We start from the raw sequence: 243,793 nt of genomic DNA on the forward strand, positions 1-243,793 counted from the left end.
GCTCTGCATTTCAGGCTCAGTTCAGATCTTAGAGAATTTGGTAGAACATGTTTTATTGCCTCATGAATGGCTGCAAACCAGCTCTTCTGGTTCCCTTGTGGAGTAGAGTTAATGCATGATGGGGAGCAACTGGGAAGTGATGCATGCACTGCACTCTGTACTTGTGTCTTTATACATATTGTTTCCTGCTTTGCTCATTTTTCTTGGTGTAAACCAAGAAATAGTTCTGTGGGAAGCTGCATCTCTCTTCTCAGTGCTGAGAGACATAAAAGAATTGAACAAGGATGGTATCTCAGCTCCTAATGCAATTACTTTTTGGAAAGAAGTGGCTAGAGTACAAGCCAGTTACAGCAGGAAATGTGTTTGTACTAAAGAGGTCCTTGACCCTTGACAAAGACTGCTAGAAATGATGACAGTGGAAATGGTACAGATATCATCCAATGATGATGATACACAAGCTTTATCACAGTACAGAGAAACAGAACAAGAGAGAAACAGCATTTTATATGTGTTGGAATGGGTGTATTTCTGAAGAGAAATGAGGGAGAGTATATCACTAAGAAGACACATGAAGATGGACAAAACCAGGATGTAATAGCCCAGTGGTTTATTCCTCAAATAACTGTATATTCTCAGCTACTAGTCTATGAACTATATTCCTGTGATGTTTACCTTACATAGGGTTAATACTTGTATGGAACTTTTAATGATGCAGACAACAGAAGAAAGGAAAGACCTGAGTGTGCTACAGGATAAAAGGTGAACGAAGATGCTTGGATAATACAAATCATCATAGATCTATGGAAGGTGCCAAAAAGCTGATTTAAGCTAGCTGAGGATGGAGCCTTTATGTCTGAAGTCATCAATGGATCAAGTTTCAATGCTCAGCCATGCCATGTCTGCACCAGGGAAAAGTGTCCTCTTAAAGAAATAGTAGAAGACTGGGACAATTGCAAAGACATTGCAACCTTGTAGGTATTCATGAAACTTACTATGAAATGCATCCTATTTAACTAACAATGTTGAAACTGGAACGTCAGCCTGTATCACAGCAGATTTCCCCTCTCCCTACAACCCCATATCTTGATCAAAACTCATTTTGACTTCTCAAACTGCTGAAATGTAAGGGGGAAAAAACAAAATAAAAAGTACCTCTGATGACACAAAGTAGCAGAAAATTGAACAGTAGCTCGTGTTCCTGTACTACACTAGCTTCTTTCTCTCTTTTTTCCCCTTTTATGTTTTCTTCTTTTAAATTAAAAAATCTTCCTTAACCCAAAGCAAACATTTAGAGACTGCATTTTGGAACAATTTATCTCTGGGAAACTTTAATATTGCATAGTACGTAACTGTGCATGGTGCACGACTGTTTGTGTGAACTTATTAATACCAGATCTCAACACTTCCTACAATGAGTACTTCCAATGACAAGCAGCTCCATATATTCAGCCTTCATCGGGCTGGTGTCTCGGTCCAGAGAGGTTAAGAGACACAGTTCTTTTGAATATTCCTGTGTTATGAAATTAGAGGCACAAATGAGGCCAAAATATCAACAGCGAGGCTATTTATTAACAGAATAAAGTGGATGGATCAGAAGGAGAGAGAGAGAGAAAGAAAATAGGGAGAGAGAAGAGGAAAGGAAATATATTACCACACCCCCCACCCTCCAAGACAGTTTGAGTCTGTGGAGGAAAGGTGCTGCAGCTTTGGATGTAGAGGAGATGTTGGGTCTGTAGAGGAAGGGTGCTGTAGCTTTGCCTATAGAAGAGATGATGTCCTCTGAGCAGCCTCTTCAGCTCTGTGAGTTGCAGCAGGCAGAACTTCAGACACGGAGAGAGGGTTCCTCTTGGGCTGCTTCTTCCAGGCTCCATGGCGATGTCTCTGTCATTTTTCTCTCCTGGTATTCTCTCCATTTTTCTTCAGAGCATCATTGTCCAGGTCTTTTCCTTCTCCCGTGTTTTGCCTTCTCCTGAGCCAGTAGTTACTCAGGTCTTCTTATACAGTTTTTTCAGTCCTTAAGTATGTGTTCAAGTGTTGTCCCCCAGGAAATTGTCCTTAGGTAAGTGTCCAGGTATTGTTCCCCAGGAAATCTTCCTGTGTATTCCTTTGTGTTTGGACAGGGGTCTGGAAGAAGTGGGGGGCCCTCCACCTCCTCCTTCTCCATTTACCTGCCCCCACACCTAATACACATCAGGGGCCAGGTGGTGAATCCATTGTCTCACCATCCTCCCTTTCCGGGGTACCTGATGGGTGGAGATGATCTTGTCTTATGAATATTCCCAAAGGTATTGATAACAGTGGCCTTGGTCCATTGCTGTCAGGCCAGCTGTGGTCCAGTGAGCAATCTTTATCCTTGCACTTTCCCGAAAGTCGTTCCAGTGGCTCTGCCCAATACACACCAGCTATTGCCTGGGCAAGCAGCAAAAGCGATTTTTATCTTTGTTGAGTCACATCAGGAGAGATAAGATTTTTAGTCTCTCACAGCTGGTCATAACTCAGCACTCCCCAGGTGCAAATCAGACAATGCTTTGCCCATCAGAGAGGTTAGGAACTGTCCTGGATGGTGGTCTTTGCTAGGGCTATCAGAATCTCTGTGAAGTTTCTCAATGTCTTTGTTTCTTACTCCTTTTAGCATAATACAGCTGCTGACACTTGCTAGCAATGTGTATCTCTGAACATATGCAAAATCAAGCTACATTTTCTTACATCAGAAGGTGTAGATCTAATTCATTAAGGAAGGTTGTTTTCTTATACATTAAACCATATAAAATAGTCCCCTGAAATACATCAAGCTCTATATGTAAACTCTGGAGAATTTGTTCTCCCTTCTCCACTGGAGGCTTTCTTGCATCTTTTTGGGTTTTTTGTATGATAGTTGGCAACATTATTTTAATTTACAGCCTGAATACATCCTGCAGTTGATCTTCATTCCTCTTCCAGCACCTATACATTCTCCCCTCCCCTGACATTTACTATCCAATCAATCGACAGCAATCGGATTCCCTCTCTGCTTTCATTTGGCAAGGCTGAGCAAATCTCATTTGCCCTTTTCACGTCTTCACCCTGATGGCAGCTTAGAATCATTGTGTGCACCACAATATTTCCCCTCCTTAACTGCAAGCAAGTAAAGAGCTCTTATCTCAACATAGATGGTTTTATTAATTCTTAAGAATGAGTTTCACCTCATGTACCTTGGTCTAAAGTGCACCTTGACAGATTCCTCAAATTTGCCAACTCCTTTCCAGCCATGAAGCAGGTAACTCCTCACCCCATGTAACTCTTCCTGCACAACCAAGAGCTATGCTTTAGCTGGCTGCTCCCTCTTCCTGAGTGGTCGTGAGCTTGTCTTTTAGTGTGACTTGGATGACAGGATGCCATTCAGCCTCTGTGATAGCACAGCTGAGGAAGAAACTTATTTCTGCACCCTGCCTGCATGAAAAGCCTTGTAGATCAGTTGAGTTGTTGGAATGCTGAAGGTGAGCACCTGAACACCAGGCAAACCACTATGTCTAGTGAGATGCTAGGAGATTGGGAAAGGTGCTCGTATCTTCTTAAGAACTTACTTTGAATCTGCTTCTAGATAAAGCACCAAAGGCTTTGTAACTTCCATTAGTTCAGCACACACAGACATTGCTCCTCTGAGCTTCTAAGAAAAGAGTAGCATCACTTCATCTGGTTAATCAAAGACCAAGAAAACACAATCTACTACATTAATTTTCTCCTGAGAATCACTTCTTGTCTCAAATAAACTTAACAATTAATTTTGTTTAATCTCTCTCTGACAAACACAGGTTTGCCTTTTATCCCATTTTCTATTTATCTTCAGATATTATTTTTTTTCCTTCTAATTGACTCTAAGAAATCACACTGCATTAAGCTTCAGCTAATTGTTCTGTGGTTTTTTAGATCCCTTTCTTTTCAACTTGCTAGGTGTGGCTATGTTCTGAATGTAGCACCTGTCTGGTTTACAGACAGACCATTTTCAGGTCTTTGAAATCTGTCCATCTCTCATCTCTAACCATTAAAGCAATTCCATAGTTTACACACTTCTACTCTTCTGCAATTGCAGAAGTGTATTTGTAGTCTTGTTTTCATTTATCCTGTCATGCAACTTAAGTGGAAAATAGTCATAATCAGTTGCTCTAAAGCCATCTTTGATGACAAGCTCCTCTCTAATCACCAATTTCTTAACACCAGATCTAAATACAGAATACAGAATAAACCAGGTCAGAAAAGACCTTTGAGATCATCCAGTCCAATCTATCACCCAATACCATCTAATCAACTAAACCATGGCACCAAGGGCCTCATCTAGTCTCTTGATCCATCAGTTCCCATTTCCCAGGGAATGACTTCCATATGCAATCAGTGTTTTGTTTTGCTAGTATGTTTAACTTAATGCAGTATGTACAGCCCTTGGTACATGTGTGATGTCCTTTCAGGAAAAAAACAGAATACAGAATGCAGAATTAACCAGGTTGGAAAAGGCCTTCAAGATCATCAAGTCCAACCTATCACCCAACACCATCTAATCAGCTAAACCATGGCACTAAGTGTTTCATCCAGTATCTTTTTAAATACCTCCAGTGATGGTGACTCCACCACTTCCCTGGGCAACCCATTCCAATGGCAAATCTCACATTCCTGCAAGGAATTTCTTCCTAACATCCAGCCTAAACTGCAAAATTGTTTTAGAATCATAGAATTGCTGCAATTGGAGGAGACCTCAAGGATCATCCAGTTCCAATGCCCCTGCCATAGGCAAGGACACCTCACACTAGATCAGGCTGCCCAGAGCCACATTCAGCATGGACTTAAAAACTCCCTGGGATGAGGCTTCAAACACCTCCCTGGGCAACCTATTCCAGTGTCTCATGGTGAAGAATTTTTTCCTAACATCCAATTTGAATTTACCCATTTCTATTTTTTTTTCCATTCCCCACCTGACACCCTAAAAGTCCCTCACCTGCCCCATTTTCCCCTTTTTTCCCTTCAAAACCCAGAGCACCTGGGCTCTGTTGGAGTCTCCTCCCACCCCAGCTGTGGCCACTTTGGCCCTCCCCACCCACTCCCCTTTTTAATCGCCGCCAGGAAAGGCAGCAGCCCTAAGCTGAGCCCTTCTGGGCTGGAGGATCCTCCTCTCATTGCCGGTGAGTGCCCACGGTGCACACTGGGTGATGGTGGTGGTGACAACAAAGGCCGGGGGGCCTGGTGGCCCCCCGGTTGTTAGGAACATGATTCATAACTACTCCAATATCCTCCACGGGTGCTGTCTGGGCCTCCTTACTGGGGCTGAGCTCCTCTGTGTGGTATCTTGGCTGGTGAGGGTCTTGCCCCTGGCTCTGAGACAGGTGCAAAAATGGTGGTGGTGGAGGAACAGGAGCTGTTTAGGCAGTGTGGAGGATAGCATCAAGGGAGTAGGAGATGATTTGTGAAAATGAAGGTGGGGCTAAATGGAGCAGGGGCTGCTTTGGGAAGATGAAGGGGAGTGGTAGTGGGAGAACAGGAGTTTCTTGGGGAAGATGAATGGGGTTTAAACTAGATGACCCTTAGAGGCCACCTCCAGTTCTGGTGATTCCTGGGTTCTGTGACTCTATGATCTAATTCCAACCCCCTTGCTATGGGCAGGGACACCTTCCAGCAGACCAAGTTAGTGTCTTTAAGGGCTTTTTTTTTTGTTTTACTGTACATAGAAATCAAAACATAATATGGTAGCTATGATGAACTAATGGGTTTTGGATTTGAAGCAAGATTATTTTGAGAACAAGGTCTTCTGTATATTGACATAAACAAAATGATTACATGAAATTCAAGAGTGAATAAAGATTATTAGCCTAAGAACCATTTAAAGTCACGCCAAATTTGTGGAAAGGATTTGGCTATTTCAATGCTATTGCTCAGCAAAAGTTGGTCTTTGTCTGAAGTGTAGGTAGTGGAAACATTGAAGTAAATTCATAACTCAAAGTGACTCCACCACCTTCCTAAGCAGTCCATTTCAAGGCTTCCAGCTCCTCATTTGTTACTCATACTGTGCTCATTAGTGTACATGCACTTCAGCTGGGCTGCTGGTTTCACCCCTGACTCTTGCTTACCACCCTCAGACTGTCTTGGGGAACTGGTTTCAACCCTTTCCCCTTCTACATCTAGTTTAAAGCCCTGCTAGCTCCCTTCCTAAAACCCTTTCCTTCTGTGGGATAGGCTGTTATCATGTGCTAGGATCTTTCTCCCTCTCTGGGATAGATGTACTCCATCTGTTGCTAGTGGACATGGTGCCATAGAAAGTTCCCCAAGATCAAAAACATTTATCTTGAAAACTGCACAGTGGCACAGCTTGCAAGCTGCTGTGACATTCAAGAGAGATGAAACAGTTAGCTGCTGCTGATCAGACAAGCACATAAGCCTGACTTTGAAAAGGTTCTTCTGTGCTACTATATTTATTTTGTTTGAGCCACGGAAAAATGCATTCTTGTCAAAATGTTTCTTTAACAGGCTTTGCTTGCCATTCTTCTTGTGGGCTGGAAACTCAAACACAAGCCTAATGCACACTTCAGCCTAATCAATAATGTTTATTCTTTGAGTGTAAGTCTAATTTCACCTTCTGGCTTATTCCTCAGTGTCCTGGTGCATAGCTGGAATGAAATAAAATGAAATGATGCTAATAACTTCACAATCAGTTAATGTAAACACTTTCAATTCTTTGCTTAGGAAAAGATGAGAACTTTCAGGTTAAGTGTCTAGGAATAGATGGTACCCAAAGCACTATGGGATCAAAATGCATGAATGTAAATCAGGTGAGTTTTACTGTTATGACTGTAGGCGAAGCCTGAACTATTAAGAAGGGTCACTTATCTTGGGGAGATTGAGCATACTATATGTGCAGAAATGCCTAAATACGCCATATCTGCCTGCCCTTGCCATACAATTACTGATCTTCATCCTCATTTTATGTGCTTATGCTCTCTGTTCTGCAGTAGATGATCAATGGCCAATGAATGTTCCTACATGAACCTAATCTCCTGTGTCCTGACAGAGGTACTATGGTTCTATCTATTTTAATATCCTCACATTGTTTGATTTTTATTTACTGTTTATTATTCCTCTTAGACTTTATACTGTCCTTATAGCAAAAAACTGCATTTCTCTAATACTACAAAAGCAAAGAAGTATTTCATAGCTTGGATTAATATTTTTTTATGTGAGTTTTGCTGAGCTCCAGACTTGCTGAGTACTTATGCAAATTGAGCTTTTGGTGGTTTTATGCACTGTAATACTGAGAGGCTTTTCTTACTTTCTCAGGTATTTATTGAAAGCACATTGTGCTATATCACAACCTTCACCCACAGCTGATGTTCCCCTAGATAGCACTAATGAGTCCTAGAAGGTAAATAAATGTCTCTGTGTAACAGTTTGGCCTCAAAATCCAGCTCTGATGTCAAAGCTATCTCAGATATAGTCCTACATCTAACTGCTGAGAAGCAGATGCTGAGAGCAATAGCCATATGTCATCAGCACTGAGGTCCTGCAGCTCCTTGTTTGAACTCCAAGCGCAAATAGGGAGGGATGCTTGATGCTCTTTTGTTTCTTTTCTTATTGCTTTAACATACTGCAATGCCAGCATCTGATTCTGTCAAGTATGGAGGCTGGGGATCTGATCTAAAGGCCTGTTTCAAACCTCTGAGCTCTTACCAGTTGCCTTTAGTAGTTGGATCAGGGGAGACTATCACAGTTCTGTGACATCTGTCAGAAGTGCGGTGTTTGGGGGGGGAACAACAAACAAACAAACAAAAAAACCAAACACACGAAGACCACCAAATCTGAATAGATAAAATGGTATCAGTTATAGCAGAGTCAGTTGCCACCAGACAGCATTATAAAGCTTGTTCTCTCTGTGTATAACCCACTACTGTAGCAAGTTAAGTAAAATAAGGGTAATCTCTTATAAATTCCAATACAGAGTATCTTTCATCTCTTCAGTGGACTTAAGATACATTTAGATGACTTGTCTCTAACCAGTACTAATAAACAAATTGTGTATAGTCTCTTTGTTGGCATTGTTCTTAATTTCTCATTTGTAAAGTTTCATTGGAAGTACTTAATCTTTCACAGCTAGTCATGCCAATCAATAGGTGTGCCTCTATAATACACAGTAAGTACAAATGACTTGCTAAACAGTAAATTTACCAGTAAATTATTTTGCCTTGGAAATGGATCCTCCTGGACTGGGGACATAGTTGCCAGTTGCCACTCAAGCTGCACCAGGTGAGGTTTAGGCTGGATGTTAGGAAGTAGCTCTTCAGAGTCATTTCCCATTGGAATGGGCTGCCCAGGGAGGTGGTAGAGTCACTATCACTGGAGGTGTTCAAGAGACTGGATGGGGCACTTGGTGCCATGGTTTAGTTGATGAGGTGGTGATGGGTTGGACTTGATGATCACAAAGGTCTTTTCCAACCGGGTTAATCTGAGCTGTGACTTATGTTAATTGAGACAGCAATGCTTTGGCCTCTGTGAAGAACAGCCCTCTTTGACAGAACAAGTGGGGGGAGCTGGGAATAGGACATTAGCTAGTCACACTACTGGATCCTCTCCTCATTGCTCTCACTGAGAGCATTGTGCAGCAGTACCTCTCAGCACATCTTGAGGAGCAAGCCAACCATTTCTGAATGACAATTTATCTACGCAGGCAAGGAGAAATAGCTTCCTGGCAACTGTGTATACACCAAATGCTGATTTTTCTATTTCTTCCTCCTCTTGGCCTAGACACAATGGGAATTGGCTTGTTTGAAAGATGATGGATTACCTACTGAAGGGAGAGCAAATGAGGGGAGAACAAATACAAGCCTGAATCTGCACAGTCTCAGTGCAGCGCCTAACCTTGTGTCTTGCTGAAATACTTGAAATTGGTTTTGCACCCAAAGTGCTTTCAAAATAATCAAACTTACGTTTTTCAGTGAAAATCTGGAGTAACTATAAAATAAAAATTAAAAAATAAGCAACCAAGGAAAACAAAAGTGTGAAAAATAAATCAATAAGGTTGAGCCCAACTGAAACCTGATCTGAGCACCTGCATAGCGGATGCCTCCTCCCTTTGCTATTGCAAAGGACAAGAAATGAAATGTGTGAAAGGTGAATCATCAGTTATTTACCAGCAATTAGCACTATATACAAAAACTGCCAAGAGTGACTAAGCTGGCATACCTAGCACTACATTGTTCAGGAAGTTAACAAGAGGTTGGAGGAAAAAAAAAGACTCCACCCAACCTTCAAAAAAAGAGCCAAAATCCAACATGATGTATCACTGTCTCTCTCCTACTCCAATGCCACCTGAATCCAGCCCCGTTGCAGCCTTACGGCAAATCACAGCTCCTCTGTCTTTATCTTGGGCTGAGGCTTTTTCAAATGGGAAAGCCCCAGTTCTGCCTGTCTGGTTTACCAGGGTAGAAGGAAAAGCAGTCAAATGGCGTCATTTCTCCTCTCTTCTGATTAGTGCTGGTGATAAGGATTTCCTTGTTATGGCATGCAGACTCCAGCACAACACTGTGTCAATGCATAGGAAGGCTCAAATCTGAGTCTCAAATAAAACAGGATTTTTGTTCCAGCACAGCATGTTTGTAAAATATCTACTGAGAAGACAAAAAAACCCAAACAAACAAAAAAACCCCCAACCCCCCCCCCTTGCTCTGCATGACCTGTAAAGCATATGTTAAAAATTCTGCATCACAGACCAGCTTTAAATTATTAATTTTTAATTCCATGAGCCTTGAAGGGCCTTTAAACACTAACTACAAGAAACAATCCTACCACTGAGGGAACAGCCATAAAATAAAATACTGGCTACTTGAAAATACAGAGAAAAATGCTTTATTTAGATGCAGTTTCTGAATTTTAAAATGTGAATAAAGGGCTGGATCCCCACTTGGTGAAAGCTGATACAGCTCCTTTGATGTCTGCATAGCTATTCCCCGTCAGCCCTGGTCCAGAGTTTAGAACAGATACCGCTTCCCTACATAAGAAGACAAGCAAGATTTGCATGGTTACTTCAAAATATTTCATATTCACTGAGCTGTTGAGGAAATGCTGTCGGTGAAACAACTCCTGGATTCTTTCCCAAAAACATCTAAATGACACTTGCTTGGGATATGCTACAGCATAAAGGGGAAAGGATACGAGCCTCCAGGTTGGATCCTGTTGTAATTACCATGGCATTATTAGAGAGTACCTGCTACCTACATGCTTATTGGGGTGCATTGGTGGAGTAGAGAGCATTCCAAGGAGTTAATTAAGTGTAATACTGATATAATAAAGAGAAATAGTCTACGTTCTTGCTGTTTGAGGAGGATTTGGTCTTGTTCTTGGCTCAGCCAGGCGCCTGAGGAACTTTGTGCTCTGCACTCCTCCATGCTCTAACCATACTCCCATGTCATGATTCCTCAAGGCCCCCCCCTGGGCAAGTACCCTCCTGTTCTGCCTTACTTTAGAGAAAGGAGTTTTTCTGACCAAAACTAGACACTACAGAACTTGCTTACATATCTTCTCCCTGCAGCCTGTAACCAAAGCTGGTGTAGCTGGAACAGGGTCCACCATATCATAGAAGCATAGAATTGTTTCAGCTAGAAAAGACCTCTAAGGTCATCATAGATATCATCTAAGATATTCTACCCTTTGTGTACTCCAGAGTACTTTCATCAGTCATAGAACGGTTTGGATTGGAAGAGACTTTAAAGGTCTCACGTGTAATTCAAACTGCCCTGCCGCAGATGGGGCATCTCCCACTATACTAGGTTGCTCAAAGCCAAATCTAATCTGGTCTTGAATGCTTCCTGGGAGGGGGAATCCACAACTTCTCTGTGCAACCTGCTCCAGTTTCATCTTAACTATCATTAATTAGGACATGGTTCAACTGCAGGGTGTGTTCCTTGATATAATCTCTAAATGCAGTAGTAGTAGGTGAGAAATCATCAGTTTTCCTAGAATCATTCTTTTTCTCTATTAAAATCATGGACAGATCTGGGTCGTCTTTTCCTAAGCATACTTGCTTTCATAGGGTATTCCTCAGTGGCCTCATCACTCTCTCTCTCCCTCCATCACCTCAAAAATGTTTGGAGGCAATCTCCATACTTGATGCCCAGTCAGCTGGTGAGCTGATTTTTTTTCATAAACAGACCTACCTACCTACAATCATTGGGAAGGAAATGGAGCAGCAGATTCAACTAACTTGCCTGAAGGTATAAGAGTATCAAGTCAAGAGGGTTGCAGAAACTGTCACAGGTGATCAAATTGGAGCTCCTCAAGAGCCCCATCCCACGTCTGGCAAGCAGCTCCCAGGAAAAAGAAGTGAAGAGCTTTTATAATACACTATTTGCCCCCCCTTTATGATTTCTTAGGTTGATACATTCCTTGCAAAATATGACTTTTTTTTCTTTTTTTACCCTCATTACTTTAGGAAAATCCCTTCCAAGCACTGTGTATGAAGGGTATAAAACTACATTGCTCTGCAGTATCCAGGGACAGGATTTAGTGAGAGGGTGAATCCCTTGAAGGGTTTGTGTGGGCTTATGCTCCCAGCAGAAAGCTCAGCCTGTCACAGGTACTTACACCCGAATGCAAATATCTTCACCGCACGGCATACGATGTGACACCGGTCTGAATTCACACTTTTACTAATATAACTCTATGGAAACCAGCTCAGTGATGATTGATGACTTACAGCTCCTACATAGCACATTGCAGTTTCCAGTGGAAGTATGAAGAGCTGGATGTAATAAACCAACAACGTGGGCAGTTTCTGTAAGTAGATTAATAACCTGTAAACTCATCTGCTTCACAAAGGGAGTTATGCACCAGCTGGCCAGTGTTAAGAAACGTGTTTTCCAGAGCTCAGGAATACACTCTCCACTCTGATCTGTGCTGGAGCTTTCCACTGTGCGGGTCTGTGGGGAGGGGTCTGTAGAGAAGACCACAGAGATAATTTGCTTTTTGAGAGATGCTACAACTGTCCCACTTCTCTGGAGTCTTTACACACTGACACTCAAAAAGCCGGCATGATGTTGTGAAAGAGTTTTAACAGACGCTCCACCAGCTGAATGAATCTGTGGGTGATGCTTTAATGCTACTGGGTGCTTTTTATTTGTACAGTATTTTATGGTCATAGTAAACGTGTATGATGTTGGACTGAAAGAAGCTATGTGCTATATTATTATTAATGGTGCAAATTATGTTTTCTCCTCTGAGAAGCGTGGAATTCCTTTCCACATTCCCTGACGCGTTCACCTATGGGATACACAACGCTCAGTCTGATACAGGAGGTCACCGCGGCAGCTGGGATTTCACCTCGAATGCTCAGGGGAGAGTTCTACTTGGTGGCTGTAACACTCCACTCGCCCCTCTCCCCCGCTGACAGCTGCAGCCCTCCACCGCGGGTGCGCAACTCTCCCACGCCGCGTGGTGGGCGGGTGGGGGCCGCCCTGGAACCGCCCTGCAACCGCCCTGCCCGGATCCGAGGAGGGGCCGCGGGGCCCCCGGCGCCGTCCACGTGGCTGGGGGCGCGCTATATGAGCAGGCAGGAAGCGCCGCCGGGGAGGGAAGGGGAGGGACGGGGTGCCGGGAGAGGCTCCGCGGGCAGCGCAGGCAGACAGCGAGGAAGCGCAGCAACAAGCAGCGATCGCCCGCTCTTCTCTGGCCATGGGGCTTGGCGGCCCGCCGGTACCCCACGCCCCGCCGTGAGTACCGCGGGACACCCCCTTCCAGCTCCTGCCGCCCTCCTTCTTCGTCTTCCTCTTCCCCGTTTACCTGCAAATCCTCCCGCTTGCTCCTGCTGCGAAAGGCGCGGCGGGAGTCTCCCCCTTCCTTCCAGCTCCTCATTCGGCTGTCAATTTTTTGTTTGTTGTTGTTTTGGCTTTGTTTTGTTTTGTTTAAAATATTACTATTATTGTATTTGTTATTATTTATGAGCAAGGGGTAGCCCGGCAGCATCCTCCAGCGGGTGCCCGGCACTCCGGAGCAGGGAGGCTTCGCTGCATCAACCGGGATTTCCCTGGCGGATGGGGGCAGAGGGGGAGGCTGCGCGCACCGAGGTGGGCTCACCTTGGGGCTATGCCCTCATACAGCATTGCGCTCTGGCTTTGGGGTCCGGTAGCAGGAGCCACCCCCAGCAGATCCGCTCCGTGGCATCCCCTGGTCCACGAGGGACCGCTGCTGCCCTGTGCCCCGCGCGGCTGGCGCTGGCGGGGGTGGTGCAGCGTCATGGACCAGCCTGGCTGGGTCCTGCACCCTGGGTTTTTTTTAATTGTATTTGTGGTTGGTTTGTTTTTCCGCTTGAGTAGACTGTGCGGTAATAGAGGAAACCCAGTGTAAGTCCGTTAGAGGGGGAAAAAAAATCCAGACTAGTTATTTTGGGTACCTGCTTGCACACCTCTGCTGAATTAATTTCAGTATAAATAACTAATCTTGGAGGTCAGCAATTTGGCTGTTACGCGTGGCTTTGTTACACGTGATGTGTTTGTCTTTATAGCAAACATACATCCCAGGTCCTTAAGGTGATTGCTTTTAATCTTGGCATAAATGAAAGCAAACGTGTAAGAAATGCCTTTGATGTGAATGTACTTGTTTGAGGCACACAAGATTTTTCAACTCTTTATAGAGGTTGAGCGTGTATGTATCCAATACACTGAAATAAGTCATGGTATATATAATTGTAACTCTGAATTATATATTTGCCTGCTGGGCACACATGCTAAAGGAAAAACCTCCCTAATTACGAATCTTTCAGAGAGATTGGAAGGGTTACAAAGCCCTTGTAATCTTTTGGGTCAATTTTCATAAGCTCTAAAAGCTCTCTTTGAAAAGGAAATTAAATTTCAGTGTGGAAAAGAGACAGGAAATTCAAGGATATAAAAAAGAAAGTCCCTGTTCTACTTTGATCCTGTCCTCAGGAGTTCACTTATGTTGGTGCTCTTCAGTGACAGATGTTAAAATGAGGAGTCACCTTTAGCCGGAGTCTTCCTGCGTTTTGGGAGTTGAGAAGATGCTCAATTAGCAGCACATGCCTACTGTGTGTTACTTACATGGCTTTAGCTGGAGGGGTGGCTTTGTGTGAAGCACCTCTTTGACTTGCTACATCCGTAGTGTCCCATGCCACCCACACCAGCCGCTGCCTTCTGCAGCCGGTATGTTCACTTCTCCACAGTTTTTACAGCTTGATCGAAAGCCAGGCATGCTCGACCGAGCTGCTCTCACGTTCAAAAGTTGTGCTTGGCCCCAGGCCCTCTTTCCTGCTTTTGTCCGTGGCACAGTGGTTATCTGCAGGGCACGGCTATGCTTGTGGTCCTTCCTAGGCTCATCTGGAAAGTTGATGGTTTTTTAATCTGTACAAGCACATGTTCAGGCAGTGGCTGGAGGTGGAGGAGGGAATGGTTGGATGTAAATAAAAAAAAGATGGATTCCTTTATTAAAGGCACTTGTTTTCTTGATTATCCTGGAAACACAAAACCTCAGCGTAGGTCTATGGTGAACTTGGTTCTCTGTTCCTCTGCCAATTTCTCACTTCATTGACTCTGTTTTGGTGCTGCTGTAGATCAACATTTCAGCAGCAGCAGGTTTAAATCCTGTGCCTCAACAAAGTCCCAGTCTGCGTCCCTGCCAAACGGGCTTTATAGCTACCACTAAAGTTTAAAAGTCCACTTCTGTCTGACATACATTTATTTTACTTTTCTGGTAATGGCATTTAAGAGCATAGCTACTCAAAAAGCAGAAGAGAAGAATGCAACTCCTTCTTTTTTTGTCTCTCTCTCTTGGTGTACAGTCTTATTGTGCGGTGGAAACAGTGAGTGGCCCTGTTTGTGTGAATTTTTCACATGTCCCAGGCAGGAAAGAATTTGCAGCCTCGTTTACAGTTTTTCTTCCAAACTCGACAGTAATAATGATGATGGCATCTAATGTTTAAAAATAAACATTTTATATAAGACTCTGTGTCTTCTTACCAACTTGCTCTTTTGTTTATGCAAAACTGAGAGTAATTAGAGGGGAAATGAGGGTCTTGCACATAGCAGTTCCGTCTTCTAGGTTATTGTAGCATCTTTTATGCGAAGTGCATTGCAAATACTGCAGTTGAATGATAGCAGTAATATGTTTTTTATTAGGAGCTTCTTTTAGATGGAATTTCAAAAACATGGTGAAGCAGAAATGTGCTTCTAAAAAGCAAAGGAATAAGAGCAAATCCAGCTCCACAGCATATTTCAAGTGCCGTTAATCCCACCACTTGGTGGAGCTTTTCATGGCACTGGCTGAGGGAGCTCTGAGTAAGGATGCCTTTTTTTTTTCATCTTGTTTCAACACTGTCAGCCACTACTTGTAGTGGAGTTTCTTACCTTTTTTCTTTCGCATACCACACTTACTTAATTTTCTCTATTTTCTGTACTTTATAGAAGTCAGCATAGGACTATCAGTGTCTCATCTGAAACAGCCCTCCTCTGTAGGTAGATGTATCAGTGAAGTAGAAGATAAATTTCTTCCTTCCTGTACTCATCTTTCCCTTGCAGCACACATTTATTATTTTTTTTTTCCCGAAGGCAATACAATGCTGCCGTAGAACATGACTGTAATCTGGGTATTCAGAAGCTATTTGTTTTCCCTTAGGAGCACTTCCTGAGTGAAAGAATTTTTTATAATAGCCAGCCCCTTTGCCAGGGTACTCTGAGGCCTTTCAGTGCAAGCCTGGTTAGTTTTGTACTAATAGTTTTGATATAAATATTGCTATAAAGTGTTTGCTAAACAGCCTGTGTTCAATCAAGCTTGCAAGGAGAAGCAGACACTTGATCTGAGGCTATTGATACTCAATGGAATTTATGGTCATGTTTTAACATATAAGGCAAAGTGCCCCTCTCCAAGTTAACAGTTCTGCCTATTTGCATCAAAATCTGTCTGTCCTGTGCATGTTATGCCTAATAACTGGTAAATGAAAATTGGAATAAGTGAGAGATATGCAAGTTAAAAATAACTTTAGGATTATCTGTCAGCTCGCACCTTAGAGCAGAATTACAACAGTGAGAAGCTTCTTTGTCCCATACAGGTGTCTGCTGAGCACTATGACTAATGCAAGAGACAAACTTGCAGACAAATTGCTATTATAAATGTGTATTGCTCTTACTGCTGTAGTGACAGTGCCAGTGGCAACAGATTAACAGAAGCTTCAGCTAGCCTAGGAAGGGAGTAGCTCCTGTCTGGCTCTTGAGCCCTGACAGGCATGGTATGCCTGGTCTCACTAGTGTGATGGATAAATGCCTTTGCAGCCCATCCAGGGCAGGTCTGCATCCCTCTCTGGGCTAGTATGATGTTAGAAGATTGGTTCGACTCATTGCCCATTAGGTACCTGTTTTGTATCCCTCAAGTGCCTACAGGGAGCTGTGAATCATGTACTTCAGGGATCTTTGCCTGTTATGCATAGTGGTATTTAAACTGCCCTGACCAATATGTCCTGGCCTTCTGGAGCTGGTCCAGAAAAATGTGAGAGTTTGGCTCCTTGTGTCATACTGGAAACACTGGGTGGGTGGTTTTGTCTAAGGTATCTTCAGTGGCATCTGAAACCTGTTTGGCAACAGAATTGACCTTGTTGACCCTGTCAAAACTGCTTTCTGGGCACTAACTTTTAAGTAGATAACATTATCGATGTACGTTGCCTTTACTTAAGAGGCAAGCTTTTTAGAGAGGAGTTGTCTCCTATGTCATGTGACTCCCCTCGTTCTGATAGGGGCTTTGGGCCATGGTGGCACTCATTAACAGAAGCTACAGAGGAACTGTCATCACCCTTCTAGTCACCTTTTTTTCCCCAGTCTTGCTCCATCCTTCTCTCACTGGTGTCCCATCCTCTGTTTTTTAAGTAGCAGACTGGAGTTCCTTTGTGGAAAATGCCCAGTAAGGCTTTGAAAAGCTCCTGTAAGCTGGGGCTGCACAGCACCTGCAGCTGCAAAATAGCTGTGGAGTGTGAAAGATGGGGGGGGCATGTGTAAAATGGTTGTATCCTGTATCTGGTGGCAAACATTTGAGGTTGCCCTTCTAAGGGCATCTGTCTCAATAAAGCCTTTGTTTTTTCTAGTAGCTTTTCCATTTCTTTGGGAATCCATTCTCCCAGCAGTCTTTTGATGCATGCTCAGCCTTCTGTAGCTTTCTGCCCCAAAGAGTTCGAGTGAAGGAGTGAGTGACTGTTGTCACAGATTCCGAGCATGATAATCCCCACCTTTCTGGTGCTGGCCTGGTAGTGACCATAGGTACTCTGGATAGCCTTAAAGCTTCTTCAACATGGATCAGTCCTTATCCATCCCTTTGGAGTATCATTCTGCAGAGCAAAAGCTGTCACAATGAAGATGAGGTATTAAATTAGATGCAATTTTAAAATGTCTCTGGACTAGATAGTTGCTACTGACATTTCCCAGGATTGGTGGATTTTATTTTATTTTATATTTTTTTTAGCTGTGGTACACCAACACAAAATAAAGATTGTTCATTTTAAAGGACACTACATTATTTCTGGAGGCTGGATCTTCAATCAGTGACTTAATCTTACTTATCTGAAATGCTGTGTGTGCTGACACATCACAGTGCTGTACCAGCTCGACAAAGAAATCTAATTCTATCAAAACTGCCAGCTCAGTTAATATGACCCTGCCAGGGAAGCATAAGGCGTCACCTCCATTTTTTTTTAGGTAGGAATCAGGTTCCTTATCTCCAGCTCATATTCAGTAGACACTACTTGTGGCCAGATTTGAATATATTTATTTTTAAGGTACCTGCTTACATCCTGGATGCAAACCCAAAGATCAAATTAGAAGATGACATCTGAATATTTGGGTTGAAACATACCAGTTTGAGTCCTCTAAACAACCAGACAGAGATTAGTCTTGGAGCAAAGACCTGTGTTACTTCACCAGTGACAGACGCTCTCTGTTAAACCCTCTCCCTTCTCGAAGTGGAAGAGAAGGGGAATAAGGGGGAGAGAGAGACTTACAGATTGGAAAAGAAAACTAAAAGAGCTTTAATGAAAATAGTAAAGTGAAATGTGTAGAAAATCAATATTGAATCCAACTCCCCTGATGGCAGTTATGTCACTATCACCACTGATGCTATGAGTGGCCATGTGGAAGTCCCAGACTGTATTCAGTAGCAGATGTAATCCAGATTCAGCAGCTGGATTCTGGAACTGGATTCAAGAACGCATGGATCAGGATTGAAGGCAGAATGGACAGAATCCTGCTTGAACACTTGTTGTTAAAGAAGAAAGCTTGACCCTTGTGATCCCTCAGCTTAATATTGAGTGTGACATGTATAGAATTGAATCCCTTGTTATCACTTTAGGGTCACTTGTCCTGTCCACTCCTCCCCACAGATGCAATGTTTTACTTTCTTCACCCCCAATGTAGTCATGATTTGAGAGTGACCTTGATCCGCATACCAATTCTTGGTGCTAACTGTAAACTTGGAGTGTTATCACTACTGGAAGCAAACACTGTCTGCAAAAAGCTGCTGTTAAGTGCAGAAAGTGCAGTTACTTAGAAGAAATTTAGATGAAAATTAAAATCACCAAGCAGATTTAGTTCTTTCCTAAATCAAAGCAGGAGACTGGGACTTCTACAAATTCATGTCAAGAATATGGTATAGGGCTACCTGCAACATGAAATGCAGCTGATTTTACAGTATTTGCTTTCTTTATGACATCTTAAAGTGCATCCATTGATGGCAGGGTGTGTTAAGAGCATCCATGCCTATATCTTGTATCCCTTTAGTCTGGGGTGTGGTGATGACTTTTATGTGATCTGCACTTGGACAGGTGTATAGACTGTAGCCTGCATTCTTGCAAGGCTTTCACTTCTAATATAATTAATGGATCTGATGTTTTCTCTTACTAGAACTCTGTTTAAATCAGCTTGTGCAGATGATCTGAGTCAGATATTTTAGTGACAAGACTGAGGAATCTACTGGTTTATATTGAATTAAAGCAAATCTTAAAAATTGGTCAAGGTCATTATGGTTTTGATCAAGTGAAGCATTCATAGAATCACAGAATGGTTTGGGTAGGAAAGGACCTTACCTAGTTCCATCCACCTTGCCATTGGCAGGGTGCCTTTCACTAGACCAGGTTGCTCAAAACCCCATCCAGCCTGAGCTTATACAGGGATGGTGCACCAAACACCTTTCTGGGCAACCTGTTCCAGTGGTTCACCATCCTCACAGTGAAGAATTTCTTCCTTGTGTCTAATTTAATTATACTGACTGTGTCACACAGCTTATTGTTTTCAGCAAACTTGTTGAGGGTGCACTCAATTCCATTGTCCATGTTACGCACAAAGATGTTCAACAATGTTGGTTGATCTTGCTTTTTGGTTCACTGAATTTTAATTTTAGGCCCACTTCAAACTCTCATATAGTCAAAATTACTCATTTTGAAAGAGTCAAGGAGAAAGTTTGCCTTCAGAAATATCAAAATGATTCCTCTGAATTTGATGTGGCCTTCATCAAGAGAGTTTGCTAGCCGACGGCAATACTGATATCATACCTGAATTTGGGGTTTGGGTTCTTGTCTGAAACTATTTTTATATTGAAGTTATTATTTGTGAATAGGTTCACCCAGATTTCTCTGCAGGGGCAATTCTGTGCATTTCAAATAAAAGATCTGTTCTGCTTCTCACTCTTAATGCATATTAGAAGGATTAGAAATATTCTTTCTACATCTCTTCTCGTTCCCTCTCCCCTATCATATGCTTTGCCCCTCCAGATAAAATTTCCTTATTTTGGGAATTGATGACTCTGTGATCAGTTTTGTGGTTTCACTCAGTGTCTTCCAAACAGACCTGTTGCTCTTCCCAAGCAGTGTGCTTAATTTTGGCCTTAAAATACTTTCAGAAAAGTGAAAAAGAACTTTTTCTTGCCCTATATCCTGTTCACAAAAGTTCAGCTTCAAACTTGAGATATTAATGCTGAGCACTACCTAAATATCTCTAGGTGGTCAAGCACTAGCGCTGATGGAAACACAAAATGGGTATATATAAAGCTCACAGACAGGCCGTGGAGGCACATACAGTTTGGCACATATGGTTTGGCAGCTGAGAATGCCAATACCTTTGCAGAGAAGTTGTATGTTATGAAGAAGTTACTGCTTATGTGTTGGAGATTATGCTGTAATGGCAACACAGAACTGCAAGGAAAAATGTCATTAGCCTTTCTGAAAGATTAGTAGTTAGACTCTTGCAAAAACTTTTCTTGCTTAGGAAGGCAATATTCAAATGTAAATAGGCTCTTATAAAATATCATGGAAATCAAAGTTGTCTTCTGTGGTGCTAAGAAGAGAACAGTTTGGAAGGGTAGTGTGGCAATGCTTTATACATTTTGCAAAAGAGGTTCCTTTCTTTTGGGCTTCCAGAAGTGCCAATGTTGTGGCTTACCTATGTAGCTGGGGACTCTAATGGGCTCACAGGGAGTGGTTGGGCAAAGGAAGTTGCTGTGGGACCAGAGAATAAGGCTTTTCTTAAAGTTCTCACCTTCAGGTGAAAAACTTGCCTCCACTGACATTATTTTGATGGTTGCAATATGGGTATGAGATGACTATGGAAACATAAAGTGTATGCAAGATACTGAACTTCAGAGCTTCAGGGAGAGTTTCCCTACTTTCCTCTCCGTTTCCATCAGTAGACACTGAAATGTTCTTCAGTTCTGGTACTGTTCTGTGTTTTGGTGCTCCTCTTCTGCCTGTGTTCCTCCTCTCCTGTTTCTACAACTGCTCCTTGTTAGAGGAGAGCAGATTATTCTCGCAGCTCCCACCGCTCCTTTTCCTCTTCCGTGCTTTGTCCTCTGCATACCAAGGTCAGAGGAAACCAAGATGTAGGGGGAGCCAGGGACACTTAAACTTTATCTCTAAGGACTAGTGCATGATGGTAAGAGGACAACTCTTCTGGCTGAGACCCTGGAGTCAGCTTTCAGAGCTGAGCCCTGTCCCATCCCAGGTCTCTGCTCTAGTATTGCTTGCTGTAAATGGCAGCATTTTGTTTTCCTGGAGGTTGAGTTCAGCCTTTAAAATGCATGGGGACTTGAGTAAAGATAGAAGTGTTGCTCTTTTGACCAGCATCTTGATTTTGAATTGGGAAAAGTAAAAGGAAATTTTCAACCATTTGGACAGAAGAGTTTTAGAGGTGGGGCAGTGTCTTTACTCATTCACTGTCTGACACTCCATTGAGTAGCACAGAGATGTGCAAAGCACTGCCTGTGCAACAAAAATCACCTGTGTTTCTGCTTTGTCACCTGTGAGGAGGTTATCAACGTAGTGCGGCAGAGATTGCGCACTTTGGTGCATTTTCCACCTGATTGTTGGTGTGCTGCTTTACCTCACCTGGGTCCTAAGGCCTTGCAGAGGGACATGAGGTATCACTGACTTAGGGTGGCTGCCACAGCAGATTTTCTGTGAATGTTGCAAAAACACACAAAAATGGATAAGCAAAATGAAAACCTGCTTCAGATGCGAAATGACAGAGTGAAAGCCTGTGTTGTGGTAGCAGGATGTGTGAAATATCAGCAGCTACTTGACTCTGTGATAATACTGCAGGGATGATGGAGCCTGTCTGTCCTGCCATCTCAGATGGCCACTTTATTAGCTTGCTAGGGCAGCAAGATGTATGCATGCATAGTCTGGGAGACAACCCAGTAAAGCAAATGCATTGAAAAACAGGCTGACTACAGACAAACTTTGCCCCAGGCTATCAAATTAGATTTGATAGGACTTGCTTAACCATATACTAGCTGTGTACAATATTCAGGTGCTTTTTGGCCCTTTTGAGAAACTGCAAGGGTTTCATTCACCTGTAGGATCTGTACACTGCAAAACGTTTGAGGACACTGGAGAACTGTGATGCATATTCCAGAGTGAGGAAAAATTGAGTGATTTAGGTCTCCTACAAGTGGGACTTTCAGTCAAGTTACAGCAAATGAATGTGATATCAATTGAAACACTTCTGTTTTTTAAATAGTCCTTTAAAATATGGAAGTTTTCAGAAAAATATAAAATTGACAAATATTTATGTAGATCCTCCAAGTGTTGCTGTGAGTTGATACAATGCTCCCAATTCTGGCAGTTAAATTACACCAACATGAGCTGGAAACAAAATGCCCAGTTAAGAGACTGATTCGTGCCCCACCGTGGCTTCCTCAAAGGGCCTCTGCTGGGTGAAGTGGTCAATGCTTCAGGCAGAAATCAGCCTGGAGCAGCTACTGGTTGTGAGGCCAAAGAGCAAAGCAGGAGGAGATGGATGCTGGCTGTTGAAAATATACACGGTGATACAGTAACTGCAGAGGTGGCTGAAACATCTAATGAAACCAAGGATTTTAGAATAAGTTGCTTCTCTGCAACAGTCCTGGCAACAGTGAATTGAGTGTAAATATTGGCAGAGAATGTTATATGTAATTGTGATTCATTCTGGGATAGCTTGTTTGTAGGTTTTGTTTCTTTTTCTGGAGGGGAAAAACTGGAGGCTTGGATGGAAACTAGGTGATACTTTAGAATTGCCATCCCATCTCGTTTGGAGGGGGATTTCCCTTTTCACAGAGACCAGGAGAACAGGCTGCTCATGCATTCCTCTGCTACCATCTGACCCACTGCTGCTGTATGAGAGGGACTCATTTGTTGGGCTTTGTTTCTGCTGGCTTAAAAGGAGGACACACACTTTTCCTTTGCCTGTAAAAGCTCTGGGTAAAGAATGCTATATAAAGTTAAGATTTTCCCAGTTTAAACCAGAAGTGCTCAGTGTGGTCACTGCCTCTATTGTTTCCTAGAGAAGAGCTTCCGCCATCACATTTCACATAGTAACCCCTTGTCCCTGTGGCTTAAAATGCCCAAGGCCTCTCTGTGGGGACTGTCATCACACTAATTGACAAACAATCCTAAGAAGTTTACCTCATTTAAAATTGCTATTTTGGAAAAAGCATAGTTGTCCTGGGGGAACAAGCTTGCCCAAGATATTGGATGCTAGTGGGGCACAAAACAATGCTAAGATCCTCTTCAGATGAGCTGTCAGGGACTCTCACATCCAACTTTGCTTCTGTGTGTCTGTGAATTCTTAAAGAAGCTTTGCTCAGAATGTCATTTCCCTGATTTCTTCCACACTCAAACTGAGAGGTTCTTCTCTGTATTTCACGAAAAAGCTCCAGCACAACTTCATTTTGGAAAACGACATTTTATCAAGGTATAGTTCTCCCTTGAGGTTGTTCTCAGAGCCACTAACCACACTTCTGGCATGTGTCTGAATTTGGAAAATTGTATGAGTCTGCTTGCTGTATGCTAGGAAAAATTTTACGCCCTTAACTGTCTTGCTTGGAAATTTACTGACTGTGATGCGCGGCCGCAGCAGCTTGTGGTGTGTTCCCTCAGCAAGGAGCTTCTCATGGAAGAAACTGGAAGCGGGACAAGACACCCTGAGGCAACCTGCAGTGCCTTCTATGGGACTTTCAAGCTTACTTGGCAGAGGTGCACACAGTGAAGGTGGTATTACCAGAGTGGTCTGTAACCCTTCCCATTCTGGTGAGAAAGCAGTTGGCTTTGCAAGACAGCTCTTTTGCAGGGTGAAATTTGGTGCTTTTGAAACTGGTCCTGCCTGCTCCTGTGTTGTTGGCATCCTCCTCACTTTTGTGAAATGTGGCATTGTGCCATCTGTGCCTGAGGGTCAAGTTGTGGTTAAAACCAGGTGAGACTTACTTGTTTTGAAAAGCATCTCCTTCACAGTCCCTTACCTCTACAGAGGGAACAGTTTGGTATCTGTCAAAGCCTGAATGCCTTTGTTGCCTTTGTATCTCATCAGGTTTCATTTGACAAGTGTAGCTCTTAGAGATGGAAGTTCTCGTCTTAGGGCACTGACACTTTTCTGAATATTAAAAACCCTCTTGCTTTTATAGCTGTTTGAATCAGTGTTTCAGATTTCTCCTTCCAGCTGCCATTCTGAGCTGGTTGCCACTCCTGAGCAGGTATGTGGCATCATTGCTGGCACCAACAGTATTGAACTTCTAAGGAAATTAAGGTGTTTCTGCATCTTGACCAAGAGCTGTGTTTTGTCTTTAATCCTCTCTTGCATCAGTAACAAATGCTGTATGACAGTTTTACCTTTCTCCAAGAGAGAACAGGGTCGTGCACAGTGACCTTGAGTATAGACTTGTCATAACTAATGAGCTCATTAGGGCTTGATCTGCTCATTACCTGCAGACTATTGGAGGCAGGACCAAACTATCTCATGGAGACAAAGTGGGTAGTGTGCTTTCCTTTGCATCGGCACGGGGATGTTGCTCATTTGAATCGATTGCTGAGGCTGTCATCTGCTTAATGAGACTTAGAAAGCTTGTGACTTCTTATAATCTTTAAAACACATGGCACTTGTATGAACTGGCTTGTTGATGGTGGTTTCCTTACCCAAAGCCAATGGGACTCTTCAGTCTGTATATCAGAGTACTTAGAGCCTTTGGTCTTCAGTATCCAAGACCCCAGTTGAAGGTAAATAAAATATTTCTTACAAGGTTGCCTTCTCCTTCCCAAAGGAAATTCCTCTGTAAGTATGACAGCTACGGTCCACTTACAGCTCCTACTGAATTTCAACTTGCTCTCCAAAGTTGTTGGGACATGAGATTCCTGGAAGATATTTTTCTTCATCAAAGGTCACAGGGTAAGGAATCCTCTTCAACAGTACAAAAGGTGCAAAACAAAGGAATGTAGCATCTAGAATTAAAGATATCCTTCAGTTTATTTGTTGGCTATTTTGGAAGGCATGAACAATGTAAGCATCATGGCAGAGAGACTAAACCAGTCCCCATCAAATGAGAACAGTATTTATGCAGGCACATACTACTCTTCTCAGAAAGTCACTTTATAGTTCTCCATCACTTGTGAGAGTTGTATCATGACCTAAATAGGATGGAGGCTTACATCTTAGCCCTTTCCACTAGAATTCTCTAACTGCACACTCAGACTGCTGTATTAGCAGGGATGTACCTGTGAGCACGCTGAATGGCAAAATCAAATCCTCTTGGTAGACATGCACACTTTCATTGAGGTGGTGACTGGTGTTTGATCTTAGGTAAAAATAAGCAAGGTACTACTTATTGGCATGTTTACTTTTTTATTGCCTTACCTTTCAAAGGTTATGGTGTCAGGGGAAGGACACAAGTGACTTTCAGATGACATTGCATTCATTTGTAACGATGCTTGAATTGCTGTTGATTCCTAAGGATGTCACATGCATCTGTCAAAAGCTCTGCTTATGTTTTCCTTTGATATATATACCAGAATCAGAGACAGAAGCTGTAAATCAAAGTAATTGTGTTGGTTTCTTGTAAAAGATGGTTACTGTAGTTCATTTTATGGTTCAGGGGTCAGGAGGGATCTTTAAACACAATGTTGCTCAGCCTGTGTAATTTGAAGGGGTTGTTGGCTTTTTTTTTTTTCTTTTTTTCTTTAACTGTAAGTCTTATTTTATAACTTTGTAGGCAAAAGTATTTTGCAGTGACAGATGTCTTCAGCTGCGTGTTAGCAGCCTTCCTTTGCTCCACAGCTCCGAGTGCTTTAGACAGAATGAGAGAGGGACATGCTGAAGGAGAATTGCTTTGTACTTAGCAGAATTAGAATAAGCCCAGCAAGCACATGGTTTGTGCTTAATTCCAAGAGCCTGAATCTGATCTCTCTTCTACTAATCTCTAAAGGGATTATTCCTGATTTACACCATGCTGAATGAAATCTGAATCTGGCCCTGAAAGCCTGTTCATACTTCAGGCGTCTCTAGGCAGCTGACCTGCAAATACAAAAAGAATGTAGCATCCTGCAGGTTAGTTGTTTAAATTGGTCAAGCTAAGTGGACTATAGCTTGTTTAGCAGAGGTTATTTTAAAATAAGGACTCTATCCATAGAGCTGCATTGCAGGAACTCAGGCTAGAATCCCATTTACCTCTACTGGACTAATAAGCCAGAGTAATTGGAGGACCCTCTTTGATACAATACACTGCTCTTTATTTGCATGGTACCTTTCATCTGAGGATATTGAATAACTAATTCATTGCAGTCCTGGAAGTCGTTCAGCCAGACAAGTCTCTTTAATGATCTGCAATGACTCCAGTTGCTAGCTAGTACCTTCTGTCTTTGGTCATGAGTGGCACCTGTAAGAAAAAGTCTGCAACCTAGAATGGGGCGAAGCACTGGAGTTTCTGGAATAAATGCTATGACATAGTTCTCTGGTGTGAGGAAAATGGATTTTTATTTGCATAAGTTCATTTAGTGTGCAATGAAGTACCAAAGGCAAACAGCAGTTTTGAATGGGGAAGCACAGGTTACCTTTAGATTGTCGTGGCTAACTCCTTTACAGACCCAAACTGATATACTTTTTTGTTTTTATTTGGCTAGCCTTAAAAATGGGCATGTATACAGTGTTTCTGTCATACTTGTCTGTATCCTGATGAAAGTGAGATACACCTTTTTGTAGGGTTGCTTTAAAGAAAAGTAGCATATTGGACGCCTGTGCATGTTCTCAAAGGAACAGGTCACATTTGTCATTGCTGCAAAGCAGAATGTATTGTGGTGACACACTTGCACAGTGTTTGAACTACTTAAATGCAGCTTTATAATATTGGAGAGTGAGATGAGTGGCCTCATGCGGTGGCCTGCCTTGAAAATTTTATTCTTGACTTCTTTTGTCAGCTTTCATTTCCCAATAACTGTTGTTATCTCCTGAGTATTGAGATGTTTCAAGCTTTGAACTACAGTAGTGCTACATAGCAATCAGGGTTGTTAATATTTATAAACACTAAAAGCATGGGGGACATGAGTGACTGACTCAAATGTCTTAATTACTGCCTTTGGGAAGAGATGGTAAATGGCTGTCTCAGCAGACTAGCAGGGTGTACACACAGAGGGAAATGACAAGGCGCATAGAAGGTTGCTTAGATGACAGCAGAAGGTCCTATGTTTATAGACTGTAGGATACCTATAGCCCAAAAGTCACACAGTGTAGTGAATTCTGGGACACTTGTCAAAAAGGTGCAGTCCAGGAAGATTTTGCTCACACTGGTTCAGTTATCCCATACAAACATCTGCTCCTGCTGTAGAGCTGAGCTACCTTTTCCTGTCTGAAAGTGTGGCAATGATGTTAAATACACTGAAGGAAATTTGACATGCACAGTTGTTTGACTGGAGAATACCCTTTTAGTTTCTTTACAGCGAGTGAGGAAGTCTGCTACTTCACCAAAGGCATAATTTAGTTTTATTGCTGGTTGCTCCAAGTTGTTAGCCATGACTAATGTAAGCTTTGTCTGTCTATCAGCAGAAACTGGAGGAGCTAATGACTGTATTCCTGGAGAAGAGACTTCATTGATACAAGCTGAAATAGCTGGTGAGCGATGCTCTGAGCAGTTTGCATTAAGTATAAAAATCCCAGTTGGCTTTGTGTCTATCGTTTCTGTAAGGAGCCCAGAAAACCATATAGCAAGATTTCCTCAAAAAGTAATCATTATTTTCTCAGGCCCACTCTTCTCTACTCACCTGATAGAAACCAGAATGTAAGGGAATGTGTGATTTAGTGAGGGAATCACACCTCCTGGGTAACCCTGTGCCACGAAAAGCTCTCCCCTCCTGTGTCCTCTCCCCTGCAGCAATGTGTGCATCAACCTGTGTCTGCTTTGTTGGAAAGGAGCAGTGCTGGAGCTTCTTTTGGAGCTTTTGCCATTTGAATGAATCTAATTGCTCTAAAAATTCTCTCCATCTGTATCTCCACTGTAGAGTAAGAGAGTTTTTCTCCTTACTTTGCTCTGCTCTGAGCTGGCCCCACTAAGGCCACTGCCACAGCAGATGCAGAGGTGGAGAATCTTCCAAATATACCACATGCCAAATATAAACTGTACTGCCTTACTGAACTGGTTAATGTTGTTTAGATGACATTTCTGTAATGTAGGAAAAGCTGCATGTTATTGGCCAAGCACTCCATAATTTTCTGTTTTTTCTAAAATGGATGCCAGCACTTGGAAATATTGAGTAATTTTTAATTGAAGGGATGTGATCAGTAGGTGATTAGTTTATGAAGTGCCTTGGATGTGTGCTGTGTTGCAGAGACAAGCCATCTGGAGTGAGCCTGTGGTTTAGCTTCTGTAATGAGCACCCATGGACTGCAATGCCAGAATCACCAGCTTTGTATTGATGAAGATCTTGAGTAATTCAATTCATTTTCACAGATCTAAAGGAACTAAATTGGGAGCATAATTTGGCCCGAAGTTTTGGTTCAAAACTCTTAATTATTAAGCCAGAATCATTGATGCATTTTCCAGGATCTTAACTATAACCAGGTACTGCAAATCAGACTGTGCAGTTCTTTTCTGTCTGCAGCTTTTACCAAATTCACTCTTGCCAGGTTTTCACCCCATTTTGCCTGGATGAGCAGTGTGGCTCCCTTAGGTGTTTCTTGTGTTTGCTGCTCCTCTAATCTGCAAGCATAGTTCTGTGCCTCTGATCTTCAGGGTAGGCAGGCAGGGTAGAAGAATCATAGAATGGTTTGGGTTGGAAGGGACCTTGGGACCTTCACAGGTCATCTAGTCCAAACCCTGTGCAGTGAGCAGGCTCATCTTCATGTTGCTCAGAGCCCCATTCAGCCTGATCCTGAATGTTTCCAGGGATGGGTTGTCTACCATCTCTCTTGGCAACCTGTGGCAGTAGTACTGTCTCACTGGTGAGAGTTACTGGGCAGAAGAGTCCTGTCATAAGCCTATCTTGGTTGCAAAGCCTGTAGCTTGCAATGCTGCAGGATGCCTGGGTGGTACCATTACTGGGCACCTAAAGCACAGTGCCTGTGTTGCCAGTCTGGTATCTGCTGGAATTAATTAATCTAAAATGAAGATTGATTTGTGACATCACACCAAAATTAATCCTTCCTCTTTCCTAAATCATCACTACCCATTTTTTTTTTGCTGAAGTCTGATCAGTCATGGTGATGTACAGTGTTAAAGCTCAAATCCAAACTGCTGTCTTGTGTCCCATGCATCAAGAGGTGTAGGAAGGAGTGAGGGTGACTGGAGGAAATGACTGGAAGTAACTGAAAGAAAAAAAGCCCTGAGAATGCTTTGATCTGAAGCTGAATATCCCTGCTGTGTACTTTCAGGAGAGGGGCACAGTTAGCATGTAAGTGGGTGTCTGCTATTTGATGTGCTGAGAACAAGGTGTCAGAGCCTTTAGCTTCTCATCTGACTTTCTTATCTTGCATTTTCCCTCTTAGTTTTCCCTTGTGTTTAAGAATCTTTTTTTTTTTCACCCTCTTGTTCTGGGAAACATTCCATGCAAAGCCAAATTTCCTGCAACTTAAGCAAGCTGTTTGTAACACAGAAGCAAAGAGGTGCAGGAGCTATGGTTTTGCATAAAAATGCATAACTTTTTTTTTAATCCTCCCCAAAGTTAAGTGAGCAATACTTTAATGAAGCATTTCATGGAGGGAGGGGGGAAAAAAAGGCAGCTGCTATGTGCTGTAGATTGTTCTCAGATCCCTAAAGGAAAGATTATTTTCAGATTAAATCCCTTACTGTTTCCTGTGTCATTGCAAAGCAAATAATAAGCAGGACAAAAAGCTCTGGTCTTCCCTGGTTTGGATTACCAGCCCCTCTCAGAACATCAAGCATCCAAGCCAGCACTTTTCCATGGTAAAAGATGACTAAATTTCATAGCAGATTTTCCTCCAGTTTAATGCTGCTAATGACTGTGAACAAGAATGAAAATGTAAGAAGAAGTTTTAAAATTTCAATTTCAGTATTTGAACTTAAACTGATGCTTGCCTTCCCAAAAAGAATTTAAGATTGTCAATTTTCCTGGGTTTTATTGTGATTTCCCTAAAGCCATGCAATCCATGACAGACCCGGGAGTAACTCAGGTTCTTGCTGTAAGCACAGAAGAGTGACATGCTCTGAACACTGGCACATGATGAACAAGCTAGAGGGCTCTCACTCAGCAAGAGGTGACTCACTCAGGTAATTCCTTTTTTAAACAGCAGAACTGGATTCATGCTTCAAGCAGCTTCAGATAGCCAAAGGAATAAACTTCAGACTAATACCTTATGGTTTGTGTCATTACTTCCTTTTTCCCCTGTAGTGACTGTGTCAGTAGATAACATTGGGAAGGGGACCTCTACCATATGTGGGCATGATAAAAACTATCAAGGTCTATCTTGTAAGGTCTCAAACTACCACAGGAAAAGTAGGAGCACCTCTCTTGCCTTCTAATGTGTACAGGAAAGAAAAACAGTTATCTAAATAGAGCATTTGGACAAGCTGAGCATGAATTTTCTCCACACAAGTACCTCTTGGAACAAGGGAGAAGACGTATTTTTACACATATATATACAGACACACACACAACTATCAATCAACCCATGCTTGATCAAGGATAAACACTTCTGACTGTTATGTATGAAATGTCTAGAATGTATCTGTGCTATTCTGCTGATACAAGCCTGAAACACTGGCCTCCCAGCTGCACATTCCAAAAACATCTGTTTAACACTTGGCCCCTCTACGTGTGGTGCTGCTATGGCCACTGCTTTCAGAAGATGGATTTCAGTTTGTAACTACTCTTCAGTTGTGGGCTGAGTACTGGTGACCTACAGTTTCAGGGAAACAAGATAATACTTTATCTTTGCTCTGACAGAAGTCCGTGATACAATCTCCAATTCCAGCCTTTGAAATGGTCCTCTGCTCATTTTTAGAGTGAGCAAAAGGGGATAGACTTGACTTTGGATAGGACACTGGACTCAAGACTGGGTTTCATTTAATGTCTGCTATAGAAGAGCTGGGAACTCCAGTTTAGCGTGGTTTTGCCAGCTATAGACTGTAGCTGTTACTTTGCACCTCTTCCAGAGCTTGCCTGATTTTAATATTTCTTTTCTATCCCCTTTTAAAATGTGCTATCACAATAAAAACCTTGGGAACAGATCTGGGTGAGTCTGCAAAGGGTACTGAAGTATTGATATCCATAGGCATCTACCATTTGGAAAGCTGAAATGAAGATGGCTTGTTCCATGGGGAAGTCACAGATGCCCAAACTTTAAGGTCATGGAGACAAATGGGGAGCCTTTGATTTTGCAGTATAAAGTGACTCTGGTATTGTAAAAATACACTATGGTCTGCCTTTTTCCCCCCCTGTCTTTATGGGTTCTTCTTATCCCATGTTGTGCAAGTATGACTGAGGAGCAGTTAAAATATATCAGAGTAATATCCCTAGAGACTCCACTGTTTGGATGGGTAGAGGAAAATTTGATGCTTACTTCATCCTAAATATACCTATTTATAAAAGTGTGCTTCTGTTTGCTGGACAGGTGGTTTATGATACCTGATGCTTCAATATATCAGCTATTTAACTGAAGCTTAGGTTAGGTTTTGGTTTTGAAAGCTACAGCCTTGTAACCCTTAATGTACTAGTTGAGAATAATGAGTGTGGATCATTTATTGGAAGTGTTCATGGCCAGGTTGGATGGGGCTTTGAGCAGCCTGATCCAGGGGAAGGTGTCCCTGCCCATGGCAGGAGGATTTCAACTGGATGATCTTTAAGGTCCCTTCCAACCCAAACCACTCCATGATTCTATGATTAATTGCTCTTGATCACCATTCTTGCAAATGACAGCATGTGGTTGGCAGTGTGCTAAGAGCAGGTGTCCCTCATTAGGTGGCCCTGCTTGGGCCAAGAGGTGGACAATCCTTGGAGAGGGTGAAAGCAAAGGTGAAGTCCAGCCACAACAACCCTTGAGCAGTGAAGGAGATATAGGAATGAATCAGTCCAAGTGCACAGTAGTGCCCCATGAGATCATAGTTTGGATGGTTGACAGGCCCAAAGTAACTGCAAAGGTGTCAACTTTTCAAGCAGAAAAACCTTGGTGGGTGGAGGAATTGCTGCTTCCCTGGAGACCCTGTAAGCTTACATGCCATATGGATTTAAATTACTCTGGTACCTTCTCAGATGTTATTCTCATACTTCACATGCAGTGATTGAGGGTGGAGGAAGCTGCTACCACAAGACTAATCTTTTCTTCTCTGGCATGATAAAATCTAGACCAGTGTTTTCACCCTCCTCTTGGTCACAGCACTGAGAAGAGGGGTGGAATTGTGGCAGTAGTACCCATGCTAGGGAATGTAGTTTTGTTTTGCAGGACTTCCTGATTGTTCCATTTTGCTCCTAGACATGTTTTTTTTTTTTCTTAATTTCTGTGACTTTTCAGGTGAGGAAGCACTGAGAGTGTTGTCCTGGGTGTCCTGGGCTGGCAGTGAGGACAAAAAGTGGCAAAGGAAAGCCATTGAATAGAGTCAGAGCTCAGAGAAGCCAAGTAAAACAAGCAGCTAGGAAAAAAGCCTGGCTTCAGGGACTCATTTCCTTAGGAAGTACAGTAGAGAGTGAAAACATGTGGGGTGACTAAGATATAAAGGAAATCCCTGCTCATACTTGGCACAAGCCCTGCCTTTTGGCAGTAGGGGTAGGGCTTGATTTCCATGTATCTCTCCTGGTCTCACATGAGTGGCTTTCATGGACAGGACTCTTATTCCATCTGCCCCCTTTCAGTGCCAGTCGCAGACAAAGCTCTTGGCAGAATCCATATTGGGAATAATACGTCGCTGCTACCCCATAATATAACAATAGCCTTGCAGAGAGGAGCATGTTCTCTGCCGTAACCACGGGAAGTGGAGCTGCTTCTTATTTTAAGAATAATCTGGTTTCTTTTAGTTGGGGGAAAACTGCTTGCCTTCTGAAATGAAAGAGAGCACAAATGACAGGGAAGCAGCTCCTGTGCTGGGAATTTGCTTAGAGTGCAGGAGATTGGTGTGGGGCTCATCTGACTGAGTGCGGGCATCTGCAGTGCATGCACTGCTGTCAGAGCAGGTTAGCTCTCCTCCTTTTGTAAGGCCCAAAGAGAAATAGGTACTTTAGCATGTGATTCATCTCATTTTAAAGGAAAAAAAAAAAAGCTGTGGAGGTGGGACTTGATCCCTGTTAACAGTTAAAGCTTTGATGACTTGCTAGTGCATTGAGGTAACCTTAGATCAGATGGGTCCTGCCTCAGGATGGCCATGAGTGAGCTCTCATTAACCTCTTTGCAAGGGATGCAAATGCCAGAGGGTAGGGGCTGGGACATCTAAACTGAGGGAGCTAATACTGGATTTGTGGTTTTCTTCTTCTGTGGAAAATTGAAGACCTAAGGTTGTGTCTGTCAGGTAAGCTGATGGGAGGTTTTCAGAGCCTAATCACAGAATTGTCTGCACCTTACTGAAAGATTGAGAGCTCCGTCTGTTTGCTTCTTTATATCACTAAAAAAATAGGACATTTTAGTGTTATCTATTGAAAGGACACATAGGTGTTGTGCCTTGTAGATGAGTGTGAAAGACGTGGAGAAACATCTTTATAGTCCAGAATAAACAGGATCTTGTTCTTTCTGTAAGAAGGAAAAAAACCAAACTAATGAACCGTTTGGTTCAGACCTGTCCCTAGACCCCAGGAGCCAAGCTCTTTTTTGAAAAAGCTTACTGTATATAAACAAAGAATCAAAACCCAAATAATCCATCACCCTGATGTGTGGTTTAGCTGAAAATGAGCCCAGCTGGTGTCTTCCCCCCGTGTATACTCCCAGTCCCTCTTACAGGTGAGACAAAGGCCATCAGTGAGTGAAACCTTTTGCAAAATGTTTGTTTTCCACACGAGAAAACAACATCCTCAGGTATTTAATATTTATCCTTGTCCCCTGATTGAAAGGATGCTGTCAGCCCTCTGCCACAGGGCAAACGTTCACACGTTATTTCCTGAAATGAAAGAACAGAAACATTGAAGTTCCAGCGAAGCGTTGCTGCTTTGTCAAAGTCTGGTTGACCCTGAAACTTGCCATTGTGCTACAGTTTTGAGTAAGCCAGGAAAGAGGGTTTCTGGTATGCCAGATACTGTATCTCATGTTTTGGGCTGCATTGCTGTGTCTAGAAGATTGAGGAGGAGATGGCTTTTCCTGTCTTAAAGAGCCATTCACAGCTTCCTGGTGATCTTCTGAAACACCAGTTGCCGGTGAGAAACCTGGGGATGGAGTTTCTCCTGCAGAAATATCTGATGAGTTGTAATTTCTGTGGTGATTTCTCTTTGTACACACTGTTCAGATGCTCCTGTCTGATGTTTTGTAGCAGAGGATTCACAAGCTCTCTTTTTCAGCTGGATAACTCTGCTGTGTATGCAAGTCAACACTGATATTCTAACACTTGAATCTGATAGCCCATTGCTCTTACGCATGTTCGCTGTCATTGCAAAAAAGTGCTTTTGTTGGCTTTTCTTAGGAAGGGATGAGGGGATGCAGAAGTGAAGTTTCTTTAGCAGAGAAATATCCTTTCTGTTCACTGATAATAACTAAATGTGTGAAAGAACAAAGCTAAAAATACTGGTTGTTTTTTAGGGAAGTAAAGGGACCACTGCCTTGAAATTGCAGCCGTAGAATGTGGAAACATGATTCTTGTTCAGAAGATTTTGGATTGTAATTCTGCATCACACCTCTGCTGTTCTGTCTCCATGTGCTAATATTTTGAGTATTTGTGACTAGCTGGACAGCTGTAGCTTTAGATATAACATGCTCAAAACTCTCCTGAGACACTGAAATACTTGAATGCAAATAAAGGTGTTGCTAAAGAGCACATGATTTAGCTGGCAAGTCTGACCACAGAAAGCCCAAGTAGATAGTGATTAGTCACTATTTACTGAATTATCTCCTTAAATATCCAAAATTATGTAAAAACAACAAGCTAATCGTGTTGTGGGCAATTCTTCTGAGGTCTAAAATGACAGTGACAAATGATCCTGAAATTTTCAAACTACAAATGCTTCCAGAAAAAAAAATGGACCTCTTCTTTATGCCATTTTAGCAGGCTGGATTTTTGTTTGGTTGGTTTTGTTTTAATTTTGGTAGCTTTTAAATATAAAGCTGTATTTCATTTTCCTGGGTATACTGCTTGACAGTGATACTTTCCTGACTTTCAAGGTTTGCAAGGTTTGTACTGAGCCATTCATGAATATCTGGTTTCACAGAGTCTCCCAAATTTTCCACCTGTGTGCGGCATTGCGCTGGAATGGGTCTCCAGTATTCTAGCTGCTGCTATTCTTCAGTTCCAGACCCTAAGGAGTGGCAATTTCCCAGCACAGAGCACTTGCCCTGTAGTTCAGTTTTTTCATTGTCATATTCCAGTTTATTTTTTTAACCTTTTTGTCCCCTCTGACCAGCTGCTGCTGACCATGCTGAACCTGTGTCCTGACATGTGTCTTATGCTACCTGAAACTTTATGCACAGGAAGCATCTGGCTGTTCTGTTGTTTGGGGCATTCTTTCAGCAGACTATCTCTGTTTCATTCTGCTTTGTTTTGGCACAAAGCCCTGAAAAAGTCACTTGACGAACCCAAGATCTGCAAATCCAGATCGCCCATCTCTTGCCCCTCATGAGAAGCAAGTAATTCCTGCTGTGCCCACCTGCTCAAACTGGCTGTCTTGGGGACACGGGCATTAGTCAGTTGGTTTTTATTTTCCCTGCCCTCATTCCTTTAACATTCATATCCCCTAGAAGAGGACCTGCAAGTTGCTAGTAGATGATGAATTAAAATATGCACAACCTCAGGAAGTGACATTAGAGATGGGGATGAAATTCTTGAAACAACAGGGTGAGGTGGGGGAGTAGTTTTCTCCCTAGGCTCTGCGTTTGCAGACTTTCCATTGAGAGAAAAGGCAAGTTAGCATTGGTTTTGCAGATGTAAGAGAAAACAAGTGTCTGTGGCTTCCTTCTGATTTTACAGTGGCTTTTGTTGTGGTGGTGGTGTGTTTTTTTTCTTCTCTATTTGGCATGACTGCTCTGCACCGGCTTGGCAGGTACTCAGCTCTGTGCACTTTCTTTAGTTGTCAACAACATAGCCAGCCAGAGGAGAACAGTTTGAAGTTCTATAGTACAAACAGTTCTGTGCCATGAGTTGATTCTGGTGCAGCAAGAAGTGTCTGGAACCCCTGGTATCCCCACATCTCTAGTGAAGTACGTCCCTAATGTGATCCTTTCAAAAAAATCATGCCTTCAGTTGAGCAATAGTACCTTTTTCCAGGCTAAAACATAAATCTACTCATTTCCAGGCAAACGGGTTTCATTTTGGCATTAGAGCTGCAGGTTTTAGTCTTGTGGATTATTGCTGTGTTGATGAGATTAATAATGTTGTCATGGTTATTGTAATGGTGTTACACCAAAACACCTCCTTTGCAGACTAAGCAGAAATATGGGAATCTCTCCCTTCATGTTTTAAGTTGTTGTTTAGCTTTTCTATCACAGGAGAAGCTTTGAGGTGCAGTTCCCAGTGCTGAGACCAGAAGGTCAGTTCAAAGAATTTATAACTTTATGATTTCTGAGGCCCGACTAAAGGGTATTTAGTGGTTGAGGTTGCTGACATGCACCAAACCTCTCAGAGTATATCTGCAAGGAACAAAAAAGCCTGAGAGCTGTGCCTATTTATTACTGTGTACACTCATGCGTTATAAAGCTTAATGTTTGCTTGAAGCCTGGGTGATAGGGACTCCATTTATGCCGTGTTTGACTCTTAATCATTATGATAATTTATTGTACATCATCTCTAAAGGGTAGATTAAGTCCAAGCATGACAAAACCTCCCGTTGGGTTGCTGCTGAGACCTGGCCAATAAAACCAGCACTGGGATTATTGTCATATTTTTTCAAAGCAAAGTTCTTATTTATCCATTACCTAAGCATGCAATTACTTAAAGACATTATTTTTCTGCTCAATGATGAAATAAGCTTTGAAGTCGTATCAGTGAGATCACCCAGATACCTGCAGATGAGGTCTCTGAGCTCAATAGCAGTTTGCTAATTGCTACTGATGCAGTGCCCTGTGAGCAGCAGTCATTAGCAAGACGCTGTTTGGCTGCTGGCAGTTTCCAGCCTGGATGCAGAGCACGCTGGTGGCTCTGCTGTTCTCAGCATCACGGAAATTCTGAAGTGATAACCCTGCTGTCAGCATGGGTGAGCATGAGCAGACATCCTGAAAGAGGCAGGCAGGGCTGTTCAAGTTACAGTGCAGTCTTTTTGAACTGCAAGAGTTTATTTTCCCGTTCAGGGCCCCTGGGTTTGACTTACAAAACAAGAACTATATTCTGAGCTTTTTGTTCAAGCAGGAAATAAGCTTGCTTTTTCCTGCTGAAGCCCTACTAGTGCTGCAAGGTGTACAAGTAAACAGATTCTGTCTCACACTTTAAACTTGACTTTTTGCATTTGCCAGACAGGGTCCCTTGGGCATCCCTGTGCTCCCCATACAGGTTCTGTCTGCACAGGGAGGATCCCGCTGTGGTAGCACAAGCTGCTGGGTGCAGATCCGCTCCTCATGTGTGGCTGCTTTTGCTGCCTACAACTGTTTCAGCTCACTTTGTGTGAGGTGTCTCTCTTCCAAGTGAGTAAACCACAGATGTGACTTCCCACATGATTACCAATTTTTATGGAAAGCTTATGGCTCCCTACGAGGTGTCCTCCTCCACTCCCACTATGCTGCTGCTTTTCTGAAAGCGAATTAAATAGATCTATTCCTATCTGACTGAAGCCATTGAGTTACTTAAACAGATTGACCTGACTTAGGCTTATCAATTTCTTTAATGAGGTATCCTCTGCAACTTCTGCTTGGCTTTTTGCCATCCTTCTCATTTAAAAAGTTACTTTTGGAATCTCTTTGTTCAAGGTGTAGTCATTGCCAGCTGGTTGGCTGGGTATATACCTGACCCTTATCCCCTAATAATGCTTAAATTTTCATTTTAAAAATCTAGTAATGACACTAGACAATTGTCTTGCTTATAAATGTATGATTTGGAGAGTATTTTAACTCTACTCCATGAGCAGTGTGGAGAGGGTGCTTCTTACCTTTGGCTTCATGGAAATAATGCTTTGGAGGAGATGCCATTTCTTGCAGCCTGGATGAGATGCCGTCTCAAAACTACCTTTTCAAATGGCAACAGTGATAGCTTCCACTCAGGCTGGAGGATAAACACCTCCCACTGCTACTTCTTTAAGAGTAAAACCTTCAGGAACAAATGGAGCGTGTCTGTGAAGGGCTTATCCAAAGTAGGAAAAAAATCATTATCAATGCAAAAAGAAAGTGGTGTGTTTCTCTGGGAGGAGTATGTGCCAAAAATGGCTGAATTAATCTCTCCATCTTTCTTGATGCTGATGGCCATTCCTCTAAAGCTAGTGAATCAGCTAATGTTAGAGTGTTGGTTTTGGCTTTTTTACTTCATCCCCTAAGTATCATTTATATATCATACATCGGTACCTGCCAGATCTTCCACAGGACACGTGTGTAGGGAGTCATGCCTTTTAGAAGGCCTTATTCAAGATAAGCTACAAAGAGGTTACCTTTCTTGAGGTCTAGATCCTTTACCTTGAGCCTTTACCCAAAAATACTTCCCAAGCTCTTTTCTACATTAAAACAAAACAAAACAGCAAGCATTACTGGCTCTCTTCTTTTGGGGTACAGAATATTAATCCTTCAGGTGAGACCCTGAGCAGGGCACTGAGTGGTGGGAAGGGAGGATGTTCCCAATTCTCTTCAACAAAACTGCTGCTTGTGACTGACTTTTGTGCAAAACCCTGTCTTGTCCACATGCTGAGCACAACACATACAATTTGGAGGCCGCAAGGAAGAATGGGCAGAAGAATGTCTGATTTTTGGGTGCCTGTTATACATAGCTATGAGATAGATGGCAAATACTCCTGCCAAGATGCAGTGTGCAGGAACATGACCCCACCTACCTCTGGGAACATTATCATTAGTGCTACTACTATTTTTTTTTTCTTTAAGATAAAGTCGCTGCAGAGTTTAGGTGCCAGTGTGGGAAGAGAGCTGCTAAGCAGAAGGGGTTAGATATGCAAGCTTGTCCTCAGGCATCCTTTTTAGTCTCTTGTTGTCTTGCTGACCCTTTCCTGGAGCAGAGTCTGTCAGAGCTGACCAGGTTTAGTAGGGATGGGTTCCACCCTCATCTTCACCTTGTTCCTTGGGGGCAAGTTCACAATTCCAGTGAAGTGTCAGTTTGCTCTTTAATGCTGGTAGAAATGAAACCAATTTAATATAAAGTCATTTCAGAAGAAAAGCTTTCTGCTCTGGCAAATAAGCCACCTCTGCTTCTGCCCCTTCTGCTTCAGACACCCAGCCTAGGCACTGGCAGTATTTTTCATTTCAAATGCACAGTTAGTGCAGGCAGGGAAACACAAGATAAATCTTGCATAATAGATACCTTCTATATAGAGACACATCTTATTCCCAGACAGAGAGTGGAGGAGGAGGTGTGTGGCTCTCAGCCCAGGGAATGGAGCAGGATGCAGGGAAGAGGAAGCATTCCCAGGGCACTAGGGAGGACACTGCAGTACAGAAACTAGCAGCATGCTCCAGCCTCCTGGCTGCAGAGCAGAGATTGTTCATGTGTGTCACAATATATATTACTGACTGCTATTGGATTTTTATAAACCTGATTCAGCAGAGCATTTGCATCTGCCTTATTTAAGTGAGTGGGGAACCCACTTTATCTTTATAAAGTTAGATGTGTGCTTAAGTGACTTGCTGAGCTGGGATTAATTTAGAGAAAATAAATAGCTACTTCCTTGGCTTGGGTAGCAAGCAGTCTGGGACTAGCATTTGCAGCCTGATTAGATTTAGGATGTTTCAGTTCTGAGTACCTAAGCTGAGACACCTCAGCACGCTAGTTTATTGAAAAACACAAGGACCTGTGAGAAAAGCAGAGCCTTACATACATTGAACCACATTCAGCAGCCCAAACACTAGTTTTCAGAGTGTGCAGCCCAAAGAGTTGGATAATGAATGTAAAGCTGTCCGGAGGGCCATGTATATTGGATTTACAGACAGTATTATTGAGTTGTGGTCAAACTGACCACACATAGACCAGTTCTGTCTCAAATAATAGGGTAGCAGTCTTCGTGTGAGCCAAAAGAGTTTGAAGAAGGTGCTGCTTGTGTCCCTGTGTGTGCCCGCTGGGCCTGACCCTGCATTCCTGTGCTGGGCTGAGAAATTGCCCATTAAAATCAAAAGATATTTTTGAGTGAATAAGGAGTTGAAACTGTATTGCTGCTTCCATTCATTTCTCTTTTATCAGTACACCACTTATTTTTGCACAGTGCAATATTTTATTAAAGGCACATTTGTAGCTAATAACATTTATGAAGAGGCAGCTTTGACTGAAACTGTGTCTGAATGTCACTTAAATAATGAATGGGAATGCCATATATTCATTAAAATTTGAACAATGATAACTGTATGTCTGTTAGAGCCCCCTTTTTGATAGATATGGCCAGCAGCCATTAAAATACAGTGGGAATTCTTGTTTGCAGGCTTACGATGGCTGATAATAAAACTGGTTTAGTTTTTGCAGCCTAAGACACTGAATTTACAAAAGGGATTCATTGCAGCCAACAGTGACTCTGAAGATTGAAATGTCATCATTCAGCTCTACGTTTTTTCCTTTTTTAAAGTCTCTTATGTGTAAAGAAAAGATTTCTCTTCCTCTGTGGAGTTGATTTTCTGCTGCCCTCTATGAGAATCTACTCGTCTTTCGAATTTAAAATATTAGCCAGTGTCTTCAGATGGTGTAAACTGGGCCCAGCACCACAGTGGGAGAGGTAGAGTCTCAGTGGAATGCAGGTGTGCACCTTTCTTCGTTTCTTCTGCCCCTCTTAATTTCACAGCAAACCATGCGTAGAGAGAAGAAAGGACAGTATGTAGGTAACATTGGGATTTGGTTTCAAATGACTTGGCACCTGATTTCCAACAACTGTCACTAACCTGATCTGTAATACAAACAAAGCAGTCCAACAGATCTTTGAAACATGTCCAGCCTTGCCTTGAGGACAAGGCAGTGTTCAGCGCCTTGTCACAGACATTTTCTGCACAGACACAGCGTATACTTATTTATTTTTTACTCTCTGTTTACTTGTGACCCACTCAACCTACAACAGAACACCAGTTTAAGGGCAGAAAAATCTGCTTTTCATCCTCTTTTTAACCCATAGATTTGGTAGAATTTACAAATGAACATGACCTACTGGGTTGTGTAGTCCATTTTCTACATCCCTCCACTCTTTCTCCCAAGCCTTTGTGTTTCTGGACTTTTTAGTGTTCACAGATATATTGCCACTGTTTCTGCAGCTCTGTGATGTGTGGATGTCACTTAGCTCTAGCAAGAAGACTCATGTGGTACTTTGAAGTTGGAAGGAAATAGGGAAAAATCCTCTTAATAGTATTTATTTGAGAAACTGCTTAGCTTGCAGTAAATATGAGTAAATATTAACTACAGGGTCTTCTAGCTCTTTGCTTAGACCTACAAAGCTGACCCAACAGAGGCAGTGTGCAGTACAGTGGCTAGGATGACTGACAGATTTATATTCTTCATTTTGACCTTGAAAGAATCTCTTAATAGAGCTTTTCCTTTTCAGTCTCGTCTGTTCTGCAGTGCAAGGTTTATCTGAGCAAAAAGTGCTTACCAAGCATCAACACAGCACCTACTGTGCCAGGCCCCTGAGTTTTATCTCTCAAGCCTGGTCAGATGAAAAATATCAGGTTGGTCTTCTGAAGAAACAGATCTTTGAAAGAATCTTGTAGAGTTGGTTTCTCAACTGGCACAAAGCACTGGATCTCTTCTTAAGGATTTGGCAAGTTGTCTGAGTTTAGCTTTTCTTCCTTCATCAAGGATATAGTCTGTTGAATTTACTGATTTTTTTCCCCTCATTCCTGTGTTCAGTTCCGATCTGGCAGCAGCAGTTGGAAGGCTCACATCCTTATGCATTACACAGGATGAAGTGCCTAATTATTATCTTGATTAAATTTTGTGATTAAGTGGTCCGTAATTGTCTGTAGGCTCAGATTTTCCAAGATATTACTCAGAGCTGTGTTGACTGATCATCTGGTCAGGGCTGAGGTGGCACTGCATTGATTAAATTTTACTTTGAGGGGAAATGGCACACATCTCTGCATGCACTTAAACTCTCTGGGATTCTGTTTCATTTCACTGAGCAATATGTGGAAGTCTATCAAGTGCAAGGCTGGATAGATAATAAATGTCAAGAAAGTACCTACAGAGGCATGTAGGTGTATAATATATTAATGCCTTCTTGTTTAACTTCAGAAGACAGAAAAATACCAGATTGCTGATAAATTTCCAAAGTATGTACAAAACCCAGAGAGAATAAATATATGATAGCATCACAAATTCCCCTTGATAACTAAAGCTATGGCATTTTTAAATCTAGTGAAGAAGCAATCCTAGGGATAATTAAATTGAAATCTCTTGTCTTTCCCTGACATCTTAGAATAAACCATCCAGGCATTTTAAATTTTACCTCTTTAATATGCTGTGGCATATTGATAGTTAATAATAACAATAATACTGGTAAAACCTCACTGTATTCCCTTTAACACAGAAAGGGCAGTCTGTTAGTCAAACGTTGTTTTTCAAGCTTGACACAACTTGGACTTAAAGCCTTGACTATCACCCAGCAATAAGAGTGTGGAGATAAAATCCACTTGGGTAAAAAAAAATCCAGAGCAATACAGCTTGACAGATTCATTCCTAAAGGGCAGCAGTCTTGGATCCAATAGTCTCTCTCATTTTGAATAATTGCTGTGCAACACAGAATCAAACATTTATTGCTGAGTACAGGCACATTCACTCTCCCCAGTGACCCTCTATAAGCAAATGTGCAATACGCTTTTATTACTAGGAATGCTTTTCACACAAACTGTTTGCTTTACAGAATTAAATAAACCTGGGCAAAGGACAGTCAATACTATTGTTTTGCCTCCTTGCATTTAAATGTTGTCTCCTAGACAGTTCAATAGCAAGCCAGAAGAGAGAAGAGTTCTCTCTAAATGATTCATGAAGGGAATTTCACCTTTGAGGAAAGAATCAGCAGAGCACCAAAATCAAGGCATTACTTCTCTGTAGGCAAAACATTCAGACTATTGCCTTGATCTGAGCAGAGCAGTTGATGGCTAGTGGGAATTAGGTTGACTGGAGAAATCTTAGCCAAAAAAAAAATTGTTTCCAAACTGGAACAGCTGAGCAGTGTCAAACCTTTGATTTTGCTGCCAATGTAGCATTTGAAGAGTGGAACCGTATTTGTAGATGTAGCTGAACGAGCTTCTGAGAGACTTTTGAACCCATGCCTTGAATTATGAGCTAGAGACGTTTTTCAACATGCAGGAAAAGGGCATCTTGGAGCAGCACTCGCCTGGGGAGTGGCCATGACCTGTATTGCCTTTGGGTCAGAGCCTTGTTGATGAGACCAGTATTTCTTTAGTGAAATTAAAAATAAAGGCATCTGTTGCCTGACTTGTCATGATGACAGCACACTGCACTGTTGTGGAGGGACATTAGGAGCCACTTAAATTGCCAACTAGTGCCTTATTTGTGGTGCTAATGTATTCCTGAAGTGTTGACTCTCCCTTGCTAGGACAAAACTAGACTTAAGCAGAGTCAGAAAGGTTAATGTGTTTGGTCTTTTTCTTTCTATCAGCTTTATAATCACAAGAGGGTTAAGGCATCCCAAGGCACAGAGCAGGGGTTTTGTTGTCTTCTTAAAAACTTGAACTCCACTCAGAATAGAGATCCAGCAAAACACCCTAAACTCTAAAATCTTGCAATTGTTTGTATTCAGATACATGCAGATGTTCTCCCCTGCAACACTATGCTTTGTACAATGAGTAAGGTTAAGTCAAAGGGAAGCACTACAAAATATGTATTGGATGTGATTGATAGCACTGCATGGAAGCAAGAATAAATTCTGAAATGCTGATTTATCACTCCAAGACCAGCAATTGGGCTTTTTATGAGACTTGAACTAAGGAATATAAACAGTGGATGACAGCAACAGTGGGACTGGCTATTCAGACTACACCACCAGTCTATCCAGTTATTGAGAGGCAGCACACAACAGCAGAGAGAAGTCATCAAAATGTTGCAGGAATTCCTCAGCTGTTGCAGGGCTGTTGGTGGTACAGAAGCAAGACATCCTGGTGCCCAAGCATGGTGTTTTAGGGAGTTCATCGGCGGCATGGTCCAGCTTCAAGCCTCCAGCTCCAGTGAGCAGAAATGACATGGGGAGCAGTATGATAAACATCATGGACCATTCTGAGAGTCTTGTTTGGGGTTTGGAGCAATAGCGCTTGTCCTGAGCAAAGACAGGAGGGAGGACATGTCATTGCAGCACTCTGAATGTATGATCTGGTAGATGAGTCCTCTGTACCAAAATTTCCTTTGTAATCATTTGTGACATCAATAAACTGCAATTGTCGTACAGCCAAGTGAAATGTAAGCTGCAACAAAGCTGGTCAAGTGGACTGTAGTAAAGGGGCTATTGAATCAAGGGTACGTTCTCTTTCAAAAAGTTGTGTAACTGGTGAGCCAGACTTCAGAGATGACATTTTTGGTAAGTGAGTTTGACCTGAAGAAATTCTCTGGTTCGTTGAAAAGCTCCAGCCTCTTGCCAACTCAGTGTTGTGCTGTTGGGACAGGTATAAAGGACCACTTTCCAAAAATAAGCAGATATTATGCAATAAGCTTAGTTATGTTAATAACTAAAAGATGAATGTGCTATTTATTATCTGCTTTCAAATCCAGTCATACTAATGATTACTGACTTCATTTTTTCCCCACTTATAAAGGGAAATTCACGTGGAAGGGCACAACTCAGTGCTCAGTATTCTACTTTTGATTCTACATTGCAGTTTTGTAATTGGTGAAAGATCCTGGCACATTGCTGAAAGCTTTTCTGTTGTACTTTGGAGCAGGTCTGACAAGCAACTTTAGGAGTCCTTCATAGGACCCTTGCTCTAGTTAGAGTTAAGATCATTGTTGCAGGACTTGCTTCTGGAGTTCTCATTGAAGTAAATGGAGGAGACCTTGATAGAAAGTACCTGGCCCCATTCTGTTACTCTGGGTATTTGTTATTTGGTTTGGTTTGTTTGATTGATTGTTTGTTTTGTCCTGATTCTGTTGTAAACAGGAGCAGATTTAAAATTCATTCTGAATTTTGCAAAAAAGGGACTTTGGAATAAAGGGCTGGTGGAAATGATTTTGAAGACTCATCTGGCTTTATGTGAACTTGAAGGAGGAAAATTATTCTTGACAAGTCCAGCATTGAAAAAAGATCCCTGTTGTCTGCTAATGCATCCTTCCCCTTCATTCTGAGTTATTCATACCGCCTCTCCTTAGGTACTTAGTGTCTGAATTGGGAACCCAGTGAAAGACAAGGTGAAGGTCCCCACACTGCCAAGGGAGGGAGCAAGCCAGCCCCTTCACCATGGTCCTCAGGAGAGAAATTTGACTTTGAAATTACAAGTGTGAGTTGAAAGTGAGACTGAGGTGTGTGTTCCAGCACTGGGCTGGAGCCGCAAGTCCTGGCTGTCATCCCAGCTTTTTGTGAGAAGTGACCCAAGAGGTTATCCACTCCATTCATCTGCTCCAAAATCCCTAAATGACTTCCGTTACCCTCTGCAGGAGCACCACTATCTGTGTAAGGAACCTGTGGGCAATATCACTTTAAGCACCAGATTCATGTCTCTGTAGCCTCAATGACCTAAAAGGTGTTGTGCAAATGTGAGTAGATACATGTGGCTTCTCTGCCCCAGTGAAAGTCACTATGTGAAATTTTGGCTCACATGCCTGTGTGTCTAGAAAACAACTCAATAAAAACCTTGAGTTGGTAGTGTGTACCATAGCACACTCAGAAATATTTTGGAGTAGGGTGGTTGACAATAGCACAGTGTTGCCTAAATGCTGGTGCTGTGGAAACTGGCTGCTGCTGCTGGGACCCCGTGGCTTCTTTGCAGGCATCGCTGTGGGTAGCTGAACCACAGCCAGTGAACCAGCTGGTATCGCTCGCTTTGCCTGCAGTTTACTTTATCCCATAAAGTGTTGTGAATGCTTTTTCCCCCTCCCTCTCTCTCTCCTTGCTTTTTAACAGATGGTATTGAAGGATTGTTACCTTTTCCCTCCACACCTCCCAGTCTTTTTTAGACTCTCCCTGCCTCTCATTTCACAGATGATGCCCCTGACAGCTGACCACTGACTTCTGTGCCAGGAAGCATTTTTCCTGTCCAGAAACTGATCTGTTACAAAGGTGCCTAATAACCCCCTCCTCCTGCCACAGGCACAAAGCCTTCACACCACCCCAAGTGACTGCTCCATCCTCTGCCAGAGGCTTCAGGGATGGGGCACATGAGTCTGGGAGCAGAAATCCCTGTCTCCCCGCTCAGCTGCTGTGATGCTGCCTTTGCCAAGCAGCATGGCGCTCTGGACTGACGGACCAAAGGCAAAGCCAGCTGAAGCAGGGTTGTGTTGTCCTCTTCGGAGCCCAGCTGCTCTCACCTGGCGTCTTACATCTAATCACATTGACAGGAGCTATTGTTTATTTTCCTCCCTTCTTGTCTTTCTTGTTTTATGGTAAATTAGAGCAGGCAGGCAAGCCATCCATCAGCCTGTAAATGCTGTGGAGCATTTTGGCTTTGTGCTAAATAATTGTGCATTTTATTGCTATTTACACGTTAATTTTCTTAGGCAATAAAATGCAAACTGCAGTCCCTAATACTTCTTATAGTTTGTGTCTGTATTATGGCAGCCACGTAGGTTTCAGCAGCAGCACACAGCCTGCTGCTGTAAATTCACTCTATTGTAGTAGGTCCAATATTTATTTGTAAATAATGTCAGGGACTTTACACAGCAATGCCAATTTCTGATTTATTTATTTTTGGAGAAAAAGAAATGTTTAGGGTTTTATTATTATTATTAATGTCTTAGTAACACAAAGTTGCAGTGGTTAATCTTTTCCAGAGTAGTGGAGATAAAGGCTGTTAAAAACTTGCTTGGTGGTAAAGTTAGAAAAAGCAGCATGTCATCTCTTAACTCTAGGGGTTGTATAGGTGAAGATTCTCATACATGGGACAGTAACTCAAATCAGCTGCTCTGTTGGTGTCAGAAAGGCAGGTGGGGATGGCAAACCTCTGCAGAAGGAGCTGTTGTAGACACTGCAAAATGAGCAGTGGAAATGACAGGGCTTAATGTCCCAGGGAAGCTGGGGACAGAGCTTGACAAAGGCTCTCCAGTGGATCCTCAAACGACTATCATTAATGATGGAGGAGTAACTGCTGTGACTGCAGGTTGTGCACTGCTGGCAGCACTGATGGGATGCGGCACTCCCTGTATGATGAACGTAAATGAAACTCAGCTTGAGTCATCACAAACACATGCACAGGGATGTGAGTTGGACCGAAGACACCTTAAAATAGAGTTTTATACTTTGAATCCTCTATTACCTTCTTGGTGTTAAGATAGCTAGCCATGCATTTGCAACTAAATTGCCCTTATCAGTAGCCGATGAATGGCTTATGCTTCTTTTTCAGTCCAACTGTGGCATATTATGCCAGAAAATTTGCAGAGGGATGCATCAGACTTGGCAAAGAATGATGGGAACAGCAGCCAACTCCATCTTAAACTAGTTTTTACCCCTGCCAGGGACAGCTGCCTAACAAGTGCTCAGAGGACCCAGGCTGAAACACAGCCCTGAAAAAGCTGCAGGTCAGAGGTGTAAAGGGAGCTGCACAGGGCAAAGTAAAACTGCTGCTGCTGCTCCAGCTTCCCATTCCTAATGATTTACCTTTGAAATGCTGAGCAGCACTGGGATAAGGGAAGGAGCAGAGTCAGCAGTGGAGTCAGGAGCTGGGGTTGGATGTTGCATTTCTACCCTTGAGCTCTGTAAGGGTGAGAATAAAATAGATGCCTGCAGACTCGCTCACCCCTTCCCCATCTGTGAAGCAGAGGTGGCAGCAGCATGCCCTGTGCATGGTGATATTTTGGAGTGATCATGGAGAAAAAGGCTTGTGGTGAAGAGTTGTCATGGGGGTTGAATAAGTGACTTGTGTGCTACCCCCTCCTCCAAGGGTTTTGCCCCAGGCCATTCCTTCCATAGCAAACCAGCCTTAGTGCATCAGAAATGAAAACAGAGATAAATCTTGGTGACTGAATAATTTAAAAGGTCTTTTTCAACCAAAATAATTCTAGGATTCCATATGTCCTTTTTTTTTTTTTTTTTGGACACCTTTCCAATGTGTTCTGAAACTAGTAGCAAAGCCCTGTGTCAGTTAGGGTGTGTGTGATATCTGTGTACGAGTGTGGGAAGAGATGCTGTCAGACCAAAGCTGGATTTTGCTAAAAACAAGGGTAAATTGAAGAGTGCTCAGTGTGAGGAAGAGCAGTCCTGAAAGATTCTGCTCTGACTGCTTGGGGGGTGTTGAGTAGCTAAAATTATGGAAGCCAGTCAGGGGTGGATGATCAGTATCTCTGGAAATTCAGCTTCCAAACAGTTCAAGTAGAGTACCCCAAATGAAATCAGTGAGTGTTTTGGCTGCTGCTGCCTGGATTTTGTCACTTCAAATCTGGCCTTGATTGGGATTTTTAAATTATTTTTTTTTTTGTCAAAGGCTATTAGAGTTTGGGGTTTCCCCTTGCTCATCAGGAAGGAGGTCTACTTTCATTTCTTATTTAGCATGGTGTTTCTACAGTCATTTAATGTCAAAGATGTCTGGCCAAGTTGAAGTAATATACACCACTTACATCAAGCCAACGGCCTTACACATCAGAGTTGGGAGAACATGTACGTGCCCTGTGCTCTCACGCAACTGTATTGTCTGTGCTTGGAGCAGGTATCACCCACAGGAACCAGATCTGTGTGCCGAGGAACGTTGCTGATGGACATCTGGGCAGCAAAAGGACTTTATTCCTCCCAGTAGTACTGGATAGGGTGGCAAAAACCTCTTCATTCCCTCTCTCTGTTCTGATGATGCTGTGGAGTCCGGTCACTAAATGTGCAGCTTGCCTCCATGGTTTTTGTAAAGCCATTTTCAAAAGCAAATTCTGGTTTTGTCCTGCATGAAAATCATGTTTCACCCCACGGATACTTTGCAGCCACAGCCCTGCTTTGCAAAGGATGAGTTGGGAGGGGGCACGGGTAAAAACCTAGGACCTCTGTACAAGGGGTAACAGTTTTAAACTAAAAGAGGGTAGACTTAGACTAGATACAAAGAAGAAATTTTTTATGACACTGGTGAAACACTGTCAGAGGCAGCACAGAGAGGTGATAGATGTCCGATCCCTGGAAACGTTCAAGGTCATATTGGACAGGGCTTTGAGCAGCCTGATCTAGTTGAAGATGTGCCTGCTCATGGTAGCCGGGGTTGGAGGAAGAGAGAAGCCTCACTGTAGAAGAGGCTTCTTACCATGGTAGGAGGTTGATTTATTTTGGACAACCAGAAATTTGGACAGTGTTTAGATCCTTAAGTGCCCTCACCCTCCTTTGCACACAGTGGTGTGACCCATATAAGAGTTAATTCCAGTTGTAAGCCCTGTCAGCTGGGCAGTAAACCTGCTCCTAGACCCTCCCACCTAATCCAGGCAAATCCTCTTTCCTTATACCTTTTCTTCTTTTTTCCACTACCTTGGAGTAAAAAGGTGAGGATGAAGAAAAGCTATAGAAGCACAGTTTAACCATTTTGGTATGTGCATTAGAGTCTCACCAGGCACAGCTTCCACTGTCCTTGTGGGCTGTGTGCTTATTGTTGTGTGCAGTCTGCTCAGCCTCCCCACTTGGCTACCTGGTCCTGCAGCATCAGGATTCTTTCCTGTTGTTCCCAGCGTAGTGTCGTGTTCTGTAAGTAAGGGATGGGATCACATGCTGAAGCTGTTGTCACGACCCTGGTCAGCAGGGGTTGGGGGTGGTGGGGGGGTGTCGGGCTAAGGTTCAAATCATTCCCTTGGAGTAAATAAAGGTGAAACGATGCCAAACGGCTGATGAACTGGGTTTATTAGATTGGACTGGAGCAGAAGGAAAAGGAAAGCAGTGGGAAAAATATATGTCAAAGAGAAGGGATGTCAGTATTTCCCTGGCTTGGGATTGTGGAATTGCCCTAGGAGCAGTTCCAAGTTTCTTGGCGGCAGGCGCACACAGCGAGAGGAGCAGCGGCGGGGGAGCGGCACCGTGCCACCTGGTCTTCTCCAGGCTGCAGGCAGCGCCAAGCAGGGCTGTGCCATGTGGCTTTTCTCCGGGACACAGACAGTGGTGGGAACAGAGCGGCATGGGGCCAGGCGGAGCGGCTTGCTCCGGTCCCTGCTCTCTCGCTCTTCCCTGGCAGCCTCCTCTGTCCCTTCGCCCCCAACATGGGAGGCGCGGGGGAGGGCAGCGCCCCCGGAGCCGTGCAGAGTGCCATGTGCACACCCGCCCTTCAGTGGCGCTGTTTGAGACAACTGGAACGCTCGTGGACACACAGCTGGTTCCAAGGATGCCTGTACCTGAAAGCAAGGGGACATTCTTCCAGCAATTGTTTTAGTTTGGAGAAATGGAGGCTGAGGGGAGACCTCGCCTCTCTCTGCAGCTACCTGACAGGAGATTGTAGTGAGGTGGAGGGCAGTTGCTTCTCCCAATTAATAAATGATAGGATAGGAGGAAACAGCCTAAAGTTGCACCAGGGGAGGTTTAAATAGGATATTAGGAAAAAGTTTTTCACTGGAAGGGTTGTCAAATACTGGAACAGCTGCTCAGGGAAGTGGTTGAGTCGCCGTCCCTGGAGGTATTTGAAAGGCACATAGATGTGCTGAGGGACATGGTGTAGTGGTAGACTCAGCCCTGTTAGGTTTACAGTTGGACTCTATGATCTTGAAAGGTCATTTGCAACCTAAATGGTTCTATGATTCTTGCTCCTCTCTGCATTGTTGTGCAGGGCAGGGTGCAGCTTCAGCAGGAGGTGGGTGTTCACAGACACTACAGAATGATGCTCTGAGGTGTTCCAGGGCTGAATGGTTTACTAAATAGTATTTCATATAAAAGCTAGACTGATACAGTTTCTTTCTTTAAGACTATTAAGTCAAATACAAGTTTGGGGAAGGGCTTTTTTTGCTATTGTCTGAAGCAAGGATGGCCTTGTACTGATAAAAAATTCTTTTGAGACAGAGGAGAATTTTCTCTACGGACTGTTTTCAAAAGGGGTTAGACAAACTTCTGTCAGAGGAGTTATGTGTAACTAGTTGGTGCCACCTTCACACAGGAGGAAACCTCTTGGCACCTCACCCAGGCGAGTCTCCTGTGAGTCTTACGAACCAATGTCCAGAACTAAAGCCAATCCATCTCAGTCCTGGGTGTCAGCCAGGAGCCACATCTAGCAGAGTGGCTGCAAAGGGTAAGCAGCCCCCTCCTCACCTGCCTCTCTGGCTGATACGTCCATGAACAGAAATGTCTGCGTATATTTGTAAAACTTGGACAAGATAATTTTGCCTCTGTGTGCCATGTGCTGTCACTGAGCCCTGTCACTATCTGTCTCCCACACTTTCCTCACTCTTTCTCATACAAATTAGCAATGCCCCAAGTCTACCATGCATGTAAATCAGAGCAGGGTCAATGAAATTCAGAAGTAAGAAATACAGAAGGTTGTAAAATGAGAATGATTTCCCTCAGTTGCAGTTTTGGAAATGTCTGTGCAGTAACCGTACTGGTCACTGAAAACCTCATCTTTTAGACAAACATCTAGAACCTACCTCTCCATCTGTTGTGGCGAAGGACACTCTGGAATCCAGTATATTTTGCTAAAGATGGGAACACCCCAGCAACAACTACCACATCCTGGATTAACACCTTATAGCCGAGTGTGACATCTCTTCTGTGACTGGGGTTCTTGTCTCCTTTTAGAGCAACTTAAAAACAACTACGCCCTACGGCTGATGCTATGTCTTCTCCATAAGAAGTTCTCCTCTGGGAATGTTTAGGCTCTTTGTCATGACTTTCCTTTGGATGCAGTCAGTATTTTTCAGCATTTGCCTCTTTTTCTTTTTTTTTGTTTTTTTTTAGCAAGAGAAGCATATTAAAAGAGATTGAACACTTAATCTTACCCTGTTTAAAACCAATCCAGGCAGAACAGTGTATTTTCAAGTTTCTTGGTGTACAGTTCCCAGCAAATCCTTGAGAGGTTTTAATTAAAGGTGAGATGACTTCTTTTTCCTTTGCTTAATAAAGGCAAAATACAAACAAAATCCCACAGCTCCCACTTGCTAAGCAAACTTTTGGACATAAATTGATTCATTTAAAAGCAAGCTCAAAGCCCCAGGACTCCACTGCCTGTGGTCATTGAAGACTGTTAGCTTTTAACACTGTGCCCATTAAAACTTGCTGGGAGCTTTATTGCTAGAGGAAGCAGTTTCATAAGCCCCATTTTAAAAGTTACTATGCAGCTTCTCATGAAAGTTAGAACAGGATCCCACGTTCATTGCAATAGTAATACGTACAAAAGCTTGCAACAGAAAGAAAAGGCTGCGCTGGACCACTGAAAATGGAGGTATCTTTTAGATGTGGAAGGGATAAAGTGGAAAAGATGCCATAGTTTTGTGCATGTCTGAATACTGGAGAAACACAGACAATTATCAGCATCCATGTTATGCAATATTAGCATTTTTCATGCACTTCAGGATGCCCAGTTGAGTGGCTGTATGTGCAGCTCTCTGATGCATGCAAATCCATTCCACATGCAGCTCTTGACATATTTTCATATTCAGGACTAGAGGAAGCTTTTTCTGTGCCACTCTGATGTGTGCTAATCTTTGTTTCTATTTTGCCACAGAGACAAAATTTCTTCTTTGCTTAGATCTTGTGGTTGTCCTGCATCCAAAGTACCACATAGTAGATAGAAAAGCTTCCACCAATGGAACTCTGAGGGGTCATATACATGCTATCTGATCCAGACAGCTACATTCATCTATCAGATATTAGAGACAACTTATGATCTGGTAGTCTGAATCATTAGTTTCTTTCTTGACAGTCAACACTGTTGTAGATGTAGGGCTAAAGCTGGAATGCACAGAGGTTGAATTATTCTTAGGCTGGGTGAAAGAGCAGAGTGCATTTGGATCCAAATAGTTCAAGTACTTCTATTAGAGACATAAAAAATGATCAATCAAGTAAAGTAGCTGCCTAATGGCTTTGTAATTATGGCTTGTAACACAGTATATTAATTATCAAAGGTGTAACATATCTGTAATATAGTTGTAATGGATTATTTTTTGACTCCTTGTAAACTTACTGTGGCTACTGTGTGCACACTAAATGAAAACTTTCTGAAGTGTGTGTGCTAGAAGGAAAACTTAAGTATTATTTTGTACTTGCCATAGCTTGCACTGACTACCAGGTTCACACTATTCCAAAATGCTAGAATACCTCTGAATTTAATTGTGGACAGTTTGACACCTTCATAGCACAAGAAAGACTAAGCATAAATCCCAGGTTAGTGAAGGAGAAAATCCCCATGGTGTAATTAAACCTTCTCCAGAGTGAATTCAGCCTGTCTGAATAAATGTTTAATGTGGAGTTGTATCAGTTGGTGTCATCGATTGTAGGAGAAATGCTCTAGGTTTAACAAGGAGCCCATCAGTATTAATACCAGTTAACAACCTCACAGTGCCAACAACTGCTTGGTGTTGCTTCAGGGCAGGAATCCCAGCAAGGAGTCGGATGTGCTCACATGGGCAAGGAAGCATTTCCTAGATTTTAGGGGTTATTGACAATGCCATCAATAGTATCATTATCATCTAATGTTCCTCTTCCTTTGTAATTATAATGCCATGAGTGTCCCTGTGGTGTGTTAATCATTCTTAATCCCAGAAATCAGAGTTCTTGGAAGTCTGTTCCACAGTTGTATTTGTAGTCACTTATATTTCCCTACAGTTTTAACCAGGAAATAGATTGGTGATTATTTTTGAGCTGGTTTCTCAGGGACAGTCTAGCAAAACACCTACTGTCAATGTGATCAAGTTCCACCTTTAGTTTAGAGTGTCCCATAATCTGAAATAATCCTATATCCCTGCTTGTAATCCTATAAAACTGAAACTAATGCATTTACAGGAATTTGCGTCTGTAATACTTGCCTCTGTTTCTACTGCTGCTGTTGTCATTGTTAATTTGTCTTTTTGTATTTGGATTACCTGAAAATCTCTGAAATTCTCCTGGGAGTCATTAAGAGTAGAATCATTAAGGTTGGAAAAGACCTCTAAAATCCAAACCATCAAGCCAGCACCACCATGCCCACTAAACCAAGTCCCTATAACTATAAAAAGTCACATATAGTCAGACCCCAATATGAAGAAGCCGCCCAAGAATAAGGAGATTTTTTTTTCCACACTTCTCCTAGCAGAAATGTAAGTATCTACAGAAGGATGACTTTTTCACAAAGATAAAAAAAAAGAAAGCAAGCCATAAAAATAAACTGTACTTGAAAAACTCCTTGCCAGCTTCAGCTCTAAGGTTGTCCTATCACGAACCATTAAAAAAACTATGCAAGGTGCAAACACACAGAGGTATCCTGGAAATTCCTTTGATAGCTCTTTTTTCCCAACCAAAGGGCAGCAGAGTTTTGATCCTGGCCTGCAAACCACCTAATGGCAGGAGAAGGATGTGAAAGTACAAGGGAATTCTGTCCACTATAGACTCTCTGCCATGACAGGTGGTTAATAGGAATCAAACCACAAGTTTGATGTGTCCCATTGTCTCCATGTATGTTTTTAAAGAAGTTCCTGAAGTAGAATCATTCATAGAGGTAAAGTGAAAGAATTCTAGTGAGTGAGTGATTTTTAGTTTAGGGTTTTCGTTGTAGGGTTATTGTTTTCTTCGGCCCAGCTTTGGGCTCTTGGCATGACAGCTTACATAAAGACAGACAAAAAGTTCCATCCCAACTCATCAAAAGGTATTGGCCCATTACATAAAAGCTCTCACAGTTCAGCAGGTTATACCTATGTGTCTGTCCAGCGTTGTAAACTACAGAATGGGGAAGGAAAAGAATATTCTTTTTAAGAACTTGTAGCCATCCACTTGCACATTAAACCACCAGTGTGTCTGTGGGGACAGGGATTTGGAATAGATGAAAGAAAATGAAGTACCACTAGAGAAGCAAAGTGCCTTTTCTTGATTAATAGACTGTGTGCAAAGAGGTAGGGCTCCTCCAAAATCACTTGCAGGTATGGCAACTCCCAGCGCCTAAGGGTATGAGCAAGCTCATGACCTTTCCTGAGCCAAAGCCTCCAGGCCTTTTCTCAGGCATCATGAAGGAATTTTCATTTCCAGACCACTATGCAACATGCCTGGTAAAGTCTGCCAGACCTGTTTGCACATAGGAAGGGAGATCTCCTATCTGCCTGGCCAGCCCAAGCCTGCCAGCAAACTTGCTCACTTATAAGACACAAGTAGGTAACAATTTTTTTCAGATCACTGGCACCTAAAATGCCATGCAGTTACGCTCCATAAACCACCTCCAGTTTTTCTTCTATTCGCTGTGATAGATGAAACACTGTCAAAGAGCTGGCTCCAAATTCAAGAGGCATGGAGCTGCCTTCAAATTTGTCTAAAGCTTCTTTTTCTCATGGCTTAAGTGTTCCTGAATGGCTTTGTTTTCTAGGCAGTTGTTGCCTGGTGTTTTTATTCTAGACAGTTGCTTGAGGAGAACATTTTAATAAATCCAAGAGCAATATGCCAACCAGCTTGAGTGACTTCAGTGCTGTGACCCAATTTTGACAGTGGCAGTCAAACAGATTTATGACTTGCAGCACAGTAAAGGTTGGGTCAGAAAAGCTGCAGATCATTTTCTTCATGAATAAATGGCAGGTTAGAATTTGGGATGGTTTTCTATGATTGTGGTCACATGGAAAAACAGCACCCATGTCATCCCTGCAAGGATGTAACAGTAGTCAGGAGCCACTTAGCGCTGTGAAACCAAATGCAGTCTGATTTCAATTAAGTTATGCACAGAAAGGTAAATGTCATGTGGTTCTTTTCCAAAATTGCATCCTGCAGTGGGTTTTGGTGTTTGAGAAGCACAGGGCTCACACATACCTGCCAGTGCTGTGTGGCCAGTGGCACGTGGGAAATCACACCATGAACAGGTTGAAGTTGCAGAAGCTATGCTGGGACACAGGCTTTAACCCATCCCCACCTCGTGTCTTTAGCCCTTCCCTTCAATGTTTGGGAACACTCATCTCCTGGAGTTAGAAAAGATAGGTCAGAGGTCTTGCATGGCCTCCCAGCATTGGCTGGTTAAAGGAGATTCATGTTTCTGCCCTGTGTTTAACTCTCATGGGCTGCCAGGCTGCCTTTTCATTGCACAATCTATCTCACATAACGAAGGCGTCATGCTCAGAGGTCTCTGGCAAGGTGTCAGACCAATGAAGTGTTTATTTTCAAATGTCAGCCAGCTTTGGGCAGTGGGAGGCAGCCAGCGATGAGCCAGGGCAGGGCAGACAAGCCTGTGGTTTGGAGTGAAACAGTCCCCTCTGTTGCTCCTTTCCAGGCATAAGCACAGACCTAGGGTGGAAATTTATGTGTATTTTTCCAGTGACTTTTTGCTGCCCCAGGATAACGTCTTCTAAGACTGCTCTGGGCCTTTGTGAGTGCGGTAAGGCAAGATTGAACCTTCCATCCTCTCCCAGGCCAGGGCTTCAAGACCTAGAGTTACTCAAGTCATTACTCATGAGGAATGTGGATGGGAGGAAGGTCCCAAAACAGCTGAAAAGATGCTTGAGGAAATACTGTTTGTTTTGAGAAAAGGCTTTAGAACAACGTGGCTTAGCTGGAGCACTAAGTCATCATTGAAGGTTTTGCTGTGTGGTGCTCCGAACTGTGCTTCTGAAAATTGGTACCTGCAGTTCTGCCACTGAGACCTCTCTAGCGCAGCACAGTCTCTTGAAGTCAAATTGCAGCAGATCTTTACTCCTTGAAGCTGTAAAATACTCTGGGTTGTAGAAGGGTTGTGTGATGGCCACCACCAGTCATGAGAAAGCTGCAAAGCATCTCATTGTTCTTCCCCAGCTTCCATCGAGGCGGGTGGGTATGTGGGGTTTGAGTCTAAAGAACTTTGGGACCTTTGATAGTGAATGGAAAGCTGGAAATATCTCTTTATAGGGATGCTGTACCCTGTTGCCTTTGTGCTCTTCTGCCCAACATGCTGTGTCTGGAATGTGCTGGCAACTTCAAACTAGAGAACTGTGTTTCACACAGAGGTTTTAATGTGAATTAAGGACAAGAAGGCAATAGATGTGTCCTGAACCATCAACACAAGCTGACAAAGATCTCCTCAAAATGGTACTAAGTACCTCTTTGCCACCCATATAGGCATCAAAAGGGGGTAAAACTCTGCTGTAGTATAGTGGCACATTTACAGCTTGGGGGGTGAGAAATTCAGTGATGTTTTTCTCAATATTTTTTCATTATTATTTTCTACATGCATCTTTAGAAATAAAAAATCAAGAAATTCAGCATTCTGTTAATATTGTGTGGCTGACCATGCAGACCTCATTCACTCACCTGGGTGAGCCCCAGGCCTGTGGCTGAGGCTGCCCTGGACCAGCCCTGGGAGGGACCCAGACAGTGCCCCTTCTGAGTCCTTACATCAAGTTTCCACCTGCCTGTGTGCCCCTGTGCTCCTTTGGGCTGCTACAGATAGGTGTTTGATGGGCTCATGGCTCCTGGGATGGGTCTAGGGGCAGCTGGGGCAGGGTATTATTTGGACTCTCCCTCCTGCTGTTGTCTCTGAGTGCTCCTTTGAGGGTGTGTAGATGAGATATGATCACATAACCTAGCTATGCAGTTACTTTGCATTTTTAGGTGGATTTGCCAAAAAATACTTCCTGAAGGTGTTAAGAAATCCTTTATGTTAGTCCTTCTTTGTTAATTGCCAAATTGGCAAGGGACCAGGGACATTCTTCAGACTGAGTTTACAATACAAAATAAAAGAAAAAGATCTACTCTGGGGAAAAAAAAAAAAGGAAAGGAGGAAAAGAAAAGCTCTTTCTGTTCCTTCTTTCTAAAATGCAAAAAGACAATGAAGACAAACAATCACAATGGATTAGTCCTGGTATATTTTGTAAAATGTAGACAAAAGATTTAGCTCTCTAATCCTCCTTTATGGCCATTTAGTCACACTGGACCCACTCCTACAATCAAGACTGGAGGCTGGAGGAATCTGTCCTTTCTTCTGAACCTGTCTCTCTCTGCTCTTTCCTAGGACACAGCATTTCATATTTTCCATGCACTGTATATCAATGGACAGTGGCAGCATAAATAAGTAATCCTGGGGTGTACACGGGTGTCTTACATGGGACAAGGGTATAGGTAGGAAGGAGGATGAGGTGGGAGAGTAGCAGAAGAAATCCAGATCACAAATAGGACCTTAAGCACCCAATCACTTAAGGTAGCTTAACCTGCTGCTTGCATGAGCTAAGCTGGGATAGCTGCCCACAGGCACAGCCGCAGCAGGCTGTAGTTTAAATCTGTTTAACTCTCAGGGGGCTGTAGCTGGGCATGTAATTTAAATCTCTGTACCTGAAGTCCTGTTCCGAGTCTGAGGCCAAAATAGCCTGTTCACAGATGTACTAATACCAAGGTCACACCATGGTATGTAGATAAGAACTGTAGCTGGTAATGGCTTAAATTAACTATCACAAATAGTATCAAGAGGTAAAACATTCCCAACAGCTGGGGTTGGCAGCCCTGCGTGTTTTCTCACACCAACCACTTCCCGGCACCTTGGCAAATCCTATGGAAACCCATTTGTAAAGATACGAATATATGTGAGCAGAGGGAGACATAGGGATAGTTTGAGTTGTGGTGCAGGGTGCTGGGAAGGCTGAAAGTACTGATCCCTGGGTTGAATCTCATGTGCATTTTAGAAACAGATAAAAGTGGTCCCAGTCCAAGTCACAGTGAACTCGATGAAAACATTTTCCATTCATTTCACTTCTCCTTTCCCTCAGGCCCTAAATCACATTTATAGTCCCCAGAGCCTTTCTCTGAGGTTATATATATATATATTTCTTTTATTCCACATCCCCTCCACCCCCCATCATGAACATTCATAGGAAACTAACTGCCAGTAACAGGCTTTAAAATAGAGTATCCGGTGTTTATTTCCACCCTGGAAAAGGGCCTTAGGAGTTCTGGTTTCTCACTTTCCTATCATGTGCTATAAAAGATGAGATGATTAGGACTTTGGAAACACTGTAGTACACTGCATAAACACTGCTTTGGGGAGGGTTTATTTCAAATTCTAAATATAAGTTTAACCTTAGCTCAGTTACAATAAATAAATAAATAAATCTGGTGAAATGGGTGTTTGTATTGGAGGCCAGAACTGTTTCTTTTATGAACAATACTCCATTTTATAGGCTTTTCCAAGAAAGACTGAATAATCTCCTTCCCTCCTCCACTTAAAAAAAAGAATAGAGGAGCAGGAGGTGTGTTTGCAAATACTGCATTGCCCCAGTATTAACAGCAGTCGAGATTCAACCCACCAGCACCACAACTCTTAAATTATCCGATCCATAAATGGAGAATCAATCTGCTTCTGGGATTTGGCATATTTGGAGGGCTTTGGGGCTGTGTTTTTGCTTATGCTAACAACTACACCCACACTATTAAAGCTCTGATGTGTTTGGGGCTGCTCTCTGGCACAGGCCAGCTGTCCTGAATGGGTGCTGTGCCTGGGGCTGTGCTCTTGAGCTCCTTTTCTAACTCTCCAAGGCACAGCCGGCAGCATCCCCTCTAACCATTTCGACTGCATTTCTCACATTGTACCCGGGAATAGTTTGGAAGATTTCTGATTGGTCCAAAAACTTCCCTCTAAAAAGTTAAGAGTGTGCACAGTATTGTACCCTAGTGCTGTTTGATTTACCGCTGTAGCAAGCCCCATCAGCTGGGATTAATAAAGCCTTTTGTTACTCAGCCTGACCCACTTGTCAGCCCTTGAGCTCCTGTAAATGCATTTGTAGGGGACAGACTTAAAATAAATCTTGAGGCGTTTGGCAAACAGCAGCTAATTGAAGGGCACAGGCTACACATCACGTGCTGCAGATGAGAAAGCTGAAGCAGAGCAAATGCTTAAGACCAGGGTCTGAGGCTCCTGCCTTCAAATTTGGCTTTAGACAGCTTGAGAAATATTTACATACCACCTCTTAAAACCAAGCCTGTGCCGTCTCCAAAACACCATGTCAAACCCCTTTGAAAAGGACTTTGGCCTCACAGGTCTCCAGGAGAAAAGCCAACAGCCAAATGGGGGTACTGTACCTAAAACTGTGGTCATCAGATGCACTTCTCTCATGTCAGGATTTGAGTGATGAAATGAGAGGGATCCTTTGTTGGTGTGGCGCACAGAATAGATTTAAAATAATGGTTTATTTCAACAGAAACAGTTTCAGTTTTGCTCTTACTTGGCCCAAAGCGTGCAGCTGTGCACTGAATGAGACTTCTCCTGCTGAGCTTTCACTTGTTCATAAATTTGCACACATTCTGACACAGTTGCTTCTCTAGTTTTGTTTTCTGTTTTCTTTTTCTTTTTTTTTTAATTAAAAAAAACAACCACCAAACACCCAACTTGTTAACAAAAGAGTGTTATTTAAGCAATGGCACTTTGGGGACTTTTTGCAAGCATCCAAGGTTTTAAAAGCACAACGTGTTTTTCCTCCTACAAAACAATCACATAGTGGGAGAAAGGGATCTTTTTTTTTTTTTTGGCTTTTAAAAACTTGGCTCAGATCACTGCTGCCAGGCAGGGAACACCAGGAGGGGACTGGAGAGGAGCTCCAGGTCCATCTGTATCTCCTGACTCACTGAGGTAAAGCGGCTCTCTGCCTTTTTACCTGACTTGGGGGTCTCATGGGAACTCTGAGAGCCCAGGCTGCCCTCACCTAGCCTTCCTTTGCAGGAAAAATAGCAATAATCCACGCAAAACAAAAGCCATTTATTCTTGTATTTCCCCTCTCTGTCCCAGGATGTATGAGCTGTTCTTGCTTGGCTTTCTCTGAATCACGAGTCCAGCCCTGATCCTTAAGAAGCTAAGTCATTTGTGGGGAGGAAGAGAAAGGAAACGATTCCTCTTCCTCCCTGTCCTACTCCTCCCTTCTTTGCCGAGTGCTTTTTGTTCAGCTGCTTTGAGTTATGAATACTTTGCTGTGTATCTTGTGGCTATCAAGGGCAGCCTAAGGGAAGGAGGTGAGTCATTGCATTCAAATGGCTACAGACTACAATTCAAATAAGGCCAGAGCACCGCGGCTCGTTCAGTACAGAGGGACTCAATGTCCATCCACAGGTCGATGCTCTGCCCTTTCAGAAATTTCACCCTGAAACTTCTCAGCATGCAGACAGCGCAGCAGAAATTGCAGCTGGTGGTGCTGAGTTGAGAGCTCTGAGCCGATGAGAGGTTTTGGGATGGGCAGAGAAAAGCAGAGAAATTAGGTTGAGAGGAATGCAAAGAAACTTTTCTGACAGTAATTTTTCCTTCTTTTTGTGTGTCTGTGTCTCCAGGCTGCAAACTGTTCGTCATGGCTTAAATGGACATCAAAGCACATCTCTCTGCTGGACTGTACATCCCCAGATGATCTGATCCCTCATGGACTAACTTCCAAGAAAAAAAACCCAACAACACACCCTCTTCTTTCTGCAGTTTGTTTGCTTTAATTTATGGCTTGCTCCCACAGAGAAAACCTAAATTTTTATGCTGATATTGGTCCCCTCTAAATATTCTGGTACATGGAAGGACAAGGGGCCATCTTCGTTGAACTCTCATTGGAAGAGGTTAGCAGCAGGTCACGGAGAGGTGGAAGAGATTTGGAAACACTGAGGAGGTGAAAGAAATACCCAGCTTTGCCTTTTTTAAGCCCATTTTTGGGAAACAAGGTTTCTCCCCTTATGGATGGAGGTCATGCAAATGGTATGTTCAGCCTAAGCTCAAGGTGGTAACTGCTGGTTGCCTGCAACACCCTTTCCTTTTTGCCTTACATTGGACCCTACGTTGTACTTGGTCAGCAGCGACAGTAGAGCCCGAGCAGGAAAGATGGTTGTGGTAAGGAGGAGGAACGTGAAAGTATTCACCTTTGCCTTTTTGCTCATCACAGTAACATCTTTTCTACTGAACTACACACACCAGGTGACCACATCCACCTGGGATCTGAGAAATTTCATCGGGCAGTTAACAGAGCAAGTCCAAAAACTCTTGAAGTACCCCCGAAGACCGTGCAGCTGTCACACGTGCATTTCTGAGTTGGGACATTCCCTCTGGTTTGATCAGAGGTTTAATTCAACTATGCAACCTTTCTTGACCTCACAAAATGCCTTCATCCCAGAAGACAGCTACAGGTGGTGGCTGGTAAGTGAGAGGTGTGGATACAGCCTGTTATTTGCATGACAGTTGTGGTGTCTGGCATTGGACAATGCTGAGCAGATAGTGAGAGATGAGTTTCTCCAAAAGCATTTGCTGTCTCAGCTGGCAAGATGGGCAGAGATGGATGAAAGCTGATGTTCTTGACGGTGCTTAGCTTGCAGGTGCTCAGAGCACACACTTACTTGCTCCAAGCTAGAAAAGACGCATGCAGAGTTAGGCAGGGAATCCAGAATTTGCAAATGTCAGTATTGCTTTTTCCTTCCCTCTCTTTTAAAGACTAGACTCAGTAAGCTGGGTTGTTTCACTTGAGATGGTAAAAAGGGCTTTTGCTGTTCATCGAAGTAGCAAAGCAAACTTGTTGTGAAGTGTGTAATTCCACAGAGGCTCTTCCTACTCTAAGACATGTAAATAATTAGAAGATTTAAATGGAAAATAATGAACTCCATGTGTATGAGAACAGTCTCCATTGTGGCCAGTGATGTAAAACAGGTCTGTAAAGTGAGCAAGTGTCCATGGGTCACTGGGAAGGAGTGGCCCCTGTCTATCCTTGAGCAGGGTTGTCCATCAAGCTCGATCCAAGCATTATGAAAGCTAGTGGATGCCTTGTTAAGAAAGCCAAGAATGGAAGAAGGTATATCCTAACATTTTGCCTGATGAAAGCCTCTTTTATGTCCTTCTGAAATAAGACATTGATTAAATTAATCACTCATATCCTGCACTGGTGAGCTCCTAAAGCACAGGTTCTGGTTGTGGCAACCCCAGCTTCAGTTTCATTATGACTTGCTGTCCCCTTCTTCAGGAAACACATTTTCTGTGTGCCTTTCTTTGAACACACAACAGCCTGCAACTTGGTGTTTTGTGGCAAGCACAGCCCTTGATTCTAAATTTGGGGCTTTCAGCCCTTCCCTGGTGCCCTGGGCAGGCCCTTCCAGCAGACACCCACTTTCAGAGTGGGAGCATTTAGGTTTTGGAGAATGCTGTCAGGGGCTAGGGGAATGAATTACCTAAATTATCACTTCTCACTCTGCTGTGTTGCATTTGCTGCTGAAAAAGAGATGCCACTGAAACTCACTGTTTCATAAACAATATCCTCATTTTATGATGAAATCCTCCTTTTGCTACATCTCTCATATTCCATGTGTTGCAGCCTTTCACTTGTTCATTGGCCATGAAACATATTTCCATTGCATGTGTCTGTTTTTGCATCCCTCAGATGCTTTTCCTCCTAGTCTCCAAATTTCCTATCTGCTTTGCTGCAGCCATGAGAAGGGAAAATGGTAAACTTAGGTCTAGGGTGGTCAACATAAGTGTTGGTGATGGTTGTGAAGTGGTCCCTGATTGCCTTTGAGCAGAGAAACCTGGAGCACTCAGCATCTCAAAAGGGTGGCAAGGGGAGCACTGCACCTGACAGTGCTCCTGCATCCCCCAGGCTGAGGAAGAGTCCTGTGAGACATGGCTGGGTGGGCAGAAGGTGTCTGTTGAGGAGGGGCTCTGCCTCCAAAGGTGTGCACCTTGCCCCCAGGCAGAGCCAGTCTATATTCTGCACTACTGTACATACTTGTACAGAAACTGAAGAACTAAAAAATAGCTCACTTTGGTCAACCTGAAACAGATATTTTTATTTTTTTTGCAGGGAGAGGATTGTTTCTTTTTCATCTAAATTAAAAACTTCAGGACAGCTATAGTCTTCTTTTTCTCCCCCCATCCCCGCCCATCCCAAATAAAATCTGTCCAGTAATTCTCAGGGCTGTCTAACCTTATTTTTAGTGTTTCCATTCTTTGTTGGTTTTTTTTTTTTTTATATAATTCAGGTCAAGTTCAAAGGGAATACACCACTTCAGAACACAGAATCAAAGCTGTTTTTTCTTAGATGGTAAAAATAAATCTAAGATTCATCTACTTTTTTCCATCGTACTTTTTTATCAGCCAGAAATTATCTTCAGCTAGAAGGTGTGAGGTACTTTGGTGTCCTAAAACTGCATTGTGTGCTGGAAATCAGTTGCTTACTGAAAATATGTGGTAGATAGAGAAGGTGTCCTGACTCCTCTGATGTGTCCTCAGCTCCTCGTTGCAGCCTGTTTTCTATATATGTATTGCTTTGAGGAAGCCTTGAGACAGTCAGTGGCATTTCTACAGTAAGTAATTCCCAGGTGCATCCTGACTCTGCTTCCTCTTCACTGCTTGTTTTTAGACTTGTCATCAAAGTGATTCTGAGATTTCAGCCAGTCTTAAAGAAAACATTGCTCATGGCCATTCTTTACTCTTGCTTTGCGACTCAATAATTTGTGACATTTTACTCCATTTGTACTTAAAAGATGAGATGTGAGGAGACCTAAGATTGCTTAAACTTTGTTTCAGGGGAGAAATGACTGCATTTGCTCTCATCAGCTGTCTTCAGACAGTATGGTGGTTTTGTTATGCTGCAACTGAGACCAGGGTGACTGCACTGAAGCTATTTATTATAAGACTCTGACTTTGCCATCACGGGGAGACCCATGTGATGTGCTTGGACTAAACAAAGCAGAGCCCATGCCAGAGAGCTGTCTGTGTGTCTACCAGGCTCAGACTGACATCCCTTAACCTATTAACCCTCTCGCTTTATTTGTGAATAAGGATTATTGATCCAAATAGTCCTGTAGCATTAGCATGCCTCCTCTTCTAGGAGAATGAGGACTGGTTTCAGAGCCTAATGACCCATATTTGAGAAGAAGTGGCATTTGGGGACAGAGAATGAGGTGGTTTAACTTGCTTACATCTCTTCACTTGGCTACCAGGATGCTTCATGTTGTGTTTGGAAAATGTATGGTTTAAGCTTTACCAGCTTGGTAGGATGTGGCCTTTTAGAAGGAAGTACTCCTGGCTGCTGTGAATGAAACTGCATTGTCTGTACTGGACTTGGCGGTATGACCTGCGTGGGTGGGAGGGAGCAGGGAAAAGAAGGTCAGTGCCACTGCCCCTCCCTGCAGCAGCTCATCATGCTTCATGGGACAGTACGGCTTCTGGAGAAGACACCTGAGAATGTACTTGCCTGTTTCTGTGTTCATGAAAACAGGGGGATCTTGTCAGGGCTGTTACTTGCTTTCCATGTCCTTCCTTCCTTCCATCCTTCTTTCCTTCCTTCGTTCTTTCTTCCTTCCTTCTGTCTGTTGGCACCTTACGTAAGGTGATGCATTCCTTTCTGTTTATATTTTCTTTCCCATCTCCCTAAACTGGTTCATCTGCAAGTTTTTCATTTTTCTTACATGACACAAATGCTGTGGACATTTCCACTACATTTTATAACCTGTATATAAGGAAACAGGGCAAGAATTGTCTGCTGTAACACAGCACAGCATTTATTTATGGTTTTCTCAGTTTATTCTCAGGTTTTCTTGGCATTGTTTTTGGTGGTCAGAAAGCATTAAAAATATGTGATCAGAACCTGCTGTTCTAAATCCAAAATAACCCCATTGAGACTGATGGATTAAAGCTGTGATAAGCAAAATCAGGCTTAGAGTTCCCTGGCAATCTTATCTGTAGCACTTTGTTCATAAACTACCATGCCATAACAATTTTTATCTTGAGTCTTATGATATTTGAGGGTTTTGCTTTCTTCTTTTTGGAAGGATGATCAGGTCTTGGGACCACATGATAGCATATCTAAAAGAAAATGTTAGCTTTTAGTCATTATGTTTGTAGGAAAAAATGTAATATCCGGCTTCAAGATTTGCTAACCAGATGGCAAACAAAAGGGCATCCCCAACACATGTGCTGGGGAAGTCATGGAAGCTGCACTTGTTTTTAAGAAAGCAGCAGAGCTACTTGGCACCTGAGTCATGTGTTCTGAATGCTCTGTAGGAAATTTGTCCAAACACTTTGATCACCAAAAGTCGTCTTTAAAAGTGGCATGCTGTCTGTGAGTCTTTGAAAGCAATCCAAAGAGCTCAGCATGTTAAAGCATGAGAGCTAACAGCTGCAGAAGGTGGTACTAAATCCAGTCTTGGGCCCAAGTTTTAACCCCAGTGCCTGCTATATGGCCGGTCCTACCTGGTATTGTGCTGTTTGGGTGCAAGTATGACATTTAAACCAGTCTTATACATACTGGGAGAACCTGACTCTGGGCTACCTCTTACCCCCACTAGCAACCTCCATGTATGTCCATCTGGACTGCAACTCCAGGGTGTTCTATCATGACAAATGAATCTGAAGAGAGTCCAAGCTCATGGGTCCCTCTCAGCACAGCAATGTGCTCTGCTGAGCTGCAGCCAGAAATGAGGGTGCACAAAGTTGGCAGAGGCAGGGTCTTTGTTCCTTAGAGTAGTGTGGAGACGACTTGTACCAGCCATGGAAGTCAGAAATCATACAATTTATCATAAGGATATTATTGTGTGTTATTTACATAATATATGCACATTACATTCATATTTGAGAAGGCATGTTTTTGACAGACACAAATCATTAAACAAAGCCTGAACACTTGAAAGCTCCTGTATTTTTCCCTTTAATCTTTTTGATGCATAGTAATTGCAGGACATTAAACATAACAATATTAATGCTGTATTTCCCAGACCAAGGAGGCATTTTTAAAATTGATAGTTTCCTTTTAACCTCTCCTCCATCCTGCAAAATGGAGATTACCTGGATTTGCCCCACCAGGCTGTTGCTAGGATTAATCTTTGTACCATGTCTTATAGCTGGGAAGCACTGCTTGAGTATTAATGCCTCCAAACTACAGCAGTGAGGCAATTAGTAGATGTGCAAGAAGGATTTTCATGGGGCTGTAGTCCCTGTTTATCATTTAAAAACTGTTTTAAAAAGTAGAAAAGAGAAACAACTCAGTATTGCTCCACCAACTTCCTGTGTGTTTGCAGGGCTGCCCCAGTAGTGCTGCCTGTGGTCAGACCCACCTTGCCTTGCTATACCTTGCCTGCCCAGCATGAGGGTTGTGCCTCAATCCATCCTCCATCTGCATATACACCAATGACTGCAGGTTAAACAGAATATATTCTAATAACCTGCTAAAAAGTTACCATGAAGGAGTATTTAATAGACTGCCAAACTTGTTGATGCAAGCACCAGGAGATCTTCCTTTTGTTTCTCTCCTGACTATAGCTGAGTCCTTACCACTCTGAAATAGTAGCTCTGAGTGGCCTTGACGCAGTTCACACCCTCTCTTTGCATCCCCTTAGCTGAGTTTTGGGTATTGCTTCTTGGCAAACCCTGGCAATGTGGTGGTAGTGGAGAGCCCAGGGAAGCCTGATGAGTTTATAAAAGCAGCAAAGTCCTTTAATGGAGATGTGCATACAGTGATGAGAGAAGGAGGAAAAAGCTCTTCCTTGGAAAGCCATTCATGAATAAAGCAAGCAGTGCATGAACTTTGAGGGTTCTTTTTTCTTTGTTGGGTTTTTTGGTTGTTTGCTTGTTTGGTTTATTTTGTGGGGTTTGGGTTTTGGTTTTGTTTGTTCTTTTGTGGGGGGATTGGATGTTGTTTGTTTTGTTTTGTGTCTTCATTTGAAGGAGTGAAGAAAACACACCATACCGGATTGGAAAGAATAGAAGTTTAAATGGAAATACTATTCATAACTACATACAACACTACAAAAACATATAAAATACACAAATCTATAGTTCACCTCAGCTATAGTTCTCCAAAAACCTCCTTATGCCAAAGCTTTCCACAAACCTTCCTCCAAACCAGGTCAAAACCCCCAGGCCTCCAATGCCCCTCTTTCCCCACATGCCATGCCTCTCTGTCCTGCCCTCCTCCCCCTACCAAATCTGAGCAATGCAGCTAAAATTTAGCTTGCCAGCTCCAGGCTCCACTCCCCCACATAGAAAAGATAAGGGAGGTCACTGGAAGGGAGAGAGTGAGGAAGAAGAAGGGAGTTGGACAGCTTGTGCTGTTCCCTTGCAAAGGAGAGATGCAGGCGTTCTGGGAATGGAACAACATAATTTCCTGTGTCCACCCCCTGGGCTGGACTGTTCAGCTTCTTGTACCCTCTGGTACTCTGGCAGAATCATCTCTACGGTTAGGACATAGCCCTCAACCTATAACATTCTGGTGGGTTGTTTGGTTTGGGTTTGGGTTTGTTTTTTTCTTTTTCCTTTTTGAAATAAGAAGATACAAAACCAGCTAGTAAATTTCTGTATGTGAAGCAGGAAGTTTCTAAGGCTGGGAGGACAGGGTAGTTTGTCTTCTCTGTGAAGATGATTAGGAAACTTCTCAGTCTGGACTCTCAGTTACATTTTTTTTTAAGAACCTAAGGTGAAGAATTGACTCAAGTGCCAAACATATTTTATGGAGGGGAGCTGGAGTGTGAAGTTATCTAGTGATATTTCATATGTGGACACAAGGTGAGTTAAGATGATTTTTTGGACTTGGGCACAAGGTTAAATTGCGTGATAAGACATGGCTGTTCTTGCATAGACTTCTGAGAAAAGCAGCCACATCACTCAGGACACAGGGGTCAGGTTTTTCACCCTGTGCTTTTGCTGATTCGTGTGAAAGAATGTAAATGGGACACGGCAAAAAAAACCCAAACAACACAAAACCAACAAAAAAAACCCAAAAGACAAATTTGGTGTGGAAAAGTCAACTGTAACTGGCTTGTAAATGTAATGCTGGAAAAATGGTCTTTAAGAAGTCAAGTAAATATTGTGCAAGAAGGAACTCTCTGTACATTAAGTCTGGACTTGTAAAAATTGTATCTGCCTTGGAGTTAACTAGATTCATTGTCTGCTCTGTTTTCTGAAATGTCAAAGACTGGCCAGTGCTGATTGAAGATTAGGACTGAAAAGGGTAGTCCAATCAGATAATCACTGAGGAAATTAAAACAGATCACTTTTAATGAGTTAAGAACGGATGTCTTATTGTATGGATGTTCAGCACACAGTGCAGTAAGGTCATCATCCTATTTGAGGTCATCGAGGGAGTCTCTAACATAAGCGATTCTCTGCTGTGGAAGTTATGTACAACCAAGGGATCGCAGGACGATGGTGTTCTGCTTTCAGGCTGGTGCTGACACCCACATTTTAACATGGTTGCAATACAATTATTCAGGACCAACAGCAGGTAAAATAAAGAAAAAGCAGATCCCTTTCTGTGTAAATGCTAGTGCCTGTCCATGATATTTCATACCATTGTAATGCATCAAATGGAAGTCAGTACCCTGTGTCCTTTCCTTTCCTCATGCAGCCTAGGACACGATTTGCCTTCTGGGCTGCATGTGTCCACTGCCACAGAATAATAGCATTCTGGCTGAAAAGAAAATTTAAATTAAAAAAGGGGGTTCAGGTACTTAGAATTTTCTGCAAATTACTTTCCTCATCTGAATTTTCTCAAGCAAAAATCAGTTCAAGGTTTTGGTGGATTTTTTTTTCCTCCATAACTATGGTTTGATGATTTTCCTTTTCATTTCTTAAGGACAGTTAAAAGTCATTCAGTTTTACGGAGAGAGTATACATGGGTGTATGCTTATAGGTGTTCAGATAACTCAAAAGAAGTTCCTTTTTTGAGAAAAAAAATGTTTCATTTTCTCTACATTATATACCTGACACTACGCTTTAACACATCTATGAAGTCTTCATTTACTCTGACAGCTGCAGGCTTTCTCACACTGTTTTTCATATATTCAGAGTAAAACCATCCTAGATTGGAAGAGCAACAAAGTTGGTGAGGGATTTGGAACATAAGCCCTACGAGGAGAGGCTGAGGGAGCTGGGGTTGCTTAGCCTGGAGAAGAGGAGACTCAGGGGTGACCTTATTACTCTCTACAACTACCTGAAGGGAGGTTGTAGACAGACGGATGTTGGTCTCTTCTCCCAGGCAGCCAGTACCAGAACAAGAGGACACAGTCTCAGGCTGCACCAGGGGAGGTTCAGGCTGGATGTTAGGAAAAAGTTCTATACAGAAAGAGTGATTGCACATTGGAATGGGCTGCCTGGGGAGGTGGTGGAGTCGCCATCACTGGAGGTTTTCAGGAGAAGACTTGATGGGGTGCTTGGTGCCGTGGGTTAGTTGTTTGGGTGGTGTTGGATTGGTTGATGGGTTGGACGCGATGATCTTGAAGGTCTCTTCCAACCTGGTTTATTCTATGTATTCTATGTATTCATAAAGAATGCACAAGTGTTTAGATATGTGAACATGTGTTTGTAGTATCACACACAAATTTAAAAGAAGTTGACTTATTTTACTTAAGTGATTGAGCTCTCCACCAAGTAGTGACATACATAGTGATAATAAGTGTGCTTGACTAGGCATCCTAATTACCTTGCATCCTAATCACCTTGTGCGGTCCACATGAGTATATAGACTAGCAAGGATTAGCAGAAAGATTAAGTCTATCTATGCAACATTACTTGTCTTCTTTGTTTGAAGTTCTTGGCCCCAATGTCTTGTAGCTTTGAATTCCACAGACCTGTTGTTCAGTGCAAATAAGATTGCTTCATGCAATTCTGCAAAGAGACAGCATGTAATTTAAACAAAAATCACAATGATATGTCTGTGTTTGTGTGTGAGAGAGAGAGATAGCAGAACAAACTACCAGTTCCTGGTGCAGTCAAGGGAAACACATCCAAACCTAAAGCCAAATCACTGCAGGCCAGGCTATTGCTAGGAGCTGTGGGAAAAGGTGTTTTCCCTCTCTCTCCTCCTGCCCCTTCTTGCCCTGAGCTGGCAGAGCAAGTACAGAGCCTCTTGGCAGATTTTGTGTTAGGAGCTGTTCTCCCTTTGTGAGCGAGCAGCACCATGAGGGTGGACAATTCTGTTTGTGAATCTGCCAGCACTCCCAACTGTTTTAGTTGCCCTAGAAAACAGAGCCCCAGGAAGGGAGTGTCTGATCATCACCTGCCTGTACCTTCCCAGTCCAGGAATTGTTTCCACCATGCACCACAGAGCTGCTACAAAAGAGTTCCCCTCCATAGCAACAGTCACAGTGACCAAGGTCTGGGTGGTTTTTCTCGTCCTGGAAATTTGTTTAGATGATTTTACATCCAGAGTGACCCTCAGAGCTAGCTCTGCTGTCGTTTCCTACTGCACCAGCCACTGATTCCTCCATAATACAGAAGAGCAGCAGTAAGATGAGTGGCATATGCCCAAATTTGTGGAAGGGGTGTTAGCCACTTCTGTGATCCACTAGGTTCCCTGAGACTACCCTGTCCTTTCTAGGAGGATTAAAACAGCCTTATACATATCCTAACAGAAGATATCTGGCCCGAGGTGGAATTAGGCTTAGAGACTCCAGAGCATTTATTGTGCCTTAGGGAGAACACATGATCTGTTCCACCATGGCTAGACAGAGACTGAGGAGATGTGGGAATCTGAGGATAAGGAGGGTAAAAGGGGAACCAAGTTTTAAAAAGTTAACAGGAAGGGATTTTTCACTTTCTTTTTTTTTTTATTTCTGTTTCCAACCCAAAGCCTTGTAACACATACTGCTGGAGATGGAAGAGTGACCTTTGCAAAGACATTTGGGGCTGTGTCTTGCTCACAGGAGAGCTAGCTTTATTGGTAACCTGGAGTGAATTTTCTCCCCACCAGAAACTGCAAGGAGAGAAAACTCCGAAGAACATTAATGCTACTCTCAAGGAATTGTTTGGGATTATTCCTGGGGATGGAGATCCACTGCAGGAGAGAGGCACTTACACATGCAGAAGATGTGCTGTCGTGGGCAACTCGGGGAACCTTCGGCAGTCTCAGTATGGCAGAGATATTGACTCCCATGACTTTGTGCTCAGGTGAGTAAGCACCATCTCAGATCCAGATGTCTCTGTCGTTTAACAACAAAGATTCAGTGGTATTTTGGAGGACAAATGAGCAAGCTAAAACGTACAAGCTATCTAGTGAAATCTTAGACATACATCAAATTGAATAAGTTCCAGGGGTGTAAATTATGTGGGGGGATATGACCTCACATTTTAGCTTGCAACAAAAACATGAATAGGTGGTGATACTGTAGCTTGTTCTGCACTATCATAATTTCTTTGTTAAAAAATATAACTAAAAAACTCTGCAGTTTTGAGCAAAAGTTATTTCTGCAGCTAGTACTCAAAAGTGATCTTTTGTGCACTTAATTTACTGTATCTGATTTGACTTTCTTGCACTGGTTCGTTCTTAAGCAATGGTGGAGTGAGAAAGCCAAAGTCACTATGCAATGGACAGGAGACAACTGGTTGGCTGCAGCAACTTTGTAAAGGGTTGCACCACCTCTTCCTTTCAAGGCAGTGAAGGTTGGCTATTTTGTCCCTCTGAAACGCAAGCAGGAACTAGGTAAGCAGAGCTAATCAGTCAGGGGGCAGCCAAGATATCTGGGCTAAGTTTGTCTCCAATGCTTTGTCCAGCTTTCACACCGCAGCTGCCAGCACAATTTGGGGAGCAATGAAGGGCATGCCAGAGGGCTTGGAAGGGAGGGATTGCTATTGCTATTGCTATTGAAAGGAGCACATGTGGGATTATAGACTTAGAAATAACATAACTTTCAGTAAGAAGCTGTGCACTGAAGTCAAGAGTGAATCATCAGAAGATAAACAGTATTTGAACTGTTAAGACACCTTAAGCCACTTGGCTTCAAATGTGACTTGGACACACTAGAGTCTTCAGATGTCCTGTAAATGTTCATGATAAATCATTTCAGGAGTTGCTTCCTTCAGTTGTGTGCCTTGCCCTCTGTCAAAAGTACCTTCCCAAAGGCAGGGGCAGCCAATCTAATCTTCAGATCCACAAAGGGATATGAAGAGCCCTCTACATCAGTCCTGCAGCTTGCAAATGTGAGGCAGCTGAGGTGTATTTATGCTTAACACCACAGCCCTTGCTATGGAGACAGCTCCATTCCTGCATAGATTTTCTTATCTCGCCTGGCCTGTATTTCCTGATTCGTACAAAAAACCCCAAAACAAAACAAAATAAAGGCTTGGCTAGGCTTAAAAGCTATTTTTTGGAGTGGTAACTGAAGAGCAATGCGCTCAGATGTACGTTTCTGCTCTGAGGCCTTGCCCTTCCCACAGTCATGGACCCCTGGCAAGTCAGAAACATGCACATGCTCTGGCAGTAGATAAGCACAGGGAAGAGCCAAGCAGTCTGAAAGTCACAGAATCATGGAATTCCTTCTAAACACCATGTTCCAGCCCAATTTATTTGTTTAATTACCTAATTTCATGACAAAAGGAAATTCCTGCTCAGTCCTTCCAGCTGGGACTAGGTATGTACATTGTTTTCTGCTGTTACCCAGGCAGTTCCACCATGGATAGTGGGGAAAGCAAGGTAACTAAGGTGTAACCCTTGATTTTGTCCTGACTGAGAGAAAACCTTGCATTTTTTTACCTTAGACTGCCTTATCTCAAGATAAGGCACAGTAAGTTTCGTGCTTTACTAGTATTTTGACACTGTATGATGTGGGTCCCTGGCAGGGAAGAGACTAACTCATTTACAAGTTCACACAGGTTGACAGGCTGTTCTACCTATGCTAAGAACTCCCTCTGAGGGAGTTAGAAGGTACTTAACTAATTCACTTGGGGGTGCATTTCAAAAACACAGCCTGGCATAGTCTTGAAAGACAAATTTTGCCTTCCCCGTTATCAGTGAGCAGAGCAGCATATTGTCTGGCTATGTACAATGCTCCTCATCACTTTGTCAGCTACATCCTTCCTTGTCCTCCCTACACTTCTGACAGGAGCTGAGCCAATGTGTTTGCAGAAGACTCTGCTGGGTTGTAGAGAAACCCCATTATGCTCAGAACCAGCTTGAGGCTTTCTCCATGGTGTTGTACAGCACCATGGATTCATGCAAGGTCAGTCAGAGCTACTTTGGGAATCTCTAATCTGCATTATGCTTCACAACAGAAATATGCAAAACTCTACCAGTGGGGAGCTAATGCCTCAGGGAAAGAATTGCTCATGTGTCCCTTAATTTGCCTTTGGAAATGAATGTAAGTGTAGAGGCATTTCTGCAGTCCTGACTTCTGAAACTCTCGCTCTATTGTCTGATACACCCAACATAAGATAGCCTTGTTTGGCCAGCATGTTTTGACTGGGCCCTGGAGGGCCCTGGGGAGATCTTCTGCACCAATCCAGGGTTAACTAAAGCACACCATGTGCATGCAGAGTGACTGTAAAGAAATGTACTGGTACTGGAGAACATACTAGAAAGTAAGGTTTGAGGAAGTGAAGTGTCAGCAGCAGATCCTGAATTTGTCATTGTAACGTTGGAGTCTTTCTATGGGAGATCCATATGAAATACTCATGTCTTCTCATCTCACTTAACATGGTTTGTTACCTTGACCCTAGACATAGAAATACACCTGTACAGATGGAGAGGAATGAAACTGCAAGAAGTCAAACTTGAGCACCTACAGGATAATGTTTCTCTCACTAACTGTAGGCTGTAGCTTTAAGATGAAGCTTCACATGGACTCACAGCCCCCCACTGACCGTAGAGGGAACACAGAGATGTACTCAGAGATACACCTGCTTGATTGATACTCCTATTCAGTCCAAAGAGTCCTGAGCTTTCATGTACTGTTAATTTATCCATGTGAGCTATGGTCTTTTCAGCCTGCTTGAGGACCCTGTCAAAGCTGCCTGAAGAGTCTACATACAGCACTCTCCTTAGCCATAGGAGGATTTTCCTACCACCTCATGCAGAGGATCTGGGGAAGATTCACGTGTGTTTGTACCTGTCTAATTCCTCTCTTGCACATTCATTCTTTCACTTCTTACTTTTGGACTGCAGGATGAACCGTGCCCCCACTGCTGGCTACGAATCAGATGTTGGGAGCAAGACCACTCACCACTTTGTTTACCCTGAGAGCTATAAAGAGCTGGCAGAAAATGTGAGCATGATCCTGATCCCCTTCAAAACCCTGGACCTGCGCTGGGTTGTCACTGCCCTCACCACAGGCACCATCAACTTGTGAGTAAGGGCAGGCCAAAAGGGTGGGAGCTTTTGCACTTTATGTTGCTGTAGGAGATAAAAGCCTGGGCAAATTCCTGCTGTTGATAAATCTTAGAGGGGTTTTACAGACCCTTTCAGGTCAGAGTTCAGTCCTGAGCACTTGCTTCCTAGTAAAAGCTTAAGCTGCTGTTTATGCTGCTGTTTAGTCTTTGAGGCAAAGATCCAGACCCAGCTCTTCACAGCCCCACACAGTGGTCTTAGAGAAACAAAAAGGGGAATTTTTGCTGCTGGAGATGGCCAGTTTGAGCAGCAGGGTTTCAGTACCTTATTTTGTGCTTCTGCATGTCCTTCCTCCTCTCTGGTCCTCTGGGAATAGAATTAGTACAGCCAGCATAACTGTAACTGGACATACCTACCAGAAAGCCATTCACAGAATCAGGTGTTTGGTGGGGTATTCATTTAGTGGTGGTCCTTGACAATATGAATATCCCACCTGTGACACTTGGGTGGCCAAGTGGTCTTCAAACATATGATCCCACTTTCAGAAGGGGATAAGGAGGCAGAGAGAGACATGTGCAAGTTGCTCATGCAAGCCAACGAAAGCAGAGTTAGGCAGCAGCACTCAAGTCTCCCATCTACAGCATCCTTCCTGAACATGTTGGTCAGGAGTTCAGTCTGTCTTTCCTGGTGGAACATGATAGAAAGCCATGAAGAGGAGTCGCTGTCTTTTTGTGTGTCTCCTGTGTGCATTAACCTTAAATTCACACGTTTTACCTGGCAATAATGCACTACACTGATATTTATTCTCCAGTTCTACTCTGTGAGTGCTTTCAGAAGTGGATGTTGTCCTGCTTAATACATTTATGGCAGCACTGGAATTAGAAATGTGAGAAAAATACTTTTCTGCTGGATGCTTGCTAGCAGATTCTCTCCATTCCTGTAAGATGGCTTTTCCTAATCCAGAGAATGAAAATACATGACATTTGTCCTGTGTGTGAGGTTATCTGCTGGATGTAAACCCACAGCCTTGTGGGATTGCTCTTGGCACCTTGCTACAGACAGCAAGAGCAGATCAGATTACTTTATTCCAGAGAGCAGTATTTCAAGACATTTCAACTTTTTCCCCAGTTTCAGAGTCTCAGAAGATTAAAAATTTGGAAATGACCCCATTGACTGAGCCTAAGACACTTCACATTTTTTAGCAAAGCTTTTTGATGGGACAACAAATGGGAATTTATTTCTTCTTTTTCTTTCCTCTCTTTGCAAATGCATTTTAGATTTTTTTTCTTTTAACTTCATACTAGTATTCTCTTAAACTGTAATAAATGTGGCTCAATTTCTTTCTCCCTTTTTGTCACCAGCACTTAGTACATACGGCCACAACTTCTCTTGAAAAAATCCATCTTCAGGACACATTCCTAACTTGGAAAAATCAGCCCACTTAGAGCACTGGCAAAAAATATCACCTTTTTTTTTTTTTTTTTTTTTTTTTTGCAAGGCTTACTGTGGCAGGGTTTGGTTTTGTTTTGTTGGTTTTTTTTGTTTTTTATTTGAAAAGCTGTATCGATAAAAAAAATTGAGAACATTAAGCATGTTCTCAAATCCTATCAGAGGCAATGGAAAACTCCCAGCTGCCTTTGGTGGCCTTTGAACTAAGCCCCTTGCTGAATCTTTGTCACATCCATGCCCATGATAGTAAGAGGAATCCACAGAGGGCCAGTTGCTGCCACCATGACCCATACACATTTCCATCACTGTCACTGCTCTGTGCCCAGACTGCAAAGCTGTTAACTATTTTTTGTGGAACAAGTGGCAGCAAGAGGATTGCAGTGTTAAAGCTCAGTGAGCCCCCAGCCTATCAGGAAGATCTAACTGGTTGACTACAAGTCAGTCACAGCACATGAAAGGAGAAACATCTTTGCTTAACAGATTACAGGATATATTACATATTTATTAAGTTGTATACATGGGCTTGGTAAGCATCTGGTATAAATAGGTATGGGAGTATTTAACAGCATGGAATAAATACCAGCATTTTAAGATTTTTGCCATACTCAGAACAGGGAAATTGCATAGTTACTACGCTGGTATATGCTGAACTAATAAAACCAGAAAATCACAAGCACACAGATCACTATGGTGTATGTCACATAATTATAGGGCAGCAGAGTAAAGCAACAAGCACACATTGAACACACAATGTCAGATACAATGTATAAGGACATTGTTGATTGTACATTTGTAAAGGGGAGAAGGCATGAAATAAAAATAAAATCCATTTGGTGTTCTAGAAGAGAAGAAATATTCACCTCCTTACCCCGACCTGTGTGCTCATCATTCCTTGTGCACAAGCTGCCTCGTGTCAGCTGAGGTTAACAAGAAGCTAAGTGCACTCACAGTTAAAAACATAAGCATGCAGTATTGGTTAGACTTTTACACAATGTTTAATTTTCTGTATCCCATTCATATGGAATAATAGTTTTCTAAGACTCAGAACCTGTGAATTAATCATATTCTCCTCCCAAGCAATTTTTACAAACGCCAAACTGCAGATGGCCTTAATATTAGATTGAATTGATAGCTGAATGAGTCTCTCAGCCATGTCTTGTTTGACTGATGGGTCTCTTGTTTCAAAGTGGCTCTCTAAGACTCAGTACTACCCCAGACAAGACCAAGAAAACCCTTCTGGGACAGAAAACATTCAGGTCATCATCAGTTACATATTTAGCCTAGTTATTTTGGCTTGCCTTCTCAAGTCTTCTAGGAATCTTCACAGTGGAAAAAGTTCCAGGTATCTCCACTTGGTTTGGCAAGGAACAATTTTTGTATTCCATAAAATGTTTCACACCTTTTGCTTGGGTCAAGTGCACAGTAAATGTTCTGTACTACATGGCCAGTAAATGATGACAGATCTCAGTAGAGCCCTACAAAGTGGCTTATACACTACCCCTAGCCACCTTCATCACAGGCTTCATTCTTTGCCCTGCTCCTTTGTAGTATTTACTGGGTCACTAACTCCCTGGCTTCTATGTGTCCAAGGTTTTATGTGATCATAAAGGCACTGGTCTCCATTTGGTCTTAATCAGCACAACAATACTTTCCATGCAGTTGTATGAAATTCAGTACACAAGCAACAGCAGGACTTGGATATTTCTTCAGAAATAAATGGTTAAATGTTAGCCATGATTGAAATGGCTAACACATTATCTGACAAGAGCTACATGCTTGGATCAGAGCTGTCTGCAAATACTGTCTTGAACATTGCATGCTGTTATCTTTTGTCTTCTACTATACCTACCTAGCTAGATGTCCATGAAATATACCCCCCTTGTTTTCTCCACATCACTTACTCAGAAAAGATTGGCCCTCACTGCTACTGACCTTGCTAATCAAGGCAGGAGTGGGAAGCAGATGCAAGTGCAGATTTGCTGAGAGTAGATTGAGGCATGCACGAGTGTCCCTTTCACCATTAATATATCACATCTTGGGAAGTCTGGAACCCACCCATCACCTTTCCTACTGCGTACAGCCCAGAGCAGGAGATTGGAGGTCAAAGATGCTTAGAAATACCTAAGGAGATGAGGACATTGCCAGCTAACCACTGGTTTAAGAAGACTTAGAGTGGTTTGAGATGACTTAGACTAATGTTTCAAAATGCTGATGAGCCATGGTTCAAAGGGAAATAAAACCTTGACGACAGAAACCTTGCTGTTACCAAAAGTTAAATTAAAGCATTTATACTGAACTAATGGAAGACTTTGATTCACTGCAACCCATCTAGAAAGTATGCAGGGTGTATTTTGGGATATATTTCTATTACAAGGGCAGTTCACCAGAACTTTTTCACTTGAAACAAACTCAGAGGGGTGTTTTGGGGTGTTTTTGGTTTGGTTTGTGTTTTGTTGTTTTGGTTTTTTTAATAGCACTCCTGATGAGCTGTGCAATGCCATCATGAACTGTGCATGAAATAGGGGGAAGAAAAAATTTTTTTGTTTTCAAGACATAACTCGTGATTTTGATCCAGTCATGCGGTATGACTTGGAAGTTTCATGCTGGAAACCTTCATCATCCCCCTGGGGAAGAGGGGAATAGCTTGCTGGTGAAGGGCTGTGTACTGGGAATGCTGGAGTTGCCTGTAACCACAGAAATTATGAACTCTACTACCACCTACTCTGAAAATCGAGCAGTAGCTACAAGTATTAGAGGGGAAAAGTCTCCCCCTGCTGGAAATAGTTTTTTCTGCCATGGAATTAAATGGAAATCCCTTCCCATCAGCAAAGTGCAGAGACCACAACAGTCATGATCCAAGAATTAAAAGTCATGGGCTCCATGTAATATTGACTCTACAGTATGTTGTCAACTGCATCTTTGATGTCCTACTGTTAATAATTCCCTTGAACATTTTAAAATGTGATGGCTTCCTATAAACTTCTGTCAGAGCTCAGTTCTCTTCATCCTGTATTACTTAATTACAGCTTCATTTTACAACTTCTTGAATTTGTTACTTTCAAATAATTTTAATTTATTACTGTGCATAAAGAACATTCTTGCTTACTTGCTTTGTAAATACATGAAAATATGAATATGTTGGGATTTTATTAATCTTGGTGTTTGGGGTTTGGTTTGGTTGTTTGAGTTGGATGTTTTGTTTTGTTGGTTTGGGTTTTGTGGGGATTTTTTATTATTTTTTTTACTTTTTCTTTTAACAGCACATATGTTCCAGTTCCACGCAAAATCAAAGTCAAAAAAGAGAAGGTGAGTTTGTGCATTTGTTGTAGCCATGTGAGGGCTGGTCTCTTCTCCTGGGCGGCCAGCACCAGAACAAGAGGACACAGTCTCAAGCTGCACCAGAGGAGGTTTAGGCTGGATGTTAGGAAGAAGTTCTTCATAGAAAGCATCATTGGCCATTGGAATAGGCTGCCCAGGATGGTGGTGGATTCACCATCACTGGAAGTGTTTAGGAAGAGACTGGATGGTGCCATGGTTTAGTTGATTAGATAGTGTTGGATGATAGGTTGGACTTGATGATCTCAAAGGTATTTTCCAACCTGGTTAATTCTATTCTATTCTATTCTATTCTATTCTAATCCTCTTGTAGGTCTTTTTCCTCTTTGGGAGATGGCAAGAATCCAAGGAACCCCTTTATATTCATAAAACTGCAACCAAAATACATGTACCACAAGGCTCAGCTAAGATAAAGGTTTAGCTCCTGTGTGCCGTTCTGGTCATAGATTAACCACTAAATAATTAAGTCTGGAAAGAAACTGATCTTGTGACTATGCCATTGCATCACCACTCTTCTGAAGGTTGCATTGCTTCCTCTGGTACTGCTCAGGGAGGTGTGAGATGCACTGTCGACTAATGGAGCTTAATGCCCACAGGAGTTGCTTTGCTGCTGAAAGCAGGATTTCCCATGGGCCATGATGGTCATTCCTGTGTTGAACCTTAAGGCCACCATGCAAAGACTTCTGTTGTTGTAGCTGCATGGTTTCAGAACATAACCAAGGCAGACAATGTAGGGAGAAGGAAAATATGTCCTCTTCCAGCTCCCAGCATCTGAGGAGCTGGTAAAGTATGACATTAGCTCCAGATTAAAGCATTCAGGAGGCCAGGTTTTATTAAAGGCTTCAGATGAGACCTTTAACCAGTATCGGTTTATATCCATGGACCTTTAGGCTATATTAAATGATCACTTAGCTCATCCCTACCTGTTGTGAGGAAGAGAATAACTTCTGCAAACCCCTTGTGAGATGCGGTATGGCAGGCTGTTAAACTCACGTCACAGCTGAGTAGGAGCAGCCCAGGATACAGCTGGTGATACACAGCAGCTTCCTGAGGAGCAGGGAGATGAGAAGCTTGCATTCCTTCCCACACCATGCAAGGCAAAGTACCTTGTGAGAAGTGATTACACCCAGCTACAGTATCAGCAATTAACCTCTGACTTTCTTTAAAAGGAAAGGCCCTGCAGCTAACCAGATAGCACTGAAATGCTGTCACTCTAATTACAAATGCGGCATGGAGGAATAAACCTCTCTTTGCTTGATTCAGTGAAGAAGTTGAAACTAGGGGTTTATTGTGCACTCAGGTCTGATCCTGGGTGCTCTGTCTCTATTAGATGGACTCATATTTTCCCCAGGAGATAAACAAGAGCAAGTTATATCTTAGAAAGGAAAAACTGCATGCTTGAAAGATGCGAGACATGCAGCTAATGCAACCTGATAGGCTTCCTGATAGTTCATACCTGACCCCTGCCTTCCTTAGATCTGCACCTAGAGAGATACCAAGATAGGGCTGGAATATTGTGCAGAAGATGCAGTTGCTTCTACATTCCCACCCAAATTACAGTTGGACTCAATGTTCATAAGGGTCTCTTCCAACCTAAAAGATTCTTTGATCCTGTGAAATCTGTCAGGGCATCTTATGCTTGCAGCCTTGCTCAGGCCTTCACTCCCCAGAGCTCACCTACATTATGATGAGATGCTGCAGGGAGAGGTGGATGCCCAATTCTCTTCTCACCTGTGCCATTTCATACCCATTGATTTGAGTAGGAATCACCAAAAATTTACATTAGTGTAAGGAGGTGGGGTATCAACACCAAGGAAGCAATATCCATGTGTAATTGCACATGAAAAACATTCCTGAATGCCCTTAACTATGGGATTTTATTTTTCTCTATCAACTGCCCCCAAGGAAAAACTATTACTGCTTCCTCCCCTACCCCAGTTGGGTAGGGTTGACATGCTACCATTGGTTTTTTTCCAATAATGTTTTACTAATGAATCTTCCTCTCCCATCTTTCCTAGATACTGGTTTATAATCCAGCTTTTATGAAATATGTCTATGAAAACTGGCTCCAGAATCATGGGAGATATCCCTCCACAGGCCTTCTGTCTCTGATGTTTGCACTCCACGTATGTGATGAGGTAAAACCTAGCTGTGTTTGGATATATGGATAAAACATTAGGATGTTTCACACTGAAATGCCAGGAGCATGCCCTGGCCATTCACTCATCCTTTATTTCCCCCTCACCATCTTCTCTGCTCCTAGGTGACGGGAGACTTAGCTAGTTAGTGTAAGGCCAGGTCAGGTCAGCTCTACAAAATTCTGAAAGCATGGGATTGTTGGCATGGGGGAGAAATCTCACTATGGCTTGGACACAGATCTTCTATACCTTAGTTAAGGCATATAGGGTGGGTGGCTTGGTGAAGTCTGTTTTTGGGTAAGCAGGCAACAATCAAAGCTATGACATTACCAAAACCAACTTAAAACCAGCTCATATCTGAGTGGATCCAGGTGTGGGTGGGTTAGGGCACTTTTTTTTTTGTGGCCTATGACCCATTCAAGCCAGCCATATTAAATAAACTGATATTTGGATTTTAATTACTGGAGGAGACAGACATAGCCATCTTAATGAGCCCTGGGTAGAGGAAAGGTTGTAGGCATACATGCCCACAAGGACCATAACGTTCACCTGCCTCTGGAGCAGCTACAAATGTCTCATAATCAATCGTATAAGTAGGAGTTGACATCAGCCATCATTTGAAAGGCTAGGAGCAAACCCAAAATGTTTCTACCCTTTATGGTTTTAATCACCTGAAGAGGAGATGTCCCACTCCAAGCCACTGACCTCCTGAGGTCAAAGGTTCATGCTTAGGAAACAGGAATCTGTTTTTCATATTGCTAAACAGAATTCCTGGGTAAAATTTGCCTTTTCTGTCCTAGAAAAGTGGTCTCAGAGGTGGTTTCAGCATGTGTTAGAATGTAATGTCTCCTGAGGAAGCCTTGGGTTTCTATGGTTGCATCAACTCGTGCAGCAGAATAGCTTCTCATACCATTGAGGTCCTCGGGCTGCCTGTAGGAAAACTGAGAATCAAGAATGTTTCTTCAACGTTTCAGATGAAGGCAAATTGCTTTCCAGGCCATAACATGAGTTCTCTGTTGCTTCTTAGGTCAACGTGTATGGTTTTGGAGCAGACAGCAAAGGACACTGGCATCATTATTGGGAAAACAATGCTTCAGCTGGAGCTTTCCGTAAGACAGGTGTCCATGATGGGGACTTTGAGTTCAATATAACTTTGACTCTTGCCTCCATTGAAAAAATAAATTTTTTCAAGGGCAGATGACCCTGGCCACGGGCAGAAATGGGGGCTGCAGTTTCCATCACGCAGTGGAACAAAGCTCAGCGAAGAGGATTTGGGCACCAGCCAGGTTTCAGTGCATTAATCTGTGGTGGAATCGGAGTGTCTCACTGCTGCAATGCCCACCACAGAGAGCTCAGCCAAGGACCGGCTTCCACGCTGCACCTGATTTCCTGTCTATAGATAGCTGGGAACTACCAATCAGTTGTTGGAATAAATGAATCTCTGCTTAGGCTCTACAGCTTGATTCTTGAATTACTCATGAAAAATCTGCCTGTTGCAAGTAGGGGAAAACTGGGCACAGGAACTGCTGTTTGTGTGTCCGTTCTTTCCTTGAGAAGGGCAAGAGATCACTGAAGAAGAGCAAAAAATCACTTCTGGCACGTGAGACCCACTAGGGCAGCTGTGAACATCATAGTAAGGATTACCTCAAAGAAATGAATTCAGTTCTGCTGTTGATCTTCTTTTTGAACTCTCTTCTGTTTCCTCTATTACTTCTGGTTTCATGCTGTATTAAGGAAAAACTTGACGAAGTTGCCTGGAGTAGTAAATATTTCATCCATTGCCTCATCCTACATTGATACTGCTTAGAAAACATGGATCAAATCATCTCTGGTCATACATTATTTAATATTGCTTCCTATACAGCCATAATGAGAGAGAAAACAATACCGAAAACTCCAGAAAGAAAAAGCAAAAGCCTTTTCAGCCACTTCATTGTTTGTCTTATTTGGTTATATGTAATTATTATTATTTTTTTAATGGAAAGTACTCTGGAATGCTGATTTTTATTTAATCAGTTTAAGATTGGAAAGTGGACTTTTTTTCTTTCAGTCACTTATATGTGCCTTTTATAATTGTTCAACAGAGGTGATTTTTTTTAAGATGACAGATACTAAATTAAACTTTTTTATAAAAGGGGGGAAAATTAACCAAAGTTTAGCTTCTATATGGTATACTTTTGTAGTCAAAACCAATAATAGCAGTTCCTATATTGTATTTGAGCAAAGAAGATTAATTTTTAAGGTGGAGTCTACCTTTTTTTTTTTTTTAATGGGAAAATATCCAGAAGTTCCAAGGAAACTTTTTTTCTTATTTTTTTTACAAATTTAGAAAGTGGTATCTCTTTGCAAGGTTTCTATTTGAAATAGAAGAAGTATCATGGGTTGGGATATCAGCTAGTAATAAATCACTAATCTTTTGCCCTGTATCAGCACCTACAAGGATACAGCCCACGCAAGCTGTTCTTACACTGTAAGCCAGACTTCAAAATTATGTTCCTCTCTGGAGGAATGAGTGTACCAATGTCAGTACTGATAGGCAGTGAGAGGAGAGAAGTAGCAGTGGAGATTGTATATATCCAGAAGTCTTTGTTGGAATCAACACATTTCATCCTCAAGGACAAGATAAAGTACAAATCCAATGAAAAAATCAGGCAGTGAAAAATGGAGAACAGTGACTTTTTTTTCCCTTCTTAATATCATGAAAACAGGATTCATGGATAATTGACCCATTTTCAGCTCTTGTGAAGCCAATGGAGTGCCTGTCTCAGACTTCAAGGTACTTTAGATCAGGCTTGGGAGATATGGCATATTTTATTTTTAATGTACTACAGTGGTTGAGGTTTGTGGCATTTTAGAAATCATCATCTAGATTGGCTTTTCATACAGCAGTTACGACAGCACGTCCAAGAGGATGAGCATGTGAACTCAGTGGAAGCCTAGCCCTTTGATCAGTGATGTGCTTCACTCCCAGATTAATCCCCTTGCCTTTCTGAGCCGTTTGTTAACAGTGAGCTCCCCTCCAAGGCAGCAATCCACATCACAGGGACATGGTCGCCTGAAAGACCCCTGGTTTGGGCCACAGCACCACTTGCCAACGTGAACTGCTTTACCCATGTGCACTATTATTGGAGTCAGAGCGTACAAGGAGACAAGGATGCCAAATGTCTGAGTGGGGAATTGATTTCCCTTCACTGCACACACCTGACCCTTCAGGTTAGCAACACGAAAAGGGCAGAATTTTCAAAACCTCATGTCTTACGAGACCTGTTTATGATCCTCATGTCAAGAAGCCCTTTCCCATCATGATGGCCAGAACTACACACCTGTATGTCACAGGCACAGCAGATTCAATGGGCTCACTGTCTTCTACATGCCCTTTGTAAAAGAATGAAACATTTCTACCTGAACTGTGTTTATTTGTTTGTTTGAAGCATTCCCACTGTTTAAATCATTAATCAATATGCTTCTGTTGAGGTATCACTGTAATACAAGCAAGCAACTTTAAGAGGAAAAAGACAGGGTATCATCACTCTGTGGCTGGATTTTAGAGATACTTTTTTCATCATGAGCTTCAAATACTTTTTTCCCCCTCATGGACAGTTGGCAGTAGTTCAGAAACATTTTGTTGCTGTTTTGGTCTTTTTTAGAAAGACTTGGAAGAAAACTCCTGGTGTTTCAGTATCCAAATCCCCAGATCAGCTATCTTCTAGCCTGTGTTGTTCTAAAAGTTTCCTTATGCTGTGCAGATTACATTTCCAATTTTCCCCTCAATATTCTGCCTCTGACAGCACATGTGAAACATTGTGGCTCATACTATTGTGGATAGATTTAGTGTCTTCATCACAGAACAGGCTGCAAATCCCATTCAATTTTCTTGCCGACAGCAAGCAGTAACTGTTTACCACTGATGTCCATTTTTCAGAGCACGAGGAGAGAAGAGAGCAGACCTTTCTAGCTGCAGAATGAGATACAGTGTGTGCCATCACATTTCTGCGCAAGAAGAGCTTTATTTCTAGAGTCCTTTAGGCAGCTGTTTTGCTAGATCTTTTAGCTCAGTTTCTCCACAATCTTGCTGCTATTTCAAATGCCTTCAGAACAAAGAGATATCAACAGATGATGCTGATGGAAAAACTAATTCCCCTTGCCAATATTGAAGATTGTATTCCTGCTGGTAACATTCTAGGCTTATTTTGCTTAAAGAGCAACAAAGAAAAATATTTAGCAACATGTCAAGGCTTCAAACTCTTGAACTGTATTTGCCACCACTGCAAAGTCTCTGAAACACTCCTTGAATGTGTGTTGTTTCTTTTACCAAAGCCAAATCTCTTGAGCACTTTCTCCCATGACCAGATTTAATTCCTCTATTTTCTTTCACTATTGATTTGACAATTGATTATGATGATAATTTTTTTGTTCTCTGATGGTGGGGTCTCGATCAGTCTTTGTCATTATATTTATTTAATTTTTCATTATGATATGAATCAAAATAAATTTTTTATTGTAATCAATTCAAAGGCATTTCTCTCTGTGCACACTTCTTCTCACAGTATTTCCATTAGCTCGTAGAATGTCCTCTGCCACATAATAGTTTAATGAAGCTTTATTCCACTTCCCTCCTATGCATCCCTCAGGTGACATCAGCAGAGAAACACATACTTCAGATTGCTCGAAAGCTTGTGGCAGCTTTAGGCTTCCCTGGAGAGAAAAAAAACCCAACAAAACACACAACTTCATATGCCTCTGGTATCTTGCTAAATCTATACTGAATTTAGGTGATATATAAAGGAAATTAAGTCATACTCCAAAGTCAGTGACTTGAAAAGAGATACAACTCACCAGTTCACAAGACATACGTCCTTTCACAGGAGAGATGCTGAGGACCCACCCTAGGTCCCTTTTAAAGGGCCTAATTTAGCTGTTAGGATCACATAAGCAGTTTGGTCATGAGTGGCCTAGTCTGTCCATTAGAACCCAGTCTGGGAGACTGACATCTTCGGTGTTACAAACCCAGTCCGCAATGGGTGCTGGTGTTAGCAGGTGTCACTTCAGCATGCCACACTGCCTGATCTGTGTGACCATAGCTTTCCATGAGCAGACTCGGCTATTTCTTGTGGACCTCATAAACTGCTCAGGTTTCTTGAGTGTCATCTCCAATCATTTAAGGGAGTGAGTGGGGTATGCAGACTAGCAATGTTGCCAGATGCCCCTTGAAATACGACCAACCTGGTTGCTTAGTGGTAGGAGTGTAAGAAGGCATCACAGGAAGCTTCCCTTCAAGCCATGGTCTGATAGTCACAAGAACTGTGCTCTGGTAGGATTTTAGTGAGCCAATCTCAGGAGTTGCTTCTTACTATCCTTTTCAATCCAGGCTCTAAAGAAGCTGCATCAGTGAGATACTAACTACTACTAATGGATATAGCCCAGTTGTCATCATGCATGTTGAAAATGAGCAGGAAGTGGCGAGAGGTCTGAGGAGCCACCCCAGTCACTTCAGGTCTCAAGTCCTGGTGTCTGCCCAGAACTTCTGTAACCAGGCTAGTCACAGACTGTTCCAAATGCAGAAAGTAGGAGTGCTAACCTGGGATGGCTGTGGAACATGACTATGCTTCACAGTAGCTCTGTACCTTCCTATTTGCCACTGTGCAGAGGAGATGCAAAGCATTTGGCTCCTCTGTCATCCTCAGCAAAGTAAAATAGCACTGAGAAACAGCTTGCTCTTGAAAATCATTTTTTATTTTGCTTCATGTCCACTTGCAAGAAGAGCAGCTTCCAGGTCTGAAATTATTTTGTCAGGAAATTAATTTGCATAAACCCACAATCTAAAGACACCCTGGGACCTGTAAGACATGCAGCAGTGACAACAGCAATATCCAGACAGATGGACCAACTATAGGAATTGGACAAAGCACTTTGCTTATAATATAAAATAAAGAAAGAAGGTGCCCATGGGGGAGCAATATGGCTTCTGTTCATGGCATAGGTTCCTTGGATGGCTTGCATTCAGGATAGCAATTAAACCAAACAAATCAAAAGGCAAGGAAGTCCTTTGCCACCTTTAAAATATCTGTTTTCACTTGTTATTTTCCTACAGACTTTCAGGGAGCAGATCCCATTACATTTTATTATCTTCAGGCAATGTGAAATAAAATGTGCTTCACACAGTGAGAAGTTCTCCAAGGTTAGCTACTTCTATGCAAAGGTAAATCTCTATTTTCTCCTATAGGAAATGTGGCCTGTTGCTTTGCTCCTTAGTTTCAAAGTAAATCTTTGACTAGTAGAATACATATATAGCCATGTAAGAATATGTCAGTGTCTGTGACATTAACAGTAAGTCAGGGTATTTCCCACAATTGTTACTGCTTCCACATGATCAGAGACTCCAGAGTCACACAACTAACACCTGCCTCCCTGTCCACCCAGACACTAAATCCATAAGAAAAGTATCCTAGCCTATGCCACCAATGCATCATCATGATGTTCCTCCAAGGAGCTCCCAACCAAGCCTCCTGATCAACTGTTACACCAAGAAGTCCCTTAAAACTGTTTCTTCCTGTGTGAATTTTTGTGCTGTTCTTGGTTTTCTCTGGCTGGCCCCAAAGAGCTTTTGCCATCCAGGGGAAATGCACATTGCTCTCCCAGCTTCAACCCAAACCCACTGTCTATAGAGTTGTGTGTTTGAATCACCTACCCATCCTTTAAACTGCTTTGAACAGTGTCCAGTTTGCAGTCACATTGTGTTTGGCACATGCATAAGTGGGTTTCATACGGTGGAAAATTATGGAAAATGTGACTTCCTTCCCTGTTTCTCCTTTTGAGTATTGGACTATTTTGTATAATACATCCTCGTGTTCGGATATCATGGAATGTGTATATGTGAAGAAATCCCCCAAATGCTGATGAAGCATCAAGCTTCAGCTTGCAGTGGTGGGGTCACAGGCAGAGTCATGGGTGCAGCTGATGACCAGTGGTTCATCAATGGGGATGTCAGAGTTGGCTGTGGAGAGAAATTCTGAAAGATGACAGGCTCTGCCATTTGAGGGTTTGATTTGAATAGGTAGATAAGGGAACAGAAATAAAGTCAATAATGCTCCTAGAAAACTTTTGGAAAGAAAGTGTTATGAACAAAGGAGTGAATTAGTGAGTCTTTTGGGTAAACCAAATAGCACCTGACATAAATCCTTATGTCAAATTTACACCAAACTACCTCAGGTATTAGTTGTTCTCCACTACTCACTGATCCTACAGATAATCTGCTGGAATCAGGTGCAGTTACTACTTGCCACTAGCAGGAATGACAAGATCCAAACTGAAAACCTAGCAGCTGCTTCAGGAGGAATGCAGACAGGGGCACTGGTGGAATTTCAGTTCTCATTACTAGAGCAGCTGGAACAATAATTTAAAACCACCAGGCACAGGCAATGAGAAATCAGTATGTGCTGTTGTTACTTCCCTCCCTGGGCAGGCATGGAACTTCATTCCCTGAAGGTGTGTGCCATTCCACTGGCAACAGTCCTCTCTGGTGTTTTTTCTGGGGGTCAGGGGAACTTTGCTGCTTGTCAACCAATTGCAAGTCTGGCCCACAACTGCATGACTTTATAGCGTAAGAGAGAGACAGAGCAGATGCAAGTAAATGAACCTGGAACAATGTTTTTATTTCGTGTGATAAACGGAGGAATGGGAAACATCATCATGCTTGCAGATTAATGGGTCTCTGAGTAGTGAGATGTGATTAACTCATTTGAGTCAGTGCTGGGGATCTCAGCACCTCATTAGCTTTTTCATTAATGGGTACAACTAATATCTGATTAGTGCCTGTTTCACTAGTAATGAGTTCTCATTCTTAATGGAGACAGAGCTTTCCACTGGGTGATGGTGAAAGGGAAAGGGAAGGAACCCTCTAATTAGTGTGCTAATGGGGCACCTCATCGCCATCATCACCAACCCAACTGTCCTCTCCGCACCCTTGTAATTGGCCCTGCCACACTGGCACGGGCAAACATGCAATATGCCAAGCCCACTCAACAAGCCTGAGGAAGAGGGCTCAGTTCTCGTTCCTGAGAAAGGAAACAGCCCAGGCTGCACAGTAGGTGGAACAGCCTTGGAGGTACTGATCCGGCTTTCTGAGCTAATGAGTATGAGGTAACGAGTGGAGATGTACGGCGAAGGGAGAAGGAACATTGGACATAGATGTGAAGCAACAGCTTCTTTCACGTGGAGCCCTCAGCGCAGTGTTTTCTAACAGACTGTAAAGATTTCCCCACGAGAGGGTGCTGGGTTTCTGTCCCCGCTGGCTCTGGCGCACGCAGCTCCCTCCTAGCCGTGTGGTCACATCACAGGCTCGCAGCTTGTTCCCTCCTGACACGACTGTCTTCACAGCTGTAACGTCAGGGATTTATCTGCTAAATCTCCTTCTTTGGGCCTCTGAATGAGAACTAAATGCAGGAGCCTACTGCCTATAAAAAGGATGGGAAGCATGAGATAGGAGAAGCCCTGCAAGGCAGTGCTGTTATTCATGCAGTTTTCCTTTCTGCTTTGAGATAGGATGACACTCCCAACTACCTGAGTGTCATCTTTTGTACTGACCTTTTAGAAATGGCTGTAATAATGAATAAATAAATAAATAAATATACTTTCTTTGAAACTTAGTTCTGTGACCAGGGATAAATATTCAGGACCCCTGGCTGTGTGATAATACTCAGATATTTTTCGTTGGAGATGTAAAAGGCTTTAGTTGTAGCAGATCAAAATGTCCTTTGTGGACCATAAAGGCAAGTCAGTTGTTTCTAACAGCACTTGCATATTATGCTTCCAATGTAATCAAATCAATTTCTGTAGTTTTGGATTTATTTGTTCTCAGCCATAGTACTCAGATTTTAAATGAGAGGCAGATGTATTGTAAAAAGCAATCAATGCTGCAAATTAATTAACTGGGTTCAATGGAAGTAAAACTCCCATATGGCTGCTGACTGCCAGAAATGCCTATGCTCGTGCCTCAGCTATGCCCCAGAGCATAGTCAGAGTGGAATACCCCATGAGGAGCAGTGGGGACCACGTGGCAGAGTGCTGGACAGGGATTCTGGGGTCCTGGCTCCTCTCTTGGTCCTCAAGAATGGTTCTGGTGGGTGACCACTCCAAGACCCATTGCCTCTCCCCTGAAGGGGAAAGTTCACACACCTCAGGCACTCCTGGAAATGGCTCTGACTGGGGCACACTGGCATCACCCATCATCACCCTACATAGACACAGACCTGCCTCCCACCCACTTGGTGGGAGAAGATGCATATGACAGGACCAAGAGACCAAAAAAGAAGACCTGCACACTCAGCCCACATGATGAAGGTGGGCCCTTTCCAGGGTGTGTGGCAGCACACCACCCAGTTTAAAATTGTGCTCTTTGAACAGCTATTGCCTTTTAATTTCCTGTCTGAATACCTCATTTGGCCCCTGGGTTTTCAATATTGTGATATCAGTGCAATATTGTGATACCAGTGCAGTGAACAATTGTCTTATTTCATCTCTTCTGATGAGTACTTTCCATAGTCCACTCATCACTTTGAGCTGAAGAGTTCTTCTTTGTTACTCTCACTCTTTAACCATCTCTGAGACCTGCTTGAGGCCCTCCATCAAGCTCAGTATCTCCAATCTCATTGGCCAGATCCTCACAACTGACCATGGGCAATGCAGGATTGAAGCCCAGGACAAAACTGGCCAGCCCAGCTTGCACATGCTCTGGCCACTATTGCTTTTACTCAGCTTTCAGGTATCTTCAGCAGCATGGCAGCTTGTCCTCACTCATAGCTCATCAATAGCAAAATCCCAGAGTAGGTAAGGAAGAGCTGAACTGAGGTTTGTAATGGGACTTATCCCTTCTGTGTATGTTTCTTTTTGAGAATAATCCTGCCCTGGGTCACCTGCATTTAGGAGCAGCTAGGGTGCATTCTAGTGACCATGCTGACCTGTGTTTGCAGCAGTAATTCTGAGCTGTTTGCTCAATGCTTCCTTCATAATAATGGAAAGCACAGTAGGGTTCAACTCCCCAGTTCTAGACATCTGTTCATGAATAAACTATTCATTCCTCTGGCTGGATGCATTATCAGTGCTGATACTTCATCTCCTGGAGGTGGCCTCACCCACAGCGCTGAGCACGAGTTCTCCAGCTGACTGACCATATCTATGCCGCTCAGCACTTAACCCTGCACCTTCTATTGGCCCCTTTAGTTCTGTCCCTGTGACCTATAGGAGAACTATCACTGCAGATATATACATATTTTAAGTAAAAATATGTAAAATAATGTGAGAGCAGCAGCATCAAAGTGAAATTCCTATGACACAAAGATGAATGTTTCTGTTGTGTTCCCAGAGACAGCATGAAGGGAGAGCTAGAGAGTACAAAAGGGTGAGCTAGCAGCTAGTAGTTAAGAGTCGACACATTTTGGGAGATGCTTATCTGTGTAAACATATAAAAATAAGATATGATAAAACAGGTCAAGTCCCATTCTTGTGTCTGAGGGCACAGATGTTCCATGGAACATGCCTGTACAGATTAACCTCCATGTCTTAAAAATATTAGGTGTCTATACTGCCTTTTGGGAACAGTGCTTGGCTTATGCTGGGCCCCAGGCTGAGCCTGGACATTCTCTGGGAAAGAGATTGAGAAGCCATGAGCCAAAATGGTGTCAGGGAACAGCTGACAGACTAAACAGTACAGATGATCTCAGAAGACAGATTGATCCTAGTCATGTATACCCTGTGCCTTCTTTCCTACAATAAGAGTGAGCAATGTAAAAAGATGCTGAGTAGCACTGCCTGGTTTTGATATCCTTGCCCTTGTGTTAAAGAGAGTTGAAGATGACTAAGACAAGCTCATTCCATCAGTATCAGATGGCAGTAGAAACAACATTGGACACATACTGCAGCTTGGGAGATTCAGACTGGACATTAGGAAAGATATCTCTCTCACTAGGAGGGTGAGAAGGTAACAAATCAGCCAGGAGACACGAAGACTTAGCTAGACAAAGCCATGACTGTTCTGATCACTGGCTTCCCACTTGGATTAGAGACCTTCAGAGAGTCCTTTCAGCAAAAGCTTCTAGGAATCCCTGGTAAACTGCAAATCTGCAGCATTTTTTCTGTTGATTTGCAAGGCTGGGGTTTTGTTTGGGCAGCATATCTCTCTGGGAGTGGAATAGGAGTGGAATAGGTCTACAGAACCAGCTGAAACTGCAGAGTTTGGAAAAGAAGACAGAAAGATTTCTTTAAACCCATCAGAAAGACATCCTGGTATCCAGCTGTTTTGGGAGAGGCTGTGCTTTGCAGGAAGGACAGAAATGTTTCTGTGCTTGTAACAGTGAGAGTTTGCCTGGCACAGAGCAGCTTCAGCTCTTTGTGTTTCAGGCATTTGCTTCCTTTGGTAATGCTGCCCTTCAGACCCTCCTCCTCTAAGCAAACACACAGCACACCTACATCAACCCCCTAAACAAACCAAATTCATCAGCTCTGCAAACCTGCTTAGTGCAGAGCTCAAGGCAGCAAGTTACTACTTGGCCATGTAGATCAGCTCCACTTCCCAGATGTCACAGCTACATCAGTTTATACTATTCAGGAGGATTCTCCATTACATCCTGGAGGGAAAAAAAACCAAACACCAACCAAACAAGCAAACAAAAAACCACCCTTCTTGGCCACCTGGGCACACTGCAGGCTCATGTTCAGCCTACCATCGGCCAGTACCCCCGGGTCCCTTTCTACCTGGCCACTCTCCAGCCACTCTGACCCCAGCCTGTAGCTCTGCATGGGGTTGTTGTGGCCAATGTGTAGAACCCGGCACTTAGATGTGTTAAATCTTATGACCTTGGACTCTGCCCATCTGTCTATCCTGTCCTGGTCCCTCTTCAGAGCTCTCCTACCCTCTAACAGATCAACACCTGCCACCAGCTTGGTGTCATCTGCAAACTTGCTGATGATGGACACAATACCTCATCCAGATCATCAATAAAGATATTAAAGAGCACGATAAAGATATTAAAGAGCAAGAAATGACATTTAACAACATAATTTTCAGAATTATCTTCCACCTAATGCATATGTAAATGTATAGAGAACCACACAGACTCAAACTTGTATCTACATGTCAAATGTCCATCTTTGGGCTTCAATTTTTAAAACTTTTTTCTTTTACATGTTATTCCAACCTTTTTTATCCCCCTTCCAATTTCCCCCTTTCCAATTGTTTTGGAATTGTGGAAGAATTTTGGAAGTCAGAGAAAAAAAATAGAAAGCATCTGCTTTTACAACATACCCAAAACCACTGGAGCAAAGTCAACATTTTGCTTAGAAAAAAAATGAATTATTTCTGAAATCCAGGCAAAGCTGCTTTAAGCATAGAGTTAACAGATTTAATGCTGCAATAATTTATTCTTGCTCTGTAGGTCAATCATTAACCTTTTTTTTAGGTCAGATTTCTAAAACTTACCTTGACTGGACTCTTCCATGCTTGCAGTCATAAACTCATAGAGCTGACGTAAGATGTGCAGCCTTGGCTTGTGGGAAGCCCTCCTCCTGCAAAGCCAACCTCACTATTGAAAACACAAACCAGCAGCTCCACTGACATCACTGTAAAGCCGCTTATGTGAGGTTGGTCTGATCCCATGTTGGCCTGAATTCAATTAAGGACATGAAAGAGAAACTGCTGAAGCCACTGGGAGATCTTTCGGTTTCCTTCAGTGGGTTTGGATTAGCACTGCAGGGGAAGTCCATTCCAGTGAATAGGAGTCACAGACCTTTCCCTGGTTTTGGTGTTGAGTCAGCACAGTTCACATCCACCCAGCTGGCTGTGTTTAGACCCGTGTCCTAGGTGTTACCTTAGAGGATGGCCCCCAAGAAACAACAGAGCAGACAGGACAAGGTGTCGTTCTGTGCTTTGTTTTACATATCAGTACAAGCCCAGCCTGAGGCAACTCAAATCCAAACCCCACCAATACACTAAGCAGTGGGATAAGCCACTGTGCCAGGGGCATGTAGAGCCTTCCTCATGTTCTTTGCTATCACAACCACCACTCTTCCCCGCTGCAGTGCAGGCGTTGGCCACCTACTATCAGCTTTGGCTCAGAGACCAGGTTTTGCATTTTTCCTTTACCAGTTAGAGATGAAAATCAAAGCCCATGCATGTTTGCTTTTCCACTGGGTGGTTGGACTGCAACAATGGAAAACAATTTATGCTGAAAAATAGTTGTAGATAGAAAAAGATACCATGAATGCAGCCCCTACCAAAATGGGAATGGTTAAGGGAAGGGAGTTCACAGTACAGAGATTAGTGAAGTAGTTTGTCCAGATTTAAAGATTAGTTGAGGTGTGGGAAGAGAGTGGTCAAGCCCTCCATCTTACCCATGCCCCTGTCTGCTGGTATCAGCCTGACATCATGAGATGACAGATCCACCATCCCATCTCCATCATCTCCAGTGTGGTCAGCTCAGCCTGGTAGAGGTGCATTCTGCTAGGCAAGGAGGCAGCAACCCCAGCCAGAGGTCCCTACTGAGTCAGGCTTTCACTCCACATGATTTTGGGTCTTCCCTGAACTTGGCTAGATAGGAGGTAGTGAACTGCAAGCTGGAATGCCCCCTATTCCACTCCTCATACCCTGCTCTATGTAGTAGCCTCAGGAAAGACTCTTGCTCATCAGTTTGTTATTGATCCACATAACTTACAGCAGTTGCAATTGCAGAGATGAGAACTGAAATTAGAGCAGTGGGAAGAGTGTAACCTTTGGCAGTTACCAGAAGAGGCATATCTGCCATGCAACAGTGGGCAGATGTGGTCCAGTGATCACATAGTAAGATGTATACTTGGCCCCTGATTTACACTTTGCAAAGCGTCCTGAAGAGATCACCCCATTTTCCTCACCCTACATCTTGTCACATGTGTGTCCTGCCTTATTTCTCCTGCCCTGCACAGTATAGAGAGACCCCCTGAACTCATGAGGACTAACTCAAAGCCTGCAAGGCAGAACTGAGCACTTCTGACAGACAAATAGCATTTGAACAAGAAGATAATGCTAACACAACCACATTATTTGACACAAGTGGAAACAGCAGCAGACTCTGCTTAGGAGGAGCCCAAATCTATTTCTTTTCCCCTGGTAAATCCAAGCCAGTGCTAGTGCTGCTCTGGAGTGGCCATCACGTGCAGCTATAGGGGCCAGCAATACCTAAACTGGAGTATGGTCACAAACATAATTAATGGATTACATTGTCCCACTTCTGGCACAGAAACCTCTCTAGCTTTTTTATGGTCTTCTCCCAGAAGGGTAAACAAGGACACATAACATATGTACAGCTCCATTTATCCTGTCCCTGACCTGCATTTTGGTCCTAATTTTAGTCTCTTCTCTGCTAACAGCTAATGAAATCCCAATGTATGCTTGTTCTGATTTTTCTGCCCCACACCCCCATATACCCCACTCTTGCTCCCATTTCTGATTCCTGAAATGTCCTGAAAACAATTCTGTTAGCAGGAAAATAAACAGGACATAGCTCTTGATGGCTTTCAATTGTATTTTTTCTTTCCCTGATGTCAGGCCCTGGCAGAGGGGGATAAAGAGGAACTCAGGGCCATCAGAGAAGCTTTTCTGGCACAGATGAAAAACCTGCATGCTGCCAAACTCTTCACTATTGTTCAGCGTGCACCCTGCTGTTTGTTTGGGACCTGGAAAATAGAGTCTTACTGTGAAATTGTTAAAGAAAAAAAATATAGTTGAGCATAGCAAATGCAGATCAAGCATCAGAACAAGCTGGTCCCAACAAATGGGCATGTTTGCCTTCTGTGACAGCTGATGGCGATGAACAAGAGTTGGTATTTTTTTAATGGCATTGTTGGTTTTGGCTTAGTCATGAAGGGTATTATTGGAGATTGAGCAGAAGTAAGAGAGAGCCCAAAACAGGCTTGCATCCTTTCAGGCTCCATTCACAGGACAGCCATTATTCCCAGAGACATAGCTAGGCCCTCCTTGGCTCCTAATATACTGGGTGCCTGGCTACCACCAGCACTGGACATCACACTCATCTAGTGAGTCTGTGCCCATTTGTACCAATGGTATCGAGTGCTTCTGCTGAGTTCTTCTATTTTACCTCCTCTGAGTGAAGCAAAGATTGGGATGTCACAAGATCAGTTTCTTTCCAAAGCAATTTGCTAAGCACAAGCTGTATTAGTTAAAAACACAGCCACTAAAATTTGGAAGGACTTAATCTGCACCATAGGACGAAGATTTCATTTTTCAGGGACACACATCATCAGGAGTTTCCTTACATCTCTGCAAGAGCTCAGTGTTCTTGGCCGTTGTAAAGAGAGCACCAGTTGGCAAGGAGGTTCAGTGGAATCCCTAACTGCAGTGATCATTGTCACCTTACTTCTCAGACTTTCCTGCAGATGGCAACCAGCACGCTCTCAGTTAAACCAAATGACAGGCTGCATTATCAAGTGACAACATCAAGAATGACAACGAGGGAGGAATATTGCTTGAGGCAAAACTCAGATTGGATGCAGCTGGTTGGGTACAGGAGGGCAAGAAAGTCATTCCAGATGGAGGAAGTTGAAAAAGATATCTGAAAGCACTGGTTTTATACTCACAGATGAGCATCAGCCTATTTTGCATCCTCCCAAGTATGCTGCATTCCTTCCTCTAAATGTAATTGCTCCTGAAACGTCCAAGTCTCCCCTTTTCCTTCCAGCCCAGATTTTACCCTGAGGCCGATAGCTTGGTCACAGTGTCAAACCAAAGGCTCAGCTTCCCCCGTATCCCATCTCTAACGCATGTCCAGGACTGGATGCTTGAGGATGGGCATACAGGGCAAGGCAATTATTCCTTCTTTCTCTTCTCTTCTCTTCTCTTCTCTTCTCTTCTCTTCTCTTCTCTTCTCTTCTCTTCTCTTCTCTTCTCTTCTCTTCTCTTCTCTTCTCTTCTCTTCTCTTCTCTTCTCTTCTCTTCTCTTCTCTTCTCTTCTCTTCTCTTCTCTTCTCTTCTCTTCTCTTCTCTTCTCTTCTCTTCTCTTCTCGCTCAACCTCTGGCAGTTAACACACCAAGGTTATATCTTAAGCCATCCTGTTCTACACATATTTCTGCAGCTTTTTTGGACTGGACTCCAACGTTGCAGGCATTGAACCAGCTCTGATGACACCCAGCAATAGAGGGCAGTGCTGTCCTCACGGTCAAGCCCAGGGACACGTGTTGCAAGGAGAGATAAAGTGTAATGTTTGTCATTTAAAGGTTGAGGGGATTTTGGCACGGTTCAGTGTTTTGGTCTCCTAGTAAACGAACTTAAGAACTGCTGGGGTTATAAAAGCCAGGAGTTAAACAGTAACTCAGATGTTTATCACCTGCATGTTTAACTATTTAGTTCCCTCTTGCAATAGCTGCTTTTTTATTATTAAAAACAAAAATAAATCAACCAACCTTTATTTAAGGAGCAACTACTGGGAAGGGGATTAAATACACCTGTTCTCTCAACATATTGGGACATTTTGGTGGTGGGTATTTTGACTGTAAGCAGTTTATCCCACATGCACTGAGACTTAGAAAGGAAAATTAAAGTGTTTCTGGGGGCAGGGGGTGGGGGTGGGAGGGAAATCAGCCTGTTCAGTACAGACCAACTCTCCCCACTGCCTAGTCTGGCATGTTCCCAATTTCAGTGCTGTTCTGCAGGTGTGTACCTCCATGTACACTTTGGTAAGACTTTACTCCTCGTACGGTCTTTCCACATCTCCTGTTCTTTCCTTTCCACCTGCTCACATATAACCACAGAAAAATTTGAAGCAGAGGGATCTCTGGGCTCTACCTAGTCCATGCATCTTCTCTCTGCTCTGTGCCAGTGTTTCCATTTAGTGGGAGAGGAGCACAGAGGTGAATAAATCTTGTAGAGTGAATTTCAGCTGAAATACATTCATTCAGGGAGGACTCAAGACTGTTGGTCCCGGTTGTGTAATTGCTACTGGTGTGAATGTGTGCTAGTCAAAAACTCAGCCTGTTCACATGTAACCTGAAACAAAGTAATCTCTGAGCACTGTGTGGTAAATCAACTGAGTATGATGTTTTGGGATATCTACAAAATGGTGTTATTAAGGTAGTATGAAATGCAATTATTCCTGTACAAGGGATGTGCTAATCTTTTAATTTCCTTTCCCCCTTTGTTGCTCTGATTCCTTCTTGTGTTTCCTCTGTCCTCCGGGTCTCACTGCTTGGTTGCTCTTCTCTGAGAGTTCAAAATGAAGCTCTTAAAGCAACTGTTAAAATAGTTCATGGTGTCAAAACTCTGCACATTCATAATCCACTCTTTTTTGCTGATAATGACATGTTTTACCAGGTTCAAGTTGTTGGGGTTTTTTTGTTTGTTTGTTTGCTTGGGTTTTGTTTTGGTTTGGTTCATTTGTTTTTTTCTTCCCATCAGAAGTGCTACATCTGCTCTCTTTAAGCTAATTTCCATCTTCCAGGTTAGAGCTGTCTTTGCTCCAAAGCCTCTAAACATCCACATCATCTCCACCAGAGAAGTAAGCCATGAAAATCGACCTGAGCACACTCAAAATAAAAGCCAGGGGCATAAAAATAAATGAGGGCAGAAATGCTTCTGCAGTCTTAACTCCTGGTGATGTTGGCTGAGCCTAAAAGCACACAGCTGGATGCCAACAGCCCAGGCAGAGTTTAAAGGAGTGGTACTGGGGAAGAAAAGTTGAATTGACAGACATACTCTTCCTCTAAACTGAAAAAGTCTGACCACAGACAGCCAGAAATAACAAATCTGGAAATCCACAGGGCAAACTTCATAGTTGCTTTTGAGAGGAGAAATTCTCTTGACCTGGTAATGATGTTATTAGCTTCCTAGCATTGATTCTGAAATTCCCCTCTCTCTTCCCACCCTAAATTGAACACTCAAATAATTAACTCTGTCAGTTTTATGTAGAGAGGCAAAGAAGGCAAAAGAAAAGAGCAACCAAAAAAAGAGGGTCAGTAATATTCCTTTTGTCATTTGCTGGAGGTAGAGTAGTAAATTGGTCACAGAGAACAGAATAATGAAGAGTAAGCAAAGCTCCATGGTCTGCAGCATGAATACAATTCTTGTCTCAACAGAACATGCCAAGAAAAACTGTTACCACAATGAGAAGCTAATGGTGTTACATGGATTGGTCTTCCTTAGTATGTCTCCTGTTGAGCACCCATACAAAGCCATTGGACAAGCTGAAGAGCTTCAGTCTTAGGAAAAACAAGCTTCAGTTAAAAGACAAAGTCATCCATGGATGCGAAGTTTTCTTCAGCATTTTCCATAAGCCTTCAGGCAATAAAGGGAACCAGACTTCTGCAGGTGCAAAGTGTTCAACTATAAAATACTGGCTTCTCTGCCGAGGCATTGCACAGGTGTAAAACTGCATGGGCTTTTCAAAGTGTTTAAAAATGTTACTCTATCAACACAGATTTATCAGTAGGTTTGAATTTATTGTGTTAAGAGCCAACAGTGAGTATTTTGTGTGCCATTGACAGCACCACAAAGCTTCTTATATAGCTCAACTGTGTTTTCTAATTATATACTCAGGTGGCATCTCACTAAACTGAGGATCCAAGCTTGAGTCAGCAGTTACCTTATTGTTTGCATGTGCCCAAAGCCAGGCTGAAAGGCAGATCTCTTGCCTCACCATGGTAATGCAAACAACTGCCACTTTGGGCTGGCATCCAGAAAATGAGGCACAGTGAATGCAGGACAGAACCAAAAGCCAACAGGCACTCCTGTGAGTAGGCTGGGAGGTAGCACACTGACATGTTTGAGTCTGTCACCTCACTCCTGTGACAACAGAAGTAGTTTGGCTGCAGAATCTGAGGACCTTGGGATGTCACTGGTGCCAAACTTCACGCCAACACAGACTGCTTGCCAAGCAGCTGCTGGTGGTGGTATGTTTACTGTAGAGTCTCCCAGGTATGTCCAACCTAGTGATGAAAATCTACAGAGCATGTGAAAAGATGGTGATGGTGCACAAGCCACCCTCACAACACGGGAGCTTGCTTGCTCTCTGGGAACTTGGATGGAGAAAGGGAGACTGCTCTTTGGTGCAGCAAAGGTGAAGAACTGACTACTCATTGGCTTTTCCCATAGTCAAACCTGCTGGACGAAATGAGAGGGGATCAGTGAGGGGAGAACCTTGTCTAAGGGCACAAAGAAATACCAGGCTGTAACTGTGGAGACCCTCTATGTGTCAAGACCCCAAGCAGGTAGCATCAGCCTTCCTGATGGCTGGGAAAGGCCAGTGGTTAAATTACCAACATGTTACCCTGTTCAAGTAATTGTTAAGCCAGACATTACTTTGTACATTTTGAGCTACATTCGGCTAGCACTTGTGGAACAAATTTGTTTTTCCTGCTCAATTACTGGTATGTCATTATTTCTGGTGGGTACATTCAGTTAAGTGATTGCAGGTGAAATAAGCACATAAAGGCTGTATGCTGTCAGTGGAGGCAAGAGAATGGCTGGATGGGTCAAGGGTTAAGACCATAAATCCCCTGTCTTAATTTCCCACTAATTTCCCAGTCAGTTTTTCCAAATAGATGTACTTACACTGTAATCTGTTCTGATAAATAGTGCTCATGGCAGAACCAAGTCTTGTGGGCACATATTACCTGCAAATCAGGAAAGTTATTTTGCTGTGTTTGGGAAGTTCTTCATAGCTTGCCTCACCTGAAGACTAGCACTCTTTTAACCTGTATTTCAAGATAAGGCATTCTCTTCCAATAACTTATCAATATGTTCACATGGAAACAAATCACACCCAGACCTGTAGAATAGAATAGAATAGAATAGAATAGAATAGAATAGAATAGAATAGAATAGAATAGAATAGAATAGAATAGAATTTCCCAGGTTGGAAAAGGCCTTTGAGATCATTGAGTCCAACCTATAATCCAACACTATCTAAATCAACTAAACCATGTGCCCCATTCAGTCTCTTCCTAAACACCTCAACTGATGGTGACTCCATCACCTCCCTGGGCAGCCCATTCCAATGGCCAATCACTCTTTCTATGACGAACTTCTTCCTAATAACCAGCCTAAACCTCCCCTGGTGCAGCTTAAGACAGTGTCCTCTTGTTCTGGTTCTGGTTGCCTGGGAGAAAAGACCAGGCCCCACCTGGCTACAACCTCCCTTCAGGTAGCTGTAGAGAGCAATAAGGTCTCCTCTGAGCCTCCTCTTCTCCAGGCTAAGTAATCCCAGCTCGCTCAATGGATATGAGCAAAAGCATCCTCTATGGCCACTTAATTCTCAGAAACAGTCTGGGAGGGAAGAGGCAGGATATAGCAGAACAGTTCATCGGAGGCAATGACATGCTCCAAGCTCACACAGGTCACAACATGCCAGGCAGCATTGCTCTTCTTTTAGCACAGTACTCAGAAACATCACATGAAAGGTGTGTGTCCCAAGAAAGGTACCACCCACTCGACTGAGCCGTGATAGACGTGCTCGCAGGGATGTTTTAGATGGACGTGCTTGCAGGGACTTGATTTTAGAGACTTGGTTGCTGATTCATCACTGAGATTTTTGTCTGGGTTAAAATTTTGCTTCAGTTTCCTAACATGACACAGTCCAGCCACCAAACTTGAGCAGGGTTTATAATCTGTTAACTTTCAACTTTACCTGCACTCTTCTCCTTGCCTCTGCTACTAATTATTGCTGTATTTCTGGAAAGCTGAAACTGAATGTGGGGGAACCTGATCAGTCAAGGAACAAGTTTCCACTTCCTGTCAATACCAGACAGAACTTCCCAACTGCGTATTTACACCAACAAGGAGTTTGAGAGCAAAAGTCTAGAGATGACTGCTCCTAATAACCACCTGAAGGGAATTTCTAGGTCCAGTTTTCATCCTCTTCCCCAGATCAGACATTGACCAAACCCAAGGCATGCCCAAACCTCAGTTTGTTTTATGCCAAAGTGGAATCTCAGCACAAACTTGTCATTGACCCTACCTTGGACTCCAGGCACACCTGCAAAGGCCCAAGACATCCTTAGTATTTGTACAAACCCCACCTCCTGTGCCTAGTGAGGAGTTCTCACATTGTCCTGTATATTCAGTGCAGCTTTTACCACCATTGTCATCCTTGGAGGTGTACAAGGAAATATACAACACGCACTCATGCACACACACCAAAACACAGGACTTTAACTCTAAGTTTATGAATTCATTGTTTCTCCTCATGCATCCGCATGATGAAAATCATAAAACCAGGACTCACAGGAAATATAAAATTGGAGGCTTCAGGTCATGTCCTCCATGACAGTTCTCTGAATTCCCACTCACCTTTAGCCATCTCTAATATTAGTTCTTTGTCTTGACAAAAAAAAAAAAATCCATCTCTTCTCCCTTCTCTTCCTAAGTGGTTCCTATGAATATTTGTATCACAGAATCACCAAGGCTGGAAGAAACCTCAAAGATCATCAAGTCCAACCTGTCACCACAGACCTCAAGACTAAACCATGGCACCAAGTGTCACTTTCAATCCCCTCTTGAACACCTCCAGGGACAGTGACTCCACCACCTCCCTGGGCAGCACATTCCAATGGCTAACAACTCTCTCTGGGAAGAACTTTCTCCTCACCTCGAGCCTAAACTTCCCCTGGTGCAGCTTGAGACTGTGTCCTCTAGGACGCAGGAACCTCTGTAGGTTCCTTTCATTTTAAAAATTCCCTGTACTCCCTTTAACTCAGGTGGGAGATCTTTCACCCTCCAAACTGCCTTACAGTGGATGAGGAAACGACATGTGATCACTTCACGCTGCCTCATGTGTGGGTAGAATGAAGTCATAACAGCTGATGACTCACTTTGCTCCTGTAGCCAGAGTGAGAGAGTCTTTTGTCATCAAGGGTGACTACAGAGAAAAAAAATTGATTTACACATCAGCTTCCTCATACCAGAAACATGTGCATAATCTACGTGGTGCACATGTACTGATACTCAAAAGTGCACAGCACACTGCTGTGACTCACATCCAAGAGATTAAAAGAGTTAGGATTATTCAAGATGTAAAATGTTTTGAGTCACTTCTGAAAATCCTTTCCTTAAAGTCTGAAGGCCTAGGGTCAGGAAAGGAAAAAAAAAATCTCTCTGAGCAATTCACAAAGGAGAACAGAGGAAAGAATCTTCTTAAGGAAGTGAGTATGGACCAGGATATAGAGCTCTTAGTCACACAGGGACTGTGCAGGTGCAAGCAGCAGAGTATCGCCCTTCACGCACACACATAGCAGTACCTTCTCTTTTGTTGCTATTTATAATACATTATTAAAAACCAACAACCAACCAACAACAAAACCAAGCAAAGAGAAGCTTGTCTATAATGGTCTGAACAGTTTTCCTATGAGAAGCTAAGCTTGGACCTGCCCCGGATTTGAATGGGAAATCCCTGGTTTGGGTTCACAAGAAAGAATTACAAGAATCACTTGGTAGTAAAACAACTGGGAAAAACTGAATAAGCTGAAATGTTCTGTTTGACACTGTCTTCACAGAACAGCAAAGAGATCATGATGAGGGAAGGCATGAACCCCCACCCAGACAGTGCTTCCAGATGAGTCATAACTAGGAGGGCCCAGAGATTGAGTATGGCATAGAAGTAAAGGAATTCTGAAGAACCAGAGGAATTAGTAGCATATTGTAGAAGTGATTTTAGAATCAATGAGCTCCCTGGATTTGGGGTGGAATAGCTGTGTTTCTCTGTACAGAGAAAAATATGTTCTTCACTTCTCCAAGTCTTAAACATTCTCTTTCCCCAAAGACACTCTGGACATGGAGCAAGAGGATGTGTCTGTTCTCACATCTCCAGCTCTACTTCTTTGCATGCTGAAAGAAAAACAAATGTTCTCCAGATGAAATTCATGATACTACCGGTCTGGGTGCTGACCTGAAGTAAGAATCCCTACTGAACAGCAAAGATCTTGTGGGATTTGGAATGGGAAGCCTTGGCCTTGTGACCAGACTAGCTGAGTAACTGGATGTTATTGTGTTTCAGAAATCACATTATAAAACTGAATAGCAATCAGTGGGAGCCCAGTTTTCCCCTTCGCTATACAAGTACCCAAGCACATGACCAGAGCACTAACACTGCTGAGGAACAGCTAAACTCAGTAACACCCAGGACAACAAACTTTATTAATTCAGCTATTGGCATAAAACATTTAACAATTGACAAATGAGGAGCTTATCAATTGTTAAATGTTTCCTTTTGTTTCTTCACTAAAGAAGTTCAGGGCCCAGCTCAGATCTGCTCCTGGATCAGACAAACCTTACCAAAGGCAGCAAATCAGCAGTTGCACTGGAAGCCAATGGCAGAGGTACTGTTACACAGCAGTCTGATTTCTTTGAAATATGCAATTAATTTCAGTCTCACTTAAGCCTGAAGAAGGTTTGTTGAGAAGGAAAAGTACTTAAACAGGTTTTGGAGAGCATCACTTTGTGTCAGCATTGCCAAACCTGCTGCTGGATGCCAGATTTTCTCAAGACAGCTGCAGATTTAATAATACCTAGCTCCTCCAAAGCACTTTACATAGTCCTCTACCCTGTTCTCCAAAAGATCCCTTCATGAGGACAGTTAAGGTTTTTCAGAGGGTGTCTAGCTGAGGTGTCTTTATTATATTCCATATTTCACTGACATGAATATAAGAAATATAGCCTTAATTTATGGAAGAATTCAGGAAATATTAGGATACAAAGATCTGTACATGTAGACTAGGATCCTTTAAAGGACCTATGAATATGGAGGAACAGATGCTTTAGGGAATTACCATATGAATCCGTGGCATGCACAATGCTATACAGAGAAAAAAAAAAAAGCTATTTATGATGATTATGTAATTTTTGTGGAAACAAAACCTGCAGCAAGAATAGCACTATTCAAATCCTTCAGAAATGCAAAGCTTCTCCACTGTTAGTTGTTAGAAACCTGAACTTTTTACAGAGCAAATACTTTCTGGGAGCATAAAATATGAAACATGGCCCCAGGTCTCTCAGTTTGCACTGAGAGTCCCAACTAGGATTAATTAGCATTCTTATAAATTTAATTTCAGTAACAGACAGATAGATTATTAACCTTCAGTGTAAAGAAGGCTGCAGGCTACCTGCTAGATGTTATCTCTCAAATAAATCTAGCCTACAGCAGGCTTTCTCACAAGTTTTCATGTTGTTATTCCCTCCTAAGAGCTCCACCCAAATAAACCAAAAAGCTGTGTCAGGAGAAGAAATCCTTCCTTCCCCAACCTCACCTGCAGCTTTTCCTTCTGTCCAGGCTCTTGGCAATCTCACACATCTTGCCTACTCAGTGCAAGGCTGATAGGTCCTACCAGCCCTTCCAGCATGGACCACCCTACCAAGCCCAGCAGTGACAGAACAAGTCACTTCTGTGGATGCTGGGTAGCGCACTAAGATGACACTGTAATACAAAATCCTGGCTTTTTGCCTTCCCTGACAAAACTCCAAGAGACTTCAAGAGCAATTGATTCTCTGCAGTGAGGCAAGAATGCAAGACTTTATCCACTTTTCTGTGACATGTATAACAAGAAGGCAAACTCCTAGAAGTCACTTCAAAACCTCCTTTCAGGTGTATAATTTTCCACCAGCCCTTACAGGATTTATTTGCTGAAAGCAATCCTTTGCAATTCAGCATAATGTTTTCTTCAGCTTCAGAGCCTTGGCCTCAGCCTCCCACACAGGGATTTTGTCTCAGATGTTTTCCCATTAAAAGCAGGTTGGGCCTCACCTGGGTTATTCCCTGCGGGATCTCAAGTGCATTCCTGAAATACTTGCTAGGTGGATCAAACTTATCCTGGAGTCCATCCTACTTGAATATGAAAAGGATTCCAGGGTTATCTGGTATGGTATCTGTAGGGTACTGGCCTACACTCTCCTCCCATGCCTTATCTGTGATTCTCTACTCTTTGCGAGCAGCCAAGAAGGTGTTGTTAGTGCCATATGACCAAGAGTAATGCTTCCTTCCAGTGACTGCTCCCTATGAATCCAGTCAGGGTGGGATGTGTTCACTAGCACAGGCTCCTAATCCAGCCAACCATAAGCCATCTAACATGGATATGACATTAAATATTAATTGTTGCTATTAATAAAATAATAATAATACTCTTTCTTCAAAGTCTGTCGGAGAAATATTCGGGAGCAGGAGGCACATGGTGGTGGAGAGGAGAGTTTGTGTGTCTGTGTCTGTACACAAGCAGTGGGATACTCTGCACCTGCAACTGACCCCTGGTACTGTGCAGTTGTAATTACAGTCACTGGTAATCTTCTGAGACCTCTTTATCTTCCTTGGGAAAATGCAGATGCAAATAGATTCAAAACATGTCCTAGGCAAGGATGATGAAAGAATTTGTCATTTCAGCCAGAAGTGCCAAGAAAAACCTTCTTAAACCTTATCTCAAATAAAAAGTTTTGTTTACATTTCCAATGAAAAAATCAGGATTCTCCATTCCAAATGGCCTTCATAATTCAGAGTGGTTTGGTGTGCAGCACCTGGGCAGGAAGCAGCCCTGAATGAACAAGACTTGGGTCTCCAGAGATTCAGGAGCCTTTCCCCCTGCTGAATTTTGGTTGGTGTCTCATCAGTGAGACTTGTATGGGAGATATGCCACTCTGGGGCACCCCTGGGTAGAAAATCTGTCAGAAGGTAGAGTACAAGAAGCATTTTGCACCATATCAGTGTCAAACAGGCATGTGTGAACTCGCAGTTGGTGTGGAGCCATAGAAGGAACAGAGACAGGTCTGGCACTGGTGTCAGGGCTGTGTCATCTCTCAGCCCACTCTGTCTTGTGGAGCCAGCATCTCTGGGCAGCAGCATGAAGATGTGGTAAGGTGAGGAATGGTGAGAAAAGGCAGTGATCATTAAACAGAGATCAGCCTTGCAGCTGTTCTTAAAAGATGCCGGAGCAGCAAAGCTAGACTTTGAGACAAGGAGTGTAAGGGGAGGTGGCCTTTATCAGGTTCATTGATACAGCAGGAAAAGACAGTAGTGCTTCTGGACTGCCAACATTTCTGTAGCTTGGTATGATTTATTCAACTGCATCAGGTAGAAATATGACCACTTCATACAGACTTTGCCTAATTCATTTGCAAAGACCTTCATGGATATCACGTCACTTCTGAAATGGCACTCTCAAATTTGTAGCCACAGAAACTCCTATGAACATTTTTCCCTTGCTAGCAATGAATGCTCCAACATGGCCACATGTAAAGTCTTTAGCTGGGTTGCTTTCCATGTTCTGCTTGTTTGTTCTATCTATCTATCTATCTATCTATCTATCTATCTATCTATCTATCTATCTATCTATCTATCTGTCTGTCTGTCTGTCTGTCTCACCTTTTTTAAAATCTTTTGGTCTGTCTAAAGTACACCTGAAAAATGGAGTGATAGAGAGGCACACTTTAATACATGAAGCATCCTCCTGGTCCTGTGCCAGGAAACAAGGGAAAAGGGGTAATCCTCTGGGACTAAGTTGTGATCTGTCTATATACCACCAGTTATAATTCCTCTTCAGGAGGAAGGCAAAACCTGAAAGATATCTATGGCTGCAGCTTTGCTGTCCCAGCTTTAAGAGGCAATCAAACAATTTGCCCAGTAAGTAAAACTTTTGACTTGCTTTCTCCCACTCATGTTTACCAGAGCCAGCACAGGGTACAATAATGTTCATTGTTTTGGTTAAAAATAGCATGGGGGAAGTAATGCTTCCTCTCAACTAAGGCAGCCTGAGACAGCTTTTTTAAAGAATGACAAACAGTATTACAGGACATTTCAGCTTCTGAGAAATGTAGTGCAAGGTCTCAATAAATGTGTGTCCACTTCCAACAGGCCTCTCAGCAAAGGTCAGTGGACAGACTTAGCAGCTGTCCAAGGTTTCAAAATACTAGTGTCCTTCAGGAAATATTATCTTTGTTCATGTTCTGACAGCTTGGACATGATGGCAGAGGCCCTGGAGGCAGTGCTGTCCCAGTAAATGGTGCAGTTGATCAGTTTGGTTGAGTAGGTGGTGCAAGCTTTCAACTACAGGCTGGTGTTGTTTTCTCTCTTGTCTCTTCTCAGCTTGGGTCCTGGAGTGACAGGTCCCAACTGCAGGACCAGCAGCTGAGTTGTGGCATCTTAATTCCATCCTGGAGTTTTGTTTTTCTGCTATCTCATTCATCCCTCTCAGTGCTGCTGTGCACAGCCATGTGTGTTTCAGCTTTGAACAATGTGCTCCCTGCACACCACCCTGTGCAGCAAGCAGGGTGGTTACTATTATGGCCACTATTAAAACATAACAGAGAGGTAATGACACAAGTTTCAAAGTTAAAAAGGAACAGTGTGGCAGATGCACGCAAATGGTGAGTAGTTACCACATATTTCTGGACAGATCTTCTTATCTGAAGCCAAATTTCATGTTTGCATTTTGAACTCTCACAAATGAGCAGAAAGCAAAGTACAATGAAACCATACTTTAGAATGATGCTGACTAGGCTTTGCCATATCCCCAGTCTAAGCACATCAAGTGGACCAACAGTTCCCTTAACACAGCAACCTACTACAAACAATGATGAGAATTTAATCAATAACTGATTTTCAGGGTTTTTCCAGCAGATCAGCACTGATCTTTGCTCAAGCATGTGACTGCACTGAATAAACACATGCTAGAAAGTGAGTTCAAGTGTGCTAGTAAGGACAGTAGTTTACCTACTGGTTGGTATTAAGATGGCAGCTGAAATTTTGTAGATGTGCAAGATGAAATCAGCAGACATTGATCCCAAAAGGAGGAAATTCAAGTCTATTGTTACCATTGTGACACAGGTTACAATACCTATGTTGAATGAACCTTCATGGGTTCATTCATGATGTCAGTCAACCCCTATTCCTTTTTCACAAGTCTTTTGACATACAGCTACAAACCAGCGTTGTGAGAAAGAGAAGCTTTCCTCCCTTAGGTACGCATAGGGTATATTTGGCTCCATCATTTCTGGTTTTCTTCATCAGTGTAGGCTTGGTTGTTTTTCTCCCTTGTGTAGTGTTTTGTTTTTTTAAGACCTAGCACTCTCCCCATGGTGCTATTCCAAGCTGCAGACACCATAAACAGGTAATGTTCATCCTTGTCTCCATTTTCATCATGATGCAATAGAAGGAGCACCCAGCTGGGGTCAAGGAGGTACAAGGAGCTGCTGGAAGCAGTGTGGAGCTGTAACCACATGTGAAAGCCCCAGTGGCTGCAGCTGCTTGTGAAGATGATTTGCAGTGGTGAGGGAAGCAATCAGAAAAGAGTGTAGAGATAACAGAGTCCTCCTGGCAGTCTGCATTCTGGAGCCCTCATCACTCTGGGAGTCTCTAGGAGTTTCTGCCAGTACAATGATAACCAACACCAAGTAATAAAGTGTTTAGTCTTACAACTGTTCAAAATAAAAGGACTTCAGATATTAGAGACTTTTTCTTCTCAAAAGAAAAATTTTGCTTCCCTAATGCTGAAATGATTTATTTATTTCTTCACCTTGCATGGAAAAACAACAACAACAAAAAACCAAAACAAACCCAAAAAACAAACCACAAAAAACCAGGCAAGGTGTTATGTAAAGGACTTGTTGCATAAACTCTGGTGACTCACCATGTTGGTGATCATCACAATCCCAAATATAAGACTCCAATACCAGGAGGCCTGCGAGGCTGAAAAAGATAATTTGCAGCAGTGTCTTGCTACTCTATTTAAAATATCTCTTGCATAACTGGAATCTTTACTTTGGAAAACCAAGCAGATGTGTATATGCATGTATGTATGTATGTATGTATGTGTGTGGAGATATATAGATATATACACACACACACACACATATATATTCTGTTGAGAGGTGGTATCATGTTCCTGTTGGCTTTACCTGGAAGGTCTGACCAAATGGGTGATGTGTTCCATCACACACAAGGTATTCCTCAGAGCTGATTCTATATATCAAAGTAAGAATCAGAAAACCAAGGGTGCAGACCTGTGTTTGCATTTCCAGACCAGCACTCTCCCTAAAAGCATCTGCCACAAAATCAGAATGGCTTGGAAGAGACCTTAAAGATCACCTATTTTCAACCCCTCTGCCATGGTCAGGGAAACCTTTCACTAAACCAGGCTGCTCAAAGCCCCATCCAGTCTGGCCTAGGACACTTCTCTAGGCTACCTGTTCTAGGGCCTCATAGTGAAGAATTTCTTCCTTATCTCTAATCTAAATCTACCCTTTTTTAGTTTAAAACTCATCCTATCACTACACTCCTTGATAAATAGTCATTCCCCATTTTTCCTGCATGCCCACTTTAAGTACTGGAAAGTTGCTGTAAGGTATCCCTGGAGCTTTCTCTTCTCTAGGCTGAACAACATAATTTCTCTCAGCCTGTCCTCATAGGGGAGGTGCTCCAGCTGTCTCCTGTGTTTTCTTTAAGTCATTGCATTTGAAGATTTTTTTTCCAGACCTTTCTTTTCCTTTATTATGTCAGAGACAGGAGAACCCATAAGCATCTTTGCCTTGTGCTGCATACATGCCAGCCCTGCAGACAGTGGTCCCTGTTTCAGTTATCTAAGGCCATGGTCCTCATGGTACTGTCCTATCCTCATTTGCAAACCCATATGGAAGGTCTGCTCTCAGGTTGCTGGGAGAAAATCTGGATGTATGAGCAAGGCTAATTGCTGTTTTCAAACCTTTACATTTTAGCTAATAATTTTGGCCATGGAAAGTCACTGGGAGTGGACTGATAAGGTCTCAAGGAAGGGAAAAGTGAAGCCCCCCCCCGTAGGACTGCATCTGCTTCTTATCTCTGTCATGAATGAGCACTGCCCAGACAATTGCACTGCAAATTGTCTGGCATGTAGGGTGAGATCTTGCTCAATTGAAACACTCAATATACCTCCTCACGTGAGTGGGAGTCCCACATAAGGACTGAGGTCACTACTGAAGCTATTCAAACACTTTCCACTCCTTCCTCTCCTCCTCCTCCTCCTGCTCACCTCTTCCCTCTCCAAAACAAATATATGTTTTCCTTCCCATGCTATATTAAGATCATATGCAGAAAATCCCATACATTATCCTCAGGATTAAGTAGCATTAGCAAAGCGAATTAACAGGTTGCTGCTGTGTTTGCGTTAGGGACACGTTTCTCCTCCACAGGCACTAAATGTTCTTGGTAATTCCCTGTGCAGGGAAGGTGGGCAGCATACCAAAGACATGCATTTAGAGTCTGTGGAAAAGTTTAGCTACATATATATTAAGGAATTTGCCTGAGGAATGTAAACAGATCGAGAAGGTTTTGTGAGCCAAGGCAATTAATTTTAATAGAGTTCTCTTGCGTGCACACACATGCGTACGCACACATACCTGCTCACACCCTTCTGCTTGCTCCCCTGTGGAAACACACAACAAAAGCAATATTTCTAAAGGACTAATAATAGCAAATGCTCTTGCCACAGAAATGAAAACTTCATATTTATTTGGGGTGGAGTGGAAGGTCATTTACTGGTCAAAAGAGGAAATATCCATTCATGATGCATGTTAAAGGATGACCTCGGTTTGGCTGCAGTGCATGGAAAATGTACATAAAATATATCTCTGAGGAGGTTAATATGGTTAAATAAATTTGTCACAATAAAGAACAACTTGACCTCAGGAAAGAAAAATCAAATCTAATCTTGTCAAGCATTTATTGGAGCCTTGGGTCATCTTAATCTTACAGTGCAAATTGTTTACTGCCTGTATTTTTGTGCAGCCCTCAGAAACCCAAATGGAATGGTTTTGCGTGTCCTGCTTAGCCAATTCTAGCATAAATCTCTGCCATATTCTCCTTTTGATATTTGACTAAAACTGCATCTATTTTTTTTTTTTTTTCACAACTCTTTGGCAGAAAAGGAGCTAGCCACATAAGCCTTGAGCACCAGCTGGATAAATAGCTACCGATCAGCTTCTGCACAAGCACTCAGCTGCCCTGCCCAAGGAATCAGGTACCAGTTCCTCCATGTTCACTTGCAGGCTTGAAATTATAATGGGCATCAGTTCAGTCTCCTGAGAGTCCTGCTCCATTTTGTGTGCCAGGCAACACCTTGATCATCCTGGAAAAATCAATCCCATGCCAAAATCAAAGTATGGCCACTCCTTTTAAAATGTGAATACAGATGCTCTTGGCGGCCACCTTTTACATAACAAGCAGTGATCAAAGCATTTCCCCAGGAAATAGGGGCTCATAAGTCTCAAGTGAGATTTGACCTTAATGGTTCAAACCAGCAAATGCCAGGACAGCATAGGCTATTACAGCATGACAGACCCACAGTGTCAAAGGACATAGTACCAGGACTGTATCTAACTCCACTGTGTTCATGGCATTCCAACAGAAGTGATTATCCAGTGTTGTGATCAAAATGTAGAGACCTCTCCCACCAAGAAGTGTATTCACAAGTTGTATTTTGTGAAAGACTTGCTGCATCATGTGTGCTCTGAGTGTGCCTACCCATCTGCATCTTGCAGGCAAAGCTCTGCTGAGCTCCTGATTGCTGATGGCTTTAGGAAGGACATAAACAGCCTGGACACCGCTTGCTAGGCACTTTAGTCACAAGAGAAGATTGAAGAGTACATGTATCCAGAAGGTGAAGACTGAGGGATATGGCCTCAGCCATAAGAAAAAGCTGATGTGCCAACCTAGCTGGTGCTTTCTGAGGTGCTTTCAGTCATCAGAAATCATGCCTGAAAAGTCTAATAAATTTAAGTACCCCAAAACTAGAAAGTATTTTTGGCTGCTTTTAAAGACTCATCTATTTCTAGCCCATAGATTTATTGAATAGGGTGGGATAGAATAGATAGGATTGGATAGAATCGACAACAAATTCTCAATTCATTTTTATCTAAACTGGATCTACATCTAAGCAACAACTGCAGGGAGGGATGGAAGTAATTTATGAAGTTCTGTTCTGGGAATGGACTTTCCAGCATAAAAGTCTAGCTTAAATCCAAATTTTGTTCAGTCTGAGTGGAGTATAAGGGGGGGCTGCAACTCCAGCACCACCTCAACAACTAGATGGAGACTTTTATCCCATGGTCAATATGCAGAAGCTCACCTACTTTTTCCTACATGGTGGGCAGTAATGCACTTGGAAGATCAGTTGAAATAGGCTGGGGGGTTTTGAGGATAAAGTTACATTTCCATGCAGAGACACTAAATCCCCATACGCCTTCATGCTGCACAAAGACAAAACAGTCCAACTGCTGGCAGCTTTGTTCAGGCAGATTCTGTTTTTTCTTGGCAGTAGAAATACAAGCATAAACAAGTGTTAGCATAATTACTGGGACTTTGTTTTTCAATTTTTACAAAAGAGATGCTTGGTTGCTTTACAAGATATTTGGAGCCTATGGTTAATTGGATTCTGATTTTTTAATTTGTACTGAGGTCATGTCTCACAGTCCCAGCCACAGCCCAGAATTTGACTCTCCCTGTTGTGACAAAAATGCTGAAGGATGTCACCTTTTGATTGGCATCATGTGGTTCTTCACCATGGACATGAAAGCAGAACTTGGTGAGCTCCATTCTTTTCTCAGTGTGTGAGATGCTCAGCATTAAGTGAAAACAGACAATGGTTTTCCTCACATGTCCCATAAGCTAGCTGCTAGATCTAACTATAATATCTGATCTCATAGAACGAGTTCAGGTTATCTCTCCTTGTTGTTCATAGAAGGACTTTCAAGGATGGGATTACCTAATATTGCCTACCTAAACATGTGATACCTAATGCAAACTAATCTTGTACTATCCCTTTGTAATCTGTGGAGAAAATAAACACATGGGTGAACAATTCAAGTGATCTCAGGCACTCCTTTAAAGATGGGATGGATTATCTGGCATAGGTGTTTCTGTAGTGCCTGCAAAGAACAGATGAGCCTCTTGGAAGACATGAATTCTGCTTTTAAATCACATAGGGTGAGGTCCAGAAGAGAGAAACTGCCCAGCTACTCTCACTTCTCTCAACTGTGAACTGCAACTCAGCTGTGTCAGCAGTATACGGGAAAAACATCTGACCCTGTGTCAGTTGTCAACACTGTAACTCCCCCACTGCCTCTGCCCTGGGAAGGGCTAAGCCCTTTTCCCTCACATGAAATTTTGTTGAATGCATGCATATTTATAGCTATTATTCATGAAACAGTTTCACCTGACCAAGGGGCTGCACAAACAGTTTGGTCTTGGTGCTGTTTTGTAAAGGGAGAGTTTAGAGTTAGCAAAGCTGTTTGTTTATCTACAGTGAAAGTTTGCCTTCAGGATTGTGCAACTTGTCTTTTTTAAAGCTTAGATGTCCTTTCAATTTATTGATCACAAACACAAGGGGAAAACACAGTCCAAGTGGCACGAGATACTCAAAATAATTTTCTGTGTCTGAAGATACCTTGAACTTTTGGCACTTCATGCAACTCTCTGCTTTTCTCAGCAAGACAATGCAGGAGGCAGCCATGCATCAGCAAGCTGCATTGTGACTTGCCTGACAGACTGATCCTGCTAGATTACCCTGTGACATTTTTGGAACGTTAGAACCTCCTAGGGTTTGACACTGCCCCCTTCCTGATGTCCATTCCACTTCTTGCTACTCTGTGTTGTACTTCTATCCTCATCATTTATTCGTTCTGTTTGCTTTTCTTAAACAAACAAACAAACACAAAGGAACCCAACACCAAACCAACATAAACTGTTGCTTTAAAGTGCCTCTCTTCTTTGGCTTGCTTAGTCTCAATGCCAGTCTATAAAGCTAGTCAAACATTGATGAAATTCATCACATCTAAACTGCCATTGCTCTTTAATTAGAAGCCCACTGTTTAATGTAATTTAGTTTCATGTCTGGGTTCTCTTCAGAGAAGTTCACCCCCCACAGAGACTATTTTGATTAGTGTTCTACAGTATATTCCCTTGTACAACTGCACTAATTATATTTAAGCAGTAGCATGTACATGCAATAATTAATTAACATTAAACCAGAGAAAGTTTGACACTGATTCATTGGTCTGGTGGGTTCTGGTCTGCTATTTGGCCACTTTATTTTCTATAGTCTATGAAGCAAATCCTTTTTGGGAAGCTGGTTCGGTGTGTCAAGACTCTTAGGTGCTGTTCCAGTGCTACCCATATTTAGTTTAACACCCAAGATCTCCATTTAAGGGCACCCCAGTTTTGTTGTGAAGGTCTTCAGTAGCTGCTGAAAACAAATGAGCTCATCTAGGGTAGAAGGTGACATTGTGCAATGTAGTTAAGCTGCTGAACAGCTGGAGACACGAGGTCTGCCAGAGTGGCATAGTCACCAGCTCAACAAGTAGAAAATCAGGGACATCATAGGCTAGGTAAGAACCCATCCTCTACAAGAAGCAATGTTTTGCCTGGCCAGTGCACATCAAATGACAGCAAGTGCAATCATCACCACATCTCAGCTCAGATAACAGGCATTTCTCTGCTGCTCCTGTCCCCCAAGTGAACCTGTCTCTTGCAAGGAGGCAAAGCAATGAAACTTGATTTTTTTCACACCTATTCAAGAAATTGTTTGGAGCCTGTAGTTCCCTGGGTCTTCCTTTTTCTGGGGTTATGTTTTGCCTTCACTAGTCTCTGAGAACTTCAGTAGATGTGTGCATCAGAGAACAGTTTTGTACTTTGAAAGAAAAGAAATTTTCCAAGGCACCTGTAGTTCCCTTTCTCTCTGAAATCAGCTGCAACCCTTCCTCACCACAAACACTCAGCATGTGGCAGGGAGGTAGAACAGAATAATGGTCTTTTGACACTTTGCAAGGATAAATACAAAGTGCAGTGGGCTTTTTCCTTCTTTCATTAGCAACAAAATTTAAGTCCAGTTTTGGCATCAGAAATAATTGCAAGCCTGTAGGGAGGACTATGACGAAAATAAGCATCTCAGATTCTTTCTTTGCTAGAATAATTCTTTTCTTATTCTTCATCATGAACAGTATGAGGAGCAAATTCTCAAAGAAACAGGATTACATACTGATGCTGCATGTAACAGATTTGAGCAACAGCTTCCGAGTCAGAGGCTGCTGAGCAAGAGCTGATGGTGAATGCTGGCCATTGTCTATCCTGCTGCAATCCATATCCTAGCTATGTTCTGATGACTGAGATAAGTTCAAACATTTAGAACTTTGAAAAATATAAAAGCAAAGAGCTTCTAATGCTTCATGTCCTATTGCACACATCATTTAGCAAATATTATTGATTTGTTTGTACTCCTCTAGTACAGTGATTGAAAAGATATTGATCAGACACTACATATCCCACTGACTCTAGTCTGAAATCTGAAATCAACATTTGTATTCTTTGCATTTTTGGTATTATTGTTATTAGTTCTGCATAGACATTGTAATTTTTACCCATTTATGCCTCCCTTTTGACACTTTGAAAATTGTCAGAAGCTGGGTAATTGTCCAAGGACTGCACAGATCCAACCTGCAAGCAGCAGCCAGCTCCCTCCACACAGAGTGGGGATATCCACCATCTTCATTGCATCCACCAGGTATATCCAACCCTTTGGAATGACTAGCCTGAAGAGTACTGGCTTTTTATACTTTCGTTTGCTCAGATGAGTTTTGTTAGCTTAGACCTTGCTGTTGTGCTTCCAGCAGCAATGGTTTTATGGAACTTTTTCAGTGGAAAAAATGCAATTAGCTTTACTAATAATAACTCCATAAACATGTGATTCCTTTTCAGGAAGCAACACTGGGAAAAGAATGTAATAAGAGACCAAGAGCACAACCAGACTTCACCTTCCTCATCTGACAGCAGGTTTGCAATGTCCTGACACATCTTGCCATCACTCAGAGCACTGGCTGCCTTCTCCTAGCACATGGTTGGCTAAAGCACTGCCACTCAATGGCAATTTGTTAAGAGGAGGTTGGTAGAGAGTTAGAGAGGGTGAACTGTCCCTTTTACTTACTCCCTGTTCAATAGTTTCCTGCCAGCCCTGCATGAGATGTGCATCCATGACATCAGATAGGGAACTATGTTTGCAGTGACCACAGGTCTGCTTCCACTTATCATTGAGCAGAGAATATTCAAACACATTCCAGCACCTCTGGAAGTTGTCTGGGGTGATCTGCTTGGTGGCACCTTTCTGGTGCCTTCTCCATCTTTCTTCCAAATCATCAGTCTTCACACCTTTCCCTTTTTTTCAGTGGTTGTCCCCTTTAATGAATTTTTCTCAGCTTTGGTTATCATGTGGAAGAGCTTATTGTAAGATACCAAAGGAATCCCTGCAGCATATGTGACACAGGGTCATGTGCCAAAGCACACGTGTAAAGTCTCTACAGTGGGCTCAGTTGGAAGGGGTAGGTCTCCCCTTCAATACATTGCCCTGGTCTCCCCTCCATCTAGAAGAAATGACATCCTGCCTGTGACTGTCTACCTGATTAGTCAGGTATGACTCCCTAGGGTAGTTGATGGCCTCATTACAAAATCCATTAGCTTGGTACATGGGATAAAAGAATAGGAATAGGATACAGTGCAGCAATGCATGGTGGGGCATGGGAGATTGTAGGAGAGAAGCCCATGATATTGGCCCAGAATGTGAGATTTGTTCATTTTGAGGGAGGATGCAAAAGATCCAAGGACCACTAACATGCGAGCACTTCTAGGGTATAGAACATCTGCTGACAAAGCTCCATGTCCACAATGCAGTTTTTACAATGTGCATTTTGCATGGACACAGGTATTTACTACCAAACCACAGATGCCTTTCAGACTGACAGTTATGGGTCTGTGGCTCTCCAGGAGTCTTTGAAAGTGTTTGTGCATTTAAAAATGAAGCAGCCTCAGATCTTTCCCTCCTTTTCTGGAGAAATTGTGGTGAAAATTAATAGTGAGGCCTGCAGGCATGTTGCCTGTAAATGGAAGTATTTTTTTCACAGTTAACAGGATCTGCTTTTCTGCTATGCCTGTGCATTTGTATATGCATATGAAATGTGATCACAACATATCTTCAAGATAAGAAAGCAAGCCACTGATGTCCAAATGACTAGCTTTGACTGGTTAATAAGTACCTACAGGACAAACAGCACAGTCTGATGGAAAGGACTGTTATATGTGGAAAAAAAAAATCAAAGCACATGGTAAGTACAGGATGGGAATGATAAGGTGATGAAATGAACTGTCACGCTTTCTGCTTCAGCTTCCCAAGTAAAATTAGTCAGCTCATGTGCTGGATGATCAGACCCAGGAGAGCAGGCATTTCCATCAAACCCTATGGAAACAGTCAAGCTGGGACCACTTCTAATATTTCACACTAACTTGGCATTTTGTCTCTAAACCCTTCTTTCGATTTACTGAGAATGCTGCTAAAGTTCAGGGCATTGGGCTGCAATTTCCCATGTGGTTTCCATGCCTTATATGAGTCTGAAGTTTGAGGTAAGAATCTTAAGACTTATTGATTGTTTTTCTTGTGATTTTAGTTTCATTTTGAGTTTGTTGTTGAAGTATTCCACCAAAATTGTTCTCAAAAGCCTCAAAATGGGAAAGTAGAAAAGGAGATCAAAGAGAATGGGGAGGGATAGGCCTGCAGTACACAGAAAGGGAAAGACAAACAAAAACACAAATAAGAAACTTGACCAAAGTGGAGTGAAGGACTTGCAAGAGGAGGTTAAGAAAAAACATGGAATGTGTTGAGACAGAGAAAGAGGGAATCCTCCATCCTCCAGCTCTTCCAGAGCAACAGGGAAGATAAGGTTCATAAAGAATAGAAATGACCTATCCTGTTTCTTTTAAACAAATCAATATTCAGTTGCAACATTCCCTTACAGCAAAGATTGCGTTAACATTAGGAAATAAAACTAACCTACTTAAATTGGGAGGCAAAAAAAAAATCTGTGTCCAAGGCCTACAGCAAAAGGGAGCATGTGGGAATAATAAAAATTTTGCTGTTTGCTCCAGCACGGATGTGTAAGATGATCTTGAGAAAGCCATCTGGGAAAACAAACAAACAAAACAACCCAACCCCCAAAAAACCCCAGAACCAAAAAATGTCAATATCTCACAAGAGGTCTGAGAGGCTTTACAGTTGCCAGTTTTCAGTTACCAACACATTATACTCTTAAGATAGCTTAAACAATCTTTTTTTGCAGATTTGTTCTATACATAACTTTTGCCAAGCATGTTCAAAGGCTGCCTGACCCTATGGACCTCACACCACAGCAGCTGCATGATACTGATTTATATCAGAGGATTGCTTTTGTAAGGGCTCTATTTTCCTTGTGTCTTTGGAGAAGATCTAAAAAGCTGCGATGGACTCACTGAAACCCTCACGTAGTACATGTGGCCAGCAGGAGCAGGGAAGTCATTGTGCCCCTGTACTGAGCACTGGTTAGGCCAAACCTTGAGTACCGTGTCCAGTTCTGGGCCCCTCAGTTTAAGAAGGACATTGAGATGCCTGAATGTGTCCAGAGAAGGGCAACAAGGCTGGTGAGAGGCCTCGAGCACAGCCCTGTGAGGAGAGGCTGAGTGAGCTGGGATTGCTTAGCCTGGAGAAGAGGCTTAGGGGAGACCTTATTGTTGTCTACAACTACCTGAAGAGTGGTTGTAGCCAGGAAGGGGTTGGTCTCTTCTCTCAAGCAACCAGCACCAGAACAAGAGGACACAGTCTCAAGCTGCACCAGGGGAAGTTTAGGCTGGAGGTGAGGAGAAAGTTCTTCACTGAGAGAGTCATTCGTTATTGGAATGTGCTGCCCAGGGAGGTGGTGGAGTCACCATCACTGGAGGTGTTCAAGAGGGGATTGGACGTGGCACTTGGTGCCATGGTTTAGTCATGAGGTCTGTGGTGACAGGTTGGACTTGATGATCTTTGAGGTCTCTTCCAACCTTGGTGATTCTGTGATTCAGTGATTCAATGATGTATTACAGAGCACCAAATCCTGACCCAGAAAACCTTGCCAGCATGTGCAAACCTCTGCTTACTCTGCAGGAATGGAACCTGTTGCAACACAGAGGTCTTCAACAATGCTGGAGCCTCCTTTGTTGGATCTGTGTGGCTTCTGACAGTGACCCACAGGCCAGAGGCATTTAAGAAGGCCTTTTCTCCATGGCTATAAAGGGATCTAGAAAACAGCCCTTCTCACAAGTCACAACTGATAGGACAAGAAGAAATGGCATCAAGTTATGCTAAAGGAGATTTAGGTTAGATATTAGGAAAAAAAAATCTATACTGAAAAGGTTATCAAGGACTGAAACAGGCAGCACAGGAAAGTTGATGAATCACCATCCAGGGATGTATTTAAAAGCCATCTAAATATGGTACTCAAAGATATGGTGTGGCAGTGGCCCTGACAGAGTTAGGTAATGGTTGGACTTGATGATCTTGAAGGTCTTTTCCAATCATTGTGATTCTGTGATTCTGTGCTTCCTGTTGGAACAGGGAAAAGATTTCATCTTGGCTCATGCTAGACTGCATGTAGGGACACCCTGGGACAGCCTCAGGATTACACCTATACCCACACACGGTGTTAAGACACCAGTGGTGTAAAGAAACTCCTCAGGTGCACTCTACATGGAAGTTTGCCTCTCCTCCCTCTGAAGACTGCTTTAGTTAAGGTTTTTCTGGGATGGCTGCCTATCCTTTCCTTACTCTGTTAGCGTAGCGCCCAGCCCTTCCTTTGTAAGGCATCTCTGGTGATGAGATCTCCAGCTGAAAGTGGGATTCAGTCCCTTTGTTTTGGAACAGAAATGAAACATGCTTCATTGCACTTCACAAATTCCTCCAACATAAGCATTTTCACTTACATGTTTCTGTAGCTGGGCATCTGCTCCTGTCGCCACAATAAAGAAGAAAAGAATTTCCACAATATGAAAGTGTGATGTTCTCTTTTATCCGGATATCATTGTTAAACAAATAATCTGCCTTTAAAAGTACTTCAGCATTTATTTGTGCCTCCAAAAGGGGCTATTTTCACTCCTGTCTCAGTTTACCCTTTTATGTAGTAACCTTCTTTTAAAGGCTGTTAATTAAGGGGAATAATCTTAATTTCAGTTAGTAAAATTGCTTTGTGTATATGTGGGTGTGTGAAAATAATATAGTATCTTATTTCAAACCTCATGGGGTTACAGCAATTATGCCTTTAACAGAAAATCTTAGACGTCAATAGCCTTATAATATCTAACTCCTGGGAACCAGACCAAGGGGAAATTAAGCATCCATCTTTGAATTTAACGGTGTAAAAGTATGTGTGGAGATAAATGCCATTGCATGCAGAATTCTCTGCTGTTGAAATACAGATCCCAAAAGGCTCACATTGCCCAGACAAGGTAAAGCCAGATCCCACAACCCCTGCGTGCTTGTATCAACCTGCATGGGAATATTGGCAAGTGAAGAGGAGAGAGGGCTGTGCCTGGGCTGTGCCCGGGGCAGACATTTACAGGTGCTAAGAAGCACGTCTCAGGTGAGGAAAACCTCACCCACTTCTGAATATGCCTTTCCTCTTCTTGGCTGTTCCTTAATCATCCCGCCCTCCTTCAACTCCTAGTCCCTTTTTGACTTTTCCTTGATGAGGGATATGCTCTGAGTCACGCCTGCTACAATCAGAGTTTCACGCCTTCAACAGCAGCCGTGCTGTGAGCGTGCATTTCTGCTTTACGTGATTGTCTGCACGTCCCTTGGCAGGCAGCAAGTATGTCTCCCAAACCACGGCTCACATGTCTAATCACTTCCACTCCAAACTCTTGAGACTGAGTTAGGGACAATATAATAACCAGTTTCTTGTAGGCAATTGGGCAACAGTCCAACTAAAAAAGCTCAGTGAATCTCCTGGCTGACATCTAAGTCATCTGAAGTTCAGGACCACAAATAATCTTCCACAGTCTCTTAGTATAGGCAAGACTTAGAGAGACTCAATATTCTCAGGCTTTCCCTAATTTAGCTTTGCAGGAGATCCTGCCCCAAAATTCGAAGTGGGTAGTAGTACTGGCAGCATTGGTTAGGTAGTAGGAAAGGAGATCTGCCCACCTTTGGAGACAGCGGGCTTCCACTTTCAAACCAGATCACCATCATTTGAAATTCACAGTTTATTGGCAGTAGATTTTTGCATTCATGTTGTCAGAGATTTCAAATTCTTCTGTTCCTGAACTGTTGTTTGTAGATGTTCACACATAGCCCAATATAATGGAACCTCTTCCCACTTAAGGCCAGATGTAATGCAAATGTAAAAGAGAATGGGCAAATGGTAGCAATCAGACCTTTTCAGGAGAGCTGCTGCATGTAAACAAGGACACTGAAACAAAGACTGGTCCCGTAGTCATGTCCTTACCCAGTCTGAGGATCACCAAATAGACAGGGAAGAGGATGAACTGAAAGATAATCTTCTCTTCCATGTCCATTTCCCATTTCCTGGTTTCAGATGTTTTCAGGTCCAGCAGAAGGCATAAGTGGACATCCACCTCAATATAAGGACAAACTTCCTTACTGTGAAGGTGACTGAGGACTGAAACAGGCTGTCCAGAAAAGTTGTGTAGTCTCCTTGTGTAGAGACTTTCAAAGCCCACCTGGATGCATTCCTGTGTGGCCTGCCCTTAGTGATCCTGCTCTGGCAGTGGAATTCAACTCCATCTCTAAAGATGCCTTCCAACCCCTGCCAATCCACGATATGTCAAAACTTGGCACAGTGCCTTCAGAGAGCATTTATCTGAGCAAGCAGTGCAAGGGTGAGCCAGTTTCACATTTCAGATTTCTCCAGTATTCCAAATTTCCCATTCACTGCCAGGCAACAGTACACTTAAAGCAGGGTGGGTGGGTTGGGTATGATGCAGTGTGTGCCATGACATGATTTATCACTTTTAAAGTCACACATTGCTGAATGCTTCTAAGGAGACTGTATGGAGCAGGACAGACTCTTGAGGCAGTTCAGCAATTTTTACTTATATGATGAAGCTTTCTCATGACATCTACATTGCCAAAAATTACTCTGTTACACATTGCAGTGCACCCTAGACTCTCAACTAGCCTTGAAAAAGAAACTCATCAATCCTTAACCAATGACTTTTTTATTAATGACAACTTTGGCCATTTTATGATCTTTCTATTCATAAGTGGCTTAGTATTAAAAGTGTTTGTCTTAATTTTTCTTCTTGCTTATAAAATTATTTTATTTCACTTGAAAATGTTTGCTTGCTTAGAAGCAGATCTTGTGACCTTTGCCTGAATAAGGAGTCATGCTGTAGTTTGGCTCTGTTGGTAGTGAGAGGATGGAGGAGGAATGGTTGGGAGAAGAGAATATTTTTCGTTTTACTTAAGTCACATACTAAAATGGTTTGCAGTACCCATTTACAGGAAGAATTGTCCAGTTTGCTGGCACAAATGAGTCACTAGATGCAGACTCCATTCACAACTGTTAACCAGTACTTTACCCTGAGAGAGAAAAGAAGTGATGGAAATTGGGAAGTCCTGTTGGGATAAGTCTGTCAAACAAGCAAAAGTGTGATAAACTTCAGTAAGAATTGTCTATAATTCACCATGTGGCCCAATATACAACAGAAAGGCTTGGTCTGGGGCAATAGTAGATTGGACTTCTTTTATATGGAAGCAAGCAGATCAATGCATAACTAGTGAGCTTGCTGTTGATACTCAGACAGGGACACCTTTGGGAGGCCTTATGGCTCTCTACAACTACTTGAAAGGTCCACAGCAGACCATACAGATGTGAGTCCGTGCCTGCATCTCACTTGAGCACCCTGCCTCAGGCAGTTCTGGTTTGCTGTGCTGGCACAGATGTCTGTTGTTGAACAGATGTCAACTTGTAAGCTCCCCTAAGCAGCTCCATTTTCCAATCAGAATTGTAACTGGAATTATGTATAGAAGATAATTGCAGCATTTATAAAAGGGGAGTCTAAAAAACTGGCCGTGCAGCTCAGCGAATTGAGGTCACTGAACAAGCTGCTGCCCTCCCCTCCTGCTTTTTTCCCAAAAAAAGCCAGATGATTTTATTAGAGCCAGCCGCTGAATAGATACCGCTGGCATTACAAGCCAAGCAAGACAGCTTCGATACTCTTTTCACTAACTTACTTTTTGGCCAGAGAACAAACCAATGCTTGCTGTATCATCAAACAGGTAACGGTCTCTTGTGCAATTATAGCAAATTATTATAATAGTTATTGTAATAATTTCTGGATATTTGTCCCTTAAGCCCGCTCCCTCATCAGGGTTTTCACTGTCTGCTCCGTGACTGTCTTGTTGAGATCATGAGCATTTGAGCAGGGACCGTCTGTGTCATGCACAGCACCGGTCACCTATGTCATGCCTAAGGGTTCTGCTTTTGGTAGTTATACTGTGTCACTGAAATAAACTGTTAGTAATAGAGGGGGGGGAAAAAAAGTATCATTTGGATGGGTAATGTCAGGAATCATAATATTATTTTACTCGTAAGGAATCCTGATATCATTTTTCCTGGCTTTGCTTTCAAGACTTGTGCAAATGTAAATTCATCAGGACTGGACTGTCTATGCAATTGTCTAGTAAGACACTGGCAATCAGCTGAGGCCCTAGAATGCTAGATGTGATGACCATGCTACCCAGCAGGTGTAAAGCAATGTAAAGTAGCTGTTGAAATGTGACACATAGGTTAAAGAGAACTATAATCTTAAGCCAAGAAATAAAACTTGGATATAACACTACCCGAATAAAAAAACATGTGGCTTGGATTAAATACTCAGACTGCAATACTCATACAATGATAACTTCAGGAAAAGAAAGCATCAGCCTTCTTAAATAAACATCTCTGTGACAGGGAGAACAGAACTTTTAAACAAAACAAAATAAAGCTGTGAGCTAAACAATAATCTCTTAAAAGGCAATCCAGACCACTTTTCTTCAAACAACTTTAAAGGTTTCTCCATATCTCCCATTTTCTTCTATGTTCTAATCTCAGTAGGGAGATGATTATCTAATATCAATAACAGAGCATGGCAGATAGATGAGATACTACACTGTAGACATGCTTGTGGTTTGGCTCTGGTCCACTGTGTTTATAAGAGCTTCCGCTCTCTGACTTTTGGTGTATAGACTTGATCGCAAATTTTCTGTAGGTGTAAAACTGTGTACCTAAAATTCAGTGTTAAGATCTGAATGGAGCAGCTCAGACCCTTGGATAACGGGCCAGGAAATAAAAAACATACAAGCAGAGACTTTGCTTCAGTCTCAGCCATTCAAAGACACTGCAGTGTCAGAAATTATGTCCACCCAGGGATCACTGTGATAATCGGATCTGTGCCAAGGCAGAATGACAGCAATGCTCCATGTGCAAGAAATAGATCTTGTGGTTGCACTCCATATAGCAAAGAAGAGACATGGGTATATTTGCCTGTATTTGTGTAGATATGTATCTAACACACACACATGCATGTATAGAACAGATATATAGTTGTAAGGATCAAATGTGTATACTTTGAAAAATGATGTCTTCATCACCTTGGTAAGTTTTCAATTTCTCTTAACTAGAATTTCAATGTAAAAAAAAAAAAAAAAAAAAAAAAAAGAAAGAAATACATTTTTGACCTCATAAGCAGTCAGACCAATGAGGTTAAGACTTCATTTTTATTCCCCACTTCACACAAAGGGGTAAAAAGCTATGCTGGAAAAAGGGTAAGTGGTATTCCAAAATACTCTAAAGTCAGTGGGATGGCAGATGACTTCTAAAAGCCCAACACTCCTAGCAGAAGCAAGTGAGCTGGCAGGTGAGTGGGAGTCTGTTGAGATGGGTCTCTCAAGGTTTTTGTGTATCTGTGGAACATTTCAGTTGATGCTATAAAGCTCTGCGTATCCCACTGTGTGGGGGGTGTAAGGGATAAACATCCCTAAACTACTTGTGAAATCCTTTAAGATCTGGAGGTGACCTGAGGAATGTTTTTCTCCAAAGGTCAGAGTGAGCTGGGGCTGTTGCTGTTGCTACGGGCAACATGCAGTTAAAGCAGTTGGAGTCAAAAACATGAAGTAAGAGAAATCACAAAAGCTGGTGATAAAAGAAGGCCATGTTTGTGATGTACAGTAACTTTGGAAGCACTGAATATTTCAGTTTTATGGTAATCCAAACCAGCAAGGTTTCCCCTTGGTCAACATAGTGGCTGTGTCCTAGTTCAACAGAGCCAAAGCAAGAACCAGACCTCCTGTGATGCTGCCCCAGAGCTGGCACTGGGACAGGCTGGCTGCCCTTCACAGGGCTGGTTTCCTTTCCCTGCAACATCCTCTAGAAGGAATACAGTTAATTTGATTGATTGAACCAGAGATACAAAATAAGCATAGGCTGTGTTGTCTACTATTTGCAATTCTTACAGCTCCCATGGCCACAGCAGGAATTGCCCTTCAGTTTGACTAACACTACAAAATGCAAACACAGAAATAGCCAGAAAAGACAGAATTTGCATTATTTTTTCTTCCCTCCTCAGTGTGGTGGAAATGGGAAACTGCCTGTGAGATGTACCACAGCAATTCTGCTTCAGCGCAGGGCTAGGAGCTTGACCTCTCCAGGTCATAGTATACAAAGTGTCTCTATGTTCTCTTTAATTGATACTCTATTTACCATTTTGTTAAATACCAGCTCTGGAAAGCCTCCAGATGGTGTGGATGAAGGAATGGTGTCTATTTGTCCCTATTCTTCCTTCACTGCTGTGAAAAAGAAGATGGAATTTGGTTTCCCTTTGGGATTGTAATCATTACTTTTCCAAATGAGTTTAGAGCATTCATGATTTTCTTTCTGCCTTACATGTTAAGTGACATTAGAATTGAACTGTGGATGGAGTGAGGTAGTGGTACACTGCTTGCAGCTCTGGAGCCAGAAACTAACTTGCTTCTCATTCAGCAAAGCTAAGCCATTGCAAACATGCTGCTGGCCAATCTTTAAATATGTCAATGAAATTATTTGGTTTATTCCACATTAAGCACATCCTACTTTTCAATTATAAATGTCTGCTTCTTTTTTCCTTTCTTTCCCCCCCCACCCCTCACAGCATGCCAAGAGAGATTAGCTTTATATTCTTTAACTCCAGAAAGAATTGAACTAGTGAGCCATGATGGTTCTGGTTATCTGTGCTTTGGTTTTAGGTAACAAATAACTGTGCTTGCAACCAGCACGTGTAAAGAAATGTATTGGCCAGTGGTGATTCACATGCAGAATCAGGCTGCTCACGGAGAGCTTGTGAATGGAAGGGAATGCCAAATTTGTTTAATGCATTATCATGCAGATATTATGTCCGTTAACATGGAGACAAGATGAAACTGATAAAGGCTGAATTGCTTGCCAAAAAAAGATAGAAAAAGGTAATGGCATGTCTGAGGAATGACTCTGGATCTGCTGCTTCCAAATAATTGGCTCTACCAAACAACAGTGCCTCCCTTTAATTAATAATTCATTGTTAAGAGTTTGGAAACAGCTGAGCAACAAGCACATTACACTAAAAGGTGTCTCACTGGCATCTTTGTTGCCATGAAGGATGTGACAGTATTCCTCCGTTCTGGCACTGAGAGAGCCTATATATGGTAAAAAGCAGCTCTGCCTGCTCTTTATGAGTGATTAAAGGTGAACAATTGATTTATGATTTTTGTTACAGATCTTGCTGGCAACCATACAAGATGTGGACTGCCTGGTTGTTTTTCTCTCAGTAAATGTAGTGTTTTCAGCATGATAAATATTTTTATTCACATACTTAGCTTTCTGAAGACCTCTTCTTCTGCCTTAGTTCTGTTTTGCTAACCCATCACCTCTCTTTTCAGCCATGTCTTCACAGGATAAAGTTTCAGACTAATTTTTCATTCATAAAAATATAAACAAAACTAAAACCAAACCAACAAACAAAAAGACAGGGGGAAAAAAAGGTTTTGAATGCTTTCAGTCTATACAGATCAGCACATCACTGGAAAAAAACCTCACTGGAGTATGTCAATAAGCATTTAATTTCTGCTGGTAAAGGCTCTGCCTCCTGCCCCTTGATATTTGACTTTCACATTGAATGAAACAAGCCAACTCCTATGAATTTTGGTGTAAGCTGTATGTGTCTATCTGAGTCTGGCTCTTTCTCTGGGTATGCCAAGTATCCTCAATAGGGATGTTCTGCAGCAATCAAGTGTATAAATGCAGAAACACTTCCCCAGCAGGAGTCAGAGACCATCTTCATTACTATCTTTAAACTCATTCAGACAAGGAGATGAATGCTTAAGTTGGCTTTAGAGACTTTGCTGAAGCAGAGGCTCTAACAGTGCTGTGGACAATGTGATGACCAGATGCTTATGAGGCCTCCATGTGGACTGAGACGCATTGTGCTCGCAGTCACATGTGAAGCGGATCTTTAAGAAGGGTACAAATAGTCACCGTCTTAAAAGTTGTTGCCTTCATGCCCATCCAAACACTGAATAAACTGCATCTGCCCACAAGACATTACTTGACCTTTTGCTTACACAGTAGCCTTGCTGCTTTGGTAAGGGTAAATATTTTGAGCATTTATTTTGTTTAAGTATTATTTGTCTGCCACATCTCCATCTATTCTGAAATCTCTGTTCATAAATCCACTTCCTCTCAGCCTTTCCAAAGCCCAAATATCAAACCTCTCTGTGCCAGCACAGAAAATATGTCCTTGTGTTGCCCAGTTGTGTCAGCTGCCTGGTTCCTGTGTGTGAAGTATCCCTACCAGTACACTGCCAGGTACACAAAAAAATAGTACTCATCCTCAAGTAATGCCAGTTGACAATGACCAGTTTTCCAAATGTTCACCATCTTCCTGTCCCTGTTCTCAAAGCTCTTGCTTATGCTCCAGTTAGTTTCACTGTCCTTGCCAAAGCTCAGCTCACACCTGCCTTCTTCTCCTCCCTGTCCCATTCTTTGCCTTCCAGTGTCAGAGTCCCACTCTTATAAGGCTCTTCAGGGAAGCTCCATATTGCAAGATACTGACCAGTATTGTGTCATGTCAGCATTGTTTTCAGGTTATCACTAAACCTGTATTCCTTTTTTACCTGGGCTTCTTCACCTGACTGAACTTTTTCATCTAAGTTTCATCCTTGGCAACTACAGATAATATTTCATGCTGTAAAACAGCTGGTGGTGAAGGGGGTAAAAGTACCCTTGCTGAAGTAAATCAGGAGTAACTAAATCTGGTATGTTGCTGTCCAAATGGAAAAAACCCCAGGACTGTGCACAAAATACTGCAGAGCATGGAAGTTTAGTGTTCTATGCCACTTTGAAAACCATGACCTTGCACCTCATGTGACAGTATTGCTAAATGAGCTTTGAAAAGAGAACATTTTTCTAGTGGACTCTTTAAAAATGTGGCTGGCAAAATAGCAACAGTAATCACCAACGTTAATTGCAGTCACACGTCAGGTTTCACTGAGTTTATCAACTTCCCATATAAAAGACATTGTTACATTTGAAAGCTGAGGTCAAGCTAGCTAATCATTCATAGCTTGTTTACTTTCTCCCAGGATTGTCTAACAGGAATTGTACCTTGTGTTTTAAAGCTATTTCAAACAAAGAGCCTGGAATGAAATTGTTTGATCAATTTAAAGATCTTTAGAGCTGACCTGCCAATCAAAGTGATTCAGATAGCTGGTGTGCTGACTGGTGAATTAGACTCAACTCTGCATTACACTGATTGATGTGTGGAATGTCTCTGAGGAACTGATCTGCTTTTTTTTCCCAAAATGCTGATTCCAGTGAGATGGTGTTACTACATGTTTGAAACCATCTACTACATCTGTTGCTAAAAATCATGGGACTGTGAGTCAGTCATCTTGGATGACTATGGGTCTGCCACTGAGTCACCAAAAATGAATGTTTATACTGCACCCAGAATGAACAGAATGAAAGCTCAGACGTAAAAAGCAGTCTAACCAAAAGGTTGAAGGACTGATCACTTGCTAATCAGGGCAAATGATAAGGCTATAGTTTTATAAGGTTATTTTATAAGACTACAGTGTTCCCACTTACCATGAGTTCAGGATGGAGTAGTGCCTTTATAATGCTGTGCCCAAGGTTATCTAACTGTGCAATGGGTGAAGGCACAGGTGTGGCAAAGTGTTTTGAAAGGAGTATTTTAGTCATTGTGTTAGAGTGAGGGTTTTTTTCCTTCAAGTTACAGGATATGACTTCAGCACAGACATAGGGAAAAGTAGGTTTGTAGTCACAATATGTGTGTTCATAGGACAAATACAGCATAGATAAAACCCCAAACAAATAAATATATTTCTATTTGACCTGTTACAAAACTCTGTAGTAAAGACAACTGGTGATTCAGCTTTGTCAGTGAAAGTCAGCCTTATAAACAACCCAAACTAGCTAAGACCCCCTTGTGCAGATAAAGGCTTTTGCAGATAAAGGCAGCCTTGTCCTAGATTTATCAGCTAGTCATTAACAGTCATTGAAGGCTGGAGAACTCTTGCCCCTGGGACACTTCCAGGAGCTGGCTGCTATCCCTGTGGAGGGGGAAGCTTTATCTCAGACCATCACTGCAGCCTTCAGAGTCTGCTCTGGCTTCTGCCTGCCACTCATCTGCCAAATCATAGGACAGAATCATTGAATAGTTTGGATTGGAAGGGACATTTAAAAGTTCTAGTTCAACCTCCTTGCAGTGATCAGAGACATCTTTAATTAGATCAGGTCATTCAAAGCTCTACCCAACCTGACCTTGAATGTTTCTAGGGATGGAGCATCCATGACCTCTCTGAGCAACCTGTTCTAGTGTTCAACATCTTAACTGTAAAAAATGTGTTCTGTATTGCTCTTCTAGTTTGAATCTACCCTTAAACCATTACCATTACCCTTTGTCCTTTTGCAACAGGCTTTGCTAAAATACTGTCCTCATCTTTCTTACAGGCCCACTTTAAGTACTGAAAAGCCACAATAAAGTCTCTCTGGAGTCTTCATCTCTTCAGGCTGAAGTACACCAGTTCTGTTAGCCTTTCCTTATAGAAGAGGTATTCCAGCACAAGCACAATGCCTGGTGCTGCCTCCCAGCACACCACAGTCCAGTGCAAGAAGGGCTCTGCCTTGTGGTCCCTCTCCTTGAATCATTTTCTCCACAAGGATACAAAAGGCTTTGTTTTGATCAAAAGAGAAGAGGGAAAACTGAAAAAGGCAAGTTAAAGTCAGCCGTGTGAGTTTTAGCACTTGGTGTAGTGCACAATGCAGAGCATTGTGCAGACTCCAAGGAGAAGGACATACGTGCTTATTTAAATGGGAAATCAAAAGAAATGCTCTGTAAGCCATCCAGGAGTTGAGACATTTAGGGATCAGTTTCCTAAGCGAGTGTATGGCATGACAGCAGCTAAGAGATGATTAGGACCAACATACAGAGCAAAGCTCTCTGAAAGAGATGCTTGTCCCGAACTTACGATCTGCAGAGTAGATCTCTAATGAAACTGATCTCTTTGCAAAGCACATTTGAACAAGAAAGACATAGGCAGGAAAAGTCTTTTAGGTCTTGGTTCTCCTGAAAACACTCCCTTGCTGACAGGGACAAAACCAAAGATGTCCACCTAGTTAGACATTCTTCTGGGATGTGCTTTTAGTTACCTCTTCCAGCTGCTTGGCACTCCCAATCTACTGGATGAGCCACTCGTGGGATTGTTATTTTCCTCATGGGTAATGAGCAGGATTACTTTCATTGTTCATCTTGTTGGTCATAGCTGATGTTCAGCAGCAGCCGTCTGAAGAGTGTTCCCACAAATTGCCCTGCCTGTAGTGTGGCTGGCAATCACTGAAAGCCTGGATAGAAAGGGAAAGAAGGGAGGCCGAGTCTGGCAAGAAGATCTCAGAAAGATGTAAAACCACTAGCCAAAGCCTAGAAACTCTGTATTACCTCATTTCACTCAACCACTGTAGCTTCCTAGAATCTGGTACTCTGAGCCATGAACCATGAGCCTTGATAATTTCCATAATGAATAGAGAGGGACTCCAGGGATCTAGATATCTAGGTAAGTCCAGGGAAACTCCAATTTCAGCCTGGGACAAAGTAGAAAGAAAGATGCGACATGCAGGCTGACACTATCTTCTACAGTTCCTCAACTCTTCTATACAACTCTAGTTTGCATCACCAGCATTGATATATCATGAATAATGGCAGGCATATCTTATACGAAAACACCTTTTGTATAGCACACCCTATGTCTGTCTGGAAAGTATGAATGGGCCACTCCTTTGGTACTCCTCTTGAAGCTGGGTCATGGTACCAAGAACAGAAGATGCCTGAGTCCAGAAGGGCAGCCCATACAAAGCAATCATCTGACTCAGGAGAAGGCTCTTCAGCAGATAGTGATAACTCCATTACTCTTCTGCTTCAGGCATATAAATCCAGGGTATGTAGAGCAATAGACCCATGCATCTGATGTTTCCTGTTGGTAAGACATGTTCAGATCATGTGTATGCACTGCTCAGGAAATCTTATCTCTGCATCTCATTGTGAGGACTGTGTATGTAAAACCTAGGGCTTGGCATTCTTGATGTCTGGCCAATGTCTGGCCACAGGTCCTCTGAGAGTGGTTTGTTTCTTTGCGTGGCCACCTCTCACTGCATGATGAAATGTGCTTTTACTGCCTTGTGTTCAACCCTGGAATTGAACACAGAACTCCACCATGGAGCATCATGGTTTTGATGGGAAAAACACTGGGATTCAACCAAAAGTAGAGCATATCTCAGTGGGTGATTGCAGTTACTTTCCACAATATTTCTGCTGTGCATAAAGTAGTCATAGTCCTTATGCAGCTGAAACATTGAACAGGCTAATGAGCCTTTCCTGTTTTTTTCTTACACTTCTCTCAGCAGTTAAGCATTGTCTGGGAGGACTACTTCCAGATAGCCCAGCAGAAACCAGAAGGGAGGTCAACCTTTTACCAGTGTGGCTGAATAAAGGAACTTGTTCCTTACCCACTTTGTAACAGCAGGATGTGTGTATATCACAAAGAGACAAATTAATCTGGCAGAAACCGTCTTTCAGAATTTCCTAACTCTCCCAAGCAATTCTGCTGGCTTTCAACCATCACCACCAATCACTCATGCTGCTAGATTCTGCAGACGCTGAATGAAAGCCTTGTCACCTTCCATTTGCTGCGCACCTTCAGAATGGGCTTGGCTCCCATGTGCTGCATGGAGCAGTGACAGTCCTGGCAGAAGGAAAGCACTGAGGCCACCAATCTACCTGATTGTCAGTGGTGTCTCCCGGCTTGTCTTTACACCAGCAAATACTAAGTCCTCCAGGCCACAGTGCCATTGCACTACTTACCTACTCAGTGGCTACACCACCAGCTGCTGTATCCACAGGAAAGGGGATTTTAAACCCTTCTGTCAGCTTTTTGTTCCCAGGCTAACCAGTTAAACTGTTTTGAAGAAGTGTTGAGAAAAACATATGTTATACATATATATCTAGCAAATAAGCAAAGCCCAATAAATCTAGTCTGTTCCATCTTCTCCCCTGTGCCTTTGGAAATCTGATCCTGAAAGCCATTAACATTTTTACAAACAATTAAAATCAGAAGGTCAGTCCTTTAAGGTTTTGTGGTCTCCTGGTTTGAGTAACCTGAGAAGCTAACTCCAGATCTGTAGGCCTTTATGAGGTTAACTCCCAAATTTGTGCTTAGATGCTTTTCATAATTTTGATTTTAAGTTTGGATGGAAGCTTTAGGTTGTTCTTTCAGGGTGGTGGCCCTCAAAGGTTTGTGCACACAAAGCCCATACTACATGCCTTTCCTTGCTCAACTTTTAGACAACCTTCCTTTCATCCCTTTGTGGCAAGCTTCTGTGGCTGACAGCAGATAGACACACTGGTTGAGAGAATTTGTCTTCCTGCCCTTAAAATGCTATGTTTCATTGAGAAGGAGCCCAGACTTCAGATAACCAGCTGTGTCACCCCATGGGTGTATACTTCTGCTATAAAACAATTACCCACCTTAGGAAGTGATCCTTGGCTCCTATCACAAAGTCTTTCAGGGTGGTGATTTTATAACATGAAGCTGAGGGGACATGCCCTGGGGAAAGACCAAGAGTTTGGGTGTTCAAAGACAGCAGGGATGATGATAAAGGTAATACAAGGCATCTTGTTCGGTCTCATTCTCACTGTCAGTGCAGAAGGCTGCCTTGGGGAGGTGTCACCCACGCTATACTGGGGGTTTGCCTTAAGCAGAGCTGGTTGGATTCATCCATAACAGATCTGGGAGGGAAAAAACAAAACAGTTTTTCAGTTATGGACAGTCAGAAGTTCATTGCCTCAGTTTCTTCCCTAAATGTTTTTTATTTCACAGGGCAGACATAACCACAGAGCACAGATGGGAGCCTGTTTTACAGTTCTCTGTGGCAGAGAACACATCCCTGGTTTTTGAAAGATGTTCTACTGCTTAAAGTAATCATTCCTCATAGTTTTTAGATGCAACAATCAAGCACCAAGTATGGGGTTTAAGCTACAAAAACCTCACCCTGCATATTGAAGATGCTCCTCACCAAAAGCTTTTCCTTTCCTCCCTCTTCTGCAGCTGCCTGACAGAAGGCCTTAGAGATTAGCTGCGTTCCTGTGAGCTATTTATACTAACATATTTTGTGTTGAAAGATGTAAGCCCTTTGTTTGCTCTGTATGTACACAGTGATCCCTGAGGGCACGCAAATCCTGCTTTGTTTTGGATCAGATGCACTGTGAATTACTTTTGTAAAATGTTCCTGAGTGCACTTTCATGAGTCAGTCTCACCTATATGCTTCCACATGTCACCAGGCACCTTCAAATGTGTGTGCAGCTTTCCAATTCCAGATTACACTCATTAAAACAAGTCTAATTCCCACTTGGGATGACACCTTCAAAACATTTTCTCATAACCAATGCTTCTTGGTATTTTTTCCTGACACAGAAAGAAAGTTTAGCTCCTTGGTTGAGCAAAGAAAGAAAACCATCCAGTAAGACAGCTGTCCATTTTGGCTGGTGTTGTGTTAGACTAGGCAGCCTACACATATAATGTAGCCCTAACATTCTTGGGGCTATATGGCATTCTCTGTTCCTGTGAATGGAAAAGGATTGTGCTTCCACACATTCTAGGTAAGAGGATCTGAAAAGGAAGCACAGAGATGAGAATGGTACAAAAATGTGGGTAGGCATATGGATAGATTTCACCTTAGACATCCTTTGCTTTCCTCCCTTCTCACAGCAGAAGAGCTTGTCTGCTGGAATATACAGTCAGGTTTGCTTTGAAAGAGCAGGCTCAGAAATGCAAATTCAAAGAGGTACAGGTGCCCAAGTGGGAATTGTTCTGTATGTCTCTGCACTGTGGAGAGCACCTGCAAAAAAGGGGATCTAAACAACCATCGGGCTCCACACCAAACCAGCTTGATGGGACTGGAGACTCTCTTATTAAGACTTTTAATGACTCTCCACCCTTGTAAGCAAGGATTCTGCCACAGGAAAAAAATATGTAAGTACAAAGCCTGAATAGTGTGGTTGAATGAGAATACAACATGGCCTTCCTTGTCTCTAAGGCACTGCACTTCTCATCCTCCCTTCAGTTCTGTGGTGAATCTGACAGGATATGAGGCAGTGGACACAAACTGAAAGACAGGAGAATGCGCCTGAACATCAGGAAACACATTTTTACTGTGAGGGTGACTGAGCACTGGCACAGGTTGCCCAGGGGGTTGTAGAGTCTTCCTCTTTAGAGATATCAAAAAAGTACCCAAACATGGTCTTGGGAATTTGGCTCTGGGTGTCCCTGCTTAAGCAGGGAATTTGGACCAGATGACCTCCAGAAGTCCCTTCACCATGATATGTGATTCTGTGAATCCTCTGGGAGTGTCCCTTTCCCCGAAGCCTCCCACATGCTGTGTGGTAGCCGGGCAGCAGCCCTCTGTTGCAGTCTCTAGCAGGGACACAGTGTATGTGATCCAGTGTGAGTCACTGAAGCTGCAGGTCACCAGCCAAATTCCTCTTTTTGTTACACCCATTTAGTCCCGTAGGCTTCAGTGAGTGGGAGGCTAATGGCGCCAGTCCAGATACAGTGTATTAAGCAAAAATGTATTTGGGTCCAAGCGGTTTCAAAAGTGCTCAATACACAAAGCACACTTTAATAAGATGCTCTGAAAAGGTCACCCAGCTCTCATCCCTTTGGGAAAAGAATTAATTTAAACAAGACTTGATTAAGGAATAACACCATCACAAAGGATATTTTGCTTTTTCTTGGACAGTATAAGTGGCCATCAATTGCTGAATCGTCCCTCGGTTGCTCAATTTAGTGATACAAACACAAAATGCTGTTATGTGCTGGGCACTATTTACAGTGCTAATTACCCTGAAATGAGGCTTTATGGTAAATGCTCCCACACTTCACTGGCACTCTGTCTTTTAGTTTTGTTATGGAGATCTTTCTCTTGGCCTTAGCATTCATTCAAGGATTTTACTTTCTGTTACTTGCAAGTTATCAGTACCACATTTATTAGTCATGTTGCAACTTTAAAAAGCTTCAGATCAACTCAGTATCACAGTACATTAGTTGTTGGAAGGCACCTCAACAGATCTTCAAGTCCAACCCCCTGCCAAAGCAGGATCACTTAGGGTAGTCTGCACAGAAATGCATCCAAGTGGGTTTTGAAAGCCCCCAGAGAAGGAGACTCCACAGTCTGTCTGGGTAGCCTGTTCCCATGCTCTATCACCTTCACTGTAAAGAAGTTTCTCCTCATGTTGAGGTGAAATCTTCTGTGTTCAAGCTTGAACCTGTTGTTTCTTGACTGTAGCGTGCACCACCAAAAAGAGATTGGCCCCCTCCACTTGACACCTACCCCTCAGATATTTATATACATATGGAGGCTAAAGGCCCAGCAAAGCTGCTACATAGCTGTGATGCATTACAGGCTCTGCTGGGCTGGAGGCAAGGAGGAACAGGGAATACATCTTGCAAATCCCATAGGGCACTAGACAAGCATCAACATACTGCAGTGTCACTGCAGTGCTAAAGGATGCCACTTCCAGCATTTTGCCTCAGAGCATACAATAGTTCAGGCTGATGGGCACACACTTTTCAAACACCTCTGACATAACTTATGCAATGTCTAAACAACTGCAATGCACAGTAGAGACCTCCTTGTCCTGGCCAGGGGGTGGCAGGAGGGACATGACATCCAAAAGAACCTGAAAACCAAATGGGACCATACTCAAAGCATCCTGAATGTTTTCCCATTTTTGTATTATGTCATTTGGAGAACAAATGATGATTTTTTTTTTCCAGATTGAGAGAGCAATATGTATCAAATATCCTCCCAAACAAAAATCCCAACTAACTAAAAGACATGTCTAGAAATGAAATTTAATTATATGGTCTTCTATTCTATTCTATTCCCTTGTGCTGCATGAGGTAGAGGATTCAGGAGTGAAGTTGAGCCTCAGAAGAAGAAAGGAGAATGGGAAGATGGTGTTTTTAGTTTTGCTTTTATTTCTCACTGCCCTACTCTGTCACTAATTGATAATAAACTAATCTTCCCCAAGCTGAGTCTGTTTTGCACTTGACAGTACTTGGCAAGTGATCTCTCTGTTCTTGTCTCAGCCCCAAAATTTTTTTATCTCATTTTTCTCCCCCTGTCCTAAGGGGAAGTGAAACATCAGCTTGATGGGCACCTGGTAGCCAGGCGAGGTCATTCCACCACACTCACCCAGCTGATGTCAGGGAAGCAGCTGACGTAATTTATTGCATTTGCAACAAAACTTTGCATAAGACTCCACTGTAACATTCTTATAAGGAAAGAAGAGATATATGGTCTACACAAAACTGCTATAAAGTAACCACAAGATTCAGGGGTATGACTCAAAGTAGGATGTAAATAATTGCTACTCAGAAGGGACAGCACATCTAAAGCCCTTTTCAGATTCCAATTTCATAAGCAACTGACACCAACCGATGCAGGTAAGTTCAACACAAAATGATCTCACTAAACAAATGCCACAAATTAATGAATTTATTAAATCACAGAAATTAGAAATCATAGCAAAAGAAGAGAAGCTTTCAAGGCAGCAATAGCATAGAAAGGGAAAATGAAAAAGCATGATGCTTGGGTAACAAAGCAAATGCCACCTTGAGACATATTAGCAGGACTACTGTTAAGTCAAATACAGGAGGTAATCCCTGCCATTCATTTAGCCTCCTTTACATAACAAATCTATAGAGAGTCCCTGAATTCCAGATCTCAGTGCCAGCTTTGGATACTGCACGTTAAAAAATGTGTAAAGAAAACAGAGACACTTGGTGTGAAGAACTATGAACGGGTCAAGCAGTTTAAGAAAGAAGATTTATAGGGAAATGTTTTAAAAATAAAGTTTGGTTTGCTTTTGAAAATACTAAAAGGGCATGACCAACAGTAGAAATGCCACAGCATCACACAGAGAAGGAAAGCCCCAGAATTTCCAGCCTTCCTGGGCAGGAAACTATTAACAAAAGTGTTACATATTAGAAGAAAAATTTGTTCTCCAAGTGCCCTCAGTATATGATAAGACAGGACTAACAGGATAAAAAAAAACAACACCAGAAAATAATTTCTTAAAGTAATGTATCTCAGAAGTCATTGCCTAGAGAACTCTCAAACTCTATTGGTTTAAACATCTGGAGAAAGGATGGCTACATTTACTTGATCTCTTTCCAAAGAGGCAGGCAGATTCCCATTTTGTCTTTTCTTCAACACTAGTTTTCTATAATTTGACACAAAAATACAAGTTCTGTTCTTTCCATCAGAAGCTTCTTGGCAGCCTTCTCACTGTAAGTGGGGGGGGGGGATGGGGGAGGGAAGTAACATTTGGAAAATGCTGTGAATTTCTTTCCAGCTCTGGTTTCCTGTCAATAAACCTTGATACTTACTCAAAACCTTAAGGCTAGTAGCCTGTTTTTTCAAATGTATACAGTAAGTCAGTACTTTCAGTCATGTTTTCATCTAGTTTGGGGCTTGATTTTTTGACTCCTTTTTATGCATTAGTGCAATGTTCCATGTACTTTTTGATATTCTTTAAAGTTTTGTGCTTTTTAAGTGATGACAAATACAACAAACTTCTCTACTCCTCTTTCTATAGGAAGCTGGCCCAAAACTTCTTCTAATCTCTTGGAGGGTCACATCTCATGTTTTCCAAGATGCCAATGCCTCCAGTGTTTATGCCCTTTTTCTTCTACAAATACTTACATCATCAGTAGATTGAGTGCAAAGCAATGAACAGAAAAGAGATATGTTCAGCTTCCAGTGTTACTCAGTTTGTGTCTACATTATACAGTGATATTAAGCCTATCTTGATCTTGTCATCTGGGCTACCAGCTTCCTCAGCAGAGTTTCCTAGACTTAAAACCATCTATAATGCAGCTAAACTTTCTCAAAGCCAGAAGCTATCCCTTGCGTTTATCCTTGAAGTGAGAGACAGTCTGAAGAACACAAAGTTGACTTTTATATCAGCTACCAAATCCTCTCCTCACCCTTTAAAAGGATTGAACAAAGTACCTGATAAAATGTTCACATTTTCCTTCTAACTGTAAGCATCTCACATCTTTGGTCAATAATTCAGGAGAGGATAGATAAGTCATTCCATCTCCACTTTTCTAAACAAACATCCTATATTAAGGAACTGATTTAAGTATTTAAAGAGAAACACATATCAATGACAACAACGAATCATTATTGTTATTCAGAGGTGGGAAGGACTTTGGCTGTCAGAGCATGAGTGAATGTTTATCAAAAAGAGATGTTTTAAAATATTTGCTAATCCTAACCTTAAATATTTACCAGATCTGCAGAGGCAGTATCACAACCCCATGCCCTGGCTCAGTGTTTCTCCTGTACCAGGGAACATACTTACTGAGGCCCCTTAAGATTACTTCAGGGAGGTTTGATACTTTGCCAGGAAAACTCTTGAGTACATAGCTGCTGGATGTTGGCAGTGGGCATGCAGATGATGTGGCTCTAAAAGTGTCTACTTCAGTACACTGTAGCAGCTGGAAAAAAGAACACTTCCCCTTTTGGTGAAGAAAGTTCTGTTTAGATGAACATCAAAGAGGCACTGGCAGTTGCTGGACCCAGGACACTTTTGGTACCAGCAGTTATCATGAGCCATGCTGTTTGGGTTTTCCTCCCTTGGACTTTAAGTGTGATGCTGGCTCTCTGTGATCATCCAGGTAGGGAGTACAAGTTACCCTGCAACACTGACAGCAGCTGATCCCCAACAGTCAGACACTCCTTTGAAGCGACTTGGATGTAGGTGAGGATCCATTTTACCCAGCACATGTCCTAGACAAACAATTCTGCTATGTTGCTCCTGCAAATTTGCACGAAGAAGAGTTCAAGACTGGGCTGTGGATTGTCTCATCCAGAATAAGCTCTGAAGGATTTAACTTCACCCTTAGACTGCCTACCTGACTTTTGCAGGTAGAATCCACCAGATTTCTCCAACACCTGAGTGGTTAGCACACAAGCTGCTCATTACACAAGCTCTTGCCCAAGCTTATGACGAGGTGGTAGAACAGAACTGCGTTGGCCTTTTGCAGGTAGCCCAGGAGTCCTTAGGACCCTTCCTGGAAAATCACCCCATCCACACATGGAGGAGCTGAGGTCTGGCTTTCATGTTTGCATCTGGAGCATTCACCTTACCAAGACTGGAATTAAACTGAAAAGACTGACTTGATGAAAGATCAATAGATAATGGGTCTCAGGCAGCTCAAGCTTATTGTCTGTCTTTTTCTTCCTAACAGTGGCACACAAAAAGGACCTAGAAAGATTCCCTTCATCACTGAAAATAAACTGCTGTAAAGTAGCTCCACAGCTACCCAGAGGGGCAAGATATTTCCCTTCTTCCAGCCTGCACCTAATGTCACAGATAGGACATAAAATTGAATTTGGCTCCTGTGGGCTTTTGTGTCTTGGAACTAATGACAGTGATAACCTGGTAGGAAGAATCAGATGTCCCAATGGTTCTGTAGACAAAGAATCCAGTTAGAGGGTTTTGATTTTGTCCACGTGACATAATAATGTTCTTTAAGGCATGTTCCTCAATTTACTATAAATCAGTTTCAAATACTACTGCAGACAGTTTTATGCTTTTCACAGCATAGCTATGATCAAGGCTTCGATTCTGACTTAGGGATTATTCTCAGGACTTATGTAAGTTTCTAACAAGAGGGCTCTGAAGCTCTGTTCAAATGTGGCTTGAGATACCATGTTTGAAAATTTACCATATAAACTGCAACAGATCTTTTTTGTCTTTTAAATTTTAATAATTGTAAAAAAATCTGCTTCTGAAATGAAAATAAGATATGATGTATGGGACAAACAACACAATAAATGCATTCCATCAGGGAAAACATGCTAAACAGGAAACCTTACATTCAGTAACAAAGCTCCTTCAAGTCATCCCTTATCAGCTTGCTCAGGGTCTTTCAGAGCTGAAGGGACACGAAGTGTTGCACAGTCTTCTCAGATACAAGACCTGAAAGCTCAAAATGTTTTGTTTCAGCATGTGCATACTGTTCTCCCAGGGTGAAGCTGATATTAATCATTCTTCTCAAATCTCTGGTCTGATAGCTCAGATGTACCCATAACCAAAGATGAGCAGCTGCATGTGTGCACATGTATTTCACTGCAAACTCTGGGAGCTCATGCCTACAGAGCTGTGATCACTGACGTTCACCACCAGCCATGTAGAATGCTATGGTGTAAAGACAAATTATATGTCTGACTAATATGTTTTCTATCAAGCCTGTCTTAGGATAGAAACTAGAAGGACTTTTGCATCCTTGCTAATAAACACAAGTAGGCATTGAAGATGCATTTTTTCCCAGCTACTCATAACAGTGTTTTGGTTCTTCCTTCTTACTCTGCTTAACCTCTACTTTTGGCAAAAGCATCAAGCCTTAGGAATTTTTGCTGTGTCTGTTCACTGGATGCCTCCCAGGACAGCTCAAGACAGTCTTCAATGGTTGTGATGTCCTTGTCTTCAGCATATTCACCTGAATTCCTTCCTGCTCCAACTTGTGCTCTCCATTCTGAGCTATTTCCTTTCCCATGGTGACTGTATCTGGAAATGAGCTGTGCAGCTAGCCCCTACCAACAACCTTAATGTTTTCTGATCTAAAGCCCACCCTTAGCTGTAACTCTTCCAGTGCTGATCAAATATTTGTTCAAAACAAAATGTGGTGTTTAGAGGTTTTAAGTGAGGTTAACTTGCTCACAGTAAACCTCAGATGTTTGCTCTATTAGATACTTGTACTGAACATTAAGATGTGACTTGGCAACAATCACAGTTCTTCCAAAATTGCCTGAAAATCATTCTCTAGATATTTTCGGTAGAGGCTAGTTTTGTTCAGTCTAGCAGTGACATTAAATGTTGTATGTACTGGTCTTCTGTAGGAAAAAAATCCTGACATTTTCCACAGATATGTCTAAACCTAGATAATTCCTCTCTCTTAGTACTCTGGTTGATCTTGCAAGATACACATTTGATTCTCTTTTAGAAAAAGCACCATCTACCCTTTGAGCACGAGGTAACTCCATTCACTGCTAATTCAAAACATTATAGTAACTAAGACCTTATGCCTCTTTAACCTCCTTGGGAAGTTAAAACTCAAAGCCTCCTTCTCCAGGGGACATGCTGCACTGTAGCATTTCAGACAAGAACATTTCATTGTTCACTGTTTTACCGTGGCAATCACAATGTTGCTGTGATCTAGCCTTTCCCTTCTTATATTAGCTTTCCTGTGGACCTGTGACTTTCACTGAGCAGAGCTGATTTTTGTTTTCTTAGTTTTATATTAGTGTCTTAAACTTCCATCTAATCTCACTCCCATCGAGATACAACTTGTAGCTGTTGCCCCATTATATTCTCTTTCACTACTGAAAAGGATTTGGCCTCATTGTACATCCAGTTTTCTTTCAGATAGGTGTAGGCTGCTATTAGACTACCCCTGAGCCTCCTCTGACCAAGACTAAACAAGCCCAAATTCTTTACCTTCTCCTTCAAGGCACTCTATGCCCCTTAACTATCTTTACAGCTCTTTCCTGAGCTTTTTAAGATTCTTGACATCCTGGTAGGTGTAAAGCCATTTTCATCAGGGATGAGTAAAGGAGGCAATAATTTCCCTGGATTTGTTGGACATACTTCTCCTCATGTAACTTGATGTAAAATTTGTAGCTCTTGTAATGGGAGCTGACTATTGCATCTTACTCATTCTGGCATCAACCACAAGCCCCAGATTCCCTTTCCTCCTCTCAGTTCCCAGTCTGTACTGATGCATGGGTTTATTCTAGTTATTGGCACAGTTCGCACACTTCCCACAGTCCTACTGGAACAAATTTTTGCACATTAATCACTTTTCTTCAATGAGTATCATCTTGAATTTGCTGCAGGATGCACACCCCTGGTCTCATCACCCAAATCATTGATAAAAACATTGAACAATACCAGAGCACTGTCACATTCCACTGGTTACTGGCCTTCAGCTGGATGTTAAGCCATTGACTATTACACACTTTAACTCTAGCAGTGCAGCCTTTTAACAAGCCACACTCTTACCACACTTTTCTGTGAGCAATGGTGTCAAAAATGTTATTTGAGACAACATATATCATATTCACCACACTCTCTTCATTTACATAGCCAGTCTTTGCATCAGCAGCCCTTCTCCAACTGTCAGGAACAGCCACTAATTGACATGCAATTTTGGAGATGACAGATATCCACCTAACAATCACTCATCTCTGCTGGTTTCACTAGCTGGAGGTTTCCTGCAGTAAAGTTCCTCTTTATTTTTGCTAGAAAAAGCTTTCTGTGAGGTATGATTTGGACTGCAGCTGCTCTCCATTTTGTGGTACTTTGAGAATTTAATTTTCCTTTCATGTTTTCTTTCTGATAGCAATACAATAGCTTTCTTTATAGAGTATTTGTGTATTTCTTATAAAAATCTTCCAGAGTTGCTCTTGAGTTAGCTGAAAGCTGATCAACACATCAAAACTTCCAGCTCCTGTGAGAAATAAAGCTACTATCTTCTTTTTGTCACTGAATTTCAGGCAGATAGAAGCTGAAATGCTGCTGTTTTTTCCAGTGTTTTCCATCTACCCAGAGGCTGCTGGCAGAGGTGGTGCTTCACCTGCTACAATTCTTCATTAGTGAGAAGTTTCTGAGGAGCACTCAGGGCTTGAGATGTTTCAGAGACTATCCTCTGTTCAGTGTCCAGCTCTAGCTGGATGCATATGATGACAAAATCTACAGAGGAGCCTGCTCAGTTCCTCTAGGTAAGTGCAGGCTAAAACAGAACATGGAGTAAGCTCAACACCCAGCCCCTTGACTGCACACACACACAATTACTATTTTGCTTCCTGGCTCTGCTCTGGCCTCTTCCCAGGTGCTGTCACTAGGCAGCATGGACAAGACCACACAACACACTACACAGTCCCCCAAGGCTGTGTCATCAGGCTCTGAATACTCCTGCATGCTCATATGGCTCCAGGCATACCCTGGGGCATGCAATGCATCCCTTTAGATTTGTGTCATAAAAACATCACTCTTGCTGGTTGCAACACCACCCAAAGATTATTTCAGAGCCTTTGAATGCAAATACACATAAAAACTCTTAATGATCTTGTCTAAGGACCACAGGGACATTGCTTGTAACACAGAGCCAGGGCCAAGTGCCATACAATGTGTGTGGGGTCAGACGGCTGCAGAGCACTGGTCCTAAGACATGAAGCCTGAGCCAGGCCACACCACTTAGTGTCAGGGCCAGGGACTGGGCTTTGGCCCTTCACATATTTAGCAGTATGGACACAGCATCTGTTTGAGATGCAGCTTGTACAAACCAACAAAGTAGGATTTTTTTTTTTTATGACTCATTTGATTTACTAATCTGAAACAGATTTGCCGTGTCTTGTTTAATAGGGAACAGCTTTTAAAGCTATTAAATGAATGAATTGCTGATTTAGAGCTGGCAGTTTGATTCTGAGCAACTGTTTTGAAATGGCTGGCAAAAAGAGCATGTCCAGTTTTGCTGCAAGAGATTACCTATTGCTCTCATCCTGTCATTATTCCCTTTATTACTTTGTCTTAAGGCTACACACCCAGTCATTGTCAAATGATGCCTAAAGTGGCTTCTTAACCAGACAACAATTAAAAACTGCTGGCCAGCTTTTATCTCCTCTGTGGCATGCTCTTTAAAATCTGCATGAAGTGAGCCAACTTCCCTCCTGTCTGCCTGAAGACAAGACAGGGGAGAAACATGTGATATTTGTTTCATAGGTGTTTGTATTTAATGCCCAGGAGCCCAAGACCATGAACATGGTTTCAGGTAGTCCTAGATCTGTTGGTGTGTTCAGCTCTTAGTACATAGTGCCAACCAACAAAATCACTTTGTGATTCTTTGACTGTGGTTCTAAGCTGCAAGAGCAGCATTTATAACAAACAAACAAAAAACCTTTAGAAAATGGCTGTAGCCTTCTAACTGTTCACAAGTGATACACATCATTTAAGGTCCTGCAGAACCAGACTTTCTTTTCTTTAATAGCTTGGCTGTGTTAACTGCTATGTAAATGTGTGCTCAGGGCAAAAGGATATATACTTTAAAGTGCATTTTCAAACAGAGGGCACATGACATTACTATGTTAGGAAGATTAGACAACAATCAGGTCTTTTACCAGTGCTTCCTTATCAGACATAAGTGAGGACAGAGTTCTAACTTGTACTTGCATAGCTGCTCCTCAAACCTAAAGGCACTCACCAGCCTGTTTTGCTTGAATTCAACCTATCTCAGCCTTGGTGGGTTCAAAAGTTCACCTCAGATATGAGTTGGTGTTCCTTCAGAGAGGCTCTGAAAAATGGAATGGGAAGGATTCTGGTTCACACACCTGTACTTGTGCCTTGTATGTATAAGAGCATCTCAGAGTGAGTGGGAGAAATAGATGACAGGGGTGAAGTACTTTCCAGATTTCTAGCTAGTCAAGGGACTTCTTTAAGAATATAACTAGAAATGGAGACTGAAGAGAAAGAGTGGAGCATTTGTACTTCAGTTTTGTTGCAATTTTATTCAGCCAAATAATGACCATAGAGATTCAAAGACATCAAACTGCACTTTGCGCCTTCTGCCCTGGTCAGTGCAGGAGTTGCAGGCATATTGCCTGTTGTGACTCGCACCAAATCAGGAGATGTCATGGTGTCTTCCAAGTCCTGTGATCACACTATGTGGGAAAAGGGACTCACCACTTGGGGGCAACACAGGAACCTTGCCAGAGTATGTAGGGATGCTACAAAGAAATATAAGGCACTGGACATTGTCTAACTTGACTTCACAAGGCTTTCTACACCATCTCCCACAGCATCCTCACAGACAAGCTTAGAAAGTGTGAGTTCGATGAATTGACAGTGGGGCAGATTGAAAACTGGCTGAAAGATAGAGTTCAGAGGGTTATCATCCGTAGCACAGTCTAGTTGGAGGTCTGTAACGAGTGGTGTTCACCAGGGGTCAGTACTGGCTTCAGTCCTGTTCAATATATTCATCAATAACCTGGATGAAGGGATAGAGTGTTCCCCCAGCAAGTCTGCTGCTGATACAAAGCTGGGAGGAGTGGCTGACACACCGGAAGGCTGTGCTGTCATCCAGCAAGACCTGGATAGGCTGGAGAGTTAGGCAGAGAATAACTATAAAATTCAACATGGGTAGCTCCCCAGTGAGTTGTGTATGAACATCCCTAATGCTCTGCCTCCAGGGTGGATGTGAGCAGCGTTATCTTTGTGATGCTTGAGTACACAGAATCCCCATTTCCTAGTATGTGAAAGCAGCTTATATGAAAAGACACAATTTAAAAGTAATTCTTTAAACCTAGCATTGCACTGGGAACAGAGGAGAGCTATTGCAATTGATGGCCAGATTCTCCCCACTATCTGAGTGGGCATGGAGAGTCCTGGCACCCCAAGGTATTAGCTAGGCAGAATGAGGGAGGACTACAGATGCCAGAAACTGTAAACGACCATCTGTAACCATCATTTGGGCTCTGTTAAACTCAGAATGCTTCAGAAATTGAATTAGTGACCTGTGTATCTTGTCTTCTTGCAAGTCATTTTCAAAAAGAAAGAAAAAGTTCAAGAAGGCAGTGCTTCCTAACTAGCTGCAAGAGCAAACCCTTTCTGATAACTGCAATTTCTTGTTGGAAATGGAATGGAGAAGGCTATCTACGTCTGTGAAAGCTGAGGAAAATCTCCCCTCATTTCCAATTTTTTACAGCTTTTCATTTCTCCTGCCTCTGACTGATACGTAAGTTTATGACATTGCTTTTAGTCCACAGTTAAAACAGGTCTCTCTACTTCCTTGGCTGCTTCTAGCTGACCATGAAAAGAATCAATATGAATTAAAAAAAATAAAAAAATTAAAAAAATCCCACTCCATCTCAGTAAAGCTACATCTGTATAGGGAACTTACAGGGTTTATCTGTGCTTAGTGCAGATCCCTAAAGAAACAATGTCTATATGACTGCACATACAGGTGTGTACATGTGTGTTTGCAGATGGACAGGCTAGAAGAGTATAATATTCCCCCAGCAGAACTAAATAAACTCATGCAGAAGGCTATCAGGTACCCATAAAATCAATTTTGTGATCTCCCAGCAGCCACAAATAGCTTTCTGTTTAGAACGCTGGGCAAACACGAGGGTCGGCGAGAGTCTGGTTACTGTGCACGTCCTGCTGGGGCCATCAGAAAGTTCAGGGATCTTCACAGACCATAGTGCACAGTGCTGTAATGCTGCTTCTGCCCAGTGACAAGAAGTTAACAAAGAGGCACAACACAGAAAAATAATCTGAGTTGGACTCTATGATCTTAAAAGTCTTTTCCAACCTCAATGTTTGTATGATTCTATGAAATTGAGGTTTCATCAGGACAGATAATTAGCAGCAGTGCATTACACTTTGAGTGTGGTGAATGTTCAAGTTGAATTCACCTGAATCTCTTTATTCAAAAATGCAGGTTCACTGAGACCTTTAAAACTCCTGTTACACTGCAATCAAATCAGGAAGCACTTTTCTTTATCACTCTGTGTGTGTGAAACCACTGCCACCCTGAGAGAAGGACTTTCTCTAGATCCTAGCTGAAACTGCAGCTAGGATTTCATCCATTGTGTTTCAGAGACTCCTTGATGGCTTCATCTTTGCACAAAAGCCAGCTTTTAAAGTGGAAACTCTTCCTGTGAACTTTTGGTGTGAGAGACAGGTTTTAATCTAGGTATCACAACTTGAGCTTTTTCTGTTTGGAGGAGGGATGGAAGTGTGCAGCAAGTCCCAATTTGCCTTTTGACTGTAGCTGGGATATGAAACTATCTCCCTGGCTTTGCAATGTCATCTGTGAGCTGCAGAGCCAAATTCTTACTTCTTGTATGGCTTGGTGAATTTTTGCTATTTTCACAAAACATTCCAATAGGAGAAACTGCAAGCAAAATATTGTGCAATGGGTATACCACCCAGCAGATTGTGGGTAAGGCTCTTTCCTGGTAAGCAGAATAGCTGTGCTCAAATGCAGCTGAAAAAGTAAGGTATCCGAAAACAAGTCCCTCAGATGCCTGAACTATGTGTGGATCATGAACTGTAAGGTGCTGCTAGAGAACGCACTCAATGACCATTGGTATTCGTCTCTTGGAGAGAACTCACAGTTGAAAACCTTATGTGGAAATAAACATAAAACCTATTTTAGACCTTGTCTCTCTTAGCTTTTTCTCTTGGCCAGCTTTAATATTTACCACTCATCATGTTGACTTGTCAGAAACCCACTTCTTAGGCACTTAGTTGTCCACAGCCTGAGTGGCAAATGTGGGTCAGGCAGCCCTGTCACTTGTAGATGGAGTCCTGATGTGAATTTAGCTCATAGAGTCCACTCCAATTAGCAGAACTTCCTGAAAAACTGTTCCCTTTGGTAACACACAACAGCAAAAAAACTTCTGATGGGACATACATGTTCAAAGCAACCCCTCCCCCCCAAAAAACCCCACACCAAAACCCCCAACCAACCAAATAAGCCAAACAAAATACACCAAACAAACAAAAAATCAAACCACCCTCTCCATTCATCAAACGAACTTAGGGATAAACCCTGATCTTCTCAGATACATTTGAAAAGTCCACTTCCTTTGCAAATGGCAGGAAGCTCATATTGCAAGACTAACTAAATGACTCACCCTATATCTGTGCTTTTACTGAACCAGCTAAACCTGCCAAAAACATTTTCCAAACTGGAAGTAAGTACTTAATGTGGGGATATGAATAATATTAGGGAAATCTCTGACAAGGCCATGTGAATCTGCAATCTCTGGTGATATTTATTTATATTTTTAACTGAGGTCAGGACCCTTGGTTCAAATGTGCATCGGATAATTTTTGGAAGGACCGATCCGTATGGCTAAATGTCAGCATCATCAAGGGGTCCAAAGGCAACAACAAAAGGCTGTAGTAGAATAAAATTCCCAGTGGATGGGGTGTGATGCTTAATAGGTCACACAGGGAATTCTTTTGACATGAACCAGCAAACATCAAGTATATTTTTCATAAAACATGTAGCCTAATCCAAAATTATCCCTGCTGTATTGTTAGTGAGAACAAGGGAACGCCCAGTTACTTTTACAGTGACTAATAATATTACCACTGCTTAAATGTAAACAGTGTGCAAGGACCTTTATAAAGAAATGCACAAGGTTTTATTTTTCAAAAAAATAATGCTGTGCTTTTACTTTATTCAACTCTTTTTCCTTCTCTGCTGCTGCAGCACAACCACTGAAATTTCCTGGGTTAATGCTGTCATGGCAAGATACATTATGTCAAAGGAAAGAAGAATTAAATCTCATAATTAAAATCTGTTTCCATAGCATCAAAATAGATAGAATTGCTACCCTTCAGTGGACTTTGGTTGAGATCCCTAATCTGGTGGTTCTTAATTTGCACCACCTCTTTCCCCTGGAGCTTTGCAAGTATTGATTAGTTAATGGCTTTAAAGTGCTATTTAAATGCTGAAATACTGTTACTGCCAGGTATTGGAACACATAGGCAGGTTTCTGCTCAACATACATGATTTCCAGCATGGAAACATGCCATTTCCCTCCTTTGTGCAAATGTGTTTTTGTGTGCATGTAAACCTACAATAATCCATTTTAGTAAAAAAAAACCACCAAAAACCAGCAAATCAAGCACTTGTTTACTTTACTCTTAAAAATCTTGGAGACCTATGCTGTGTTCTCAAGTGAAAGCCACAGACAGCACTGGAGAGAGGTTGTGCTTTCAGGTTAATTTGAACAGCCCATTCACTAGTACAGGAATGGACACCTATGGCTCGGCTGACACCCCTTACAGAGATGCTCTTCTGAAAAGAACAAGTGCATGCCAGCTGCACAAGACTGGTTTATTAAGTGAAATAATATTTACAGTAGAAGTACTCGTCAGGTTTTCAGTGGGCCCGTGTGGGTGGCAGCTTGTCTCCCTAGCATAGCAGTTCCTAAAGTACACACGTCTCTGCACGTACAAATACTGGTACATGAGCCACTCAGCTGCTATGGGAATGTGGTGTGAGCAGTTGTGCAGCCCAGCACAGATTGAAAACTCACTGAGGCAGTGGCTGTTGCATTGTCAGCAGTGCCACCTTGAAATTCCTGTTTTCCCTACCTTTTTTTCTGAGACTTTTTCAAGCAGAGGGAAATGATTTTTCCCAAGCTTTAAGCTGTGATCCTTTCTGGCACACGGCAGGATTTGGCTCTCTGAGTACAAGCTTCAGAAATTACATCTTCACATAGTGAAAATACTTCCTAACTTGGATTTTTTTGAATGACTTCACTCTCTTTTGCAATCCACCAGCCACCCTGAAAAGGACTCTGTAAATCACCATGTTATTCTCTGTCATAACTAGCAAAACAGCTGGGTAGAGTGCTAGAGCTAGTGGAGGCTCATTTTGGAAGCCCACATTTCCAGGTTCTCCTGCTCACATGGGCTAGCAGCTGCTGACTCTTGGGGGCTTCTGCCTGATGTCTCCAACATTTCTGAATCCAACACTACATGTGATTTAAATAACAAATAAACTGAAAGGCCGAAGCAAAAGAAAGCACTTCTTTCCAGTTCTGGAGAACTGGAGTTTGTTCCAAACTCAGTACTTGTTTTAACTGCAAAAAGTCTGCATTTAGTGCAAAGGGAACAGTTCATTCCACTTGAATCTCTGGAGCTTTAGGCCCCTTCCCCAAGAAGCAGCCAAGTACAGCAGACTGAAAAACTGCTTGAGGATAGGCCAAACCACACAGCTCAGACACTGACCCAGACTTGTTTTCTGAAGGACTGAATGTTTCTGAGCTAGGATTTTGTTTCATGATCAAATGAAGAAATGCTTCATCCCTTGGAAAATTAGTCAAGCCCATCTTTTTGTTCTAGCATTTGCACTTGTTCCATAACTTTAGGAGCCACTGAGCGAGACAGATCTTCCATAACAAACAGAGCAAGCCAATGATTTGATGAGGTAAATTTGAATGTTACTTCACAACAGGCTCAGTTACAAATTAAATTATTTATGATAGTTTAATTGGTTTCCTGGCCTAACAGTTAAAAATAAGTAGGAAAAAGATTAGACCATTTATGATGAAAATACCTCCCTCGGTCCCTCTCCCCACCCCTCCCCTCCACCCCCCCAAAAAACACACAGAGAGCTGCACTGCGTCTTAAAATAACAAGTACTTCTCTTTGTTGTTTTAGAAATACTTTTCATTCTTGCAGACATTAAATAATCAAAGGTAAGAAAATATGATAAGAAATTTCCTTTATTCTACACTTAGAAATCTTTCAGAGATATTGCTGCACAATATGGTCTCTGGACATTTTGTGATGAAAAAGGCACCAATCTTCCAGGGTTCTTTCTCTGAAAGCAGCACTTTCTGACTCAGGTGCAGAAGCTGGGTTAGGAGGACAGAAGCTAATAGGCATTTGAACAGCAGCAAGCTTTTATTGACTAGACTTGATAAGCTTATTATATAGCCAAGAAAACAGAGGCAGAGAGTTTAAGAGTGTTTCAAAGGTTTAGGAATTCCTCATTTCCTCTTCAGGCCTCTGCATGAGGGAGAATGATAATATGCTGTGGATTTCATCAGTTTGGGTCACAATAACCTGCCATAAAAATGAGGTTGTTAAGTGAAATCATACACACAGGGTTAAGTGTGTTTTACAGAGAAGGCACGGAAGAAGTAGCTGAGGTTGTCACAGCTTAACCCTCCCCTTAGCGGGTGGCTGCACACAGAGCTGTGTATATAGAGACGTTCTTTACTCAGCAGGCTAGGGCCTCATTTTGGAATAAACGATTAGCTGCGCTTCTTGCCAAAGAGCTACTCGCTGGGAAACTCACACAGCACTTGCAGCACCCACTGCACCTTCTGAACTTGATCAGAAATCTGTGGAGGCATTGTTTGCTTTCTACTGCAATTACACCTTCTCCCTAGTGCTTATGTTAATGTATGAGCACATGATTTTGTACTTCACTGTCTGGTAAAGAGACTTATATTTACGCTGTAGTGTATATGCCTGCATGATTTTGGTGACCTATGCCAGGACTCAACCGTCACCTTCCTGTGACCAGACCTTACTACGACTTCTACTCTTTCAGTCCTTGGACAAATCCCTTGCACACAACTTGCCTCTCGTCACCAAACTGTGTGAAACCTCTTCCCGGAATGGTAAAGTTTCGGGAAGCAGGGCGGCAGGTCTCAGCCGTTCCCTATTCCCAAAGTTTGTCTGGGAACGGGATCTCAGCTCTGTGAGCCTCTCTCCGGCTGGGCTGCGCGACCTGGAGGAAGGGAGGACCGGGGCTCGAGGGCGTTCGCCGGGCTTCCGCGTTTACATTTAGGAACCCTGGGCAGATCGGGCATCCAGGCTGTAGCCGCCGCGAATGACTGCGGACTACGGGGGGAACCGTGGGACCCGGGCTGATACAGACGGAGCTCCTGAACGGGCGGCGGCCCGCCCCGTCCTCCCATCGGGGAGGCGGTGGCGGAGGCAGCGGGCAGCGCCGCCCGGCGGGCGGGGCGCGGACTATAAATCCACCCCTCAGCGGCGGGCGGGCGGCGGTTGGAGCGCGGCGGTGGAGCCGGGAGAGGGGTACCGCAGCAGGTAAGGGAGGGTCCCTCTGCCCACCTACCCTCTCACCGATCTACACGCGTCCATCTATCTGTCCAACTCCCCAACCATCCACCTCCCTATTCCTCTATCTTTCCATCCATGCACCCACCCATCCATCAACCCCCGTGGGCCTCGCAGGCTCTTCGAGGGCGCATCCTTGCATCACCCCGTTCCTATCTTTTTCATATCCATAAGTCTAATTCCCCTCCTTCTGAGCAGGGCGCTGCCGGCGGCGGAGTGAGTGGTTTTTAGCGGGATGGTGGCTGTGCGCTGGTGGGAGGGAGCAGCGGACGGGGTGCCCTGAGCTGTTCCCCCAGCCCCTTCTTAATGGTATGGGCAGCTGCTGGGTGCTGCTGCCATGATCCAGGCTCCCTGGCAGCAGCAGACTGAGATGGGCTGCAAAACAGCTGTGAAACGAAGGCACATACTTTTCCTATGGAAAATGACTTCCGACGCGTATTGCCTGTGTGTCTCAGCTCTGTGTCGGTTTTGGAGCAGAGCACAGGCTTGACTGGTGTCCAGACTTTGCAAGTCAGTTTCAGTCTTTGCAAGTCAGTTTCAGTGAGCTCGTCTGCACAGAGGCACAGTTGCTGTCCGTGCTTCCAGGCGCTGCTGAGGTTCAGACAACTTCACAGTGGCATTTGTAGTGGAGGTACAGTCACGTACTGGGTCTGATGAAACAAGTGATTTCACTTACACTAGGGAGGATGGCTTGGTTAACTTCCCATTGTGTATTGTTTTTCCTATTAAACACTTGCAAACTGCCATTGCTTAGTCTTTTACCCACCGTTTAGAATTCTAAAGACCTGATTTTGTACCCCATAGCCAAAATAGGACTCCCAGTAGACTACAAATAGGAGTATTTACAAACTACGTTGTTTGGACATTTTTCTCCTCAGTTTTCTGTTTAAACAGGAACTGCATTTTGAACCTAGAAAATGCAGTTGCAGCATTATGGAAGAGGTCAAAGACAACCTGAAGCTTTCTGTCTAGATTCTCTGCAAGGTGTTGCACTGTTTTGGCTTCCTCTGGCTTTTTGTCAACTTTGTGTGTGTGTGTGTGAATGGGAATGTCCTGTAACCGGGAGCTAACCAAAATGCTTCAGTTAATAATGCAAGAAGCCTGCCTTGTTTTCAGTCTTGGCTGTTACAGCCATAACTTGATCAAAACTTCAGCCAGTGGCATTAAGCTGGTGAACTTTTAACTTGTTGCTGGGAACGTGTTTTTTAAAATTTTATGCTCTTTTAACCAGAGTCTAACATATTTTGGCATAGGATGGCTGTGGTTTTTGTCACGAGTGCTTGAGTAAACAGCAGGCAGCTAATGCTGTATGATGCCCTGTGCACAGCAAGAATTTAATGACTGTGTATGAAATGGTAAAACCCAGGAGCAGGTGCAGCAAAGCAAAAATATTCCTTAAGAATTTATACAGTTCCCAGAGAACTACTAAGCTCTGCTTCCTTGAAGAACAATAATGCATGAATACAATCAGGAGCAACTGGTGTGTTTTGACATGGTAAATACAGATGCAGTGAAAACAGGTTTCAGTGTAGTAATGAAAGACTCCTTAGGGTGTGTATGGCTTCTGTACCTAATATTTTTCAGTTTAAACTGAACAGATGCCATGACACATCAATTTTGGGAACTGGAAACCACAGTTTCTGAATTTGAGTTCCTTGTACTGTAGTTCAGCACAAACCTGAATGGGCTGGATTTGAACTTCAAAAACTTTGAACCAAAATTTCTCCAAAGAGTAAACTGAGAGATGATCTCATCCCCTTGAGAACGGGCACTCTATAAAGTGACTGACCTTGAACCAGGCTGGGAGCAAAGGGTTTAGATAGTTTTGACAAGCCAGAGTTCTCCTTTGTTTACATTAAGAAGGGTTTGTGTACTGAGTCCCTACATTCATCATGCATGTTAACCCCAGATAACGGCAGGATAGAGATGTCAAATTGTCAGATGTCCACAGAATTTGGCAGTAGTCAAAGAAGTGTCACCCACTGCAGGGGTGGGGGGCTACCACATATGCCTGCCTGTGTTTGGGAACCAGCATCTGCACCACCAAAACTCAGACTAAGTTTTTCTGTTCCTGCCCTGCACAATGGTTGTTTTGTTCTTACCAAAAAATGAAAAAGAATGCTAAAAATGTGACAGTAAAACCAGCAGGATTCTCCAATTTGCTTTATTTCAGTGAGCAATACTCTGCTCTCTGAATATTCCGTTTTGCACTGCCACAGCTACATGGGGTGACTACAGTGCATTGTGGGAGATGGTTTGTCACAGGAGTTTGGTCCTTAAAAGGCAGTTGAGTTATGAGGCAGTTGAGTAATTTGTTCTTTCAGTTCAGGTGGGAACTATTGTGAGAAAAAAATCTTTGATTCAGATTTTTAAACCTAACTAATTAATTCGTCTGAAGTGCAGCAGACATCTCATGATCAGCTGAAGAGATTTTGGCAAACTTCTATATTCCCATTGAAAAATACTGGGTTTTTTCATTTAATATTATTAGAGCCTGAGAATCTGTTGCACAAAACATGGAGCATGCATGTAACGAGATATTTCCTGCTTTTATTGTCTCAAAATAGAGAGTGAAAGAAAAGATACAGAAGGTGTGAAACTCGCTTGAAGCTCTTCAGAATGAAGCCAACTAGGAACTGTGAAACTATTTTAAAAAACCCCAAATTCTAATTGTGGTGGATCAGCAATGTTTACATCATGTGTTCATCTGGCAGCAAAAGCTTGTTTGCTGTCAGGGAAAGTACAGCCTGGGAAACCAATGGCCTAAATCATCTCAGTCCCAGCAGTGTGCAGCAAGAGTGACTTTCTCTAGTTGCTCTGGTTTGACTGCTTTGAAGAAAAACCTACCAGAAATCAGGAGATCAGAGTATCACAGTATGGTGGGGGTTGGAAGCGACCTCTGGAGATCAAGTCCAACCTCCCTGCCACGGCAGGTACATCTAAAGAGGTGCAACTGCTTGGTATTAATAGAGATGAAGTGCTGGTTCTTGAGACAAAGTATGACTTCCAGATGACAGCTTGTTTACATCTAACTTCTACCTTGTGTCACATCACCTAGAAATCTCAGACAGAAGTACAGGAGAGCCCACTTTGTCACAGAATCATGGAAGTGATAGCTTGGAAAAGAACCTCTAACATCATCAGATACAATCATTAACACAACACTGCCAAGTCCGCCGCAGAACCATGTCCCTAGACTCCACATCTACAAAATCTTTAAATACTTTCAGGGATGGTGACTCAACCACATCCCTGGGCAACCTGTTTCAATGCTTGACAACCCTTCCAGGGAAGGTATTTTTCATGCCAGTGTTTTGCTAAATAAATGGTATTGTATGTAGACTGCCCTTTAGCTTCTAGGTGTAAATTTGTACATTTACCTAATGTGTGATGCTGCTGCCCCTTGAGCCTTCTCCTTGTGTAACTTTCTTGGACTGTTGTATGAGGAGTGGATCAAGGTCAAGGAAGCAGTAGTTATCCCTCTGCCATCTGTCAAAAGCTCTCTCACAAAAGTTGCAAGTTATTACTTATTCACAAGAATAAGTTATTATTATTCACAAGAAATATTCTGGAGCTGTTTAAAAGGATGAAAGTAAGGCAATCCCATTTTCAGGTTTCATGGTGTATGTTGCTGCAGATTACTAAAATCTGGGTTAGGCCACTTGGAAATCAATGACTATGAATATAATGGCTATTGAACATGGTGTTTCTCTCAAATGGTGGTGGTGTGGGGTTTTTTTCTTTGTGTCACTTCCAGAGCCCTGGGTGGCTTCGGTGGGGCCAGTCAGCAGGAGGTAACCCCTCTTGTTAATTCCCTGTGGTTGTGATGTTAGAGTAGCAGTAAGGAACATTCAGTTCTTCAGCTGAATATCTGATAATGTATCATTAAAGTGTTAATATCACATAATTAAACTTGCTACTGAGCATCTATTAGAGTCAGTACCATTATTCACCATTTAATCCAGCACAGCAAGTGCGGAGTAGAGAAAAAAGTAAAGCCTGCAATTATCCAAGTTTCAGACTGGAATGTGCAAGCTACTAAGTTGGACAATGAGGAAAATGTTTTACTTTTAGCTAAGGGCTACTGCAGGATTCCGTCTGTTTTGTTTCCCAGCTGGCATGAGAGTGTTGTCTTTGGATAACACCCAGAGGTTTGTTGTCGAATGGGGCGTTCTTCATGAAGAGGTGCTCAGCAATGTGCTTGCTGATGCACAGCTGGACTGCCCATGCTGATGAAATTTTCCACAGCTGTATCTATTTGTACAAAGCAGGATGTATGTCAATTTTGCTGCTCTTATTTTGTGTGGCTGATCACACTTCCTATGTTTCTTTTGGATTTTGCACTACTTCCTTTCAGTTAATTGTCACAATTTTAATGTATCTTTTTCATCAAGTCAAGTTTTTTCTCTTGGTAGCTGGAAGTTGGTCAATGCAGATCTTCCTTTTCAAGCTCTGTTTTTAAAACTGTATATTCACTACTTTTCCAAGCCTTTAACTGGCTACTTCCTGACTGAACTAAGTATAGCTTCAAAAGTATAGCTCTTTTAGCTTATATTCTACCCTGTTAGTATTGGATGGATGATGTGAAAATTAGTGGAAAGAACAAATGATGACATACTGGATGACATACTGCACATAAAAACCTAACTGATTGTAAACCAAATCTTTCCATGTACTTCCAGCCATCTCTGTTTGTGTATATTTTTTTTTCTTGTCTCTGACCTTCCTTTTTCCTTTGAGCACTCCTACAGCTTTACTTCTTTAAGAACAGGAAGCAAAAACTAAATTATAAGGATCTTAATGTGCACTGCTTCTGATGAAGACTGGTGTTCAAAGCAAAAGAGTGAAGATATGTTTTATGTATATATATGTGTGTTTGTAGGCATAAGATGTAGTGAAAAATTAATCAGCAAGGTAGAATGCAACTTTTCAAGGAACCTTAATTTGTGAACACAGTAATCAGACCACCAGATAGGAAATGTTCTCTTAGAGGAAGGAAGGGTTACATTTGCTGTGGGGATTTTGGTTTGCTTCCTTTAGGAAGCTCATGTGCACCTTGTCAGATTAATGATGCCATTTTTGTGCTGCTGAGTACTCTAAAGATATTTTGTATGTAAAGTATACATTTGTATCTTTGGATGAAGTTGCAACACACTGGATTAGGTGTCTACTCTATGAAGTGTATGCACTGCAGAGTTTTATGATGACTCTTTATCATAGAACAAATTCAAAATACTCTTCTTTTTCCTAGATAATCCAATTTAAGAATATCACATATTTTTTTCTCACATGAAATATACTAAATTATATGAAGCTGCACATAAAATCTTAATTTTCTATAAATACAATGAATTATTCCAATGAATTATTCCAGTCCTTCTTGTAAACAATGTAAGTTCTCTTCCTGATGTAATAGACAATAACCTAGAGCATGGATAAGGAAGGTTTTGAAAAGGTGTGCTGAGGATGAAGAATTTCTTTTTGCCTGCTTTGATGGATTTTGAAAGGTCTTATTTTGAGAAGCAAGGTGTGTTCTGGCACTGGGTGGTGCTGATTTAGAGACTTCCTCACTAGTCCCATCTGTTGTGCTACAGGCAAGCGTGTGCTTGGCCCTTGGGACGGTCATGTTATATCTGAGTGCTGAGACTTGCAGGCAATGGAAGATTGTTAGCCAAAACTAGTCTCAAGTAGTTCAGCATGTGCAAATGCTTAAATTTGGGTAATTTTGTAATGGGACTTTCTTGGGAAGAATGAAAGATACATTCTTAACACAGTAGCCATTTGTGCAAAGTCTGAGTCAGATTGAGGTCTAGAGTTCTAAAATTCATCCTAGAACAGGGGACTGGGAATCCACAGGAACAGGGTAATATTCATAATCTATACTTTCCTGCTCAAAAGCAAACAACTCTCAGACACTTACCATGGAAAACATCAGCCCAGACATTTTTGCTCTGCGTTGTAAAGCAAGTCATGTATGTGTTCAGAATCTGTAACCCACATGGCATGAGCTGGTGGATAAAAGTAAATTAAAACACATCATCAACTTCAGCTGTGATGGTTTGTAATTTCAGTATGCATCTTTGCAACATCAACATGAAAATGCAAAACTTACGAAATTAAATTACTATTTACTTGCAAGGGTGCAACTTAGAGAGACAGATAGCTTTCCTTATCTCTGAGTATGCTATGATGAGCTTGTCCCTTCTGGAATAATGTCAGCGTATTTTTGCCTCTAACTTGCACAGAACCACCCACTTTTGGAAGCAGTTGCAGCTGGGCAGAAGCTATGAACTGTTAAAACATGGCAGCTTGAGAGTAGGAGGTGGAGGGAGGGGAGCATGGCCTGACACTGGTGAGCTGCAGGAACAATAGCTTGTTTCTTGTCTGTTTAGACTGCAATCTTTGTGGCAGAAGCTGTCTCATCCTTGTTCTGAAATGCCTAATGCATGTTTGCAGTGTTTGCTTTTTAATCTGCCCCCAAAGCCTAGCCTAGTGCGCAGGTGTAAGGCAGGGGTCAAGTTCTATACTAATTGCATTGCCTTTAATGTTTGCTTATGACATTTTGTTGTCAGTCAGTTGGAGGAGGAGTGGGACAGATGCAGAGAAGGATGTTGGGAAGTTACTAGGAGGGTGCTGGAGCAGTGGAAGCAGACAGGCTGGCTTGATGGAGAAGGAAAAGGAAGTCTGGGAAAGCAAATGATTGCTCTTCTTTCTTTCCACCCTGCAGTGCTGCTACCCACAACCTGGAGTAAATGAAAGCTAAAGGATAATATTGGCATCAGTACAAATGGTCATGTGTTTTCAAATAAGCTTAGACTGACACTGAGATGCAGGATTTCTTATGAAAGCCCTGGGGTTTCCTACCTGCACCCTTCACCATCATGCTCTGCAAGGACTGTTTGCAGCCCCATGAGCAGTGAGCGGCTTGAGGAGCAAGGTAGCAGTGACCACACTTTTGAGAGCCAGGGAATTCTGTCTCTCACTAGTATTTTTGATCTCTGTAAAGAAATTTCACATTGTTGGAGTTAAACACTTTTCACAAAGGTATTACCAGAAGCAGTTTCAGGTGCAAGATGCTATAGAAATCTGAATTTCTGAGAATTTCATTAGGGCTTATAATCTGTCCTTCCCTAAATTATAATATTGTAGTGTAGATAGTATTAGAGATTGCTACAACAGGAGCAAAGCCTTAACACATTGCAAGCTCTCAGTTTTCCCAGCTAGTAGTAGAATAGCTGCTCATTTTGTTGGGGGGTAGGGAGGCAACAGGGATATCTAGCATAGGAGAAATGCAGAGAGCAGTCCTGTACTATGGCTGTCACACTAACCCTTCCCACAGCAAGTTTCTACTCCTGTGAAGCTTGGGAGGACCCCAGGCTTTCCAAGCAACATTCCTCATTGCATCCAGCACCAGAGAAGATTGTGCAAACTGCATTGCAATAGTTTTCTTGCTCAACATCTGTGAAGTAGACAGAAGGGTTGCTTCCAGTTCACTCTGTTTTGATGCTGCTATCAATGTGCAGCTGCCAGTGTGTATCATGCATATGAAGAGCAATCAGTCCCTGGTCTGAGGAACTGGCACTCTAAAGGCTGTGACCGATCCCAAAGTGATTGCACCTGAAAAGCTCCGTGCCTGTACAGGCACCAGCACCAGTTGCACAAGTGCAAAACAGCCAGAACAGGATTGGAAGTGAGCCTGGAGATCTTTTCTTCATGACTGCATGGGCATGCTGAAGTTGCAGGCAAGCAGAGCTGTGGGAGATGCTGCAAATCTGCACATGGGCACTTTTTGTGGGAGCCTGGTGGAATCAGCGGCTGGCTCTGCCCTTACAGTCAGCTCCATGTGGCTTCACCCAGCTGTTACTTGCCCCAGGGCTCAAGTTCTCACCTAAAACATTTCAGTTTCCTGATCAGAGTAATCAGACCATAGCATAAGTCTAAAATAAAAAATGGCTAAAACTTTAAGCCCTTCTTGGGTTTTTGGATTTGAAAAAATACAGTTATGCTCCTAAAAATCCACTGTGGTTTTTTTGGTACTGTGCAGGAAAAGGGCTGGGTGATGGACATCTGTGAACTGCAGGCCACCATTGTTGTTTCAGTTCCCTGATATTATTAAATTTAATGCTTCTGTTCCTGACCTTTTCTGATTTGAAACTTTAGATTATTTAAGGGTTAGGCTTCAAAGCTTCCTTTGTGCAAAGTTATTAATGTCTAGCTGCAAATTGAGATACTCACATGTAACCAGAGGCTAAAGAAACCCAGAGAAACCCAGGTAGTTGTGTATCTTTAACTTTTTGGTGCTTCCTGCTTGAACTGTTTGGGCGGATGCTACTTAACTGTCAAAAGTCATCTGCTTCTTTTGAAAGGGGAGAACTGCTATAAATCTTCTGTTGTGAATCATTGTATGGAACTGTGTCAGGGAAAATCAGTAACTCGGTACACAAAGGACCTCGTGACACCAGGGCCTGTAACAAAGAGTAGTTTAAACAGGGCATAGTGTGGGCAGATGCTTATGTATGAACTGTTTTGGATGCTTGCAAGACACAAGTTTCAAATGAGTTGCCAAGAGGAACATTAGGTTTGTCAAGTTTGTTATAAAATATCCGGAATGTAGACTGCTTAATGAGAGCATGCACTCTGTACCATAGCTGTACCTGGGTGCTGTTAACTGATGTCTGCTAGTCTCTGTTTAGTGGAGACAAGTTTGTTTTTTTCAGGCTGCTTTCAGGTTTACAGTAACTGTTTCTTATTTTAGGGCCACTGAGACTAGTTTACAGTATTTACTGTTAATGGCTCAAAGAGTTCTAACTGACCATATGTAAGGCTCAAATGCTGTTTGGGCATCATGGTAACTTTGCTTCACTGTCAGAGCTGTTTGGTTATTTTTCTGACCCCGAACTGATGGGGATCTTTGCTAATAACCTGCAGAGCTCTAGAGACATCTTAGATAGGTCCATCCCTGCCTCATCCTGTTGCAGATGCACAAATTGCCACCCCTGTCCTTGCTTGATACCTGAGCTCTGAAGACCCTTGCAGCTTTCAAGGGATAAAGTACACAGTGATGTGGCTAGTTTGGAAACATCCTATGTGTGATCCTAGAAGCCAAGTCTCACAAGGTGTTTCTCCAAAGAGAACACCAGTGCTTGGGAGCTGCAGCCCTCAGTATTCATGACATTCTCCCTCTTTGCTGTTAGACACCCCACATGTAAAGTGATTGCTGTCCCTTCTACTTGCTCACCCTGCAGACATGGAAATGCCATCAGGCTGCTGTGGTGAGGCTGGCCTTTTGTCTATCTGTACTCTAGAGTAGTCTATGGTGTCAGTGGTTAAACAAGCTGTTTTGAGGGAATTCCCTTCTTTATGAAATGCCCAGACAGGAGGCTTTTCCTGTTCTTTGTTTTCCTTAATAGCATTTAAATAAAAAATTGTTGAGTTTGAAGGAAGAGGTAAATCCTGTAGTGCTGGTAGCAGTTTCTCCAGCCCTGCATGAACGTGAGACCATCAAGCTTGATGATGCACCTCATTGCACAAACTTGGACAACCGTGTATGTGTTTTCTGAAGGATAAAATTTGAAACAAGGGATCTTTGAACTTGTCTTGCTTCTGTGCTTGGAATGAATTTGGTCACATACATTAGGATTACCTAATGTTTGGTACTTAGGATTGCAACATTGGTGGTGTCTGGGAATGGATGGCCTAATGTGTGTCTTCCTAATTCCCTAGTTGGGATCTCTGTTGTGCAAAACCAGACTGCACATCCATCAAGTCTCCAATAATGACTGTCCCTCCAGCCATGATGCCGAGAGACAGGGGGTGTATTCTGAACCTTTAAAAGCAAAATAATCAGGTTCAGTTAAGATTCCTTAACTGAAGAACTGAACTGAAGAACTACTAGACTTGATTATGACACTTGATCTGGTGGTTTTGGAGCAGTGACTTTGGACTGGAATGAGTACAGAAAAGTGTTTTTGAAATTAACAAATACAGTATTGCACAGATGACTTCACCCTTCCCCACGCCCTCCTTGCTTCCTACAGGCTGGCTTGATGCCTTTCCAGCTACTTGGCAAAGGTAGATATGTGAGCAATTTTAAAGCACTTTTCTAGCTGCAAAGGTACCTTAAACCTTTAGTTTTTTCTTAATTAGAAGTATGATTGTTTTAAAAGTTAATCCTCTGAACATCAATTGTATCTGATACCTGAGTGTGAGGTGGTGGGTATCCCCTTGGGTGAAAGTGGCTTGTCCTAGAGAGGAGAACTTGGGACCTCTGCTATGGCTGAATTGACCAATTGGAGTGAAATTGGAGTATTTTTCCAAGTTGGCAGCTTTACACTACTGCTTGCAGATATAAATGAACTTTGTCTTTTGAAGACTTCTGTGAGGCAAGTGCTTTGAAATGTGTATAAAGGAATGTTTGTGTGGTTATCTATTTAGGAGAGTTATGCAGTTGCATTAGCTTTGAGCTACCCTGTCACATAATGGGGGGGAGCACAAAGCACCTATTTAGAGATAATAAAATTTGTGCTGAACATGGGATGGTACAAAATCACTTCCCCAACATCTTTCTCTTTGGAAAATAGAATGTTTTTTACAGTTCTGTCAGATAGTGGGGCTTTGTTTTCCAGCTCTCATGAACAAATAGCACGTTGTTGTGCTGCCTTATCATAAGGTTGTTTCTTGGTAGAAACATTCCAGGTATTCCTGGTGCAGAGAAAGAAAAGCCAGAGCTTGGAAGTGCCTGATCTGAAAACATTACAAGGCTCAAACATCTGGTATCTTTCCAGAAGTGAGAACCTGGTACACGATGGGCTTTTGTTCAGCAGACTTTATGGCGGTCGTGCAATCTGCTGGTCAGCACTTCCTAGTGCTGGTTCTTTCGGAAACATAGAGCAACGACTTTGAACTATTATGAAAACAGGATTGTTTTTTAAGGCTATAAAAGGCATCCCTCTTGTTCTTTTTGATGCAGTTGTTTTGATCATTTGTAGTCAATGCTGCGAGTCCCTGAAAATCTGAAACCATCCCATGTAAACAACTTTCTTGCACAAACACTAGCTGTGGCTTTGTTCCCTGAGCCACTTCTTACTGGAAAATTGCAGGAGACATACCTTCTTACTGGAAAAATCTCTTCTCATTCTGGTTTCTTGCAGAATTAGGTGCAACATTAAGGTGCTATTTCTGTAAAAAAAATAAATAAAAATAGGCATTTGAGTTAGGTGCAATTGCATGTAAATATTTTCAACTCCAAGTATTGCAACAACATTGATTTCCCTCTCTGCCATGCACAGCTGCTCACTGTGTGGAATGACACATTGCACAGATGCCTGTAATTATGAAAATATGTAACTAAAATGTCACTTACAGTTGCTTGAATTTTTGGCAAATTTGGATTTTTTTTTTTCTTGTTCTTTATGGATTAAAATCTGTAACAGGCAAAATTTGCTGGAAAACCTGGAGAAGAAGGGTAAATCACAGTCACTGCCAGGGAGATAAATCTGTCTTGACTTTTGACTGTTTAAGTATCTCTGATGCACTTTTGTAAATTTGCATTACAAATTACTGGCAATGGGGTCAGTTTTGTTCCTGTCCCCACGCCTCAAGTGGTGGGGTTAAATACTGATAAAACATTTCTCTAAGCTTAAAATCCCCAGTCTAATTTCTCAGGAGAATGAAAACATGCCACTCTTCTTTTTAACTGCCAGCTTGGACTGATACAGTCACTGAACTGAGACACTCATTGGTGACACACCGCACCTGCAGCACAACCTGCTGCTCTGTCTGCCTCAGCAGTCACATCTTTCTGAGGTTTGGTTATATCCGTGTTCCCATTTAAGCTTCCCACAGACAAGAACTGGGTGTTGCAATGATGGACCTTTTCTAGGACACAACAATCCTGTTCCTTACATTGACAGTTTTGAAAACAGCATTATTTCCTGCACTTTGTTGGTACCCATGTAAAGGAATATCTGTTTACTTGGTACTGTGTGTTTGTCCAGATGAAGGAAGGTATTTCTGTCCTGAAGAACAGAGCACATCTTTCTGGGAGTAAAATGATGCTAAAGAGTGTCCTGCTCAGTTTTCTTAAGTAAAGATCTGAGGGATGGAGAAGAAGCCTTCATAAAAACAAATAACACCCCCCAAAGCAAAACAAACAAACATAACCCCAAACTAACAAACCCAAACAAATAAAAAACCACCAACCAACCACCCCCCCCCCCCCCAAAAAAAAAAAAGTTGTCATAGATATGTATTCAAGCTAATTTCAGAAGGTGTTTTGTGTAGATTTGTCTGTGCCTCCTGTCACCTGTGAAGTGCCAGTTTCCATGACTCTACACTGGTCCCTTCCCTGCTTCCTTCAGCATTCCATGTTTGGAAGCTTCCAAACTTTTGTTTAATCTTGGAGCTATAATCTTTCTTTAGTCTCTTGTTGTGCAGGAATGTGTGTATAAATCAACCAGGGAAGCATTTTACAAGAGATCCATTATCTTGCAAAGGTCTTTTAAACTATAACCTGAGACAGTGGGTCATTGATAGGGGGATTGGGTAGAGCTGAACCTTTGTTCCTATATTTAATCTTTGATGAAAGATGAGAACAAAACTTCTTTTTTTTTTCATCTTTGCAGATATCAGCTACTGACCATGTCAACAGAGTTCCAGGATGCTCACCTTGCAGAGGTGAAACCTCTGGTAGAGAAGGAAGAGGTAACCATTTTAAAACTTTTTAGAGTTTATGTGTTTTATCTCAGGATTGCTACTGGAACTGCACATGCATCCTTCGATTAGTTCTAACATACCATGTGGAAGAACATGTAAGAGAAACTGCAGATGGAATGCATGGCTTGGGTTTTTTTTAAATAGTGCAAACCTGAACCTTAATTATTTGCTGGGTTTTGGTCTTTGTTTTTTCTCTTCTCTAGTGATAATCTGGTGTTGACATATTTTCTTTTCTGGATATTGACAGCTCTGGCTATCTTCAGCTATTTTGAATGATACCAATTGGTCAGTCTCCAGTACATACATCTATACCTATAGACTTCTTAATGTAAAGATACAAACTTTGTCAGCTACCTTTCAAGGTGGCACAGAGAGAGCATTTACTTCTCCTCTGGGCAATTATGTGTCCAGAGGTATAACTGTGCCCCATCTAATCTTCTCTGGCTGCACTGAGCTGAGTTACATCCAAACTATGACCAGCTCTGCAGGCGACTGGCTATGCACAAGCCACAACCTTTCCTCTGGGGCTACAGTGTAGAAACATCCTACCCTCTTCTTTTGTTTAACCTTCTGGTACTTCTTTCCACTTGTGTTTTTACCATTTTCTTCCAAAACCTACTCACAGCACCTGAGTTCAGTGGCTGCCTGACTCTTAAGTAGTAGCAATACTCTGTGCTTCAGTATGGTCATGGCAAATAATCGTGTAACATGTGAAAGAACCTCTCAGCTTTTTTCTTGAATCAAAATGAATTTTATTCTTTTGCTTCCAGTGATGGTAATTCTTGACAATGATGTATGTAAATATCTTGGGTGTTTTTCTAGTTTTCTGCCCTGTAACTGCTCTGGCTCTTACTTTCTTTTTCATTCTCTACCTCTTCTGTGTAAATACTTCACCAAATCATTTCCACTTGTGACCGCAGTGAAATAGCTGGAGAGACTTTTTAAACACAGCTCCCTTGCCAAGGACACTGCTTGAAAGCAGGGCTTACTTGGATACCAGCACTTAAACAGATACCAGCACTCAAACACTTCAGTAACTAATACCCATTTTTAATGCCAATAATATTCAGTAGTAGTAAAACAAAGGAGATACTAAACACAAGTCATGTGGTTACTGAAATGCCTTTACTTCAAAAATCAGAAATACCTTAAAACACTGATTAACATCCTGGGTTTCTCTGGCATGTAGATCAAAAGTTGGAATATTGACGATGAAGGCTATATGCTTTTATTCAGGATGTTCCCTTAAGGTTTGTCTACATGGGGAAACTAGCACACAGTTTGATTTCCTCTGTGCCCATTCTTAACACAGGTGAAGGAAGTTACTTAACATACTTTGAGAAAGTGGAAAAGATTGCCCTGAGGATATTAAGGGATACTAAAGACACTGACAGTGGAGCTGGTGTTGAGTGATGCACTCTGAAGTCACATCCTGGCTTGTTGTGCTTAGGCTTCTTATAGAGCTGTAGTCTTTGTTCCTGAACAGTAATGAGCCTTATTTCATGTGCTTAGTTATACGGATGCCACATATATTTGTTTTTTCAGCTCTAGGCCACACTTGAACAACAACGTATGAAACTAGCTATATTTAAAAGATCATGAGACTTATATATGTGTGTATATATATGTATATATTATATATACATTATATATACACACATATATATACTATATATGTATATATTATGTATAGTAAGATTAAATCACAGCATATGGTCTAAAGCTAAGGGTGTGTAAAATGACTCCCACAAGCTCAGTCGGCTGTTTAAAGATCACAGCTCTAGAGTCTTGTCATAATTATGAGCTGGACTGCAGTTCTTTGAGGTCCACCATCTGAGATGATCTTGCCCAAGATAACAGCTGTATTGTTTCTGACATCTCCCATCCTTAATTTGCCTGGGCTTCTGGAGCTGGGTGACCTCCTTGCCCATATTCTAAGCTTTCCATTTTATCTCAATACTTTTCTCAAGCTTTGGCTTCCTGCCCTACTCTGCAATATAAAAAGTGCTGGCTTGATTGGAATTCACTCTTGTTCTCAGTCCTCCAATGGAAATATGAGTTTGACTCCTTCCTTCTTCCTTGTCTTTTAATAAAAGGAGACAACTGAAAGGCATTTCTTCTTTTGAAGTTATAATCTTTTTATTGTATTGGAGGTGGGGAGGATATCCCCTAACTCCTTTTCTGGTGTAGGTCCTTGACAGGTGTAGGAGATTATCAATAACAGGAATGGCTGGTCACAGGCTGGAATGGACCTCTGTGTCCACCCAGCCTGCCAAACATAACAAGACCTAGGTAAAAACCTTTCTCATCTTCCATATCATGTAACCAATCCCAGTAATGACTGCTTAGCTGAGTTGCAAGTGCTCAGTGCGTGCTTGAACAACAGCTTACCATCCCAGATGAGACTGAGGTGGGTTGTTGAGTGTCCCATGGCTACAATGAGCAAAGGAGGGAAGTTTAGTGTTTTATTGCTCCAATTTGTCTGGTGATTTCACAATAACTGTAGATGTACCAGCTTTTGTGGTTGATTTTGCTGGTCTATAATCTACTCTTTTACTGCTTTCATTTTCTCTGTGAAGATTAGTAGGGAAAATCGCCTGAGTGAATTCCATTGTTTAACAAGAGAGCTTTCATTGAACGAAGGGATGGAACATAGCTCTTAGCTGCAGACCCCGAGGGGTTAGGGCACACCTTTCTCAGCGCAGGTTGCTGTAGCTGCAAAAGTTACCTGCATTAATGCTTTCAAATCTCTTCACAGGCTATTACTCGCCTCCTTCCAGACTTCGATGTTCAGGTAAGTAAAGCTATTATCTTTTTTAATTTTCTAATTTTTTTTTTTTATAAAAGGGAAAAATGAATTGAGATTTGAGAAAACATCAAAATGTGATCAGAAATGCCAGAAATAGTTACTGTGGGAAAGGGGTCTGAATGGGGCTCTGATCTAAAGGGGACTGCAGGAGGTCTTTTCAGAGTGAAGCTGAGAAAGTTTCATCCAAACGGGGTGGCTGGGTTACAAACAGTTCTATTCTTGCTAAGAGAATGAGATACTTCAGCAGTGGTAGTGAGCGCAAAATATTCCCCTCCCACGTGGACACATGCTTTCTCTGATTAATTTGCTTTCTTTAGCTATGTGCATGAATTTCCTCAGAGGAAATGTCCCTCTTGATGTAACACAGTTATGCCATTGAAAGTCTCCAAAACATTCCTGACGCCTGTGGAGCAGTGGAAGGCACTAAGCAATCAGTTTTGCCCATAAGAAGAGTGACGAGAGTTTCCATGGGTTTGTGTACAGCCAAACATAATTCACACCACTAGGTCAGATGGTGGCTTTCCACTTTTCCCCTATTAGACATTTGAGAGGTAACTTTATAACTCTCTTAGTATTATTTATTCACCATTTGGACTTCTGACTGAGGAGTTTGTCATTACTGCTTCTTCAGCTGAGACTAAGGAGATACATGGCTGTTGGTGTCGGGGTGGGTTGAACTGGAAGGAATACTGGGGAGCTTGTACGTACCTCAACAAAGAATGAACAGTGAATTCCCATCTCTGAGTATAAGGAGGCTTGTTGGGTGTTTTTTTTTGCCAAGGGGTGTAGGAAGGGAAAGGGGTGTAGTTGTGGGAAGTTAATTTATTCTAGCCTTTTCAATGTTCAGGTGGAGCTCCATGTAGAAAATAACTCTCCTGTACTTTGTGGCATGTCACACTTATTTACACTACTCTATATTTTTATTCAGTGTTGTGCAAATTTGTTAAAAATCCAGCACAAACTCATCAGTCTTTTCCCTGGAAACTAAGAGAGACAGTTACCTCAAACACCTTTACCATCTTTCAGTGGCTTTTACTTCTATAGCAAAACTGTAGTTTACAGTAATCCTGCATTCTCCCCTTCATCCTTTCTAATGATAAAATCCACTGCCTGAAGTCTTAATAAATGTAAGTTTGAGGTTGTCACCATGTGATTTCCTTCAGGGCTGTGCACAGCATGGGAGAAGCTTTCTGTTTGTGTCCAGATTGATCACTTGGTCTAAATAAATCTGAATCCCAGATTAAGTCTGCTAACAGGAATACTGCAGTATTTTGATTAAGAATCCAGAAGTGACCCATATTTCATTTCTATTCTTGGAATAAATTTGCTTGGTTTGTAAACCATGTATATATATAGATTCTAGCTTGCAAGATCAAATTCTCTAAGCCTTTTTTGTGTGTGGTTTTTTTTTTTATTATTTATTATTGTTGTTGTTCTTGTTTAGGTTTGGTTCCCCCCTCCCCATGTTTTGGATTAACTGTCACTAATCCAGAGCAATGGTTCTTGTCATTTAGCCCTGTTCTGCCAGCTCTTGCTTTTTTAATGATCTTTCTTTGTCAGAGTTTAATCTTTGGTTGTTCTAGTTCAGGAAGGAAAAACATGAAAGAACATTCTCAATCTATTAAGAGCTGTTACTGCAAAGATGGCTTAGATTTGGTTCTTAAAATGACAACTAACCTATCTATGTGTCTTTAAGTTTTTCTGTGGTTGATTTATGAAAGAGGTGATTTAAAGGTGTTAGGAGAAACTCTAGTACTTAGTTCATGTGTGGCCCTAGAGGATGCAGGTCACTCAGGACTGACAGCAAAGCTCACGTGCTCTTAATGAGCTACCTGTCCCATGGGCCACACTTAGGAGGAGAATGGACCTGGCCAGGGAAGGAAATGTGCAGCAGCTGACAAGATAAAGCTTTGTATTTCGTGCCTGCATGACCTGATGTGAGCATCCACCACAGCCCCTTGCAACTTTGTCCTTTTGAGAACAAGTTACAGTGTTCGGTTAATAACTCTTTCTACCACTAGTGAATAGTGGTGTCTGCCTGTGAGGTGTTTTGATTCCAGTATTACATTTTTAGCTAGTTATTCAGATTTGGAAAGAAATGGACTTTTATTTCACATGCTGTTTTAGACTGACTTGAGTTAAATGTACTTTTCCATTTTTGAAGTAAGTCTCTGTATAATGCAGTGTCACTGACTGAAAGCACACATTGCAGGACATGTGTGCAGTTATTCACTGGAGGAAAGGTTTTGTGAAGTTACCGTAACAGCAAAAACAAGAGATGGAAGAACCGACAGCTCTGAGCTTCCTCAAATCAGCACCATATGTCCGAAAACTTAAGTGAAGGTCCCCTGCCTCCCAAGAAAGAGAGAATTCCTGGCCAAACCTGTTTTACTACAATTAATGATAAGCTGGTGCAGGGCAGTGTGCCCTGAGCTGCTTTAAGCTGGCTTAATGCCAAACATATTTTAATTGTATTTCCAGTTTGATGTATTTACCTATTCCCTAGCTTGGTAACATTAGGGGCAGTGGAGACCTGGCTCCTCACCACTGTATATAATTCTCTTAGCTTGGTGTTTCAGGAGTGAGCAGTCCCTCAAGGGACTCCTTTCTCAATAGCTCAGCAAAACTTCCCAAACAGCATGCAAGAGCCATTTCTGCTTTCCCTCCTCCTGCCTGTGAGGGGAGAAGGAAAGAACTGCCTTGAAATGGGAGATAAGTCAGCTGGCCTTCACAGCGCATTGAGGTGGCTTTCTGAACTGACAAGCTGGTGGATGCAGTTTAGGGTGTTACACGGATTTCATCCTCTTTCTAGGAGTGGTTGTAGGCTATACTTTTGCAGAGCAGGTGTGATCCTGTGCTAATCAGACTAGGAAGAATCCCTAGGCAGAACTCTTAAAATAATCTTCGATTCTTATGTTACTGGCTTTAACCTTATCAGAGTCACTTAATTTTATGTCTATATTCATCATTCTTATTAATGTACTCAACTCAGAACCTGAATTGAGGAACCTATTTCAAATATTACTAATTTAAAATAGAAACCTTAGGGGAAGGAAGAAGAAAAAAAAAAAAAAAGGAAAACATACTGTGAATTGAAATAACTTTCAGAGTAGAAAAAAATAAGGGGAAAAAAGCTAGATATCTTCAGGGCAAAGGAGATTTGAAACTCAACACGGCAATACCACATTAAGAGTTCAAATATTTTTGATCTTCAAGATACAGGAAAAAAAAAAAGAGTAAAAAATAGTGTATGCAGTTACTAGTGTATTTAATTTCCTAAGCAGTATAAACTTAAAATATACTGCCTCCTAGTAATTTAAAAACAATTTTAATCCCCTTTAAAAGCTTTGAAGCTTTTCCCTCAGTCCTGAGGCAAGAGAAGAGAGGTATATTTAACAGGAATAATATTATAAATTAAATAAAAGCATGAGATGGTAATTGAGGATTAAGTATATTTGAAAGCTTTAAAATAATCTTTATGGAATGTAATATTTTACTTTAAATATGGCATTTTCAATAAAATCTGCAATATATGTATGTGATTTACCTTTTTAGATGTCTAAACTGTTTTGGTTGCATATCTCATACTTCAGAAAACAACTTGTTCTTAAACATGGTCCTTGATCCATGCCAGCTTTAGCCAGGGCAGAGAGGGAAAGGAATAAATGAGCTCTCCTCTGTTACTGACATACAAATTGCACCCCCCTCCCCAACTTTAACCTCTATAAAATGTCAGAAAATGTCACTTGATCCAAAAATAAAATCTCCTTTAAAATGGATCAGCTCCTTCAGACTAAGATAGCCTCTCCCAAATTGCTTGTATTCCACGCATTTTTTTGTGTGTGTGTTTTTAGGGCACTAAGATAGGACTGCACCTCTGTTAAAGTGAGATGTGAACAGATGGTGTGTTTGTCTTTATCCTTCTATCGGATTAGTGTACCTTGGATTTTTTTCCAAGATAGTATTTTAATACAAATCAGTTGGTGAAGAGCCTCTTACTATAACGTTGATGTTGATTGGGATGTGCTGCCATCTGTTTTCAGTGCTCTGCATTTTGAAAACATCCATCCCTACATCACGTAGACAAATCTCTTGATCTTTAATAGGATCAATAGGGATATGAAGTTGTTGGTATGATGTCGCTGAAGAAACTGATTTGAATTTATTGGGGTTTAGGAGCATCTTTTAGTTAAACACCATTAAGAATTCTCCCTAATGGAAAATAGCACAACTTTCTTGAATTAGGGGAATCTTCCTGTGAAGATAATGGGGAATTAAAGCAATTGTTAAACTGACTGTGATTTATGGCAGTAATTAGGAGTGTGCTTGCCTGTCATCTCTGAGCTATTTTTAGTTGACACTGAGTTTGAACTAGGCTCAGTCTTCCAGCTCCAGAAGAATTAGCCATGGAGGTCAGAAGGATGTGCAGGTTCAAGGGTCTAGGTTCATCTACCATGAGTAGATTTTCTTTCATGAACAAATACAGAAGATCCCAAATGTTGAAAGGTGGTCCCTCCTAAGAAAACACATTCTAGATTTTCAGTGCTGTTTCTGGGAGGACCAAACAATAACGATCTGATAATATGAAATGCCCAATAGGCTCTAGCTGCAGAGGAAATAATTCCTATATATTCCACACTCAGTGGGAGGTGGGTTACACAGTATCACTTACTTTCTTACTGGTGTTAAGGTTGCCAAACCATTGATTTTTATGCTTTGTAGTAAAAATTATTGAAGCACAGAAGGAAGGTACAATGGAAAATACTAATTTCTGTTGTTATTATTATTCTTGTGACCTATTACTGCTACAAGTCTCTTCCAGAATACCGTACGGTGAATATATCTACATTACCCTCTTTTCTGCCAAAATTGAAACTTACAGTGACCTTAGTGTGACTGATGTGTAAATACTGCAGACTAAATGTTGCTAATCTACTTTGGAAAATACAAGATTTCAAACATTTAAAGTCTCCGGTTTCGTTGTGCGGAATCATTCGGATTTACGCTAATTCTTTGAAGACTTTTTTGTTCTTACTGGAAACTTTAACGCTGGCTTGTAAAAAAGAACTTCCTTCTGATTTAATTGAGAGTAAATTTGGAGTGGTCTAGCGTTTGAGACAGCAAGACCTGAAATTCATGTAAATTTGTCAAAACCTGATAGAAACGGCAGCAGGAAAGACTACACTAATTCCCAGGTTTGAAATTTGGCACTTTGTACGTTATGTGCCAGACACTTAGTTAATCTTTGATGTCTGAGCTCTATTGAGTAAGTACTTCTCCTGGTCAAACCTGACTCAAATCCTATTTAAGAATGACATCCTTGTGAATTAGTCTGTTTTGGTTTTTCTAGCCAGGCATTATGGGAGTCATAAGCCTATGCAGGATAGCAGCTTGTCTATATAACCCAGTTTCCTACTTGGGTGAAGTAGAAACTAGCTGCTGTCCTCAGTCTGGCTTGCTGGATTTATCACCCTGTTTTGCCTAAGGATGGTGTTGGATATGGAAGATACAGCTTACCTGTTAAATAATGCAGTGAGTATGCAGAGGAATGAATCTCTAAGAAAACATAAAAGCTGGAAATTAATGCTTCAGTGGCGTATAGCAACGAATGCTCAACTTTCTCAGTGTGCAAGGAGGGGGTGAATCTTGATTTATTGCTGTAATTGTAACTTAAAACTGATATAAATGTGTAATTGCAAAGAAAATAGGTGAAATGTGGAATGTGGTTGCCTAGCATCCTTACTTTCAACAAAATGTGTGGTGTATTCCATGTATGAAATTAAGGAGTTGAGATTCAGATCACAGTTTGCTACTTCTGATCCTTTAAGAGCTCTTAGGCTTTGCTTTGTAAAGGTTTTCTTAAAGGCTGTACTTTCCTGATTTCTATGGCATAACTTTTAATGGATTTGAATTTCACTTGGGCTATGCCTCCTGGCATGACTTCACAGAGCAAGTCCAGCAAGTCCTGCAGCAGCACTGTACAGAATGACATAGGTATCTGTGTCCTGAATAGGAAATGAAGTATTCTAGTTAAATCCTAAGGCTGGCTGCTAACTGTATAATACCTTCACTGTTATGTGAGAGAAATAGTACTGTAAATAAGTGACATAGTTAACTGTTGTGTTGTGATTCTCTTTACACATGTTGGCAAAATAACAAGTTGTGTATACCCATTTGAAGTTCAAGTATAAAAGAAACAAAAAACCTGTTCCATATATTGTGGGTGTTAGTATAAGTGACATTTAACTTACAGAGACATCCAATAAATAAAAGATGGTGCTGAGGGAGACTTTGATTTGATAATAAAGCTTTGACATCAATAAACAGCATCAGCTCCTCTTATGTCAAATAATGGCAGTATGCTTCTTATCGTTGTTTCTCTGATGGTTACTGCAACAATATTGTGGATATGTTGCTCTATATCATACTTCACAGGTAGCTTTGTGTTCTGGGTTATACGTAGCAAGCCATGAAGCTAACAGACTTGGTTATCATGCTCACTGGGGAAAGAACAAAAGCATATTATCTTGGCAACTTGTGCTTTTTCAAATGTCCACAGTCATAGTTAGAAACTATTGTCACTTTAGATATCATTGCATTGAACTACTTTCATTTATTTATTTAGTTTTCTTTCACTGCCAACTATTTGTTCAGCTCTGGTTAGAGGTAGCAGTTGAAGTGCTACTGTAGTTTACGCTGAACTGGAGTAGGTGATGGCCAAATGTAAAATGTTTTCAGGGAGCCCACACTGTGGGGGAGAATGGGTGCATTAGCATGGGAATTGTGGAGATGCCTAGGGTTACAGGCAGACTCTGTGATGTGGCAGGACCTCTGCTCATGGTAACAAAGAGGTCTGCTGCAGCTGGTGTTTGGTGGAGCACTTGGAGAAGCTGCTAACAGACTCCTCCTGTTTTTTGCCAGGAGCAAGATGTGGAGACTGTGCATGGCTCGGTCCATGTCACCATGTGTGGGACACCCAGAGGGAATCGGCCAGCTATCCTCACCTACCATGACATCGGGCTGAATCGTAAGTAGACTTTTTATTTAATAGCACAGGTGTGGCCTAACTCCTAATGCTGCTGCTGCAGAAGCATAGAAATGTTTTGGTTAAAAAGACCTTTATAATCATTGAGTCCGACTGTTATCTAGCTCTACCAAGTCTGGTGCTAAACCGTGTAGTAAAAGGTGGGAAAATGCTGATATTTAGGAAACCTTTCTGAGGTCCTTGCTCATTTATGTGCATTGAAATCTGTTAGATGGTACCTAACTCCTCTCTTACAGAAAGTTTAATTCTCTTTTTTTCCTTCTTTTTTTTTTTATCCTCTTGAACTAAATCATTGGAACATTTCACTTAAAGGAGCAAAAGATCCCTGTTAGCTCATAGTGACCAACTATAAATGTTGTAAAAACATCTGCAGGGTATGAATGAGGGTATGCTGCCAACAGGGTCAAGAACAACATTGCTGATGCTTTGTCTTAAGTTTGGGTTTGACAGCCAGTTTTATACACCTTTGGGTTTATATGAATTGCATGTCAAATCAGGATGGCAAAATGAGTTCTGCCATTCTGTCCTTAGGCGGTAGTAAGAAAATAACTTTGATAAGTGCCTTTTATCTTACCTGTCATATCCAAGAACATAATGACCTAACAGGGAGATATGCTCTAATTTGGTTTTATTCAGCAGTACTGTTTGCTTCACACAATTACTGTTTCTTAATCAGTTGTCAATATTTACATTGAAAAACACCCCCAGGTCTTTAAAGTCTGGTTATTGATGGGTGGGTGGATATTACTCATAAGAAAACATTCTATTTCCTTGCCTAGTTTTTGTGGATCTGCCTTAGTTTATTTTGTGTTTTAAGTGGATTGGGACAGAGCTTAATCTGGATTTCATTTTTTAATAAGATTTTTTTCTTTCTAGAGAATGTACATTGTAGTGTGGAGACATTCAGAAACACAGAGAGAATATTGAACTATTTTCTAGGCATCTCAGCGATGGTGCTACAGAATTCATGCTTTCCAGTCCAGGAGGAAAATATGCTAAACCTCTCTCCACATTAATATTACTTGAAAATCAGAAATTGAATCACCTCAAAACTGGGAGCTGACAGCACTGAGTATCCCAGAAGGACACTTTTATCTTGAGCTGCCTGCAGAAGCTGATCATATAAAGCAGATATTGTAAAATTTATACAAAAGCAGAATTGACAATCTCAGCCTGGGATATTTTTTTTTTCTTCTTTTATTTTTTTTGCTTGGTTGCTTTTTTTGTTGTTTTTTGACACACAAAAAAAGATAGGATGAGAAAATGGATAGTTTTGTCTAAGCTAAAACCTGGGATGAGTACTCTTGACTTCACTGTGTTAGTATTTTAATGCTGAATATAGAACAACATTTTGAGATTTTGGTGTACCAAGCAAATACTTCCAGCAGGTGCAAAAGTAACATGGATAAATCTTAGCTGACCATGAGGAAGGAGTTGTTTAGGGATTTTCATTTCAGGAATTAAAGCAAATTGGCACAGGTTGCTTTGTAGAAGGGCTTAGAAATAAAGGACTGCCACTTTTCCCAGCCTATAACACATCTTACTTGATTAGACCAACTTTTCATTAACCTGTGGGACAAGTTAATAAATGGTTTTATTATAGCTGCATACTTACTATTTTTCCTCAGCATAATTATTCCATATTTTCTTTTCCTTCTGAAGATAAAACTTGCTTCAATCCTCTCTTCAACTTTGAGGATATGCAGGAAATCACCCAGCACTTTGCAGTCTGCCATGTGGATGCACCTGGACAGCAGGATGGAGCACCATCTTTCCAAGCTGGGTGAGTTGCCAGGGAAACAGTTATCCTCTTTCTTGGAAAAAAGAGTCTTGATCTGCTGTTTAGTTAAAGCACTTGCAGCAAACACAGTAGTTGGCTTTTTAACTTAAATCCTGATGCTCTGTTTCTAAGATACCGGATCTGTGGGAGCTCTGTTGTGTTGTGCCAGTTCACAGTGAACTTTGAGGCTGTAATTTTGTGTTTTCACACTGATAACTTGACTGGTTGTGAAGCAGTTCCTTGGCAGATGTCTACATCTGTACATTTCAACATTGAGTTACTCTTTTGTAATGACATTGTGAATACAAACAAAACTGTCACTGTAAACAAGATTGTCATTAGCAATTACATAATGTACTTCTGAAACCCATGTTTTTTATGAAATGGCAGCATGTTAGATGTTGATAAGCAGACATTATAACCTACCTGGGAAAACCAAGTCATTAGGCAGTAGCAAAGTGATGTGCCCCCACAGAATAACATAGATAGCTGCATACTCCTGACTGTGATCTATATTATGATGCTGCAGCTCTTGGAAACCTGGAGTAACTTGTGTCTTTGCCAAAATGCTTGGCCCAGTTAGTTCAAATGAATCAAGTTTGTCTTAACATGCCACTTAGATAGGAATTAGCTTGGTTGAGGAAGGGAGCAACCAGAATGTCAAGGGGAGGGCATAAGGCAAGGAACAGTTGTTCTGTAAGAACGAGGTATTAAGGAGCTTATATGTACCCAGTCTATTTCCCTTCTTAATTTTTAAGCTGGTCTGATGCTGTGAGGGTCATGATGGGCCAGGTTCTCGGATAGTGTTAACTGGCCTGGTTGTCAACCAGCTATTTCAGTCACGGCCCACCCACCCCCCACCCCCCCCCACCTTGTATTTGTTTGAATCAAGAACTTTTAAGTGTCTTAACCCTCACATCCTGAACAGGCATTAACACTTGGCAGTTGTCAGTTGCGTAGGGCAACCATCGTCTGTGTTAGTAAAGACTGCTGCTTAATAGCATCAGGATGACAACACAAGAAGCTGTATTACTGCTTCCAGCCCTCCAGCTGGCAGACTGACATGCTTGAGTTAAAAGTCACTGCCAATATGTTGACACAGGCTTTCGTCATGACAAGGTTTTGTTTCCCAACAAGAAAGTGTAAGAAAATAACTTGAAGTAGTTCTACACTGCTTGAGGTTTGGGGTTTTTGTTTGTTTGTTTGTTTTGTGGTTTTCCTTTTTTCCTTTTCTTTTGTTTTTTTGGTTGTTTGGGGGGGGGTGTGTTTTGTTTTGTGATTTTCTCTGTTTTGGTTTTTTAGTTTTTTGGTTTGTTTTGTTTGATTTTGGAGACTAAATTGGAGAAGCATTAGGTGTAGTCCTGATGAGAAGCAGAGATTTGAATACATTCTAGGCAGATGCTCTCCAGCAGCTTCAGGTGGAATTTCCATGCACTGATCAGTTTGAGTTTTTGTGCAGAATTTTCTTCCCTCAAAAGTTTTGCTCTGGAGCAGACCAGAGCATTGACAGCTGTTGTTATTGAATTTCCTCAGCAGCTTCGTAGCCCTTCCTATGGCTAATTTTATCTATCAATATTAATAGAAATGTATCCTCATTTTATAGCTGTGGAAACCTGTGTGCATGCAAATTACTTGCCACAGGCCTAGACCTCATTGCTGTAGTCTGCGGTCCTGCAATGCAGGGACACTTTTTTGTGGTGGACCAAAAGTGCAAGTGTGGTGAATGTGGTTGACAACTTGCCTCTCAAGTTCAAAAATTTTCCTAAGTTTTAATTGTTAACTTTTCTTGGAAGCAACTCATTATGGTCTGTTTTGCTTTCAGCCAAACCATCATTCTGTAACTCATGGTCAATGATCATATTTGATATTAAATCCACAGCGATGACAGTGTCTCTAAATAATCCAGTCTACTCTACTGAACATGGTGTAGTAACTCCATAAACACATATATGTTGTAGGTACATGTATCCCTCCATGGATCAGCTGGCTGAAATGCTTCCTGGAATCCTGAAACAGTTTGGGTGAGTGCAGAATTATTTATTTGCTTTCTTCGTTCTTGTCTCTACATAGTGTACCAAAAGAGCAGATATTCTCCTCTGCTGCCCGTGGCACTTGGCTAGAATTACATTTGTGGATGGGTTTTAATTCCTCAGTTCTACATTCATCACTTTTGCCTTTGTTTCTGAAAGAGCTTATTTTTTGGCTTTTTCTTAAATATCTGTTTATTTTTAAACAGGAAGCAAGTATGAGTGAAATCCCTTGTGCCTAATTTAGGGGCTTCCTCCAGTATTTTCTCTGCGTCACCCTCACAGGGGCAGGGCACAGCCAATCTGTTCTTACCACAGTGACAACCCACGTTTTCCTGTGTGGTTAGCAGAGAAAAACCCATGGTCCCATCTGAAGATCTGTCCTGTTTCATTTCTATGGCTTGATTGTCTTAGGGGGGTCAGTCCAACCTCCTTAAGCCTCTGATACCTAATGGAGATGCCAGGTTGCTGATGTTGAAGGATCTAGTGTCTCTGCTGTCACCTACAAATTTGGATGTGTGTATTCTTTACTTAAGGTTCAACAGGTGCTGTAGATTAGAAAGGCACCTTCTCTGTGGAGTTGGTGCTCCTGGTACACAATGTAGAGTACAAGTAGGCACATTCAAGGGGTTTCTAGACCAAGCAGAGAAAACCTGGCCTTCAGGGTCAGGCAGCCTTGGAGGACAGGCAGGCTGGACTGCTGGCAAGGGTTTTATTCTCAGAGCAGTGCCCCAATTTAGACATTGTTCAATTGTTGCAACCAGCTGGTACAGTACCTTGAACCAGTTTACCTCACTACTTTCTTAAAAGAGGTATGTTTTTTGAAATGCCTAATATAAGGCACAGAGTTGCCAGTTCTGCTCTTGCACTGAAAAAAAAAACTGTCATTGTGTCAATACCTTGAAAATCAATTAAACTGGAGTGTACTTACAAAACCATGATTTAACATTGTTAGCAAGAATGAAAACTACCCTCAGATATTTTTCTAAAAGCATTGTGTAACCTGTTTTTCAGAGTGGTTTTGTCTAGTCTTTCCTTCCAGTATTTTCTGAGGCCTTGAAGGCAATACTTTAAAACCAGTTTCAGTTAATGCAAATATTTGGTTTGTCTCTGCCCTGTTTGGTTATGAAGTTTAAACTTTATCACCCCAGTAGCTGGATAGCACAAGAGGATTTTCTGCCAGTCCTGTTAGAGAGAAATTAGCATCCCAGTTAGTACTGAGAAGGGCAGGGAGAGCCTGGGGAGGAGGTATCTTTGTATGTAGGCTGAAGATTTCAGGATCATATCTTAGAAGCTTTTCTAGCATAGACTAACCATTTCTTTCCAGGGTCAGAACAATGCTATGGTTGCTCAGTGTATTTACTTAAAGATAAGCAAGTCACTGCTGCTTTGCAAGGTGTGAGGACTAGTGTCCCAAGAGTCTACCAAAACCAAACCAGCTGCTATGTTGAGCTCCTTACTGAGGCCAGTGACATTGCTGAGGGTCCATGATTTGCCCAAGGTGAAACTGATTTCTGTAGATACAGGCTGGCATGTGAAAGAGGAAGGCTGCTGTTGTGGGTTGGTTTATTTTCAATGCTCACTCGTTTGCCTCTTCCCTTTTATTGCTATTCAGGCTGAAGACCATAATAGGAATGGGAACTGGAGCTGGTGCCTACATCTTAACCAGATTTGCTGTAAGTTTTGTGGAACTTCTCTAAAGCCTGAACCTCATTTCCCTGATGTGCTGTCACCCCTCTAGTGTGCACAGAGAATTCCTGCTCTGCCACGCCCATTTAAGTAAGCAGTTAGGCTTTTAAGTGAAATACCACAATCTGCGGGATAGCTCATCCAGAAGACCTAGATTTTCCATTTTAAGTCCTGGGCTCTTCCCAGTTAATTTGCAGAAGGTTATTTTAATGGGAGTTCTCTATTTAAACTGAGGGTGGAGAAGAAGTTAAATCTTAATGTTCTCCAGCTGCTCAGCTGAATTGCTTTAATGATTTTTTCCCCCTGTACATAACGCTTGTTTTGTGCAAGATAAAACCAGACCCACTGCTTTCTTTTTCAGGAGACAACTTGGTAATTTCAATGTTATGCTGACCATCAAGCTGGAAAGTTGTGATGAATCTTGAACCTTCTCTTTTGCAGTTAAACCATGCAGAGATGGTGGAGGGATTAGTTCTCATTAATGTAAACCCATGCGCTGAAGGTTGGATGGACTGGGCAGCAACTAAGGTAAGGATATTGAAGTTAGAAAAATAAATCACACTGCAAGCCTGTCAAGCCTGAACAAGCTTGTCTCAAGGTGTGGTTACAGACACAAAATATCCCAATATAATTCCTTTGGAGTTTATTCTTCCATTTGCAAACATAGCTCCTGCAGAGCTAGTGATAAAAATGAGGATTTTGAGGAAATAGATACGTATGGTATTGCGGAACTACTGGTTATGGACAATTCTTTAGAGCTAGTAACTGCTTGGGGAAACTCATTTTACTTTGTACACAGGATAGTTCTGGAAACAAACTTTCTTTAAGTAAGCTTAAAGCATAGCATAACATTCAATTCTTGTCCATGGCTTTGTTTACTAGCACAGTCCAAAATGTGAGCTAGAAAAATGTTCAAAACATCTTCCAGGTTTCAATCATCTAGCTGAGTCTTATGTGCCAAAAAGACTCAGAAAAGGCATTTACTACAGTAACTGTGGGCAGACTGTCCATGCAGCCAGACTTTTTAAGTTAAAATGTTCACATACAAAGAAGCTCCTGTTAACTGTATTTTTTTGTAGTCATAAACAATGCTGTAGTGGGATGCTGAGAACTAGTTTCAAAAATTTTCCTGGACCCAGTGTATGTAAATGAGTAGCTATGTTACATTACACATCACTCAGATTTAACCAGTTAAACTCAGGGCAAACTTGTGGAAGGCACTTTGTGTCATTCAGGGTCATGTTGAAATGAATGGGAGTTCTTATAAATGCTTTGAGAAGTACAAAAATTAGTGTGTCATCCATTAACCACAAACAGAGCAAACTCATTGTAAGTATCTAGACTGATATTAAATGCAATAATAACCTTGTAACAGTAGGAGAAACTTTTTGGAGCTAGGATGTAACATTCTTTCAAGGCTTAAATATTTTTTTTTTTCAAAGTAGTTTTGCATACCAATTTGTTTTGGTAACTTTGATGTGGAAGTATATTTAGTAAACTACTCTAGATTGAGATGCTGCTAGCTGATCTTTGTTGATTATCTCATCCAGTGTCTCATTGTAATGAAATTTTTCATGCCTGTTCCTCTAACATCCACCTCTCTTAATTATTGCTGAACTTAGGAGTACAGCAGGTGCCTTGTATCTTTCTGTCTTTCCAAAGCAATAGCACATGCTCTGGGACATGAACTTTAGGTATCAGCTCCAACAGGTTGTCAGTATGGGTTGCTGGGGAGCAGATCGGGCAGTAAGGCTAAATGGCAACCATATCGCTGGTTTGCTTGTTCTTGCAGGGAGAGGGACCTATGCTACTAGCAGTGTGTTCCCTGTGCAGCTTCATTAGTAAAGACATCTTCTGAGAATCACTCAAACATAAACAACACCTAACAGTATTTTAGTTGAATTGAGACAGGAAAACAAATAAATTCAAGGGTGTTACATACATAAGGACAGCAGAGAAGCATCCATTGATCTACTTGTATGTGCTTGAATGGTTTCAGTTGTTCACAGATTGTTTTAATATCAAATATTTTGATAATCTTGCTGTTCAGATTTCAGGTTGGACAAATGCCCTACCAGATATGGTCATTTCACATCTTTTTGGAAAGGTAAGGATGTTCAAGATTCCTCTGATTTTTTCAATCATCTGTATTTACTCCCTGGGGCATGAAGGAGAGTAGAAGCCTTCCCTTAAAAAAAAAAACACAAAAAAACCCCAACCAAACCCAAAGTTGAACTGTGAGATAGGATTCACATTCACGTTCCCAGTATTTTGAAGTTGGTATGCTGCTGTGGGGCTTGCTGTGTCCTAACAATTCAAGTGCAGTTTGGTCGTGACAGCCCTAGTAGGCCCAGCTCCCTGTTCACACAGCCAACACTTAAACATGAAAACAAGCGTCATACATGCTTATGTTCTGAGCAGAATTAGCCACAGGGTTTTTTTCTTTTCTATATATACCATAATATATTTATAACTCTGAGAAAGCTGGTTGTTAGTGCTAATGGTGCTCTTCAATTCAAGCCTGCTTTAATGGAAAGTGCTATACTGTTTTCTGATGCTACTTTGCAGTTCTTGAAACTGTTAGTGAATGCAATGGAAAACTCCATTCCAGCAGAACAAGGAACCAATCTGTAAAGACTTTAGAACCAAACTGTTTAGAAATGTTAGTGATTGAAGTCCTTGAAACTTAGTTATTTGCAGTTATGAAATGGAATTCCATACTGCATATATTTCTAAGCTTTCAGCATCTGCTTTACCCTGGAAACATTTATTGAGCTTCATATCCTGAATGCTTTTTTTTTGTTGCTTTAATACCTCACACTTGTCTGACTGTCAGCATCTGCCCTACAACTACATGTGTTGCAATCTTAAGATCTTGGCATTACAACATTGAGGTTTTAAAGCAACAAAATGTGATACTGCAGCTGGAGGCTAATATTAATTCTGGGTCACACTACTGAGTGCTAGAAGTTGTCCCTTCCCTAAAGGTGCACTCCTGTTGTTTACATAAGTCTGATACATGACTGCTGTGCCATATCTTCAAATCCTCTCAGAAAATAGCCCCTATTCTGAACAATTCTGTCTCCACTGTAGGATGAGATTCACAGCAACCATGACCTGATCCATACTTACCGTCAGCATATTATTAATGATATGAATCAAACCAACCTTCATCTCTTTGTCAACTCTTACAACAGGTAAATACATTTACCTGATTTCTAACTGGAAACTGTTTTAAGAGGCTGTCCAGTATTACTTGTGTGGTGGAGTTACTTGTGTGCCCCCAGTATAAAATTCTGCTTGACAGTGCCTTTAGGGATCTCAGGTGGTTTGCTTATGGGAGAAGGTCCTTGCACATTTGTGGGAAGAGTGATGGTACACTGGGACTGAACTAAGACATTGATAATTCAGTGGTTCTCCATCAGCTGTGGAAGCTAGAACATATAGCAGAATAAATTAACATATGTGAGCATCTGTACATTCTTTAACATAGAACATGGAAGCATCTGAAAGAATTTCAGACCTGAAATCCTTTCCCTTTTTTCAGTCGGCGAGACCTAGAGATTGAGCGCCCTGTTCCTGGAATAAATGTTGTCACCCTTCAGTAAGTATTTTATTTCCTTCCAGTTCACCTGTATATGATGGGAGCTAAGAGGTATGATCATTTGGTACATTGCATATGCATTGCAGGGCTATAGATGAATGTTCTTATGCACTAGAAAAGCATCTTGTAACTTTGTGTAGGAGATGAGAGGTTACTGCAAGTCAGGGATTACCATTAGGAAGACTTCTGCTCTTCAAACTTCAGAACTGTATTAGCTGAATTGGAAAGCTAAGTAGTTGCTGTCACTGTGTATCTTCAACCTTGGACCAACAGAGTAGTTACTTAAAAAGTAGATATACTTAGCTTCACCAGGAAATATGTCCTAATTAATGGGAACTATAGCTCTGAATGCACTTAAGCTGTGCTTGTGCAACCAAGAGATCATAAACAAAGGCAATTTAAAAAAAAGATAAAAATCCAAAACCAAACCAACCAACCAACCAAAAAACCACAAAACCAAACACAGCAACAAACTCAAAACCAAACATTCAGTAAGATGAAGCGGGTATGAGAAACACTCTGCCAGATCTTCTGCTTTATGCTTATGTTGTAACTTGTGTTACATAACAGTTTTCAAGTCCTCTGCTCAGCTGCTAATGTTTACACACAGACTTTGAGACTCTTTCCTCTGCCAGTCTGTTTGAAATGGGGTAACAGGTCCAAATGTTGGAGCTCACAGCTGTTGGGGGGTGGGGATGAGAGCTTGCTGGTGCCCACATTCAATTTCTATAAAGCAAGGAATAAGAGCACTGGTAAGAGCTTATTGCTACAAGGTGGGTAAAAGGACAAGTTCTCAGGCATCTAAGAAGATGCTGTTAATACCATGGATTTAAGGTGTGTTTACGGAGTTTGGAATGCAAGTTATCAGGGCATTTAAGTATACCTGCAATTAATGCAGTGGATTTGATGTGTGTTCAGGGTGTTTGGAATACAAACCAAATGATTTTCACACACTTAATGGTCTCACTTTCCAGTAACACAACATGCAGCTTGAGGCAGGTGCAAGCTATGCCACTGAACCTCTTCTGTGTGCTTCTTTACAGGTGCCCTGTCCTCCTGGTGGTTGGCGACAGCTCCCCAGCAGTGGATGCTGTGGTGCGTACAGATCTCAAGCCATCTTTGCCACCATGCTGACAGGCAGGCAAGCCAAGGAGCTGTGAGGCCAGCAGAGCTCATGCCTGTGCAGCAGCCTTGCTGGCTATCGATCCAGCCCAGCTGTCTCTCCTCTTTCAGATTGCAGGAGAGCTGCCACTAGTTCCTTGCTGTTTGTCCTCTCTGTCCAAGTGCCATTATTTAATAGCTACTGCGTTAGGACAATCGCCACAGCAGTTTCAGTGAACCGCAAATATTTTCCTTTAGAGAGGAATCTGATGCTGGTATTTTAACTTGTTCTCTGGTGTTGGAGCTGTGCCCTGGGTCACTATGGAAGCAAAGAGCTCCTTTTTGACCATTATAACTTGCCCCAGATGACTGGATGACTTCAAATGCTGTGCCTTTATGGGCATGCCCAGTCTGCTGGCCTGTGGCCATATGGCTGCTCACCACTTGGGAAGCTACCAGATGACCCCAAGTCACAAGATAAACAACACTTGTTGCCACTGGAGTCCCAGAAACAGACAAAAAAAATCTCCAATTCTCAACTCTAATGGTTTTGTTTGTATGTGGAAAAGAATAGTCAGAAATGTGAGCTGACCTACTTGGGTTTAAAGACATATGTTCTTTACACCGAAGCCCAAGATGCTCAGTTTAGTCTGTATAAGGCCAGAAAACAAGGTATTTAATCAGTTTTCCTTCAGCAGTTCATAATTAGAGTCTTGTATATAATGATTTACACTGCTGTTCTTTAATATAGGTTGAATGCAATTCAAAGCTGGACCCAACAAGGACGACGCTTCTCAAGGTAATAACAGAAGCTGTTTTGTTAAATAAACATCCCCCTCATTTAAAATCAGCTGGATTAACTGAAAAAAAAAAAAAAAAAAAGAACCAGAGCAATATGCTACAATCCAGTTCTGGTGGGGAAAAGCAGTTCCTTCAGGGTAAGAGTATTTTAGTGGGATAAACTAGACCAGGGGCTTCTTGTCAAGGTCAACAACAGGGAATTTCTCAGGTCTTCCAATTTAAAACACTTAGGGGTACAGCTTCAGACACTCAGTATTTCACATACCCATAATGAATTTGACTAGAGCTGGCAAGGTTGATCTCAAGGTATTTTGACAGGTTTGAAAAAGACAGCAACAGAATGTAAGTGCAAACCAAACCAGTCTGTTTGTGTGCTTACCTGTCCCTCAGCAGGAGTGTTGGGTGAATAGACAGCTGCTCTATCAGCCACAGTTTTGTCATCCTGCCTTTTATGAGGGGACAGTCCAGAACATCTTACTGTTGGGAATGACTCTTATTTCCCAAAATGTTGATAAAATGCGCTTCCAAACACCAAAACATTGTGCAAAGGCTTAGGCTGGTACTTGGCATTCAGAGTATGGGCGCAGTCTTCAGCTTGTTACATGATGTAGAATGGAATGAGTGTAATGGCATGCAGTGATGAAGGCTTGGTCTTGTTTCTGCTGGGAACATTTAACAGTATCTCTCTTTATAGAACTGGTTAGTGAAAATTATAACAAACAATGATTTTTTTTTTAAATGCTTTTTCCTCCTAACACTGGGGAGTTACATTGCTGACCTACCACGTGGGCATGGCAGACTCTAAGAAAATACATGACCTATCTCAGAACTTTTGTAAGTGGCCAGCCTTTGCTCAGTCCAGGGATATGCTGATGGTAGATCCTGATACTGGCCTGTGTTGCTGCTAAGTAATCCTATATAGGATTTGGGGTTTCCTGTAATTTACAACTCAGCTGCTTTCAGCTTGTGGTGTTCCTTGGAACAGGGCTGTTTTTGTTGGGTTCACTTTGAGGGGTGGAGTGGCAGGAAAAATGAAATGCTCCAAAAATACTGCGTGCACTCAAGATAGCTCTTCTAATTTGACATTCCTTGCTTCTCTTGGCAAGTCAGGCTGATGCTTGCCATCCACAATCTCAGCAAATCATTTTTCCTTCTCACCTTGAGGTTTAGGTTTTTGTTCTGTCTCCTCTGTTTGTCATTGAGGTCAATACTGAGTCAAGATACTGTAATTCAGAGCTGAGCTTGTATCCAGGATTAACAGGCTAGTTTCTAAGAAAGTGTTGATTACTGCCTAGCAAAAAAAGCATTTATTTGTGACTCCAGCTGATGCTTTGCTTGAGGGTCAAGAGACTTTGAGGTGGTCTGGGGTGCAATTGTAGTTTTTGTAAACATTTAACTGGTTACTTTGATGCATTCATCTGTGTGTATGTTACTCGCACAACAAAAGGAAATGTTTTTCTGCCAGATAGCTAAAAAGGTCATTTTAATATATCCTGAGCATAAATTATTTCCTCTGGCGTTACACTTACTGGCTGTTCTCATCCACATTTCAGATGGCTGACTGCGGTGGGCTCCCTCAAGTTTCCCAGGTAGGATTTGGCTGACGGAAATCCTTCTAATCCTGTTCTGCAGCGTGCCAGACTTCAACAAATGGGTGTTTTCCTGTAGGGTACTTGCTGTTCCCAAACGTCAGCCAAAAGGATGGTTATAATTTCACAAATAATGATGTCAGTCGGTCATCTGAGCTTTCTTTTTTTCTTTAAAGAGCAATGAAGCAGAAAATTAAAATTGGGAGGGAACATTATTTCCACTAATTAAGTCTTAACCAAGTAAAGGTCTGAGGTGGGAATGCAGAGATATTATTTTATGCCTGTCTGCTATGATGACATGGATTAAGGCTTGAGCAATAGTGTTTTTAAAGCGTATTCTCTTTTGGACTATTTATAGTATAGGTCAGGAAAGTGGGAGACAGGAAATAACAACACCGTGTTCCTGCATACACTGAGAATGAACTGGAGTTTCTGAAAAATTTAGGCATAAATTCCAAGGCTGCTAATAAAATCAGGCTGGGAAAGTTAAAATTTACTTATGCTCTGGTGTTGCTTCAATTAAAAGAGATGAGCAGTAAGTCAGCTTTAGAGTGTGATCTAACATCTAAACAGATTTCTGAGCAATATAATGTGGTGTTTATGAACTTAAGGAAAAAAATTACTTTGCAATTACATGCTGTTGAGAAGTCCCTGTACAAGCAATGTGTGCTCTAAGAGTGGGAAGCGGGGAAAGGCTTTTGTTAAAGCCTCATTTTATGTTCATTGCTTCTGTTTTACAAAGTCTGTTCTTTGTGCTGGTTCAGATAGAATAATACAAAAAATATATGCAATATTGGCATGTGCAGCAATTGAGCTTGTAGAGCTTATTTGGCCACTAGGTCAACAGCAGAGGAAAATGGTGAGTGCCTTATTGCAAGAATGTCAGTCCTAGGCAGTTGTGCTTGCATCTTACACATAAGCTTTTTTGCCCTGTAAACATAGCTATCAGCTCTGACTAGCTGCATTTGCTCTCTCCTGATTAGGAATTGCTCAGTTATTGACCCTGTGTGAACTGGCTTTTCTATTTTGTGAGGCTACTTGTTTTATTTTAGCTCACTTGCCCCCGTAACTGCACAAGCAAGTTAACACCAGGCTTAGTCCACTTGTGGTCACTTCTCTGGAAATCTCATTCTTAAATGCATGCATCTGGTAAAATAATGAGTCAGGGGAGCAGACTAGGGAGGGGAATGGTGTAATTCTGTCACGTAAATTAAATTTTCAGACATTCAGTAGAAGCTAAAAAGTCTTTTAAATGCCCCTGTTAAGATAGAGCATCTGTGGCATCTATAACATAGTAATGTAACTATCTTACTAAGCACTGTAAACAATACTACTCTCTTTCTTTTGCAGCCTGCCAAGCTTGCAGAAGCTTTCAAATATTTTGTTCAGGGAATGGGATACAGTAAGTATTGGTTTTATGAAATGGTTTACCTGGCAACCAAGTTTGTGGGTATCTAAGCACCCAGAGAGTCTCCTAAACCCAGATGTGAGATCTTTTCCCTATTGGATATGCGTTTGTAATGGGAAAGAAAGAAAGGGAAAAATAACAAACCACCACTGTGGAGTCTGGGCAAAGGGGTTTCAGAACAAATTATGTAAGTAGAGAGCTTTATAGACAGCTTATATCCACAAATATCTGCTTTACTTCCTCTTGGTTTTTTTTTAAGATGGATATTTCTAATAGTGTCCCCTCATTGCATCACAGGATGTGATCTGTGTGCTACACACAACATATAAAACCTCATTAGTTCAGAGACTTCTTTGATTTGTAGCTTTGTGCTTCATGTATTTTCTTCTGATGACTGTAGCTGTGTAGATCCACTGCTATCCTGGGCTACCAGCAAAGGTTGAATGTCTGAAAGTAATGAGAGGTCTGATGAGATTTTAAAGTTTTCCTGTGGATTGTTGCAGCCACAACAACATGCTTTATAGCTCTCTCTTGAACCCCTCCGCCCTGGTCACCAATTTTTAACTTTGTAATTTGCTGTCCTTAACTGTATGCCTGGAGCAGTGGTGGTACTTCTGCATGTGGAGCTACCATGAAAAGTATACATTCAACCCTGAAGTTTCCTCCAAGGGTGGCTGAGGATGGAGAGAAAGGCAGGGGCTTCCTTACATGCCTGTGAAGCAAGTCATTAACAAAATAACCTTCTTCCAGTCCCTTCTGCTAGCATGACCAGGCTGATGAGATCCCGCACTGCTTCTGGCTCCAGTGTAACCTCTTTGGAAGGACAGAGGAGCCGGTCTCATACTGGGGAAGGCACAAGGAGCAGATCTCACACTGGGGAGGGAACGAGGAGCCGATCCCACACAGGGGATGGTGCCAGAAACCGCTCCCACACAGACACACGCATCGAGCTGACACCAAACTCAGCAAGCAATGCTGAACAATCAAGCCCCAAGTCCATGGAGGTGTCCTGTTAGATGGCTGTGGGAGGTTTAAACTGGTCACAGTGTGAAATTGTAATGGATGCCCCTTGTATCACAAAAACATAACTGGTATTAATCTCGAGCTATTCAGTAGGATGAACTCTGTCCACCAGGGTCTGACAGGGACCAAAGAAAAGAAGCATCTCATTTGCTCTATCATTATTCTTGTAACTCAGACAGTGGCTGCTATTGTGTCCTCCTTCAAGGGATGCCAAATTCTAAAGGATACTTGCCAAAAGCTAATGTGGTTGTAAATGCTCCAGAGTCAAACCAGACTTGCTTAATATCCTCCTTTAAAATCAAAGGTGTTACATGCCCCTTTATCTCTCATTCTCTTGAAGTAAACTGGCACAATTTGAGATGAGTTTCAAAGAGGGGGAGAAAAATTCACTATTATGGATGGCTTTTAAAAAAAGGAAATGAAACAAATATGGCCTCATGTTGAAGCTGAAGTTGAATTTATTGTATATAGCTTGACATCAAATGATAGAGAAGTTAATGTATCGTGCATTTATAAACCTAATTCACTAGTATTCAAGCCTGTTTTCCTATGTACAATAATATACTACCAAAATAGGCAACTTTAATGTGACTTTGAGATGAACTAAATCTTTAAGCTTTTTTATTTAACTTTTTTTGAAATTTAGTTCCAGTCTTCCTTTCCTTCCCTCCTCCTAGATCCTAAAACCTGCTTATCCAAATGAGGATGGGATTGAAATTGAATAAGCAAGGTAGTGTTTCCTGTTTGGGATCTTGGGCCAAAGGGTCTACCATACTGCAAAAGTTGATGTAGCTGTAACAAGTAGTATGTACCAGCAAAGCAGAAACAGCTTGATTTTCACTTCAGGCAGCTTCTTATCTTTGCAGCTCCAAGGTTTTGTGTCCAGCACAATTGTGATAAATTTGGATTTTTGTAAGTGAAGCCAGATCCAGCTGTTCTTTGTCAGGAGAGATGAATGACTGTGAGATGGCATGTAATTAGATACTGTACATTCAACTGCCACTAATTGCTAGATTTGAAACTCTGATGAGATCTCACTGGTGCTGAGAAGTGTATTCCACAAAGTAGTGGAGTGACAATACTGTATGTGTGAACTACAGTGTTTAATGACAGCATAAATGTAATGATCTGCTGGTTCTGCATCTTTACGTAGCCTCCTGAAACCTTGGGTTACTTTCTTTGATGCTAGTAGCTTGGTAACCTTTGCACCAGTCAGATTTTCACTATTAAGTGTTCTTAAGTTTGTTCTTAGCTAGTGGGGCAGGATTTCCCAAGCTCCAGTGCATACGTGCTGCATTGCAGTCCTCACACAAATGAGAACACTCAAATGCTGAGCAGTTAAATAGCAAATGTTAATACTTTGGGATTGCTTGCTCAGAAGAACACCATCTAGGTTACTTCGTATTGACTAACTGCCGCTCTTGTGTAGAATATCCATAGCAGTTTGTGGGAAGAACGGACAATTTCCAGAAAGAATAAAGCTATTGTGTAAAGTCTATCAAGAAAAGTTTCTTAATGAAGTATTTGTATTTATTTCAAAACAAATAAATTTGTAACTTTGCAATGTCTGGTGTCTTGATGTTTTACCAGGAGTACAATAATCTTTCTCAGTCAGAGTGTGTACTTCTCATTGCTTTATATCAAGGAGATATAGTTTTTCTTTTGTTTGTATCTCTGCCATTCCCAGTGCTCAGAGCTCTTTTATTGTTCCACTCTAGCTTACTTTTTATAGCAAGAAAACACAGCACACTTTGGTATTAAGTGTTACTGGTTGTTCAAAATTCTAAAGGATATTTTTGCTCTGACAAATATGTTTTTAAAACTGAGCCTTGATATGGAGTACAATTTAATTGCTGTTTGAAGTTTTCTTTGCCTCTGTAGATATAGATCTGTGGTCAGTACACTGACTTCCTCACCGGAGTTGGTGCCATGCTCATAGCGTCCTTTCTGTTCACAATCTGATCTGTGAATCCATTCTTGTGTGACATGTTCCTCACCAGTCTCTAGAGGTATTCAGTCATCTTGACTGAAATCACAGATGCTTCTTTGAATTTCTATATGCTGTTCATTTTGGTCCTCGGAAAAGTAGAGAAAAGATGAACCTTTCACAAGTAAAGAATTTCCCAAATGAAAGAGGCAGAGGAATCTAAAGGTGCAGGAAAGAATGAAATCATGTATTTATTTCCATCCTTAAAGCAGAAATAGTTATCTTCTTTCAACTTAAGTTTCTATTTATCTTGCTAGTTTCCTGTTAAAAGACTGGGGCTTTTTTGTAACTTGAGCAGTATCTGCCCTTCATGGGAAGCATCCCATTGCTGGTTTGTCGGCTTCCTTCTTTCTGAGTAGTACAAGGGTCTGGGAGCACTGCAACTGCTCACTGAGGGTGTTGGTTAAGAGAGATGAGAGCTCTGGAGTTTTCAGTGACGAATGGGTTTGTGAATTTGCTAGAAGTACTTTGGGCTGCTGCTTTCTCCTGTATCTTTTTGAGATACATATCTGAGACAAGCCTCTGCTGGATTTGATGATTCAGCAGTCGTGATTGGACTGATACCAGCAAAGGGCTTGATTTGGTTAATCACAGCCTGTGCCCATGAAAATGAGAGGAACCTATTCCAACTCATTTTACAAAAGAAGTGCAAAGTTACATTCTTTGTTGAGTTTTTCTGGGAATGGCTAACCATTCCTTCCACAAGGACACCATGGTGTGCCTGTCAAGTCTAGGCAGTTTATTTTTGTTTAACAGGGAGGAATGCATCCAAGCCTTCTTGTAGCACAAAAGGATCTTCAAGCACTTCTGAGCAGCAGGGAGTTGCTAGGACCACTATAAATGTCAGCTCTGCAACACAAAGTATTCATTTGGCAAAGAACAGTGTGTACCTGTACAGAAAAGCTGGAGGACAGTACGGAGGAATGGTGTCTTACCTTTTTACAAGGAGCTAGGACTTCTTTTCCCTGCCATGCTGGTCTTGTGGTATCTTTTAACTGTGCTGCAACTGAAGAGCTGCAAGTGACTGGCAGATTTATTAGAGATGTTTATAAACCCCCTGCAAATGCTTGCAAATGCAAATGCTGAGTTCTGCATTACTCTTGGAGACAGCATTAGCCAGAACACTATGGTGTCATTAAACTAGAAAAGATGAGCTGGTCTTTCAGCTTTATCTCAAGGTGTCAATCTACCAGAGCAAGGAGCTTCTGTGACGTAGTGGAAATTCATACTCCATAGTGTGAGGTTTCCTCTGTGCAGTTTGGGATTCTAAATGGTAGAAGAGAACTAACAGGCTTCCTGACTGCTGCTGTAGTGGTGTTCAAAACCACAGCTGCGAAGGATATCTTTGCTGAAATCTAAGTTCTTCCCACCTCTCCCTGGGTCTCAACATCTACTGTGCAAAATTTGGCTAAACTTCAAGATGGCTTTTTCCCTCTCTGTCCTTGCAGAGGAGGAGTGGGAGAGGTTGTGCCAATCCAACATTGCTGCAGTGGGATTTTTGTACTGAAGGATGCTTTTTTCTCTTTAAAACTCCCTAGAGACTAAACAGCTGGGAACTTTAACCTAGATGTATTTTGGGGGTTTATGATTAATGTCATGTGCTGTAAGTGATGGACTGAGCTGGAGAGAAAAGAGTTTATAGCAAAGCTGCTTATTTTTTTCTCTCCCGTGCTGGAATCCTCTTCCTGCCTGTTTTAGCATCTTGGGCAGAGTATCTGTTGCAATCCTCAGTGTCCCAGTAACACAGTCTGTTGTTTCTACCAACACAACACATTGAGCAGTGTCTCGCAAATGCTGCTTGAGACTTGGTCCTTCCTCTTCCTATATGCCAGCTGCTTTTTCTTCCCCCCCGCTATTTTGCACTCTTTCACATTCACTGGATCTGAAAGTCTCTCCTAGTCTGTGTATATGACCAGCTGTTTTGATGTGTGGATTTAGTGTTTTCACTGAGCCAAATATAGGCTTTATGTTGATAGCTGATCAGTGCTGTGCCTAATGTTTAAATAAGTGAGAAAAAAGGATGTCAGGATATTTTAAGAGACCAACCCTTCCCCCTCAGCCCTTTGTAAAAGACAGGCACAATCTCTCATTGTTTTTATCCATTGCTTCGTTAAGGGCTCCATTCATTTTACAAACAACACAGCTGCTGACCAGTGGGGGGGGGGGGGGGAAAAGCTTCTGATTGCAGCTGCCAAACAGTTCCCTGCCTGTTCCCTGCAACTCGGTGTGGGGATCATTTGCACACCCAGCACCTCCTGGGGACTGGAGGAAAATTATTATTTGGTTATAATTAAAGGGGCAGTCACTCATCCCAAACACCCTGCATGTCTGTGGTACTGGTGGCTATTGTATATGCATCAAACACCGGATGCAAACATCGCTAAGAATCTCTACAAGAGAATAAGGGTTGGGGAAGGGGATAGCAAGCAGCTCTTCCTTTCCAAGCAGCACCACCACAGAGAGCTGTATCCTGCAGCAGAGCTGGGAAAAATATCCTTGGGTGACCTACCACTCTCTGCAATTGCTTGTGGCTGAAGTGGATTATGTTATTCAGGTCAAGGTCAGTACGGGAAGGGGGCTGGGGGAGGGACATGCTGTTTGCTGGCCAGTCACACTGCGGGGAGGGCTGGGGCAGCTCCAGGCGAATCCTACATGAGTGACAGCACTCAGGAAAGAGGAAGAGTGGCCACCAGCACAGACCTTGCAGCCCTTAGCGCTGTACATGTGTGTGTATGCACGCGGATGTGTGCAGTTCCCCACATATCTCAGCACCCTGCATGCAGCAAGATGGGCAGGGAAGATGCTGAGATGTTGTTTCTCTCCACCTGGCTGACTTGACATCAGCACAGGGTTGGGAGAGTTTGCCCCAAGCAAAGGTACCATCCAGTGCCTTGCATACTGGTGAGATGTACACAGGCAGATGCTCTTGCCTTACCTAAGGTCTACACTCGCATCTCTCCAGCTAGGAAATTGCCATTTATTGAGTGACTCCAGTGTGTTTTCCTTTATTTGTGGTGATAACCAGGGATAAAATAATAATAAAAAAATAATCTTAGTTCTTTTAACACCTGCTGCTCACATAGGCTTGGGGCAGGGGAAAGCCTACCAAAATAGGGCATAGCACAAGGTCAGCCCTTCATCTGGAAAGTGCAAATACTTAGGAGATGATGGATTTCCCAGACCAAATGAAATGGATGAGAAAGCAGCCAGGAAATCCTTCATGCAAGATCATGTGCTTGGTAGCTGCTACATATGCAAGCAGAAGACCCAGAGGACAGAAGGGACTTCCGGTGCCTGTAGAGGCAGCAGGGAAATGTGGTACCTTTGCTGAAAACTATTGCCAAAGGCACAGTTGTTTGGAAAATGATTGTAATTGCAGGAAGAGGAAGAGAAGAGAGAACCACACCAAACAACAAAAAAAAACCCCAAAACACACTAGGAGAAGGCTGGGGAGTGCATGCTTTCTTGTCTGATGTGCCCATAGCCAACAAGCTCAACACAGATCCATTACTATTCAGGACTGGAGGCACTCAAAAAGTTTAAGTTCCTACTGAGGCAGGTAACATTCTTTAGGCTGGAAGGCAAACTTGATTTGTGGGAAAACTCTACAAGCATATTGTTCCAGAATTAAATGGTAGAATTCTTACTGGGGTCACCTCTGAGGGTATGTAAATGCAAGGATATAGAATAATAATTATTTAATTAAAATTCTTTTCACTATGTCTTTAATAACCTTTTTTGAATAATTCCTGGCTGTATGTCTGCTGCAAACTGATTACTCCTGCAACTTCTCAAGAGAGATGGTAAAGAAGACATGTAGGTTCAGTAACACACTCCATTTTGCTCAAAGACTATAGTCCAGCAAGAGTACTGGGGGGAAAAATAGTCAAAACAAATGGATCCAGATACAGACCATCAAACAAGGACACATGAGCTGAGGAACACCTGGCTTTCCAAAGGAAAGAAGGAATTGCCTACAGAGTATCCTTTTTTTCCACATTGCTGGCTCTTTATTTTTGTGTTCTTCACTTAAGGGCTTTGTCACAGATCTCAAGTGCACACTTGGACATAGAACATGCAAGGACATGGGAAAACAAAAAGAAACGTCAGTGGCAAGCATATTTCACCTTTGTTTGCTTATCTAAGCTTCTAAACAAGGTTTCAGTCATAAATTCCTTAATCATTTACCACTTCTGAGGTTAATTAATAGCTTTAAACCTTAGCTGCACCATCCCGCCTATGAAACCTCAGCCCGATGCTGTCTGAACATGTAACAGTCATTAAATAGCTGGAGTAATTTGGACTACTAGTGCCAAACCAATCTGGTTTTCCCATTATTTTTTGATATATTTCAACACATGAAGCCAACAGAAATATCTGTGTAGAACTGTTTAAATCGGAAAGCCACCCTTTGAAAAGGTATGTGTCTGGATATGTGCCTGTAGTTAACAAAACCACTGTCTTAGAATTCCTTCCAAAAAATGGGAGACAAAAATATCAGAATTTTGTTTACAAGATGACACAGTGTTTCTGAATATTGTGGTCTTCCTGGGGGGTTACATTCACACAGTACAATCCTAGTGAGCACGTCAAAAACAAAGGAATTGCATTACACCCTGTTTCGAGCTGCATGCACACCAAAATGCTGTTTTAAATTCTAGTCAATGCTCCACGCAAAGGCATCTTGGTAAGTTACATGCTAACTTCTTCAGGGAATGGATAACCTTTCTTTCTGGGGCTCCCAAACAAGGCAGTTTGAGCCATTGAACCTTCTCTGGTAAAGTCCCTGCAGAAGGCTAATAGATATGGACACTGGAGTTAGTAAGACTCTTGCTGTTTGTATCAGCATGAGCTGACCCTCAAAATTCCATCCTGCATCCTTGTTTCAGCCTACAAAGACAACTGAGTGATTGTCATGGGTAGGAAGTGTATCAAACTATCTTGGATTAACCTGAATTGCAAAATAGTCACTCTCATACTGTCTCAAGCCTCTCCCTGAACCAGTGTACCAGAGGGGCCTAGCACCAGCTTGGGTCCTGGTATCTCAGTTGCTATTATTGTTGCTTTCTTGGGTGATGGTACCACTTTCAGGTCCCTGGGCCCATTGTATGAGGAATTGTATAAATGTACGGTGAGCATCAGTTCCTGCTGGAGGAGTGTTCACTCTCCACAGAGGCAATGGACTATCTTGTTCTGGCTCTGAGGGAAAGCAAAGCAAACAGCTGGATCCATTAAAGCACTGAGAATCTATATCCTTGATGTATTTAAACTGTAACCACAAAAGTACTTTTATAAGGATACATGATTTGCCCAAGCACACAGGAAGCCAGGGAACTGACTCTGAAGGCTAGTCTATTGCCTTAGTTCTAGGGCTAATCTTCTTAACATCTATTAAACAAAAGATTTTAATTCACCACAAACTTCAAATCATGCTCACTGGCTACAAGTGTTGCTCTTTCCCTTTTCATTGTCCCCAGACAGTCAAGTGGTTGCTCTGCACAAGCAGTGGATCTAACGTGGCTTGATTTCCTATATATGTGTCAAACACCCTCACAAAACTCCTTTAGTGTAGTGTAATGACCACTATTCCCCATCCATGATGCTGTCACCTCTCCCTCCACTGTGGATGCTTATTTCCAGCTGGCATATCTGTTCAAAATCCCCTAATGCTGGACTTATATTTGGGCCATGCTGTAGAAGTGTTGGATGTGTTAGCTGCCCAGCTGATGTCTGGGTGTGGTAGGGACAATGTGGTGGCTCTCTTCCCTCTCCTGTTATGTTATTTCACATTTTATCTCAGGAATTGCAATACTTCTGAGATTGCTACTCTTCTGACTATTTTGTTTGGCGTTTCCTACAAAGAGACTGACTGACAGACAGACAGACAAAAGGACAGTATGATTGCATATGCCTTGTTCCCATAGGAAACTAGGCTAGAAACAGAACCATCTTGGGTGTGTGGGGCAAGATCTGTGGTTTCCAGGCATTCACTTCACTAAAAACTGACACACACTGGAACTGCTGGTCATGCATTAGCTTACAATAGCTTCTTTTGTCTCCCAGTGAAAGCTGTGTGTTTCATCCCCTGCAGCATTTGATTGCAGTGGTTACAGTGTTAGCTAATTGCAAAGCAAAGCAAGCCTATTAAGTGCCGGTGTTTTAGGTATGTCTTCTAATCCTATTTGCTTGCGTCTTTATGTGTACATGTAAGGCAGAGAAAGGCTGACTATGCACATAAACACACAAAATAAATGCACTTCATTTTGTGCACCACAGGCTGCACCCCAGGAACATGTGTATGCAAATATAGACGCATATATAGATGAATGGACATGTTCATATACAGCTTTATATATAATATTATATGCAATATTATATAAATGCATGTATATAATATTGCATATACAGGTATACATATGTATGGATATATATTAGTATATATGGATATACATTTATGTATATACACAAACATATATATGATATTTGAAGATGAGCAAGAAGTAGAAGACAGGATTCCAACTCATAGCTAAGGGATGTGATTGAAGAAGAGGTCCTAGCACAGCTTCCCTACTGAGCCCCTCAGTACAAACCATTTTCCTTTTTGGAAAACTTTGTCAACTTCTTGGCTAAGACCTTGCTTTCATATGGTCCCATGGGCTGATTTTTTTTAACCAGGTGATGAAGGTCAAAGTGCAACATGTTCAATCTTGCGAATGCTGACCACTTATTTGGATGGAGGGTGAATATATGAGGTGGCACCTCTCCTGTCACATCATCCAGGCCAAAGGCAGTAATAAAACTGAATCTTGCAAAGTGCCAGCATCCTCACGTTCCTTAGGAGTGGAAAAACCAGCAAAGGCAATTTACACCTGCACTGGGAATTTCACGGAGGTTTCAACAAAGAAATAATAAAACATTTGAATTAAGGAATTACCCAGCTCTGTGAAAGTTTTATGGGTCAAATCCTTGTATACAAACAAAGATGCTATTGAAGTTAACAGCTTTTGAAGATAAACAGCATTTTTTCCTAGAGGTTTTTACACAGCAATTACATTATTTTTATCCTGCTTACAAGAAGCTTTAATTTATCATAGGCAGAAAGATTTATGTCTCCTGGGAACTAATCTAACTTCCTCTGAGGTCTCAAGATGAAGACAGACAACTTGGCAGCCGCAACTGAAGAAAAACAAGTGACTGATTCAAAACAGTTGCATGATCTAAAGTTCAGCCTCATACTGGTCCAGCCTCCAGGCTATGCATCACTCACCAGTTCTGCTGTGCCACCAGAGATTTTTTTGAAGCATATTCTATAGTTTCCCACACAGAAACACATTTCTCCTCTCCCAGGTGAAACAACAGCAAATGTGCTGTGTTGCACAGGTGCTGTACTAACAATTTGTTGGAGAAGAAAATGGCTCCATCATGCTTCAGTGATGATAAATTTATTGTATGGAAAAGTAATGACAGGTTTTTTTCTTCTCTTAGTTGACACTGGCATGGTTACTTCTGCAGAAAATATTTACATTGACATTTACTCTAAGCAGCAGCCCAGTTGTAACTAAAGCACCAGAAGCTATGCCAAGGATTGTTGTCTCCTTTTGCATCCATTCATCCACACACTTGCCACATACAAGCCTAACACCTGTATTTTCATTTAGGATGTCTCCTTACCTCTACCTCAGCCATGTAAAACAAAGGTATATGTCACTAGAGAGGTGGCAGCAGGAAGCAGAACTTTTGTGCTGGTAACAACAGAGGGAGGAGGAGGTGGTAGTCCCAAGGTACAGACTATACAATTTCCATGTGAATAAATAGGCATATGGGGTATTGATCTCAGTCTTTCACCTGTCCCTCAACAGGTCCTTCAGGACCGTAGAGCTAGCCTAGGAGCAATACATAATCTATGGATAAGAGAATCTATGCTGGAAATATGAGCCTGGGGTGGCTATTTCGGATTCAAACCATTCAGGCTGTTTAAGATCAGAGCAAGCAAAGAAACTATGAAAACGTCCCTGGCACAAGAGATCAAGGTGAGGGCAAGGACAGCTGGACCCAGCCTAGTGTAATGAGAGATGGACTCATTGCAAAGAGATTTCAGGAGAAATCTCCTTTGCCATGAACTCTCACTTTTCCCATGAACTTCACTACGGGGTAGGATCTGACTGAGAATGACAGGAGAGTTCTAGGACTGATCTCAAGTGTGACAGAGACAAGAATCTGGTCCCGAGAGTCACCAGCATCAAAGACAGAAGTCTAATGTTGAAAAAAACAAGCATATATGCCAATGATTATGTTCCAGATTATAACAGATAATAAAGGAATGAAAGTAATGATGTCTGAATCCCATGTCTAAGCTACTGACAGCCATAGTTTTGCTGTCACACTAGTGTGCTACTCTTTCCTTGGGGCAGTAAAAATACTGACCTAATAAACAGCAGTGCCAACAGGACTGTCATTTAAGTCCTGGAATCTGAGCATGAAAGAATTTCTGGCTGCTGTTAATAGATGGGGGATTACTAGAATTGAAAATCTTGCTGTTCAAGATTTCAACCCAACAAACAAACAACAAATGGTACACTTGCCATGGATGAGATTCTCCTTTTATTTTAAAACCTCTGTAAAATCAGAGCAATGGGTCAATTCCAGCATTCAGCCAATCTAATTAGCGATTTCAGAGTAATCATGGTAATGAGCCAAGTCGGCAAAGATGTCATTGGGGTTCTTGCAGTTCAGGTTGCAAAAACAAGCATTGATCCACATGATTTTCCAGGAAAACTCAGTTCCATCTGGGCACTGAAATCTCACTTCAATAGTCTTGGACTTGTATGGTGTGCAGCACCTGTTGTCTGTGCAGACACCACAGTATTTAGGTCTGTAAGGACTTTTGCTCACACATCCTGAGATGGTGTAGTTCATTGGTTCATTGGCCCTATAGACAGCCAAGCACTTCTTCCCAGGCTAAAACAGAGAACACAAAAAAAGAATGGTTAATATTATTGATGACACAAGCAGGACATACAAACTGCCTTTCTGATATTTAAACAGTTTTGAAGCCATAACTAAGTGTTTTGCAATCCTGATCTACAGGGCATGACAGAAATACACTTTTGGACAGATAAAGCCAGAAGCTGCAAGTAGAGTACTTGCAAAATACAGTTCACAGCCATGAGCAGTCATGGATCATCACTTTTCTGCTAGCTAAGTCACAGTCTGTCCAAACTAGCAGCAAGCACAGCTGACTTGGCTTGCTTTTCCTTGCAAGGATCTTTTGTCTGGAACTAAAATTCTCAGGGGAAGGTTTTCATACCAGCATGTGGAAGCACAGGGAGGACACATTCTTGTCCTTTCTGCAGCACAGTAAATCCATGTAAAAGTACAACCTTTAGAGGCCTGAATGACACCAAAGTTTGACCCCCAGATCCAGGCAAAGCTGAAGACATGCACGAAGAAACCGTCCCCACCTTAATGTGCTTGGTTATATCCACCTCACAGGGCCGCATGTTGCACAGCCGGCTTTCCTTTAGGAGCCGGCACTGGTCGTTGTCATTGGAAATCCTGGTGGAGATCCCTAGCCCACAGGTCTTTGAGCAGGGACTCCAGGATGAGGTGTGAACAATGCAGTTCTTCTGCCAGGCTTCATCCTCTCCCTCGTACGCTGCAGAGACCAGATTAACCCCACATTATTCAGACGGGGCAGCTTTCCATATTAAACACTCTCTCCCCAGCTCATTACACATTCAGGCCACTAACTCAAATAATCAAATCGCAGCAAAGTGGCTCAGCATTCCTGTGAACCTCCTCATCCCTCCCCCTTTGCCGCTGACCTACTTGTGTCAGACCCTCCAGTGTTGTGAGTGCCTGGGGCCAGGGCTCATTTCTTTATTTCCCTTCACAGCCTTGCACAACGGGGCCCTTGTGTGGGCCCCCAGGTGCTGCCACAATACAAACACTTAATTACAGAAGCCTGCGCCAGCCGGTGCAGAAAAGGGATGAGATCTGATCTCACCATGGAGGTTTATTTCTGAGCCCATTCAATTGATTCCCTGTAGCAGAAAGCGGTCAACAGTCTTTGCTGGATGGCTGAAGGGCTTGGGAAGCAGCCACAGCCTTTCACTGGGAGGAAGAGCAGCTTGAATAGCTCTCAGGGAGACCAGCAGCCACTTGAAGAAAGTGTGGGCTCTGTTTTGAAAGCAGACGACGACCCCAGTCCAGGTTCCTTCACAGTCTTGGCCAAAGACCCTACTGGCCTGCAACTTACAGGACACCCCAAAGGCAAAACTCTGACAGAAACCCTGCTGCACTGAGCTTGTGCACTATAATATTTATTATCATATTAATTATTGTATTAAATGCAACAAATGCTGGTATCACTTCTATAAGAAAACATCATGCAAGCAAAGCTGTGTTATGCCCATTTTGGAACATAGGCCATGAAGACATAAGGCAAATTTCAGTATCAGAAGTTTTTAATATGGATCTGCTTCGCAGCGCAAAGCTACCAGGAACAGAAGTGAGGGCTAAACTCTGGCAAACTTAGCCCACAAGACAGAGGCTTTGTTTTTGCAGCATTAATACAGATCAAGGACTGGAGAAACACTCCTTACCAGTGAGGAAAAAAAAAATAATAATCCTGGTTTACAACAAACATCTTATGCCTCTTTGAGCTCTGCTTTTGTGAGATAATCTAAAATATGCAGATAGTGTAGCTAACATGACATCACAAGGTGTTAAAAGGATACATTTAAGACATATAGCAATGTGAGCCCTTCTTAAGCATTTAGGACCATAGCTGAGGCAATTGGTACCACCTCTGTGCACTGGGCTTTATTGAACTTCTCATGAGTGTGAGGAGAGAAGATAACTTCTGTGATACATAAAAAAGGTAGTTCAATTATGTCATCAGTCCAGAACTGCTAAAAAACTATACTAAAACAAAGACAATTTAGCCTAATTGGCAGTGAACTTTGACCATAATAACTGTTTTCAAGGTCTTACGTAAGTTTGGGGCTAAGATACAGGGGCTTTAAAATCATGCTAGCAATGCAATATAACTCAGACAGAAAAAATCAGTCCTAAATTGACCTAAGCCAATTCTGTTTTCCAGAGGGCTCAGACTGAAAAAGCAAATGGTAAAGTAAAAAGGAGTTGTGACATCTTCAAAGTGCCCACTGATGTATGCTTCAAAAGGGCTTTGTCACGCAAGAATGTTTAATGAGTCTCATACTGCTGCTAAGGAGTTCAAGCACCGTGCTAGTGTTTGCATGTCCCACCCTTCATCATGTGTTGTGTAGGAGTCTCTGTGATTCAGTCACACAAAGATCACACACCTGCCAGCTATGGCAGTACTTTGTAGCCTCTAAATTCAGTTGCTCAATGACAAAGGAGAGGTCCACCTCACTTCCACTATACCTGCAGAGGAGATGTGGCGTGGAGATGTCTTCCTGATTTTCTTGGAGTCATCACAAATCCACTGCTCGCAGCACTTCCCTGCCATCTTAATCAACTTTGGGTTTGGGCACCATACAAGGGGAGGACGTGAGTTTGTGCACATGGGAATACAGCCCACAGCCCCATTAATGCATGTGCAGTTGTATTTGCAGTTGGGCTGAAACGTGTCCCCATTGTTATACCTGACTCCATTGAGGACACATCCTACACCAACAATCTCTGAAAGGAAAGAAAAAGAGAGTAAGACACACAGAGGACCATTAAAACCACAACATGGAGATGCAGCAGTGCTGAGGGGAGATGTGCTCTGTGTGATGCTGAGGCAAATGTGGTCACACCTTCTAGGAAAGGGCTTTCACAGAATCACAGAATTATTGAGGCTGGAGTCACAGCAAAAATAAGAATCTTTTAATGCTTCATGGGAAAAAGGGATTAGAAAATAAAACAAGTTTTATCCACAAATGCTCAATTAAAAAATCGTTCTGTGGCATGCTGTTAAACATTATCAGAAGTTGGAACAATCACAGTAATCATCACAGATATTGAGCAAAATTTGAGGTTTTCATAGGCACATGAGAGGACATGGAGGACATTGAGGTTTTCATAGGCACATGAGAGTTGCAATTACGACACAACTCTTCACAACACCTGAACCCATCTGAAGCAGAAGGAGGATAGGCAAGGTAGTAAAAGGAGCACCTAAAACGGCACCGAATTTCTGTACTTGGGCAACTAGATCCCACCCAGTTTATCACAGAACAGTTGTCTCAGAAAATGAAGTAACACATTTTAAAGCCAAACAAATTTGTATTTGATGTATACTTTAACTAAACCACCAAAAACTCTTTTCCAAAGTTATGAAGATTTATTTGGAACCAGCAGCAGAAATCTTCTAATAGCAAATTCAAGCAAGTTTCTTGTTCGGTCACACGGAGGCAGTGAGTACACACTGAATAGGCCTGGTCAGAAATGGAGCTGCAATGTGGCTGTTTCAGGGCCAACACAAATTGAAAATCCTGCCAAGGCTTCCTATTTTTAGAATGGGCTGAGTGAAAACATCAAAACCAAATCCCTTCTTCTGCACAAAAATCAAAGTTGTTGGAATTTGAAGCACAGATCCAGATCTCCAGATCATTCTCAGCTCCAATTTTAATAATGCTTTAGCCTGTGTTGAAGAGACATCACTCAGTGCTGGAGCCAGAGCTGGGAATTCAGTTGAACTTCTAGATGTGCACATCATGAGAACATCCTCAAACACAAACAAAGGAGCAGTTGAATACCTTCATGCAGAATCTGCATCTACATTGACAAATTTAGGAGCATATCCTTGTTCCTGACCCCATGCGCACATTGCCGGCCTCCCCTTCCGGGCATGTGATCAGTGCTTCAGTGCAGAGAAAAGCCAACAACAAAAGTAGAGCTGACTTCCAGGCAAGTTTCTCTCCAATGTCCAGGTGGCCAGAATTTGGGGCACACCTCAACGTGCCAGTCTAGATACAGCCTGAACTTATCACTATTTCACACCATGCCCTTTTCCATCACTGGTTCCTAGCTCTTTCCAGACCTTTATTTTCCACAAATGATATTGTTTCTCTAGTCCTGCCTGTACAAGATTCTCTAGACTTAGCTTTTGGCATCCATCTGCAAAGTACATTCCTCACAGAAGTGAATCCCCAACCAACACCCAGCATAGGAGTCTCACTCTTGCCTTCACTCACCCTGTGGACAGAGCAATAGCTGATGTACTTAGAGGGGAGTGAGGTAGCCTGTATGTGGCAGATTGTGTTGTGTGCATCTGTCTGGATACTGAAAGCAAGGGAAAGACTACAGCTTTCTGTAGCAGCCAGAGTCAAGTCACTTCATAACTGTGGAGAGACCTACTGCTCATACCCCTCAGCTGTGCACACCACAATGCCAGTTGCTGTACAACCATAAATGTCACATAATAGTGATGTGGAAGTGCAGACTGGGAATCCTTCCAGATGTCACTGGGGAAGCTGGGGATCAATATTCCTATATCACAGTGCCGTTGCCACAGGCATGCTGAATGCCTATGATGTATGGGGAGGGCTAACAATTTTTTTTAAAAAAATTGTCCAACTAAGAAAGGAAGTACTGAAATAAATAAACATCCTATCCTTCCTAGGGATTCGCTACTGGAAATAATCAAAAGCATCTCCTTAGTATTATGGTTTTCATGTAGACACCCACATCGCTTGTCTTTAAAGCTGGCTACTTGCCTATCCTTCCCTCATCCCCACTCCATTACAGTGTCTCCTCCTGTTATGGGAGATACAGAATCATCTGCTTGCAAATTTGAAGACCGTCAAATATTGTTTCCTCGTTCTTGGCTGCAGCCAGCTCAAAGGGAAAGAATACAGATGCCATTTCTCATCCAGCTAGCTGTCCTGAGAATGAAGACCATTACAAGGAAATGGCAGATGATGGAGAGGTTGATGAGCATACAGCCACGAATCTGATGAGATAAATCTCAACCTTTTCTCAGACTGAGGGAAGCTGCCAATGTATATCTAAGTCAAGAATATATATGTACGTCACTTACGTGCACATACTCCTATTTCGTACCTAGGTCTGTCTCCGCTGTAGTCACAGTACAAGCCCCTGTGGAAATCACAGGTGTCAGCCTCAGTGCAACTTTCTCCACGCTGCTTGGCACAGGTCTTGCAGCACTCGCAGCCATCTGTGACCAGGCTGACACCCACCGAGCACCGAGGTGGGGACTTCGGACACTCGCATGGCCACTTACAGTACTGAGTCCGCGTGTAGGCCTCTGTTGTGGCAGGGGTGGTGGGGGTCATGGTGGTGGAGCTCTGGGCAGTGGCCTACAAACAAAGAAACACAGCTTGGAGAGCATTCCAGAAGAAAGGGGGTTGCAAAGCTTGTGGTGATAGATCTCAATTAAAATCCCCTCAGGTCTAAAGAGACTGCAAGAAAAAACTTTAAAAAACAACAATAAATGCACAAGAACTATGGAAAGGCAGGACTAGAGAAACATCTGCGATGTTTCTGCAGTGATTTTCCACCTGTGCCTTTTGTCACATTTTTTGTTATACTTGGAGTCACCATAGGACCTTTAAGTCAGATGAGTGTAAGTGAAGCTTCATGATGTTAGCATTTTTCTCATTAAGAGTGCACAAATATTTGCCACCATGGTGATCAAGGGAGGAAAATAACATAGAATAGAATAGAATAGAATAGAATAGAATAGAATAGAATAGACCAGACCAGGTTGGAAGAGACCTTCAAGATCATCGCGTCCAACCCATCATCCAACACCATCTAATCAACTAAACCATGGCAAAAAGCAATCCATCAAGTCTCCTCCTAAACACCGCCAGTGATGGCAACTCCACCACCTCTCCAGGCAGTCCATTCCAATGGCCAATCACTCTCTCTCTGAAGAATTTCTTCCTAACATCCAGTCTGAACCTCTCCTGGTGCAGCCTGAGACTGTGTCCTCTTGTTCTGGTACTGGCTGCCTGGGAGAAGAGGCCAACATCCACCTGTCTACAACCTCCCTTCAGGTAGTTGTAGAGAGCAATAAGGTCACCCCTGAGTCTCCTCCTCTCCAGGCTAAGCAACCCCAGCTCCCTCAGTCTCTCCTCATAGGGCTTATGTTCCAAACCCCTCACCAACTTTGTTGCCCTTCTCTGGACTTGCTCCAGCAAGTCAACATCCTTCCTAAACTGAGGGGCCCAGATGTGAGATGCAAATAAGTGTGTAACCCTACAAAGTTTAGTCAAGGAAAGATAAGGTCTAGAAATGACTAAAATAATCCCATCCATTCCTGGCTACCTTGTACCATGTTTGGTCCTCTTTACAACTTCAGATGTCTCAAATGAAAGAAAGACTTTCCATCACCTCTCTATTAAGGAATTGTCTCAATCCAAGGCTTTGTAAGGAAAAGCTTTCACAAGAACTGTGGTTCCATAGCCAATGAGCTATTCATCAGGATACTTCTGAAAAGCCCTTTTACTGTCTTCTACAGCTTCTTTGTTTGTAAATTCAAATTTTATTAAAATACATTTCTAAACCTGCTACTGCTGTACCTGAAAGTGTATCTAAGTATCTTTGTAATTAGTTACCCTGTTTTTAGAACATTAAATTGTTAACACATTGATAATCACTGCCAAATAGGCAATGTGTTTGTTCTGGTCATAATTCACAATTCCATTAAGTCCCTTTTATAAACTCTTTTCCTCAAAGTTGGATTAAAATCACCTTTAAAGTCATGTTTAAGCTAAAACATACCAATATATTTTGCTTCCACTTTAAGGCTCCTTGATGTTGCCAGAGTTGCTAGCAGGGGAACATTGAGATCAGTGCAAAGCCCTGGGCTTTTAATAGCAGTATTTTTCATTCCACTCACAATAATTTGAGTAGGTGCAATAATCTGTCACCTGAGAAGAGAGGCCTCTTCAAGTGCAATAAACCTATTTACTTTGTTGCTGATCATTAAAAAAGGTGCTTAACAGTCAAATCCAGATACACAGACAGAAGTCACACAACTATTTAAAGAGCTCATTGCCATGACCCAACCCTGTAAGTAAATCCCTTCGCAATCCCATGTTTCTATTGTCAACGTGAGCAAACAAAAAGTTTCTACCGTGTGTAGATTTAAATGTGTGAACCAACGCACGTAGCAGGGAGGAATACTGCTAGTCCTACAGTTTAAGTTAATGTGTGAAGGACTGAGGCTGAATTAAGAAGGACTGGGTGGCTGGGAGTCATTTAGGGCCTTGTGATAGACAGGAATTTAGAGTAAATTCCTTAAGAGCATTCTTCTAGGTCTAAAGCCTGAGCTGGCCAAGGAAGATTTTCAAGTGTCCTTATAGTGACTAGTTGTTGTAGTTCTTGGGTGTGTGGGCTGAAATGTGTGGTGGTATGGCTTAGAGAGGACACTTATTGCAGATACTATGACTCCCATATTTTACAAATAGGGAAGGCATGGAGAGATGGCAGCAGCATTATGTTCTAGGCTTCCTTGCTACCCAACCAAAAGCCCAGCCTTTGGAAACTAGGTTGGATTCTAGAGTCCACTAGAAGTGCACAACCTGTACAGCTTCCAGGCCCTTCTTCTTTGCCCCCTAAGTTCCTCAAACCTTTGCTATGGGAGCAGCAATTCTCTAGATATATAAAATTCTTCACTTTCCTTCTCCACGGTCAGCTGCCATCACTGGAATATCTAAATACCTTTGGAAAATTCATCCAGTCCTATAACTTAAATGTCCCAGAACATTCTGGGATATATACATAGACTTCATTATTCATAGGTATGAGGGTTAGGACATAATGAATAATGCTTTATAAATACCACAACAAAACCAGGTCTTTCCACAAGTGCTACAACAAGAAATCACACTGTAATGGTCTTCATTAATGGCCATCCTTAACTAGAAACAAACAAATAACGAAAAAGCCCTCATGTAAGTAAAGGTTTCAGGAATAATGTCTTAAGGGTCACTATAAGTGTAGAAGAGTGATAGCTTGGTAAGAAATCCGAAATGAAAGTGAAGACAAACTTAACACCAAAAAGAACAGTGGTGAGGATTTGATAAGTTTCTTTTAAAATGTCAGAAAGATAAAAGAATGTGCCTGCTCGGAAACTAATTTTCCCAAGTACTGTTAGTTGTTTAGTACAATTACTCTTTGGTCTTGGGGTCTGTGGATTTGTTGTATTAGATGCTAAGGAGAAAATAGACCACCACAAGTTATTAATTAGCTCTAATTTTGCTACTTTGGGATGTACAACCCAATCTCATTAAACCAAGTTGAAGACTTTCTCACTCTGCCATGGCTGATAAGTCTTTACTAAAGTTGCTCCTGATTTATGCTTGGCAAACTCCAAAAATTACTTCCTTTTTGCATCTACAGAGAATAGTATTTTGCTGCAACACTTTCCAGCTAATTTCTGTGGTCACATTGAAGAGAAGGAGAAAATAAAAAATTGCTCACTGCCTGCCATGGCCACAAACTCAATATTTTTAAAAACCATGGGGTTTACTATGAAAGCCTTAAAGATATGAAATGGACAGAAGCATTTTGGCAGCGTGCTCTGTCTATTCACAAAGTATATCTTCAAATTAATGGGAAAAATACTGTAATTGTAAGTTTATTTTAGTTTTAAAAACTGGAAAGACCAAGCTATGTATGCAGTTTCAGGTAAAGAGTCCCATTATGAAAGGATATTTCTCCACCATCCATGGCGTATTTTGATAACTGTAGGTTATAGGATTGTATGAGATCTATTTAACAGAGGATGTAGATGAGACACATAAAGATCAGTAGTATCCTTAGGACCAATCGAAAACGCCAGACTTGTCCATGCTCTTGGAGGGCCTGAAGCTAATTCAGTGTCTGACTGCAGAACATTAGGACCCATTTTGGATTATGATGTGTTTTCTTACACTTGGCCAGAAAAAAAACATGGCAAAAAGTCTCTTACAGCATCTGAAATGAGTCAGCTCTACGTGTGCAGAGATATCAGTAAAGCAACATTTGTACATTTGAAGCAAAGGCTGTACATCAATATTTGTCACAATCTGGTTATCTGATCTGGCTATAACCCAGCCATACTTCTGTGAGGGAAGCAACTTTTCCTCACAGAATTATGGAATCTTAATGTTCAACCAGAAACTGGAAAGACCAAGCTATGTATACAGTTCAAATTGCAAGCCAGGTGGATATACAGCAGCACTTTCCCACAATACATAATGAAATCTCCAGGTTTGTTTTTAGCAGCAAATCCCTACATGTATTGCAATGTATTCCTTTGCTCATCTTTTTGTACAGGTGTTTGAAAAGAAATTAATATGCATTGATTTTGCTGTTTTGGTGCTGCAAGCTTTTACTGTTGAAGTGTTTTTCTTTCAAGTATTTTCCTAATTATGAGAAAGTAGGGGAAAGCTATCCATGCTCCTCTCCTCCTATTTACTGATGGGGGAAAAAAAAAAAGTCTGAAAGAATGACAACTTATAAAGTAAATTTTTCTGGCTGTTGGCAGATCTGGGGAAATGGTTATGAGAAGGTGGTGGATGGAGGTCTGCTTAACCAGTAGTAGCTTATCACCTCCTGCAGTTTTCCCATTGGTGGTGATTTGCTCTAAAACAAGGACCTTAGAGCTCACTTTCAGCTTCAAAAGCTGTGTTTTGCAGGGCACATGCCATTGAGTGGACGTCTTTTAATTTCCCACAGTAGAAAGTATTAAAAGGCATATTTTATTTCTAATATTTCCTTTCTGAGCAAAAGCCAGATGTCATTGATGGAGGGATGCAGCGTGATCTGGATTATCCTCTGCTCTCCATCTCTGACATTGCTGCAAGAGAAAGCAGTCAGTGAGGAAATCTTTATTAAAATGTCCTCCTTACTACGGGATCAAATCACCTGATTTGCAGACTGACCCAAACATCCTTACCAGTGGGAGTTCCTACACCGAGGCCTTACAGTATCAGACTGCCACTGTTTAGAAATATCTCCAGATTTTGCAGTTTGGCTGTCCTAAACAGGGACGTCGACGTGAAAAACACGACTTCAAGCGAATGCCTCGAGACTGTGCATTTGTGCTCTCTGCCAGATGACACTTCTGCTTTCTCCTGGTTCCACCTACTGGCTGAACTAGCTAGACAGCACAAGCAGAAATGTTGTAGAGCCAATTCCCACACTACGTGCCGCCTTAATGCTCCCATTAACCAAAATGATTTTAAAAGGCGTTGAGGAGACTCACATCTGCATTCACAGAGTTGCAAACATCCTAATATTAACCTGACATGGCATATTTCCCAAGGGAACACCATGTGTGGCGCTTAATAAAGCAAAAATGAAACTAAAATGAAATATGAATGACCTATTGCATAAAGCCACATGTCTTTCCACCCCTCAGCTGCATCTCCAGGCTGGCATAGAGATTGCTTAATTTCATCCCAGATCAGGCAGTGGTTAACAACTCATAATGCATGTCAGAAATGGGCACATTAGCAATGAAAAATAGGACTGGCTTACATCAGTGGGTTTAAACCAGGTCCTCAGGGTAGAAGTTTTGTTTCTTACTCTTGATCAGTTGGATCTTCTAAGCTGAATATTGCTGAATATTTGCATTTTTATGATATCCAAAGCACTCAACTGACCAAAAGTCAGCTCTTACAGCAAAATCAGCAGTGATCAGGACTTTCTCTCTATTAGACTCTTGATACAGATCCCAAGTCCCCACGAATGTTCATAATACAACACAAGGTAATAATAGTGACAGATGAGCTAGCTTCAAGACAGAGACATCAAGACAGAGTCTACAGGACATGTAATGATAAGAGGAAAATATGACTATTTAGGGCTCAGCTTCTATAGGGCAGAAAGGAGTGTCTAGGTGCCTCATTAAAATTGATCCCAGACACGAAATCTCCAGAACATATTGCAAAATAACAGACTCTGAACCTAGAAAAGATAACATAGTTTTATAGATATCAGATGCCAGCTGAATTTATTCTTGCTGCACACTGTAGGCTGAGCAGAAACAAACATTCTGCATGAAGCATAACATTCAATAGCCTAAGAAAATGAAATATCCACAGTAAGCCAACCATTATTATTTGTGTGGATCTACGAGTGATGAATAATCATCTTCCCATAAATTTATTTTGGGAAATGTATCTGTGGGAAGAATGCAGGCAGGTGTTTGGAACAGTCCTTTTTAAGTTTTGACAATTACAGAGTAAAGATTACATACATTCACCTCTGCCAAAAGATTGCATATACTGGCAAACTCAGTGCAGCCTAACATTTTCTTCATATTTTTCCATGGAGCGTTCAGAGGGAAAGAACTTCCCTGTTAGAAAGAAACTTGATGTTTCATAAGTGTTGCCCCAGCTACAGTAGCACCTGCTTAGAATAGGTCAACCTAAAAATGTTTGGACATCATTAACAAAATGACAGTGCAGCCACACTCTCCACTAACTGGGATACTAAACAGCGTAGTTCCTCTGCTCTAAGAACATTTTAATGTCTTGTGCTTCTTGTGTTCAGTTTGTGCAACTAATGAGCTCATCCAGTGAAACTAGCTTGAAAAGTAACAGGGAACATCTGGAAGAGCAAAGAGAAAAGTCTCCAGAAGGGGCAAGCAGACAGCCATCAGTTTTAAGGAAGTGGAAAGTGCATTTGGGCCATCCAAGGTCACAGAGTTACAAATCATCCTAAAACTGTACAGGACAAGATGTTGACATATGAGCCATGAGTTGGGTAACAAGAGCAGTATCACAGTCCCAGCTCTCAGACAAGAGCAGACTGTTTTGGCAGAGATTTTGCTTTCCAATTAGTCATGCTCTGCATTTGCTTATCTCTTATTTTTCAATCAGTTATGGCTTTGAAATCAAAAGGAAGAAGCCTTCTGTCCTCTTACTCCCTTGGGAACACACTGCCCCAAGCTGGGCAAAAGAAGTCAAGTAAGTAAAATTAAGAGGCTCCACTTACTTATTTATTTATTTCCATCACAAGCATAGCACAGATTTCATGGAGATTTTCAAAATAATCTTAATTCTCATGATTTTTCTAAGAAATAAAACAATCTGCATTTTCAGGTATCAACAAGTTTCTGTCCTGATGCAGAGCATGTTGACTTAAAATAGCTTTCATTTTTAAATTTCACTTATTTAAATTTTCAAATCTGAAATATTTGCTTGACCTGTACTTCCACAGAGCTGCTGGTGAATTAACTTATCCTGATTTCCTTTAAATAGTAATTTCCCTCCCATGTCAAGTTCCCACTGCTATTTCCCCCTGCCTTGCCTTTCTTAACTGATCACTTTATTTTCCAGCTGTCAAAGTGTCTTCCTTCTTGAACTCAGTACTAAGAGCTAGTCCCTTGAGAATATACAATAGTTTGTTTAGACAGAATGTGGAAAAGAACCTGGTCTTGGTGAGGTCTCGATAGACTAATTTGCTTCCTGGACTGCAATTCTGAACCCTCAGTTTAAGTGAGATATCAAGGAATTGGCAGTCCAGAGGATGGCAACCAAGATGGTCAGAGGCATAAAGGCCAGAACAAGATACTGAGGGAGCTGAACTTGGGTGGTTTGGGAGAGGTTAAAGGATGATCTAGTATCAGTTCATTCTTCTCAGTGGTAGCAGAGGGTATATTAATGGGCAGCAGCTACAAAACATAGTTGAGAGATTTAACCTCAACACTAGGAAGTCAACTTCTTCACTAGAAGAGTGGGGCAGTAATGGGGCAGGTCACCCAGGGAGGTTCTGAATTCTCCATCCTCAGTTGTTGGATTAAAGACCTGCAGAGGGCGCTGAAAACTAGTGTTTCTGGCAGCTTGTGACTGCCAAAACCACAAGTGGAATACGCCCATAAACCCAAATGACCAAGGAGATGTCTTCATCAGTTCAGTTCAGTCCTGCATTGTGCAACCTAACGTCTGGCTCTGGCACAGAGAAATAAAAAATGATCATTTTGTTAAATGATTCATTAAATGCAGACAAAATAATTCTGTTTTCAAGGTCCATCCCATCTCATATCACAAGCACAGCCAGAAATGTTATTTGGCAGCTAATTATTATTTTATCTGATAACAGGAAACCTACCAGGAGTCTGGGTATGTAGCTGGAAGATTTCAAAAGAGAAGGAATGAAAAATTGTTGCTACTTGTACTTTAATGGCCCCTTTGGAACACACGGCATGCATGGCTTCATCTGAAAAGACATAACTGGCATATAATATAGTGCTGTATCATTATATCAACGCCACCTCAAGATTCTCAATGAAAGATGAGCAGTAAGACTTACTGCTATATCCCTGTGGTTAAGTAAAAACCAGATGGAGCCTACAACTTGTCTGAATGAACAGCAACATTTCCAGGTAAAGAGTCCCATTATGAAAGGATAGTTGTCCACCATCCATGGTGTATTTTGATAACTGTAGGTTATAGTATTGTATGAGATTTATGTAACAGAGAATGTAGATGAGACACATAAAGGTCAGTAGCATCTTTAGGGCCAACCGAAGACGCCAGACTTGTCCATGCTCTTGGAGGGCCTGAAGCTAATTCAGTGTCTGACTGAAGAACATTAGGACCCATTTTGGATTATGATGTGTTTTATTACAGTTTGACAGAAAAAAAACATGGCAAAAAGTCTCTTACAGCATCTGAAATGAGTCAGCTCTATGTGTGCAGAGAGATCAGTAAAGCTACATTTGAAGCAAAGGCTCTACATCAATCTGGTTATCTGATCTGGCTATAGCTTGGCCATACTTGTGTAAGGGAAGCAGTTTTTCCTCACAGAATTATGGAATCCTAATGTTCAGCCAGAAACTGACTAGTGCCTGAGGCTGTTTATAGAAAACCAAATCAGGAAACCACTGAAACCCAGAGAGGGATAGGGCTATCATCAGACTGAATCTGACACTGAGCAGTGGAAAAGAATAATGGTAATACTGCAGTGCTAAGTACTGGCAATGCCAAACCCCATCCATGTGATCGCTGTGTTGTGCCTGTACAGACAAGTCTGGTCTCCACCACTCTGCATGGCCCAGCTTAGCTCTCTGCTTGCTCCTGGCTCCATCCTCTCTTTAGTGTCCCACTACAGAGATAGCTTGAAGGTGTGGGGACAGCATTTCTGCTTTGGCACTGAGGATGTGGAGGTATCACTGTTGCCTCTTTCTTTTCCCTGGACTGAAACACTTAGTTATCTTCCTAGCCAAGTACCAAAGCAGAGCTGCAGAACATAGAGCTCACAAATTATGAGAGGATATTAAAGGAGATCTTTTGGTCCAAAATAAAAGATATTACCGGGAAGGGGAACAACCTGCAGGATTCAGCACTAGGCAAAAATCTTGATCAAGTACCATTCAAATCAGACAGACTGGGATCAAGAGACTGAACGAAGGATGAAACATGCAGAAAAAAACTCCCTCAGAGCCTCTAGAAACCACACTGACCCTTGTTCAACATGTACAATAATATTACTGTACTTGGAGATGTTATCATACTTTCATATCTACATGGTGAAAAATTCAGCTGATATCACCCACCACAAGATCCCCTGTGAATAAAGAAAAAAAAACCACAACAACATCTAAAGATCACAGATCAATGCTGATTGCACTGAACTTTCCATACCCAGAAACATCTGTGCAAACATCTGCTAAAACATTGGTGAGCACTGCATGTAGATAGAGAGCAGCACACGTTGTAACAACACAGTGGAAAACTAATTTGGACAGATATAGGGAAGGCTGAAGAGATGGCAAGAGCTGCACCCCTCATTAGCAACTGTGCACACTGTACAAAATCTGGCTGAAGAAAACTCAAAGGCATAAAGGAAATATTTATGGTGCTAAGAGCTTGTTGAGCTAGGAACAGTACTGTTTAAATTAAGGTGGCGGGGGTGGAGGGGGTGGGGGTGGGGGGCGGGAAATGGGAGACAATGGGATGCATCCCAACAGCAAGAGGTTGGACCGATGCTGGAATCTCTGAAAATAGGACTGTAGGGGTGCAAATATACATAGGAAGCAAATGAGTGTTGTTATCACACTGTGGGTGCAAAAGTAAGAGACACACATAGTCAGGAGACAAACTGCAAAACCTCCCTGGAACATAAAATCACATGGAATGATTAAGGAGGGTGAGGGATCAACTACTGACATGAAATAACCAGAGTTCTTGTGAACATAAAGAGGAAAAAGAAACAGAACACCTTCTACCTCCTCCCCCTTCAAATTCTAAGAGCATCTCATCACATCAGCAGTGGGACAGCAATAGAGCCATGGCCTGAGCTACTTTCAAAATTTCTGTCATCACTGTTATGAAAGTCCCTTCTGCCTCCTTCAAAATCCTAGATAATGTTCCCTTTACATTTCTTTGAGTGCTAGAAACTGATTCACACAAATAGATGCACATCCAAATAATCTACGTGAGGCTGAGCAATCTGAAGGAAAGTATAAAATGATGCACAGCACAGAGCAGATGATGCTTTAAATCACTTCCTCAAGGACCTGAAGTATTGAATTCCCTGGGGACACATTATCTTCCTAATCTGTTTTCGTCCTAAAGATGATACCATGCTTTTAGTCATATCACAGGGTACTAGTGTCAAGCAACTTCCTCTTAAGATCCCCCCAACAGATTCAATTAGGTATGGTGTCACTATGACACTGAAGTCCTTTGCAACTTGAGAAGCAAGCAGCAGGATGATAAGCACACACTTCTGATCATTATTATTCTTCTAACTTAGAAAGCAAAAATCCACAGGACTGAAGCACACACACACAGAGTCCTAAAGACTTCCACACAAAATCAGTAAATTCAATAGCATTGTAGCTGCAACTCTGGATGAGTCTACAACATGGCTGGAAGGGAGTCTGTGTCCATGTACACAAAGTATACAAGAAGCCAGAGCATAGTGACCCATAAACTAGAGAAATGATTAATTACTGCAAGTGTATATTAAAAGTTAATGTGAAATCAGCAAAAATGACCTTGAGAAAATTTTGGTGAGGTCATTTAGCAGAAGTATGATGATTAACTAGAGGCCTTCTTTCCCCAAGAAAGCAGCCCAGCCTAACTGGAGTAATTTATTAGCTCTATTAGCTCAGCATGTAAAGCAGAGACATTACTTGCCAAAACATACACAAAGCTCCTTCACACAGATGATATCAGAGACCTTGAAGGCTACAGCTTCAAGGATGGAAGAAACCAGGAAACAAATCTGGAATTTGTTAGCTTTTCTATATTACAGTCAAGACCCTGAAGTGCAGGACTTGTAAGTAGAAAGGAGGAGACTGTAAACTGGCTACACTCAATATACTCATTATGAGATACATCAGGTCCAGGACACTCTTGTTCTGAGTTTTTTTATGATCTGTTATGAGAGAAAAGCTTCTCTACATAGTTTATAGTCTTCCAAAAGGAGAATTGTGGAATGAAGCTTCATCTTGATATCTGGGAAACTGAGATTTAGTGATATTCTTACCCAGCTCCTCAGCTCAATCTCAGGGTCAGTCAGGTGTGCAATTTCATACAGTATCTGAGCCTAAGGGATACACAAAAAATACACCAAAATTCCACAGACTGAACACCATCCAGTATGAAACTAATGATTTAAACCTGGCAACAATCTGAGATGAATAAGTTCTTAAAATCAACACCAGAGCTCTTTTTAGTCAAATGAAAAAAAATAGTAAAGCAATTCCAAAGAGGGCATCTAATAAGACATGGAAATCAATGAAGTCTTTTCACAGTACTGTTAATTTTCCGAATTAACTTCACCTGAGCTACAGGCCTACCAACCAACCATTTTCCACTTCTTTTTTTTCATCTAGGAACATAGCTGGAGAGAGGAAGAGAATGGGAGGTTTTGATTGGGATCTGGAGTTGTCAATGCAGTAAGCTGTATTTACAAATAAGAGTACTTAAAGGAGCCAGAGTTTGCTTTTAATAGCAGTTGCTTAAGAGAAGGGAAAAGGAGTTCATTTCTAACCTAGACCACATAGCCACACAGTTATTTTACATGCATTCATCTTGTTCACTTGTCATAGTCTCTTTAAAGGATACATGGCAGCCAAAAGAGTTTGACTAATATATGAATGCCTTAGAAGAATATTGATGCTCATGAAACTCAGCTGATTTGAAGTCAAATTAATTTAGAGCCAGTCAGTATATAAAACCCACTGTGGAACAGGGGACATAATGTTTCTTTTGCTACAGGAAACACATACTCAAGATTGTTCTCATCCTTCCAGTCCACAGAGGAACATGATGCTACTATCAAGAGAGATGGCAGACAGAGAATAAGGGCAAGGGAGATCCCAAGATAGCTTCTCTATGAAGATGTCAGTATGGATAGAGAGAGGTAGGAAAGCCAGAGCTGCTAAAAGTACTATAGGCCTGGGACTATTCTGATGATGTTCCTGGGAAGAACAGATTTCTATCCCTGCAACCACAGAAATATCAGTATGCATCTTGTAGCATATAAATTTTGCTGAATGTGTCTTTCAGAGGTGTCTGAAGGACTTCAGATGCAGAGGAACAGCACAGCTGAGTACTTTCCACTCAGCTACTTCAGGAAAAAGATAAGGTTTCTCCATTTTGATCACATAAGAGGAACAATTGCAGCATATTCCTCAGCCTGAATATATTTTGAGCTCCACACCAGCAGCAGAAAGGTTTCACTCAGGATGCCACAGCCAAATGCAGCCATGTCCCCAACAATAGGTGTGATACCATCAATGCTGTCAATTAAATCACCATAAAACATTAGAATGAAACCAGACACTGATGTGATGAGGATTTTCTACTGGTATGGAAGGATGAATACACTTAGCATGTAATCTATCCCAGCTGAAGTTCAGTAGACACTTTCTCATCTCACACAATAAAAATTCTCTTTACAGAATTTTGGTACATAGGTCTGCTGATGCTGTTGCCAGAGGACTTACTGCTTGAATTTTAATTACTGTGAATTGAACTTAAAAGTTATAATTCATTTCTCCTCCACAAATACACCACCAGAATGCAAAGGTTGCAAAGGAGAAAAGTGTTTTCACCAAAAGCAAGAGGAAATCCTGTACTTTTTGAATAAAGTGTTAAACCACAACAGGATGTGAAATATGTGGGGATGTGAGGGGAAAAATATAAGCCTGCTTCAGACAGAGGAAAGAGGGAAAATTTGCTTTAAGGAGAGAAATCAGTGATACTGAAGCAATAGAACTGCACAGTTTCAAGGGTTAAACTGTGTGTTTACTGAGCCATCAGGAGGAAATACAGCTGTATCAACAGGAAAGTGGAACCTGGAGTCAGAAGTGCATTTTTTTTAACTTGTCCTTTTCTTCCTCAAGTCTACCCAGCAGATTATCAGTGGAGATTTAATTTAAAAAAACCACAACCCAACCAACCAACCAACCAAAAAAAACAATCAAAACCCAAAGACCTTGACCATGCAAGTTCTGCTGCAACAAAGTACAGAGAGAGGAGAGAGGAGGCTCCACTGTTCTGGCAGTTGGATGGCCCTTATTCGCAGTAGCAACCACTTTGTAGGCCACCACAAAGAGATAAGCCTATTTGAGGTTCAAGAAAATCTCAAACCATGGGAATTTACTGGCTTGAGGATGATTACCTGGCCCTAAAGTGAAGCTGAGCCAGAAGTAAACAAATTGCTGTGGATCAGACCTTCACATGACTGTCCATGTCTCAACATACACCCCCATATTTTTCCAGGTCTCCTACTGTCCTTGGCTGGATAACCTCACGAAGTTACAGTTTTGATTTCCCATTTCTCCATTTCTTTATCCAAGCTTTCAGCCTCAGAAGAGTGTCCCAGTCTCATTGGTTTCAAAGTGGATTCAAATACAAAGTATAGAAAAATAAAGTGACATTTGAATACTGGCATGGTCTGAGGTTCCTTACCCTATACAGAGCTCCCTTTACCTTTCCAAGGAAGCAGTTGAGTTGTAACACACAAAGGCTTTTCTACGCTCCCCACCCCCTGGTTTCTGTTACAGAAACTGTTAATGTACTGTGTAAGCCTGGGACAATGTTCATTGTCTGAAGCACCTCTAGCTCATCAGAACAATAGAAAAAAAAGACAGGAAATGTATTTGGTTTCAGCCGAAAGTGAGAAAAAAAATGTGAATTTTGTTTCTGATATGGTGCTTGGGATATCCTTCCTCCTTAGTCTCTTTTATTAGGAAGAACAAAACAAAGAAACACAAGCAAGAACACTTTTAACAGACTGATTCAAAATGAGACAGAACATTTTTCTCCCAAACACTCTCATTTTGTAACTAAGAATTTCAAGCCTGCTACAAACTGTGCTCTGTCTGAGGGGAGCTTAAGGCTGACTTCTGAGGACCAGGGTCTCAAACCCCATATTGACAGAGCCCACAGCCGTTAGCTCCCCAAACCAGAAGGGAAGATACACTGCCTTCTTTTTTTGGTGGCTTTTCAGAAGAGAATGCCTGGAGTTTACATTCATTCTGCTACATTTTTCTTTTATTTTTTATCTTTAAGAGTGATTTATATCCACATAAATCCATCCATATATATCCATCCTGTGTTCTTTTTCAGGTGATTATCTGTTTCAGGGTAAATGTTGATTCATCATTTCATGCAACAGATCTCAGTAGCATCAGATAATCCATATAGGTAGCAGTTTGGCAAAAAAAGAGTGAAAATTGTAGGTAGTGTACATCACTTGAAATTTAATAGTAGTGAAAGGAAATAAGATGACTACAAAATCTTATGAGATTAAAAGATATTAAAAAACACACTGAGGCTTTCCACAGGCAGAAGCTGAAAATCCAGGGCAGCTACTGAGAGACAGCATGTATATTTGTAACACTGAGATCATTCAGAATGACTACTACTCAAATACCTCATCTAGATTTATGCAACATTAATGAGAGGGAACAAAAGAATGATTTTGTCTGAAACGGTTCTTCAGCACTTAGCTGGGGTTCATCAGGAATTTCCCATCCAAAATTTCCTTTGCAGCTCCAAATTTAAGAGAAGGCCTTTTCTTCTTTTTCTATTATTATCATTAATAGTTTGGCTACTTGACAGCATTCTTTAAAAACAAAACAAAACAAAACAAAAAAACAACACTCCTTGAATTCAGATTTAAAATATTCACCCTGACGTTCTCCCACAGTTGTCGTTTCCTTATCTTGTCAGGGACAATTTCTCTACGTGTTGTCTGGATTTCCATGGAGTGCCATATTTAAAATGCTATGGTCCTGAAATGGGAAGGATCCTTCTTTTGTCTGCTAGCTCATGTCTAGGAACATATTTTTTTCCTTTTCTGGAAATCAGCAGAGCACAAAATATTTGGGCAGCAATACTTGGACAAAGTCAGTGTAAGTACACATGGCTATTGCTGAAGGAATTTGCCCATCTCCTACTCTGGAGCCCCACTATGATGAGAAGGTCACCTGAGGATGGGGGTGCATGGACACCTAGTCACCAGTCTAACTGCTTTGGGCAGCCTCACTGCGTAGCTGCTGGAAACAGTGTGTCCTGACAGGATAACATGAGCTCCTCTCACTCACATTTTGGCTGCCTGTAACAGTAAATGAACAAAGTCTGAGGAGCCAGCAGGATCACAGGGAGAGACAGCCAAAGGGAGCTTGGAAGAAAGACCATGCTTGTAAGACTCCCATGCAAAGCTGCACCAATAGACCGATCCAAATGACTTTTCTAAATGTCGCTTGCTTTTTTGCAAGAACTGGTACAGGACAGCAGACAGCAATGTGATAACTGCATCACTTTCATGTACTATGAAGAAGAAGGGAGGTGATGAGTCCCTGAACAGCAGGAACAGACTACTCCTGAAGAGCTGGAGCAGAAACAGCAAAACCAGCAAATTCAGGCAAAGTAGGGGACTCAGAAAAGGTTGGAGACAGCTCTCAAGAAAAGATTGGGTGTTGCACTACAGATATTATTCCAGTTATGCTTGGATCTCAGATTCTGTTTCAATATACAAGAGAAAGACCCCAAAAGCAACTACACCTTCCTCCTCACCCCAAATGAAGCTGACACATTGCAAATGTGAAAGGAAGGAAAAAATAAGAGAGGCCGGTAGATTTTCCCTTGGTTTTTACAAGACTTTGGGGACAAAATCATTGCTTTCAAATTAAATACAGTGGAAACTACAAGTGAGGAAATGAAAACATGTTCTGGCACAAATTCATGAAGAAAAAAGAAAAGAAGTGAAGTTATTAGTATGGGAAAATTATGTATGGTGCTGGAGAATGAATCTTCCTGCCCCTGAAGTCAGCGGAAACAGAACTGAGATTCAGGGCTTTGGTAAAATGATGCCGTAAAATGATGCCAGAGAATGAGCTAAAATAACTGGCCTGAGCAGTGAATGTGAAGGCTTGAAGGTATCAGCTCTCTATGTGGGAATACACACACAGCACTTGCACAAGAAGGCAAAGCATCCCATGTTCTCCTTCCAGGAGGAACTGCTCATGGTGCAAAGCAGCACCTTTCAGAAGGATGAAATCAGTCAACAACCCTATTTTAATCTTTGGCCCGAGAGGTTAAATGATTGTCCCAAGGCAAGCAGGATGTCTGTGGCACAGCCGAAAATAGCAGTTAGGTTTCATGTTCCTACGCTGTAACCACATCATGATCCCTCCTACACACAGCTAATGAACTATGTTGTTTAGTTCTTATTGGATGTAAAAAAAGGTAATAAATAAATGGTTCCACTGAGCTGGTTCTCAGATCCTGTCACTTCAGCACTTCAGCTGCTCAGTGTTTTATCTGTCAACCATCACATGTACCTTGTGCCTGCAAAAGGGCAAGACTTTTTCAACTCTTCGATATCTTCACATTCAGCAAATCAAGGGTGATCAGCACTTTATAACGTGATGTATCTGTGCAAAGTGAAGAAATGGGTCTTTCACACTATTCACTTTTGCTTGAATGCAGCTATGATACCTGCTAGGGCGCAAGTCTAAATCAAACAGGTCACAAAATTTCATGTTTCTGATTTAGAGACCTGATGACAGCACTAATAGCATAAAAATAAAGTAAAATGAAATAAAATGAGATGAAAGAAATAAAATAAAATAAAATAAAACAAAATAAAACAAAACAAAACAAAATAAAAACAAAACAAAACTAAACTAAACTAAACTAAACTAAACTAAACTAAAATAAATCAGAGCTTCACCACAACCTACTGACCTGGGGATTCCTGCACCCTAGGACTGAAGTGCTTTGGCAGGTCACAAGAAAGTTGCTTGAACTTCATGTCCATGAGATCTATAAGCCCTCCCAAAAACCATGCCATGTACAATATTACTACTTTTCATCCTAAACAACCCCAGCTGGAAAGTGGCAACATCTCAGCCCTTAAACAGTTAATGCTGCTGTTTTCATAGACAGAGGAGGATATCAGTTATATATTTTGTCTCCAGAAGGATCAAGATGAATATCTACTTATATATGTACTAACATTTTTGCTGTCTTTGAATAACTGGTGTTGGCTGCCTCTAGTTCACAGCAAGCCAAGCAGGAGCAGGAGGAGCCCGCACACAGGCATAGGTTTGGTCTCTGCGATGCAGGACACGCGAGGGCAGTGTTGGTGCACAAATGACAAGGGTGTGGTGCTCCCCAGCAGCCCTTCACAGCACCTTGCTTCCTCTGAGCATCCTCCCGGGCCACGGCTGCCCACAGACATGATTTGTGCCAGAAAAAACACATTTGGTAAGCGCATGGGGAGGGAGGTGCCAAAAATATCTATATATGCACAGCTCCAGCCCTTAAAGCAGTTTTCCTCAGAAAGCTTTCCCTGTATTTCACAGGGTGAACAATAAAAAAAGTATTGACACTTTTATGGTCCTAGAGTCACATGGGAATGAGGCAAGTGCAATTATTTAATTATTCCTCTATTTAATGGTACAATCAGCTATGGTGCAGAATTTTTAAAGGGATCTCAACTGTGCTGCTGTAATATCCATTTATCCCTGTAATCAGTATTCCAGCTTTCCATATGATACTCTATAAACCAATTTAATATTTCTGGGAGCAGGAGGGAGAAACAGTTAAATATATGGTGCAAACACCTCCTAGAGTGCAAACAGACTGCTTATATGACATGTATGGAATGATTGGAAGAAAACATAAAAATATAAAGGGGATGTGGGCATATTCATATGTGTATTACATAGAAGTATGTGCAAAACAGGCAGAATTAAGCATATTATCTTTAAAAAAAAAATTAAAAATCAGAAGCATCCTAGCTGAGCCTGAAGCCAGGCACATAATGTATTGTTCTACCACAAGCTCAGGAGTTCGCCCACACTTGAGCAAGTCCGATGGGTGAGGAATTCACCAGACTATATGATCACAGACACACTACTTTTCTAGAATAGAATAGAATAGAATAGCATGGAATGGAATGGAATGGAATGGAATGGAATGGAATGGAATGGAATGGAATGGAATGGAATGGAATGGAATGGAATGGAATGGAATGGAATGGACCAGGTTGGAAGAGACCTTCAAGATCATTGCATCCAACCTAATCAACTAAACCATTCAACCAAGCACCTTATCAAGTCTCCTCCTAAACACCTCCAGTGATGGCGACTCCACCACCTCCCTGGGCAGCCCATTCGAATGGGCAATCACTCTCTCTATGAAGAATTTCTTCCTAACATCCAGTCTAAACCTCCCCTGGTGCAGCTTGAGACTGTGTCCTCTTGTTCTGGTGTTGGTTGCCTGGGAGAAGAAACCAGCCCCTGCCTGTTTTTGGGGAACTCCAGTGCACTGAGGAATCACAGTACAAGCTTGAATGTAAAACACAGAAAAATAAGGCAAGTGACTCCCCAAAATCCACTACTTCATAGACATAAGCTTGCAGCTCCTCTGACCCACATGTATTTTACAAATGTAGTTTGAAAATGTATGCTTGGCACTCTAATGAAAGACTGAAAATGAATGGTGAATGTTCTCCATAAGTGGATTGCAGTGTTAAATAACAGGGATGTTGTTGTATATTTAGCTACAGTAATTGCAATGTCTAGGGTCAAATGTAGAAGAAAAACTCACAGAAAGAAGCTGACTAAATTTACCCACATTCTGGGTATCGGCCCACACACAGATGCTATGGGTATGAAGTAGTCTTCCAAGACCAAGATCCAGGAAGAAATACTGCTGGTAGTGCTTATAAATAAATCACCTGCTGAACAGCCCAAACTAGTTAATGGAACCTGGATACTTTCCTAATTATTTTCCCAGCCATTTTTTCCACATAAGAGTTTTGTAGTGTAATCCACTTGCAGATTCTCAGCACAAGCTGCAGATTTTGTGGTTTGGTCTTTCCTTGCTAAACAGCTAAAATGACCCAGCTGTTACCCTGAAAGCAGGGACTCAATAGCCTGTGGACAGCCAAGTATATGTGCCAGCCACTTGGATGAGAACTTAATTCCCCACACATGGATTTTGACATCTGTCTTCTTATCAGCCCAGATATAGGGGATTCTCTTTGTCACAGCAGATATAACCTAGCAATAATAAATGTGAATCATAGTCTGCTTGGTCATCATACACATCAGGATTTTGGTGGATTTTAAAACCCTCAAAGGAGGATCCACAAGGTCAAAAAACACAGGTGAAAAGTGACATCTTACACTACAAATATGATAGTGTCATGGTCACCACTTACCAGGCATAGCAATGAAATGACACCAGTGTTTAAAGCACAGTCAGGAGATACTTTAAGATAGTGATGGCACCTCTTGGGGAAGTTATCGGTCCATCTGCAGAGCCATGATTCATTTGTTGTCTGCATAGTACAAGAAGTCTGGCCCCTTCATGGAATAAAACAAGTTCACCAGAGTCACTGCTTCAAGTGATTGCTGTCATCCACAAAATGCAATAATTTTGGTTTCAGAGAAGCCATTTTCCCTTCTTTTCTGTATAATCATCTTTCACAAGCCAAATGTATGTATAAGGAAATGAGGAAACTTCAGCAGAATGAAACAATCTGCACACATCTTGCTGTCTTTTGTTACTCTAAGAGCTTCAGTAAGAGAACACCAAAAATTATGTCAAAAATCTCAGAATCATCTAGAATAAATCTTCTCAAAGTCCTGAAATCTCCATTAATTACACAGTTCTTGGTAGCACATACTGAGTTTTTTGTCAGGTACTGTACAGAAAGACAAAATTGCTTACTGCTACTGACTTTACTGTCTTCTTTCTGCTACATACAGATACTACATATAGTAGTTCATGTTTCTAAATTAACTCACTCAGTCAGACTATACAATTTCATGATAGAGATGTAATAATAAAACCAATGTTTCATATCTACCTGGAAGACTTTCAGTGGAGGTGATTTCAGTATGCCATGAAGGGAAAGGATGGGTTCATCTTAAGCTGAGTAGATTGTTTCAGCTCTAAGAAAAATGTGTAAAAGCAGCCAAAGCATTGCAGGCATTGCAAGTTCTGTTCATCTGCGTTGTCAATGATGATGGACCAAGTGACCTTGTTATGATAACCTGTTAACAAGCATGAGATATTTCTTCTTATAACTCCTTTTGTATCTTCAAGGTGAGTTCTTAGGAGAAGGTCCTTTTGCAGGGCTGGAATTGCTCTATGACAGTAAAAGCCAAACTGCGTACCTGTCCAGCAACATCAGGATCCAGGTGACTCACAACCCTCCATGGATGATGTATGAGCCCACAATTGCTTCTGAGATACCTCTCAGGTTTCCCTTTAGGCTCATGGCACACCATCCTGGAGTTCATGAAACTTGGCCTTCCAACTTGCTCATCTCTCATTTGCTTTATAGGTTAAGTAGAATGACAGATGCAGACTAATAAAACAGAAGAACAACGTGGGAGCTATTGAGGAAGAGGAACACAGGGATGACCACAGAGTCCTGGAATGCATTACCAAACCAAGCTATTAGAAATTCTTTATTCGAGTTGTGCTGCAAAGCTTAGCTTAAGTGTTATCTTCTTCCACAGCTGTTTCAGCCTACAGGCTCCCCTTTCCTTCCTCATCCGCAAGAAGAATTACTTGTAGAGCAGAACCAGATGTTGGCACCCACAGAGGTGCCTTTCTCCCTTCTACTTTCCCACACATAGCCCAAATGCAAAGATTACAACTCAAAGCCCAGCAGCAATTAGAAAGCACAAGGGATTAAGAGGACTCTAGGAGTTTCACCCAGGATGTCAGATTAAGTAGCAGACAAGAGGGAAACATAAGGTTTTGGTATGGACGCAATAAATAATAGAGGCAAAAATAAAGATACCTCCCAGAGCTGGGAGACCACCAGGGTACAGGAGATCCAGGTAGAAAAACCAGAGCAACACTGGAGAAAATCTACACAGAGCTTCTAAAGCAGTAAAATCAGGGTTCCTTGACCCAGAGATACATCTGTGAAAAGAAATCCCTGTGATTCCCCTGCCAACCTGCATCAATGGGAGGCTGAAGTTAACTCATGTCCGGATATGGCAGACCCTGGCTGGGGCAAAACTTGGAAGAGGGCGTGATGAGGAAACTAAGCACTGTAAATCCCTGGGTCTGAATCCTTGGTGGACATCAGAACATAGAAAGAAAACAGATGGGTAGGCTTCGGACTCATCACTGCCAAGCTGACAGCTATCAGCCAAAGCTTCTATTTAATAGAAACAGAAAATTCTACTTTTAACATAAACTCCCTAAGAGTTGAGTTATACCATAAGAAAGCAAAGAGGAAATCAGGAGAACCACTTTAATATTTAGTGCCTACCTGCACCTCATTATGACAAACTTAAAGCTGAAAGAGTGACGAAACTTTACCCTGCTTTTTTGGGTCACAATGTGAGACACTGTCAGGTTTGATACTTAAATATATCTTCAGTTGAAGCTGTGGGTATTCAGCTTCTGCCAGGATACAGTTGCCAATGCTCATATACATGATGTTTTTGTTTAAAAAAAAACACCTTCATTTCCACCCACGTATGAGAGCCAGCACTGTCCAGGCAGGAAAGCTCAAGACCCCCCTGAGACCCTGAGGCCATCCAAAAAGGCAAGTTCTCAGTAAGCTAAGCACTGGCAAGATGCTAAAGCAACTCTTAACATCCCAAAAAGGGAGTCTAGAGTTTCTGAAAAAAGAAGTCAGACATCCCATGTAGGCATGGACGGCTCCTGAAATTTTTGACTGATGCCTTTTCATAGCACCTGGATAAGTTAGGAGCAGTTAAACCTGCATGAGTCTTTCAAATAACAGACTCCCAGCATCATCATGTAAACGTCACACTTTTCCTAAATCTCCAACTCTAATTTCTAATACCATTCCCAGGAGAATTCCCACAACCACTCGAGCTGCAGGCAGGACTGCTGAGTGTGAAATGTGGATGGAACCTGTGTGTGGGGGCACAAAGAAGCTGTGGCATAACTGTGAAATGGTTGAGGAAGACAATTCCTGCCCCAGCTCTGTTTTAGTGCACACTGGCAGCTGATGGCTATTAAAGAAAATTCAGACACTGATAGGAGAAGTTATGAAGAAAATGCATAAAAGCCTGCTGCTCTCAGCAAAAACTCTGTGTCTGTGTGTGTGTGTACTTCGGAGTAATCTTCATCAGAAACAGACTTGAGTCTGGAGCCCTGATCTATGTGAAGCATATTCAGTGATACCTCCAGGATGTTGCCTTGGCAATGATCTTCTTAAGGGGACTGCCAAATAAAAGATCAAATTTGGGAAAGCCCCACTTATAATGCAGCCATACCTACAGGGATTTTGTTTACCACCTTCAAGTCACAAGGCAGTCGTTCGCATAGGTGAATCTCCAGCTGCTCTAACCAGAGTACTTTTAATTGACATCAACAATTTGTGGAAGTGGAGCATGTGAGCCCTTCCAAATAGAAGTATTTCAAGCCTGCCTCTGGTAATCAAACACTACCAAGAAACAGGAAATGCTGAGGCAGAGGGATAAAATGCATCAACTTTGAACCTATGCTGCCTGTCTGTAGCCTTCCATTAAGAAACACTCAACAGATAAACCTCCCCTGCCCTGGAAAGCCACAGGATTTTTGCAGGCAGGATAAAGATGTCTGGGACCTCTAGTATTAGACTACATATGAGGTGGTAGCAAAGCAAATAGATAAATTAATCAATTCATAGCTTGCTTGTTTGTTTTGTTCACATTTGATCAGAATGTGGTTTTCCTTGGAAGAATCCAAAGAAATTTGATCATTTTTTTCCCACCATCAAAGCCAAACATTTTACAAATTAAATTCTTGGCCTAATATCTGTGCCAATAAATCTTCATAGAATCATAGAATCAATAAGGTTGGAAGAGAACTAAAGGATCATCAAGTCCAACCTGTCATCCAAGACCTCATGACTACTAAACCATGGCACCAAGTGCCATGGCCAATCCCCTCATGAACACCTCCAGGGATGGTGACTCCACCACCTCCCTGGGCGGAACATTCCAATGCCTAACAACTCTCTCTGTGAAGAACTTTCTCCTCACCTCAATCCTAAACTTCCCCTGGTGCAGTTTGAGACTGTGTCCTCTGTTTTTTGTTGGGTTGGTTTTGGGTTTTTTTTTTTTTTTTTTTTTTTTGGGGGGGGGGTTTTTTGTTTTTTTTTTTATGTTCCCTCCTTATAAGAGGGAGGGAAAAAAAACCTGCAACTGTGGTTCTTAAAACACTTTCCACACAGCCTGAGGCAGCCCTGAACACGTGTAATTCTTGGTAACTACCTAGTGAAATCAATGATCACAAGGAGATGGTGTCTATATAAAACGTTCTTTGAACATCTCTCTCCTGCCTCCTACCCAATAAAGCCTAATGTTTGTATGCCACGACTGCTCTCACATCTAAGTGTCAATAACTGCTGATTACTTGATGTGATGAAGAACAAATTGATTCTTTGCTATTTGACCTGCTGCTCACCAGTACCATCAAAGGAGAAGTCTGCAGGTTTGCATTCATCTCCTTTTTGTTACTTATTTTAAATTTTTATACTCACATGCCACCCATTCCTCCACTTCTAACATTTTAGAAACCTCCAGTGCTGTTCTTTTCCCTATATTATGTCCTTTACTAATTTTCTACAAAGTGCAGAATTACTTTTCTATTCATCATCGTGGATCAGGATATTTCATCCCATCTGAACAGGGGGTCTCAGTCATCAAGACTAGAACGTGAAAACCATGGCTCTGATTCCTCAGTATGCAGCATCCAGCCTTAAGGTCCATACAACAGAAATTACTCGAGCTCAGAGAAATCTCAGCCTAGCTGATAGGACTTGGGCTTCCACTGTCTCTGTCCTTCAATTTATGAAAAACAAAACAAAACAATGTTTTAAGAAATCACCTTATGATTGTGCAGTTATGTCCTAGTGAAAAAACACCCTGTTGATAAAACTGTTTAGGAGCTCAGTAACTGCCTGTAACTCAGCACAGTACTTGGGGACAAGGCACACTCCCACAAAATCTGATAGCTGCATTCTGAGACACCCTTTGCGATGTGTCTGGCCTTCCCATACCAACTCCTCTTTCTCCATGGAACACATATGTATATTCCAGTTATATTCCAGAGAGTCATCCCTCCTCTTCCCCAGTGAAACATCTTTTTCTGTCCATATTTTTTCAGACATGTGAAAAGTAACAAGTTTTCAGGGAAACCATGGGGCTTTCTTTCTGCACAGTGACCTGCCTTACACTGTCACTCCGTGGATTCACAATATCCCATACCATTTGCAATATTCCCTGCTCCTTCAGACACCTTTCCCTTAATCAGACCAAACTAAGCCTTCTCTTGCCCCAAAAGTCCTTTAAATAATACATAGTCTAATGCTTCCTCCCATCTGCTCTCCTCAGCCCCGCTCATTTTTTCCTTCACTCCCTTAGGTACGCCAGAGAGAAAACTGCCCTTCATCACCCTACCAAAATTGCATCACACATCCCAGTTCAGGTGTGGAGAAGACCTACAGAAAAACAGTTTATTACTGGAGAGAAATGATCCCTACTCAATGATTTCTAAGCACAACCTTCTAAGGTCCAACTCTACAGGTGTGTTCAGGAGGTGACAGTGCCCCTGGGATGTTCCAGATAGCTTCACCTGTTCCACTCAAAGGAGAGCTTGAACTGAAACAGTCAAGACCCAGAATTCTTTTTAAGCTATTTTAATACTTTTATGAACAGGTTTTTTCAGATACTCTTAGACCAAACATGCTGCCTGCAGTATTTGGATTGCACTTAGTCACTCACTCCCACAGCAGGCACATGTGTCTTCATGCACTCATACATACTTTCATGCTATTAAAAACAAGCAAACAAACAACAACAAAAAAAAAAAAACCCACACCATTTTTGATACCAAGAGAACCCAGAACAACCACAGTAAAATTTACAAGGCTCACACTAGTAACACTGTCTGGGGAGGGCCCTTCCCTCCCTCTATGTGACTTTTTTCTTGCTCAACAAAAATCAACTGAGGTAAAAATCAACTTACTTCAGAGAACCCAAGAGGAACTTTTTGTTTGTTTCTTTTAGTTTTGTGTTTTGTTTTGTGTTGATTGTTGGGTTGTGGGTGGGCTTTTTTGCTGTTGTTGTTGGTTTTGTCTTTTTTCTAGAAAAGGCACTATTATCAACCCATCTCTCACAGGCTTATCACTTTGCCACCTGCCTTCACACAGGTGTGTCTGGTGCACCACAACACGCATGCTAGTTTCTTACTTTGAGCTTCCCTTTATCTCGCCACACACAAGCCAACCTCTGCTGCCAGGAGCCCTGCAAAAGCAAACCCCTCCTGTGCAAAGCAGTTGCTGTTACTCCGCACGGAGAGAGCAGAAGCGATGCTCAGACACATCTTCACACGTGTTTGGTTCACGGAAAGCCCCAGCTTCAAGCCGGGCAGCCCAAGTGCAGCCCCGGTATTCACCCTCTTGTATTTCTCCTTCGGGGTCCCCTAGGCTCCCCATGCCCCGAGTCCAGCGTTGCCTCTGGGAACGGGGGTGAAGGCGAGGGACATTGCAGGTCCCGATGCTGACACTCAACCGCTCGCCCAGGGGGGACAGGCGCTGCCCGCCCCCGCCGCCTCGTTGCCGTGATCCTTCACCTTCCCAAACCCAGCACTCTCCCGCGCGGCTTTTACACCAGCTGGCAGCACGCACCGGGGAAAGGAAGGCAGAACGCAAACACTTTCGGAAAGGAGAGGTTTTCCCACAGAGTTTTTCTCAAAGAGGAGGGGAGGGAAAGGAGCTGCTGCCTGCGTGGAGCGCTGGCAGCTGCAGAGATCGGAACAGAGAGAAACAAACCCCTCCTCCTCTGCTGGCCCCGAGGCAGCGGCGGCAACGGCACACCTGCAGGGAGCGCCCGGCGGCACGGTCCCCGGCCCTAGCCCCGGCTCTTCACCGGCCCAGGAGCTGCTTCGGTCCCGGCCCGCTTTGGGCACGGCCTCCCGTCCGGGACCTGCCCTGTCCCCTATAATCCGTTCCCCTAACAGCTTCACCCGGGCTGTTCCGGGCAGGAATGGATGATCTTTTCCTCCTTTTCTCCACGATACAAATAGTGTCAATAAAAAGGAAAGATGGAGAAAAAGAGGAAAAAAAAAAAAAAAAAAAAAAAAAAAAAAATAAAAAAAAGGGGAGAAAAAGAAAAAAAAAAAAAAGGGAAAAAATGGGTGGGTGAGGGGGGGGGAGGAAAGAGAAAAGGCAAAAAAGCAAGGTAATCATTAAAAAACCACCACATCACAGAGCTTACTCTATAGATTCACCTGGATGATGAACAGAGGATGAACTCAAGAGACACTTACTTCTGCACCTCTCCTCTCCCCTTTCCTCTCCCCTTTGCTTTCCCCTTTCCTCTCCTTTCCCTCCCCCTCACTCTCACATCTCCCACCTCCCCAAAGCTCACTGCTGCCCACCCTCTCACATGCACCACAATCGACTCTCTCAACTCACCGTGCATTAAAGCTCGGTGTGTTTGCAGAAGATGAGTCTCTCCTGCAGTTTCCAAACTCACCTGCAAAATGCTGCTTGTTGCTAGAATCCAGGGCAAAAGCCACCTCATCCCTGGAAGCCAGGATTAAATACATTGATTGAACCCAGATTTATAGCCGATTTGAACAAAAACACCACTTTGGGGAATGCAGAGCAATCCTGCACTGGCAGCCTAGCCTAGGCACTCTGCCTTTTTCTCTTGGCTCTTTAGGGATTTTATTAAAGACAGATCTGACGTCAGGGTGAAGGACAAGCCCTGCATTTTTCCTCTGGAGAAACTTTTCCTGCCTTCACTTCTTCATTTTTGTAAGTGGTGTTGTCCCACCTCCTGCATTTCAGTGCATCGCCGTTAGCCAAAGGGCTCTTAAAGGGAAAGCTGCAGTTCTGGGGTCCATCCTGCTGTGATTTTAGCAGGGACCAAAATGTTCAGAGCTTACCCCTCACACTGTTCACGACATTCAGAGTCTTACAACTTAGCTAGCATGGCAAGAAACGTTTACTCTGTCTTTACTGATTGTGATTACTCACCTGATGTGTGCAAATACACACATATTTATTTGATCTTTAAAACGGAGTGGTTTCGCTTGAAGTGCAGAAGGACGCTTGTCCTTTGAACACATCCTGCGACAGGCTGTCTGCTGGCTCTCTTGGGACCCCTGATTACAAAGCAACCCACAAAGGAGAGAAAAGGAAGGGCACACTATCCCCTGCCATGGTTTTAGTGGAGCATATCATGGCATGAATCAGCTCCTGGGTCTGATACTATTTCTATCCTTTACCAGCAGTGGGTATAACAAATCCTGCCCAGGTACCCGGGAGTACAGATCCCACCCTGAACAGAGCTAAACTCTCTGATCACCTAGATGTCTGTTTGTCTTGATTTTAGATGAGTCATCTCTGATGTGTTTTCCTCCACTTACCTAGGCATGGGTGCAGTACTTTCCTTCACTCTTCTAAATCTGAATTTAAAAGAACTTAAAATCTTAAATCTTTCTGTTTGGTTGGGTTTTAAATTGGAAATGAGAGCTTGCAATAGGAAGAAATAATTTATTGAACAGGTTTTTAATTCAAGAAAGAGTCAAGACCTGGGCTAAAATAGGTGTCAGGGTAAATTTAAATGTAGCCACAACCTCCTGTTTGATGTGGCAGACAGGGCAGTGATGGGTGGGTAGACACTCTGACAGCCAAACTGCTGAGCTTTGGCTGCCTTCTGTAATGCAGGTGTGCCAGGTTGGATGGGGGAAAGCCCTCCCCAGCCCCCTCAACAGCCATCTCAGCCCTTCAGGGGAGCTGGCACTGTGGTGGAGTTGTTCCCCAGACCCAGCATGCCTGAATGCTCAACGTTGCAGCTGATGCCAGGTGAGAGGAGGCTGGGGGAGCTGTATTCCATATTCTTGCAGCTACATTCATCCCATCATGTTGTGTAACATAACATGGTCATTTTAAAGATTTTTACACCAGCTGGACCAGGGAGCTCTAAAAGGACTAAACTTTTGTGTGACAGTCTGGACATGCAGATGACCTGGGAAAAGATTCAGATGGAACCTGGCTCCAAACTAGAGGAAGTGCCACCTTCTGTCTTCCTCCTCCAGCACCTTCACCTGTACCACATCCCCTTCCCAGGACATACCTCACTGAAAACCATGCTGGGGATTGTATTTTCTGTCAGATTCACCCAGGACTGTTTCTGTTCTCCTTCTTCAATATCATGCCTTCTCTTTCTGCACTTCATTCTATGTTCATTTGTTCCACCTTTCTCTGTTTCCATATTTCTCTCTCATCCTTCTTGTCATCAGTACACATCCTTCTGTGTACACCAGCAACATTCAGTCACAGAAACATTCTTTCTCTGATGAGGAATCTAGAAGGAAGCCTGCTATCTTCCCATCACCCAGGTGGTGGTCATCTGCACATGACTTCCACTCAGTGCCTGACTTTGAGATCCAGATCCCTGAATACTTTGTGAAGTGGAAGGAGCATTTTGAGAGTGCAATTCCTCTGACCTAGGTGAGATGGTTTCTCAAATAAGAGGTGAAACTAGATGGATTAATCTAACGTGATTAGCTCAGATGTAAAGTAGGTGGTGTAGCAGATGTGAAAGGTGCCTTGTGCAAGTCATACTTGCTGGCTTGGACCCATGCTAGCAATCCTAGACAAAGCAGAACTGCAAATGGAAGAGGAACAAGAGTTCAATGCTTCTCTGTTATTGGATTATAAAATCAGGGTTAAGAACACTTCATAAATGACAAGAGAAATGGCAAAGTGTTGGATTTTTCCTCCACAGTGTTTATTTATAATCTCATTCTCTTTTGGCTATTTGCCCTGCATATTTCATTCCCACCAGTGAATTTGTTAGATAATGCTGTGGTCAAGTGTGTCAGCAAGGATGGAGGCTTTGAGATGTGGACATCTGGCTGCTTGCAGCTCCACAGCTCATCCCATGTTGATTATGGGAGTTTGTCATGTGGCATTCATAGCTTGCATAAGACAGCGATCAGGGAGTGGGCCCACAGCACCAGGGCAGGGGTGCTGAGACATCCAGATGCCCCAGTCACCTTTCTGAGTGATACCTGTGGATATGGCACATTGGTGCACATACAGGTAGAGAGGGGTGTAAAGTTGCTTCATTAAGTTTCAAACGAGATGGGCATTGTTTAACTCAACAATGGCTGCTGCCTGCAGGCAATCAGTTCCCTCTAACAATGACAATGCTAAAAGAGAATATTCCAATCCTGTATCATCCTGGTTTAATCCTGGGGAGTCTTGTACTGGGTCCCAGTAAATAGAGGCTCTAAAGACACTGCTCTGTCTAGTTCAAAGACTTCAATTTAAGATCTTCATATGATGGAAAATCCACTTCATGTTTTGGTGAGTTCAGTTATACTTGCTATTAAAAGTTTGTGTGGTATTTTCAGTCTGAGTTTTCTAGTTTCATCTTTCTGCCAATGTCTGCCTGGCTGATGAGAATTCAGTACCTTCTTCCAATGTGTAAACATACAGGGGTTTAGTAAATCATTGCTCTCTCTTCAATAAAACAAGGAAGCCACATTGCTTTTAAGTCTGTGTCTAACTGGTTTTCTGCACCCTGAAGCAATTTTATAGCTTAAATTTTGACTTCTGCCTCTTTACCTTTCACCTTCCATGGACATTAGGTCTGCAAATGCAACATAAATGCATTCATTACTTTTCAGTCACACTATCCACAGTGGACTGGAAACAGGTAGCACACCCCAATGCAAACTAGCTCTGCTTCTGTTAGCCTAGCCCTTTAATATCAGTCCTTCCTCAATGTGTCCCTTAGGCCTCTCGAACACATAAACAGGTTTTTGCAAGTTGACTGCATTTTACTGTTTTAAGACTAAATAAACTGGGAAATGGATTGATTCATTTTATGGTGTTTGGTGTATCTGACATTTTTACTGAGGACTGTAACTAGCCAAAGAACACAGTTACTGCTAAGAACAGAAAGAGAGTTTAGGGAGGATGGATGCTGCTCCTGTTTGCAAATGTGTGGCAGAAATAGTTCCTTGCCTATAACAGATTTATCTTGTAATAAGTCAGATCAGAGTCTACCTACAAGTCCAAGGGAAAAAAGAGCACCTTGGAATTTCCTGACTCATAAAATGTAAAGGCTGAGTCACAAATCTGGCTTTTACAAAAGCCAAAGAAGTAACTATGTTAATTTTTTACCAGGTTGCCCTTTTTTTGTGCCTTTGTCCATGCCAGGGTGATGGAGGAGACACCTCTTCCATGCAAGGCTTGCCTTATCGATAGTGGGGGCCCTGCTGGGCCTGAAATCAACAGGAAGGCTAGGAATCTCACCTGCTTCAGAAGGCATGTACTGGAATGAGAATAGAGGTGGGGAAGGCAAACTGCATCATCTATTATTGTAGTTATTATGTAGGTGATGGGAAAGAGAGTTACATCAGCCTGGTCCTTTGAAATACCAAAGAAGGTTTAGAAACAAGAGTATGAAAACATCTGTTTTAACTCACTCTTGATAAAGTCAAGCATCTGAGCACTCTGCTAGCCCTTCAACACAGTTGAATATCTCGTTTCCAAAATTTACTGGCCTTTGCAGATGAGACTTGACACCACAGAGTGTAAGAAGCTGCAGTTTAGCAGGGAGACTCACTCTTGTTGCCTGCATAATCATTCTAAAGAAGCTGATGGACAAGAATCACAATATAGATAGACAAAAGTTTCTTTACTCTTCTTCAGCCTTGTATCCTTGATAGCACGATGTAGAAGGTTCTAGTGAGGAGCTAATGTGGTAAGTTCATCACTGGATTCCATCAGTTTCTTAACAAATACCAGGTGAGGACAGGTACCTTGAGATGTTATTCAACCTAGGTTTCCATTACTAAGTACAGACAGTGCTGTATGGTTTCTACTCCTTGTGTTGGCATACTTGTAAGGCTGACAATATACCCAACAATACAAAGCTGGGTCAGCTAAACCAGTCTGATGATCAGCACTCCACAGAGCTGGTGGAAATTAGATCTACCAATACAGGTGAAGCTGCAGCTAAGCTTAAAAAATGGAGCCTTCACTATTTAATTCATTCACACAGCCAAAACCACTTGTATTTGAGTGAGAATACTGCCTTTGGGGAGACATTACTGTGATTTCATCCCCCAGAAAAAGATCCAGATTTATTAGGACAGGTCTTCAGCTGATGTCAGTCTGTGTGACTGCTCATTTCAGCAATACTAATCTGATTGACAGTGGCTGAGCTTTTTCACTCTGAATGAAACCATGAGGGTTTGAATGACAGTAGCAAAACCTGAAGCCACTAAAATACTAGTTTCTGTAAGTTCTCATTGAAAACAAACAAACAAGCAAATAAAAAACAAATAACAACCAACCAACCCCCCCCGAAACAAAACAAAACCAAACAAAACAACAACAACAAACTAAAAGAACTTTGTATCAATTTGCAAATATAAGTAATATCAGATTTTCAATTATTGACATCAGTAACTTCAGATAATGTCTCTTCTCCATCGGCTTCAAAAGCAATGGCATGACTGTTGTGTTCATCTATTCTAAAATTGGAGATTTCTATGGTCATTATGTGGGCAAAAACACATTGTAGTGGTTTTGAACTGGTACTAAGCATTCATGACAATGGCAACCACACTCTGGTGTATCCTGTGTTCTTCCTGAGAAATTGTCTGTCTCAGTATCTGTTCTCAAAAAACATAATTTTCTTAATGAAAGCTTTCAAACAAAACTTAGAATACAGAAGAAAAAAAATAAATAAATCAAAACACCCCCAAAACAGCAAATGACCACACAAGCAAGATGCCAAAATAATTAATAACCAAAATGAACAGGCCACAGAAATCAGGAGTCTGCCAAACACGTGAACAAGCTCTGACAAAGTCTTGCTGTAGAAAATTTGTCTTCTGGAAATAAAGATTTACATAATATTTACTAACCAAGAAAAGAACCTGGATTAGTAACACATATTGAGTCTGAGCCTCAGATGCTAGGAAAATGAATTCCTTGGAGTTCCATTGATTTGTGTCATTCATGAATGTAATTAATTATTCATAAATATTAGTTCAACTACTTGAACAAATGCACAAAGTGCAGGGCAGGAATTAACCTTTGGGTTTGCCTCCTGCAGATGTTTTTCTTGATGCACGTGAAGAGAAAGGAAAAGATATTGATTAACAAACCATGAAAGGATGAAGAATCCCAAAAATACTGCACACCCTCCTGGAGAGGCACAGTCTGCTGCCTTCATAGGTTGGCCTGCTTCATATCATGTTCTCCTTGACAAGTGATTTTATCACATGCTCTAAAAAATTACTTCTCCCACTGCAGATACTGTGAATAGTCTGGCATTTCTATTTTCTAGATAATTTACCACAAAATTACACAACTATTTGTTCATCTGTACCTTTTCTTCTTCTGTTAGTGCAGTAACACTGTCCGGTCTCTGAGATGGAGCTGGGAAACCTTCTCTGTTCTGCTGGAAATTTGCTCTGGCCAGTGTTGTTACTGCCAGTTAGGTAAGACTGGAATCAGATCTGACTTTTCAATCACATACTGAGGCTTCCTACCACTGTAAATATGACAGTCAGTTTCCAATATTGAGTTAGATTGTACATATCTTTGGAAAAAATCTGAAATTCTGGTAAATGTAAAAGAATAAAGGCTACAAAATATAACCATCTCCTATCTCAGATGAACTTGTTTTCCTGTTGAAAACTAAGACTATCCTTGTAGCCCACATCATAAAAATATTTTGTTAAAAAGAGCAGATAAAACTATTTCCTTTCTTTTTTTTCCCCCACCTTAAAGAAAATAAGAAAGGAACCTTATGAGATGTTTTTAAAAGTTATGAATAGAGCCCTAAGAAATCAAACCTGTTTGAAACATGAAATATTCAAGGACCGGTTTTCCATGGCCAGAGTATCCAGATTCTATGTTCTAACTCTGGTAACATTTTATTCAAAGTTTCCTTTGGTATTTGGTTAATAAACGTTTCTCTTTCAACAGAGCTGCTTTCAGTCTCTGTTTCCTGGGGAAATGGAGCTTATGCAATCACTTTGTATGTGTTCATGTCTGCCTGTCTCTGTCCCTTTGCAGTAATATTTGAGCCTCTTGGCCAAAACCAAGCCAAATTTGATGGAGAAAGAAAGGTATCCTACCAATTATTACATTCCTCTTCATTCTGTGAAAGAGGGCATGGAGGAAGAAGAAGAAAGAGGCCAATAGGAGTACCAAACCTTTGGGAAACATGGAGTGTTTACTCACGCACTATTAGATGCCAGAGAAGCCGCACAGATGAGACCTCTCGGATGGCCAACTGCAGGAAAACAACTTCATCTGAAGTTTGCAGCCAGCCATCAGACACAAATCTGTGGGGAAAGTGGCTCTATTGCTACTGTGCTCACAAAAATACTGCCACTCTAGACACACATACTCCATGTGATCTCAGTTGGTTGTATTTATTTTTTTAATTTAATTTCATATTTCCTTCAAGCAGCATTTTATGCTTCCATTTTTTCCACCCTATGCCAGTATTTTTCCTTAATTTATTCTTAGTTATAAAAATAAAAAATTGTGAAAACAAAGATACTCATTTGCACACTACCACCTTAGGAAGTAAAATATTAAGTTTATCATAAATTCTTCTCTGGACTCATTCAAAGTGCAAAGAGATACAATCACTTTCCAGTAGGTGTAGAGTGGTTCTGCCTCAAGTAAAGAATGTGAGGGTCTCATATGGGCTGTTCTAGAAATCTGAGTAGAAGGAGGTCTCACCTATGGAGAGCAACCAGGATATGCATGTTTTTGTTACCATTGATAACTGCATCTGAAGCATTGAAAAAAAATATATATAAGGAAGAAACCTGCCTAATTTTCCATGTCCTGGAGGGTGTCCATTATGCTATGCCTGCTAGTGTTTGTTACCCTCAGAAGCATTATGATTTGGTTCATGATTTTATTTGGAGCACTGTGGTTTGCCAACCCAAAAGACAAAGTCCTGAGGCAAAGAAAGGGAACAGGGCACAGGAAGTCATGTATCACACTTGAAGTGCCAGAGCAGATCACTGACCCAAGCTCTGCTGTTTGTGGTTAGTATCCACCTTGCTCCATCCCTGCCTAGTGCAGTAAAACTTTCCACCCTCTCCAGTGCTGTAAGAACCATACATAGTAATCACTATTCCCTTCTGGGATTATTTTTCCTTCCCCATCCTCTCATCAGACTTTTGGAACATATGGGATGATTCAGACTTGTATTCAACCTAAGGGAAAAGGAGATGAACAGGCTGGAACAAAGACCTGAGCCCACATGGCCAAGGGAAAGGTTGGTGCAGTTGATGACTACCTTCATTCAGCAAATGAATGAAAGTAATGAAATGGTTTCACAGGTCCTGGAACAGCTTCTTTCCCTTTAACATATCTTAAATCCATCTGCCTTTAATCATGTCTGAAATTGTAGAATAGAATAGAATAGAATAGAATAGAATAGAATAGAATAGAATAAACCAGGTTGAAAGAGACCTTCAAGATCATTGCATCCAACCTATCACCCAACATCACCTAATCAACTAAACCATTCAACCAAGCACCTTATCAAGTCTCCTTCTAAACACCTCCAGTGATGGTGACTCCACCACCTTCCTGGGCAGCACATTCCAATGGGCAATCACTCTCTCTGTGAAGAATTTCTTCCTAACATCCAGTCTGAATCTCCCCTGGTGCAGCTTGAGACTGTGTCCTCTTGTTCTGGTGCTGGTTGCCTGGGAGAAGAGACCAACCCCCACCTGGCTACAACCTCCCTTCAGGTAGTTGTAGAGAGCAATAAGGTCTCCTCTGAGCCTCCTCTTCTCCAGGCTAAGCAACCCCAGCTCCCTCAGTCTCTCCTCATAGGGCTTGTGTTCCAAACCCCTCACCAACTTTGTTGCCCTTCTCTGGACATGTTCCAGCAACTCAACATCCTTCCTAAGCTGAGGGGCCCAGAGTTCCTAAGGAGCTGCTGGACTGCACGTGTTTAGCCGGGACAAGTTTCCCAAAGGGAATTTGGAGAAAGGCATATTTTGGGACATTGTCTGAAGAAGGATCCATAGTGCCACGGTCTTGAGGCTGCATTAGTTAATTCTGGTTAAAGCATTGGTAAAATACATGTTTGGGGTTTTTATTTGTTAAAAAAAAAAAAATAAAAAGCTTAAACCTGTAAATCAGTCATGAAAATCACCCAGTTTTGCTGAAATGGTTGCATGGATTATTTGTAAGTTGAAACTCAATTTGACATTAGTAGCACCATTAGATTCCAAAAAAAGAAAATTCTCCATCATATTCCACAAAGTAATTTTCTGCCCTAATACTATTGTGATACTTGCTCTTTAACTGACAAGGGAGATTTAAAGTCTGGGGAGGACTAACCTGACTTTGGATATGACAGGCTGAGGACTATGGGGGCTGATTCCAATGGGTCAAAAGAGCCTTTCTCACTGTTCCTGCTCCATAGCTTTTTTGATTTAGCTGCTCCTTTCTACTGGGAGAGTTTGGGGCCTATCATAGCACAAATTCAAACTCTCAACAGTGCATTCT

The 243,793-nt window shown here is 42.0% G+C and overlaps 3 protein-coding genes across 10 annotated transcripts; 2 read left to right on the forward strand and 1 right to left on the reverse strand.

Annotated features, from left to right (window-relative positions):
• Positions 1–12,583: 12,583 nt before the first annotated feature.
• On the forward strand, positions 12,584–86,596 carry ST3GAL1 (ST3 beta-galactoside alpha-2,3-sialyltransferase 1). Of its 5 annotated transcripts, none has more exons than XM_054167155.1 (8): positions 12,584–12,716; positions 27,321–27,389; positions 61,445–62,285; positions 71,818–72,014; positions 75,004–75,183; positions 79,875–79,920; positions 81,969–82,088; positions 83,116–86,596. In XM_054167155.1, exons 3-8 carry the CDS (start codon positions 61,974–61,976, stop codon positions 83,287–83,289), a joined length of 1,029 nt encoding a protein of 342 aa, XP_054023130.1. In that variant the 5' UTR covers positions 12,584–12,716; positions 27,321–27,389; positions 61,445–61,973; the 3' UTR covers positions 83,290–86,596. The 5 variants fall into 5 exon arrangements, with proteins under 5 accessions (XP_054023130.1, XP_054023129.1, XP_054023127.1 ...); XM_054167154.1 differs by having other exon boundaries at positions 27,324–27,389; XM_054167152.1 differs by lacking the exon at positions 27,321–27,389.
• Positions 86,597–125,094: 38,498 nt separating this feature from the next.
• On the forward strand, positions 125,095–193,383 carry NDRG1 (N-myc downstream regulated 1). Of its 3 annotated transcripts, none has more exons than XM_054167127.1 (16): positions 125,095–125,190; positions 166,851–166,929; positions 169,700–169,735; positions 176,672–176,777; positions 178,458–178,578; positions 180,534–180,596; positions 182,218–182,278; positions 182,733–182,819; positions 184,342–184,398; positions 185,385–185,488; positions 185,839–185,895; positions 186,939–186,990; positions 187,748–187,795; positions 189,351–189,386; positions 190,737–190,788; positions 191,545–193,383. In XM_054167127.1, exons 1-16 carry the CDS (start codon positions 125,168–125,170, stop codon positions 191,808–191,810), a joined length of 1,248 nt encoding a protein of 415 aa, XP_054023102.1. In that variant the 5' UTR covers positions 125,095–125,167; the 3' UTR covers positions 191,811–193,383. The 3 variants fall into 3 exon arrangements, with proteins under 3 accessions (XP_054023102.1, XP_054023103.1, XP_054023104.1); XM_054167128.1 differs by lacking the exon at positions 125,095–125,190 and adding an exon at positions 154,094–154,197; XM_054167129.1 differs by lacking the exons at positions 125,095–125,190; positions 166,851–166,929; positions 169,700–169,735 and adding an exon at positions 175,119–175,282.
• A 9,000-nt stretch (positions 193,384–202,383) lies between these two features.
• CCN4 (cellular communication network factor 4) lies at positions 202,384–234,996 on the reverse strand. Of its 2 annotated transcripts, XM_009901923.2 has the most exons (5): positions 234,741–234,996; positions 207,816–208,095; positions 205,214–205,471; positions 203,266–203,459; positions 202,384–202,762 (listed from the first exon to the last, which is right to left on the reverse strand). In XM_009901923.2, exons 1-5 carry the CDS (start codon positions 234,786–234,788, stop codon positions 202,463–202,465), a joined length of 1,080 nt encoding a protein of 359 aa, XP_009900225.1. In that variant the 5' UTR covers positions 234,789–234,996; the 3' UTR covers positions 202,384–202,462. The 2 variants fall into 2 exon arrangements, with proteins under 2 accessions (XP_009900225.1, XP_009900234.1); XM_009901932.2 differs by lacking the exon at positions 234,741–234,996 and having other exon boundaries at positions 207,839–208,071.
• Between the last annotated feature and the right edge of the window lie 8,797 nt (positions 234,997–243,793).

The sequence above is a fragment of the Dryobates pubescens genome, chromosome 14 (assembly GCF_014839835.1).
Source record: "Dryobates pubescens isolate bDryPub1 chromosome 14, bDryPub1.pri, whole genome shotgun sequence".
NCBI lineage: Eukaryota > Metazoa > Chordata > Aves > Piciformes > Picidae > Dryobates > Dryobates pubescens.

Coding starts and splice junctions, on each gene's coding strand:
- NDRG1 (XM_054167127.1), top strand. CDS start 125,168: ATGCTTGCTGTATCATCAAACAG. Junction 176,778..178,457: donor CCATGACATCGGGCTGAATC/GTAAGTAGACTT, acceptor TTCCTTCTGAAG/ATAAAACTTGCTTCAATCCT. Junction 182,279..182,732: donor ACATCTTAACCAGATTTGCT/GTAAGTTTTGTG, acceptor TCTCTTTTGCAG/TTAAACCATGCAGAGATGGT.
- ST3GAL1 (XM_054167155.1), top strand. CDS start 61,974: ATGGTTGTGGTAAGGAGGAGGAACGTGAAAGTATTCACCTTTGCCTTT. Junction 75,184..79,874: donor ACCACAGGCACCATCAACTT/GTGAGTAAGGGC, acceptor TTCTTTTAACAG/CACATATGTTCCAGTTCCAC. Junction 79,921..81,968: donor TCAAAGTCAAAAAAGAGAAG/GTGAGTTTGTGC, acceptor CATCTTTCCTAG/ATACTGGTTTATAATCCAGC.
- CCN4 (XM_009901923.2), bottom strand. CDS start 234,788: ATGAGGTGGCTTTTGCCCTGGATTCTAGCAACAAGCAGCATTTTGCAG. Junction 208,096..234,740: donor CAACAAGCAGCATTTTGCAG/GTGAGTTTGGAA, acceptor CTTTGTTTGTAG/GCCACTGCCCAGAGCTCCAC. Junction 203,460..205,213: donor ACGCCACATCTCCTCTGCAG/GTATAGTGGAAG, acceptor TGGTCTCTGCAG/CGTACGAGGGAGAGGATGAA.